Source organism: Cheilinus undulatus, linkage group 21, assembly GCF_018320785.1.
Source record: "Cheilinus undulatus linkage group 21, ASM1832078v1, whole genome shotgun sequence".
In the NCBI taxonomy this organism is placed as follows: Eukaryota; Metazoa; Chordata; class Actinopteri; order Labriformes; family Labridae; genus Cheilinus; species Cheilinus undulatus.
Window position 1 is genome coordinate 25,416,040 of NC_054885.1, and position 288,358 is coordinate 25,704,397.

A 288,358-nucleotide genomic window follows, 5' to 3' on the forward strand; every position below is an offset into this window, starting at 1 on the left:
AAAATAATATTTTGCAGTCAGTATTGAGTAAAGTAATGGGTCTTAAATTGTCAAGTATCGTTTGTCTTTATGTTTAGGTGATTAGCCCTTGCGTTGTGCTCAACATCAACTCTTTTCTTTCTATACATTCTTGCATTGCTTTAAATAATAACTTCCCAATGTTTTTCAAAAATAATGCTAGAAATTAGCAGTAAGCCCATCTGAATCTGGAGACTTGTTAGATGCTAATTTTGAGATGATTATATCCAATTCCTCAGTTGTTAAATCGACCTCACAGATTTCTCTGAAAACAGCATAAATTTTTGGAATGGAGATTTTGATTTTTAGAAAAAAAAAAAAAAAAAGATTCAGTGACAACGTATGCAGATAAATAATGCATATTGTAGAGGGCAAAATCTTCCTTTTAAATGGTCTTTTGGTCATTGGATTCCACTCTGTCCGTAAATAAACTTGTTATTGCTTTATTTTCTTGCCTTCTCTTTTTCAGTTACTGAAGTATGAGGTTTTGCTCTCCATCCACTCTATCTATATACTTTGCTTTTGATCATATAAAAGCAGCATGGGCTTTATTGAGATACAATTCATCAAGCTTATTTAGTAATGCCATTAATTTCTCTTTTTCTTCATTGTTCAACTCCACTTTACTGCAATACTGACTTATTTCCTGAAATAAGTTAGTTTCTTCCTTTAGTTTTTCTCAACATTTCTTTGATTAATTTAATAGGCATTTCTTATCTTAAATTTAGCAAACTCCAATTTCTTGTAGAAAGTATCAATGGTGTCAGTGTTTTCAATCTCTGTTAGGATTTCTTTTATCTCTGAATAATCTTATTTACTTTATATAAGTTGGAATTACACTTCCAGTAACTTTTATTTCTTCTTTTTACTGGCAGATTTTATCTTGATTTCTATCACGCAGTGGTCAGCCAGCGGAGCTTTGGATATTATACTTTCCGAGTCAATATCCACGACTGAAACAGCAGAGAGCCAATTACCAATTCTAGATCTACACGTGCCTTGAGGCTTATATCAAGAGTATTGCTTTCTTCCCCATATTTTGCTTTCATACAAATGTCGAATCTGTGGTTCCGGAAATTCAGAATCAGTTAATGTAAACGCTTGGTCAATTGCATGTGGGGAATGTAGTTTTCGCTTCTGACTGTCTTTCATAGCAAGGGTGTTTTTTAGCTGTTGAGAGGGACTTCATATCCCAGAAATCAACACAGATGGCCCGTCGTTTGGTGGGACGCTAGAGCCTAGCTCACGAGGACTGGGAGTGTTGAGTCGATTGCCCTCCCTGGCGTCTTACCGACAGAAACCGGCTGCCTTTATTCACCTGAATCAGAGAGAGGGCAGTAGACTTGCATTGGACCGGTCTCAGATAATTCAAAGGGTGATATATATATATACATCGGGTTGTGGGGGAAGACGTAGACCATAAACTGCGTAACTCAAATCTCTGTGGTGAAAATCCAAGACCCACGATGGACCCGAGAGACACTGCCCCTGATTCCTGGGAACAAGAGGACGATGTGGAGGCCACGATCGACGGACAACTTGAAACCGCATTTACTTCCTTGAATGTGAATGCTAAGCCATTTGTGCCCAATGTAAACGCTGCCGAGTTTGTTCCGGCTTTTGCCACGAAAGCACACCCGGAGAACACAGATTCGGCTGGTAAGATCGCTGTCATGCTGGGAAGCTAAGTTGCTAGTTGCTAACATGAGTCTGCCCAGTCGCTAGCTTTTAAACCACAGGACAGACACGCGTCTTTTGAAAACTTGCTATGTATTTGCTGATTGGTGTAACTGTCCCCTCAGATAAGACTTAAACTGTGTGATACAAAATTATAAATATCTGTCATACCAAAACATGTCCACGAAAGTTTAAGCATCGTCGTAAGTGCCTTAAAGTTATCAACACTGCCACCGGCATTAGCTTGCTACAACTAACGGGTTGTAGCTAGCATTATAGCACGTTGATTAGCCTTCCACCATTGACCTCCACTACAGCTTTGTATTGAATAATGCATCGAAGTCTAACTACCATTAACTGATTATTCAAAAGAGGATAAAGATCCAAACGCGAGACGATTTAATTCTCTGTTTCATGTAGCGGAATAAGTTCCGTGGTGATTATAATAATGAAGAGGGAAGAAATTGGTGGGAACGTGAGTGTATAGCATGACGTGGATGTCCCAACGCACTACTGGTCAGAAGTGGAGTAAACTGTGTCATTAACATTTGCGTCAAAGCAGAGTAGGGGCCTGAGCGATATATATATACATGCTAAAAAGACCGTAGCTCAGCAGTTAAGTTGTAACAGTAGCCTTAGAATACCCACGTGTACCTTTACACGATTTTTTACATATCCGCAAAAATTGTCCCATTACCATGGAGAACACTTCCAAGTTTGCTCAAATATTCACCTGGATTAACGAGAAAAACTGGTGAAAAAGACCCCTATTGCCACCGTTTTCTCATTGTAGCTTTGAATTACTGTGACTGCCAAAGAAGATATAATACTTTACCAGATTTACTATAGAACCAATTTTTTTTTCTTAATGCTTGTCTGCAGCAGATTGTGGAACATCAGGTTTATTTCTAACTAATCTTGGTATTTTTTGTTTTTATTTTATTGTTTCAATTTTTCTCTTTCAGTTGCTGTAGATAAGATTTCAAGCATGGAGGTGACAGAAAGTGCTGGTATGTATGCATGTTTGAAAAGAGGTGTGTCTTTGTATCTAACTTAAAACAACAAGTAAGGAATTTGTGTTCGGTACATTATTTCTTTGTTGTAACAATGCTTCTTGGCAATAAATTTTATACCGTTGGAAAGCCTGTTCATTACCCTTTTAAATGGTGCCACATTTGTAAGGAACATGCATTTGTGGGATGAGCTGCAGGGCTGAGTATGTGGGTTGTGCCCATGAAAAATGTGCCAAATCTTCTCTGCGGAATTATTGCGGAATCTCTGTGTAAAAACAGCTATTGACTCTTGTTTGTTTGGTGGATTGGATGATTGAAGTTTGAAGAAACAAGACATATTGACAATTTAACAATTTACTCATTCAACAAACAGGAGCCTCAGTAGCGTGTGGAAGAACCATACACAGCCACAACAGCCTGGCATCTCCTCCTCATGCTGGTCACTAGCCTGGTCACACACTGCTGTGGGATGGCGTCCCATTCTTCAACCAGCATTTGTCGCAAGTCAGCCAACGTGGTTGTGTTGGTCACTCTGGCACGAACAGCACACCCAAGCTGATCCCACAAGTGGTCAATGGGGTTGAGGTCAGGACTGCTGGCAGGCCATTCCATCCTCTTCACTTCCAAATTCTGGAGGTAGTCTCTGATAAACCCCATTCTGTGGGGGTGAGTGTTGTCATCTTGGAGGATAGAGTTCTTGCTGACAGGGTGAGAAAACGGTATTCTTGGGGTGTTGTCTTCTTGGGACGCCCACTTCATAGTCTGTTTCTGACATTCCCCGTTATATGGAACTTGGCCTTCAGTTTGGAGATGGTACTAGGGTTCACTCCAAACAATGCCGCAGTTTGGTTCTGCGGAACACCAGCTCGAAGTTGCCCAACCAACGGGCCCTATCCAGACCAGTCAAACGTGGCATGCCGATTCTTGAAGCAGACATCTACTGACCACTGTAGCAGGGCCCATGCTCACAGGTGCTGCCAATCAGGCACCTGACAGGCACCTGATTGGCAGCACCTGGGGGTACCAGAAGCTCAAAACAAGAGTCAATAGCATCAGCAAAATAAGCTGTTTGGCATTGGCAGAGAAGATTTGGCACATTTTTCATGGGCCAAACCCACATACTCAGCTCTGCTGCTCATTCCACAAAAGCATAATCCTTACAAATGTGGCATCTTAAAAAAGGATAATAAGCAGGCTTTCCAACAGTGTAAGATTTATTACCAAGAAGCATTGTTACAACAAAGAAATAATGTACCAAACACAAATTTACTTGTTTTTGTTTCAAGTTTATATATGTGTGTGTGTGTGTGTGTGTGTGTAAACACTGTTTCCTGTATTTCTGTGATCTGTGTGTTAATAATGCAGTGTTTCTTCATTATTTTTTTCTCTTTTTATGTACCCAGAGAGTCACGCTATGGGACGCCGTTAAGCATGTAGAGACAGACTGTTTGCTATCATTATTTTCTCTTTAAAGGTGGATGAAGGTGAATGGGGCTCTGTGTACTTGCATATATAGGAAATCAGCATATTTATATTCTAGGGTGATCACTGGAGAGTGGAGACATTGGCATATGATGAACAGACCAGATGTGAACAGCTGTGCTTTGAGCTGTTTGCGTTTAGTATACATATGAGAGATACATATCAATCCAATAAGATAAACATGTCTTAACATGTAGGATTCCTTTTAAAGAATGTGTTACCATGAAAACTGGTTGAAATAAGCCCAGTAAAAAAAACAAAAACCAAAAAAAAAAACAATGTTCTTAAGAGTTTCATAAGGGGCATGGCTTAATTGCTCAATAACTCTAAAGCTCAGCCCCTGCAAGCATGTTTTATATAGGATTTTGAAAATTGGCAGGCTTATGTATTATCCCAGGACCTACAAAAAAGCCTTTTGGACCTACAGTCATGGACGAACGTATTGGCACCCCTGGAATTTTTCCAGAAAATACACCATTTCTCCCAGAAATTGTTGCAATTACAAATGTTTTTGGTATACATGTTTATTGCCTTTATGTGCACTGAAGCAACACAAAAAAAATCAGCAGAAAAAAGACAAAATTGACATAATTTTACACAAAACAAAAAAATGGGCCGGACAAAATTATTGGCACCCTCAACTTAATATTTGGTTGCACACCCTTGGAAAAAAATAACTGAAACCAATCACTTACTATAACCATCAGCAAGCGTCTTGCCTGTCAACTGGATTTTTGGACCACTCTTCTTTTGCAAACTGCTCCAGGTCTCTCAGATTTAAAGGGTGCTTCTCGCAACAGCAGTGTTAAGATCTCTTCATAGGTGTTCGAGGGCATTTAGATCTGGACTCATTGCTGGCCACTTCAGAACTCTCCAGTGCTATGTCTCCAACCATTTCTTGGTGCTTTTTGAGGTATGTTTGGGGTCATTGTCTTGGTGGAACACCCATGACCTCTCATGCAGACCCAGCATTCTGACACTAGGCCCTACATTGCGAGCCAAAATTTTTTGATAGTCTCCAGATTTCATGATTCCTTGCACACAGTGAAGGCACCCAGTGCCGGAGGCAACAAAATAACCCCAAAACATCCTTGAACCTCCACCATATATGACTGTAGGTGCTGTGTTCTTTTCTTTGTAGGCCTCATTTCATTTTCTGTAAACAGTAGAATGACATGCTTTTCCATAGTGCTCTACCTTAGTCTCATCTGTCCACAAAATGTTCTCCCAGAAGGATTGAGGCTTACTCAGGTACATTTTTGCAAACTCCAGTCTGGCTTTTTTATGTCTGTTCGTCAGCAGTGGGGTTCTCCTCAGTCCTCATAGTGCTTGATCTCATTCAGATTATGACGTATGGTTCGAGCTGACACTTTTGCACCCTGAGGCTGCAGGACAGTCTGAATTTGTGTGGAAGTTGACTGAGGATGTTTGTCCACCATTCCAACTATCCTGTGTTGCATTCTTTTGTCAGTTGTTCTCTTCTGTCCACGTCCAGGGAGATTAGCCACAGTTCCATGGGTTATAAACTTCTTGATTATGTTGCGCACAGTGGACAAAGGAATTTCAAGATCTCTGGAGATGGTCTTGTAACCTTGAGATTGTTCATATTTTTCCACAATTTTGCTTCCTAAGTCCTCTGACAATTCTTGGCTCTTCTTTCTCTTCTCCATGCTTGGTGTGACACACACAGGCACACAACACAAAGGTTGAGTCAACTTTTATACATTCTAACTGGCTTCAGGTGTGATTTCTAGATTGCCAGCACCTGTTACTTGGCACAGATGAGCTTAAATGAGCATCACATGCTTGAAATAGAATGATTTACCCATAGTTTTAAAAGGGTGCAAATAATTTTGTCCAGCCCATTTTTGAGTTTTGTGTAAAATTGTGTCAATTTTGTCTTTTTCTTCAGATTTTTTGTGTTGTTCTAATGCACATAAAGGAGATAATTATGTGTATACCAAAACATTTGTAATTTCAACAATTTCTGGGAGAAATGGTGCATTTTCTGGAAAAATTCCAGGGGTGCCAATACTTTCGTCCATGACTGTATAATGCAACTCAACAGGAAGTCAGTCATTTTGATTTTTTTGTAAATTACAAGAGCATTTGTCTTTAGGCTTTTGAAATATTTACTCCAGGATGGACTTCAACAAAATTAATCAAAATCTCTAAAATTTTGTATAGAACTGTCCTTATCGGAAAAAAAAAAAAAAAAAAGATTATTCAGCTCATCTATTAAACCTCAAGGGCGTGGCTCAGGCAGCTCATAAAAGTATAATGTCTATCCATGTGAGAGGAAGTTACAGTTATTTAAAAATAAAGGATTAAAACTGCCTCAGACTTTTCATGTGTGATAACAGGCCACTTCAACATATTATTATATGCTAACATTAACTATCAGCCATACATCACCTCAGACTCATTATGACCTGCATGGCATGATTCAGTTGGTGGTTCTGAATTTTACACCCAAACGGAGGTGCTTGTGAACAAAGCTTAGGTCGTACAACACTGATTGTTAATTTGCTACAGCGGGAATGGTCACCTAGGGCAAATATGTGTGGAGCAAGCACTGCATTGTCTCTGTTTACTCTGCATCTTACAGTGCAGTGAAACTTGCTGAAACTGAAAATTATTCTGTGATAACAAGGAAAATATTTTAAAGTAGTACTTAAGCTATGGTCTGCTGTGTTTCACACTCCTTGGTGTTTTCCAGGTCAAAAAGCTGCTCTCCACGCTCTCCAGCAGCATTCTACTCCTGTGTTGTCCAGGGCGGATAATTAAGTTTAAGGGTCAAACAGTATTGTTTTTTTAGGGCCCATACCGATACCGATTAGTTGTGAATGAGACTGAAAACCGATATTTGGAATGAGTATGAATTTGTTATGACAACAAAATGTACTGATTGTGTCAAAACGAATGCATGTTAAAAATCAAGGAAAATGAACAATTTACCACAATCTCTGTTAACATGTGAAACAGTACACCACATTGACTGTTTGCTCGCTGCTATGATAAGTCATGGTGTTGGCCATATTGCTATATACTAGAGGTAGGACAAGAAATGGATACAGCACAGTTTCACGTTGTTTTGCCTGGTGATATATTGTATCGTCTCGTCCACTAAGTATCGGTATTTTCAAAATAATTGCTAACATGAACTGAAGTCTATGATAATGGAAAAATAAAATCAATTGTTTGTCTAGTGAAGTCGGCAGAGGTGACGACAAACATAACAGCACCAGGGGATGGACGAATGCAGACAGGGCACAAATGAGATAGACATGACATGAGGTTCCAAGAATTGCTACATGAAAATAAGACAAACATCAGGGTAAGACTAATGCTAAATTAGCCGAACAGTTGGAAAAATGGTATAGATCACAATACAATATATTGCTATATATGGTATCGCAAAACTCTGTATATTGCAAAATGTTTAAAATCTCAATAATATCGAATCGTGGCCTAAGTATCGTGATAATATCGTATCGTGGGGCCACTAGTGATTCCCACTATATACGTCGACATACAACAGACAAGAGTCAGTTGGAGCTATCATTGTTGTGTCTATCAGTGCGCCGTAGGCATCAGTGTTGATTGACTGGTAGTTGGATCACATCAAGCCAGTCATTTAGTGTTGTGGTCTGAGCATTAGGTGACACTGAAAGGTGAAAACAAAGCTAGAGCAGTAGATGCGCCTTGCAATGGACTAGTACGCCTTTAAATTAATTAATCCTGTCAATAATTGGTAAAATAAAATGTAAATACTGAAAATTGGCTAAATGCCTTGTGTCCTAGGCTAGTGTCCTTTCATGTAGAGTGGCACAAGTAACCTGTTAAGCCAGAGCCTCTTTTATTAGGCTACTGCTTCGAAATTTCCGGTCCATCTTTAAATGAGTGTAACTCTAACTACAAGGTCTATTTGAATGATCAAGGTACCATTATGAAGAGGGCTCTTGTGAAATTTGTTCAGAAGTGTATATATGTTACTGGATCAGAGAGAATCAAGTTGGCAAATGAAAAATTTCATGTTTGCCTAATTTTTTTTTTTTGCAATTTTAGCACATATATCTCATAGAAATAATGCAAGTGAAGTCCAAAACTCTCCAGTAGGCCAAAGCACCACATTTTGACATTACCTCTTTTAGGTCGTTTCCACCGAGCGGTCCGGCTCAGTTTGGTGCAGTATGGCACGCTCTTTTTGGCGTTTCCTTTCAACAGTTCATTCTCATCTGTAACTAGTTATTAATCTACTTCTTGCGGTAGGTAACCTGGAAAACATCGCTCTGTAGTTGTTGAACAGGCTCGTAAAACTTCAGGCTGCAGACTATTTTAAAACGAGATCAGCGCACCCCGGATTTCTAACTTAATCTAGCTTGATTTTAACACCAGCTGAACTTTTACTTTATTTTTAATGTGGCGAATTCTCACAGTACAGCTCTAAACTTTAATATTTTGTCATATAAACTGTTCTTGACTAGATATATTCACATACTAACGTAGCGTTATGACTCAAACCATCTCTGTACACGTATTCCATCAGCTGACAATCTGTACTGACAGCTGTTAACATCATTAAAATGTTATTTTTTAAAGAAGCACTTTCAGCTAAAATAAAGCTGTTTACTGCTTATTCCCTACTGATTTCTGTCACTCATCCTTTCTATAACTCTGCTGCTGGAACAGCTGTCTGTGACTTCACATGCATGCTTTTACAGCCCCGCCCACCCAAGTGAGAGCGCAGGTGTCTGTGGAAACACAAACTATTTGGGGGTTTAGCGTACCAAACCATACCAAACCGAACTGAATCAAACAGCTTTTCAAATTTCATGACACTAGAGGTTTATCAGGACAAAATAAGAGAGATTTTAGTAAAAAATATCCATTGTGCCATTTGGGCACAATCTCTGCCATTTGTAAAATCAAAGGTATCAAAGTTTTTTTTTTACTCATATGCCATTATAAGTGATCACTGCATCATGGAATTTTTTTTCCCCCTCACATCACCCAGACCTCCACATAGTTCCCTTTCAACGGATGTCTTACGAGGGAACTGAAGTTTGACACCAAGAGGAGCAGAATTATTTTCAATTTCACAAAAAACAACACAAAATTAAGTGCAGAAAACTAAAGGAAACTGTTAAAACAAATGGAAACTGCACAAACATGGCTAGAATTTTCAGTAGAAGCTGGGCTTTCAAATGAGACCATGTTTGTGTCTGTAGTACCAGGCACCATCCCATAGGGGGTGGAAGTGTCTGGCTACATAGCACTACGGCTACTTTGATATGTGGTCATTGAGTTGAGTCCTTTTTGAGTTGGATGTAGTGTTGGTAAAAATGGTTTATTTTGGCTTGTAGCTGAGCTTCTTATGCTTAATTTGATGTGTAACATGACTATTTTTGTGCAATAATAGAGTGCACAGAGCAAGTTTGTTTGGATCAAGGCGAGTAGGACCAAATTTGGTCCCGCTAGGGCTTAAGAGGTTAACTGAATTTTAATCGGGACCATGATTTTGACCTTCCCATGATCAAAGGCACACAAATGTTGCTGATCATTTTCGCTTAGATTACCTGCTTTACCTGTTGAAATCTCTGTGTGGGAGTTGATCTAAAATATTTCTTTAAAAAAAATCATATTGTATATTTTTACATCTTGTTTGAAGAATATTCTCTTTAATTGATTTTGATTTTGATTTGCATATGACTTAAATCTACTCATATTTCGGGGTGACTGTGACTCAATTAGTCATCTCACAATCAGAAGGCCATGAGTTCAACCCCCAGCTCCTATCACATGTTGATATGTCCTTGGGCATGACACTTAACCCCTGATTTGCTCCTACAGTGGCATGTAAAGGTGTATGAAAGCTGTTGGTTATTTGTGCTCATACAATGTGTTTTTTAAAATGCATGCCAGTAATACGGTATTCCCTGGTACAAGTATGGGAGGGTATGACAGTATTGAAAAATGAATACCGCCCAGTCTACTCACCTAGAATGAGTAGGTGTGGTCTGCGCTGTAAAAGCGCTTCGAGTAGTCAGATGACTAGAAAAGCACGATACAGGCTCAAGTCCATTTACCATATACCACTAAGTTGAGTGTTTTTTTTTTATTATTATTATTAATGATGTGAAGTATCTGGCTTCGCAGTTCCAGTGGAGAATGGTGACACAGAGATGAGCACAGAAGAGCTGTGGGACCAAAAAGGGTCTGAGCCAAATCAGGAGGAGCCAGGAGGCGGGGACCGGGGACAAGTGGTGCCAGAAATCACAGAGAAAACTGCTCCAGAGATGGAGGAAGAAGAGGAAGTGCTGGTACCCAAAGTTCCACCAACACAACCAGATGCCCCCAAGAAGGAGCACATTAATGTTGTATTCATCGGCCACGTAGGTCAGTTGATATCTTTGTCATGTAATGTATAATGTTATTTACCGCTGGGGCTTCAGTTTGAATAAATCTGAAATCATATTTTTCTTGGCAGAACTCTGTTTCATGTGAATGTAACATAACATGGACTGCTTTCACAATGAAAGCTTTAATGCTCAGGTCTAAGTTTTTTGCTCAAATCTGATTTTTTTTTCTCTGTTTACAACACATTTTTAAGATGTTGCCTCCATCCTCTATTCAGTTCTACTGATTTGCATCTGAGCATGGTCCAATGTGATTTGAAAAGATTTGATTTCAATGTGACTTGTACTTTTGAACTGTCATGAAAAACAATCTGATCCAAGGTTGTGTCCACACTGCCGGCCAAAGTGACCTAAATCAGATTTTTTTCTTTGCTCTGATTTTTTTCATGACTGTGTGGTTTTTGTTGACAATGCATTATCAAAAAAAAAAAAATTTTGGGCCTTTGGATACTAAGTGACCACACTTAGTACATGTGTTCATACATTCAAGTCTTTCAGAAATCACCATCAGAAGCCAGAGACTTAAGCTCTGTGCAGCGGGGTCTGTCTCCTCTTGTATGTATGTGAGACAACAGGGGACGCTGCTAAATAAACATCAGACGTGAGTTCAGTATGCCATCTTAGGCTTGTTTTATTTTTGTTGTACTGTAATACAAAACAGTTACCGTAAAGGACAAGTAAAATTCTGTGATAGGTTATTTAGGCTATATCACCCAGGCCTATCAATTGGTATCCACTTGGCCAAAACGAATATAAATCTGTTACTGCATTGTACAAATGGGTCTCTGTGAATAGTGCAAGTCGTATAGGATCAGATGTTTTCAAATCAGATTTGGGCTACTTTCACATGTGAAACCACTGATTTGAGTGGGGGAGCTTGTTAAGGCCAAATTTGAAAAAGTAATTTTAACAAACCAAAAAAGCTGGATCTGAGCAAAAAAAAAAAAAAAAAAATCTGATTCCAGCATTAAAAGGAACCCTGCATGATCAGACAAGTTCATCTTGTTGGATAGATATTTGTATCTCTCAAATATGTACTGAACTTAAAAACTCACTGGATATCCTAGATATCTGCATTTTGAGTAAATTTGAGCTCGTAAACTCACCAGGAGGCAGCCATGTTTTGGTCTGCGCTGGTGATGTCACAGTGCCGCAGCACTCCTCACGGTTGCTATGCAGTAACCGTTTTTCAGACTGTTTTGCTGCTTGCAGCTGTTGCTGCCATCACAGCTTTCATACCAGACTCATGTTTGCTGTGTTTTGGCTTTGTCTCCCTGCTGTCAAAGCTCTGTCATCCTCAGTAAGTCTTCTACAAGTGACTGGAGTCAGTGTATAGTGGAAATGCCGGTAGCTTTTTTTTTTTTTTAAATAAAAGTATTATGTACATACAAAGAGAGTTTCTTTAAAGCAATGTTAAAGTGGACTAAAGTGAACTGGAAGTGCTTCCATATTGTGTTTATCTTTACCTGAACCACGTGGAAACAGAAAGCTTCATAAAGAGTTGAAGTTTGGGGAACAACTTTACTAAACAGATGCATTATAGCTCGTGGCCTTCATCTGGTTCATCAAAAACAGATTTCAAACATTCTACTAATGTGGATGTAAATATTTGCTACAACAAGGTAAATATGGCTCTGTATTTATCATTTTCCTGTCTAGATAGACAGATAACCGCTCGTGGTCCCAATAGAAGATAGGAGAGACCTCAAATTTTAAAATTCTCCATGCGTCAGATGTGCAGCGTCTCTGAGATGCAGCCCTAACACTGGCTGTCAGTCTGAAAAACAGTTACTGCATAAGGAACGGGAGGAGTGCTGTGGCACTGTGACGTCACATTACCAGCGTAGACCAAAACATGGCGACGTCCCGGCGAGTTTATAAACTCAAATTACTCAAAATGCAGATATCTAGTGAGTTTTTAGTTCAGTATACATTTGAAAGATACAAATATCTATCCAACAAGATGAACTTGTCTGATCATGCAGGTTTCCTTTTCATGCTTGCAGTGTGGTTCAGAGTTTATGCTAGATGTTTTTGTTGCTGGGTAATATGGATGGTAGTCCTTTAGAATTTCTGCCATAGATTTTAGATCAACTACTGGACATATATATTTATTACATAGCCATATCTGGCTAATAACTTACATTTAACAGCAATAAAAAAAAAAAAAAAAACACCCAAAAACACCATGGATCCAGCTACATGCCTGTGCCAGAGTGGGGGCTGAGGACAAAGTTGTTGTTGAAGTTGTTGTCACTCTGTTACAGCCTGCTTGTTTACACAGATTACACATGACTGGACCTTGGAAATGATGGAAAAGCCATTATTTTATTCAACTGTATGCAAGTTGTTTAAACAAACATAATGACAAGTATCATCAGCAGTTCTGTAATACAGTCAGTAACGCCATATACGTCGTTAACACATAATTATTAGCATTTAGCTTCATGTTAGCTCTAGTTTAGCCCTTAGTTAGCCTGTTAGCACATTGACAGTGTAACTCTGAATAGCAACCTCCACAGAAGACATACGTAACATACATTTCCAGAAATCTGCAAATTTGTCATAAGTAGATTTACCAGCTCTTCAAAGTCCTCTGCAACTCTGCTCGGCCCACGCTTGCCTTTCCTTTTAGCTGCATCAGTGTTTATGTTGTTGAACTATCTACAATTCCCCTGGTTTCAGCTCCATTATTACCTGCATCTCAGTAGCTCTAAACTTCCCCTGGAAAGAGTAGCTTTGTTTGAACTCCACGTTGACATCATGAATTTTCACTGTCCTACTTAGCCATGTGCTTATGTAAAGTAACCTCAACACTGAATAGGTAGTAGGGTAACCCCACAAAGAAATTAAGTCATTTTCAAATGACCTTGAGTTAGGGGTGATAGGCATGATAGGATAATATCAGATCAGGAAGAAATAGAATGTATGGATGATCTGCTAAAACTGTTTTTGTAGAATTGGCTCTACTACATTTAGTCCTATGCACTGTCATACCCTCCCCTTCTGCTTCCCAATGCAGCAGTGATTCATGCCTGGAAATGAAACTGAAAGTTAAGAAACAAAAATCTTTTTGGAACAGAAGACGGCTAATATCAGTCAGAGCGCTTCTGTTATAGCTATGATTGACGCTCTTTGACCCACTTTCCTGACAGTCTGTGAACTTGCACACAGCAGTGACAACAGCATAGGATAAATCAGTCAGGATTACACTTGTAGTAGTATGACCAGCCTGTTGGCCAAGACTGGGCAAAATGTTGTTGCATAATCACCTCCGCCAAGGAGGTTCTGTGATCGGCAGAATTAGTTAGTTTGTTAGTTTGTTTGTTTGTTTGTTTGTTAGCAACATAACTCAAAAAGTTATGGACGGCTTTTGATGAAATTTTCAGGAAATGTCAGAAATGACACAAGGAAGAACTGATTAGATTTTGGGAGTGATCCGGATCACCGTCTGGATCCAGGAATTTTTTTAAAGGATTCTTTACTATTGGGAGATAGGACTGAGCTGCCTTGGCAGAGGTCTGCGCTCTCAGAGTATTTTTTCTGGTTTGATATGGTACCATTACAAAAGACAAAACAAAAAATTGTGTTGTCTGTGCCGGCCTTCAGGAATTTCCACTCAATTGGAGCCCAACTGAAGTAATATCAGTTTGTAAATTAAATCCACTTCTTGTTTTGTAGATGCAGGCAAATCCACCATTGGCGGACAAATTATGTGAGTGGAATTCCTCTTTTTTGCTTTACTACATTTCCTTATACTGGGTGAAATTCAAATCTTCAAGTAAGGACTTGTGCTGTGTGGCTAATTTTTTGTACCTTTCCAACAGGTATCTTACAGGCATGGTAGATAAAAGAACATTGGAGAAGTATGAGAGAGAAGCCAAGGAAAAGAATCGGGAAACCTGGTAAGGGGGGACACTTCTGTGTCTGAGCTAACTTGATCTTTATTAAATCTGTGATATGAAACAAGGCATCATCCTGAAATGAGTAAAATGTGAGAGCGCTGAACAATAACAATGAATAGTGTTGATTTATTTTGTGTGAAAATAATATGGAAGCATGTGTATGTAATTGTTAAACATTAGCTAAGATTAATTTTATTGATGGCTTAGATATTAAGATATAGTTGGAGCCCACATGAGGACCTAATTGGAATTTATAGGATTCTTCTTTGTTATTATTATATTGTGCATTTAATTGGAGATGTAAGGGCTGAACATATTTAAGAATTCCTGAATTTTGGCACGTGATATTTTATAGTACTCCATTAAGGATGGTTGGAATTGCCTCAATAGCGCTTTAACAGTTTTCAGAGTTAAAGCCCCATCCTTTAACTTTACCCTAGATCTTCTTAATTTTGTGTACTCATGCAGCTTGGGGCAAATAAATGAGCTTATAGTGAGAAGAGAACTGGATAATAACAAGTTATCAGAATTATTTACAAAACTCAAAGGAGGTGGGCATGGCAAGCCCTGAAATTTGCAGCCATTGATTATCCTAACTGGCTCAAACTTTCTGTGTAATAGTAATATAGTAGCATAGTAATTATAAAAGTAATCATAGCGCCTCCTAGTGATGACAGGACATACCATGTTTTACACTAGAAACAACTTATTTTAAATAACTTAAGGCAGGGGTGTCCAAACTTTTTCCACCGAGGGCTGCATGCGGAGAAATAGAAGACTGGCCGGGCCACATAGAGAAAACTCAATTATATTGGTTAAAAACAGTGAATCCAACGTTAAAATGTTTAAAATATTTATAGAAAGATATCCTATGTCACAGTTTTCCATTAATGGCTTTTTAGAATTAAAAGCTCATAACCGTTAAGGATTTTGGGATTGCCAATCAGAATTCAGGGGGCCTTCCCCTTTAGATCCGCCCTGGCTCTGGATGAAAGATGCACCTTTCACGGTGACAGCTCATCTCCACATTCAGACTCAAAACAAGAGCAAACTACAGGTAGCTGTATAAATTTATAGTAGTGATGGTACTTAAACATGATTAGAGCCATCTGCTTTCTAAACTGGACCAAAAGACAGAGCAGGATTAGGAACAAATGAGCACGATTAGCTTTGTTTTCTGCCATAATCCGTTGTCTTTATTCACCAGGGTGCTATGAATCGAGTTTTTAGTTTGGTAGTTAATTTTTCACTATTCATGTATCTAAATATAGTGATGTAAAAAATAAACATGTTAACAATTTTTTCTCGGTAGATGTTAGTTTACAAATTAACTCTGAGCCTTTAAAGTAACGTAGTTAGGAAGGTTTATACACAATTAATTAAGAATATGCTACCTTCTTTCTTTTTGTCAAGTTTGTTTTATTAAGATTTTTGGCTTTTTACACGTAAATACTGGATGTCATATCTTTTAACTCACCCATGACGGGAGCAGAGCTGCATTCAGTGGAAGCAGTGATTCTGTGCTTTTGACTGGAGGATGGCTGGCATGTCCAGAGCAAGTTTGGATGTTGAGATACGAAGGATATTGGAGAGATGGCTGTCTGTTGTCTTGGTTTTCAGTCTGCTTTTGTTCAAAGTCATCAAGCAAAATGTTTGCAATGTTTGCTCACATATGTACGTTGAGCCGAACAGACAAATTATTCTTTTTGCATGGTGCGTCATCAGAGGAAACCTTTCCTTTTCCAAGCTTCGGTCAAGTCGGGTAGGGAGAGAAGCTGGTGTTTATTCTTCATTGAAGCCACTGACACGGCTTCAGAAATGTCCTTACCCGTTGTTGTGCCTTTTAAACTAGGGCTGGGCGATATATCGAGTATACTCGATGTATCCCGGCTTTTCCTGCCCGCGATATATAAAATGACTGTATCTCGAATATCCGAGAATAAATTGTGTGGAAGTTTTGAGCCGTCAGCGTGCATTTCTCGCTTGAGTTTCCCTTCTCCCATTTTCCCTGAATCCATCTCTCACAGCAGAGAGCTCACTGGCTGTTTTCGAATTTGCCTACTATACTAGCAGTGCGTACTGATTTGCCCAAAATGTACTATGCAGTATGTGAACAAATGCAATAGTTGCAGTATGCCAGAAAAACCCGAATGACGTACTGATTTGGGAAAATTTCAAAGTATGCATCGGACCAGTCTGCTTCGCCTACTGTTACCCATAATGCAAAGCGCCGGGTCAGAGTTGGTAATAGCGTAGGGCGGCAGAACTTTCACCGGAGCGGCTGACAGTTACAAAAAGTGCTATTACCTTTTATCTTTACCCTTCTAACATGTACTATAGTGAAATAAGTTGTAATAGGGTCACTGTTGTTTTTGTTTTGCCGTTATGGCTTGTAACAGCTGGGAGGGTGCACTATACATGCTAAGCTAAAAACAACGGCTATAAAAATCCTGAAAAATCAAATAAAAACACATCCCAGATTTTTTTCTGTACGTAAGTGGATGGAAAACAATGTAGCGTCATTTAATATTGACCAGGGTATGATGTACTTGTGTATACTGGAAACCAGCTAAACCGGGCCAAGCATACTACACAATAATGTCCGACAGGCATACTGCATACTACTGTCGAACGCAGTATAAATACATACATATAAATAAAGTTATTGTATTGTATTGTATACTGAATACTGCGTTTTGCAGGAGTATGCAGTAGGCCAATTCGAAAACAGCCTCTCTCTCTCCTCCACCAAACCAGAAAACTCCTCTGCACATGTGCATCAGCGGCAAGAAGCAAGGTAGAGAAAGGTAAACAGAGCAGCGTGGCTAGTTAGCGGGGCGTTGGCTGACTTTTGAGACAGTCAACGAGAAACAGCGCTGGATCTGCAGCGTTGAGCAGCCATTCAACTTTGCAAAGGAAGAGGTCGAACTCATGGTATTCGTTAAAATACACGGCAAGATGACTCCGATATAACGGCGGCAGTAACACGGCACGTCGCTAAAGACATGAGCCAGTGTTGTTGAAAACACACTTAACAAATGTGATCCACTTCTCCAGAACAACGGAGACTTATCTCAGTCTTAGAGTTCAAAACACTGACAACGAGTAGTTAAAATGTTCCCGCCTCCAGACAAGCTTTTTCCCCCATGATCATACAGGAGAGCTTCTTGAATAAGGTCGAAAGATGCTCTCATGTTATGAACTTGTCAAAAACTGCTCCAGCGTTCATCAGCACAGAAAATGGACTAATATAATTACAGCTGTGAACCTGAATGGTGGACTAGACTGCAGGGTTTTGGCCATTTACTGCATGCAGGATTGGTGCGTTTTGTGTAGGTTTGCTACACCCTTAATGAGGAAAATAATCATTTTATAGTCAGCAATGGTAAACATAACATAAAAAACATTTCAGAACTTTCTACACTGTAAAAGACCAAGTATTTTATGATTTATGTATTTTTGATTTATTAGTAAAAGATCGAATGAAGTCCTTTTCAAAATAAAACTGCTTAATTTGACTTTATATTGATTTTTACTTTCTGCAAACAATTTTATTAAAAATCCAATAGAACAGTCTATTTTTATCACCAAAATAGTGGCATTTGGGGCCGAATTAAATACAGCTGCTGAGGGGCCATTTCAAAATATTGTGTGTGTATATATATATATATATATATATATATATATATATATATATATTTAAAATTGCAATATTTTCAATTACAAAAGCAGAATTTTTTGAGTTATATCCCAGTCCAAAGTTAAAATACAAATTTTTTATTTCTGTTGATTTTATTTCATTTTTTAAATATTCTGGTAAATTGGTTAAATTAATGATGGATGTCACTTGATGGTGACTGCTACAGACAGTTTAAAAAATATTGCAGCTGAGTTTGGCACCCAAGTCTGAGTCTTTCATGGTTTAAACTAGGGCTGGGCAGTTAATCGCTAACGAGGTTAAATTGCAGTATGGCCTGCTGCAATTTTCAAATCTGCAGAAGGTGCAATATTTCTTTAACCGGAAATTTGTGACAAAATACCAGTTAAAGTTCTCTTTTTTTTGCAGCAGAGACATTATGGATTACATATCATGCAGTCATTTTAGTGACATATTTTTAGAATAGTGTACAAAAAATCCTATTTTCTTCATTTTTGTATGTTTTTCTTGTTAAATATGAGAATTATATTAAAATGATCACTCCCTTTAATGCAACAGTTCATATCCAATTTGTAAAATTAATCGAAGTCATCTCAGTTAGATATTTTTCCAAAATTGTCCAGTCCTAATTTAATCTAATATTGTGTTAAAGTATAGAATGAACTATTGCTTGTTTTTGTTGGAAAATACATGAGATGAGGAACTTAAGAAATCAGATATTAAATCGCAGTCGCAATATTGGGTAAAAAAAATTGCAGTTAAGTTATTTTCCCAAACCGTTCAGCCCTAGTTTAAACCAAAACACCAACCAAAGCTATGCAGTTGTACCCTTCTTATAACTTATTCTCACAGATTTCATTTGATATTTTTTGACCATATTTTTATGCCAGCATTGCATATTTATTATGTTGCCAACAAACAGAAAGAAACAGTACTCCATGCATTATTTTCCGCAGTTATCTAACATCAAATTTTAAGTCTGTGCTTTCACTAAATGGTGTCTCTAAAGGACATGAATTGATTACTGTTTCATGGTACGGTTTATGACATGTATCACTGCAGCTGGCTGTTGTTTCCAACAACTGCACATGCACCTAGACCTACGTGAAGGCGCAAGGGCCAACCCTAGTTATGCATTTTAATCATAAGTCACTGTCCTATTCCTCAACACTGACCAAATAAACAATTTAATGTCCCTTTTTTCTTCTAGGTATCTGTCTTGGGCTTTAGACACCAACCAAGAAGAGAGGGACAAAGGAAAGACTGTGGAAGTGGGCCGGGCATATTTTGAAACTGATAAAAAGCACTTTACCATCCTTGATGCTCCAGGTCACAAAAGCTTTGTGCCCAACATGATTGGAGGCGCCTCCCAAGCAGACTTGGCTGTACTGGTGAGGACATACAATGAACAGTGATCTTAAACTATTCAGCTGAAGTAGAAAACCTAACAGATAGCCTCGGAGAGAAAAATGCCCAAAAATTAAATTTTGAAAACATCCCATAACACAACTGTATTTAGAGTTCTGGAGATCCTGTGTAAATGCAAACAAAGTAAATTGAAATCATAAAAATTGAATTTATTTTAAACTAAAATTTCTGTTTTTTTCCGCACATGCTTCATCATTGTTGTTCATCCTTTAAACTCACAACAAAAAAGCATGTTGTGGCTTTTAAAAGGAACAGCATGCTAACAGTAGGATGCCAGCCAGACTCTCTGTTTTTAAAGTGAAAGTCCCCTTCTTTGACTTTTCATAGACTTCTGAAATTTTGTGAGTACATCCAACTTGGGGAGATCTACAAAAACATTCCAACCTCAGCATGCCTGCACACATTCATATGGTCAGAATTATCATTTACCATAGCACCTTCTCGTGGTGACTGCAAATGTCAGTGGTTGTGCTGGGTACCGTTTTTAGTTTTTTGAGTATATCCATGTCAAATTTGTGTCAGGAACGCCAAAAGAACTTATGTGACATATATCATAAATACATCCCAGAATATCTTTCTGTACTAAGAAACATGTTTTTTGAATCCTCCCCACTTAAGGCACATTTTTTGTGTTAATCAGTTTAAGTAAAAATTAACCATTTAATCCTCCTCTGTTAAAATGGTATATATTGACAGCATGCTAACTTGATGAATGTGCTGAACCTCAGGTGATCTCCGCAAGGAAAGGTGAGTTCGAAACTGGTTTTGAGAAGGGCGGACAGACACGAGAGCATGCCATGTTGGCCAAAACTGCTGGTGTCAAACATCTGATAGTTCTGGTGAACAAAATGGATGATCCGACAGTCAGCTGGAGCCTTGAGAGGTAGGTAGATTGATGACAATGATCAAATGAATGTAACTATTGAAAAGACTATACTTGATCAAAAACAATGTGTTGTACAATCCAAATGGAAAGCATGTGCTTGAGTGGACAAATGAGTGGGAAAAGGAATCGTGTAGGATCATGTAGAAATAAAATGTATAAATGTTCTGCTAAAGCTGATTCATCATAAAATCGACTCTAGTGTTCACCCCCCGCTTCCTTACACACTGGTAATTCATGACTGTCAATGAAACAGAAACTTCACATTGAGCTTTGGAGCTATATCTGATTTTTGTAAACCATCAGTGTGCAAATTTTTTTTTTTTTTTTTTTGCTGAAAAACAAAGTTTGAAACTTTTTTGACTAGCGGTTGTGTCCTACACCATGTCAGGCCTCTTGCTCTATTTTGCAGACCATGTCTGCATTTCTTATCTGTATACAGCCATATGAGCTTGTTCATGGATAATACCATTCTCATATCATTATGGCTGAAGTAGTGCAAGTGTTGTCAGGTACACTCGACAGATAAACAGAGAGGGAAATGTCAGCAGCTGCTGCATGTCTCTTTGATACACTGATTTTATTTCACAGTTTCACTTTAGATTTATAATTAAAGTATAAGCTGTCGGCACTCGATGTAATTTAAGCACAGTTGCTCTCTATATACTCACCCATCCCCTTGCTGTTGTAATGAGGCTGCTCATCACAAGAGTGTCCTTTGAAATAAAACTGCTCTCAGTCCAGCCTCCATTCCTCATCAAGATTGCAATAAATGAAATATAATGTAAATTTATCCCTATAATGAACTATATGTCAAATTAATAGGCCCCTGGGTTAAGTGTGAAGGGCTGATATAGGGAAAACTTAGTTGAAGAAAAAAAGAATCTAAAAAGGCAAAACAGGCCAAAAATTTTGATCATGACCATGAAGGGTTGCAGAAAAAGTATATGTTGAGGATTTAGAGTTGTGAGAGGGCTTAAGAAAATAAAAATGTGTATGCTGAAAATATTTTCTGTATAAAATAAACATGTTTTTGTACAAATATCCATTGTAATTTTCTTAATTTAAAGGTATTCAGAGCCCACAATTTCAAGTAATTAGACAACATTTACAACACTAGAGAAATTTTGGTAGTATATAAACAAGACTAAAGAAGGTCTCATGATCAGGCTACTTGTGTAACCCTACAACTGTAATAATTACTCGATCGTCCACATGCTGTAAATTAAATTTACTGTTCAAATGGACTTGATGAAAACCAAAGTAGATTTTAGAACACAACAGAGTACACACAAATCATAATTTAGAAAATGCAGAAGTTGGTTCCATAAAAAAGATTAGATTGCATTGAAATAAATGTTTGGTGCCTAAATATTCTGGGAGAAGACCTCCAGACCCCCCTTATCCAATGGTGCCAACTATGAAATGCCAACTTTTAAAAATATGCATTTCCCAACAGATTGTTGCAGAAGAAAAGGAAAACACTTAAAAGACTTGACTTGTAAACACAATATTTGTACTTTTGAAAAAATTTATGGGCAATATGTTTGGTCATTTACTTCCAAATGTCTTCAAAATAGAATGAAAAAAAAAAGAGGTAAAACTTATACTGTGATCTTGCCATACAAAATTTTGGACATATTTTTCTACATCAACCACCCTTAGGGTTAGGTTAATTTCACACAGAGTATCTGCGCTAGTGTTTGTCAACAACTGACTGAATCATTTGCTGTCTATCATTCCTAGCGTGCAAGTCAGCTATTATCGGTGGTATATTTTCTAATTGAGAGTTTAACTTGGTTATCTTGATAGTCCAACGCGGAGTTGAAGATGATGCACAATGGCCTAGGAGCTGTTATTTCTTCAATGTTTATCAAACAAGTCTTTCATGTATATATTGAATGTATAGATTTTGACCTATCCTCTGGTTTTGAAACTCTTAGGTATGAGGAGTGTAAGGAGAAACTAGTGCCATTTTTGAAAAAGGTGGGCTTCAATCCAAAGAAGGACATTCACTTCATGCCATGTTCTGGTCTGACGGGAGCAAACCTTAAGGAACCCACTGACATGTGCACCTGGTACACGTAAGTCTTAAAGGAGCCATCCACTCTCTTTGGTCAGTTCAGGGTGAAGATAAGTGATTGGCCTTGTTCTTGAATTACTTTTAACTGTTCTCCATATGTGGTGTTGTTTCAGAGGTTTACCTTTCATTCCACATTTGGACAGTTTGCCAAATTTCAACAGATCAAGTGATGGACCAGTACGATTGCCCATTGTAGACAAATATAAGGTAAGAACGCGAGTTTTACAAGAGAAATAGATTGCAAAACCCACGGTTCAGATCATTCTAAGGTTTCAAGTCATGGGTCAAAATGTTGTTAAATTTGTCTGATGAAAGAAAATATGTAATTTTTCCAGTCCTCAGCTAGCTGTGATTTCTTTTGCAAGTTATTGAACGATTTATGACGATCCCCTCAATCTCAATAATGTATCACATCCTCTACTTAGACAGGTGCAGCTCAAAAACAGAATATCATGAGAAGTTTATTTTCCCTGTAATTTGATTAATGTATTTAAACTTCCATATATTGTAGAGTCATCACACACAAAGTGAAAGAGTAAGACTTGTGTTTGTCTTTATTTTAATGATTACGGCTTACAGCTCCCTAGAATCCAAAAGCTGCTATCTTATTGAGTTGGAGTATTAGAATATTACTGAACACCAGGGGTGTTAACGGTATTTGTATTCGTCTGGGTCACAATTCAGTGCACCTAGTCACACAACAAATATGTCCAAACCATAAATAAAAAAAAAACCAAAACCACCAATGAACAGGAAAAAGCTCTAAAACAAAACACAAAAAGAAGAAAAGTTGGCTCCAGTTGGCAAGAGCAACAAAGAGACCTGCAGGCTTCTTACCCCATCCCTATCTCTGCTGGTTTTAAAAAGTCTCTGGATGTGAAAGTAAAGAAGCCCTGTCCTGTGTTTCCATTAGCTAGTCTGTAGTTCTTCACTTGGGGCTTTTCCACTATGGCTTTTGGAGGTGCTGAGCCAAACCAAGCTGTGCTGATTTGCTTTTCCATCACCAGTTTGGCTGAGCCACGCTCAAATGGCCCTGCTCTAGAGCAGCCCCACCTCCAAGCGCACTGCGCTGGAGGTGCGATTTGCCGGGGGATTTACCCCTTCTGCTACTGATAACCCCCCTCCATGATAATTTTTCACCCACGTACGGGGAAACGGGGAGATACGTTTGATCCCTGCCATTGCAATTAGATCATTTCCCTAAATCGTTCAGCCCTATATGACATAAGACCAAAACTCGAGATTTTTGTGCATACTATGGTCCAATAGTTGTGCACGGCTTTTCACATTGATGACGCACAGATCCACGATTACAACTTTTCTGCACCTAAGTGCACCACTAATAACAAAAGTTTGACCCTTTCCCTTCTGATAGACAAATAAATTCTAGACTTTGGGTCGAGCGGCCATGGCTTGGTTCAGAGCGCTGCGACACTCGCGCTTGACAGCTGACTGCTAAGCCAAAACAGAATCTAAACCCACCTATACAGCCTTAATTTGTCCGTTTCGTTGTTTTTGTTTTTTTTTTTTGTTTCGATTGTTGTTTGTGTTTACTCTATCATCATCGCTTGGCATCCAAACATGCTAAAATTATGTTTCAAAAACAGGTTAAAAGCACCTCTGGACATCGTTGCTGCTTGCTGCAATGTACATCTTCAGCTAAATTTAACTCGTCATTGACAGTCAGCTCAGGTAACTCAGGCAAACAGCGAGTAAACCGCAATGAATTTGCCATCATACGCCTTTGCCTCTTCCCGACTGGAAATGTGGGAGTGGTCTAATGCTAAAGGTTCAGTAGTTGTGGAGAAGTGGATCACATTTGTCCGCTGCTGGGCCGTCTTCTCTCTGCCATGTACGACTCTGGCGGAGAGTTTTCAGCAAAATGTTCACGCCCAGGCACATCACATATTCTGGGTGGAGTGTCTTTATGAAATTTTAAAATCCTGGCTTTTCAACAACCCTTGTGTTACTGTCGCCGTTATCTTGGCATCATCTTGCAGCATATTTTACAATTACTGTGTGAGTTTGACCTCTTCCTTTTTAAAACTGCCAGATGACAGACCCAACACTGTTTCTCCTAGTCTGTTTCTGGACGCAGCCAACTCACTGCTACGGCTGGCCACACACCACAGGATTTTAAGCCCGATTTTAGCCAAGATTTGACTTTCCCAACGATCGTGGGGGCATATACTGACTGAAGCCTTGTCGCAAATGATTATTTGTCTGAGTAGTCTGCGTGTGTGGTGTCAGCACAATTCATTTACTGCTCCAAATTGCATTGTAGCCTCCCAGACCCTGAATCGTAAATATCAAACATGTTTGATATTTATTCTAGGTCATAGTGCCGCTGACGTAGTACCCACGACAACCAATGAGATCGAGCACACCAGGTAGCGTCACCAGCGAATCATACGTACTTTCACCGCTCACAGCCATAAACACAACTGTACCTTAATTCCAGCCAGGATTTTGTCCTTAGTCTTTCCCTGTTTTATGATTGTTGCTGCACCTGTAACACGCCAGTACAGCTTGTTGTGGAGAGACAGCAAGATGGTATCAACAGACATCCGTGTTTTGTTTTGTTTTTTTCTGAAGTCACGTGCTCACGCAAGGTTGAAGGCAGGTCGGCAGGTGTGTGGTCTCCAGTGATCTTACAGTCTGGCTGAGTCAGCTAGTGTGTGCGTTCAGAGGATTAAAGATGAAAAATATTTGGAAATTTTCCTGAAGTCTCTGGTCTTTCACGGTTTTAAAATCGTTTCAGATTTAAAAATTGTCTAGTGTCTGGCAGGCCTAACTTGCCATGCTGCTCTGTTAACCTTTTTCTCCCCTGCTTCGCTCTCCTCCGCTGATACAAAAATGCACATGTGCAGAGGAGTTTTCTGGATGGGTGGGGGAGTGAGCGCTCTGCTGTGAGAGATGCATTCAGGGACAATGGGAGAAGCAAAAACTTCAGCAAGAAATGCATGCTGACTGCTCAAAACTTCCATATAATTTATACTCGATGTTTGCAATGTAGTCATTTTATACATCTTGTGTGGCAAAAGCCGCGATACATCTAGTATACTCAATATATTGCCCAACCCTAATTTTTAGTTTGAGTAATTAGCTGATTAGAGCTTTTTGCAGGACTGAAATGAAGTATTGTAATTTTTCACAATATTCTAATATGTTGGGATAATGTTTTTTTGATTTTCATGAGCTGTAAGCCAAGGTAATCAAGATTAAAACAAACAAACCTTTGAAATATTTCCCTTTGTGATGAATCTAGAATATATTCAAGTCTCACTATTTGAATTACCATGGGATAAAATGAACTGTCACACATACTGTCCATGACTACTTTTCTATTATTGATGTAATATGTCAGTAAAATTCTGACTCCCTTCTTACTGACTTTAAGAAAAATAAGTTTTTTTTGTTTAAATGAGCTTTACAGTACTTAAAAAACAAAACTGTATCTCCTCAATACTAGTGTCCATCGTTCTCAAAAAGTACATAGATATTGCAAATGCAAAATGAAAATAATTCTTTATTTAATAGCAATTATGCTGTGATGTGCAAAAAATGGTTGTCATGACAACTTCGATAATTTGAACACATGCTAATCATCACAGGCATACTATCTCAGTCCCTGGCAAAGAAAAAAGAAAAATCTTCTGGATTGCAGTTCAAGTTTTTGTGACCCAGTGCCCTGTAGTACACAAATTCTCATACCTCTTGGTTTGAAGTTACTTATGTTAAGGTACAGCTCAAACTACAGCTGCTCAGCAACCAACCAGTGCTTGCACAAACATCAACACAGTGTGAGAGAGAAGAGAAGGACTGTATTATACTATAGCAAAAATATGCTGAAATGGTGACACTTTAGGCCGGCTTAGACTACACAATGTTTTTTGATGGTTCACAACTGCTCCATGCTAGAGTATGCAACTAAAAGCTTGTTCTGTCTTGGCTGTCAGACTGGCCACACAACAAGTATGATTCTGATTGCTCATCGTATGCTGACGGGGGCTGAACAATTTGGGAAAATAACCTAATTGCGACTTTTTTTACCCAATATTGCCATAGTGATTTAATATCTGATTATTTCTTAAGTTCCTCGTCTCATGTATTTTCCAACAAAAAAAAGCAATAATTTATTTTATACCATAACAAACAAAATGGTAGATTAAGTTAGGGCTGGACAATTTTGGAAAAATATCTAATTGTGATGATTTCGACTAATTTTGCAAATTGGATATGAACTGTTGTATTAAAGGGAGTTATCATTTTAATATTCTCATATTTAACAAGAAAAACGTACAAAAATGAAGAAAATAGGATTTTTTTGTACACTATTCTTAAAATATGTCACTAATATGAGTGCGTGATATGCTGCTGCAAAACCCTTTTAAACTGGCATTGTGTCACAAATTTCCAGTTAAAGAAATACTGCACCTTCTGCAGATTTGAAAATTGCAGCAGGCCATATTGCGATTTTATCTCATTTGCGATTAATTACCCAGCCCTAATGCTGATGTCACTACTGTCTCCACAACTGTGTGCGAGTTCACAGGTCATCAGTGCGGCAGGTCAAAGTGTCACACACTCTACAACAGAAGCGCTTAATGTGACTGTAGCGGTCTTTTGCTTGTAAAAGGAGAAAACGACAATCAGTGATGGATTGGATTATGGATAACAATTATGGATTTATCAAAAGGATTGGCTCTCCTTCAGATAGAACTTAGGGTGTGCAAGTGATAAATGAAATAAAATAAAATGTGCACATTAGTTCTCCAGAGGGAGAAAAAGTAGAGATTCTTGTAAATAATGGCACAAAGCTAAAGAGCAAATTCTCTCCTGTTGGTAGGTGTCAGGATTCATGCGGTTGACATCAGGTCAGGATGTCAAACTAGATGATGATGTAAGAAAGTTTTTGACATGCTAGTCCACACAATTTGTCCTTCCTTACATTCAAAATCTGGCCTGAGTTTTGACAATGAGCTGCAACTTTGCAGTCAATCCAAAATCTGTCTAAATTCATGTAGTCTGAGCCAGGCTTTGTACAAATTTTGTGTTTAAAACGGCATAAGCCTAACCTGAAATGTTCAACAACACTGGAATGTTGATATATTTGTAGCACTTATTTTTTTGTCCACTTTAGCACTGCCTCCCCCATTTTAACCATAACAGTTAAGTAAGTCTGAGGCGGGCTGTTGAACAGGCAGGAGTGTTTTCCAGTGAATATTCATCCTGTACTATGAGTGTATATTAATCAATTATTCATGTTTTTCTCTCATCCATTGTTTTACACTATTTCTGCTTTACCTCATCAGGACATGGGTACTGTAATTCTGGGCAAACTGGAGTCTGGTTCTATCAGCAAAGCACAGCAGCTTGTCATGATGCCAAACAGGGTAAGACCAATCCTTCTGTTAACTGGTTACCAGTTAAGATTTTATTATACAACTTTTGGTTGTTTTTATGTTAAAGTACAAATGTAAAATCTAAGGGATTAATCCAGTGTAACATTTTTTAAGACTATAGCTGTGATTCTACCAAGTGGTTTTGTTGAGTGCAGTGTGGTATGGTACACCCCGAAACTGCCTGTGTTTCCACAGACACCCAAACCCTTCCTTGGTGGATGGGGGTGCAAGTCAGATGGTGATAGCTGCATAAGCTAAGTCTTGTTCCTAACTGCGCTGTCGTGTTCCCTCTGCACCTCCTCTTTACCAATGATCCCCGGGAGGGTTGTTGATAGGGCAGTACCACACACTGACAGTATTTGCAAAATGCAGTCTCTTAAAATCCATGGGATGTTTTAACATGGCTGATTTTGTGTTTGTGTTTATTACCACTGTCGCATGAGAAACTATGCTTTTTTGACCTATCAGCAGACTGTAGAGTGTCTGCTGTCTATGCAGCTCCTCTCTTTAGGGTTGGACAGGTTAACTTGAAACCCTTACAGAAGGGTGCTACAAAAGTAGGATGGGATGGGTTGATTGTTTTGGGAGCTTTTCCATCTTTTGATTATGGAATCACAGATAAATAAATGTACCAGAATGCCGTACCACACTGCATGGTGGAAACACACCAATTATTTACCATTTTAGACTTTCAAGCTTTTTCATGTGTTTTTTGTGTAATTTAGACAAGCCAAAGAAGTAATTAACTAACACTACAAAGCTCTTCTATTAAGTCATGCCATCTTTATAAGTAATGACTAATTGCCATTGTAAACATTTTAAAAAGTCAAACACATCAAGCTCCCCTTTGTTTAAAGTTTTCGGACTGTGAGAAACTGTAAACTAGTTTCCACTGTAGCAGCACCTGATAATTTAAGGGTTATGTAATTAATACATGTTTCCCCCTTATTGTTCTTCAATGTAAGTTCTTCTTTGTCTATAGGTTTTTTTTCTTTTATTCCTTCACATTTACTTTTAAGCAAAGCAAAATAATTCCCTTTTTACGTCTCTTTTTTTTCTTGTGTTTTCTGGTCTTTTGTCACTCATGCAGCATGTGGTGGAGGTGTTGAGTCTCTTATCAGATGACGTGGAAACTGACGATGCTGGGCCAGGTGAAAACCTCAAGCTGCGGCTGAAGGGCATTGAGGAAGAGGAAATACTGCCGGGGTTTATCCTGTGTAATGCTGAAAACCTCTGCCACTCAGGGCGCACATTTGATGCCCAGGTTAGGATTACACAGAACCAGACACCACTGGCTGTGATGTACATTTAACAACCAGCTAGCTTGCATTTCTTTCAAACTTAACAGTATAAAATGCTAATTTTTTGATATTAGTAAGATTGCTTACATTTATTCTATTTAATCAATCTTCTTTGTGTAAATGCTTGTTGTGTACACTACCACTGAGAAGTTTGGGATCACTGGCAAATTTTGTTGTTTTCTAAAGAAAACATTTTCATGCAGTTCACAAACAGTTATCAGCAACTGTCAGTCCTCTGCATCAGTCTCCTAGTATGGCTGCTAATCCAAGTTAATCATGTTGCACAGTAGGGGTGTGAATCTGTCCTTCTCAAGACGATTTGATTCAAATCTCGATTCACAGAGTACAATTCGATTCACTAACAATTCATGAAAATACCGAATCGAATTGGTCTGATTTGATTCGGTACAATTTGATTTTAGAATCAAAATAAATTTTGCTTTAACAAAAATTAGCAAAAAAGGTGAAAACAAGATAACTTCATAATAATCTAACTTTATTTGATCTTATTTATGAAACAGACTAAATGTCAGGCCTCCAGTGCTAACATTCTGAAATTATGTTTAAGAAAGTTTTCATCACACCCAGGTGTCTTACTTTGACATTAAATTGGGAGATGAATATTAAAATGAGTTTTTACTGGTACATGTTCATCCTTCTGTGCTTGTAGCTTCCTTAGCATTATTAATCCCTATAACGGTACAATCTAAATATCAAATTTTTCCATGAAGTACAAATTAAAACGAATTTAAAGTCAAAAGGAGATTTGGATGGACAGAGCTCTGTGTGTCTGCTAGTGCAGGAGAGAACAAGGGGTTAAAATAATACCGAAAACATTCAAATTAAAACAGCTTTCTAAACATTTTTTTCCTTTCATAATTACTCTTAATGTGAGTATTCAGTCTACATGTCTCAAAAACATTGTTATTTCCTTTCTCTGAAAACAATCAAGAATGGTCAGATACACATCGGGCCAATTATAGCGCATCACAGATTAATCAACATTAGCCAATATGTAGCTGATATATTCACTTTCTTACTGCACGGGGATTCTGTCTGTGTGTCCCTGCTGAACTCAGCCTGAGTGCCTGGCTCAAGACACAAGCGAGTGCAGCAACAGCTCTCCCTGACTCAGTGTTGCCAACTTAGCGACTTTGTCGATATATTTAGCAAGTTTTCAGACCCCTCTAGTGACTCTTTCAAAAAAGCATCTAGCGACAAATCCAGCGACTTTTCTGGTGTTAATGGAGAGTTTTGGACACTCTGATGTGAAAGCACGTATCGTTGTTGCTCTTCTCAATGAGCAGCGGGTGCTGCTGTGGGCCCCTCCCCGTCCCTTAGCACTCACAGGCAGCCCAGTCCGCAGCAGTCCCTGCTGCAGTCGGACCCAATCGGCTGCCTGTTTCAGACTGGGAGCATGTTAAGCTGCTTGCATGTGCCACACATGTCAGCTCCAGTTTCTGCCGGTGTGGCTTTTACACAGGGTGTGAGTTTTCTGCTTGTCAGCCGCATCTCCTTGCTCTCAAAGCCCTGTCCTTCCTCTTAAGTTTTACCTTAATAAACCCCCCCCTAAAAGTGACTTGATTCAGTGTACAGAGAAAGTTTGTTGGGCACTATTCAAAACAAAAGCATTCTGTACAAGTGAACAGAGTTTCTCTATAGAAATGCTAAACCGGGCTTGTAATTTGAAAAGCACAGACCAGAAAAGCATTCATACGGTGTTTATCTTTCTTGTGACATATTCTACATCAAACAGAAGAACATTTGTGAGGCACAGAACAAATGAAAAGATACAACAACACTGCTTAAAGCCATCAGTCAAGCGAGGTGGAGGCAACGTGATGGTCTTGAGCTGCTTAGGATGTGGTAGAATAGGAGATTTGTAATGAGTGGAAGGGACTTTAGGGAAAGAAAGCTATCACAAGATTTTGCAATGCCATGCCATACCCTGTGGACAGCACTCTCTTGTAGTTTCATGAGTATTCCATGAAAAGCAAGAAAAATTTCAAGTGATTCCAACTTTCGAGCGGTAGTGTATGTTATGATAAGTATCACTATGCTATATGTTGATAAAATGGGGAATTTAATTTGCCAAAAATCATCAAATTTGGGTCTTCATGACCCCCAAAAAATCATTTTTCCTATATCACCTGACAGTTTATTTACGGCAAATTAAACCTGTGCCTGGTTTACTGAGAAATCTCACATGGCTGTCGTGTTTTTAACATTTGCTGAACACATTTATTTGTCTCAGCTCAAGTCTTAAAAAAGGTCTTAAAGTCTTTGACTTGATTCTCAGTTGTGTGTAGGAACCCTGTTTGAGGTAATGACATCCTCAAAAGAGAGTGATATCAAACTTTCTGTATTTGTTATTGTCATCTCTATTCAGAAGGACTGGACAGTAATTATTTAAGCTTATTTATGTCTCACTCAAAGGCTCAAACATGTTTCATCCCTTTTTTTTGGTTTAATTTAAACCCTCCCTGAAGTGAACTGTTATGGCTGATTTATACTTGTGTGTTAAATCTACACCATACCTGCACTGCATTGACCTGTGCTTTTGTGCACACTACGTTCTTATGTGCCAGTGTGTCTGCATTGCTGTACAATACTCCAAAAGCAGCAGTGTAAATTTCCGGCCAGTCCCTGGGTCTGATAAGTGTATGGTTCATCCCGTACCAATTTTTCCTTTCATTTGACCATACTGAACCAGTTCCAGCAGCCAAAAGAGTTTACTGAGGGAAGAGTTCTAGTGTTTTAGAGTGCTAAGTGACGATATATGTGTTTTTACTTGAGCCCTGTCATTATTACTTCTCTTCACAGATTGTCATCATTGAACACAAATCTATCATCTGTCCGGGTTACAATGCAGTCCTTCATATTCACACTTGCATTGAAGAAGTGCAAATTACGGTAACACCCTGCTCAGCTTGCATACTGTGATAATAAACAACTGCAGTGCCAAGCAGTTTGGTACTCCTGTTTTGGTTTGATTGATATAGTTTATGGCTATTTTGCAGGACTGATTTGTTAAATTTGTAAGTACTGAAATTGTGTTTTCTATGCTTCATGTGCAGGCCTTAATTTGTCTAGTAGACAAGAAGACGGGAGAGAAAAGCAAGACACGACCACGATTTGTTAAACAGGACCAGGTCTGCATTGCCCGTTTGCGTACAGCAGGAACCATTTGCCTTGAGACCTTTAAAGATTTTCCTCAAATGGGACGGTTTACCTTACGGGATGAAGGTACAAAATCTTCACATACTGAGGGAAGGGGCTTCAGCAGACTTGAATTTCTGTGTAGCATAAATGAGAGGCTATCAAACCTCAAACAGTGCTTTACTTCATTTCAGTGAATTGAGACTGTAATCTGATTGTTTTTTTTTTTTTTTTTTTTTAATGTTTGTTGTGTTTTGGTTTTGTGTGTCACAGGTAAGACGATTGCCATTGGTAAGGTGCTGAAGCTGGTTGCTGAGAGGGACTGATGAGGACGAGAGGACCAAGCTGTCTAAGTCATTGACAGAAAAAAAATGGGTAGTGTTTGGTCATAATTTGACCATACTGTTGCTCGTGGGGATGGCGCATCTTTGCATCTCCCTTCTACAGCTCACTGAAGATCAGCCTCAGAAAAAAACTCCTGTGAAAATAACCTGTTTTTAAAAAATGACTAACCAAGATAATTCCCCACATAAGTCAGTCTTCTCATATTGAGAGCTCTGCTATGCCATTTCCAGGTTAGCCCTTTTCCTATTCTGGTTACTTATCATTACATAATTTTTTTTCTAGATTTTTTAAAAATTGCTTTCACAAATGATGACAAATTGCAGAATTTGTATCTATAAATGGATGTGGAGTGGACTGTGTCTGGAATATAGAAAATGATTTTTGAAGTAAATTGCTAAAGATGTAAGAACTAAACCACTTGGAACAACAAAAATGTTACTTGGGTGTACATGTCTCACTTTGATTTTACCCAGTTATTGGTCTCTCGTGGCGTTCTAGCAATGAGCTTGAACGTTTTCAAATGTTATTAAAGCAAATAGCTATGAAAATAAAATACTTGGGAAATCAAGTTGTGTTCATTTGAGGAAAACCTTTAAGTGTATGGTTTCTTACTTTTTGGTTTAAGTAGTACTTTATTACGGCCTGAACATTGCCATGCTTAGTTCACAAATAGCAAGGTGGTCATATGAAACGTGTTCTATTACTTAATTCAGTTTGTTTCATAGCTTTCATCAAGTGTCAGATTAATGCAGTAAATTGAATGGATCAAAAATATTTTTGATACCTCAGCTGATTTGGTTTCAGAAAGAGCAAAAGAGATGTTTTGTATGATGTAGGAAAAAAGTTTGTATGACAACCCCTTAATATCATATAGCATACTTGTGTACAATGTTTATTGTTAACAGTAAACCACCAAACAACATTCAGGATCAACAGGGATGATTGCCTTTCAACATTAAATTACAAAACTTTTCAGCGCCATTATAACATACACATTATTCCATGTTATACACCACATGTACCCCCCTACTACACTGATGGTGGCAGTTGCCAGGCAAGATGCTTAGCAGGATCTTATTTGCGCATATCCACACACTGATTGCCAAGCCTTTGGACTGAGCCCAACCAGCTCTGTGGGCAATCATTTTTTAGATTAAAGGACCGACTCTGAGCCACCATTTTAGCCACACTCAGCAGAAGTGCTTGGAACTCTGAGCAGGCTCCAGATTATATGCTGTAAGCGATAACTCTGCTATGAACTGCTTTTTCTCTCTCTCTCTTCACTTTGCTCTGTATAGCAAAGCTGATGTAGCTGATTCCAGGTCAGGGGAAATAATTCTGGTTTCAGATCAGATGTCATATAAATCTGTAACTATTTTACAGCCTCAAAAACAACACTTGTGCATATTGAGTCATCAACGGTGGATACTTCGTGTAATGATGTCGGCGCGTGACATATCCGTGCCCAGGCCTCAAAAACAACACTTATGCATATTTAGTCATCAACGGTGGATACTTCATGTAATGATGTCGGCACGTGGCGTATCCGTGTCCAGGCCTGGATGCGTTGAGCAGTGTGAATGCGGGCCAAAAGGGGGGACAGGGGAGGGGGTCAAATGGGTTTCGGCACGCTTAGAATACGGCATGGTACGGATGGCCTAGTGTGAGTGCACCCTAAGAGTTAAGCATGTGAAGGCTGCTACCACAAAATGAGCCTGTTAATGCATGTATGTACACTCAAATACATGATGATCATTGTTGGAGAACAGTTTAACAGGTTTCTCATGCAGTATAGGGGGTGGCCATGACTGAGAGGCAGCCATGTCCTGACTTCAGTCTTACCTCTCATCCCATGTTCTATCATTGACAAATAGTAATTTCTGCCGTTTTATTTTAACTTTTCAGCATCTTCAAACAGCTCATCACCTGTCTTTCCAGTATCCTCAATTTGATAGGAATCTTTTAGTATCCGGGAATGCAATACCATATCTGGACTCAGGGCTGTTTGGTAACACAGTGGAACCATAGTTGAACCTTCTCTCCCATGATTTTGTCATTTTCAACATTTTTTTCTGAGTTCTCTTTGACTTTTGGCTTGCACCCCTCCTTCACAAATATAACAAATGCCCAATTTTAGGGCACTACCTCATTCTTTCTGGCCTTAAGCCCGCTTCGGACAGGGAGCGTGACACGCACGTCTCGACAGCGACACGCCTGGGTTTTCAGTTTGATTGCATGTTAACAAGTCAGGGCTTTCAGACTGCCTGCATGTGCGCCGCGTCTCGCGCACCTGATATGTGCGGCTCAGGCGCGGAAAAGTTTAGAGAGTCGAAGTCTCGCCTGTTCTTTCCGCATACCGCGTGCGGCTATGGACCATATTAGGCAGGAAAATGATAAATGGAGAGCCATAATTACATTGTTGTAGCACATATGCACATAGAATATGATTACAATGTGTTTCTTGATAGCCCTGAGGAAGGCCACAAGCGTAAATGCGCCTGTTTGATAAAGTTGTTCTCTAAAGATCTATACCATTAGTGAGACTTTCTGTCCCCCCTGCTAGTAGAATATGTCACAGGAAAGTCAAACACAGTAAGTGCTTTTCTGGTTTGTGCTATTCAAATTAAAAGCCCGGTTTAGCATTTCTGTAGAGAAACTCCTTTCACTTGTACAGAATGCTTTTGTTTTGAATACTGCCCGACATACTTCCTCTATACACTAAGTCAAGTAGCTTGTAAGGGGGTTTATGCAGGTAAAACCCTGTTTATTACACTTTTGAATGGTGCCACATTTGTAAGGAACATGCATTTGTGGGATGAGCAGCAGAGCTGAGTATGTGGGTTGCACCCTTTTAAAAATGTGCCAGATCTTCTCTGCCAATGCCAAACAGCTTATTTTGCTGTAGCTATTGACTCTTGTTTTGAGCTTCTGGTACCTGATGGGCAGCACCTGTGAGCATGGACCCTGCTACAGTGGTCAGTAAGTGTCTGCTTCAAGAATCGGCATGCCATGTTTGACTGTTCTGAATAGGGCCCGTGCAATAGGGCAACTTCAAACTGGTGTTCCGCAAAACCAATAGGGGTGGGAGAAAAAATTGATACAGCATAGTATTGCAATATTTTGTCTGGTGTTATATTGTATCGTCTCATCTACCAGGTATTGATTTTTTCAAATTAATTGTTAATATGAACTGAACTTTATGATAATGGAAAAATATAATCAATCAACAAACATAGCACCAGGGGAAGGACATTAAGAATGCAAGCAGGGCATGAATGTGATGGACATGACATATGAGGTTTGCAAGAAGTGCTTCATGAAAATAAAATACTGTGGAAATACAACAAACATGAGGGGAAGACTAATGGCGCTTTTCCACTACACAGTTCCAACCCTACTCGACTCGACTTGGCTCTACTTGACTCTACTCGGTTTGGGTACCTTTTCCACCAGCCCTAGTACCTGTTGTCATTTTTTAAAAATGTAGGGTTTGATTCCTGTGTCAGGCGTCGCACTCATGACTCTTTGGTGATGACATTCTCTGACCAATCAGTGGCTGGCAGTCGGTCGACGTCACCTTTTAGTATCGGCTCTGCTCGCTTGGAACTAGAGCAGAGCAGGTACTAAAGAATAGTATCTGGTACGAGGTACCGTGCCCGTGGAAACTCAACACAAACCAAGTAGAGTCGAGTCAAGTCGAGTAGAGTAGGGCTAAGGCGGGCCAGGGGAAAAGGGCCATAATGCTAAATCAGCTCAACAGTTGAAAAAATGGTATATGTCGCAATATATGGTATCGCAATACTTACTATATTGCAAAATTTACTGCAATAATATCGAAATCGTGACCCAAGTATCGTAATAATAAGTATAAGTAAGTATAATATCGTATCCTGGGGCCACTAGTGATTCCCACCCCTAAAAACCAAGTTGCTGCATTTTTTGGAGTACCATCTCCAGATTCTGATTATGGCAGTTGGATCGTAGGGTCAAGGTCTGGAGAAGATGCAGAGAACGCTATGTTGATTGCTGCACCGATAGGGTAACATCTTTTGGTGGAGGCAGTGTGATGGTGTGGGGCAGCATCTCCCTCACTGGAAAAACAAGGCTTGTCATCATTGGAGGTAATCTCAATGCAGAGAGATATCAAGATGAGATTCTGCAACCAGTGGCAAACCCATATCTCCACAGTCTGGGACTGAACTCTATCCTCCAAGATCAAAATGCTCACCCCCACAGAGCAGGGTTTATCAGAGACTACCTCCAGAATTTGGGAGTGGAGATAATGGAATGGCCTGCCAGCAGCCCTGACCTCAACCCCCACTGAACACTTGTGGGATGCGCTTGGGTGTGCTATTTGTGCCAGTGACCAACACAATCATGTTGGCTGACTTGCGACAAATGCTGGTTGAAGAATAGGATGCCATCCCACAGCAGTGTGTGACCAGCATGAGGAGGAGGAGCCAGGCTGTTGTGGCTGTGTATGCTTCTTCCACAAGCTACTGAGGCTCCTGTTTGTTATGTGAATAAATTGTTTAACCACCAATATGTCTTGTTTCTTCAATCTTCAATCATCCAAACACCAAACAAGAGTCAATGGCAGAATAAGCTATTTGGCATTAGCAGAGAAGATATGGCAAATTTTTCATGGGCGCAACCCACCTACTCAGCTCTGCTGCTCATTCCACAAATGCATGTTCCTTACAAATGTGGCACCAGTTAAAAGGGTTTATTGCCAAGAAGCACTGTTACAACAGAGAAATAATCTACCAAACACAAATTTCCTTACTTTTTGTTAAGTTTTATATTGCCATACTAAGTTAGGTTATTAAGGGGCCAGATCAGTGATACTCGAGCCGTACGTGGCTCTTTTAAGGCTTACTTGGGAAAAAAAAACAAAAACCTTAACTAAAAACCTTTATGAAGGTAAACACGATCATCAGTAAAGATTCATGGTAGATCACATCAATAAATCTGTTACCCATACAAAGAAGACAGGCTTTAACTTCCAAATTGATACGTTTATTATTTTAAATCCGTATATTACTACCGTCGGATGTGCTCGACAGAGGAGCATGTGTAAGAGAAGAAAGCAGAGGAAGTCCGCCAGTGTTGCATCTCTTCAGTAAGCTCATTCATTGAGGTGTGCTGTCTTGTGTTCAAACCGCAGCTCCCCATTTCCTCATTTTAACTTTTCTTCAGCCACTTCCTGCCGATGCTCTCTCACACCCAAATCTTATAACAGTTATGCAAATGCGTATCATCATCAACAAGCATAACACACACAGATCACATGTGGAGATAACATAATACCTATATCTAGTGAAAGTTGTCCAAACGTGGGTGTTTTATTTCATCTTTAATGCACTGATGATCATATATATTGTCAAAAGAGCAGAAATATAAAACCAAAGCTCCAAAATGAGGCAGGGTGAAACGATGTGTCTGGGGAGCTGTAAGGCAGGGCTGGTTTTAGTTATTTGGAGGCCCAGGGCAAAGACTAATATGAGACACCTCCCCCTTTAACTAAAGAATTAATAATGAGTGGAAAAAAATTAGAAAGCATCTCTCTTATGTTAATAAAGTCACAGAACTCCAGTAAACGCCCCAATGTGACATGTAAATACCCAAATAGCCAACCATAATTCACCATCTCATAGTTCAAACTCAGCACATTCTTGTATCATAAAAATCTTTAGGCCAGGTGGAACTTTCATAACGCTGGTGTTGGGCCAAAGACTGGTATCTCCAAAATGACCACTTTTTAGGGAATGAAGAAAATGTATCATTTGACTTATTGTATAGCCTTAAAATTGGTTAAAACCCACTGACAGATGTAAAGGGTGACCAATAGCACTGATTTATAAAAACAAACTAAACCATGAAAAATTGAGATACAAGGTTTTAGCCTGATGTCTGTGATAAATGAAATAAATATATGCTCATTATCAGTGACATATTGTTTCTTCTGACTCTATACAGACATTTGCATCCCATTTAACCTCATAATTATCCACCAATTCACTGTTTTATTTCATTTCAACAGATGAACTGATCTATGATCTACCTGACATTTCTGGTTTGGATTGTGGCTCTCACTTAAGTATTTTTTAGACATTGTGGCTCTTTGGTAGAATAAGGTTGAGTACCACTGGGCCAGATCAGTCGAGGCAGAGCGTTGTGGTTGTTCATTCTCATGAAGTCAAAGACTACCAGCTTTTTAATTTGATCTTAATATCCTTCATATAGAAACTGTTCTACTCTACTTTTAGTATTTTAAAATAACTGTAAGCTAGTACATTTAAAAAGTACAAAAAACTGAGTTTGTTAAAAAGATTGAGATTTCCTGCATTACATTGCTAGTTGGTAAGTGGGACTTAAGACTGATACCCACTACTTGTGGAGATGTAGGACAAGGTCAGAGCCCAGCATATTCAAAAGAGGGCTCCCAAGCATCTGTTCCAAGTGTTCTTGGCACCAGTGCCATTCACAATCTTACACTTTACTTTGTGTTCCATGTTGGATATGGTAAACTGGTAATAAAGTATAGTAATGTAACATTGAAAAATGACTATACAATGTATTTCCCTTACACAGCTCAGAAATATATGAACAGAAAAATTTCCTTGCAATAGTCTTAAGCATTTTTTCTTTTTTCAAGTTTTATTGGTTAATTATTGTGGTCATATTGCGATTTTTTTTCTTTTGAAACATTCACAAGTGGCCACTCATGGAACCTCCCTTACGCCTTAATTTCTTAGTCCAAAGAGTTGCTGATTGTAACTGGCTTAACATATGATTGCCCATGTTACAATGCATTCAGAAAGTATTCAGAACCCTTCACTTTTTTCAATTTTGTTATGTTGCAGCTTGATGTTAAAATCATTGAAATTCATTGTTTCTTTCAATCTACAATCAGTACCCCATAATAACAAAGTGAAAACAGAATTTTAGCAAATAAATTAAAAAGAAAAAAAACTTGAATATCACATTTACATAATATTCAGGCCTTTTGCAACAACACTTGAAATTTACCTCAGGTGCTCTTCATTTCTTCTGATCTTTGCTGGGATATTTCTGCACCTTGATTTGTCCACCTATGGTAAATCAAATTGATTTGGCATGATTTGGAAAGGCACACCTTCAAATGGAAGAAGTTCAACGCAACCAGGACTCTTCCTAGAGCTGGTCGCCTGGCCAAACTGAGTAATCAGGCAAGAAGGGCCTTAGAAAGAGTGGTGACCAAGAACCTGGTGGTTGCACTGACAGCTCCTAGGATCCTATATGAAGTTGGAATAGGGTTCCAGAAGGACATACATCCCTGCAGCCCTCCACATATATGGGCCTTATGACAGAGTGGCTAAACAGAAGCCTCTCCTCAGTGCAGAACACATGAAAGCTCACTTGGAGTTTGCAAAAAACTGCCTGAAGGACTCTCAGACAGAAAGAAACAAGATTCTCTGGTCTGATGAAACCATGATTGAACTGTTTGGCCTCAGTTCTAGATGTTATGTCTGGATGAAACCAGCCACCACTCATCACCTGGCCCATACCATCCCAACAGTAAAACATGGTGGTGGTGGCAGCATTATGCTGCAGCAGGGATTGGGAGACTGGTCAGGGTTGGAAAGCTGAATGGAGCATTGCACAGAAATATCCTTAAACAGAAACCCATTCATTTAGGACCTCAGACTAGGCTGAAAGTTTAACTTCCAACTTGACAATAATATAGCACACAGCCAAGACAACAAAGGAGTGACTCGGGACATCTTGATGTCCTAAAGTGGCCCAGCCAGAACCCTATCAAACATCCCTAGAGGGACCAGAAATTGGCTGTCCCCCATTCTACATGATTGAGCTTGAGAGAGTTGCAAATAAAAATGGCAGAAAATCCCCCAATCCAGGTGCACAAACCGTGTTGTGACATATTCAAAAAGACCTGAGGCTGTGATTGCTGCTAAAAGTTCTTCAACTACAGTTCTGAGTGAAAGGTCTAAACATTTATGTTAATGTGATATTTCATTGTTTTCTATTTCAGTAATTTGCCAAAAAATCTAAAACTGTTTTATTTTGTCATCATGGGGTATTGTGTCGATTAATGAGAGAAAAATGAATTTAAACAATTCTATCATCAGGCTGCAACAAAACAAAATTTAAAAAAGTGAAGGGGTTCTGAAAACCCTCTGAATGCACTGTAAATCAGAGGAAGGGCTTTAGATGTTTACAGTTGGCAGCAGTGAAAAGTGGTCAGTAGAGTCCTGTGTTAACATGAAAACACTCATCTGAAAAAGAAAGAGACAGGGTAGTTTACATGGCTTAACATCCACTGCTAATACAGATTATTTCAAGGACTGGCTCAAGTCAGACATTGTGCAGTTTACATGCAAGTCCTCTAAAAGATAGTACAGAGCATCTGGGTGATTTTTTTCTTTTACGCAAACAAGTTGAAAGTATTGAGGCAAAGGACATCGCTGTACACTGCAAACCACTTCAATTTCCAAGGAGTGCCCCTCTGGCAGTACCAAAAACTACAACGAGTAAGGAGGATCACAATAGCGAAAAACAGATTCTAGGTGGATTGTTCATGAAGAACACCAGTTAACAAAAGTGGGCATGACATTGTTTATTTTTAAAGTAGGAAAAACAGGCTTTTATAAATATATATTATAGTGACTCCTGGAGTTGAGTATGTATGTTTGATTTTACTTAAACATAAAGAAATGGAAAACTGAATGTCCCATAATCAAAGGGGGGATCCATTTGTTTGAGTAATGTTTAACATAAATTAATATGGATAATGATGAAGCCCTTGTCAGAAAGAGGGAAATTTTTTTTCCATTTGTGTATGACAAATTAGAGGCGTTAATTATGTTCCTGCAAAGTGTCAAAGGGACCAGCAATTGGTAAGGATTAGGAGAAGTAATAATTAATGTGATGTGAAGTTCATCACATATTGAAGGATTTCACAGATAATTAAATGTGACTAGTGAAACTTGGTTCATGTACTGAGGAGACAGCAGGTTAACCTGCATTCCATCATATCACAAACACAAATCAGATTAACATGACAATGTGCTCCTAGGTTATGCTTTGAAGTGCCCCAATCTGCTGACCTCTGAACCCACTAAACCCACTAGAGCATCACTGTGGCCAGAGGCAACCCTGATAATGAGTAGAAAAATAAAGAAATAAAAATTTAACATTATGCACTGTATGTGCAGTTGATAACCATCAAAGTAGTCGATAAGTCAAAGTAAATTACTCTTAAACCCACTGAGATGTTACCAAAGTAAGACAAAATAACCTGCCTTTAACACTGTCGTGAAAAAAAGGCTGAAAATTCCTATTGCTGTGGCATTTATCAAAGGGAAACACCTTATCTCGTAAAAAGGAATGCTTTAGTTTTCTTGTAATTTCGAGATCAGAGACGACGTAATTTCGAGATAATTATCTTAGAATTACAATATGGATCTTAAAATGACGATATAATTAGGCTATGTCAATATCACGAGATTAGCTACTGTAACCTTCAAATGGATCTCAAGATATGATAAAAAAAAATTGGGCTATCCAACGACATTTGTTTCTTTGGTGGATGCATTGCGCCTCTGTAGGCTACAGAGAGAGAGGATGAAAAAAATACCTTGGTACCTGACAGGTAAGCTTGAGCTGTCAGCCCCTCCTCCCTGTGCCACTACGCCTCTCTTTTGTAAATTGGAGTTAAGAGACTGCAACGTTTCACCTTACAGTCCCATTGAAACTCAGGAAACAGACTCCTGTACTCTCTTGGAAGTACAGGCTCATCTTCTCGACGCTAACATGGATCCAGCTTATCGAGGTTTGGGTCGCTGTGTGTGCTGTTTTTGGCTCGCAGTTGCATTCGACATAGTGGGGCTTGCCGTACTTCTCATCGGGGTATTTGTGAATGTATTTTTCTACGACTTGCTCATCTACGCGGGCGCCATCGTCATCTTCCTCAGCCTCATCTGGTGGGTTTTTTGGTACTCAGGGAACGTCGAAGTGCCCCCAGCAGAGCTAGAAGATGATGTCGGGTTACTGAAGAAGAAAAAAGGTGAAATAAGTGGTATCAGCGGACTGGTGAGACGTCTATCGAGTCGTGTCTCCAGTGGCGTCAGGGACTCGTTCCGCAGAAACAGAGGACCATCCAGCGCTCGCACGGCCAGGGTGGAGGGGTCAGCAAGCGGGCCCCCAGTAGCTGCTGCTTTGGCAACGATGGCACAGGAGGAAGTGACCCCTCACACAAACTCAGGGGTTGGTTGTGTTGTACAGATGCAGTAACCTATGCTTCAGAGACTCCCCCAACATAGTGTGACCTGCCCACAGGTGAGACCTCATAATTAAACAAAATATAGCGTTATCAAACTATCAGCGTAACTATAACGTTAGAAACGATCAAGAAAGTGAACATTTTTATCAATACATTTTGCAAATATGTTAAGCCTATTTCACTATAGCCCACAGTGCCTATGTAGCCCAAGTTGTAAGGGTTTAAAAATACTGATGTGAAACCCCAAAGTGTATTAAAAGAGTAGATAAAAAGAGAAGCCTACTCGAACAAAGAAATTATAAGAGAATATAAATTTCGCTATACTTGCCAACATTTTCTTGATTTTTGAAACGATTTTACAGTGTCATTACAATTTCTTGAAACGGCTAATCTTTTGGCACTTGTTGAAATGCTTTGTCCAAAACCTACTCCCATTTCTAGTAATGTTAGTACATTTTAAAGTCAGTTTTGTCAAATGAATTACAATTGTAATGGTAATTTGTGTGAAAAGATAAATGCTAATGGTTATTTAACCAAAACCTATATGGCTATTTCTTTGTAAGTATGGTCCCAGTACCCTTACCTCGTCTCGATATGATTTTAATGGAATAAGAAAATATCCAACCTTTATCAGAGATTTCACATTTTATATTATTTTTATTTTTACTGTATTTATTAATGTTGTTACAGTTACGCCTAGTGAAAGGAAATATCTGACATGTCTTTATCTGATAGAAACAAAGCAATGTTCATTGCACTTCTTGTTTGATGTTGGATTACTACAAAAAAAATCTAGTAATTTCAGAGGGGTTATGACCACAAAGGGAATCATAGTCATGTTTTAAACATTTACTGAATTATATATGAGCATGGTTCAGGTGAATAAATGATATTTTTCTTTCATATGCATTCTAGAATATTATATATGATGAAAAATATTTTATAAGAATGCTACCCTTTGCCAGGCTTTATTTTCATTGAGCTTTAACTATGTTTGATGCTTTACTGAAAAAACTATCTGGCATTGGCAGTAGAAATTCTTATCAGTGCGTCAATGGTTAACCAAGGGCCAGCGCTCATGAAGAGGCAAGCCCTAAGTTTAAACAATAACAGGCTTATATGAAACTACTTATAAAATCTTGTCATCCACATACCAAAAAATCAAATGAGAAAACCCACATAAGTTTGCCTTTCTGAATCCCCCTCATGAATTCAAAAAGTCAGCTCAATTTAACATATTCTTTAATAAATGATGTTTAATCCAACTTTTTATATATAACTGCATGTGGCTCCAAGAAAGAGGACTAGAAACCACTGTTCTGTGTTGTCTTACTTTGACTGTAGTTCATCCTGTTCTCCTGATGATATCTGAACACTTAATTCAACCAAATGTTATTAAATATCAGTGTCCTAGTTCAATTTCAGGAAAGATGCCTATAATTTGAATTCAGGGTTGTTGATTATTTCACATTCATCACTTTCAAGCATGCTAACACAGGCTACCTGCTAGTCCATTGTTTACTGTTGTTATTAGGAAATTAGCTGACTCTTTATTTGTTTCATCCAATCCAAAAGCATTTTCTCACCCTTATGGTTAGCCAATCATCTATCCCCTCTCTTTTAAAAATATGACTCTCTCCTACCTTTTGTTCCTTCATGCTCGTGTTCCTCCATCACTCCAGCACTGCCCAGTCAGTATCATCACCCATCAATTCATCCCCCATCTGGTCTCAACAACTCATCAGCCTCCTCCACCACTAGTGTCTGGACTCCATGGGGATTTATCATGCTGATGCTCTAAGCAGATATCGGCCATTTACAAAACCTCCCCATAGGATCTAAGCACCAAAGATCTTCTGTCAAGCCGTATCATGTTTTATCATTTTTTTGATAATTGTTCATGCCTGCAGATTAAAATGGACTGGAAAGCAAACAAAACAAACATGATATTTTTTCCTCTTAAGCAAGTGTGGTTCTTAATAATGATGCTAAGGACAGATTTGTATGTCTTTGACTTCTCTTTGCTACTGAAATGTCCTGTTGTGCGGTATAACTTACTTCTTGTTTGATTTGCTGCAAAAGAGCCCTTTGCTCTCAATGAAAATAATGTATCATGGGTTAAAAGCAAATCCCTTTTGGAATTTCAGGTAACTAAATAAGATATGATATTCATATGAATGTGCTGAACCATAAACTATTAAATTGTTGTAGTTTTAATTCTACAAGAATAGATTAAATGAGAGTGTATATATTAAAAAAAAGAAAGTATTAAACAATAATTAAAAATGCCATCCAAATCTTGAGCTCCCCTCGACTTTGCAAAGCCTCTTATTGAGATGTGAAACAAAAATGGACATGAGTCATTTTAAGAAGCCATTTTGATTTTAAAATGATGTAAATAGATTAAAAAAATGTTACTTGCATGGCCTGCTTAGCAGTAAAGACTGCAGTCAAGGTAATGCTAACATGCATCAGGCAGCTTAAACCTAGGCATAGTGTTTCATAAAGCGACCACTAAATCAGAGCCTTAAAGAGATTGCTTTTTTTCATTCATCTAAATTTTTCAACGTTCTGATAAATTTAAATTGTTAATTCTCACAGTGGTTAATTTCTGAGTGTGTATTCAGTGCTGTGGAAAAGTGTTTGCTGCCTTTCCGATTTCTGTTTTTTTTTTTTTTTTTGCATATTTGTGACTTAATATTTCAGATCTTCAAATTTTAATACTAGACAAAGATAACCCAAGTAAAAACAAAATGCGGCACAAGTGATGATTTAATTTATTAAGAGAAAAAACCATAGCAAACCTACCTGGCCCTTTGGGAAAAAGTAAACCCCCCTCAAGCTAATAAATGGTTGCTCCACCATCTAATACTTAAATTTGTTTGATGATCTGAAATACTTGAGTGTGACAAACATGCACAAATAAATAAATAATAAGGAAGGCTTTTTCAAGGCACTGTAATTCACCTCATGCTGCAAAATGCTAAGTCATGATTTCACTTACACTCTTGAAAACAGTCTGCCTTTGTTATCATTGTTGTGAATTTGTACTTGAAGATCTTGATCCCAAGGCCCTGGAACTCAAATATTATCTGGTATAAACACAAATTATTCTTTAAATGAGTACTGGATATTTTTTAGTTGCTCATTGGAACAATCTACTGGATATGTAAGAAGCAATGTAAAATGAACAGCAGCACGCTGACCAGTAAAGGAACCAGCACTGCCTGAAGTAATGTATGGGAGATTTCAGACCAGTACAAGGGCTCTGTGCATTACAATAGAACTGCATTAAGTTGCACTCAAGTTAACAAATCTGCTTTGATAGAATTTGATTAATTGGCTTGTACACATCCATCTCAGGTCTTTTGTTTGTTTGTTTTTTAATGCATATTAACTTTATGCAAATTCTTGATGTGAATGTAAACAGCCTGTATAATTAATGTAGTGGAGGTTATCATGTGTAAATAAAACACAGTACAACAACTACACAGTGGTATCTTTGCAACTGTATGTAGCACAACTAATTAAGAAAAAAAGCATGGGCTTAAAGTAGAATAGCATTTTAATCGATTCAAATTGTGTTGTTGGGTCAGGCTAAAGGGAAATGTAATTTTACTTAAATATTTAGGTTGCACAAAAATGAAACTGAAAGCTATATGACAGCACTACCTTACAGTACATCACAAAGCAGAAGCAGCCTCTGATGTGGTGTGGTTGTAAATGTCTATAGATCAGACTAAAAGCTGGATTATGGTGTTTGCTGTGACCTTGTATGATTAAGGTGAAGGAACTCTTTGGACTTTCAGATCCTTCTTTGCACTGAAAGCTCAGAGGCATGTTAAACAGGGAGAAAGCAACATAAATATTTTAAGTAAGAATAACAGCATTTAATAATAAGCTCTGGTGAGCAACATACTGGTGTGGAAAAGTATGTGCTGGCAGCATGCTGCCTTTGTCCCACCAAAGCTGATAAAAAGGCTGGGTGATTAACCTTTGGAACCAGTTGACTTTATTGCACTGCTACTTCCTCTGACTGTGGCTATGATCATCCTCTACACTACCAGCCTACATTTTCAATACAAGATCCAGGCAACAACCTTTTGATGACTGAATAAGGATAAACAATTTTGTACTGAAATATTTCATAAGGTAAACATTTTTATAGGTTTGTGATCAAATGTTTAAAAATGAATAAAACGGCTTCAATAATAAACTGTTAAATGATTCATCAGTTTAACAAAGATAACAACATAAGACTTCTTGCATAGAGTTCCATTAATGAATCATCTTAACTATTGAGTCTGTGTGGGCGGGGGCTAGGGGTATTTATGAGATAGCAAAAGAAAGTATATACAGTGCTTAACAAATTTATTAGACCACCACCCAAAGTAAGGTTGATGCCACAGCTGCCCTAAATTAACAGCACTGGTAATTACCAAAATCATTGTTTATGTTTCTGTAATGGTTAATACACCAATATGTAGAAGCTCATAAACCGAAATGGTATTTTTAATGCTAAAATATAATTATTATTGTTATCCACGAATTTTCAAATTTACTGATTTACAAAAAAACAGAAAAACAGTAAAGCACATTATTATTTCTTAATTAATATGTCAAATTATAGTTATTTACTTGCATTCCTGAACAGAAAAAATAGTTTTAGTGGTTGAATGTTATGCTTGATTAATTTCTGACTTCTCAGAGAACCCCAGTGAGCCGGCTCAAATTTGGGTATAAAAAGGTGAATTCAGTTTGAAATTCTTCATTCCTGTTCAAAATGGTAAAACATGGAGAGCTCACTGAAAATGAAAAAGTCTGCATTAAAGCATTTCATGATGCTGGATGGTCTCTGAGACAAATATGACAGGTGGTCTAATAAGCACTGTTAAACACTGTATATATATATATATATATATATATATATATATATATATATATACAGCTCTGGGAAAAATTAGGAGACTGTTGCAAATTTTTCTGAAATCAGCATCTCTACATGTATGACAGCCATTCCATTCCAGTGTCTGTTGAATTCCAACACAAGCACACCTCATTTTTACTAATGAGGTACTGATTAGGTGATCACATGAACCAAATCTTAAATTAATGAGGTAAACTATAAAAACCACTTCTATGGTCATCACTATCCTCTTGCAATAGGGCCAACTGGATGGTACGAAACAGCCATTATTTTTGTAGGTCACTTGATGTCCTCCTGCAGTTGCTGCGTGACATTCGAATTTAGTAACCGTCCTCCCGGTCACTGGAGAGTCGTTTTCGCACTCTGTAGGGCGTCTGTAGCATCGTTGTCCCCAGTGTCTGCTGCTTGACCTTGTTTTTATGAACCTCCGTCTAAGAAATTTTAAGGATGGAAGCAACCTGATGCTCACTGTTACCCTCTGCCAGTAAAGCCAGAATTGAACCCATCTTTTCCTCACTAAAAACTTTACTTTTCAATGGTTTTGACGTGGCCAATAGTTATTTTTTTTATTCCAATTACTTTTGAGGTACTGCTAGCACTGTTTCGTACCATCCAGTTGGCCCTATTGCAAGAGGATAGTGATGACTATAGCAGTGGTTTTCATAGTTTACCTAATTATATAAGATTTGGTTCATGTGATCACCAAGCAGTACCTCATTAGTAGAATGAGGTGTGCTTATGTTGGAATTCAACAGACACTGGAATGGAATGGCTGTCATACAGTTGAAACCAGAAGTTTACATACACTATATAAAAAGGCACATAAACTCAATTCTCTTCCTAATATCTTGGCAGATTTCTTTTGATTTTCCCATGATGTTACACAAGGAAGCAGTGTATTTCAGGTGTGCTTTAAAATACATCCACAGGTGTGCCTCTAATTAAGTCAAATGTTGTCAATAAACCTATCAGAGGCTTCCAAAGACATGACATCATCATCTGGGTTTTCCCAAATTGTTTAAAGGCATAGTAATCTTAGTGTATGTAAACTTCTGACTTTGAAGAAAGTAATAAAAATTGTCTGAAAAAATCATTTTCTCATTATTCTGGCATTTAGCAAATAGAAGTAATTTTGGTAACCCTAATTGACCAAAAACAGGAAAAGTTTAATCTGATTTAATGTTAGACGGTGAGAAAAAAAAAGTTTACGTGCCTTTTTATATAGTGTATGTAAACTTCTGGTTTCAACTGTACATGTAGAGATGCTGATTTCAGAAAATTTGCAGTGGTCTCTTAATTTTTCCCAGAGCTGTATATATAATCAATTAATAAAATGTATGAACAGAGGAAGTGAAAGGGCACTAGTTGCATGGAACAGGAGATAATGATCATCAATTTAATATGTAGGTTGAAACACAATAACTGACAGGTTACAGACAAATTCTGCTTCAGTGAAGGCTACCAAGAGCACAGTGGCCTTCATAATTCTAAAATGGAAGAAGTTTGGCACAACCAAGACTCCTTCAAGAGTTAGTTGCCTGGCCAAACTGAGCAATTGGTGGAGAAGGGCCTTAGTAAGAGAGATCCTGATGGTCATTCTGACTGAGCTCTCAAGATCCTGTGTAGAGTTGGGACAAAGTCCAGAGGGGCAAACATCACTGCAGCCCTCCACTAATCTGGGCTTTATGACAGAGGGGCTAGACGGAAGCCTCTCTTCAGTGCCAAACATATGAAAGCCCACTTGGAGTTTGAAAAAAAAAAAAAACACCTGAAGGGCTTTCAGGCGGTAAGAGACAAGATTCTCTGGTCTGATGAGACTAAGATTGAACCTCCAAGTCTGGAGGAAACTAGGCACCACTCATCACCTTCCCAGAAACACCCCAACAGTGAAGCATGGTGGTGGAAGCATCATGCTCTAGTGGATTATTTTTCTGCAGCAGGGACTGGGAGACTGGTAAGGGTTGAGGGAAAGCTTAATGGAGCACAGTACAGAGATGTCCCTAATGAAAACCTGTTCCACAGCATTCAGGACCTCAGACCGGGCTGAAAGTTCACTTTCCAACATGACCATAACTGTAATCACCAAGGTTATAATAGTTTGGGATTTTTCATTAGTTTTTATTTTTATTTCGTTTTCACGTTCTGTGTTCGATTTCAGTTGATTTTTAATTAGTTTTTACTGCTGGTTTGTTAATTTAGTTTAGTTTATATTTTGCAAAAATGCATCGTTTTAGTTTAGTCTTAATTAATTTTAGTGTTAGTTTTAGTTTTTTAGGGATAGTTGTCGAGGCTGAGTGAGTGTCATACATTTTAAAAAAACATTAAAACAGGCCACTTTTCACTTATCATTTTATTCACTTAATTCTGATGTTTTAATACAGACATAAAACTACCACTATGTGAAGTCTTAACCAATCAGATCAGGCAATTTTACACTCCCCAGACTTGGGTGTAGGTGCTAGTCAGTATGGTTGTGTCAATGACTAAAACTAAGGATATTTTGTCTCCATTTTTATTTCATTTTAGTTAGTTTTGTAACTGCACTATACAATTTTAGTTAGGTTTTGTCTTTTTGGTGAAGCATAGTTTTATTTAGTTTCAGTTTATTCAGTTTCAATGATTTTTGAGTTTTAGTTTTAGTTAATAAGTTAGTTTTAGTTTACTATAACAACCTTGGTTAGCACACAGCTAAGACAACACAGGAGTGGCTTAGGGACAACTCTACTACTCTACCCCTATCAAACATCCCTGGAGAGACCTGAAAATGACTGACCGACGGTGGTCCCCATCCAACCTGACTGAATTTGAGAGGATTTGCAAAGAATGGCAGAAAATTCCCCAGTTCTGGTGTGTAAAGCTTGTTGCATCATATTCAAAAAGACTCAAGGTCGTAATAGCTGCCAAAAGTTCTTCTACATAGTACTGGGTAAAGGATCTGGGTATGAGATTTCAGTTTTTTCTTTTTAACAAATTTGTGAAGAAATTCTGTTTTTACTTTGTAATTATGGGAGTACTAAGTGGAGATTAATGAGTGGGAAAAAATGCATTTAAACGATTTTATAGGATCAACCTGCAATATAACAAAATTGAAAAAAGTGAAAGGGGGTCTAAATTCTTTCTGAGTGCACTATAGCCTTCCATTGCCACTCCAAAGCATCAATTTTTATTTTTATAAGTTTGCTAATTTTGCCCATAACTCTGCTTTCACATACAGAAACATTCTCCTGTTTTTTTGGATGAGCGGCATGCATGAAGGCAAACAGCCAAGTTTTTTTTTACTCAGCTCAGCTCCCCCGGAAATTTTCAGCTCCTGAAATTTTTCAGTTATACATGCATGAATGCGTGCATGTGTTTAACGACAAAATCAGCCATCAAAAGGTCCAAGTATAAAGTTAGTACAGCGAATAGTTTAATGAACAAAAACGACTGAATCGTACAGGTCTAATGCTAAACGGAACGCATCCCATTGTTAGTAGAGTATACGGGAAGACTTTAAGTGATGTACCGGTTATGACGCTCTTCCGTAAACACAAAGCTCCTTTCCTTTGTGGAGAACCATCGCACACATGTGATTTTCTCGCACATTTAGTTAAAACTAGTCCACAAAAACTAGTCGATAAAACTCCTACCTTAAAATCAACGGTAATCATTTGACCGTGAATGACCACACCTGATATAATGTAAAGCAACACCGTCTTAGACTCTTTAACTAGATCCCTGCGTAACAACAACTGCGTTGTGAAACGTTTTTTTTAACTTAAGTTCTAATGAACATTTCGAATTATGGAGGTAGATGGTCGGGACTTTTTGAATACGCCTCCTGTTAAGACTGTCAGGTTTGGAGGTAACGTTGCGGAAATTCTAGCTAAACACAAACAGGTAAGTACCCGTAACCTGCTCAAAATATTGTGTAACGCTTACTTCATATTTAGCTAAATGCTGCTTCATTAACCATTCTGCTTTTTGCTCTTATACAAAAATGAAAAACAAAACTGGGTTTCAATCCTTTCTATATCTCACCGTTTTAAGGGAGACTCGGGTGACTATGAACTTCTTAAACACCAGCTGGCTGATCCCGAGATAAAGGTTCTGTCAACACCGGTGGATCGTGACAATCATCATGACATGAAATCTGTGCAATTCATGTAACGTGTATTCCTCAATGAGCTGTCTTCTGTTACAGGATGCTCAGATCATCAACTGGCTTCAAGAATTTCGGAGTTGTGTGACCCAGCTTACTAAAGAGCACGAGCAGCTCATCTATACTATTTTGGTATTTTTGAGTGTATATTGTAGCTTTTCACAGTGAAGGGCTAAGTGTGAGCAAAAAGGGAACCCTCACCTTACTGAGCGCTACAGTAAATATCTAGAAGATTAAGGCAACTGTTTTGTTGTTATAACGAATTAATAAATTGTTTATTTAATTAAAAAACGATAAACCTTGCCTGACTTTGCCAGGTATTTAACTTGGTGATACAGGTACATCTAAAAAAATAGAATATCATGATAAAGTTCAATATTTTTTGTCACTCATTTCAGAAAGTAAAACCCATATATTATATAGAGACATTATACATAGAGTGAAGTATTTCAAGCCTTTATTTCTTGAAATGTTGATAATTATGGCTTACAGATAATAAAAACCCAAAATTCCACAAAAAATTCTTGGATCATTTGTAAGCGGCAGGTCCCTTGGTTATCTTTTTAATACTCTGGTAATGCTGTATTTATATTCTTGTCAAAAAGTTGTTGTTTTTTAAATCAAGAATACCTTGCTAATTGGCTTTATCATATGCCCAGGGGCTCTTTGTGGAGGGTTTTCCATCAAGTCAATTGCATTCATGATTATTTTCAGTAATTCAATCAAAATAGTCTTAAAATATTTCCAAGCTAATAGTATGCCTCTTTAATCAAACTAAAACTCTTCTCTGGTTGTATTTTAGAGGCTTCCTTGGATAGGCCGTAGCCAGGCTGTAGTGGAGGAGTACATGACCTTCCTCAGTAACCTGGTTTCCGCACAGACTGTCTACCTATGTACCTGTCTTAAGATGGTTGTCTCCTACTTCACACCAAGTAGGTTTCCCTGACTGTTGATATAAATTCATATCCTTAAAACAGAATTTAAGAAAGTGGTAAAGTAAAGATTAACTTATTAGAAATAGTCTGTTGTTGGCTTTTATTTTTGTGTTTAACATTTGATAGGGTTTTGCCCAAGAAATTGTTTTTTTTGTTGCATGCTAACACCAGTAACTCAAAGAGAAATAATATGTTACGTGTTTCCAGAGAGAGTGATGATCTGCGAAGGAGGGGTCAATATCTCTGATTCAGATGATGAAGATGAAAGTAGGTATCATTCCTTTCTCTTTAAAGTGGCAAGATAGATTGAGGGGTGGTACAGCAAAAGGCTTGGGCTGCTTCAATCTTGTTACACACCAGTCAGTGTTTTTTTTTTTTTTTTACTATTATCAGTGTTGTTATTTTTGATGATCGTACACATTTTGGAAAGTTGAGGGGGATACTGGTGTGGAAAAGTAATTTATGTGTGCTTACCCTATATTAAAAAATGAAGCCACAAATGAATAAATTCACTGTCCCTGTGATGAATTAAGACCTCCCCAGAAACTTCGATCAGTGTCACCAGGCATTGCAGCTTATCAACCGATATGTGCCATCGTAAGTATCTATCTTTTGGCTTTCTTGTCTAATTTTATTGTTGTATCCAGTGAAAGTAAATATTTGGCTTTATCCAGTGCTAGTTGCAAACCCTAAATGTGCCAGCTTTTACAATTGTATCAACAACCAGTGCTTTTTATATCAGATTGTGCAAGATATTTCAGTACATTAAGTTGCCCAAAAACATAATGTAACCTGTCCCCATATGCTGTGTGCAGTGTTTTCCAGTTGCAAGTCAAGGAATGCTAGTTTGTAAACATTTAACTAGTGTTACATTTTAGGGGGTTGGGATGGGAGCTTTAGGATTTTTTTTCCACTGTTAAAAATAGCTAAATGTTTTTCTTCTTCAAGTCTCATTTCATTAACATTGCATGTTAATCAGATGACATTTATACATGTGTGATGAATATCACTTTATCATAAATGTATAAAGTGATATTTGCATGGGACTACTATTACCTGTGGACCTCTGATAATTTGTAAATTACCCTCTGACGTCAGTGTTTGGTACAGTGCATTTGCACTGAGATAAGCAAAGTCTGTAATGTACTCAAATTTACAGACCTAGGAAAACAAAAGGGAGCTGCATGGTTGCAGCAATGAAAACACATAGAGTTTTTATTTCTAAAATTCATACAAAGAATGCAGTGTTGTGCATATCGAGTACTGAAGGTGGCATTTCCTGGATGTGTCCTGATCAGAGTTTCCAATAGACCACATGCACTTAAGTGTTTTCCTCTCTCTCCCTCTCTCTCCCTATATGTGTGTATGTCTCTCTCTCTCTCTCTCTCTCTCTTTCTATATATATATATATATATATATATATATATATATATATATATATATATATATACAGTGCTTGACAAATTTATTAGACCAACCTAACCCTAACCAAAGTAAGATTTATGCCATAGCTGCCCTAAATTAACAGCATTGGTAATTACCAAAATCATTTTTATGTTTCTGCAATGGTTAATACACCAATATGTAGAAGCTCTTTAACCCAAATGATATTTTTAATGCTAAAATATCATTATTATTGTTATCCATAAATTTTCAAATATACTGATTAACAAAAAAAAAAACAAAACAAAATGGAAAAAACAGTAAAGCACATTAATATTTCTTGATTAATATGTCAAATTATAGTTATTTACTTGCATTCCTAAACAGAAAAAATAGTTTTAGTTGTTGAATGTTATGCTTGATTAATTTCTGACTTCTCAGAGAAGTCCAGTGAGCCGGCTCAAATTTGGGTGAATACAGTTTGAAGTCCCTCATTCCTGTTCAAAATGGTAAAACGTGGAGGGCTCACTGAAAATGAAAGAGTCTGCATTAAAGCACTTCATGATGCTGGATAGTCTTTGAGACAAATATGACAGGTGGTCTAAAAAATTTTGTTAAGCACTGTAAATACACACACACACACACATAATTTTTGTGCAATTTGAATGTAACCATGTTTCCTCTTTTTCAGCACAAGTCGCTTTCTAATGCCAATTTTACAAAACAACTTTCCATTTATACAGAAGTCCTCCAGAACTCTGGTAAGATGAACTGAATGATGCTTCAAATTGTATAAAAAGCCAAAATTGATTTTAAAGTTTTAATAGTTCTATATTACATTTTAGGTGACCAGGGGAATATTTTAGATAATCAGGCTCTTTATTTTACAGCCTTATGATAGCCTGCCAAATTTTGAAACCAAATAGGAACTGAAAATGACACACACAAAAAAAAAATGTTGATGCTTAGAAATTTCATTGATTGTAAATCTCAATGCCCATTTTGAATTTGATGTCAGCAGCACACTTTGAAAAGCTTTTACAAGATCAATTTCACCACACTGTTCAATATCTGTCTTTTAGAAATACCTTTTATGTATTTTGGGAACTGAGGATAATCATTTTTGTAACTGTAAAACTGAATGTTTTCATTTTTTCTTGAACAATCCAGCGTCTTTGCCTTATTCTGAGTCTCATGAACTACCAGGTTCAGTATGTGACAAGCTGAAACTGCTGGGAGGCCAGTTTATCATCAAGGCTCTTTTATTATTGAGCCATACTGTAGTAACATGTTCAGAATGCTGTGTCTTGCTAAAATAAGTAATACATCTGTACTACAAATAGATTTAACCTCTTTGGGATAAGCTTTTTATACCCAGTCACTTTACTTAACCTTTTTCAAGTCAACTACAGGATGCTCGTTAATTTTTTAGTGTTTCACAGTTTTTTGAGTCTTATTATGCCATTGTCCTCCCAACTTCTTTGAACATGTTGGCAACAATTTTGAAATAGGCATACCTTCCAAAACAATTAAACTTATGAGTGTATTTTCAACATCTAACCTTTCAATTAAATATCTAGTTTCAATATTTTGAAGATCACCCACTTCTTTTTTCTTTACATTTTACACAGTGCCCCAACTCTATTGGAAATGGGGTAGTAACACATTGCTTGTATTATCCAAAACTATCTATACATACACATTATGAGGCATAATTAGGCCTGGGAAAAGTACTAAATTTTTTTTTTAATCCTTTTTTGAAATTTTAGGAGTGTTATGTCCACAACCTCTTGAGGATTTCCATTTATATGCCATCAATACGATGTGATGTCCTTGAACTAATCATCGGAAAAATGCTTAAACTGGATGTAAGTTTTTAAACTAAATTTTTCCACTTATTCCTAGCCCATTAGGTCAAAGTGTTTTTCTACTTTTTGTTTAAGATGAGAATGAAATAGGTTTTTATTGCCATTTGCACAAGTACAGGAAAGTATAGAAACATAGGAAAGTTTAAGAGCAATATAAACAAGGAAGAGCTGTGATATAGATAAAGTTATATTAACTAAAATACACAAGTGGTGTGTACTATAACTACACCTATAAATATAGAAAACACTGTACTATAAACAGAGGATGTAAGATAAAATGTTTTCTGGTCCTGAGGTTTTTTCCAGTGTGCAACATGGCGTTGCTCTCTGAGTTAAGCTTTTTTTTTTTTCTTTAAAGTTTTGAAATGATCAGTAACCTTGTGAAAGATGGATATGGTTGCTCTTTGGTCTTGTTTTCAGCCTTGTTTGGTTGTAGTTATCTTGTTTTGCAGCTTTTTTGTTTTGGTTTTTAGTTGCAAAAAGTGTGAATGACAAGCATTAACTAGATTGAGGATGTTTCCTGTTGTCCCAATGTTGGTTACAAAAAAAATCCAAATAGCCACTTTATACTAATCTATGCTATTTCATCTTTCAAAAGGCCATAAAATGTTTCCTGGTTATATTGGTAAACAATACATAATACCATTCACTAAAAAATACAGCGGTTAGTGTTGTATCTATAACTGTGTGGTATGATTCAGGTCAGTGTATCTCGGTTGGACATTGAAGAAGCAGAAGAAAATGCTGTGCCGCAGAAGGCAGAGGGACTTACTGAAGAGGGACTTTTTGACATGGTAAGAACCAGATACCGCTGATTTCTCCAGGTTCTCCAGAAATTGAATTTCAATGAAAAGCACTCAGTGTTAAAGAAAAAAACAGTAGGGCTGTTAAAAGATCGTTTGTAATCGTGATTAATCTCAGAATTTCTGTAGTTTATCAGTAGTAATTGCACCCTTTTCATTGCATTTTAAAATGCCATTATTTTGAATTAAAGTGTTTTTGTGTCATTTTAAAATTTTCTGCTGTCTTAACTCAGGGTAATTGACTTACTGTTTGGATACAGAACTGATTTTATTGGTAGATCTAAGATTTTAACATGAACTTAACCTTGGAAAAAGGAACTTGTCTTGGACTGAAAATAAAAGAACTACTAGAGACAATTAAAAAGGTTCAGATGACTTATGACTCGTCTGCTGAGCTGTCTGTGAATTTTTAAAGTGAAATGAGACATTAAGGAGCAGTGGTGGGCTTATTTAATATAACTGTGGCTGCAGGGTTATTATTTTCATTCATTCTATCGTCATTTTATCTTTACTCTCCATTTTTAGATTAGTATATCATCAGTTTGACATTTGTCTGTTATTGGACCATTTGTACTTGAAACTTCACAACAGCTGGTTGTAGCAAATGGCAGCCACAATATCAGCAGCTCATGGTTTCAAACTATGTTTATTTACATTCTCCTGTATTTTCATTAAAAAAAAACCAGAAATTTAAATAAGTGCAAATTAATATTAGTTTAGATGTATGTGGTTTTTTTGGATGAAAATGTAACAATCAACATAAAACTGAAAGAGACATATATAGGTGCATCTTAAAAAAACAGAATATCACTACACTTGTCATGTTTTTTAAAGTACTTGCATTCACATGCAGATATCTTTTAATAGATACAAAGGTTAGATTAGTCCCCAGGGAACTAGAAAATATCACCTGTGGTTATAAATGTGTCTTTTTGGCCATCTGTTTGTCGCTTAGGATGAGGATGTGTCAGCAGACGCCCCCATGAGGACACATTTGATGGCCCACCCAGTGGCTGAAAGGCTGGACAGTCTTATGGAAGTTCTGTTGGCTTACATCAAGGACATCTGCTATGTGAATGGTACATAAATAACAGTTCTAACAATGAGAAACAAGGTTGATCTTACATTTATCATAACAGGTTTGAAGGTCCCTTAAAGGGGACATATTATGCAAAAATCACTTTTTTCAGGCTTTTCTAACACAAATATGTGCCCCTGGCCTGTCCACAACCCCCTCAAATACTGGAAAAATCCACTCACTTTCACCCTCTCTTTCTCCACCTTTCAGAAAATGTGTGCTTAAACAGGCTGTTCTCAGATTTTACACCTAGTGACCTCACAAGGGGCGTAAGCACCCACCCCCAGGATTAGTTGCATCCATTTCCTACATATATATATATATATATATATATATATATATATATATATATATATATACATATATATATGTATATATATATTTTAGGTTCACTGTGATATCCTCTTCAGGTATCTTTTCTGTTTTTTTCTTTCTCAGACTGTCTCTGTGTGGAAACTACTAAGGAGTTATACAGAGATTTGTTGAGTGTGTTTGACAAGGTCATTCTGACTACACATGCCTCCTGTCATGTCCAGTACACACTTTTTTACCTGTGCAGCTTCAGACTGGTGAGTACTACTTCCACTGTTCATTGATTTTTGTTGGGGGAAAATAGCGTGCAACATGTCACCCTTCTTTTTTTCTATTTTTGTAAGACACAGTATCAGTTTGTCTGAGGTAGTTGGTCAGGAGACAACCTTAAGATGGTTAAAAGATCATTTTAAGTATAAGAGCCAAATCTTTTCTCGAGGTTGGGAAGACCAACGTTGAGTTTAAAAGAGTACGTCTTGTAATCATTTATTAGGTTGAAAAATGTTGGTTTCTACATGTGTGAATGATGCATTTTGCTGATAATGTTGCCCAAACAACAAAAGGAGTTATGGCTGCAAGCTAGTCCAGGCAGACAAAACCAGCGGTGGTGATATTAAACCTGACATGGATCATTATCCAATCAAATGACAAATGTCCTCACACCTGTCCAACATCCATCTTTTGGCTCTGAGGGGTGTTAAAAGATGCATCTTATCACTCCTCTGATTATGTAAAATAGATCTGCAAGGATCTTAGTAGGTCCAAGCCTAAACACAGTTTTGTTGTGCTGCAGCACTAAATGTTTTTCAACAACTACAAATGTGAGGTGTCTGACTGATGTGCGTAGTTACTGACTTGTTGGACTGAATGAATCTTTTAAAACCTAATTGAAGTTTTATTGCATGAAAAGGGAAAAACATGGTTTTGTTTCATCACTCTGCTTTGATGCATACCAGCCTCTGTGAAGCCCTGCATTTATTAAACTTTTCGACTATCCAGGCCTTGGCTGAGGCCTTCCTGGATCATCTTTGGAAGATCCTGCAAAGTCCATCTCGGCCTGCTGTACTTCGCCAGGCTGCTGCTGGATATATGGGAAGTCTGCTGGCCCGAGCCAAGTTTGTCCCTGTGCTGTAAGTGTTTCATTTTTATACTCAAACTTTCAGAATGTTGTGATAAACATTTGTTCACTTATAATGGGGGGCTGGACGGTCACATCCTTTAAATCACCATGGTTGCTATGAGCTCAGGGCAAGTTCCACAGAAAAGTCTGCTGAAATGCAGACTTGCAGAAAGAAATCCTGTGCCATTAGGAAGTCCACAGCAGAGCCCTTGTGTGCTCAGGTTACTTTTTTATTGGGACAGCCTGTAGCACAGACACATAAATACTTAGGAGTCTGTAAGCCTGTCAGTGTGGACATTAAGATTGGGCCTATAAAAACATAGTGACCAGAGTATAGATGATTAAATAACTACAAGTGTTATTCAGCTATGCTAGATGGGAAAACTTTGTTGTCTTCACCTTCTGCAAATGACATATCATACTTTTCTGCCTGAAAACCTAAAGTAGTTTATTTTTGGAGACCAGGCTAAAAAAAAAGAGGTCAATAAACCATGCTGGTACTTCACTTTAGTGTTCTACGCCTCTCTATTGTCCTTCATCCTGCAGCACTGTGCGAGCGTGTCTGGACCTGCTGGTCTCCTGGATCCATGGTTACATTGAAAGCCAGGACAGCAGTGGGAAACAGGCCTGCTGTGACATTGGTTTGCATGGGCCCTTCTATACGGCCTGTCAGGCCGTCTTCTACACTCTCATCTTTAGACATAAAGCAATGCTGGAGGGGAACATGAAAAAAGGTATAAAGCTGTGAACAGTAATGATGTAACACTTATCCAAGCATCACCTGCTATTCAAACATGCAAGAGTACACTCGTTTAACCCCCGGACAGGGCCGGCTTTCACCTCAGATTTGGTTCTTAAATTTTTCTCATCACATACTAATACCTACACTTATCAGTGATGGAAATTGTCCATCCCGCTACAGCCTGGTTATTACTTCTGCATGGAATCCAAGCTTAGCTAAATTGTGAGCCCTACATACTCCTAACTTTACAAGCTATTAGAATAACTCTGTCTATCTTTGGTATTTGTTAGGTCTGGAGTACCTACAGAGTCTAAACCTTGAGCGAATAGTGATGTGTCAGCTGAACCCTCTCAAAGTCTGCCTGCCCACAGTCACCAGCATGTTTGCAGCCATTACAAGGTACAGTACTGGTTGATACTTGCTCCAAACATTTGGAAGTGCCAAGTGGATAAAATTGTGATTGTCATTACTAGGTTTCATCATGAAATGCAATTTTCATTACAGTATTTTTATCAAAACTTTGGACAATTCTGTTACTATTAATCCATGGCAGTCCATGTGTGTTTGGTGCAGGAAGTATCAGGTGGTGTTCTGTTACACCATAATAGAGAGGAACAACCGCCATGCGCTTCCAGTGGTCCGCAGCTCTGCAGGAGGGGACGGTGTCACTACTAATACCAACCCTTTAGACAGCTTCTTCCCCTTTGACCCCTACTTACTCCAGAGGTACATAGGTTAATTTTTCTCTGTTGTGGAATGTGTCTGTTTTCCTATTTTTTCATGTTCCAAAAGGCCAAGTTTGTAAGCTATAGATAGATAGATAGATAGATAGATAGATAGATAGACAGGGTAGGATATTTCAGGCCCCCCTTTACTGCCTATTCAACAGAAAGAAATATGACACTTGACCCCTGAGTTACTGTTTTTTCAGTACATTACATTTTTTAAAAGAATAAAACCCCCTATCTGGTTGCTCTTACAGGGGAAGCATCTTCTGGCTCTTCACCTTGGGCAACCGTCCAAATCTGGACACACTGACATATAGCACAATCAATGATAACAATACATTTTGATACAATGATACAATTGATTGATACAATTTTGGTACAATATCCTCTCTCTTTTTTATTTCTTTATTTTTTATGACAAAGCATTTGAACAGTCAATGTCATGACGACAAAGTCCCTTCTGATGGTGTGAACTGCACACACATCTACGAAGGCCATCTTCTGCAAAGTCCTCACCCGCAACGCACAAGAAACGCTCCTAATGCAAAACAGTTCTGTATATTCCAAAACGCTCCTAATGCAAAACAGTTCTGTATATTCCAAAACGCTCCCACTGGAAAACAGTTCTGTATATTCCACCTTTTACCCAGAGTCCTCCTCTTCATCTGTCACCTCCATGTAGCTTGGGACAGGGTACAGATCAGGCACCCCATCATCCCCCTGATCAATCATGAACTGAGCCATCTCACCTGGCGTCATCATGTGCACCTTTTGAGCCATCGTGAGATTGGCCATGAGTCCCATCTGCTTGTCCGCCATCCTCCAGCATTGCCTTGGAACTATGGGTATGATGCAACATGTCAAAAGGAAAATCAGAATTAGAACTATTACAGCACTCAGAGCTGCTTTGGCCAACAAGGACCATTTCCCTAAAATTTTGTCTGACCAATCCAATGACAGGTCCCCACCCTTACCAGCATTCTCCTTTAACTCTGCCCCCAGTTGTCCTAACTTCCCCATAGCCACTGAGAAAGCTCCCTTAGGACCTGGGTTATTAGGAATGTAAGTACAACAATAATCTTCAAACTGTGAGCGTACACCTCCGTTCTCCGCCAGGAGCCAGTCTGATGCCTGCCTGTTCTGCCATGCCATTGTGCTTGTGGCATGTAGTTGTTCTCCAAAAGCCCTAAAAAAGCTTGTTAGGGACAGTTAAGTATCTCTGTGTGAAGAAGTAGAGATAATTAATCCATTTCACTTTAGCATGAATCTGAAGCCAGTACAATATAGACTGCAGCCCCGCCCTAATTTCATTTTAAGCCTTGAACTCCTCAGGTATTCCTATTGGAAGGCCTAAGGCATCTTATTTAATTTCCTCAAAAGGACTGTACTGTCGCTTAGACCTTTTACCTATTATTAATATTATATTATTGCGTATGCAGTAATATAATATTTCTCCATATTCGGCCCTCTAGAGTCTGGGTTTCAACATTTATAAAGAGTGTATGTAAAACATAATATATCCACACTAGCAAAAACAGCCAGGAATTCTGCACAAGTCAACTAAAACTGCATAACAGTAACTAACCAACTGTATCTCAGACTTTTGTCTGAATTTTGTGTTTATGTATGTGTACAGGTCTGGTCAGAGGATTGAGCCATTGTACCAGGGCTGGGAGGAACTAGCGGACACAGAACTGCCTCCAACCAAAACAGGCCATCAGGTGAGATGAAGGAACTGTTTGAGGAGTGTTTCAGTAATTTTCTGCTGCTATAGATAATAATATATTTGATTAATAAGACCACAAGGAGCAGCTATTGCACTATTGTTGCCATTCATTCTAAAAGCATCTACAAAGGGTGAAACACCCCCCAAACTGTATCGCAAACTACATGGCATTGAAGTGCTTAACTTAGAGCAGCTCTTCAGCAGCATGCCTTTATATGCTGAATGGCATATGCAAACAGTTAACTTTACAAACACAGTAGCACAATAGCTGAGCACAGTTAAAGATAAATGTAAAAAACACCTCCAATTAGTTAATGGTCGATATTTTCTTTTTTGCAACCAGTTTAAAAAAATTTCCAACTTTGTGTATTTGTTTATCTTTGTAAATACAGCCTGTAAATAATATGTTGACCGTCATCATAAGTGTAAGTATGAGCTAACTGATCTGGAGCTAGGTCGTCTTTTTCTTGATGGTAAAAAATGCAACTGGGGCGGCCCATTTAGACCTGATGCAAGGTTTGTGTGTATTTACCTTTAAGACTTGATGAGATACTGGCATCATTCTTACCTTTGAGACCTGATGCAGTGTCTGTATTGCTCTTTTTATGACACTTGACTGAGGAATTTCATCATGATCCACTGAAATAAACTTTTGCAACTATGCACTCAAGTTTTTCGGAACAAATGGTAAGCAATCTATTTGCCTCTCACTACAGTCCACCTTCACTGAGAAAGGCACAGTTACAGTTGTATGTCATAGTTGAATTTGGATTATGCTTCACACTAGCATTGTGATATTTTTTCTTAAACTTTAGTATGTGTAGACCTCAAGTTTCTAAAATAGCCAAGGATAGACACCTTGAACTCCATCCCGAGGTTTTGGTGCCTCTGCATGCCCTCCTACCGTCTTGAAAAGAGAGGCAGTAGGTGTTACTTTTTCAATCTACAACTTTATTACCTGAAACTTAATTCCACACACTTTTAAAAGTTATATGTAGTATGTTAGAGGAAAACACTGAGCTTTGACATGTTTTATTGAGAAATATAAAAGGTAGAATGATGACAAAACACCTAACATAATATTAAAATGTAAAAGAAAATATGAATATGATCTAATTATTAATTTTAACTTTGAGTCTCTCAATTGTTTGTACTCCCTGACATGGGTTTTAGACATTTTCTTTGGTATTATTCAGACTTGGTACATGATCACTAAACTGCAGTTGTATTTGTTTCTTCTGTCTTAGGGCCAAAGGGAGGATGAGGATGACTTTCTGTGTGGTGAGACCCCCAAGACAGAATGCATCGTGGGAATGACCCCAAGCTCCTATGACTCGAACCTTTGCAGCCCAAATAACATGGGCTCACCCCCAATCGACTTTAAGTGACCCTGTTCTTCATCGTGCTTTTTTCTGTTTTTATAATAACCCTGGTTATAAGTTTCCTAACTCTCAGTCAAGGAGCTTTTCAGTAACATAATAGCCCTTTGGTAAAGTCAAGGTCACATATAGCTCTCAGAGGGAGCAAAACTAAGAATCTCTGATGTGACTGTTCCCTACAATTTAGAATATATAATGTTGAATCAAAACAAACAACAGAAGTGTTTGACAGCCAGTTAATTGAGAAGGGATAGGACAGATCTCTTTCCATGTCAGAATACTTGATATAGTTGTTAATTAATAAAAATGTAGCTCGAACTGTCTCTTGTTAGAGAGCCCCAAACTCCTGATGATCACTGATCACATAAGTGTCAAAAATTGGAGTTCCTCAAATTTCCACCTGAGGCTGGCAGCAAAAGCCTGGAATATGAAAAGTTCCACACAGGAGCTTTAACCTCTCAGCAATGTTTGGGTTGTGTTTTTTTGTGAGAACAGATCACGGAGAAGTCAGTACCATAGTATTTCCTCTGCCTGGTTGGTTAACTTTCAGTCTTTTGTTCAAAGTGATGTTTTTGGCAGCCCCTCCATGGAAGATAGGGCTGTTGTTGGTCATTCTCAACAGAAAAAAGGTTGGATCATAGAGATGAGAAGACCAGAATTTTTAAGTAATTTACTTTGTGTTAGCTGCGTCTTCTCACATTCCCAACTCTCCCACTGCAAGTTTTCTTGCAAGGTCATTGATGCCATGTTCTGCAAGTTCTCAAAGTTTATGTCTAGTAAGTAAACATCTCTGGTCAGCTGTCCTTACAATGACAAATCCTTATGTGTCAAACACTGTAGTTAATTTTCTCAACCAGCTAATGAATTAGCCTTTGGCTAATGTACTGTACTACTGTATGACCTTTAATGTTTGGCATTTGCCAACATTTTGCTTCTCTCCAGCTCCACTCTTTTATCCAAATTGGGCAATTGGGCTTAAAAAAAGACAGCCTTTTAGTGAAACTCGAGGCTTCAAAGCTGCATTCCACCATCCAATGTGTGACATTACAATGGCTACTTCCATGTCTTACATGCATTCTTGCATTCTGACAAGCTATCGTGAGTCCTAAATAAACCTGCCACGGATTATGGCAAAGACCATTGTCTGTTATGTGTTGGAGGAAATTTGTTTCCAAGCTTGAAGCTATGGTATATTTTGTAACAGTACTGATATTAATTTATTGTAGCTTGCAGTTTTATGGCCTGCAGGTGTGTACTGAGGGTAATACACCTGCAATAGCAGACCATGTGTTTTTTTTTTTTACATGCAGTTGCATCTTATTATTTGATCTGAAATAGGAATAAATATAGCTTTATATTTTTTTTACTGGGCCTTTTTACCTTAGTCCTGGGGCCTCTAGATTTGATCATGGGTGGAACTTGTAATTTAATTGACACAGAAAAAATAGGTTTGCCCCAGTGCTTGTCCATAGTGGCTATCCACCAACAAGCGGTTTTCACAGGAATTCATACTCAGTGTACCAATATACTGCTTATTTTTTTTAATCACAGCTAAAATGTAATTTGAAGCTGCAAGTTATAAGTTTTATTCTCTGAAATGTCTGAGTTGTGGTACCAGTTGCTCTGTTTACGGTTCTACAAATGGCCAAAATTAAATAACAGCTGTGATGTTTTAACATGCTGTTCACTGTCTGATTGCATCAGAGATGGGATGTGATTCTTCATAAATTAATACAAAATTTCAGATTTAATGACCTTAAGAGATGACCATGTGAATCGTGGATATGAATTAAAACACATATTGGCTTGTATGTGAAGTAATACAGATTCGAGAACAGCCACAGATTAAAGACAGAAATGTCAAGGCTCTGACTGGGCTATACATCTGCTTTAAAGCATATTAGGTTGTGTCCCACCTCCTTCAACAACACAATTATCTTTTATTACTATGCAAAAACTGATACTTAACTAATAAACATGTGTATCCAAGGTAATCACTTACTATTGTCCTGTCATAACCCAAAAGTCAAAGGCACAGGAATAATAACCTTAAATTGTTTGAGGTGTAACAGATGACAATCATACATTTTTATCTTTGATTGCTTTAATATTTAGGATTAGTGTCTCATTACTATGCTACATTGCTTTGATGTAATGCACTGGAAGTCACAACCAAAATTCACACAAAGTATCATGGGAGCTAGGAAAAATGTGGATTTGTACATTGAAAACACAGTTCATTTCTGATCATTAATAATGTATGGGAATTAGTTTGTAACCTCTTGCAATGACACTGATGCCATAAACCACACTGTGACGGTCATAGCCTTTGCAGAAATGTGTTCTCAAACTGGAGAATGTGGATTTTTCACTCACCAGATGTGCTTTGTAAGGGACCTTGGGTGTTTGTAAAATGATCATTGGTGCTTTATACATTTAGGTGATGTATTGATTTAACATTGAAAAATGTGATCCTGCACCTTATCACATTTTATTATTTCAATTTTCTCTAATTTAATTATTCCCTTTTTTGGTTACCCTCTTCATAGTTCTCTGAGTTCCCTGAAGGTCTGATGTCATTGAGTTTTCTGGAAAGACATATTTTCTTCACATCTTTTATCCAGACTTGTGTGATTACTTGTGCTTTATTGTTTGATACAAACACTACCAGTTTCTGGCAAAAATACATTGTTTCTTCTCTTAATAAACCTGTGTTTTTTCTTTGAAAATTTAAATGATTTTCAAAGTTGTTTTGGAATACCCTTTGAAAAACAATGAAGTTTTTTCAGTATTATAACTGGAAATGACATTTTAGACAACTGGAATAAACAACATCAGATTTATTCATCAGTTATTACTTTAATACAAAATGAAACAAAGATATGAGGCCACATCAAGATGCAACATTGCAGAATTACAGGGCATGTCAGTTTTTCTAAATGTATTTGCAGATCCTGATATAAATAAAATGTATGTTCCAGGTGTAGTCTGTGACGGATGTTTGCTCATTCTTGACTACAAAGCACAAGATAACACAATGTTTTATCCAGTCCTGGATGTAGGTCACACATCAACATGAATCATGCAGTGAAATGAAGCATTAGGGAAAAACACTGTTCAGGCCCAACTACTCTGAATAATAGTAAGGGCACAAAAATAGTTTAGAAAATGGGCAAAAGGGCTCTTGCTTTTGTCCAGCATTTATTCAACAGTTCACAACTGGAGAGCCGGAGAAGATCAGGGACATCCAATGGAGAGAGATGGCAGTGTGTTACCTTGACCAGGGAGGACTCTTAGAACAGTACCTCTTGATCATCCTTTTCCATGAGACAAGTCCTCATTTACATTTAATTAGATTCCAAATTGCCCATAGGTTTCCATTTGAGTATTGATAGTTGCAATTCTTGACCAGTAAAGTTTGTATCTTACCTCTCCCCCAATGTTTCCTTTCCCTAACAGTCCTGCAAGCAGCTAATGGATGGATAGATGAATGAGTTTCTTTAAAGACTTCTTTACATATTTTATCATGAAAAGTTGAGAGTCCTTGGGTCATGACTCAGTTCAAAAGTTCCCGCTGCTGAACCTCCTCTATAAATACTGCTAAATGTAACGAGAGAAGATATCCATATGATGTGTGCAAGATAGCATTGGCATAAAACACTGACTGTGTAATTTTCAATCACTGAAATAAATTATCAATTAAAGAAGAAGTATTAAGATGGTGTCCTGAATGTTGACTGCAGCGCAGAGTGCATTGGTTCAGCTGTTCATACAGCATCTTCAGCTTTCTCTGGTACTCTCAGGCTCTCTGTTGCTCATACATGGTGAGGGCTGTCATCTTGGACTGATGCTGCCTCAGGTGCACTCACTGAAGGTGATACGTCAGAGTAAGACATCTTAGTGGTAACATCATTTTCATGTAAAGTCACATGACATAAGTGAAAGAAAAATACAAAATGTATCAAACCAGGAACAAATGTTAAATATGTTTTAAAAAATGATAGCTGTCATTTTTTAAAGTCCAAAGCTCAGAAGAAAGAAGGCTCATAAATACCATACACAGACAGCATAACACCAACTACATAAATTGACTTGTTTAGGCGAGATATGTTAATTATGGTGACTCCTAAGTTCATCTGTTGATCTAGAAATTACTGGCCTATATTAAACCATGAACCTAAAATCAAATGCATCACCTGAGTCTGCATTTTGGTATGAAAAGGGCAAAATGTAGATCCATGAAAATGAGCAGTGAAAATATGCAGCTCCCAAAGGAGAAAATCAGATGTTTCACTATCAGTTAGGTCAAGACCTGACTAAAATAAAACTGAGGAGCAAACAGAACTCTGGCTTTTTCATTCTCTAGCGCATTACATTTTGCACTTTGTACCTCTGGCATCAGCAGTGAGGGTACATGCTCCTACCACCAGCTCTTTGGCCTCCACAGCCAGTTGGAGGGCTGGATCAGGAATTGGTAATGGGGTGTCAGGACTGTCAGTGCCTGGAGACGACCTGGTGTTCCTAATGTACAAAACATTTACAGGAAGTTAGGGTCAGGACTGGATAGTGTAAAGTGCCATGTGATTTTGAGCTTTAGATTTTCAGAATCCCTTACCCCAGACTGGGTGTGGTCAACACTTTGTGGACATTCTGAAAAACAAAAATAATGCAAGTCTTTCATGCTCTCATAAGAGCCCCTCATACAAAAAGATGGTCCTTAAGCTATACTAATTAGTTATCCATCAGCAGTTGTTTTATTCACAAACTTTGTAATGAGAACTTTGAAGAAAAAAAAAATCATTACTGAATATAACATGCTTCTTAGCTGCCAGACCGATTGGATGATGTTTAATATTTTGGACGATATTATAGCAGTTTTTGCAAAATAATAGTTGCTGTATGGTAGATCAAAAATGGACTTTTGTTTGTGTGCCACAAAGCACTTTTTACACTGCCAGTCACACTTACCCATTCACTCCACATTCACATACTGTTGCCACAGCTGCATTGAGGGTGGCCATCAATATTAACTAGTCCCATACACAAGATATGCTACTGATGCAGCAGGAGAGGCAATTGTGTCTTGCCCAGCTCTACTTTCTGAGCTACAGTCAGCCCATTTGCTGTATGAAAAAAATTTACTTATGTAATTGCATCTTTAAGCACGACAATATGGACAGTATGTTCAAAATATAGATGTTGGTAGCTGAGATTTTAAGATTACAGATTCTGTGGGTACTTTTGGTCACATACCATGTCATGTTATCAACTTCATTCTTAGCTTTATGCCTGTTTATTCAGTTTCCTTGCTGAACCATTCCTTTTTGAGTCAATAGAGGGCAAAATGACTGTCTCTAACCATGGACCAGTTACACCACATTGTATTTTGTTAAGGGAGGAAGTATTAATCCTGGATATTAAGATTACATGAGTGCAGATAAGCCATGACCTTTAAAAATTTGCATAGGATTCAAACGGGGCCATCAACCATAAGGGGGCAGACTGATTCCATAAAAAAAGATTACACACTGCAGTCATCTTCTATGAATTGCTAATTTATGACTCTCTTTTCCCCAAAAAAACATTCAACGAGCTGTAGGCTATATATGATGGGAGATTTAGATTTAATTTTAAAGAAGTCCAGCAAGAGAAAATATACCCAAGAAAAGCTCTAGAACATCATAATGTCTAATTCAGACCCTTAAAATTTTAAATGTGAACTTGAGTTGTGTCTGGCAACATCAGAGCAAGTGAACAATTTATGTTATCATAGTACCAAGGTACTTCAAGGATTTATTCATTGGCCAATCATTGGGCTGTAAACCATGTGATTATGTTAGGATTCTGATGAACCAAAATTTAATGTCAGCGTGTCCAGTTATAGATATACCTGAGCAAAGCCTAACAGTTTCCTGTTGGAGACCTCCAGGTGTTTCCTCATCGTTTCTGACTTCTTTAGCTGGCAGTCAATGGTTGTCAGCCTCCTGTTCAGTTCCAACACCTCCTCCTGAAAAAAAACAGTTTACACTTGCCCAATGAACAATTACATTGTATGTACTATAACAGCTGCTGACAATATTATGTAGAAGTATATTAAAAAGACTGTCAATAAAGATTATTGAAGAAATCTTCATGGAAGTTTTAGTTCTGCCACTTTATGGTAGACATTATTAGACATTCAGTAGGCCTATTTAAAAATCCATATTAAAAAAATAAACAGTAACTAAAGCACTCCAATAATGTCTGGAGAAGTTTCCATCATTGAGGTTAAAAACAATTCAAAATAGAACAAGTTAAATACCTGTGTGGGACTCATCTTGGTTGCCTCAACTCCCTGTCCTTGCCTCTTGCTAGCTAGCTGGTTTTTCAGGTCTTTAATCTCAGCCTCCAGCAGCTGGATGACCTCCTCATAGTCCTGCTCTGCACTGCTGGTCTGGCGCTGTCCAGCCTCAGCCTCAGCTCTCTGCAGGCGACTCTTCAGGCGATTGTTCTCCTCAATAGTCAAACATGCTTTCTGGATAAAAGAAGAGAAGCTTTAAATAAACTAACTGCTTTGTTCCTCTGTTTGGTTGTTTCCATACATGGTTTGATCTCTCTCTTACCTCTGATGTCTTCTGCAGCTCCTCCTCCAGGGTTTTCTTGCTGTGTTCCATGTCCCTCAGCATCACCTGGCAGGAGATGCAGCAAGAGATGAAGCCTAACAGGCAGGCATAAAATGCTTAGACCCTCAGTGGTACTGAGACTAGACGAATAGAAAAATATATTACTTTCATTTTATCTGGCTATTATGGACTTTTGTAGGTTTAAATGAAGTGCAGTTGGCACATTTCTGACTGTCTCTGTTGCTTTATTGATGCTGGTAAACAGTTTTATTTGTGAAATCTTTATGTCTAAATTTTATGTATTTTTTTTTTTAATTTTGATACAACTTGTAGCAAGTATTTTATTCACCTTATGTATTTACTTTACTTCCTCTTTTGTTTGTTTTTGGCAGCATAGTATAATTGTTTCTTCAAAGGATCCAAATAGAGTACCACATCCACTGGATACACAGGACACATAGCTTGGTGTTAGTATTTCTGATATCATTAAACTAATAAAAATTCTTCTTTTACACTTATTAAATTACTTCAGCTGTTACATGCTGTACTCGCAACATGAAATTATCTCAACTGAGCCTAATTCTCCATCTGTTTTGCTGATTTTTGTTTTTGAATTTGTTCAACTCAAGAGGGGAACACATTTATTAAGCCCAAGGGAATGCAGTGTGTATGTTGATGTAAATGCTGAAACATGTATTCACTTCTTTGCTGGTGAACAGTTTTCTGGTTATGCATTAGACTCATAGAATTGTCCACCCTCTGCTCAGTCCTCTCAGTTGAATTCTCAGACAATCCAAGATGATCTGTTAACTAGTAGATTCCTGTTTTATTGTCTAATATAGAACATCCACCAACACTTTGAGCACCAGTGTTTACATTTACCTTAAGCTGCTTCATCTGGGTTTGCAGCTGCTTTACTTCTGTCTGAAACTGCTCCATCTCCTCGCTGCTGTAGCTGCATTCAGATTCATATGTCTAAAAACACAAATGCACACATGCACACACACAGTTATAATTTTTCTTTATGCCCTGTGGGTGTTTTGTATTTATCTTACTTCCTCAGAAAAGAATGTTAAATGGATATTTCAGTATTTTTGAAGTTAGGTTGTACAAGCCACTTGGCAATAGTAATGGGATTAGCCTCCAGAAATTTCAGTGTGTGAAGGATGGGCTGGGGGATGCCAGGCTATATAGCTCTACAGATGGGTACAATTGCTTTGTGTAGGTAAGAACAGGCCAAAAAAACACTGTTGGTTCAATTGTATGCCATATCAAAACTTTCGAAGAGTTTCATTTTTCCACACAGAACGCCTCTGTGTTTGGCACAATTTTGCAAAGCAAGCTATTGCTAAGTGTTCTTCCTCTTCAGCATATCACTCCTGATGAGATGTATGGGTCTGCAGGCTTTGACAGGGACAACAGCAACAAACTCAGCAAAAACAAAAATGAACAATTTGAACTTGAGTAATGATACAAGGGGAGACTTTTATGACCTGGAGTACACAGACAAAAACGTCTGCAGATGGAGACTCAGTGGGCCAAAGGAGCTAAAAGCTACTAACAACTGGGTTTCAGGGTTTCATTTCAGATGTTGTGGTTTCTTAAACCTAATTATCCACTTTCTTCCATTTATCTGGGGCCAGGCTGACATGGCGACAAATTGAGCTAGTCAACCCAGACATGCCTCTCCCCAACGACACTTTCCATTTCCTTTTGGGGGATCCTGAGCCATACCTAGACCAGATAGGATATGTAATTTCTCCTGTGGATTCTGAGTCTTCCCCAAGATTTCCTGCTAGCCAGAGGTGCACAGAGTGCCAACACCTTCAGCAGTCAGGAAGTAATCAACTTAGTGGATGACTTCACTCATGGTGCAGTGTTTAACATAGAAACAAGAATAATTCACCAAAAATGTGAGCAAAGAAATCCCAACAACAATCACTGTACAACACACAACATCTACACACATATAAATGCATCTGAAACATCTAAAACATATCTAAACAACCCACCAAAAGCATGATGGGAAAACTCCACCCTCCAAATTTGAAGTGGTAGTGTTCTTCCCCATTCTCTCCATTAAGCAAACCATTTTGCTGTGTCAGTTATTAAGAACATCTTTACTATGGTGGGAAGGTTAATTCACCACAGGATTTAAAAACAATCAACACTTAACATAAGCGACCACGATCATAATTCAAAATCATATGTGAATAAATTCAGCACAATAGGTGAAAGTGTTTGTTATTTGGGCAGCAGATTTTTGTGGCCTGATCAGAGGTAGAGGCTTTGTTTTACATGGCATAAAAACCTCTCATGTTTGCCAAGACATAACTATGCAAGAAACTGGTCAGAAGTATGGTCAGGACTGGGCTACTTTAGGACTAGAGAGCAGAGTGAAGCTGTGAGCAGGTGGTTGGTTCTTCTGCACTGATAAAATCTTGTTAAAACAGACAAAAGAAACTTTTCTTTCAACTCACTTGAAAAATCCTGCAGTCTGTATCAACCGTTCTCTTTTTGGACAGTGTTTGCTAAGCTGAGGTAATGTTGCAGCTGAATGGTGTGCACACTGCAGTGTACTTATTTCATGATATTACTCCCTGCTGAAAAGAGTTTAACATGCCATATATCTCATTTATTGCATCATAAATCATACTGCATATTTAAACAATTTCCCCAAAATGTCTTGTCAGGCTGATGAGATCTAATGGTGGGCTGGATTTGGCCTGCAGGCCTTAAGTTTGATACTTGTAATGTGGATGATACGTAAAAAGCTTCAAAAAATTTACAATTTAGCCAACAGTGTCTTTGGCCCAGTTTTACTTAAAACTCTTTAAATTGGGCGGAGCAGCTTTAGTGCTGTATAGCCTAGCTTCTTCAAGCGTGCCCTGTTTAAATGGGTATAACACACAAAATCTCTGGAGGCTACTACTATTGCCAAGTACCTTGTACAACCCAACTTCAAAAACACTGAAATATATATATAAGGGTCACACTGTCTTTGCAACAAATAAAGCTATGTTTTTTACTAGTCTGTGTTAAAAGATGTGAGAGGCTGTTAAGACTGCTTACAGGAGAGTGGAAGGCAGATGTATCCATCAAACTTGCAGCTTCATGATAAGAAAACATGAAGGGACCTGCCCCTAAACCAAGCTCTTCAAGGTCCTCCTGAAAGATGTTCCGTGTGGCATCCATAAAGTCTGAGAGTAGACAGACATCAAACAATGGAACAATGACTACTGACTTCAACAACTTAAACGTGTTTTATTCAACCATTATATTGAAACTTGTCTCGATTTAAGGCATGAATATAAGAAATTTATTTTCCACTGTACACTTCAAATACATTTTACTGACTCTCTTTCCCCAGTTGCTGTGTTGTGTATTGCTGCATATAACTTTGTACTGCAAATGTAAAAAGTGTATTGTATGTACAGAAAAAAATAGAACTGAAAGAGTTAATTCATTTCAGGTTTACAAATAACGGACAAGATATAAGGAACAGTTCCTTAGATTGTGTTCTAGTCAGTGGGTTTGATCATTAATCATTTCCAAGGATATACTTGAAAGCTTTGTTTACAAGCCCTTCATAAGCAGATTCAATCAGTAATAAATTAAGTAATAAAAAATATTACTATAGGATTTTTTTTAACACTTACAATAAGGTCCTGTTTGTAAATTATATTTAAAAGTATGAAGCACTGAAATATTCTTTTTGGACTTTGTCTACAGACAGAGCTATTCCAATGTGACACCATACACAGGTGACATAACTAGTTACTGACATGCAACCATCACAAGGAGTATGTGATCTGACAGGATTTCAAGACAGATATATCACCTTACTGCTAACAGAAGTAGAAGTGTGTGTCTTTTTGGGTTTTTTTGTGTCTCACCTCCATAGGCCACAGTTCCTTGTGGGTCTGTGTTCAGACTTTGTTTTAGCATCTTCCTCTTCTCTTCTGTGACATCCAACCCAAGGAAGGACAAAGCCTGAGCAACAATGACCAAAAGGTACACAGAGATATTTTTAGCATGTTTCTATTGCCACAAGAGGAGAAACAGGTTATTCCTTTGAAACTACAGCACTCTAAACATTGTTCAGTTTCTATCATAGTTAAAATGACTCATCCTTTCAGTCTTTCCATAAGATGTTTCAGATTACAGAATAATTATGAACAAGTATAATGTTGTGTCTGTTGAAAGTTGTTGATATACTGTACATTGTTTGAACTAACAGATCAGGGATTATCAGAAAAAAATTAAACTCGTTCAGTTAAAATACCCTGTCATACTATGAGCTGGATCATATTAAGCAGCATTACTATGAATGGATCCCACTTTTCTGTAAGCATAAATAAAAAGATGATGAAAATATTCATTTCAATGCATGTAATCTTGAAAACATATTACCAGTAGGCACAAGGATACTTCTCACCAATAAAGGATCCAAAGACAGGGAGAAAAGGAAATCTGTTTCTTTACCATCTTACAGTATATCTGACAAAAACAATTTTACCTGCCTACTTGTATATTTACCTCTAATGTTATCTCATGTCACGTCATGTACAGACACCCTGTTACCAGAAATGATGGCAAATGAGCCCCTGAAGTCTGCTCTCCTGTTTTTGTGTTCATGTCCCCTCTACCAGCTTTGCTCTCAGATCTTTCACATTAGGTCTTCAGAGATATTTGCGTTCTTCTGCTTGAGATTTCAGATTATTCAGCATCCACCTAAACCTGGTCATGCTGAACTCGGATTGAGAACCATTGTGGATGTACCCTTTTTTCCTCATCCATGGTCTGAGCCAGCACAAAACCATTCAAGAGTGGCGTCATTTTGGCTCCTCTTAAACACGCTGTCTGAGACAGACTGTTATCTGCAAATGGCACCTGGTACTTGCAGCTCATCAGACCTCTAAGTCACTAGCTTGACTCTTCTCCTCTGTTGTCCCTCAATGGTGGAATAAATCATCCAACTCCATTCGGTCCTCATTGTCCCTTTCTACTTTTAAGAGAAACCTAAAGACCCAGCTTCATTTGTACAGTGTGTGCACGCAGGTTGTGCACAACCATTGTATCTTACATCAAGTGCAAGGGTCGTGCTTTGTAAGCGATAAAGTCATACAGTATGAGCTGACATTCCACCATGACTACTAGGCAATCGCCTTGAAATTGAACAGTCTATGCCCAGCTTTAAGCAGCGCTGTGACTCAGAAATGTTGTTGATTACTGACAGCAGATCAGCCTTGGACAGGTCCTCACAGAGAGATACACGTTTTTGTTGCAAAGGCATAAACTCAATTGAGACTCTCTAATTCCCCTTCCACCTCTACTCTATCCCAAGCCATTTACATATTGGTGGAGTTTTTAGTTTTTAGTTCTTTGTTAGATCTTAAAGATTGGGAAGTCACACTAGCAAAACAGCAAAAGTTAGTCAGATTCCTCTGTCTGCTCCTGCGCTTCGGTAAAGGCCAGCCAGAAAAGCACATCAAAGGGCAACAAAAAGGGTTAGCATTTCACAAAATTCTACTCATCACAAAATACTCACTAAAATATTTATATAATTCTTAGCATTGGGCAGATGAGTTCAAGCTCTGCACAGAAAAAGTTTTGCCAGCACATGAAAAACCATCCTACAGCTGCACCATCTTGGCTCCTCTTTAACATGCAAGACTTTCTGTATGGAGGTAATTAGCAGTTGTGAAGTGTCTAAGATGTGTCCTTGACACACTACACACACACTACAGGAGATGACACAACAGATTTTGGGGGCAGAAAGGTCCTGAAACCCTCTGACTGTCAGGTCAGGCAATAATTGTTCTAAAATCGTGTAGTCTTTGCTGGCCTCAAGAAAGTCTTAAAGATGTTCTCCCTAAAGAAGTTACTTTTTTATATCACCAGCTGTATGCTCCAGTCTTCAAGAAGCTACAATGAGACATTTTGGTTTTTAAGGCAAATTTTTAATACTAGAACATTGGCAACCTCTAGAATAAGCATGTGTTTTCCACTTCCACAAAAAAAAAAAAAAAAAAAAAAAAAAAAAAAGAGTTGTGTCGCCCTTTGCTTAAATTGCACACATACGTAAAACCATAAAACAGTTACTTGTTTGTCTTCTATCAGTTGCTTCTGACAATGTGACATTTCATCATCTGAACTGCATGCGATAGTTATGAAATTGAAAAATATCCCAAGTTTGTCCTACTCCCTCTCTCTTTTTTTCATTTTGCAAAGAAGCCAGCGGATAAATGATGAACTGTGCCTGTACACTTCAACTCACATTATCTACCCCAAATTCCACAATGAATTGATAATTATGATTTAGCTGGATCCAGGGTGAATTCTGGTGACCAACTGAGGAAAAGTGGTGCAGCCTGATGGACTGACATGTGAGAGGAGAAAAATAGAGACTTTCAAAAGAGAGATAGGCAGCTGGAGGGCTAGGGTTGAAGAGTGAGCGAGAAGACAATGTGCTGATAGGGCTGAAATGATGTGCATATGAAGGATGCAATTGTTACAGAGCAGGCAGAGAGACTGCAGGTCAATGATTAGATTAAATGACAGCCTGGAGAGGAAAAGCTCTATACTGGTGATAAACATTTGATCTGTCATCATTTAAAATGCACACTATAACTAAAAGAAGCAGAGATCACCTCTTAGACGTCAAAAGAAGGATACGAATATTATGGCTTTAAATTCTTTGACCAAAGAACTAGACTTACCAAGTCTAACTTATCTGATTTGAGACGTATGTAGGGGTCTAGAGTTATCTTAGGTTTAGCCTCTGTTGGGGACCTCTGGCTGGTTGAACCTTGAGAAAGAATTAAAAAGGGGAGAGGGCAGGAATGAAGAGAGAAAGAAAGAGGATTTACTTTATCTGGGGGAGGAAAAACAGCTACAAAACACACAAAATGTTGAAAGTGTCGTATTTGTAAACCATATTCAACCTGTAGCTGTTAGCATTTGCAGCTAACAGAATAAGGAGAGCATGTGAGGCCACAGCGCACCCAGCTCACAATGAGGAGAGAAATTTTTGGTAATCTGCAATATGAGTGTTATTGTCTGTGGATTTGATAGATGTTGTTGTGGGGATAAAGATGCTTAGTGCATGTGTGTGGGTGGGTGGGTGGGGGGGGCATGAGTGTGTGTTTGGGTGGGGAACTGTAAAGCAGATGATTAAAAAAAGAGGACTGCAGGCAAGGTGGATGATTATAAGGTTGAGTGTGAGGGACAGTGAGTGAGGGGAGGGCTGAAAGCCAATACTCATATTAATTTGATGAGTTTGCCTGTCCCAGATTTGTGTTTGCTTGCATTAGTACATTTCCTCTCAGTGTGGGTCTGCACAGCCACTGTTACTAGGGGTATGAGCTCATTTCTGTGACTACTCTCCACCTATTCAAACCACCCACCGGAATTGCTCCCTCCCCAAAGCCCTTACTAGTGGGGATGACTGAAAGACCTGCTTTTGTAACAGCAGCCTTCTCTGAATCATGGTTAAATTGTAAATTGACTTGAGCGTCTGTAGTGCTTTTCTAGTCGTCTGAATACTCAAAGCACTTTCATACCACAGGTCACACCAACCCATTTATTCCACATTCATACATCAGTGTCAGAGGTTGCGATGGACTGATGACCATCAGTATTGACTAATCCCATTCAGCATCCAGACAGTTACATGCCATTGTCACAGCAGTGTGAGCAAACAGGGGTTAGGGGTCTTTCCAAAAGACACACCGACATGTGACTGTGGCAGCTGGGGGTCAAACCCACAACCTTCCGATTGAGATGATCAACTGAGCCACAGTTGCCCTAAGATACCACTCCATGGCATCCGGAAAAATTCTGAATTTTCACTGTTTGGCTGGGGGGCCAGGCCTATCTCCACGAGACACTGTCAGGCCCAGCTCGAAACTAAAGTACTAAAGTACGGGAAAGAACTAAGGACAAATTGCAGCAGATGGAGAACATGTTGCTTTATGAAAAATACTTAAACATATTGTTTATAGTTGGGTTTAAACAGAATTTTAAGTGTAGAAAAGTTTCTGCAGTGTAGTTTAACTAAAGATAAGTTAACCCAACAGAAATGTACAAGTAAAATTGAGTTTATATAACTTAAAATGGCTGTCTGCTTCTGAACAATTACAGTCTTTCAGCTTATATAATCGTGTCCCTAATGTTTTATGTACTACTAACTCATAGAGGATTGTAATGTAAATTAAATATTTTAACCTACGTTTACTCCAAAATGCATTCACATAACTTAATTTTTTCTGGACAAAACCAGTTTTTACCAATATTTTGAGTACGTTTAACTTGTTCGGTTTTACAGTGTTAGGGTGAGGAGCTCAGACATCTGGAGGGAATCTCAAAGTAGAACCGCTGCTCCTTCACCTAAAAAGGAGCCGGTTGAGTTGGTTTGGGCATTTCATCAGGATGCCTCCTGATTGCCTCTCGGTGGAGGTCTTCTGGGGTCGTCCAACTGGAAGAAAACCCCAGGTAGACCCAGGACGGGCTGAAGGGTTTATATTTTTCATCTTGCCATAGAACGTCTCAGAATCCTCCAGGAAGAGCCGGAAAATGCTGCTAGAGAGAGGGATGTCTGGGTGGACTAGTTTAGCCTGCTGCCATCTAGCCCAGCTCCGAATAAGCGGAAGAAAATGGTTGGTTGGATGGATGAATTAATGCTTCTTATATGTATTTTACTGTCACAATGACTGACTGCTGTTACTAATGGTTGCCCCATGAGTTGTGGCTAAAGACAAGGCTGCAGCTGCCCTGGTTCCACTCTGCTCGTTAGCCTGTAAACTGTGACTCTTTCTTTCCTATTTTTTTCTGATTACTTTTCAGCTGTCTTATTAAAGAAAGGCAAATATCTACATACAATGTTCAAAATAACAACAACAGCAGCAGCAGCAGCAGCAGCAATAATAATAATAATAATAATAATAATAATAATAATAATAACAACAACAAAATTGCTTTTATAACTAGCCTTGAAAGTGAATAACATTAATTTCAGAGGGAAATTCAAGCTGAAAGCTGCCATGGATGGCAACTTACAAAACCAATAAGAGCCTGGAGAGAAGCTAAGTAGTCACAACACCTGTGAAACAATGTTGACTGGGGTAATCAAGGTCAGTAGGATTTGGGCATTGGGTGGCTTTGAGCTGAGATCCATGGCCGAAAGTCAAGGTTAGATACGCTGGTCTGTTAAACATTCTAAATTTACATAATATAAAAATCTTTTTGATTTTTTCAGTTAAGTTTGTTTTTGTACAAAATATACTGTTAAAATTTACCCTATTGGGGTATCACTTTTCATTACAGATACTTCTGTTATGACAACTGCTATAGTTGTAGTAAACCTGAAGATCCATAAATTCAGTGAAAATAATTCTCAGAGTTTATATTGCATAACTAAAAGTTAAGCAAATTTGGAGAAATGAAGAACAAAATAATCATATTTGCCACATAACTTAACTGTCATATATACTAGGTTGTTTTCTACTAACCGTCTGTTTTCTGTAAAATATGTTCTCCAGTTTATTACAAAAACAACTGTAGAACAATCATGAACTTACACACTGTTATAAGATGGGACAAAATCTTGTGCATTCCTTTCTATCTAATCCCCAGTCTCTATAAGGGAGCAGAAGCTTTCCCTTTTTTCATTCTTGTTCAGCTGGGTTTATCTAATATGTATCGGATTATGAGGATATGTAGGACAAATCACAGAACATCTAAACAGTGACTTGACAGGCATTTCATATTAATACACATTTTCTTACAGTTGTAGAAAATGTAGTAGAAAATGTCTTCAGTGGAATACTGCATTAATTGTCTACAACAGTACAAAGTTTTAATGTAATAGTATCTGTTTGGCACAGCCATATTAACGTTATCAAACTTGAGTTGAAATATAGAAAAAGGAGACCAACAGGAGGATTTAATAGAAAAAAGAAAGTCTTCACACTGGCATCATTATAACACAGAGAAGATATATAAATGAAACTGCAATTAGTTCTCTGATATGATCTAAAACAAATGATTCCCTCTAATGCAATAAGCATTGTAGTCCTATCTCTCATAATAATTCATAAGCCTGCTTTGTGTTACTACAGAGGTGTCACATGCAGACATTAACCAGGGCTAATTTGATAGTTAAACAAAGAGACTACACATGGTGAGGTATTCACCTGAAATATGAATATCTGGTGGGCAGATGTCAGGAGACGGTGAGGACACTGTGGTTGGCTCCTCAGCACAGATCTGGAAACACATTAAAGAGACATCAAAATCCTGGATGTGAAATTTACTGCACATTTATATAAGGAAAAATCCCAACTGTTATGCATAGTCAAAGAACAGTTTAAAAGAGTTTGTGTAAAAAAGTCAGATGCTATATTGAATGTGATAAAGATGAAAGAAATGACAAAGTAACTGATCAGCTATTGCACACTATGGAGTGGAGATCAGTGTGGGAAATTGAATTTTTTTAAAGATTTTTTAAAATCAGTTCTTCTGATATATTGAACTATATTTAATCACCCTTGTTTTAGAGGGATTTTCAGAATTGCTTTAGGGAAGGAGTCATCATTTGAATCTTTATAGGCCTCTGATTTTATTGCTAAGCTGATTTATTACTTATATTTGCAATATATCAAATGTTATTAGTCCATAGAAGCTAAGAAGTACGATCTTTTCTTTTGAGAGGCAGGTGTTGAATTGAATCATTGCTTTTCTACTCGTCCAAAATTCTGTAGACATTATGCTAGCTCTCATCCATACAATGATAGCAAACCATGCCAAGCAGGCCCTCAGTAAGATTTCAATATTTTGCCCCTAAGGAATAACCTGGTGTTAAGTGCCTTGCCTAAGGACACTTCTTGCATGTGGACCACAACTACCAGGCACTAAACCCGTCCATAAAGAAACAGTTACCCATTTGGTCACCCTCTTGCCTATGCCAAGATAAAAACATAAGAAGGTAAAACATAACATTGGTGGAAATAAATTCTTATGAAAAGCACCCATATATGTAAAAAAAAAAAAAAAAAGAAAAAAAAGAAAAACATATTTGAAGGACAAACCGGTGATTTCAGAATTCAGTGTGAGGATAACACTGTGTTTGGAATCACTGGATAATCAAATAATAACCATTTAAAATCTCACTATTATATGTGAAATGTAATTTACAATAAACTCATTTGCATATTTTGAAATGTTTTTATTATACACTGAGACAATTGGTCTGACCTCAGGTGACCTGATATGGACTTTTAGGCGCCCAGAGTTGTGGCCTGCAGCCCGGTGGACCCCATTGTGGAGAGATGCGCTGCTGGGAAAAAGTCCTTTCCCTGGGATGAAGGCTATTTCCACTGAGGTGTCTTGGCTGGAAACACAATACAAAGGCATAAGTTTTTACACAAAGACGTATATATGAACATCAGAAAAAGTGAGGGAGGAGGATTAGCCACTGAAAAATTGGATTTGTGCATCTTTAGTTCTTAGTCTTTTCATTCACTTTTGTGTCTACATACACAACCTACCTGAATTTCACTTTGTTGAGCATGCTTTTAGCCTCCTCATGGGTAACACCTATCAAGGACTCCTTATTAATGGCTATGAGCTGATCTCCTGGTCTTAGACGTCCATCCTGCAAGACAAGTAGGCAGAGTCTTTTCAAATTCTTTATGGCCGTTGCTAGTTAACAATTAACAGAACATGCACAGTGTTTTAAGAGCACATTTATACATATTATTCAAAAAGCTGAGACTGTGGCACTATACGGGAGATGATCATGTCCGTAGTCCACCAATTTCTCCCTGCTATACTACATACAAATCACAGTTTTGTGTTTTATATGGAAATGTGCCATCACACATCACAAAATACTGTGATTTTTTTTTTAAAAGGTTGGATTCAAATCGGTCACTAAAAGCTTGTTCAGGTTCTGGTCCATTGTGAACTGTCAGGCCATGACTTCAGTTCTTCATTCCAGTCATCATTTCCCTCTAACATTCCTTATAACTTACTTAGCTAGGGTTCATGCCTCATTTTTAAGAACTGTTACTGTTGAGCATTATTCTCATGCACTAGATACTCAACCATGATGGGTAAGAAGGTACCTCTCACTAAGTGTGTTCACTTAATCACTTCTTATTTCATTTGTATGGTTAATTCATACATTTATCCGTTTACAGTTGTTATAAATATATGGTTAAAATGATTTCCTAGCCTGTAACCCCTGTATGTGGGTTATCCACAACAAAGTGCGTGTTAGTATTGTATGACTGTGTATGAATTAAAAATATGTTTATATAAGACAAGGGAGAGTTGGCATTCTAAGCAATGACTAAAAATTATGCCCATCCAGTTTCTCTGTACCATCTTTAACACAACTGACCCATCACTAAGCCCCATCCCCCTTGGTTACTGTTGCTCACATGCAGTGCTGAATACCTAGTTTCCCACTGTGAATGTAGAGGGTATTCTGAAAGAAAAACTATCAAATTCGTAGCAAAAAGATATTGAAAATATCAGAGGAGGCAGAAATGCCCACAATGTGCTTGTGAAAGCTACATTCACAATGTCCTTCATTGACAATGTGTGAACAGATACATTAGTATTAAACTAAAAACATCATGAGATTGAGACTGAGGACTTCATGAAAAATATCTTTGACGTAGTTAAAACTACCGTCAACTATGCAGTAAGATGATGGTGTGGATGGATTTTGATGTAATCAATGATGGAGGATATAATGAGGCTGAAACCTGGAGAACTGCGGACGGTTTAGTTACATAAACACAAAGCAGTATTCATGTCTAATATAGACAACCTTTACAAAGTAAAGACAAAAAGAAAAACAAAAAAAAAATCAGATCTAAGCCAAAAAACCAACTAACCAAACAAACAACAAAAAAACAAAACAAAACAAAACAGAACTGGGCATTGAGGTAGTGTAAATCCAGCTTAAATGATGATAGTGGATGATATTTTTGTAGTTTTGGAGTGAGTACTCAAATTCTGCTGGCTGAGGGAACAATATCTCTATTTTGATCAGGTGCTACTTTAACCAAAGGTTATGTATTAGTACTGCAGTAACCATCAAAAGCCACAAGGTGGTGTCTCAGTGTTGCAGATTTTGGTTTATGCTCTCAGGACAGCCATCTTGTAAGTTTGGGCCATAGAGGACTACCAGTAACAAACTAGTGCTCCTGTATGACTAGTAAAACTAGCACTGTGGAAATCTCCACTCTTGTCTGGGAACTGTCCAAGCTGACCAGCTGTCCAGGGACTTCTGCAAACTATGATGAACATCTCTCTACCTATACCAGCCATGTTTAGAATGAAGTTAGCAGGCATTGGAAAAGTCATTTTAGTTCACAGCTGATTGTTTGTTTACATTTGCATTTTTGCTTGATTTAGCCTGGACACAGACTGTCTAATGTCAGTTGATGAAACAAATAGATTTGCTCTTACTTGAATGACACTGTGCAAGACTTCTTAGCTATTTGTGTTGTCAGACAAGAACTACTCACTTTAGAGACCCTAAAGGAGCAAAAGCCTAAGAATTCTTCAAAATGCTGCAATATGCCACTTTTTATCTTTCCAGTGTATTTCAATATTTAGCAATTACATGGCAAATGTTGGAGGAATTCTATCTGAAGCATTTTATCTGAAATTGGTTTCTACCTGGAATCAATTCAAGAAAGAGGAAGCAAACACCAGTAGTCTGCATGGTGTCAGTTTTGTCTAAACCTAGCATTGCAATCAGCAGAATGGGCTGAGTGGGGTTTTCTTAGCCTTGGTTCTTCTTCTGAAACTATCCAACCCTACCAATCATTTCAAAACCTACCCAAACTTCAGTAGCAGCAGTAGTAGTACTCCCTCACAGAGTGAACTCTGTCTGAGGTCATGCCCAAAACTGACTGTGTCATGGTTTCAGCCATGCCCCTGGGCCTTGTTAGTTACACTCTCTGGTCCCTCCTGATTGCTGATTTCCTCCACCTGCTCTGACCTGCTCATCTGCTCCACATCAACTCATCAGGCTCAACAATTTATCAAGCCTGGTCGATCCACTTATCACTGTTTTGTTGTTTCAGCCACAGTGGTAGACAGCTAATTGCAGATGTTGAGTATATTTTGCTCTGTATTTTTCTTCTTGAAACTCACACTGCCTTCTTTGTGCTCCTTGCTTCTCCTCTGTCTGCTGACTGACCACCTACAGCCAAGCTCCCTCCATTCATCTACAATTACAGTTCTTCAATAAAATCACTGAAAATCCGGGTCCTCTGACTCTGCGTCCTGCATTTCAGTCCAAACCCACTAGATGCAACTAGTCTATTATTGTGCCATAACCAGGAGGAAGATCAACCTGAGATTCCTAGATACTTTTTTATTCATGTATTGCATCATTATGCATGATAAGGATGTGGTTGTTTTCTATGTGTTTCGTAACCTTGCAAAGCAGATGGACACGCCCGTTTCCTTATTTTTCACTGGCGAATCCATCTTGCAAAGCTCCCATCTGAACCGTTTAGGCCCGGTTAGAAAGTGACAGGACCAATCAGTGACGAGGGGCAGTACTTTCAGGCACGGCAGAGTCGAGACGTAAACAAGCAGCAGCAAGAGCTGGTGCAGTTCTGGTGGAAGAGATTAGCATGGATTCTGCTAAAGCGCCAGTTTTATCAGAAATTGACGACATTTCTTCGTTAAAAGAAGAACAAGGAACAGCAGTGAGTTGTTTTCTTCTCAAAAACGACAAAAGTCGAGTACTTACATGTCTATAGTCACCATGTTTCGCGTTATTCTTCAGTAGCTGCGCACGCGCAGCTCGATAGCAGCTACATCACATGTTTTGTTGCTCTGATTGGCCCGTAGAGATACGACAGACAGAATGTTTACCCAATCATAATCCGAGTTCTTTTCAAATACTCTGCCTTTTCTCAAATGTTTCCTATTGAAGCTTTCCCAGATGGATGTGTGAAACACATTCATCTGGCGTGTCAGGTTATGTGTTTCCTTCATTTAGAGAGGAAACTTTATCAGGGTGGCACTACATTTAACATATCAATACTACCTTTAATTGAATGCACCATCAATAATTCTGAGTATTTTACACGGAGTGTCAGCATCCCTGCAAGATTTGACGTATGTTGTGGGAGTGGTCAGAGATCCAGTAGGAGCAGGTGGGAGACAGATTTCATTATATTCTGTGCTGTTTCTTTTTTTATCATTTAGCCTAATTTTCCTTTTTGTGTGTCTAAATCTAATAGCTTCAGGCTGACACAACTATTACAGGCAATTCTAAATAACACAAGATGGAACAAATTGTAACTTGCATTTTTGGCATTTCAAAATAAATAAGACAAATCCAGAAATACACCTGCAGAATCTTTTATTGTTTTTTTTCTGTTAAACTTAACTTGCCCTGAACCATGAACATAAAACTGACACATGAAACTGTGACTTCTGTGAACTGTTACACCCCTACTGTATTGTTAGTACCTCCATGGTACATTCAGCATTCAACTCTCATTCAGCTCTCAGTTTAATAACTTGAAATGTGCTGTGCTGATGAAGCCTACATGTTGAGCAATGCCCTCAAACAGAAAAAGTGAAAAAGTGTACAACGTGTTGCCATGGTGAAATAATTTGACCATACACTTATAATTTTCGTAAGGGAGCATGATAAATGTCAGTTCATTGGCCAACCATAGAGATGATGTGATAACCTATACGCAGTAATTTCCTGAAACCAGAGAGTTGAAACAGGAACTTTTCCAAAAATTTAAAGAATACATGTCTTCAGGCCAGTACTTTTAACAAAACATATGATGACGTATTGAGTTACGTTAGTTTAAAATTCATTTACTTTTTTATTCTATCAAGTCTACATATCAACTAACATATTTGCTACGCTGCCATGGCCATGCACTCCGACAAAGAGAACAATGCTAAATCAGGTTTTTCTTAACACAGGCTACTGCAGTAACAAGAAGTTTAACAGAATAACAATAACCCTCTAATACCCAAATAAGTATAAGACATAGCAATTAAAACAATACAATTTTCCTCTTTTGTCCTTTCAATATCTGTAGTTGTATGGTTTGAAATGTGTTTGGCAATCCTTACCCGGTGACAGTCTCCACCAGAAAGCACCTCCTGGATAAAGATTGCAGGCCCATCAGGCCTGTTGGAGCCTCCTCCAATAGTGATGCCGAAACTGCTTGATCGGGCCACTGAAATTAGCTGAATCACACCTTCACCAGGATGACTGTAAACACATGGACAAAAACACATCACTCAAAGTAAAGAGGAATTTTTAGTGGAAAAGTCAGCAGTGTACTGTACTCAGAGCCCAGGGTGTTGAGGAAGGGAAAGTGTTTAAGGTTATTTTCAAACTGTTTGTATTGCATTGATTTTTCCCAACAAGAACAAGAGAACTGACAAGGCCGTACAGTATAATGTAGCCTTGACTCCTAAAAAACAACAAAGCAAAAACCTTTGCCATCAGCTCATTACAACGATGCTCAACCTGCTTTAACTTGCATCAAATGGCAGAGGACAAACTTTGCAAGGCATGCACTCATAGGAAAGACTATAATTTTTTTTTTTTTTGCAAAATTGCTCATTAATCCCTTAACAACACTAAAGTAATAGTTGTAAATACAACTTAGAATTTTTTTTACCTTAGAGATCGCAGCATGGGCCCACTACTGTTGTACATGTTCTGAGAGCCTGCTGGGCTCAATAACAAAGGACTCTGGGAGCGAGATGAAGAACCAGATGATGTACTTTCCAGGTAGCGGCCCCCTAGAAATAGATAGCAAAAACACTAAATGTACAAAAAGTTAAATCAGTTGATGAACTTTTGCTTTGGTCTGAAGAGTATACTACAGATCAGATATTACACACAATTAAGCAGACAACTTCTAACAAACAGCAAACTCATTACTTATAAAACATTATCAACTAATTTATAAGTCAGTTATTAACACTGTTACAACTTTTTTTTGTTGATTATTAAGACAATACAGGGTAAGGATAAATGTAAGGGTTACTTAATTTTATTTTATTAATGCTTTATCAAAATTAGAAAAGCACTCGGAGAGTGCAGACCTCTGCCATTAGCCCTATCTCCCAATAGTAAAGAATCCTTTAAAAAATTCCTGGATCCAGACGGTGATCCGGATCAGTCCCAAAATCTAATCAGTTCTTCCTTATGCCATTTCTGACATCTCCTGAAAATTTAATCAAAATTTGTCCATAACTTTTTGAGTTATGTTGCTAACAAACAAACAAACTAACAAACTAACTAACCCTGCCGATCACATCACCTCCTTGGTGGAGGTAAAACTCAATAAAGCATTTAAAGCTCAGTTTATAAATGGCACACATTCATTCATTTTAATTTGTGGGTGATGACTTAATTGTCACTGATGCTTTTCTAATGCTGTTTTGATGCTTCACAAATGCATCAATTAAAATTTCATAGAAACAATTAATAATGCTTTATAGATGATGATCTAAGTATTAATGAACACTTTACTAAGGCTTATTTAATGCTAAAAGAGTGCAGTTGTTATAAAGCCAGCCAAAAAGTCAGGGGGTGGGGTCGGGGGGTAGTAAAAAATGGGTGAGGGTCTCCTGATACAAGCTGACAGACTGAGTGGTTCCAGAAATATTACATTTTAGACATACTGCCTTAGCTAGAAGCTTATTTGCAGCTGCTGCAGATGGTTCTGGAGTTACTCTTCCCAACCAAAAAAAAAAAAAAAAAAAAAAAAAAAGAAAACTAACTAGAACTGTATAGTGCGCTTATAAAACTAACTAAAATGAAATAAAAATGGAGACAAAATATCCTTAGTTTTAGTCTTTGACACAACCATACTGACTAGCACCGACATCCAAGTCTGGGGAGTTTAGAAATGCCTGATCTGATTGGTTAAGACTTCACACAGTGGTAGTTTTATGTCTGGAGTTTTATTTAAACATCATTATTAAGTAAATAAAATGATAAGTGAAGTGTAGCCTGTTTTAATATGTTATTAAAAATGTATGATGCTCACTCAGCCCCGACATCTATCTGTAACAAACTAAAACTAATAAAAACTAAACTAAAACAAAGCATTTTTGCAAAATAAAAACTAAACTAAACTAACAAACCAGCAGTAAAAACTAATTAAAGCTAAACTGAAATTGAACTCAGAAAGTAAAAACGAAATAGAAATAAAAACTAATGAAAAATCCAAAACTATTATAACCTTGTTCCCAACCAACTTTCATGTTGCTCTGTGACATTGTCCATGTGATTACAGTACTAAAAACATGTGATATGAAGTGCTCAGTACTGTAATCAACATAAATTTGGAGCTGTCCAAGCCCAGACGGAACAATAAATGAAGAATATCTTGGCAGGCTGTATTTTTTTTTTCCAAAATCTAAAAATGAACACAAACCAAAAAATTTACTGAGATGGAAGTGGAGAGGGGTGATTGAAAAAGGGCATTGTGATGCCCAACAGCATTTGGCAGGGGAACGTGACTAATCTGTTGGCTGTTCTGACCTTTCTGCTCCAGTGATGACTCTAAGGCTGTTTTTTCATCTTGAAGTCACCCTTTTTTTGGAACAAGTTCACCATCTGAGGTAAATTGTGATCAGCTCTGAAATGACAATGTTTTTGTTTTCATTGCAGTAAGATAAAAATCCATATCATGAGAGCCTTACATCTGAGCATCTGGGAACCCCAAATTACAGTCCTTTTAAAAGTAAATACATAAATAAAAAAATTCCACTGCCTGGGGTGGAATCTGCGTCCTCCTGTTGACTATTTTGCAAACAGTTTTTATAGTAGCTGGGTTTTCGAATCATATTGTGTAGTATTATAAACTGTAGATCCTGGTTTTCTTCTATATAATTAATTAAGATTTTCTGATTAAGTGATAACATTTTGAACATTTGCTAATTAGTATGTTCAGCATCTGCCTGCTCTATCATTTAAACAGCTATGCAACAAAGCTTACATTTGTAGCTTTTAATAGTACTGTAGGTAGAAAAATTGTTTTGATTCCTCATCTGTCCTTTGCCAAGAAAGCTAGATGTTTAATTTTTTTCAATGTTTTTAAGTCCAGTCAAGTTATCAGATTCATAAACAAAGATCAATTTAGGTCAAACTCATGCGATTTGAGTATTTTCAGTCACTTTTGCATTCCAGCCTCTCCAAGTTCAAGCAATCCCAGCCCAGACAGTTAACTCACTTTATCATTCTTTTGTTTGTTTGCCAATTTTGTCAGTATGTTTTTAATTATATTGCAATTCTTACTCACTTTTGCTGTATTTTTTTAACTGAATGGTCTTTATTCGTGAATTCTTATCATGTGGCTCATGTGCCATGATGTATTTATACCACACAGCAACAGAGCACACAGGGCAGCTCCTGTGCTAAAGCAATGCTGCAACACATCTCTAAAAGCCTACTGCTTTCTTCCCAACTGAAACAGATGTTACAAATGTGTAATGGATGAATGCACTTGTCATGAGCCATTTTTAAAGCCATGCTGACTCAACATACCCAGGCAGTCTGTCAAATAGAAAAAGCTTTGTGGCTTTGTAGGGTAGAACTCGATAGTCAGAAACAAAACAATGCCTATAAAAAGTAATCGCCCTCTTGAATGTTTTACCCTTTTACTGATTTTACAAATCAATCATGGTCAAATAATTTGAGTTTTTTTTTTACCATAGAAATACAAAAAACCCTCTTTAAAATCAAGTGAAAACTGATAATAAATGACATACATGATATATATACTGAAATAAAAATAAATGTAATAAATATAAATTAAGTGACTGCATATTCATCCCTTCAAGTCAGTATTGAGTAGATACACCTTTGGCTGTAATCATAGCACTGAGTCTGTGTGGATAGGTGTCAATCACATCTGATCACTGCAATTTCACTCCATTATTCTGTGCGAAACTGCTCAGGCTCAGCCAGGCTGTGAGGGGAATGGGCGTGAACAGCTCTTTTCAAGCCCTGCCACAAATTCTCTGTTGGATTGAGGTCTGGGCTTTGACTCTGCCTCTCCAGAACGTTCACCTTGTTGTCTATAAAAGCATTTCTTTGTAGCTTTAGCTGTATGCTTTGGGTCATTGCCTTGCTAGCAAATAAATCTTCCCCAAGTTCTCTTGCAGACTGGATAAGACTGTCCTCCAGGATTTCCACATTTTGCCACATTAATTTTACCCTCTACCTTTACAAGTCTTCCAGGGCCGGCTGCTAAGAAGCATCCCCACAGCATGATGCTGCCATCACCACGCCTTACAGTGGGGAAGGTGGGCTTGTGGTGATGATCAGTGTTTGGTGCTTGCCAAACATCTGACATAGTCTGATGGCCAAATGCACCGTTTTGGTCTCATCAGACCAAAGAACTCCACTTCACCATGGAGTCTCCCACGCATCTTTTTGATGAACTCTAGTTAAGATTTAATATGAGTTTTCTTCAGCAGTGGCTTTCTCTTTGTCACTCTCCAAAAACAGTTATTGTATGCAGAGTCTCTCGTATCTCAGCTGCTGAAGCTCGTAACTGCTTCAGAATAGTCATAGGTGTCTTGGTGGCCTCACTAGTCTCCTTCTGGCACGCCCTGATCCAGGCAGATCTATACATTCCTTCCAATTCTTGATGATGATTTAACTGAACTGGTGGATGTTCAACGCCTTGGAAATTGTTTTGTTTTCATCCCCTGACTTATATTTCTCGATAATTTTTTTTCTGAGTCACTTGGAGTGTTCTTTTGTCTTCGTGTTGTTATGGTAGCCAAGAATACCGATTAACCAGTGACAGGACCTTCCAGACACAGGTGCCTTTATACGACAGTCACTTGAAACACATTCACTCAGGTGATCTCCATTTCACTAACTGTAAGAATACTAGCACCAATTGGCTGGACCTCTCTTGAATTAGGTCAGTCACCTTAAAGGGGGTGAATATTTATGCAGTCACTTATTTTACATTACTTATTATTATTTCATTGACATTACTTTGTAGTAATCTGTTCTCACTTTGACATTTAAGAGGTTTTATGTTCTGTTTTTTTTTTTCTTTTTTTTTTGTCAAAACAAGCCAAATCATACTGTCCATTATGTTGATTGTATTGTAAAATAAATAAAAAGGTAACACATCCAAGGCGGTGATTACTTTTTATAGGCACTGCACAGTTCTGGTGTTTTACTTTTTAAAAAATGTCAGTTCTCTGATTGGGATGTAAACACATTCAGCTTTCTTTAGGTATTTCCCAAAATGCACTGTAAGATGGTGCATCATTTGCAACATGATCAGGTACCTAGAATTATGGACAATGTAGTTAGCACAAGGATTGCTCATAACCAGTCACAAATTCAGGGAGAGGTCCTCTCGAATGACTGGGCTGATCCCTGGAAAGACAGGTTGGAGGAGGTCTCAAGAGAAAAAAGGTTAGCCATGAGGGGCTGGTTGGTGAGTTCTAAAATAGGGAATAGAGGGCATGGCTATTCTGTAGGGCACTCTAGTTCCCTTGGATTTTAAAACTATACAATAAAAGAGTCATTGAAAAATACCATTGTTTCTGCAGCAAGGGTGGATGTCAATCCAGCCATGCTATTCACAAGCTGAAATAACTTCTTAGACACAGGCTGATCAACCCTGTGGTTTAGTTTTCTATGTGATGATGCCTAGTGTTAAAAGAATCAGAACAATGGATAACCCCAGAAACAGAGATTATATTCTAAAACAAGCATAAATTTGCATGAATTGGTGTATGTTATACCATTCACAAACATTTATCCAGCAGGACATCTGACCACATCAATTCATGTTACTGCTAACAAAAATTTATATCTAATATACAAAGGAAAAGCAGGGATTTGCCTACCTTGCTGGATTGGAGAGTTGCGTGTTGATCCTGTGCTACCATTCGATCCATACTTCTCCAACAATTCAGAAAACTCTCTCCTATTCAAAAATCAAGAGAAAAACATTATTTGCATAATGTTAAAGACTAGACATAAAGACATGCTCATAACTGTGGGACTGTCTATCTATAAGATCTTTTGAATAATAATGATTTATGCACAAAAGAAAGGGGTAAATGATTGGTATAACCTTTTAAAAGACACTACAGAGGTTATGGAGGTTATGGTGAACTTTTTCAATCATAAGGACTAGTAAAACAGAAATCGTAGTTTTTTGAAAATTTGAACTCGTGCATGGCACTGACAGTGCTCTTGGCCAGTCCCCTTCTGTAAAAACCTTGGCGTTATTTTTGGTGGCTCCTTTCAAATTAGCTTGGTAGCCAAGACCCACTATATTCAGCTTAGACTGTCAGGGCATAAAGTAAAACCTTCTTCTGAATGGAAGAAGATTATTTTTTAGATTGTTTGTTTAGATTATTGTAATTCTTTGTATATCAGTGCGGATTAAATTGTCTCTATACTATTTACAACTGGTGATAAATTCAGACTATTGTGTTATCTAAATGCAACAACAATAAAAATATAATTTATTGTGCAGGTCTAATAAAGTGTGGTTGATTTCAGAATGTTATACTGTCTAACATCATTTGAATTATATCCTGAATGACAACAATATATTTTTTTAAAGATATATTTTTGGGCATTTTTGTGCCTTTATTTGATAGAAGAGGACAGCGGATAGAGTTGGAAACAGGGACAAGATCGGGGGGGAGACATGCAGTAAAAGGCCTCAGGGCGGATTCAAACCCGGGCCGTCCATGTACATGGGGCGCACTTTAACCACTCGGCCACCTGCAAGCCGACAACAATATATTTGACATCTGTCTTTTTTTAATACAGTTTTTACAATCAAACAGACATGTCCATCGTTGTATAGATGATAAGCACAGTTTGTCAGAATAAGTTGTTGCTTTACACTAATTTGAAATCTGCCTCAAATATAAATCCAACTGGTTCTTAAAGTGAAACCACCTCTGACCTTCTCAGTCCTCTGGAGCTTAGTATAATTACGGCATACTGTCAGTGCAGTAAAAAGGTTTGTCCAGGTTTCTATGTTGGAGACTAGGCCAATGAAAATCTTACAAGATTATTAGTCTAATTCCTTGTCAAAAATATCTAATCACACATATTTTAAGACAGTCACCTGAAAAATCAAGAATTTTTTTTTTCACAAGATATAAATCAGAAAAAAGATCTACATTGTTTTTACAACTAAAAATATCTGCCAGTGGAGCATACAAATTTGCTTAGGTGACAGTGTGAGTGCACTGTCTTAATTAATAAAAAACATCTCATGTCAAGATAAATAGAACATGCACTCCATTGCCATTGTATGAAAGAACACAGCAGAACTTTTAAGCAGCAATCTTGTTGAACAGCATTTGTACCTGCTCAGGGAATGTGCTGCAGTTTTGACTTACAGGTAATTCAGAGCCAGGCTCTTTTGCATGGCTATCACAGTAAGCAAGTCCCCTCATATTTAGTTTTTTGACTTGGTTTTAAAGAAGGAAGGAATACATTTAATGTGAAACACAAACAGACAGGCATAATCCTCTTCCTCTCCCTGACACCCCCTCTTCTACCCTCCACCTCCTCTGATCTTGGCTGTATAGCTCAAGCAGAGAGCACAGATTAACAAGACTCATCTCATCAGGAGCCATGCCCTAGGTTAAGCTCTCTGCCTCCCTCAGTCTGCTCTCATTCCTGTAATGCATAGGGGCGCATTAATGCTTCCTCATCACCAACAGCAATTTGTGAGAATATGCATACCTTTGTGCAAATCTGAAGAGCAGATCTCCCTTTCTTTGATCTTTATGTCCCTGCTGATTATTTTCTTGATTTCTAGTTGGAACAAAATGCAACCCCTATAATTCTCCATGTAGACTTTAAACAAAATTAATAAACATGATTAATTTGTAATTAGTTAAGTTTCTACCAATAGTTTATAGTGCGGTTTAAATTTAAATCACAAATGGGCTTTCACTGTCTGCATCTGAGCCAAGAGAGATGGCACCACATCTAAGCTTTATTTAACAAAGGTGTTAACACTTATCGTTTAACACACCTAATGCCCTTTGGTTCAGTTGACCACCTGCCTGCAGATTTGCAGGGATGTACAGTAGGTCAAAGAGTAGCAACATGCTGCCCTGCCTGTGGCAGGGAAGTAATGCTACCTCTGTTAAATCATAGTCTAAATGCACTACCATGAGGATTTTTAACAAATCACACCTTGTATGCATGAAATGTATAGAAATACATTTTCTAACTCCAGACTTGTGACACATATTCTCTCAAACAGATAGGGTGTAAATCCAGCCTGAGACAAAGTCTCCTCACTTAGGATTACTCTTACTGGCTTATATACTCAGACGAGACGGCCCTGCCAGTTTAAATATGCATGGCTATTCATGCATTGCTGACTTTGTCAACTCACAATTAAAGATCATTCTGTCTTGAGGGAAAAAATGTGCCTCTGATGTTGATAACTGGCAGTGACCATGTTTTTCCCTAACTGGTTTTAATAAGATTTAAAAAAAAAAAAAAAAGGAGAAGAAAAAAAAACCTACACACAACTAACCCTATTACAGTTTTTCTCAGTCGCTTTGGTACATTTCTCGAATCATCCTCGACATTTGCAAAACAGTGAATGCATTTCTCAAACAACTCGTACAAATAGCAAAACACCATGGATTACCTGGAAAAGCCAGTTTCTTGCTCAAATCCTTAGTTCATCTCTCAAAAGTAAATATCTGAGTCAATGAACATGTCAGTGCCATCAGAATGACAAGTCCTTGTGTCACTGTGTACAGATAAGAGTCAAATTGCTTAGTCATGTCAAATTAACAGTGTACTCTGGAGGGATGTTCTGATGTAAACTATGGCTAAAGTTTTGATGACAATTATAGTAAATTGTAAATTACACCTTAGTGTATGTGGGAGATTGATTTCAAGAGACTGGACAGGATTCAAATTTAGGCTTTTACTGTTTATACTGTAATTTGTTGACAGATGATGTCATTGCAATACAGAAAGGAAAAGACAGCACTGCATAGCACAAAGAAAAGAACAAACAAAAAAAAGTAGAAATGTGAACATAGGACAATCTTCTTAGGGAAAACTGTACATGCAGTGCTGTAGGAATTACAGTGCAGTCTTCCTACACCTCCTGATGTTCCTGTCTGTTGGGCCACAAATTCTCATCCACATCACAACAATATTTTCTCTTGCGATGCAGCGTGGAAAGAATCTTTTAGAGTGTCTTATCCAGCCTCTGCAGGTATCTGCTGTGACATCACCACACGCTTCATCTATGTTAGCCAGAAGGGTCATCTGTGTATGTGGTTGGCTATCATATACTTTCATCTCCATGCTGAGAAAATTCCTCAATCATCAAATTCTCCTCAATCAAATTCCTTGATCATTGGTTGATCTACTGCTTCACACATTTCCCTTCATTAGAGAAAGTCAAGATTCACCTGGGAGCAATTTACCAATTCAGGACAGATTTAGGAAAAAAAAGTCTAATGGAAATATATAGAAATATGCTTGACATATTATGACAACATGTTCAACCATTTTGCATGTAAAGACTTATGCGATGAACTAATGCCTAAATGTTGTGAGGTGAGACTATTTAACAGAGACCCATTATAATACATTTTGATCGACATGGCATAAGCAATTAATAATGTAGGAAACAGCAGAGAATTGAACAGAATCATTAGCATAGATGTATCAAAGCATTTGTAATTTGTTCAAAGAAATGAGAAACTGCTTTTTTGATGTGCACAAGTGACACAATGATGTGAAGATTGAACAAGTAGTTTTGAGAATTTCAATTCTGATCTGAGAAATGTACCAAAGCAACTGAGAAAAACTGTAAAAAGTGATGGCACAAATAATGAATTAACCCTAAAAACTTCTGATGGTAAGCAAGTTAGTAAAAATTCAAACAAAATTCAACAAACTCAACATTCAACAAATTCAACAAATTTTTTGAAATGATTGACAACTCAGTAAATAAATGATAGTAAAAATGGTCACCAATGATAAAGAGACAGTTTGGCATATTTTGCCTGAAAATTTGAACATGATAAATAGTGGGCCAAAGTTGTCCGAACACTTCTGGCTCCTGATCAAAAGGAAGAATGCAAGCAAATTTTTGGAGACATTTTGGAGCAAACTAAAAGAAACCCATGTTTTTTTTAAGGAATAATTACATGCGATGAAACTTGACTTGGCCAATATGGTCCTGAGACAAAACTACAATCAATGCATTGGAAAACACCATCATCACGAGGATGAAGAAAACATCAAAAGTAAGTTCAAATTCAAGGCCTTACTGATTGTTTTCTTTGACATTTGGATCTGATCGATCCAAAATAAACATTTACATATTCTTACTTTGCTTCCTCATCTCTGGTTATGAGAAGGCGCATGTGATTGGTTGCTGAGGCTGCTCGCAAGATGTCCACAGCTCTGAAGAACAAAAATATCAAAGTAAACACAAGTGCATCAGTAATATTGGTTCAACACAAAAATCAGTTACAGACTGGACTACCTTTCACTTGTGACTCCAACCAAACTGTCTCCATTCACCTCCAAGATTTGGTCTCCTGGCATGAGGTTTCCTGTCAAAGTTCAAAGAAATTATTAACTTATCCTTTAAGCATCCACTGATTGCAGTAATGTTTTTAATTGTGGGAAGCATCTCTATTCTTTTGACCAGGATTAACATGTAGAAATATATCAGAAAAGATCATTTTTAAAGTACAAACAACAAGGGAAATTTACAAAATGTATGAAATATATTCAAACATTGGGTGGCTTCTGTGTTCAGTTGTACATACAGTTAAGCTGCACTTTAAAAAAAATGGTCATTTGAACCCACCCAGGCTATTTAAGTTTAAAAACAGAGATTTTAACTTTGTACTCTTCATATATGATGCTTATTATGCTTACTATGTCCATGCCATTACTTACTTTTTATAAAGTTAGAATAAGTCAGCATAATTTTTGTTTATGTTGGTTGCTTGTTATTTAATTTTATTTTTTGCAGGTTAAAATTGCATTCTATCTGCTATGTATATTCATCCACCAAATTAAACAATCTTTGAATGGATTCCACTTTATCCTCTAAGCTTTTATCAGGATGGCTGGTCTATTTTCATTAACTATGTTTTGTTCCCTCTCTTGATGACAGAGGCCCCACTCTGCCTTTATACTCTCTATTAGAAACAAAAAACTAAAGCTGCAGCCTCAAACCCCAAAAGAATGGTATTGTGATGGAATTTTTATTGTTTGCCTTTGGTACCCAAGTGCATTCCACAAGAAAATCCCATTTTATTTGCAAAAAAAGAAAAACAAAACAAAAAAAAAAATCAAATTGAAAAAACTGAAATGACGATCAGATTTTACATTTCTATCACAGCTCAGAGTTCTCTCCAGGAGGTCTTTTACCCTGAATTTGATCAGATTTGTTCACTTTATTTGAAAATAAATAAATAAATCAATAAAAATAAAATCTCAAGATATATGCTACATCATTTTACCACCAGTCTCAATCCTGCACATTTCATTACCAACAGTAAAACTTGGAGATAAGGTCAAACCTCAGTCTTCTTACCCAGCAGCACTGCACATGATATTTTCATTTGCATGAGCTGTTATCTCATCAGTTCAAGCTTTAAAGGGCACAGTAGGGTCAGTGGCATTGTAAGGAACAAAATAAGATTCATGGAAGTTAGAATGTAATACCACTTCTGAATCTACTGTAAATGTATGGTATGGCAAAATAAATAAATAAATAAATAAAAAAAATGTTGCAGCATGTCTGAGTTTTCTTTTTCCTTTTTTCTAAGATCATACTTTACTGTCTGTAGTACACCTAAAAAGCAGAGAAAGCGCTGCAGATCTTGTGGTGTGCCCTCTACAGTCATGGACAGTCATGGTTTCTAAAATGCCAGCACCTGTTACTTGACACAGGTGAGTTTAAATGAACATCACATGCTTGAAATAAAATGATTACAGTTTTAAAAGGGTGCCAATTTTTGAGTTGTGTGTAAATCATGTCAGTTTTGGCTTTTTGCTTCTGCTTTTTTGTGTTGTTCCAATGCCCATAAATTGAACAAAAATGTTTATACCAAAAACATTTGTAATTACAACAATTTCTGGGAAAAAATGGTGTATTTTCTGGAAAATTTACAGGGGTGCCAACACTTCTGCCCATGACTGTAGCCTCAGAGTGGATGATTACATTATCATTTGCTTCTACTCTGTTGTTGAGGTGAATGATGAAAAGTATCACCAGGAAGTAAATTTGCTATGACCATCACTTATTTCTATTCCTATTAGAACACTTACCACTTATAAAACCCTCAGAGACTGCTGACTAATTAGGACTATGCACCCATTTTTAGGATCAGCCCAAAATCCACTGCCCCCAACATATATTCCTTGAGTCTGATTGACTGATTTCATAGATCATTACATAATTTTTGTTTTTATTTTACAACCAACAGGCTGGATTTTAAGTGCATTAAAGCACACATATGCATATTAAAGCTGCTTTCAATACCATTGACCCCCACATTCTATTATAAGATCAGAATGTTTGATTGGCATTAAAGGGACCATATTAAGCTGTCTTAAGTCCTATTGTTTAAATCAGCATCAGTTTGTTCATGATCCTCCACACATTGCCAAAGTAATTAATGTTTGGAGATGTCTTTCAAACTGGCCTGTGGTGATGATCAGAATGAAACCCTATCTGAAAATGTTACTACAGCATCACAAAGAAAGGGGGGGGGGGGGGGGTAATAAAACAGACATCAGTGTGACACTGGACAGGATGAGGCCAGTCTTTTTATTATTGTAAAATCCTATCCCTAATAATAACCATAGATTTAAGCCTTGTTTGATGTTTTTATGTGTCAGCTTTGTACATCAGAAACAGGAAACAAAATATCCTGCATAATCCTCATGGACAAAATTATTGGTACCCTTCCATTCAAGAAAAACCCACAATGGTCATTGAAACAACTTGAAACTGACAAAAAGTAATAATAAATAAAAATGTAATGAAAATTAACTTGTGAAAATCAGACATTGCTTTTGAGTTGTGGTTCAACAGAATCATTAAAAACAAAAAACAAAAAACAAAACTAATGAAACTGGTCTGGACAAAAATGATGGTACCTTTAACTTCATATTTGTTGCACACCCTTTTGATTTCATTGACAATTGTGGGTTTTTCTTTATGTAACAGAAGGGTAATGACAATTTTGTCAGCATGTATAGATAATATAACAAATATACTTTTTTTATACTTTTTATTTTTTAAATCATTTCTTTTAGAACTGTTTTGTCCCTTTCATTTCAGTTGAGCTACCCTTTGAAGAAAGAGTAATTTTTATTTTTTCATTGCTAAAGGTACAGTATTTCCATGACCAAAAGACTGTTGAACCTTTCTCCATTAAATGACGGTAGTTTTTGACACCTACCGAGGGTTCTATCGAGTAGTGTATTAGTATGTGCAGAAGTGGGTTTACTCTAAGTTCATGAACACATTTTTTTAGGTATACTCTTTATTTAGGAGTGGGGAGACTAAACAAAAGTGGGTAAACTCTTTACTACCTGCATATACCCTGCAACACCACTGGTTATATCCCCATTGAATGTAATGTTTGTGGGGCCATTTGAATACAGATGGACCTGAGATTGGTCAGTATTAAGCCACCTGTCATAAATTCATAGGATAACCAATAGGGTCTGAGATGAGGGAGATGTTTAGAAAACTGTAAAAATGTATAAATGACACTTGGGCACCAGCCCTGCCATTTGCCACCTTGAAACAAAGGAATTTAAAGTTGTAGCATATTTTTGGTGATATAATAAGCAGTATTGGGCAGTAATATTGTTAGTAGCTTAACTACAATTTTCAGTAACTTGGTGGTAGCATTGTTATTTTCTGAATGAAATAGCTTTTCAATATGATTTTTTCATCAAGTAGAGCAGCAGTGCCCAAAAAGCTACATTTTCCTCCCAACAAAGTGGGAGAACAGCAGAGTGCAGCTCAGCTCATGTCACTGTCTAAAAGCCAATCTTATAAGAATGAGTAAAAAATGCCAGACATGTCTATGGAACCCAATACTCCATACTTCCGCGTGACGGTGATAAAATCACTGTCTAATGTGCAAAGCATCCTTGCAGCTGAGTTACCCTCAAGGGAACACAGGTGAATCCTGAAAAAAATGACATGAAAACCCCCCAAAGTTAAAAATCCTGACTGAATTCTGTACTTTGATTAAATTATCAAACTTTTAACATCTATCCAGCTGTCACTGAGAATAAAATGCATCATGAACATTCATTCTTTGAGAGCTAGAGCTCAGAAATCGCTACATGGGATCTGTCTACTATCTGGGGCCCTCTGACACAGCTGCGGGTGACAGGTGCGTGGCTAAGGCTTAAGAACACATATAAACACGACATATAGTGGCTTCTGACTGACTTTACTCCTGCTAAATATAGTATTTATTCATAATTGGAGTGGTTGCATCCTCTGCCTTACCCACTTAAGTTAGTGATGACTGTTATAACGTAGCGTCATCTTCATATTGATCAAATGAGATCAGAGCTGTGGGAATATTAAGGCCTTTCAGAGAATGAGCAGGTAACTTTATCAACACTAAAACAGAAAAAAATGGAAAAGCACTCACAGAGTACAGACCTCCACCATTAGCCCTATCTCCCAATAGTGAAGAATCCTTTAAAAATATTCCTGGATCCAGACGGTAATCCGGAACAGTCCCAAAATCTAATTGGCCAATTATCCCCTCACCAGTGGGGTGGAGACACGGTGAGGTAAAGCATTGGCTTCGCTACGTGTGGACTGTCATGGCGGAAGCACTGCCTGCTGGTGCCAACAGATGCACTGACAGTCTCACCCATGGCCACGACTAAAAATCATGGCAGAGGATGAATATTCCTCTATTCCTCCCAACATTGTGAGTGTTCTCACTACAATTCGCTGTCTTTCTTTCTGTTACACTCCGACTCATCTCCTCGACCAGGCGTGCATCTTTCAAACTCTATAAACTCCAAAACTTTGAATAGAAACACACCCGAAATGCTGCTGGGATTGAAGTTACTCATGTCCGCCATCTCCTGGTGTAAAGTGATAACAGCTCAGACCTCCGCCATTAGCCCTTCCTCCCAATAGTAAAAAATCCTTTTAAAAATTCCTGGATCCAGATGGTGATCCAGATCAGTCCCAAAATCTAATCAGTTCTTCCTTATGCTATTTCTGACTTTCCTGAAAATTTCATGAAAACCCCTCCATGACTTTTTGAGTTATGTTGCTAAAAAAACGACCAAACAAACAAACCCACCCGATCACATAACCTCCTTGGCAGATGTAACAAAAGCACAAACTAAATTTAACAGGACAGTGTCCAGATAATGATGCAGAGGTAAATATGGCTTTAGAAATTACTTCAAACTTCAGCTGTGAGGCTGATGAGGCAGGTTATTATTGTAAAACAATTTTACATGATATTGTAATATCAGAAGTGGTAGAAAAAGGGTTGATAAGGGATGTAAGAATAATTCTACATAGGTAGAGATGCAATATTTAAGGTAGCCCTACATTCAAAAGCATATTGACATAATAGTTACAAAAAAGGTGCCTTTATCATATGTAAACTGCCGCATTATAAAGAGTTGCTCAAAATAGAATAAATTGCTTTATTATATAAAAATAGTTGATGCAAAGGCTACAAATTGTCAGCTCTTTAGTGTTAAAGCATCAGGGTCAGAGTAAACATTAATTATATAATGACATTTAATGGATTTCATTGCCAGTCTCTCTTCTTATAGAAAATGTGTTATGTCTTATCACTTGTATCAGTCATTCACTGGTTAGATCAAAGAGTAGTGATGATAACAGGGCACTATTTATGTGCTCCTCTACCTGAAAAATCGATGGGTCTAGATAGAATACTGTGAGAAAGTCAGCATCTACTGACAATACCATGCAGGGATCTAGATAGTTGCTGTTGTACTGCATAGCATTAGGCAGTCTTTGGACAATATTGTGTAAATGGTGACTAACTATCAAAGCCTGTCTGGTCTGGGTGTATAAGGCAGTGTGTTGGCCTTTCTGTGAGCTCAGATAAAAAGGGTCTTTTTTTGTACTTTTTAGATAATAATTCACTATTTCAAAATTATTTTTACTATTTCTGTCTGAATATAATTCTCTGTAAAATGTTTTCATGCCCACAGGAAAAAAAACTCTTATTCTGTCACTTTGGTGGTCATCATTATGTTTGGTGTCTTCTAGGATTCACTTCATTTCTTCATGAATAAGTGTTCACATCAATTTCAAGTTTTATTTTAAAAATATGCCAGATTCAAGGCCTTTTTTAAGAAACCAGATAGTAGTACTCAACGATTAGTCAAGTTTCACTTTCAATTATGGTTTGGCTTCCCAGGATCATGACAAGATTATAAGATTAAATGATTACTGTACCTCATGCTGTGTCATGCTCGATTTGGCCAAAGGTTTTTGTCAAGAGGAGCGCACCCTCCTGTCTATTACAGCACAGTGAGTGATGCTTTTTAAAAGGCAAGGACCTGTTTCTCCATGGGATTGCACAGCATTTATGTATGCTAATTTTCAAAAGACCCAAAGGGTTTATACTTGAGTAAATGCATATATATTTGTACTTGTAGTTGATCTTTCATCACAGAAGGAAAAAAAAAAGTGAAAAGGAAATATTAACAGAGATGGTCCTTTTTTGGGTTAGAACCTCTGAAGTTATTTGCCATTTTTTATATATTAAATTGTTAAGGTAAATTCATTAGTCTTTTTAACATCTTAATTTAATGTCCAAGTTTAAAAAAAAGAGTTGATCTAAAATGAAAATTGATTGATATCCTAGTTCTGAGAGCTGCAAGTCTAGTGCATTGGTACAAACTGTGCAAGTCAGACAACCCTTGAAGAACGTATCAAGTCGGAACAGCAGAAGCAAAAATCTAAACTCTGATGATGGAAGTGGTGTGAGTTCTTTTGTTGGTGTGGATCCAACATGGGTGGCCTGGGTCCCACTTGAAGAAAGTAGCTGTGTTAAATAAGTCTGGTATTATTAAATTGTTTTAATAGAAGCAAACATATTTATCACAAACTACTTCATAATAACAGGAGACACCAAAGAAAAGCACTGGGCTTAGACAGTCACAGCATTGTAATTAAATATTTACTGGTTTTATGATACCTTAAGCCAACTCTGGTTGTAAAACATAAGAAAAAAAACAACAACAAACAAACCAATATATATATATATATGTATATTTCTTACCATCAATTGCAGCAAGGCCACCTGGTAAAATTCGTTTCACATAGACACCAAACTCCTCTCCTGTTAGCTCCTTTACACCCCCGATCACTTTAATTCCTGTCAAAATGAGAAGATAATTAGGACTGAAGATTCCAGATCAACTTTGTACATGGCCAGAGATTCAATACAGTTTGGTGTTTATATGTACTAAGGTATTAAATTGCAGCAGTAATGAACTACAAACTAAATGGATGTGCATATAAGAATTTTCTCTCTCAGTTACCATCCATCATCATCTCTGATGCAAGTTCGCATTATTGCAAGTCTCTCAAATTTGTGGTTCAATGCAAAATGATATCAACCAACATTCCTAACATATTTATGAGAGCATTCAAAGGAAGAATGCAACAGGGAAGAAATACCCTTCCCTCCAGAAGTACTGGAACAGTTAGGCCAATTCCTTTATTTTTGCTGTAAACTGAAAGCATTTGGGTTTGACATCAAAAGATGAATATGAGACAAGAGATCAACATTTCAGCTTTTATTTCCAGGTATTTATGTCTTCGAAGATAGCACACTTTGTTTGAACCCACCAATTTCATGTGAGCAAAAGTATTGGAACATGTGTCTGAGAGGTGTGTTTTGTTGGCCCAGGTGTAATAATAATAATAATAATAATAATAATATCTTGAATTTATGTAGCGCCTTTCAAGAAACCCAAGGACGCTTTACAGGAACACATAGACATAGACAAACTATGTGAGGGGTAGGATGAGTGTAAGGGGTGGCTTAGTGAAGACTGTAGGCTGTGGTGAACAGGTGGTGCTTGAGACGTTTTTTGAATATGTCCAGAGATGGAGCGCTATGGATGTCTGCAGGAAGTTCCAGAGGGTGGGGGGTGCAGCACTAAAGGCTCTGTCTCCATAGGTTCGGAGTTTGGTTTTGGGTATGGAAAACAGGCCGGTGTCTGAAGACTGAAGGTTGCGGGATGGTGTGTATGGATGGAGGAGATCAGGTGTGTCCTATTACATTGATTACTCCCACAATAAATAGTGCTGAATGTCAGTTTCAGATTTGAGTTTTACATTTACAGACTACATTTATAGTTAGAGATGCAACCAGCAAGAAAACAAAATGAGCTGTCTATGGGTGAAAAAAAAGTAAATGTGAACCTGAGAGAAGATGGAAAATCAATCAGAGCCATGGCACAAACATTGACCATAGCCTGTACAACCATTTGGAATGTCCTAAAGAAGAAAGAAACCACTGGTGTACTCAGTAACAGATGTTAAATGGGTAGACCAAGGAAAACAGCCGCAGTTGATGATAGAAACATTGTGAGAGCTGTAAAGAAAAACCCTAAAGCAACTGTTAGTGACATCAGCAACAACCTCCAGAGGGCAGGAGTGAAGGTATCACCACCTACTGTTCACAGAAGACTTCAAGAACTAAAGTAAAGAGGCTATTTTTGAAGATGGGTTATATACAGTACTTGGTAATAGTAGTTATACATGAGATTTCAGTCTTTGTTGCTCCTTTAGAGAATGGACTGAAGCCACAGGCAAAGAAGTTAGGCTATACAGTGCTACAGATGAGAATTCAGTGTTTGAAGAATTCAAATGATTGTGGAATCAGGCTGCAAGATAACGGAATTGAAAAAAAGAGAAAGGGGTCTGAATACTTGAAGAATGCACTGTAAATGTAAAAAACAACTAATGACAAACCTTTAATGCTCTCTTACCAATTTCGGCTTGTGTTTTTACTGATTTCATGCAGAATGGAGAAATATCATGGATTTTGAATGGCCAAACAGTCCAGCACTAACATTTTTGTTCCGAGTTCAGCCTTTAATTCATAGATTAATTGGATGCTGAACAACTTGAGTACCATCTCTGGGGCCTGTAACCACAATATTCAACTTAATTGAATATCAAAATTGCAAACATGACCTCACATGATCGAGCATGCTGTGCAATCATCACCAAAAACAGGTAGACTGTAAACATTTTGTAACTTTATTTGTTGCTGGAATCCATGACCACTCTCTACCACATGCCTGACAGTCCTGTTTTCATATCTGTGAGCTAAATTTTTGGTGCTCAAGTTATTTATGCTTGAGGTTTGTGTGTGAGTACATATCTGCAAGTGTTTCTGTGTTGGTAGTAGTCAAGTTTGGAACAGGAGCAGGAATCTCTGTCAGCAGGCATGAAAGACATAGCGCACAGTGTGTCTTCATCCTGGTGGAAGTCTTGTGAAATTGCTGCACATGCCTAATGACAACTGCCTCAAGTGGATAAAAGGAAAAGCATCCATGCTGTAGGCCAAGCCTTGTGTCAGGCCCCAGGTTTTAGATGCTGTATGGTGAAGTGGCTTTCTAGATTTTATTAGATAAAAAAACAAGTGCATCTGACCACACCCTTAAGACAACAGATGCATACGAGTGCTAATGTGGGCCCAAGATTGTTTGCTATTCATATACATGACATAAGCACGGGGAATGAAAATAGCAACTGCCTACAGTGGAAAATAGGAATAGACTCTACATGGTCCTGCACACCAAAACTCTTGCACAGGGTGTATGAGATGGATCATATGTCATATTAGGAGTATTATAACCCATCTCAAAGTCGTCTACAGATTAACCAGTGTACAGTTACTTAATTAATGAATATGAACATGACAGCAGATTATTTAATAAACTTGATCTAACTTCTGTTATAAAAATGATAACTTTGTACACAGCAAGAGCAAATTTTACGAGGGGACACAAAAAGCTATCCATCCAAGAAAGCACTCCATGCTCAGTATTTAATAAACATGTTTATTGTTTTAATTTTCAGTAGATAAAATGTAAAGTCTGATCAAGTTCATTCTGGGGTAAAACAATAAAAGCTGATTGTATGATTTTATTTTACCATCAAAGTGATCCAGGACCCTACAGGTAAGATTTAAAAAAAAAACATAGCAGAAAAAAAAGATTTTTGAATCAAACGTCAGGTCCCAGTTGAGCAGGGTCATGGGGACCTCAATCTTGTGTAGAAATGTTTGTTTTATTTATTTATTTATTTATTATTATTTTATTTTTAAAAGGAAGAAGTTTAGTTAAAATGGACTGCTGCTGTTTATGTCCATTAGCCAAGCTCTACCATTGGCTCTGCATGTGTGACAATTACTGGAAAAATAACTATTCTCACTTTCATACAACAAAGAAGGTTGACTCTTAATGGGACATATGCTAATTGTATTGCATAAATGAATAATAATACCTTGGTTCAGACAGGGTTTAAAATATTGTGACCTTGAGAGTTAATCCATTTGCAAGGAAGCTGCTACTTTATCATGGATAATAAGAGGTCATAAAGGATTTTATCTTGCAGTATTCTATGGCATTTTCTTAACAAAAGTGTTCATTCACTGTCAGCTTAAAGTTTATAAACTGGATTAATACATTTTGACGTTCACATACTTGACTTCTTGGATTGAAAGTTGTTTCTTTTGAAACAGATGTATTAGGAAAGAGTTCTAGATGATCCAAGAAAAAGTACAAACTGCACTTTCACCTTAACTCCAGCACCTTTGGCATTTCTGTAATATCATTTGACTCAACCCTTGAATGGGAACTAAATGTGATATCAGTAACAGTTGCACTCAGCAGTCTCACAGCAGACTGGGACCAGCCCGTCTTGTTTGATGACAGGAAAAAAACACAACTTTCATGGAGTTGGTGAGGCATATGAAAACTGAGTTTAACCAGCCTCTTGAATTGTGAACTGAAGTGTTTGTTTACTAGACCTGAAGTGGTAAAAACTGATGTGACTGAAGCTTTGCTGACGTATTATCGTTAAACCTTAGCTTCTTTAGCTTAAGACTGTTGTTGGCCTGCCGCCACAAAGACAAAATGGTAGTACTAATCTGGTCTGAAGAAAAGCGGTGCATGATAATTATTGCCTTTTAAAAGAATAGGGTTCTAAAGTTCAATTTCTTTTTTCCCTTTTTTCCTTGCACTTCTCTGAGGAAAACAGTTTTGTTCTTTTTTTCATCCTCAAAGCTCTCTCCTCCCACAGCATAACATCAGATAAGAAAAACATTATTCTAATGTATAAGCAGCTAGAGCAAATGTAAGACACATGTCTCTCTCCCTTATTTTCAGCCTCACAGACTGCTTTCAAAAATACTTTTTCCTGCTGATGATCCTTCATGGGCATGCTCTCTTTCCCAGGATTAAATGTTCAAAGCACCTTTTTCGAAAGTCGTAGTTGCCCCCCCCCCAAAAAAAAAAAGGATAAAAAGAACATATGAAAACATTGTGCTGATGAACAGAGAAACATTTTCAAACAGAAGTGAAAAGCTGTTCCTGTAGAACCTACTGAATAGAGAAAAATGGACAGTGATGGAGATGATGTTCAGTACATGCAGTATACCCTTAGCACACACTGAGGGGGTACAGCTTTAATCTGTAATAACAGAAAACAGCATGTGCTATGCTCAGCAAAGGATTGAAGGAGTGTTTGCTTTACAGTGTGAAAAGAAGACAGTTCTCTTACTGTTGTGAAGACTCAGAGACTTCAGTGGACACACACAGACCCCTGCTTTTAGTCTTCATTAGAACAGTGTGTACACTTGCACTTAATCAAATTGAATGACAATAAGCAGCTTTGCTTGACACCTGCATGCTTGTCACCTGAATGCTTCACACACCCTCACAGACACCTTAAGAGTTCCTTAGGGGCGTACTGGGAGAGAAATTCAGCTCAGGGCTTTGAGATGGAGAGGCCCTTATATCAAGGTGTGCGCTCTGCATGTGGAAAGCAGTATGTCTTAACATCTGCCATACACATTGTGACAAATTTCTGTACAAATATGGCCAAATTCTAATAGTATTACACTGTTGTCCATGAAAACAGTAAGGTATTGTAGAACACCGTGCATTCTGGGAAGTAATTTGAAACTCATGCCGTCTTCCATGAAGTACAGTATTTACTGTGAATAGCACTGAATCGCCATGCAACACAGTAAGACCCCAAAAAATACAGGATAGGATAGTACTGTAGTCGTGAAGGGAACACGTTACATGTGAGCCAGCTCTGGAGTTTCTTTCAAGATCATCCTCATCACTCCTGCTCATGTTGTGAAAAATATCAATGTGAGATCAAATGCATTTTCTCTTTGAGGGGACTTTTGCTTACTGTGGTCATATTTTGACAGCCATAGCTAAGGTATAAGAACGATTTCTGTTTACAAAAGTTCAGCTAGCTTACAGCCTCCTAATGCTGTTCTTTGAGTTTGTAGGAATGGAGATTCACTTACAGGAGTAACTTTTTTTTAAATAGAGTTGGTAAAAAAGTATTTATAAAATATTTAAAATGAGTAAATAGTTGTTGTAATGTGTTTTCTCTGTACTGTTGCACTTCTGTTATTGGATTTTCGTACTCATTGTGAATAATGTTAATTTTAAAGTCTTTCGCTGCAGGATTTATAACTGTGGATATGTTGTCATGTTTTATTTAAGCTACCTCTGTTGTATTAGTGCAGTAGAAGTATTCCTGACTGTGTTTATGTTATATTGTCATGTTTAAATTAAACTAAAACAGTCGTGTTTCTGTTTTGGCAAGTTTTAACCATTTTGGAATTGAAGTAAAAATACTGAGACTCAGCCTTCCTCTGACTCCTCATCAGCAGTCATGTTTCTAAGCAGGCTCAATAAATAAACATACTGTATAAAGTTGATCACAGGCTTTTAAGGTGTCTCTGTGTTACAGGAGAACATGAATGATCTTTAATGTTAAGACTTTTGCATCAGACAAGAATCTTTCTGATGTTTTAATTTTCTGTTTCAGGTGGAACAGTGTCTGTGGCAGGTTAAAGCTCATGCTTCTTGATGTTACTGAGCCGAGTCTTCTAACTCATGGTGGCTGCCTGAACATTTAATTTAAAGGTAAGCATTGCGACTTCTAATCAGTCCTTATTTCTCTCACACTCACAGCCATGCTCTAAGTTGCTTTACCACCCTCTCATTCATTGGGAATATTTTATTGACTGAGTTCATGATCATCTCATATAAATGCAAACATTAATTCTGACATTTAATTTCTGACTAATGGTAGTTTTGGTAGGTACGCCATTAAAACTGACTGAGAAGAGGGACACAGAGAAATCCCAGGAGTCAGTTACAGTCAGTGGGGACACCTCAAAGACTAATGATATATTAATATGAGAACTCTCCTTACCTACACTTCTAGTCAACGCAGCCAAAGTAATGTGAAATTTCTTGTTTAGAATAAAATTGGTCATCATCAAAAAATGATTAATGTAAATAACTTCAATCTCAAATATTTAAAAATCACATTTCGTTAAACATTTCTGGCTTTGTCAGCTGCACTGGTTTGCTAGCACAAAGCTTTCTTCTTGTACTGCCTTTATGAAATGAATGTTGGGCAACATGATTGATCTTTACATTTCTAAGTGGCTTGTTTTCTATAAAATATTTCTAAAGGGGTATTTATTTTAACCTATTCATAAATACCTTTGCAGAATGTAAAATTAAAATAGCAAATCAGGCTCAAAGTTTATAATTGTAATCCTTTCCTGACATTATCTAGAAAAACTGAATTTAAATAGTAAAATTCAGGATTTTACATTGTTTCTAGTTTACAGTATGAGTACTATAAAATTACAGTACATTGCTGCCGTCTGCTGCTGCCAGTTCTTTACTCTCAAATCATTGAATCACAGGATTATACTGACTTTCTGTTTTAGAGTCTAGTACTGTAAAATTGATTATTGTACAGATACTGTTAAAAAAGCAAACAAACAAACAAACAAACAAACAAAAAAACGGTAAAGAGCTGGCAGCAGCAGGCACCAACTTATTTTACATGGAATTTTTGAACAGTGTACAGTTTTCAACAGTGTAAAATACTCTAGACTAATGTATAAGACGTGATTGACTTGGCGCATAATCTAAATTAGAGCAAATATCAGGAGACAGAAAAAAAACAACCTCCACAGTGTAAAGTGTGATATATAGATATGACCTGGTCTCATAACTCAATCTAGGCACTAAATGATTGCAGTCCCACACACTGCACCTCTGCCTGTCAATGTTCCCTCACTGGTTTCTGCTGTTTTCGTCCTCTTCCTCCTTGTCAGATCCATGACTGACATCAATTTGTCTTTAATCACCTCCAAAAGTGACTCTGGCCATGACAGCCAAATAATAATAGTATAATCATCATTCATTAAATTATAAAGGACTGTTTAGATATAAAGATAGTTTGCAGAATACTGACACCAAACCTAAATCAACATAATACAAAACAAGCAAAAAGAAAATTAAGTCAGTTTTAGAATTATTTGTTGCATATTTTGGCCTTTCTTATAGCCTACATATATAACCAGGTATAAAAACATAAATAATTGCAGTGCATCATAATAAATGCATTAAACAGGCCGAGAAACTAGCCCTCTTGAACCTACTTCCTCTTAATGCACACAAATTGTGTGCATGTAGAATTTATGTAGTTTTCCATCATAATAAATAATATTATAGTTCATTGCTTTCCTGCCTCAGCTTTATATTTAGGATTATTTTTTATTTTAGTATGTGCTGAGGTTAAGTTTTGTTTTCCCTGAACTGATGAAGTAATGTTTTCTGTTTTGTTTTTTTATATTTCTGAATTGGAAATGTACTGTAGTTCTGTGGCTTTGTTAAGTTTAAAGAAAAGCTTTGAATTTGTTTTCCACTCTTTATTCATGTTTTTAACAGGGAGGGGTTTCAGATTGGTCTTTGTCCAGTGCCTCCAAATAACTAAAACTGCTCCTGGCACACACCCGCAGCTCTTCCACACATTGTATTGTTTTGTCCTCATTTTGTAGCTTTTTTTTTTTTTTTTTTTTTTTTTTTTTTTTAATTATATTCTTTCTTTGGCAATATTTATCACTGGTGGATTTGAAAATAGAAAAATAGAATAGGTAATAATATACAGTAATAACTCACAGATTGAAAATGAAGGTTTACATTTAAATTTGACAATTCAAGCCTATCATCTCTATGTGGGAAGTCAAGTTATTGATATATTGCAATGAACCTTTTCTGATTACAGTGTTTCCTTTTTTTTTTTTTTCGGGAAGACTAGTTTTCCAAGTAAGCCTTAAAAGAGCCACAAGCACTCCCTGGTCTATAGTATCAAGGAGATGCCTTATGTTGTCATCAAAAGGCTTCTCTCTCTATGAATATTTGCATATCTGTATATCCATCATTAAAGCATAAGTAGACAGCTGTAAGTGCTTACATATGTCTTGCATTGACAGAGTGTGCTACTATGCAAGATACTAGTTGTTCTTAAGAAAGAAATATTACACTTTATGAAAAAAAATTTACATGATACTTTAAATTTCATTGGAAACTAGGAAAAAAAATCTGTAAGCTTTATATTATATTGCAGTGCTGTTTTGCTGTCAAACACATTTAAAAGGCTTATATGAATGTGGATTCATTGTAGGAGAAATGCAATGCTGGCAGTGTGATTACACATGGATTACTAAAAAACAATATTATATAATAAAAACCATTTTCCTGCTATTTGACTCATTTGCAGTTCAGTTTTGAAAAGGTACTCAAAACGTGTAAAACCGTATAGTTAAACATTTTAGAGATTGTAGTTCTTTTAATTGAAAAAGGTTGAAGCACAGAGTAGAAGTGAAGTTGGGATAATAACAGCAGCAGCTCCCTGTATTCTTAACCCAGCTGAGTTAAGTGGGTTAGGGCTTTGCAACATGACCTACTTCCACACCCCGGCAAACAGACAAGCATAAATATTCTGCAGAGACAAACCTTTAACAGTTTGGATTGCAATCATTTCAGCAATACAAAGCTGGCTGTTATTTTCACTGGAAAGACATTTAATATATATCTTTGGTATAACGATAACATACTCACCCAGGCCATTCTCACAGTCTGTAAACTCCATGGAATGAACAGCTCGGTCAACTCCATATGGACCCATTAGTGTCCTGAGATGGAGAGATGGAGGGAAATGGAGAAGAGGATAAATTGTTGGTTGACAAAACTGTTTATTCAAAAGCTATCTAACTTTAAGAAAAAAAAAACACATTTTCTGTCATATAAGAAGTAAAGTGCATTGACATTGGGATTTTTTCCCCTCTGTTTTTGAAATATTACATTATAAATATATATATATATATTTTCTCTGATTTTCTTAGTTAATTATTTGTTTCTTCTGAAAAACAGAGAGAAACGTGCTGTGAATTCTTAGATGATCATGTCAATAAATGAAAGACAAAAGTTTTTATCATGTGAATGCAAAACACTCTGGGTGTGCATATAACTAATTAATATTAAACATACTGAACAGCCCATTTACACTGCACACATTAAACTTACAACTTACACAGCAAACATGACTCATCAGCGATTTTGCTACTTTAAACATACTCCCAAAATGCAATATGCAAAGGGAATATACAAGCGGCTCGCAAATCAAATACGCTTAACTTTTGCTTGGAGAGACCATAACAAGGCAAAACAGACAAAAAACCTTTTGTATCAAGTTCAAATAGACAAAGGTAAGCATTTCTAGTCCTCTAACCCCTCAAACTGCTTTTCCCATACATGACGTATTCAGCCAATCATACAACCATTTATACATGCATTCTTTAAGAGGATGCTTTATTAATGTCCCATCAGTAAGTCAAACTGCCAACCTTCAAAATGAATAAAGATCAACTCTACCAGTGAAACACAGCAAGAATTGATTATTTCCTCAGATTGTTCACTATTTAAGAGTGTTCATTTTGAGTGAACTGCAAAACTTTAGCGATCAGTGCGTAGTATACAGTAAAACAAACTCAGAAGATACTTCTACAACTTTTAAACTGTCCACATAAGAGTAGTCTAGTATGTGTGTGAAACAGGTGCACATGCGCTGTTTCACATTTGGACAGTGGAGATTTTTTTTAAACCCCTAAAACTGCAAACCCCTTATTTTAACTAACAGAGTTAGTTCATTTCTTGTATGTAGCAACGAGCTGTGCTCAATGACTTTTGAAAATGTTCCTGGGACAATGCTGTAACGTCCACTACAGAACTGTCTTTTGATAATACAGTGCCAACTGAAAGAAGATCATGGACATTCAATGTTGGTTTTCTGCCTGGACCCCTGCAGACAGAAATGTCTTCAGATTCTCAGAATCTTTCATGATGTCACCTTATGTATTGTGAGTGGTTCCAAACAAACCCCAAAAATCACTGCAATTTTTTGTGAGGGATATTTTTTCTGAATTGTTGCACTCTTTTCCATTCCATTTCTATTTACATTTTAAATGATGTCCCAGTTTTTTAGGAAACATGTTTTAATAAATATTTATACAACAATTTCACTCAATAGACTTTTTGGATGGCCAGTAAATTACACACACAGAGCGCTATAGAGCCCCCCCAAGGCTCAGGTAAATTAAATGAAAAGGTTTTTGTGACATTGTTTCCATGGTTTTTAATCCTAAACTGTAAGACCGAACAGTAGAGGGTTGTTAAAAAATGTGAGTTGTGTTCACTTAAAAATCCAAAATAGCTATTTGAACTCTATTTTTCTGTTGATTGGACACATTTTCATGTTTTTTTTTCTTTATTTTTAAATTGTAATGCCTCTATTGACAGCGGACAGTGAACAGAATCGGAAACAGGGATGAGAGAGCTGGGGAGTGATGTGGGAAAGAGCCATAGGCCAGAGTCAAACACGTACACGGGGCATGCCTCAAACCACTAGGCAGCCTGTGGCCTGGAGACATTTTCAGTCTTGAGGAAATTGTATCCCTCCTTGAGCTGCCACCTTAACGTGGTGCGTGCCTCAGTGATCCTAGGAGCTATGTTGTCAGGGGCATCATGCCCCTGGTAGGGTCTTCCAAGGCAAACAGGTCGTAGGTGAGGGACCAGACGAAGCACGGCTCAAAAACCTCATATGGCAGAACAGCAGGACGGAATCCAATCTCCCTTGCCTGGACGTGGGTCACCAGGGCCCCCTCCTGGAGCCAGGCCTGGAAGTGGGGCTCGATGGCGAGCGCCTGGTGGCTGGGCCTGCATCCATGGGGCCCGGCACAGCCCAAACTGACAACGTGGGTCCCCCCTCCCATGGACTCACCACCCATAGGAGGGGCCATAGAGGTCGGGTGCGATGTAAGCTGGGCGGTGGTCGAAGGAGGGGACCTTGGCAGTCCAATCCTCAGCTGCAGAAGCTGGCTCTGAGGATGTGGAACATCACCTCTCTGGTGGGGAAGGAGCCTGAGCTTGAGTGTGAGGTTGAGTGGTACCAGCTAGACATAGTTGGTCTTACCTCGATGCATAGTTTGGGCTCTGGAACCAGTCCTCTTGAGAGGGGTTGGACTCTTTTCCACTCCGGAGTTGCCCTTGGTGAGAGCAGGTGTGGGCATACTGATTGCCCCCGGGCTGACAGCCTGTACAGTGGATGAGAGGGTAGCCTCCCTCTGCCTTCGGGTGGGGGGACGCGTCCTGACTATTGTTTGTGCATAAGCACCAAACAGCAGCACAGAACACCCACCCTTTTTGGAGTCACTGGAGGGGGTGCTGGAGAGCGCTCCTTCTGGGGACTCCCTCGTCCTGCTGGGAGACTTCAATGCTCACGTGGGCAATGACAGTGAGACCTGGAAGGGGGTGATTGGGAGAAATGGCCCCCCTGATCTGAACCGGAGTGGTGTTCTGTTGCTGGATTTTTGTGCTCGTCATGGAATGTCTATAACGAACACCATGTTTAGGCATAAGGGTGTCCACATGTGCACTTGGCACCAGGACACCCTAGGTCACAGTTCGATGATCGACTTTGTAGTATCATCGGACTTGCAGCCACATGTACTGGACACTCGGGTAAAGAGAGGGGCGGAGCTGTCAACCGATCACCACCTGGTGGTGAGTTGGCTCGGCTGGTGGGGGAGGATGCTGGTCAGACCTGGCAGGCCCAAACGTATTGTGAGGGTCTGCTGAGAACGTCTGGCGGAGTCCCCTGTCAGAAGGCGCTTCAACTCTCACCTTCTGGGGGAGGCGGGGGACATTGAGGCCGAGTGGGCCGTGTTCCATGCCTCCATCATCGAGGCAGCTGATAGGAGCTGCAGCTGTAAGGTTGTTGGTGCCTGTTGTGGCAGCAACCCCCGACCCACCAGCGGTGAGGGATGCCATCAAGCCGAAGAAAGAGTCTTATCGGGCCTTTTTGGCCTGTGGGACTCCAGAGGCAGCTGACAGGTACCGACAGGCCAAGCGGTTTGCGGCTTCAGAGGTTGCTAAGGCAAAAACTTGGTCGTGGGAGGAGTTCGGAGAGGCTTCAAGAAGATTCTGGACCACCATCCAGCGTCTCAGGAGGGGGAAGCAGTGCGCTGTTAACACCTTGTATTGTGGAGTTGGCGTGCTATTGACCTCGTCTCTGGACGTTGTAGGTCTGTGGAAGGAATACTTCTAACCCCGAATTTCCATATACAGCGTGCGCGCTGTGGCACACTGCGGAATGCCGGCAAATCGAACTGCGAGGCACTCCGCTCCCTCTCTAGTCTATCATAGCATTTCCATAGCTGGGGCTCCAGACCGGCAGCGGCGTGTGACTGGAGCGTGACTGGAGCGTGACTGGAGCGCCACTCCGCTCCGCTTTGTTTCAGATACGCTGCAGGTCTATTTCAGCGCTGGCCGCTGCCAAACCTCGTAAATTCACTGTCGTTCAGAAAGCACCAACCATGGAAGTCCACAAGTGTAGAACATCCGGTTCCTTCAAAATAAAACACAACGCATGGGATCCTGATCGTAAATCATCACTTTATCAACATTATGTCTCATCCTGCAGCGAGAGCAAAGGGTCACTGAGAGGTCAGTGGGTCACAGAGCTACAATGGCGCCATTGACAAGGAAAAGTTAACTTTTGGGGACATTTAGCCAAAGAATTTTGCATGAACCACAGATCCTTTAAGCAAACATGAACCTTTTACATTCCTAATGTACTCACTCAATAGAGGAAGCAATAATATCATGGACTTATACTGGAAAGGATGATAAATTAACGCCAAAAGGTAAAATAGTTCGCTGTTGACATGCTATTCCTGTGTGAACTCGCAGTTTTCCCGTGATCTCTTCCTGATGATCAGGGCTGCGCGCTTCCAGAGGGCGAGGTCACTCTCCTTTCGGCCGGAGCAAACCCGCAGCGTGGAAGGTGCTCTGGGAGTATGGGGTACCGGACCCCATGATAAGGGCTGTTCGGTCCCTGTACGACCGGTGCCAGAGCTTGGTCCATCCGGTTTGGTGGCCTCAGGATTAGGTCTCTGCTTTTTGCAGATGATGTGGTTTTGTTGGCTTCATCAGGCTGTGACCTTCAGCTTTCACTGGAACGGTTCTCAGTCGGAAAAGGGTGGAATGCCCTCTCCGATCACCCTCACCTATGGTCACGAACTGTGGGCTGTGACTAAAAGAACAAGATCACGGATACAGGCAGCTGAAATGAGTTTCCTCCGCAGCGTGTCTGGGCTCTCGCTTAGAGATAAGGTGAGAAGCTCGGCCATCCGGGAGAGACTCGGAGTTGAGCCGCTGCTCCTCCGCGTTGAGAGGAGCCAGATGAGGTGGCTTGGGCATCTGGTCCAGATGCCTCCTGGACGCCTCCTTGGTGAGGTGTTCTGGGCAGGTCCCACTGGGAGGAGGCCCCGGGGAAGACCCAGGACAAGCTGGAGAGACTATGTCACTCGGCTGGCCTGGGATCCCCCAGGAAGAACTGGACAAAGTGGCTGGGGAGAGGGAAGTCTGGGCTTCCCTGCTTAGGCTGCTGCCCCCACGACCCGATCTCGGATAAAGGGAGGAAGATGGATGGATGGATGTACTCAATCATTTCGGGAATTTTTGTCATTGTACTCTAATTATTTGACAATCATCCCTTATCTGCAGAGTTTTACCAGAATGCCTTTGGGCATTAGACACTTTAGCACCATGAGTGAAGTTACTGACTCAGTTAGAGAAGACCTGCCTGTGGCGAGCAGCTTCAATACACAATGGATGGTATAGTGAACACGATGGAAGAGAATTCTCTGGTTCAGTCACTTACGTCATCTGAACCATTTGGGTCAGGTTAGAAAGTGACAGGACCAATCAGTGACAAGGGGTAGTACTTTCGGGCACGGCAGAGTCGTGACATATGCAAGCGCCAACAAGAGGCCAGTGCCGTTATGGTGGAAGACATTAGCGTGGATGCTGCTAAAGCGCCAGTTTCATCAGAACATGACGACATTTCTTTGTTAAAAGAAGAACAATAAACAGCAGTGAGTTGTTTTCTTTTCAAAAACAACAAAAGTCGTGTACTGACATGTCTATAGTCACCATGGTTCGCATTATGCAGTTCTATATGTAGTTTACTCCTTCAGTAGGGGCACAGCTTGGTAGCGGCTATGATGTCACATGTTTTGTTGCTTTGATTAGCCCGTAAAGATGTGACAGACAGAACGTTTATCCAATTACTCTCTGAGTTTTTTTCAAAGACTCTGCCCTTTCCCAAACACTGTCTGTGAGTGGTTTTCCAGATGGATGTGTTAAACTCATCCATCTGGCATGCCAGGTTAACTCTGCTGTATTCCACAGTCAAAACGGTTTAGACTGATGTAAACACAAGTTTCTGATGTGCTTTATAATAAGGAGAAAATCACACATGCACTGAAATCTGCAGGCAAAAACAAACATGTAAGAGTCGCTGGAGAGTCTACATGATGCATTAGTTCTCTTCACGGAGCAGCAAACACTTTACTTAGAAGTCAGCCTTTATCTTAATGATATTGTAACTTGTTTGTAAGTTACGGTACTTGTACAGGCACAGAGCTCTGTGGATGTCTGTAGAGTGTCTTTGACCCTTTCTACTTCTAGCCCTCACCCCTTTCCAATAGATAGTTAGGCAGACAAAAGCTATGTGACAAACTTTATCTGGTGGAGCAGCACATTGTTGTTTATGCAACTGATGCAAAACTACAGTGCTTAACAAATTTATTAGACCACCACCCAAAGAAAGGTTGATGCCACAGCTGCCCTAAATAAACAGCATTGGTAATTACCAAAATCATTTTTTTATGTTTCTGCAATGGTTAATACACCAATATGTAGAAGCTCTTTAACCCAAATGATATTTTTAATGCTAAAATATAATTATTATTGTTATCCATGAATTTTCAAATTTACTGATTTACAAAAAACCTGAAAAAAATAGTAAAGCACATTATTAATTCTTGATTAATATGTCAAATTCCAGTTATTTACTTGCATTCCTGAACAGAAAAATTTGTTTTAGTGAATGTTATGCTTGATTAATTTCTGACTTCTCAGAGAAGCCCAGGGAGCCGGCTCAAATTTGGGTATAAAAAGGTGAATTCAGTTTGAAATTCTTCATTCCTGTTCAAGATGGTAAAACGTGGAGAGCTCACTGAAAATGAAAGAGTCCGCATTAAAGCACTTCCTGATGCTGGATGGTCTCTGAGACAAATATGACAGGCGGTCTAATAAATTTGTTAAGCACTGTATATATATATGAAAAAGTAATTAAAAAGGCAGTCAAGTACATGCAGGCCATGGATTTGGTTATTTAGTCTGCAAGACTATTCCTGATTGGCAGACAAGTGCTTGTACACACACACACCTACACACAAAATGCACTCAATTTCACAGCTGACTTGAAGGATAATACCCTGCAGGGTTACACATGGTGAAATCATAAAAGCCTCTTGGTAAGTGCTCAATTGCTGTACTGTAAAGTTCATTGGCAGAGAGAACTGTTATGCCATACGACTGCCCAACCTGTTTACCCCATTTTTCTCTGTCCAGTCCTTTTCATGTGATTAAAGCAGGATTTTGGTACTGATCTGCAGGGCTGTAGCCAGGGTTTCAAAATCAGTGAGGTCCAGAATTTATACTGTATATATTAGGGCTGTCAAAATTGACGCATTAATGCAGATTAATCCATCATCATGATTAATCTGATTAAAAGTTTTAACCCAATTAACCCAACTACAGCGCATAATGACTCAAAATCCCTGAAACATATCTGGCAACCCATTTCAGACAGTTTGTCCAATTAGGGTTACCGTCGAGCTTGCCGTCAAGCATGCCGCCGCGCATGGAAAATGGGCTGTTGATCCGGTAGTGACCAACCAACTCAATATGGAAGACGCTAAACAGCACGTTGGCCCTCTAGATGGGAAATTTGGGTACAAAAAAAAACCAAACAAAAAAAACAAGATGGAACAGTTGACCGACATAAAGTATTATGCACATTCTGCAGGAAGGAATTTTCTTTTCACTTGAGTGCTTCCAGCTTAAAATACCACATTAACGCCAAGCATACGTTTGTCGGAGATTGAGTCTGTTTGCTTATGCAAAATAAAATACGATTTATATAGATCGTATCGTACATAAAGTCTGTCACCAAATCTGCCTTCTATCATCTCAAGAACATCTCCAGACTCCGACCATCACTCCCTGATTCTGTGGCTGAAACACTCATTCATGCTTTCATAACCTCCCGCCTGGACTACTGTAATGGAGTCCTGTCTGGAGTTCCCAGCAAAACCCTGGACAGGCTTCAGTACGTCCAAAACTCTGCAGCTAGAGTTCTCACCCGCACTAGACCCTGGCAACACATCACTCCGACCCTCATCCACCTCCACTGGCTCCCTATCAAGTCCCGTATCAACTACAAAGTCCTCCTCCTCACATACAAATCTCTCCATGCTCTGGCTCCCCAGTACCTTTCTGATCTCCTCCATCCATACACACCATCCCGCAACCTTCGATCTTCAGACACCGGCCTACTTTCCATGCCCAAAACCAAACTCCGAACCTATGGAGACAGAGCCTTCAGTGCTGCAGCCCCCACCCTCTGGAACACTCTTCCTGCAGACATTCATAGTGCTCCATCTCTGGACATTTTCAAAAAACGTCTCAAGCACCACCTGTTCACCACAGCCTACAGTCTTCACTAAACCACCCCTTACACTCATCCTACCCCTCACATAGTTTGTCCATGTATATGTGTTCCTGTAAAGTGTCCTTGAGTTTCTTGAAAGGCGCTATATAAATTCAAGATATTATTATTATTATTATTATTAAAAATGAATGATATTTAATCATGATTAATCAAAATTAATCCACAGCAACCCTGTGATTAATCTGGTTAAAAATTTTAATCGTTTGACAGCACTAATATATATACATATATATATAAGCAAACTTGTTATGCTGTGGCATAACACACACACACACACGCACACACACACCATCTCTGTATTACAATAGTACATACAGAGTTTGTACAAATTGCAATTTAGCCTGAGTTAGTTTAATATAAAAGAGGCAATTCTTAGTTGTAATTGAGTCATCACTAAGGATAACATACCAAAAACTCCCACAAGCCTGTGTCTTTCAGCAAAACTAACTTTTATCTGAAAAAAGGTCACAAAAATGATCATTGCTTTCAATAATCATATTCCTTGTCGCAATAATAAAGGTGATACTTTTAATGTCTATCTGACTTTTAAAGAGTTTATTTGTTTTCACCCACAATCGGATTTTAAAACAGCTGCTCAGTGAGAAGAAGTTCTACAATGTCAATTAATTCCTGGTCAGAACCAGCGCGGGAGCTTTATGGAGTTTTACCATAAATTCACAAACAAAAGGATAGTAGGAGCTGACTTTTGACAAGAGAGGTTGCAGAATAACAGGTGGATACACAGGCCACATGTGATTAAAGTTTCTGTGCTGCAAACGTCAGGAGAAAGAGAGAGAGAAAGGGAGAGCGAGCGCACACAGAGCCCACCTCACTGATCACGGATGGCACTGGTTTCCACAAACAGACATTGTGAGGGTTGATTTACTAACGCAACGACCAGGTAAAATTTTTGTTTGGTCAACATTGCATATACATTCGCTTGATCATATTTATCATACAAACACTGGACTGATGTGCAGAGAGAGAGAGAGAATAAAAACAGATCCTCAAAGTGAGGCCCCCACAATGTTGAGGCCCTACGCGCTATGTGAAGTTTGCGTCTAGGCAGAGGAGGGCCTGACTTCAGATAGTTTCTTCTTCTTCTTGTGAAATAAGGCAGTTTAGACGCTTCTAGACGTATTCAGATATCTTCCTGCATGCGGTTTCAAAATAAAAGCTGTCCGGTGTGTGTTTGTGTTTAACATGGTGTTTGGGGTTTCTTCTATGTTTTTTTTTCTCTCTGAAATTTTTTACCAAGGTCCGGACCTCAGTGACCTCATAGCTGGCTACGGCTATGTTGCTCTGCTCAGACTGAACAATACATAGCATGTTCCAAATAATGGAGACTGGGCCTGTTGCTCTCCATCAGTTTCCTTGTCAATATTATCAGCATCACATGATGGGTAATTATGAGAGATCTTAGTGTTTATATTTTGGAAATCTTGGACAATGCATTCTCAACAATGAAACATACAGTGCCTTGTCTGGTTTCCTTCCAACAAGGTGTGACAAGGTGTTTATTAATAATATAACTACAGTATCATCAGCGAAAGCCTGAAACTCCAACTGTTGTAAGACTTACTTTAAGTCAAAATATGGATACATCCAGTTTTTCTTATGTCCAAATAACAAGAATATCATTTTTTAACAGCAAAGGGGTCATTATCAATAAATCAGTCCTTGCATGATCTAACATAATCTCACTGGAGAAGCAAAACAGCTAAATATACATGGTTTACTTCAAAAGTTTGTATCTCTTTAAATCAATCATTGAATAAATCAACTATATAAAAAAACAAACAAACAAGAAGTAATAAATCAGTCAGCGAGGCCGAACGTGGTTGTGACCAACAGGAATCTGCGAGGCTATGCTGAATGCTTAAATGCTTAAGAAGACCATTGGGTTTTTAACTTCATTTACTAAACTGCTCATGAGCTACATTCAATCAGATGAAATCTCTTCTGTAGCCAACTGACCATGCTTGTTAAAGTCACGTGTCTATGCCTCTATGGCTCTGAATCAGAAGCAAGAATTAAAGTTACAACTGATTACTTAATATGATGAGGGAAACGAAACTAAGTCAATCAATCAATCAATCAATCAATTAATCAAATCAATAGGCAAAACAACACTTTCATGATCCCAGCTAAGACAGATTTGAATTAGGCTTCACTTCTACATTTACATTAATTTTTAAGTCAGGTTCTAATACAAGTCCTTGATTAGATGTGGCTTTATGCTGAAGAATGACCACAACACAAAGAAAAAGGCTCATATAGGCTATTATTTAATAATACGAGGATTTAAATTGTCTAGGGCGCAACTGGTAAATAAAAACTTCATTATTTTATCCAAATAAATAACCCTAACCTTTAACATGTTGAGAAAAACAAGGCTATTGAAGAAACTCTCGGCTGCATAAAACAAACAGAAGACCTCTGATCATTATCAAAGCTACTGTTGCTCTGGTTTAAGTTATGACTTCATATTAAGTCTATCTGTTTTTCAAGCAAAGCAGTCCTTAAAGAATAGCCTATAATTTGTCCAAGATTATCTCAAGAAAAACATTTTGAATAAAATATAACCTACATTATATGACCATCATTGCTTCAGCGACCAAATGTACTCAGCTCTTAATGCGCGCGACGCACGAGCAGCAGACAGATGGTGACAGGTCTATCCTTTTCTGTCGAGCTAAATAACCCCAGAAAAACACGCGCTCACCAGCTTTTTTTCTGCTGTCCGACCTCGCCTATAGCTTATGTTGAAATCGAGATTTTCTTGTGTCTTTGAAATTCCGCATATACATCTCGACACATTGCTCCTTCATTATCGAAAATTAAATGCAGCCCCACATGTTAGCTGGTTGACAGAATTAGAGTTAAATGCTTAGCGCGCGAGCATCGCACGAAACCCGCATCAACTACACGGTGTTTTCCCCTCAATCGGTAAACATTACAATACACTTGTTAGAAACATTAGCCGAAACATTCACTTAAGCACCACTAGATTCTACAGTGATTACTTCACAAAAGTAGGCATACAGCAGCGTCAGCCAGTGTTTCGACAACAGTCCACCCCACGCAACATAACCCGTTTCGTTTGCTTTCCTTTTGTTTACCTGCTTATGATGACAGCTCCTTTGTACATCACGGAAAAGGTTGGCATTTTGACATGGAGCCCGCTTCTCCGGTTTGACAGACGGTAGTTTGGTAGGTCTGTCGGAGAACCCCCTGCCTTCAACCCTCAGCATGCAACCTCAAGGTGGTCTGTCTACACAGCCAGCCTCTAATTCCAGTTAACCAGACAGTCAACGCCAAACATTCCACCTTAACCCACAGAATTAATCTCTTACATAACTAAAGTCGCCGAAATTAAAAAAGGCACAGATAGCTTTAACGCTGGAAATTATTTCAACAAAGCTCATGTGGGTTTTCACACATAGACCTATTTAGGGATACTTCCGCTTGATCTGCCTGTTGGACAAGAGCAAGTATTTGTGACTTGAAACGAGCTCAAGTTGCATGAGCAGGATAATTCATGACTGAATTCTCGACCATTAATAGTCTTTTAGAAAAGACCAATGTGAATTATTGGTGCTTGAAAAAAATTAACAGCTCTATTTTATTTAAAGATAGAAAGGTGCGGAATGAGTTTAGAGGTGGTGAGAACCTTTAATTTGAAGTATTTCGCTCAGTTAAACAGTTTCATCAGAGTCAAGAGAGCAAAAGACAACTCTGAAGGGTTGTAAGGCTAGAAGATGTCACTCTACACTAAGCAAGACTTCTAACGACTCTAAATACAGAATTTCTCTTGATGAAAATGCAGCTGGCAACATTGTTGCTTTCTCTGTATATGTATGTGCATGGGAATATTGGAGGTAGACTGTAAAGAGCTTTTCTGTTAAGATTTTAAATAAAGCTTTATTAATATCCATCACTTTTCATTAACCACACCAATCAGCGGCTAAAGATCTTAGAAAGTTGTCAGAAAGACATTAAAATCTAATGGCAGAAATTCAGCTCTGTCATCACAAATCTGCATGGTTTAGATTTTTGTGGTGTAATTTCAGCTGTGAACAGGCATGACCAAGTGAAACAGATCTTTCAAGGGGGCTTTAAGAGTGTTATTATGAAAATCTACATTTCCCTTAAAAATAACATTTAACAAAATAGCCTTAGCCTATTGTCTTTAATGGAGAAATACAACATGTTTTTAGGGTTTATGATGCCAGCAAATGGAAACTTATGCAAAGAGTATTTCAGGAAGTATCTATTTCAAAGAATCAAGACCAGTTCATGCATTTATATATGCACTTGGCAAAAAACAGTTAAAAATACATTTACAGCTACACAGATTACATGTGAAAATTTCTCAGAATTGAATTAAGCTCAGCCTATATCCAGGATACATGCTAGTCAGGCTCAAGTAATATCTACCAGTAAATTAAACACGAATGACTGTTAAACAGTTGAAAACATACCTTGTTAAACTTAGTGGAACTTTCAACCTTTGGAACATAATTCTGTTTTTACAGAAAAGCCTGGATATCTGATTCTTGATGTATCATTTACTCTGCATACAGTACTGTCTGCCTGTGCTGCAAATCAGATTCTGTGTGAGAATGACAAATGATGAGGGGAAGATAAGCTTATGGCAAAGGATAATCCATATGATACAATGGCTAAATATAGGTCTTTATAAGAGAGCTACTCAGTTACACATACATTTCAGTCTCCTTGTTGAGGGGACTCAATAATAATAAAATTAAAAGTAGTGCTGTCAATTTTTTTGATTAATTTCATGTAATTAATCACTGAAAAAGTGACATGATTAAAAAAAATGTATGCAGATTAATCAAACTCAGATGCCATTACACAACTGTTAACAGAAGCTTTGTAACTTTCAAGAAAACACATGCCAAAATTTTCTGTGCCCCTAATATTCCCTGTTTCATCCATTCCAAAGATAATCACCATCTGACATGGTTTAGTATTTTTACACATATATCTGTGTATCAAGGCTTTCTAACAAACCACAAAATAGAAAAGAAGCCAACCCAGTCTGTTGTTCATGGCCCTCCCTTTTTTGAAAACACAAACCCGATGGTCCGTTCAGAATCTGTGTTCATTCTGACATCACAACGAGTCATTATAATAATGACCGCCCCTAACCTAATATCTACACCGACAGCCATGAAAGCATACTACCGTACTTCTGTTGGCACACCTCATAGAGGAGATCGTCAGGGTTAGAAGGAGCTCATTTGGATTGAAGTGACATACTCCAGAACCAATTGTTTAGAGAAAGACTGTTTAGAGCTGGTTTATTCAGGGTCAAAAACCTCCAGTTGCATGATCCATATTTTAATTTGACCAAAGCACAGATGTTTCATTACAACCACAGGGGACTGTGTTAAAATGTGTTATGATATGTTAACTTTAAATCCAAATGTAATGCAGTCCTTCTCATAGGATTAAATTATGTGATTGTAATTCATTAATAAATGACAACTCATGTGATTAATTAGATCTGTGTTTTCAAATAAAATAGCCCTATGATAACATTTTTCATTTATGATATCAGATCATATATGGAACAACAAAGTTGGCCTAGTTTGGGTCAATATATCACCAAGTTTGGTCCACTTGGTGTAGAATAAATAGATTGTCACTGGGTAATACTCTAAATGAGCTACGTATAAACATACAGATCAATTATTGATGCAGAGAAATTCTGATATATATCACAATGCTTGGATTAATGTTTGGGGGATTTCCCCCTTGAAACCATTTGTTGAATCTTTTTCTTCTGATAACTTGTGTTCTTGTTTATCAGCTAAATAATAACATAATATCAAACCATGCTACCCATTATGAATATAACACTGAAAATGTAACCAGTCCCAAAAACCTTCTTTATGATATGTGTCAAGAAATGGAACAAGCAACGTGTTTCATTGATTTGGATTCCAGAGTTTTGTCAGAGATTATTAATATATTATTTAGAACTTGAGGAAGAATCACACCTTGAGCTGCTACCCACTGAATTCTAGACCATGTGTGCAATGTGAATTTAAAACTAAAAATAGTAAAAATATGCAAATATATTGAAAGATTTAATGCCAACAAATTCCAAAAGAATGTCTTTTGACAGTCTTATGGATTAATATGTAAAATTTATAAGCCTCTTGCAGCAGACTTTGGTATTTTTCTAAAAGGAGAGTGCTTGCTACTTCATTTCTACTCTGCATGAAGTAATCTTTAAAATTGCAGAGTAATTTCTTTAATCTAACAAAAATGCTGCACCTGCTTACAACCGAAGCCTACTCTCTTCAGACCACATAACTATGATGCTCAAAACTAATGCTTAGTGGAAAGTGAGGACTATGCTTTTTTACAACCTTCAAGTCAACGTGATTTTATTCTCACATGTCTTGAAGGACATTGTAATTAACAGTTATCTTAGTAAATGGAGATCACAGTGAACCTCTTCTCTGTGCAGTAATAGTGTCTCCCTGTCTACACTCACTCAACCACACACATAAACACGCACATTCTGGTCACAGAGATTTATTCTCTCCTTCTTCTCCATTGCAGCCATGGCAACAACCATTTGCCTCAGAACTTTAATCACTAAATCTGCACAGTGGGTCATTATCAGATTATGGGATTAACCAATCCACGCTGAAAATTCAAACAGGCCCATACCCAATCACAGAGAGACATGCTCACACTAAAAAATCACAATGGTGTGTGTGTGCATGCAAACGTGTGCATCTGCATGTTTCTTTGAGCGTGAGAAAAGACAAGAAAAGACCAAAACAATCACTGTCCAGAGTTTTCAGTGACAAGGCTGCCCTCTATAGACAGGAGGAAAAACTGCAGTGAACGGTCAACCTTTTAACAGGTGTAGAGAGATCCAGGAATCTGCCTTCCTAGAGGAACCCCAGTGAGGTAAAGATATAGAGCAACAGTGTGTTGAAAAATGTTTATTACATACTTTTATGGCCTTCCCGCAAGTATCACTATACAGTAAATTTTTCAGTGTTAAAGTGTGTTAAAATCTAACACTGTTAAATCAAGGGTTAAAATTTCAGAATAAAATCAACTCCTAAATAGAGAAAAAATCAAACAGTTGCTTACACCCTGGAGTAGTTCAAACTTAACACTGCATGTTTATAAGTTCTGAATGCGTAAACATTTTTGCCTTGTGTTGATAATTCAATCAAACCTCCACTGCAAAATCCAGTTATTTTCAGGCACATTTAAGCATTCAGTTTTACTGGAGACATTCTTATGTAGTACAGAATGTATTTGTTACTAAAACACTTCAATGCATCTCAAAGATCCTTGATTTTGTCACACAAATACCATCACTTGAATAGTTTTGCATTTCCACATGCAAGAATGGTCAAAGTAATATGAGTATCTTGGGTATTATAGTCATCATTGTGTATAAAACATTGACTTACTGTCAACGGGGCAACATATTATCAAACAAATAATAAAGTAAAAACAAATGAGAAAACTTAAAATCAGAAAACAAATCTTTAATCACTAGCATATCAAATATGTGCTACCTATCATCAATCAGACTACACCCGAGGGGTCTGGTGGTTGACCAAAGACTAATGTGGCACTGTCGGCCAACTGCCCCCTCTTCAGGCTCCACCCTTAAAATGGAAGCTTAGGGTGAAATCTATCTGCTTTGCAAGGTTACTAAGTTGACATATTTGTTCAAATAAATATTTCTGAACCATGCACAGCAAAAACTGGAGTGTTGAATTCTCAGTGTTAAACATTTCAGAATTGTTGTTAACTCTTGAAGTGTAACTTTAATTCCATTCTGAGTGAAGTGGCAGAGTTATTTCACAGTATTGATCCATTTAATGTTAATTCAGCTTTCTAAAGAGTCAACTGATCTAGGTTCCACCCACTGCCCTTTAAAATCTGGGGAGCAGAGTTATCCCCTAATTCTCTAGGACAAAGTGCTTGGATGTGTTTTAGCTAGATTTTTAATTGTTGAGATGTGTTCACATTTTGTGTTGAACAGTGATCACTGTTTTGGTTCCTTTGCTATTGGTGGATTATAGTTGTCTTTTTTCCACCCCTGCCTGGAACAGAATATTCTATTCACTTTTTTTATTTTATCAAGAGTCACCTCAGTTATATACGCTGCTATAGGTGCTATTAAGAGTGTTGCATACTAGCATCATCCATTGCATGCTCATGCACAAGCATGCAATGCAACGCTCCAGTCATGTGTGCATGAGAACAGAGAAAGAGGTAGCTGTAAATCCAAATTACTGGGCCAGAGAAAGATATTTTTGTAGGTCTCGCTGTGTAAATTCTATAATATTGTACCTTTTCACTGAATCTGTGTGGTTTGTAGTGCTGTTTACCCCCTGTCTGGGCACTCTGACAAGACAAAACTTGAAAAATTCTACATCGGTATTATCCAAACCTTCATTCTGTTGACCCACTTCTTACAAGGTACATGCCAGTGCAAACCGACAACTTAGTTTCCCATGCATTATTGTTCATTAAGTCTGCCTTCAGCGCCAAACTCAGCTGGTTGATCGAGTTGACGGCTGGTGTTAGCTTGGATACGTTAATTCTGGACTCAATCTGATCCTCACCTATTGCTTTCTTTTTTATAAGCCTGAAGAAGCCACTTCACCTCACTTTGGCTTTCTTTGCATGCTCAACCTCATGGGCTTGAGTGGCTGACTGGACAGGAAAAATGATTTTGTTTTTTATTAGCAGGGTGTCCTCTTGATGGACAAAACCACATGTCTACAGTGGAAAAACAGACGCATCAAGTGCTATGAAATCCTTGGTATAAAATTTTCAGTGAAATCCTCTCTTGTCTATCTTGGTTAAATCAATGGTTAAATGCTTCGTCTGTTTTTACAGAGGTGTAGTAGGTATAAGCCCAATAACATAAATTAAATCTCAACATAAATGAAACTATGAATGACAACTTTTTGAACAATGGTGCCCCAGTAAACACAGTAGGTGAACTTTATTTAAAATCATTTTGGCCCCTGCCCCTCAAACATCCTGTGTCCACCACTGCATTTGACAAATAGCTGGAGTCTTTTATTGTGAAATGTTTTTGGACAATTGTCAGAAACAAATGTGTTTTAATGATGTAAGGAACAGCACATTAGTTGAGGTAGTGGCATTTATCAGTGCCAGTATAAGGAGTTACAGTATTTACAGCCACATCCCACTACAGAGTGGAATCAGAGCTGTTTGGGTAGTGACAAGAAAATTCACAGATGATACCTCCATTTGGTGTTTGACAGGTGTTATTTCTAACCCCGTTGGAAATATAATATTTAACATCTTAACAAATAGTAAAATGCAGTGCAAGACTTCTTAATCATCTTAAGACAATACATTTAGTCTCACTGCAACATACTGCAGCACACTGAGCTACAGCAGAGTACCAACACACGTGGACTTTTCCCCTCTGAATTTGTGCTCCTGCTGTTGTAAAACATTGAAAATTGAGAATTAACTAATTAAACAGCCATCCTCAGATGTTTAAGCACTAATGTATAAAAATAAAAGTCACTTTAATATTCTTTTGCAGCATCAAAATAGATATAGACACTCATTAGAAATACAGAAGAAATGAGACTAAAAACTGACATTTAAATGCATAAGCAAAATCTTTCATTATCACTTAATTAGCCCTTGATCCAATAAAACACATCAGGGTTGTCTCATCTAATTACAACTATTTGGGCATAAACAAGCAGCCATCGTTATCCACTCGATTAATGTCAGAAGGCCAAGGGCAGGTCTCTGACATCTACGACATCCCCATACAGACATAACTGACAACTCTGCTGAGTGAGGAGCATCAAGTTGTTCACAAAAAAAGCAGCAACAACCAAACTTCCTTGGAAGCAAATCCAGTCAGCAGTCTGCTTTAGGATCACCGGATTCTGAGGACAGAAAATCAAACTCTAAGAAGTCTTTCAAAGCAGATCTTTCATCACCCAAGGAAATAAGGCGGTAGTCAATAAGGGCTGATTTAGAACTCCATTACTGCATATTGATTTGAATCGACTAAGAAGAATAGAACTGCTTCACAAAGTGTCTTCTTAGGAGTCTGTTTAAGAGATGATGTGTTTAAATGGGGTTAGAGGAAATGTAAAACAGTGCCATGAACGTCTCTCAAACTCTCTTTAGAATATAAAGAACCAGCATTTGATTTTTTTTCTTACACATGAATAAAGGCATTTAAGGAAACCTGATTCTATCTCCTAAACTTGTAAGATAAAAGAATATATTTCTATTTTCTGACATATATGTAATGATAAAAAATAGTTTGGAGGTTTTAATGCTTGGTTTTAGCAATTATTAAATTAATTAATTACTTAATTACTTAATTAAAAATCAATTGTTAAAAACATTAATATGAATAAAAACAATCATTAATCAAGATTGATAAATAAGGTGCAACTATTGTTTAATAAATATTGGCATTTCGATAAATTAAAGTTGTGACATCATACACCCATTCTCTCAACCAGCAGTAACCAGTGTACCCACAATAATCACAGACAACTTCTCTTTATATTTATTACAGAATTTATTAAACATGCAGCATCTATGGTTATCAATGACACTTAATCCAACAAATAACTATTATAACTCAGCTACAACAAACTAGTTACAATCAAAGTAAGGTGTGGTGAACGTGTCAGAGAGAGAGAGAAACAAGATGGCTGTTGATCTTCAAATGTCTGAGTCACATGTAGTTTCACACATGTGACTTGATGGAGGACTTGAACAGAAGATGGAGAAGAAACTTTATCTCTTAACAACAAACTCAGAACAATAACTTAACCACACAAAAACTCAGTGGACAGACTTGGATTTTTTAGTCACTCTAATGTTCATGCAGGAGAGGGCACTGCACTTATAAATGTGGACACAGCAAAGTAAATCAACAACACACAAGCTGACAATAGGACAACGAATGCAGCCTTCAAGAAATGTATGAAATACTTTCTCCAGCTAGTTCTTTCCGGATCAAAGCCTCTTACTTATGTGTGAGTTGAACTAGATCCAGAAGTAAGTAGAGATGAGTCCATTAATGGTTCTTCCACCATTTGGATGTGCGTCCAACATTTGAAAAGTCTTGTGGCATCAAGATTGAGCTTTAGGAGAAGAGCAGGGCTCGTATCGTCCTTCGGATACTGGTGGGCTTTCTGCAGCACTTCTATTCAGACAACATCGAAGGAAGGACGAAGACTTGGAAAACTCAACCAGCCGATGGCTGACTGTACCAGACTTAAGGTGAAGCTGGGAGCATGAAGAACTTGGTCTGCTGCTTGAAAGCATTGGGCTTGGCATTGGAATGGCCCTGGAAAGGCAAGGCAAGGGAATGGCATCTGAGACGGGGTCACACTGGCTTTTATTACCTGTGGACACCCTGCAGGGTCTCATTAGGTCTCCTCCTATCAAAGAGGAGAAATTGTCCTGCTGCAAGGGCTCCTGGGATGATGTGTCCCTTTGTTTTTATGATTCTTTCCTCCAAAAGTACTGCAACTTAGACTTCAACAATGCAATTTAGAGTCTTTGTTTCATGAAATCTAACACATGTCTGATTCCCAACAGTAGAATGGTCCTATTTAACTTGCTAAATTTTTTAAATTCAGATGTAAAAGTTAGACCTAGCAAAACTCTGCCATCAGTGAATGAATGTGGAGTGAAAGGGTGTGAATGGGTAGGAGTGACCAGTGGTGTAAAAGCACCAAGTAGTCAGATGACTAGAAGAGCACTATACAAGCTCAAGTCCATTTACCTAAGAATATGCAAGCCCAAGCTGTAGACTGCTCCAAGCACTCGAGGTTTTAGGCGTTTTTTCTATTCCCATAAATGTCATAATCACTGATGTTTCTGTGTTGTCAGGGTTAAACCCACTCACAGCCACATAATCCTCCATTCTGGTGACCGTGGCAGCTACATTATCAGGTGTGGTGCTCTTGGATGCATTGTTCTGTATAGTTTTGGAGTATATTTTCTGCCTTTTGAAAATAGGTCTTAGTAACCAACAATAATATAAATCAATTATAACATGTTGTACTGTAAAATTATTTAAGACTCTAGGGTAAACCTACTACTGTAGAACTACTACCTAAGTAATGGGGCACAACAGTATGTCCCAAACAAGATGCTAAGGCCAGGTGACTTAATGAGAGCATGTTGTTTTCTAGCTGAATTGAAGTGATGTCTACTGTCACCAGAAGCCTGAATTCCAAAGGACAAGAGTTGAGTAAATAACCTGTCACACTGAATCTAGTCACACCTGTCACAACCTTTGGCTAGTGTCACAATGAATATCAAGTAGACGAAACAAAAGCAAATACATAGGCAGTGTTTTCTGACCAGTATTTTAAAGACTATCTGCAAACATTCTGGATTAAAAGTATGAAATGAATTGCCTTCATTAAAAAAATAGCTTCTTATAAAAAAATAATACCAAAAACAATAAAATAACTATAAATAAAAAAAACACATGAACCTTTTGACTCTGTACAATAAATGGTTAATGGTGGATGAATTGTTTTATAGAGCCTTTCTCATCAAATGACCTTCCAGAGTGGTTTTACTACAAGTCACATATTTACACATTAAACACACATTTATACACTGGTTATAGAGAATGCTATGTTAAGTGCCCATGACTACTCTTAATCCTACTTACACACATTTGCACCCTGCTGGTTATGATATACCAAAGAATACTTTGACATGTGGACCTATGCCTGTAGCCAACTTTTAGATTGGGAACAAGTCACAAAAAAACAACAGGTGGGCCAAATAAAAACCTTCAATAAGATTTCAAGCTTATGAAAGGAGAAATAAAATCTATGTAACTGTAGTTCAGATTGTATCGTAGCTGCAGCTTTTCTATCACTCTGTGAAGAAAACTAAAGGTCAGGAAAATAAATCCTGACTTTCTGTTGAGTATAACCAGCTTGCGACTGTTTTCTTTTCTTTTCTTTTCTTTCTTTTTTTTTTAACAGAAGACTCCTGTTTCCTGCCACTACCTACCTTCTACCGTCTTTTCTATCATCAGCCTCCTATGAACCTATGGTCAGAACAACATATCATCTTCTCCCTTGATTTGTATCAGAATATCTATTTTATACTCAGTCCTTTCATAAACACCATCCAGGGCCGTTTCTAGCTTTGTAGGGGCCCAATGCAAGATGCTGTTTGGGGGCCCGATAGTTTGCTAAACTAATGGAGAGATTCCCAATCCACTGATCCATGAACAAAACAGGCTACAGTCACGATAACCTCTCATATTAAATCATTTACGGTCTGAGCCTATATTTTTTTGTGTGGGCGGAGCTTACAGTCATATATAGCAGAGTTTACATTACACTTACTTCAGTTTGTGATATTATGCTTCTTTTGAACAAAACAAAATACTACATCAAAAACTTAACTTAGCTGTAGGAATGGAAGCAAGATTGTTTAAATTAGCAATCTGTATTGTCACAATAAATAAAAAATGTGGCACAGAAGGAGACTGCAGCTTACTCCAAGTTAGCAAAATCCATTTAGAGCCATAATCCAGTGCCACAATAGCCCAAAATAATCAATAAGCAATACATAAAGCAGTAGCACAATTCTAATAAGAGGCCTATTAAATACACATTATACTTAATTAACCAATCGTAACTAATCCTAAAGTAATGTTATGTGGCAAATCTGAGAAACAACTTCCACTGGATGATGACAGCAGACATCTGCACAACAACATCACAGCTTATCATTGCAGATTATTTTATTCTTGTGTCTTACATTTATTTTTAAGCATAATAAGGGATAAAGACAGGTAATTTTAATTCTCCTCAGATGAGGCTGAACATTCAGCTTTGGGGCCTCTATTGACTTGTGGGGCCCCTATTGACCCTATGCATTTGCATAGTCTGCATTTAGCAAGAAACAGCTTTGACACCATCCACACTACAATTCCTAACCCCTTCCCCCCAGTAAATAGCAGTGAAGTTCACCTAAAAACTTTTAGCTGTAGTCAAGAAAACGTATGAATTAAACAGGATTATCTTAATTTAAAACGCAACCAAGAAAATCGCCACCAAGAAAATCAACTCAAATATGCCGTAGTGATGTCAGCCTTCTCCTTCTATCAGTCAAAGTGAGATTGGCGGCCTGAAATATAGAATTTATCACGAAGCATATGATTGTTGATGATGGGTTAGCCCAGACTCAGTGCTGAATGCCAAAAGCAAAATACAAAATTGAAGTGGAAGAGACACAGATAGAAAAAGAAAGAAAAAAATCTATTCACAAGGAAGAGCACCATCTGTCGCCCTTTCTTCACATCATGTCCAATCTATGTCTGAAGCAGCTTTGTGTTATTCATGCTCCATGGATCTCTGCTCAGATGTTGGCTCAAACTTCAAAACCATAAAAACAAGTTGTTCTGTGCTCCTATAATTAAAAGAAAATGTTAAATAGGAAGGTAAGCATTGCTTATTATATTCTGCATGTCTGTTGGGCAGTAGCTTAGTCTGTAGGGAGACTGAGGACTGGTTTAAGTTCCAGTTGGAACAACTCCAGAAACTGGTCAGGGAGCTTAAGAAGCACCAGTTTACTTTGTGAGTGCCACTCTAATGCTCCTTTATAGGCAGCACTGCCTCACCTTGACATCTCTCCATAAGTATCTAGGATACTGTGTGCACGTGTTGCAGCCCCTGTGAGGGTAGCCTGTTCAACAACAGAGTTGAGGAATTCAATTTCCCATCAAAGGATTAACAATCTTCTTCTTCTTACATGTATTTGCATATAAGCCACTCATAAAGGTTAAACCAATTAAATATTTAGGTGACAATTTCAGTGGTGAGGTCAGTTTACAGTTGACCCTTATTAAACATGCCCAATACACACTTAACAAATGTTTGATAAGTTTATTTGTCACTATGTTTAGAAATGTACTGAAGTGAACAAAACTATGCACAAATTAAAGAAAACAAGGTATCAAACTACGTGTGTGAAACCAAATGTAGCACTAGAACTCCATATTCCCCTAACTGTTGATAACTTGACTCATCAATATGGTCTGGCTGCCAGATGAAACAATACATTTACTGTACATTTTTTCAACAATTCAGTATTGAACTAAATAAAACTCGTAGTAATTCTAGAATTGAAACGATTTACCTCTGCTATCCTATATGGGCTAAAAACTGCTTAATGTTACAGTGTTGTGAAGGATACCTTTGTGATGTAGCATAAATTTGAACAAGATCTTGTCAAGAATAACCAATCAAATAGACAATAAATCTTGGCCTTTTATCTTAAACACCATCAAACTTGTCAAAATTTGGTCAGGAATCTTCCCTTGTTAAAGAAGATAAAGTCTGAAAGCTACATGGAGGAGAAAAAACAGGAGGATGAATACAAACTCAGTAGGTTGGATGCCAATACAAGGTGATGGATGCCAACCAATAACAGCAACCATCAAACCACAGGTCTACCAGTTTGGTCAATGTGTAGTTACATATTTTATGGCTTAGACAAGATTTAATAAACAATTCAACAATTAACTTCATTTGTGTGATAAATATGCATAAATAACCTGGGATTGTGGTTCTAGTAAACTGACATACATTTGAAAAATAAGCCAGGATTTATAAATTCAATGCCATCCCATAACTACTTGCTTTGACCCTACTGCACTTCCCAGTTACTTAAATGATTCATGCATGTGGACCTGGAGTTGGCAAACCTTTAATCCTTTCCATCATTTGAGGTATCATGAAGAATGCATCCATTTAAGTACAAGAAAAGAACCTTCTAGTGGACAATGTTTACTATAATGCAGAGGTGGAGCTAGAAGTGTGACACATCCTGAGTTCAGCCCAGATTTAAGAGTCCAAAGGCATTCTTTCTCACAATCCTTTTGCTCAAAAGATAGACATGACATTTATTCATGAAAATGCTAGTATTCAATATAATGTTGAAAGTATTTCTATAATGTGACATGAATAAGCTCCAAAGTTAAATAAAAAGTTTAATTTCTTTTCAGTTTTGCTTCAAGAACAACATTTCTAGGTAGTCAACAGGGTCCATTCATTCATTGTTATTGATTTATTTTTGCATTTATCAATCATAACACTCTCCAGCAATATACTTTTTCCCAACCTGAAAGGTTCGGGGCTTTAGTAGAAACATTCAGGGCTTAAGCCCTGTAAGCCACCCTCTGTCTGTGTATTAAGGTGGATAGTAAATCAAGATAAAGGAAATAACACCTGATTTGTTTTTCAATTTCTAGTACTCCTGCAAAAAAGGCACCATGTTATTTCCAAATTCTAAATGTGGAAATGTCTCAAATATGAAGATCTATGGCGGTTTCCCATACTTCTAAAATGTGATGAACTTTACATCCAAAATAACATCTATATCATGTCAGAACCTACATGCTGCACAACTGAAGAGCAACCTAGACTCTTCTTAAAGTTGTGTATTTCTGATTAGTTTAAAGCCACTGCTCTCTATTCTACCTGAGACACACCTACCTTGGTTTAATCGTGGGATTCATCCTGAGTGGAAACAGTCCCAGGTCTACGTCGTGGCTGTCAGGATTAAATTCTAGAGCTCCTGAGACATAAATCAAAAAGTAGTCCCAGAGCTCAGGTAACTTCTTCGAGGAGAGAATCATGAGGAGCTTTAGAGAAGGGTCTATTTGCAGGAGAGGCAGCTGAACAAAAGGAAGGTGTCCAGCAGTTATGGAGCACACAGCAGTATTTTATCAGCTTCCTTCAACTGTAGCAGTACCAGTTTGAGCCAGCCCTAACAGTCTACTCAGCACCTACATTTGGCTGACAAACTTCTCCCCTCAGGACAGAGGAAGATCTTCAAAATACCCTAAGGATCATGCACAATCCATCTGTATTTGTCTGTTTGAATTTAGAAAATGCATCTTTGTTTCCTGGCAAAAGTGATTGGTCTAGCTGTGGCTGAAATATATTTCCGTTTGCTTCCTAATCTTATTTGATGGACAAAACTAAAAAGAATAAACAAGTCTTGACCAGTTCATGCACACAGTTTAAAAATATCCCTCTTTTAGGGTCTATGTCCTACTTTATTATTATGAAATAAATGTGTAAAATCTGCAGATGTTAATCTTGGTTAGTTGTTAGAATAAAATTCTCACTGAATATGTTTCTTCACCTTTATTTCATAACGTCTTTAGTTTTGTGCACTCTAAGTACAAAAAAACAAACAAACCTTGGGACCAGAACAAACGGACACATTCCAACTCAGTCATCAATTATTAAAAGGCTACAGAAAGAGAGAAAGACTATTTCAACTTTGTGTAAACTTCAATATTTTATCTGCTTTCGCTCAGGGAAAAACAAGACGACCGAGTTTTATACGAGCATCAATTAGGGCATCACATCCTCTAAGGGCACCATATTGATTTGGAATGTTGTCAGTCAACCTTTACGCATAAAAAACAGATTCGTGACCAATTCCTGTACTGCGTAGGCCAGCCGTTTTTTTCCAGAGCGAACGCCAGAATTTTCCCTATTTTTTACGTACCAGTAGATGAGCGACAGGCCGTCGAAACGCTCAAGCTCTCTCCCCCGCTGTTTCAGCAGAGACATAGTATCCTAACGTGTGGTCGATGAACAGTGTCCACACTGTTGCTTGGTTTCAGTGTACAAACAGAGGAACTCCGTCCCAGAAACGCATCACTGTGTCCGCTCTCCAGCTGGCAGCGCGCGGGGAGTTTGAGCGGCGTGCCTTCGCTGACAGCGTGGATGAGTCAGCAGTCAGCAGACCCCTACAAATCAACAAGACACACAATGCTCGCCGGGTAAGATTGTAATCTGAGGGACTCGTGGGCTTTTTCCTGCTGACTGACCCTAACCCCTCTGTTTTACAAAATACCATTGTCTCTTTACGGCACCACAGTCTTCCACTGTCACCGTACAGTCAGAGAACCAGCGGTAATTGGGACGGAGATCCCAGAATCAATGAGAAAACTACGATGCCTGTTGTCCCAAATCCAATCAGACACCACAGACGCATTACGATGACGATTTTAATTAAAGACAAATGCGTTGTAAAGTAAAAAATTAGACAACGCCACATTTACGAAAGATAAAGTTTTTTTCTTCACCCCGTTTTCTTGCCTCTCTTTTACTATAGACGCCAAATTGATCACTGTGAGGGGCTCAGAGTTAAAACTCTGACGTAAGTTTGCAATTTTTCCACACGGTATAAGATGAGTACACAGTGAGCTAATCTGAGTACATGTTACTCTGGAAAATATAACATTTGGTCCCAGTCTTCTTGCAGAATAAAATTTTCAGAGTTGATTTTACTCTAAATAGTGTTTCATTTAACTCTAAATGATGATTATTTACTCCGTGATGAACAAAATAAAAACAACTCTCCAGCAATTGTACTCAGTACAGACAGAACATTTTACTCATTATCAGGGCTGTTTCTAGCTTTATGGGGCCTTATGCAAGATGCTGTTTGGGGGGGCCTAGTCTGCCAAACTACGATGGAGAGATACCTAATCCATTAGATGGTCCATGAACATACAACAGTCTATTCCACTTTACAAGCAAAATGAGCTGCAGTCATGATAACCTCTCATATCAAATTATTTATGGTCTTAACCTAAATGCTTTTCTGTGGGCAGAGCTAATAGTTATATATAGCATAGTTTACATTACACTTACTTCAGTTTGTGATATTTTGGTTAGTTGAGTTAGCAATAATCCACTCATAGCAATTATCCACTGCCACAATAGTCCAAAATAATCAACAACAGGTCTAATTTTATTAATCACTTAATAAATAACTAGTGTTATTTATGAAGCAGTAGCACATTTCTAGTTAAAGGCCTATAAAATACACACTAAACAAATGAATCATAAGTAATCCATTATTCTTACCTTTGTCAGCCACACTGGAATAACTTCTTTTTGATGCAATAAATACTGTTTGCCATCCCTATTCTCACTTACAGGAATGATGGGTATCTGTCAATCATTCCCAACAAGCAGTGAATCTACAGTGCCCCCTTTCCGATTCCTGATTTTTTTTTGCAAATTTATCACACTTAAAGAAGTAGTGAACACTTGACATTTTTTTTTAACTGTACACTCAAGAAGTCTATACGTCACACAAAACACACCTTTTCAGAAAAGACTTTTCAAAGCAGATGTCCCTTTTGAGCTAATTAAAAGCCATAAAATGCAGATTTTTATCAGTTTGGCGCAAATGTCAGAAACAACACCAGCATTGATGTGTTTTATCGTAGTTCAGTCAGACACCTCAGTGTACAGCTGAAAAAAAATGCTAGTGTTCACTACTTCTTTGAATGTTTCAGATCATCAAACCAGTTATTATATATCACAAAGACAACCCAAGTAAAAACAAATTGCAGTTTCTAAATGATGATTTTATTTATGAGGGGGAAGAAAAAGCCAACCTATCTGGCCCTATGTAAAAAAGTAATTGCACCTCTTGTTAAATCATGAGTTAACTGTGATTAACTACAGTTCTTGGAAAGCTGAGTTCAGTTTCACAGGTCGCACCTAGGCCTGATTACTGCCAGATTTTTTGAATTAAGAAATCTCTTAAATAGAAGCTGTCAGACCAAGTGAAGTATAGGCTACAAGACCTCGAAAAGAAACGCATCACGCCACGATCCAAAGAAATTTAAGAACAAATGAAAAACAAAGTGATTGAAATCTATCAGTGTGGAAAAGGTTACAAAGCCACTTCTAAGCCTTTGGGACTCCAGAGAACCACTATCAGAGCCATTATCCACGAAAGTGGGAACAGTGGTGAACCTTCCCAGGAGTGGTCGGCCAACCAAAATGACTCCAAGAGTGCAACAACGACTCATTCAGAGGTCACAGAAGAACCCAGAACAACATCCAAAGAACAGCAGGCCTCACTGGCCTCAGTAAAGGTCAGAGTTCATATCTCAACCATAAGAAAGACACTGGGCAAAAATGGCATCCATGGGAGAGTTCCAAGGCCAAAACCACTGCTGACAAAAAGAACACAAAGGCTTGTCTCATATTCGTCAAGAAAAATTTGATGATCCCCAAAACTTTTGGAGGACCTGCTTCAGGACCTGGACCACTTGCTGTGATTGATGGAACAATGAATTCTGCTGTCTACCAGAAAATCTTGACGAAGAACATCTGGCCAACAGTTCGTGTCCTCAAGCTCAAGCGCTCTTCGGTTATGCAACAGGACAACGACCCAAAACATACCAGCAAATCCACCTCTGAATGGCTTAAAAAAACCCAAAAATTAAGGTTTTGGAGTGGCCAAGTCAAAATCCAGACTTAAATCCAACTGAGATGCTGTTGTGTGACCTAAAACGGGCTGTTCATGCTCAAAACCCCTCCAATATGGCTGAGTTAAAACATTTCTACAAAGAAGAGTGGGCCAAAATTCATCACCAGTTATTGCAAACATTTGATTTCAGTTATTGCTGCCAAGGGCTGCTCAACCAGTTATTAGGTTCAGGGGGCAATTACTTTTTCACATAGGGCCAAATAGGCCCTATGTGATAGGGCCAGATTTTTCCCCTTTAATAAATAAAATCATAATTTAGAAACTGCATTTTGTATTTAATTGGGTTGTCTTTGTGAGATACTAAAATTTGTTTGATGATCTGAAACATTTATGTGTGATAAATATGCAAAATCATCAGGAATCAGAAAGGGGGCAAATACTTTTTCACAGCACTGTATCTGTCTGTCTGTCTGTCTAACTTCCAACTGGTTAATAAACCCCCATTTAAAGAATTTATCTTTAGTTAGTGAGACTTATTTATGAAGGTGAACTAAACTCCAGATATTAGCCCTTCTTTATCATGGAAAATGGCTAAATGTTTTTTAAGAGGGTCCATAATATCATACACTTTTGGAGGGAAATGTCGACTCTAACTTGAAGAATGGGTCAGATCTTTAAAAAAGAGTTGAAATCCAACTGGCAAGAACATGTATTCTGTTGATTAAAGATAGACCTCCTACTGTTACGGTGTGGTACAAAGAGATCTTTTATGTACTTCCTCATGAGATGATAGGTGATTTGCTGAAGGGTAATGAACAGCTGTTTCTGAATATGTGGAAACCACTCTTTGACTATCTCCCTAGTGAGACTGGATCTGGTGTCAAAAGGATTTTCACATCTGAACTGGAAACACTCAGACTAAGTCCATTTACAAACTAATTGCTACTGCAGATTGATGAACTGATACTTACAGACAAAGGAAATGGGGTAGGGGTGTTATTGTTTTTCCTTGGTTTTTATTATTATTTCATTGTCTTTGTTTATTCGTCAGTGGGTATGTGTAATTGCTTGATACTCTGTTTTGGACACACACTGCTCAAAAGATAAAGGGAACACTGAAATAACACATCCCAGATCTCTATGAATGAAATATTCCAGTTGAAAATCTTTAGTCATTACATGGTGGAGTGCATTGACAACAAAATAACATGAGAATGATCAATGGAAATCGAAATCATTAACCCATGGAGGACTAGATTCAGAATCATACTCAAAATGAAAGTTGAAAAATCGGATCACAGGCTGATCAAACTTCCGTGAAGTTACTAAAGACAACTCAAAATGAAGCTCAGTAGTGTGTATGGTCTCCACCATGCCTGTGTGCACTCCCTGCAACGCCTGGGCATGCTCCTGATGAGATGATGGATGGTCTCCTGCAGGATCTCCTCCCACACCTGGATCAGGGCATCAGTCAGCTCCTGGGCAGTCTGTGGCAGCGGTGGATGGAACGAAACATGATGTCCCAGAGGGGCTTGATTGGATTCAGGTCTTGGGAACGGGCAGGCCAGTCCATAGCATCAATGCCTTCATCATGCAGGAACTGCTGACACACTCCAGCCACATGAGGCCGAGCATTATCGTGCATCAGAAGGAACCCAGGGCCCACTTCACCAGCATATGGTCTGACAATGGGTCTGAGTACCTCATCCTGGTACCTAATGGTAGTCAAGGTACCTCTGGCTAGCACATAGAGGTCTGTGTGGCCCTCCTATGCTATGCCACCCCACACCATCACTGACCCACCGCCTAACCGATCATGCTGAAGGATGTTGCAGGCAGTAGAATGTTCTCCATGGTGTCTCCAGACTCTCTCATGTCTGTCAAATGTGCTCAGTGTGAACCTGCTCTCATCTGTGAAGAGCACAGGGTGCCAATGGGGAATATGCCAATTCTGGTGTTCGCTGGCAAATGCCAGTTGGGCTGCACACTGCTGGGCTGTGAGCAAAGGCCCCACCTGTGGACATCAAGCCGCCATACAACCCTCATGGAGTCTGTTTCTGACAGTCTGAGCAGAAACACATTAGTGGCCTGCTGAATGTCATTTTGTAGGGCTCTGGCAGTGCTACCCCTGTTCCTTCTTGCACAAAGGAGCAGATAGCGGTCCTGCTGCTGGGTTGTTGCCCTCCTACGGTCCCCTCCATGTCACCTGGTGTACTGGCCTGTCTCCTGGTATCTCCTCTATGCTCTTGACCGTGTGCTGAAAGAAACAGCAAAACATCTTGCCATGGCGCACATGGCTGTGCCATCCTGGATGAGCTGCACTACCTGTAACTTCTGTGGGTTGCAGATACCGCCTCATGCTACCACGAATGGTGAAAAATGCAGAAGTAACCAAAAAATCGGCCAGAGAGGATGAGGAGAGGGTAATGGTCTGTGGCCACCACCTGCAAAACCATTCCTTTATAGGGGTTATCTTGCTAATTGTCACTCCTTTCCACCTGTTGTCTGTCCCATTTGCACAACAGCAAGTCAAATTGATTTACAATCAATGTCGCTTTCTAACTGGACAGGTTGGTATCCTGGAATTGTGATTCAGGGATTTACAGGGCTGAAACAAATAGTGGTAAAACCCTACCTGGTCTCCAGAAGGGAGAATTTAAACGAACCACACTTTTAGGTTTTCTTGTATTTTGATTGCTTTAGGGTGCTTCCCAGTATATGCCAGAACTGTCTCTTGTCACATGAATTAAAGAGCAATATTGGTACTTTAGTGTCTCTCCCCCCTGTATGTCAAGGCAGGAAATGTAGGATTGCCTCTTTTAACTCTGAGCAATAGCTACCCTCCGTCAGACATAGCTCATTGAAAAGTACATTACACATACTAAAAGTTGTAAATTTAAGAAGTGCCTGCAGATGGTGCTACAGATCAGATTATGATGTCCCATTCTTGGATAAATATGGAGGTGGACACTGTATCTACAGCCCAAGAACTCCAAAAGATGTAGGGAAAATTGACTCAGTGGCATCCCTTAACAGCTTTCCAAGTTCAAGCCTGCGGAGTAAGTCTCACCTAGAATGATGACATAACAATTTTGTGTGAGTCCACAAAATTAAAAAATTTGCAAGAAAATATGGAGTAGTTTTAGCTGTGCAGTACATGGTCAGATGTGATGTTACTTTCTGAGGTCTGTGTCATTATCCCTTAAATATTTTCATGTCAAATTTGCTTTGAAACACCCATAAAACATAGGTCTTGATGTACACCAAAATCTCTGAATTTTTAATCAAAGTTTTTATCAGATTTGATGTGTGGCGGATATTGATTGTGACATGTCTTGCCAATAAGATTTCTAAGTGTAATTACTCAGCTGTATTTGTTCATAACTTAAATAACTTTCATGTGCTAAATTATAGCCCCATCTTTAATACATCTGTTTGAAATTTTTTATTCAGTCACGGCACCACCCACTGGCATGAGAAAGTTTCTGTGTTTATATCATTGCCTGATGGCATCCCACTCAAATTTGCTCAGGTACATCCAAAGACCTTCAACATGCGCCACTATTTGGAACATATTTTCAACATGACAGGATCTAAATATAAGCCTCCTGAATTAATATTGCCAAATCAACAGGAAGTCTGCCAATTTCGATTGTTGGGGGAAAAAAAAAAACTAACTCGGGCCACAGTTGTCATTTCTAGGAATCCTTTGAGGACTAACTCCTGGGTGTAACAGACATGGAGGTCAGAGAATATTGGCATTTCTGTGTTTGACAGACATATCTGAAGCAGTCCATTTAGTGGCTGTGCCACAAGTCTGACGTGTGCCAAAAAACCTTATGTATGAAGGTGTGAGGGCCTGTTCACTACTGTATGCAGCACTAGTTTAATAGATATTTGCATTTTTTTTTGTCTGGTGCAAATACTAACAGTAGAATAGACCTGTAAAAATAAGTGGAAAATATCATAAATCAGGGTTAGTTTAAGTTCAAAAGAGACATTTGAGACAGAATTACATGCATCTTTATTTCCATTTTCTATGCAAATCAAGTTCTCTTATTACTCTGATAGCATGTTTTTATCACTTTTTGGTCCTTCTTTAGCCTACTCTTCACTTTTAAATAGGGTTTCTTACTCTAGGCGTAACCTGTTCGATTATGCCTTCTCAGGGTGCCATTGTGGTGAAGTAATGTTAATGAAGAACAGCAAACAGTGTAGATGGGAGTTAAATGTCTCTCCTGTGATGTAAGGACAGAGGCTGTCAGGGAAGGAGAGTTTTCTCTCTTTTCACCTATCAAACACAGTGACTGTATGATTCATATTCAAAGTGTGCTAAAGAAAGATACAGCAAACCACCAAAAAGTTACAAGAAAGAGCAATACACATACACACACACATGCATAAACTAACCAACCCTGTTACAAATCAATTGAAGGCGTGGTTCTGTCAGGTTTCGGTTCAAAAAAGGAATTGTAAGAATTTGATGTAACTCTCCACCCTTTATAGAGCAGTAAGTCACCTAATCTCATCAGTGGCTTTTGGCTGGTTTGAGTTCAGAAATAGAGAGTGAGGACATGAAAAGGAGTTACTATGACAACAGGGAAGTCTGTTTCTTGTCAGAACAACTGTTCATCCATTGTAATAATGTCTTTGGTAAAACTGATAAATTAACTAAGAACTGGTTAAAGAAGAAGTGGGTCCCCTACTCATGTACTAACCTAAAAATGTGGTGTCTTTGTGCTCTTTTTAAAACATGATGGTCCAAGTTAATGCAAAACTACTTCAGTTAACCGCTGCATTCCCCTCCCACAGTCACATTCCCCTTCATCATTTATTAACAAAGTAAGCCATGCTTAATTTATCTCTTTTATAGATAACATGAGACACAGAATGCCATCTTCTAATTAAGTAAACTGAATTTTAGTAACATAAAATTTCAGCTGTTATTCTCATTTTACTTTGATGCTGTGATTTCATCTGACAGCCTAACCAGTTGCAAATTAAGCTGCTTTAAGCAAATACAGTAGGTCTGAAGTTTGACGTAAAAAGGTTCAGCTGATGATGTATTTATACATACCTGATGTAAGTGTAATAAATAACCTTTCCTAACTGAAATTCCATTCTGTGAAAACTCTTTGTACATTCAATGACAAATTTATTCATGAATTATTTTCCTGTTCCGGGCTGACAGGAGTGTCATCCGGTGCAGTCTTTTGCTGCTTCAGAGTTCAATGTGTCGTTTGTTTAGAGGTGCTCTTCTGCTTACCTAGATTGTGACAGTAGCTTACTTGAGTTATTAAGTACTTTACATGTGGTATAATTCTGCAGTCCGATAAAAATCTTGCTGACTGAGGATACCAAATATAGTATGACATGGACGCCAGAAAAGGTGATCTTAATATGACGTAAGAATAGAAGGATTTAGACATGCACATAGCTGTTCTGCCATTTTAATCTTTCTGAAACAAAAGAGGAAGAAACTTTCAATGTCTATTAAAATAAAAAAAAAAATCTGTTCTTAACTCGAAAAAAATGTCTTCAGTATTAACTCATCAACAAAGTGGACAGTGGCTGCAATCAGCTCTATGCTAAAGCACAATGAGTCAAATAGGCCTAGGCCTATGTGTATTTCTTAATAGGTCTGTGTTACTGAAGTTTTCTCTTGTGAGAAAAACATTTTTGGTAAAGAAGGCTAGAGTCAGTGACTCTACTGCACCCCTCCTCCACTCATCTCCTCAATGAGCAACATTGATATTCTCTCATCTATGAGATAATTATCTGCATCTTCTTTTTCTTTTTTTAATGAATCTTCATCATGTGCTGAAAGCATTCCTTTTTTGTGGTTTGTTTGTTTGTTTGTTTGTTTGTTTTTTTGCTAAACACTGAAATTAAACTGAAGGTTCAGTGGTACAAACTTCTCATACCATACATTAAAATGGTACCAGTGAAGGTCTGCAGGAAGACCTTCAGAGGACATGCTCAGCTGAAGAGAGAGTCAGGCACGTGCAATAAGGGCAGTTTACTTGAACCAGGAAGATATATTTTTAACTAAAGTGAACATGGACGCTGATCAGAATAACAATCATCATTAATCATCCCCTCTTATTCAGAAAGAAATTTCATTCCAAATGGGCTGTTTCAGGATCAGGATCTTCTGATTTATGTGTTTACATGTTGAATTTTTATATTCTGATGAGACTTTTATTTAAATAAATTGTATCTTTAGCTAGTGCCTTTCTATCAGCTCAAACCAGTCAGGTCCTTTCCTTCTGACTTTTGCCATCAACAACAAATTTTGACCCAGAAAACTGATGCTCACTAAATAGTTCCTCCTTTTACAGCCTTTCTCTGTGAACTGTTGGAATGATTGTGTGTATAAATCCCATTAGATCAACAACTGGTGAAATACATATAAAACAGCTCATCTTGCACCAACAGACATGGCATGTCCAAAGTCACTTAAATTAATTTTGATGCTTAGTTTGGACTCACCGTGAGTATAGGTGTGTTGTTGAAATGCCTAAATGCATTCCTTGCCCACGTTATTGGTTTTATTGGTGATAATTTGTGTGAAAGAATGTTGAACAGGTATACCTAAAAAACTGGCAGATATGGCCCATCTCTGTTGGCTTTTCATGTATAATTATAAAGTAAAAGTTTTTTAAATTTTATCTAAATTTTCATCTATGTCACATCTTACATATGTATTGCAAGGTTTTATATACAATATTTATGAGATTTCAGTTTGACAGATGGTTGTTAAACTCATGTGAATTTGCTGTTGTTCATTTTCACAAAAGAATATTATTTATGAATGAATTAAGTTTGTCTTATAACATACTTGTAAGTTTTCACATGAAAAAACTGCCATGCATCATACATACAGGTTTCAGATAGACATTAAAACACATTGGCATATTTTTCTACCATTTTTTTTATGTGAGTATGATATTTGGTGTAAATTCCCCCCTGCTGTCAAAGAAAATGCGCAACGATTCACTGAAGTTGCCCTTTATTGTTATCAGATTTTCTTATACATAACTATCCAAATATTTGAATGATAATCAATAAATAACACAAAAGGTCAATTTTTTTGTGGTGAAAGAATTTTTTTTTTCTTGGATTTGTAATTAGAATGCTATATATATTTTGGTCATCCTTGAACATCTTTGCAGAAACAGTTTGGGTTCAACATCTAGAGCTAAGCTCTCACTCAGAGAGTCTTAGAGTGGAATGGCCTGGTCAAGGCTGTTGTGTGAGCAAAATGCACACACTGTCCTGAAGTTTGGTTTTGCTCACAGAGTTTTTAAAAAAGTGGATCACTTCCATACCCTTTTTCCAACGGAAACTGAGCTCTCTGTTCACCTTCTTGGCAAAGTTTTACAGCCCATTTTTTAATACATAATAATACAGGTGCTCTTATGCATTGATAATATTTAACTTAAACCATTAGGTATAATGTACCTTCTGTGAACAGTCATCAAATAAGGTTAGATTTGTCTGAATGTTTTTATGTGTATGTTGAATGCCCATAGAAACCCAGCCTGGTAAGAAACTGTAGACAGATTTTAATGTTGCAAAAATATTATGAAGATGAATGTTTTCAGATATGAGAAAACAGAGGTCTATTCATGCCTTTGTTAGGCACATAGTCCACATTCCCAAGGGAGGTGTGACCATGATAGTTTAAAGGTGTGTCAGGTCTGTCACCAGAGTTGAATTACCAGGAGGAGGTTGGTCACAACAGGTATGACAAGTATGACACAGGCAGCTTTAGATACATTGTTACTCTGGGTGGTGCCATGAAGCATTTGAGTTCTTGAGGTGACAGCAAATTCTATTTTGCAATTTTTTGTGCCATGGCTCTTCAGGGAACTATGCAACATGTTAAGTATACATTTCCAGTCCGTATGGGTATATCTTAACTCATACCCTCCCTTGTACACAGCCTTGAATAGCCTTAAAGTTACTGGAAGTATTGAACTCCTGAAGGCCATGTCATAAGTTTAATTAATTCAGGTACATAAAAAAGCAGTTAAACTCTTGCATCTTTGCTGTTTCATTGTTGAGTAGGATCAAGTTTTGCTGGGATAAGATAAAGTTTTTCTTTAGTCATTTTTCTTTGTTCATCCATTTATCCTTTTTATTTTTATTTTTGCTTAAATCCTACTGGGCAAAGGCTATGGATATAAGTCTAGACTCCACCAAGACACTCATGCAATGTTTTCAACTTCCTTCTGTGGGAATGTAGGCATTCAAGTAGTAGGTGAAGGTTAGAACAAAAGGTGTGTCTTTCCACAGAGCTCTGGCTACAACTTTTGCCTTAAACCCTTCATATTGCTGATCGTACCAGGTGACAATGTTGTAGCACATAAATCTCAGTTATATGGAACAGGATGTAATGGTCAAAAAGTAAATGTTAAATTCATTTTGCTTGTGAAAACATTCTGTTGAAAGTTCCAAAAAGTATATGTTACCTATAAAAAAAGTACACACCTCCTTGCATGTTTTACCCTTTAATCGACTTTATAAATCATCCATGGTCAATATAATTTGGCTTTTTTTAATTTACAAAAAAAATAAAATAAAATAATGTCTTAAAGAGAAAACCGATTTCTACAAAGTAATGTCAGTTGAATAAAAATTTCTTATATAAGATGTGCGTCTGCATAAATATTCAAGTCAGTATTTAGTAGTCACGCTTTTGGCTACAATCACAGCACTGAGTCTTTGTGGATAGGTCTCAATCAGGCTTGCACAACTGGACACTGCAATTTTATTCCTTTCTTCTTTGCAAAACTGCTTCAGCTCTGTAGGGTTGGATGTGAACAGCTTTTTTTATGTCCAGCCATAAATTCTCTATTGGATTGAGGTCTGGGCTCTGACTAGGCCTCCCCAGAACATTCACCTTGTCTTTTAACCATTTCTTTGTAGCTTTAGCTGTATGCTTCGGGTCACTGTCTTGCTGGAAAACAAATCATCTCTCAAGCTGTAGTTCTCTTGCAGATTGAGTAAGACTGCCCTCCAGGATTTACGTATATTTTGCCACATTAATTTTACCCTCTACCTTTACAAGCTTTAAAGGTCTGACTGCTGAGAAGCACCCACACAGCATGATGCTGCCACGACTGTGCTTCACAGTGGGGATGGTGTGCTTGTGGTGTCTGATGGCCAAAAAGTATTGTTTTGGTCTCATCAGACCAAAGAACGTTCTTCAACTTGACCATGGAGTCTGCCACATGCCTTTTGGCAAGCTCTAGTCAAGAATTGATGCCTTTTATTCAACAGTGGCTTTCTTTTTTGCCACTCTGCCATGACTGGTGAAGAACCCAGGCAACAGTTGTTGCATACAGAGTCTCTCCCATCTCAGCTGCAGAAGTTTGTAACTCCGTCAGAATAGTCTTAGGCCTTATCCACACAGAGATGCAAATGATATATTTCTGTGTTGTTTTGAAAAAGTTTTTTGAAAAAGAAATGTTTCCTGCAAACATGGCATCATCTCAAGAAATGTCAATGTAAGCATGAAACCATTCAAAACGACTGAAAACTCTGTAGTATATATGTCAGGCATGTGAGTGGTGCTGTGACGCTGCCACAGAAATGCACCAAAAACGAAGAAGATTATGGAGTAAGTGCACCCAAAAAGTTCTGTTAACCAAAACTTTCTTCTGGCTGCCCTTCTGGTTGCACTCCGCAGTGGATCTGAGAACATGTGAAGTATGCTGTTCTCCATGGACATTTGTAACTCACCGTGGTAGAAGAGGGGCAGACGATTTTATTTTAAGAGCCGTAATAAACTCAGTAGCTTTTGCTGCTCAAACTCAATCGTGTAATCTGCAATTATTGTTGTTGTTGGCTGTGTTCACATGTGGGTTGGGTGGGCTTACTGGGCTGTACTCATTTCACAAAAGATGCTCTTGGTTGTATAAACAGAGATGAAACAGTTGGTGGGCACAGGTTTGTTCACTCTGGGACCTGGTTTCAAAAAACTGTGAATTTGGGCTCCCAAAACACCGGAACCAGGTGGATGAAATGCCGATTAAACACTTTTGTGGATAGTCCTCCACCTGTCTTCGTGTCGATTGTCTTGTTGGCCTCTCTCACTAGTCTCCTTCTTGCATAATCACTCAGTTTGTGAGGACGACCTGATCTAGTCAGATTTACACATGTGCCATATTCTTTCCATTTCTTGGTGATGGGTTAAACTGAACTTGGGGGGGTGGTCAGTGCATTGGAAATGTTTTTGTACCCATCCCCAGACTTAAACTTTTCATTGACCTTTTGTCTGAGTTGGTTGGAGTGTTCTTTCATCTCCATGGTGTGATGGTAGTCAGGAATACTGATTAACCAGTGACTTGACCTTCTAGACACAAGTGTCTTTATACTACAATCACTTGAGACACATTCACTGCACTCAGGTGATTCTAGTGATTTTCTAGTCTGACTAGAAAATACTCAAAGTGCTTTTTACACTGCAGGTCACACCTACCCATTAACACCCATTCACTCCACATTCACACACTGTAGCTAGATGTTGCTATAGAGAACTGGCCATCAGTATTTGTTAATCCCATTCATATGGATCCTTTATCATTAAGATGCCACTGACGCAGCAGTAGGAGCAAATTGGCCTTAAGTGTCTTGCCCAAGGACATATTGACATGTGACTGCAGGAGCTGGGGATCAAACCCACATCCTTCCAAATAAGATGACTTACTTTTCCTACTGAGCCACAGTCAAATGCTTTGCAATTAAAATGTTTGATGGAGCAGAGATATTACTTACAGTTCTAGAAAATTTTAACTACACTGAACCTTTTTTATATAGTGGTTTCCTCTAACCGTTTCTACGAAAATAGTTTCAACACTATTGTGGCGTGTCAAGGGTGTGAGCAGCAGCACTCTCTCAATGATAGGAGTGTCCCACTCTTCAGGTTTAAAACAAACATGCACCTACCATGAAATTCACATTGTGTAGTCACTTTAAATGCAGGCCTTCATACTAAGAAAGACTCAACCTGGCACAAATATCAAAACAGGGACAAACCTTTTGCTGCTCAGCATAAAATAAATAGTCTGTTTGCAACAAGGTGAACTCCACCCTACCCTCAAATATGTGATCTGCTCAATAAACACTGTCACAGACACTGATGGTACTAATAGGTGAGCCTAGTTATCATTGCTGCAGGGAGGCCATGTGTATAGTTTAGTGTTACAGCATACAACATCATAAATGCAAAAACAAATCATTTATCACTCTGAAGGTAAGTCTGCCAAGATTCTATTTAGTTACTCTGATTACTCCAATGCTATAATCATCAAACAATTACACAAAAATACTTTTTCTTCAGTCTAATAACAGTGGAGATAAATTAGGAAATACGAGTCCTTGAGAAAACACCAATTCTGTAAAAATTAAAAATACATAAAAAAAAAAGAAAACAGGATTAAGGTCATTTTTAATTTTATTATGGCACATGTCCATGCAATATATTAAATGTATGAAAAAATGGGCATGGGACTTCTGACACAGTGTGTTTTGATGTATCTGTTTTGGTACACAATTCAAATTTCTATGACAAAAGAGACATAGTCCAAAAAAATTGTAAATGTTACAAAAACATGCTGCTCAGATGACAGAGGATATTAGAAATTATGAAGCAATAAGAGTTCAGACAGACTGCATGTTTTCCATATAGTGAAGGGAAAGGAGATGTAGTTAAATGTACTTAAAGGAAATTATATAAGCACATTTACATGTGATGGTTTGCGTGTTTATGTGTGCAAAAGGTAAACCCAGTACCAGCAAAAGCTAAAGCCCTCAAAACCTGGCAAAGCCCCTCTGATAGGAAACTGCTGCTCTGTCTGTCTGGTCCATTAGCCCTCCATGAGTTTAGTCTGGGTCCAAATCAACACCACAAAAAGAGATGCTGACATGGCTGTTCTTGTGAAGACAATGTAGCCTTACTTTAGCACAGAACCAAATCATAATTGTTGATGCTCTAATATAGGGGAAATATTAAGCATCAGTCACAGGAATCATACTGGTGGTAGTCAGCATGTGTAAGACAGAGGGAGTTTAAAAGTGAGCCAACTAAATTACATGACACAAGCAAACATGGCCATCCAGACCAGTTGTTTCTATACTACAGCTATTTGTGTTTTAATTGCTGGCACCAGATTAGTGTCTGACAAAGCAAGCAAGCAAGAAAACTAAGAATGCAATAACAGGGAAAGTTTTTCAAAGAGCAAACACAAAAAAACTCCATATAGTATAGCTTTAAATGACTCTCAGGTAACAATTCACATTCAACAAAATAGGGGCCTAAACTGTAGTGTTATGTGCCATTGTCAGAAGTAGAAGGCTCCCAGGGTTGGACAGGGCATTTCCTACTGGAGTTAAAACATTCTCCACAGTTTCGTCACACGGTCTGCAGACATGTTTGTTAGACTAATTTGTGACTAAATGATATGTAAGAATGTCTGCTTGTTTGTCTCCATATAAAAACATAACTTGATCTGTACAAATGACAAACAACGTTTGCTTAATTCATACTTAAATTTTATATTTATGTTGTTTAACAAAAATATAAAAGTGGATCTTTTTTCTGAGTAAATCATAGTATGAGACATGTATATAAAATGAAATTTAAGTATTGCAGGCATTGGAAAATGTTCACTGTTTTTTTTTTTTACTGTTTCTTTTCCATATAGGATGTGATAAATCAACATAAATGAGCTTTTTTGTCCTGTGCTAAGGTAAGCCTACAACATTCCCTAAGTTAACAGCTGCCAATATAAGGTCAAGGTGAACATGCTTGAGATAGCATTTATCTACCTAGCTTTTCCAACATCCCAAGTACATCAGAGGGGTTAAGTCAACATTGTGACTTTCTATCTTTCTTATCTTTGACATGTGCTACATTCCACTTCATCTAAGGCCTACAGAGGACCCAAATTAGAGTGAGTAAACCAAAATAGCCATGATGGGATTTCTTTACCACACATCCTGATCCTCCCATATTGGTGTAAGCAGAAAGGCCAAATAAAATAGGTGTAGGAGAGAGCCACAGCTAATTATTAATGCCCCTTGGCTTGCAAGAGTCATTCTTGAGAACAGCTGGGGAAAGGTAAGTACTGTCTTACTTACTGTCTTTCCTTTGGTCCTTTGGTTGGTCATTTTGGAAAGTAATATGCCCCAGTAGTGTCAATGTTACTAAGTTTATGGTTCACTCGTAGGGATACCATGTACTTGACTCACAAAAAGCCACAAGTTGGCACTGAAGGGGCTTGTGGCTCTTGGCCATTGCCTCCTCTAACCCTTTAACACTTCACCTGGGCTAGAAAAGAGCAAAGTCACCTTAGTGGTTTCTGTTAAACCTCTTCTTGGCATGACAGTGACTTCACTGCCTTCTGTACTGCTGGCCCAGGGTTAGACCTTTCAGACTGGCAGGGCTCTGTGCCGGTTCCCAAACCTAAATCAGCTGGCCAGTGCATTAAAAGAAAAAAAAAAAAAACACATGGCTCAGAACCTGAAAAGTTGGCCCTCAGCTGGAACAAAATCAATGGTTGGTTCTCCCTCACGAACTATGACATCACCAGTGGCAGGTCATATTCAAGTTGTGAAGACAAGCGAAAAATGGATAAAAATCAAACTGCTGAGGAGACAAATGTCTGGTTGTGAGCTGGACAGCAACAGAATTCCAGGTGAAGATGGAAAGTAGTACAAGTTCTATGCCAAATTTATGGAGGCAATGGAGAAGGCTGAGTTTACGTGACACCTGACCAAATGATTAATTAACTTAAGAAACCGAAGAAGGAATATCGGGGCCACAAGAAAGACTCAGGCAAAAGTGGAGCCATTTTGCCAATGTTCTGTTTACTTCCACCTTTGTAATGTGGAGTAATGCCCTCCCACTTTGGTTCTGCTTAAATTGATGTGAACGCAGGCTGGTTTGTCTTAAAGCACTGAGGCTCCAGAATGGAGCCAGAACCAGAACTGTATCTGCCTTGAAGTATTATTTGTGAGCCCAGGAAAAGCATCAGCCCCTGCTGATGCTTCATTCATGCCTTAGTTCTTGATCAGAATGCTGTTATACCAGTTCAACAATCCAGCGAGACATTCCAGTCATGGTGTAGTTTCTAGATCAGCCTCGCCCTTGTGGAATGTTTCACCTGTCATTACTCACAGACCTCTTCTGGGGCATCTGCTATATCTACTATTACTACTACTTGGCCTTTTGTGCAACAGAGGTGAATCCTGGAATAAATATTCTGTTTGGGCGTACTCTTCTATTATGCGTGCAACTTGGATGTTTAAATGTCCACTCAAATTGTTTTATGCCAGTGGTTGTCAACTGGTGGGTCAAGACCCAAAAGTGGGTTGCTGGGCTGTTTTCAGTGGTTCACAAACTGGTTCCTGTAAAATAAAAAAGCCAAAATATCTACAAGTCTTGGGTTGACATATGTCCCAATACTTTATTTCATTCTGTTTTGCTGGACAAGGAGTTCATTTTGGTTGATTTCTTGTGATCTTGACTTGCGTATCCTGTTATCTGGGATGGACATAATAGTGGAGCAGATAAGTGAAATAATCGTTCAAATGGTGATACAAACATGAAATTTGGTACATGTACTCTTCAAAGCCTACTTAAAAAAAACAAAAAAAAAAAAAACAAAAAAAAAACAAACGCTGGCCACCCAAAAATCCAAGATGGTGACCATTTTCCAAGATGGCCGACACGTCACACTGAGTCCCATTGTAATGGGTTAAAAAATTGAAGAGAAAAAAACACAATTATTGTCCAAGTCCAGGTTTTTGGACACTAAAATGGCAAGTGAAGGTAATTTCGTCCCTTGCAGTTGCATGTTAGACTTTAACCAAGATGGCGTCCAAGATGGCTACCGCAAAAGACAAATTTTGCCATATTTCAGCTACTAATAGCAATAGACAAATGATTTTTGTGTCTAACTCTACCTTTTTTGGGTCAGAAATTCTAATGGACTTATTCTAATAACCGTAAAGGCTACCTGGACTGCTGCATCAAAAATGGCATTAAGGATGTCTGCCATGAAACATATATTTTCATTTTAAAATATTGCCGGGCACAGCCGGAGTTCAAATCTGACCGGAAGCCTTTTGCCACATGTCTCTACCCCACTCTTGCCCCATGTTTCTGAGTCTATCCACTGTCCTCCTCTATCCAAATAAAGGCACGAAAAGGCCCAAAAACAAATCTTTGAAAAAAATTGCCTATTTTGTTTGATTCTGCCTTCCAAAGTTATTTATCCAACAAAGAAAAAACACACAGAAATATGCATGTCCTGGCTTAAACCCCATATTTTCAAGGTTAGGTGGTTCAAAGGAAAACTTTATAAAAACCTTAAAGTTTTACATTTATTCAAAGGTTTGTCAGCTGCCATGTTAGTTCCACAAGAAGGCCAAAGTTCAGCAATGGTACGCTGTTCATTTCATTGTACTTCTTATGGATGTCAAAGTAATCAAGAATGCTTCGGTAAGATCCAGCAATGACCTTTGTAGTCAAAAATGTTGCATTGCATTGATTTATGGGTTAATGTAAACCTATAGGGTGATGAAATAATTTTCACATGAATCGAATAGTGCAGGTGCCAAGGAAAAAATAATAACACAGCCATATAATAATGATTTTTATCTTTGTTTTCACCCCCATAAATAACCACCAGGGTCAAAACTCAAAGGTACATTTTGGAACCCAGTGTACGCTGACAATAGTGACTATAACACCGAGGCATCTAAAAAAGATAAATAAATAAACAAGTAATAAGAAGAGAATGAATTGAACTGACACATTTTTTTCATGTCACACTAACCCACCAAGGTCATACTGTAAATACTAAAACTTCTCGAAGTGAAACATCTTATTGATGACGCATAGGAATGGTGCATAGGAAACAACACACATGTATATATACATTCATGTTAGTACAAATAAGCACCATGATTAGAAATAAAGGTAAAGAAATAAGAAAAAATGCCAGAGGAGTAAAGAGTCACACCTCACATTTGCAAGTGCACAGAGCTGTACAGGTGAGACCCAGCCTGTAACACTTGCACCTGCCACGACAGCCTGATTTGCAGCCGCATTTGGTCAGCTGTTGGCAACTCTTGGCTATGGGGGAGTTGGCTGTCCAGAAGACCTGCCATTCTTCACCAACCTCCTGCCATCCCCAGTCAGCAGGACTCTCTGCTTCTGGCTGACACTTGGTTGCCTGGGCCCAAACACAGCCAGCCTGGTAGGCAGCACACCTGGTGTGATGGAGAAGAGCTGCTTTGGTTGGTTGAATTGCCTCATAAGGCCTCTGCTTTCTGGCAAACATGTCTGGCCTCATCCACAGTGGAGGCAGTGTGTCATACATCAGTTTGACAAACTTCTCCAGTATCTCCAGGTTGCCATCTTCCACTGTGAGAGGGTACTGGCTCAGCTTGAAGAAGACAAGGGAGGACTCTGGACAAATGTCCCATGTTTGCCAGGCATTTTTCTTAACCCTTGTTGCGGAAGGCTGTCACTTATGTCCCGTGTGATCTGTACACCATCCGGGTAACTACATGAGCAAGTCATGTAGAGCTCCCTTACCCTTGGCTTGGCTCTCCCACGCTGGCATGCCCTGTTAATTCAAGTGCGGCTATCTAACTATAGGGATGAAACGATTCCTCAAATTATCGGGGTGATTCGAATCAAAAAATTCCTCTAGGCAAATTATCTGCCTCGAGACTTCGCTTAAATCAGTCCTGTATCCATATACGCCTATGCTGTAGCCTGGACATCGCACGCTGTGTGTTGCACGACAAATTTATTAGACCACCACCCAAAGTAAGGTTGATGCCACAGCTGTCCTAAATTAAAAGCATTGGTAATTACCAAAATCAACAATTTTTAAAAATGAAATAAAGCAAAATGTGGTAAGGCAATGCAGCCATCTTGAAAAATGATCCCCATCTTGGATTTTTATGTGGCCAGCATTATTTTTGAAAAGAGTAGACCTTGAAGACTACATGTACCAAATTTCATGCTTGTAACACTATTTTAACAATTCATGTAAAATATGCAATTATCTGCTGCACTATATCTTCAAGAGAGTTGGTTTTCTATAGTAAGGTATGAATTATTTGACCATTTAAAGAATGTGCCAGCATTTACATTATGAAAGCAAAACGGACTAAAATGAAATGTTTGAATGCATGTCACCCTAAAGGTTCGGCCTGTCTCTTTGTTTAGTCATACATTTTCATCTAAGGTCCATACTGCAACTTTTTTCATTATATTAATTTAAAAAAATGTGTTGCAGTTCACATCATGGAAATAGTGGTGGGCCTTATGGGTGGACCAGTTGAGAACCACTGTTTCATACTATACATGACAATAAGTCAATTTCTTATGTGGTACTCTGCCTGTGAAATGACTGGTGCTGCATTGTCTTTGGCTCTAAGAAAACAGATTTTGTCTGATGCTGTGAGGGTGCTGTGTGGGTGCTGTGTGGGAATTATAATAAATAGCACTTGTGTAGTAAAGGGGTTTTGAACAGCTTAGATACATCAGCTTTGACTCCTAATTAAAAAAATAGTATTTTTTACAAAATACTAGCTGTGTTATTTTTCATTACTTAGGCCACAAGAAAGGATTCCTGGGGATGCCTGTTCAGATTTTCAGCTGGACTGGCTTTGGTTAGGCAGTTCTTAACTTTTGATAAGCAAAATTTTTGGTCATCCGAATCTTGGTCAAAGGGGCCAGTTGGACTCTACTGAAGATATTTTGTCTCCCCTCCAAAAGGCTTCTTCAGTTGACTGGGGCCAGGGCCAGAAATATAGCCTTTATTGACCATTCATATGCTAATGACCAGGATGGTCACCTGAGAGTTGTTGACCTAGTTGCACCTGAAGGCGTGTCCTCCTGGGCCTTTTCAGGGCGTCCTCTCCAAGAACCTCAGTCAAGTCCAGTTGCCCCCTTTGACCAAGATTTGGATAAAAATTACATGGATGAATGAGAACATACACAGACAGTATTCTGAGTTTATTTTCTTTACTCAAGCATTATAAAAATAGATCTAAATAAATCAAGATAACTACTACTAATGTGGGTCACTGATGTGATCTTCTTCTGTGTTGGCATCATTGGCATGTCCATGTTGAGAAGATATGTTACATGTTGATTCCTCAATAGTTTCATGCCCTAACTCATAGTATTATGTTAACCAAAAGCCATAATAATTGCTCGTTAGAACCAGCTATAATCTAGCACTCTATTAATTTGACAGAAGTTATGTTGTTCTGATTGGTTGCTGATAAATTCTGCTGTATTTACCGAGAACTGTGTATGTATCCAGAGAGAATGCCCACCGGAAATAGAAGTTTACCTGAAAGGGACTGGGCATAAGCACAGACGGAGTAGGAATCTGTCTGCTGATATTAAACTATCTTCAGGATTAATGCTGATCAAATTCAGATTTCTCTCATGCCTTGAATTTATCATAATAAAAAAAAATTATAGGGAATTTAGAGGATTTCTTGAGTCTTTGAACGTGATCAGTTGTGTTATTCTACACACACAAGTTTTAGATTGATATTTGAACAGCAGTTACTTTTAGTTGATGAAAATGTTTAACCACTCAGAACTGTGTGTGAAATTAGTCAAAAACTTCTACAAAGGTATGCCCAATCTACACTAAATGTTGTGTTTTAACTATTTAAAGTATTAACGCAAACAAGGTATCTTTACAAAGGAAGCCCTCTGAAGTTTCTTTCCATGTCAGACTCACTGTATCTTCTACTGGTACAGAGTAATACAACAAAAAACTGAGAAGTATTAGCTGGAAACTAAACTGGACTAAAGCATGAGGCCTTAGCTAATTCAGGTTCAAAAATGTATCATGGGACAGAAAATGAGGATTTTACATGTGTGTGAGGAAAAGTCCAGGGGTTTCAAACTGTAGACTCAAAAAAGGATCGATGTTGGCAGACATTTTTCCATAAAGCAAAGCTTATTATTGGCTGGAAAAACATCACAGCAAATACAGTGGACGATTTAGAACAACAACGTCTAATTTGAAATTATAAAAACCGATGCGAGGATCTTTTGCTGGATGCAATTTGCTGGAGGATGCAATTATGTTTCTGGACTTGATATTTGACTGAGTCTAGATTGTGTGGAACCTTTCTGATGCAGCAGGACTGTTTTTGAAGGAATATTATGATCAGGAGAGCAGGAGAACTTTTAAAGGTGATCTGGGCTTTTAAACTTTTATCAGTGTTTTTGTTTGTTGTCTGATAAATGCATTCATTGTGGCTGCTGTGTTCGTTTTATCCTTATATGGTTTACGTGGTCAGAATCCTGAGCATCAGAGCTTTCTGCTGGTCTATAACATGTTATATTTACATTTTGTAATAAACTGAATTGTTGAGAAAAAATCTGCCTGCAAACTGGTGGGCCCTTGGATTTTTATGGGGTTAAGAGTTAAATGGAATGACCTTTCCTAATCTCATCTGTAAATGGATTCTCACCCAGCTATCAGCGATGGAATGCAGCAGAGATTTGGTAAGCACCCCTTACACAAAAGCCTGAGAATGCACAACATGAGAAAAGTGCATCTTGGCTTGACAAATCATTTGTTGCATCATTTCTGAACTTTAGATCATTTCTGGTTGCGCCTCTGCTTGCTTCTTTCTCTTCTTGATGTCTCATGTTTCTTGGAGTTTAAACTGATATAGTCACTGTTTCCTTGAATGTTTTTAAATCTCCAAATAAATACACTACATACTCATTATAATATTAAAACAATATCACAGAATGCATTTTTAACTGTGTAGATAATTTATGCAGATGCAATTTATTACAGTCCTTAATATCAAAAATAGTAAAACCAGTCTGTATATAAAATCTTTTTAGTCTAGTTGTCTTTGTCTTGTCCACTTTTATTGCATTTATTTTGGGTCTTATAAATCTTAAATCTCACATCCATTCAGGAGTTCGGATAGAAATTGTGATAGATTTTTTGTTTGTTTTGTCTGATCTATCTACAGATTTATTTAAAATCAATCTAGCAGCATTGAAGGTTGCTAGATGATGCCTTGGATGCTGCCATTGAATCTGTGTCTGTGAATGGTGAGAGCGTGGAAGCTGTGGAGTAGTCCACCTACCTTGGCAGTGCAATCCATCAGTAAGGCTTAGATCAACTGAAGACTTGAACTACCACATGGGCTGATGTGTTCATTGGGAAAGGCAGTGTGGCATTTCTCGTATCTGAGCATTCAGATGAAACGCACACTCTTTTGGTCCTTGGCCCCATGGTCTTACTAAACTCTTATGAGGTCTGGATGCTGAAAGATGGCCTGAGGTGCCAGCTAGACTATTTTGTGATTACTTCTCCTTGGCACATTTTTGGGTAATGTTTGTAAGACCATGCTGACGTGCTCAGGAGCAGTGTTGGTTAGCATTTCTTTTAAAACTAACTTGTAAGATTCCTTTGTTACCTTCTGAGAAAAGTAACCCAGTACGTCACTGTGGAACCACCGAGAAAACTAATGCATAAACTTTTGCATTACCAACCACCTGTTTCACATCTAGGTTGTAAAGATGACGCATAGCTGTGGCACGTCTGCCTTTAAATGTTACATATGGGATATGGGAGTGGTGGCTACACTTGAAAGTGTATCTGATGTACCTTCCTGATCCAGCTCACTGCATTCTAGGTGCCCAGGACCCGGTGGACTGGACCAGATGTTGGGAAGTCCACATGAGTTGTGGAGAGGTAAGCTGAGAGGAAACCTGAAAGATTGGACAGGAGCCTGGCACAGACCTGGATGACGGCCATTAGGAGCCCAGAACAGTACAGGGACAAGTCTGACACGGTGAAGTCCTGAACTGGCATGTGCTCCCATACTCCATATATACAGGAAAGGTCACCTACCTTCATTTTTGTATCTAAGAGAGCTAAAGCTCTACTGAAGGCTCTTGAAGCTTCAGGGAATTGGACTGAAATTTTAAGTAAATGACCTGCCAAAGCAATGAGTCAGTTGACTCTGTGGTTTGTGGCTTATTTTGATTTTTTAAAGCGTCCATTTAGTCAAATATAAAACTATCATGAACTCTGGAGTCACTGACTTAATGTACAAAACAAAGAAAACCTATTCAGATGGTCAGAAACATAAACACATCCTTACAATTAGAATAAGATTTATTTGCCAGGGCAGACACCATGGTGGACCATTTCAATTTATGATAATTATCCATAGAACTGGAAAACCTAAAGTAATATTTACTTTTGATGCCTGTAAAAAACTTTTTTTTCTGACTTGTGACATAAAACAATACAGATATGGAAACACAAACTAACACACATCCACATGCACACACCTACATCCACACACAATTGTTCGGAATCACATCCACAGCCGACTGTTGTGTGCTTCCTTCCAGCTGATAGCAGCTTTCCTTCCATGGTTGAGAGGTCATGGCAGATGCTGAATGTCCTGATTCATTCCAACAGGGGGATGGAAAGAATGACTCTGTTTGAAGAGCGTTCCACTCAAGAGAGTCCTTAGAAAGTTTGGAAATAATAGTTCAATTTCTAGTGCCCCGACGGGCCAAGTCTTCAGAAAAACAATCGTTTCATGTTGTGATTTAATCTGAAAGAGATTTTCAAACTGACTACATCCCTTCAAAACAGCACAATGGGTGGCAGTTGGCAGTGGCAGGTGAGAGTTCAAACACCAATGTTTAAATCAGATTTCAAGGATTAGACGCTGTAGTTAGGTTCATATTTTACTAGAACCCCCCCCCCCCCTTTGGAATTGGGGTTGTACATTGCTTCTAGGTACACCTTTTATATTTTGGCAGAGTCCTCTGTGACGGCCAGTCTAGTAGTCCTTCTAGGCCAGGGGCGTCCAAACATTTTCACTGAGGGCCACATACAGAAATATATAAGGATGTTGGGGCCATTTTAATAACCACAAGGCGAGGTATGTGACAGCGATTAAGTCAGAAGCAGAATAAAGAAGGGGCTGGGGTAGATGCATTAGCTGCTTGCAGAGAGCGCGGCAAGAGAAGTTTAAATAAGGCAGCATAAGAGTGATTGGCCAATAGCATGCTTAGAGCAAATCAGCTGGCCGTCAGCTGAGGAGAGCTCCCACTGGATCAGCTGATCAGGGCAGTGCTTGACTCTATGGCCTGCCCTAACAAACGCTAAATGCTCAATTTAATGGCTGACAATACCGCTACCACTGGCTCTTCTCCTGGAATATTATTGGTAGTGCTATTTGCTGCCAGAGTTAGAAAACAAAATATACTTATTATTTTGGTTGCCAATATGTTTACCAGAGTTATCCCAGTTTAGTCACAAAATATACATCAATGAATCCTTCTTGTCAAGATGTTGGTTTACAGAATCAGCATGGTAGCACTAACTTGTGCTGAAACTATGAAGTACAGTAGAATTTGCCCGGGCCAATCAAAACTGGATCGCTGGCCGCATTTGGCCCCTGGGCCACAGTTTGGACACCCCTGCTCTAGCCTAAATGAAGAGGCAGCACACAGTACACCCCTATGATTGCTGTATGCTGTTTCCTTTACTGGGGCATAATGACAACACTGTGCATCTCAAGAAATTTGACTTTGGATGATTTCAGTCAGACTCGCAGGTTTAAGTGCATTTTCTAAGTCTGGTTTTAGTTGGAACAACACATAATTGGACACGACAATTTCATTGATTATTATTTTCTAAATTACTATTATTGTTATAATAATTTTAAGATAATAATGATTGTTATTCTGCTTCTTGCCTATTTTCTAAAGGATGAGAGGAAGTTGGGGGAGGGAAGAGAGATAGGAAAGGGGTTGTTGGTTAAGTAAGTAAATGAATTAATAGTGCTTATAATGATAATTTAAATGAGTTTGAATTTAACCCTTCACATCCTCACCTCCATTTGTTGTATTTATTTATTATTATAAATTAAATAAATATTTATTTATTATAAAATAAATAAATATTATTATTTATTATTATTTATTTATTTATTTATTTATTTATTTCATGGGAGTGGGGATTGGGCCTTTTTTGCCACTGTGTGGCATCCCCCCGGTCTGTGAATGTCTTGGCAGTGAGGAGACTATGAGAAAAAGTAGGGACGAGGAAACAAACGGCTGGAAAAGTTGTACTAATAATAAACAGCCCGAGCAGTCTCATAATGAAGTTAATCAGCAGCAGGTCAGTAATATTACTGGGTATAAAAGGAGCTTTTTAGAGAGGCAGAGTCTCTCAGAAGTAAGGATGGGCAGAAGTTCACCCACCTGCAAAAACTGCATCCAAAAATTGTGGAACAATTGTGTAAAAATGTTCCTCAACCTAAAATTGTGAAGACTTGGAGTACCCCACCATCTACAGTGCATAATATCATCAAAAGTTGCTGAGAATCGGGAGAAATCTTTGTGAGCAGGGGTAAAGGTCAAAGGCCAATATTGGATACTTGTGATCTTCAACCCTCAGGAAACACTGCATTAAAAACAGACATGATTCTGTACTGGAAATCTCTGCATAGGCTCAGGGACACTTCCAGAAATCATTCTCTGTCAATACAGTTCACTGTGCCATCCACAAAGGCCAGTTAAAGCTGAATCATGCAAAGAAGAAAAAATATGTGTACAGGATCCAGACATGCTGCTGTCTTCTCTGGGCCAAAGCTCACTTAAAATGGACAATGGCAAAAAATAGAAAACAGCTTACACATCTGGAAAGGCACTATCAATGCTGAAAATTATAAAGATGTTTTAGAGCAACATTTGCTCCCATCCAGACAACATCTCTTTTATTTCCACCACAACAGCAGTAGTGGAGGGCTATTGAGCAGCTAGAATCCTACATCAGACAAGAATGGGACAACATTCCTCTCCAAAAACTCTTGCAAAGGTCTCTTTAGTTCCCTTGCCTCCTCACATTTGTGGACTTTTGTTGACAGCTTTTTTGGGATGGATTGCTGCTATTGGGTTCAGGGTGAGCTGGTACTTTTTGTGAAAAGGTAAAATGTCTCAGTTTCATAATCTGATATGTTGTTTATGTTCTATTGTGAATAAAATATGGGTTTATGCGATTTGACAAAGAATAAAAGAATTAATGAATGACTAAATAAATGAATAAAACAATGTATATGTCAAGGATTAGTCAGTAAAGGATTAGCTGTATGTTTGCTACAAAGGAAATGAAGGGTGATTGCCTTCACAGGAATCACAGATAGATTATTGCAAATAAAGGATACAATAAATGGACATTAAGACAACAAGAGCAAAGCACAGTGGTTCAGAGATTTCAACCCCGTCATTTACTTTAGAGCAAACATGTAAGCGAGCAACAGTTGGTCTGGCAAAGAAGTTTAATGTTTAGAAAACCTTTTCACAAACCAGGAACTTAAGAGGTAGAGAAACAATGATGCAAAAGCAGTGCCTTATCTCTACATTCCTGTTGCAGAGGAGGTCCCTGCTTTCAATCTCAGACACACTGCGTTTTTGTTTTTACTTCCCTCCTTCCTTATACAATCCTTAAAAGTACTCAACTTCCCGTAGTAGGGGAGTGTTGCATGTTTAGGTTGCAACAATAATGTTTTTTGACAATTGTGAAGTAAATATTTGAGCTATTCAGCCAGGGTTACAAAGAAATCCAATAGGAATGGATCTCTTAGATTTCTCAGTATGGCACCTGACATCAGTGCTTTGTTGGACATCAAAAATTTGGGAAGGTACTCACAGAACAACCCAGGGTTTATAAAGCCAAGTTTTACAGGTGCAGTAGATCAAAATGGTTGTATGGAGAGTGCATTTATCAAATACCAGCAGGATAACCTGAGCTCAACACAAATACAAATAAATCTGGGCATTGCTAAGACCACAGTGGTTTTAGATGACATATAAAAAGACAGTTTAAGGGTACAAAGTATTTATTCTTCAAGGCATTAAAGATGAAAAAACCCTTCTGTGGTTCATAAAAAAGATAAGACTTAATCAAATCATCATATATCTTTCAACTCAACAACTGCAATGTACATAATGTAGTAAGATTTTCAAATGTCAGAATTCTATAAGCAATACCAGTATGCTAAGTCATGTGAAGGGGTAATGTCCCCAGAGTGAAATCAGAGCTGTGAGATTCAAAACAAACACAGTCAACAACAAATGAACCAGGGCAATGGCACAGGTTGCCACTAATCTGCCTAAGAACTGGTTAGAAACTATACTTATACACACTCTAAAAACAAAATTATGGACCTGCTTCATTTGGTATCAGACAATTGTATTAAGTTAAAACAACTCAAGTTAGCAAGCTGTTGCTTGTTACCTACTAAAACAGTTTTTAGCAGGTCTGTAATTTTAATTTTAGAGTGAAGGCAGACAGACAGACAGGCAAGTCAACTCTAAATGAGGCTGAATAACTTCCGTAGAAACCTTTCATAGATAGCATTGTATTTATTGATTTTTGTTGAGAATTTAATAAAACTGGCACAAAGTTAAAAAAAAAAAAAAAAAAGATCCAAAGTAACTTATTCTAAGTACAAGGAGGGCCAGAAAATTTAAAGGGACCCAATCCTGGATACACGAAAGAAAACGAAGAACATGAGTTCAAATAGAGGATGTGTGACTCCATTCTATGCCCAGGGCACTGGGCACCACTATTCCAACAAATGTTTACAAAACAAATAGTTGTTTACTGAAATAAGAATGTTCAGTGCAATGTATGGTGCAAAGTTAAAGTTGTTTTCGATTTTCATTACTTTTTGCTTTATTTAGTTGTTTGTTTAAATTTCAGTTTAGTTTTTATTATTTTTCATCCCTGGTTTGTATTTTGCAAAAATACTTTGTTTAGTTAAGTTTTACATATCAGTCAGCATGCTGCTGTCAAAGACTAATTTGTCTTTTGGATTTTGTATCTAGTTTTATTTTATTTTAGTTTTGTAAGCACAGAATTAAGTTTTAGTTAGTTTATTTCTTTAAATTGCATTTAGAATGAGTTAACTAAAATGGTTTTAACATATAAATCTTATTTATGTAGTTACTTTTAGTTGACTATAATAAACTTGGTAAAGGCCTTGAAAATGTAATATTAGTGCATAAGATCTACGTTATTGTGTGCTTCTGTTGATGTGTAATCTTTTTTTTTTTGTCATTTCTGCTATAGTTAGAGGTCAGCTTCATCTTAGAAATATTCTGTACTGTCACACACCTTAAACTGACTGAGACATACGCACGGACAGACACAGACAACATTCAAATAATAGGACACTATTCAGTCTGACTGGTTTAGTCAGTGTAGACCTTGCTGCCACACCCCAAAGTACAAAGCAGCTCACCCACCCACACGCACGCTCACACAGACTAATGAGGTCCAGCCTCTGTCGATCCACCGATTTTTATCAAACTTGTCTTATTATAATTCTTTGATATTTGCATATGTTACATAAAACTTAGGGTTTTACTCTGAGAAGCACCTATGTTGCCATGGCTTGTTTAATTGCTGTGCATGTATTTGAATGCTGGGCCACATGTACTCGCAGCAGAAACTTTTTGCTCTTTGAAAATCTGATTTTAACTAGCCTCATTTGTTCTTTCTTCTTACGTGTTTTAATTATTTACGCTATTGACATTATCATATTTGTGTGGGTGTGTGCTTGTGAATTCCTATGAGAGGGCGGGGCCTGGCTCGGTGGCCCCTCCTGTTCTCTGTTGGCTGACAGGTAAGGTGGCTCACACAGCTTTGGTGTGTCTGCTAAAAGTCACTGTCCGGGACCAGCGTCGTTGGTTGAGGAGAGGAAGATCTGAGTGAACGTATCTGACGCATGACACTCAGCCTACGTAAGCTACTGAGGCCATTGGGACAGGCACTCGCACACAGACGCAGCTGAAGTCCACCTTTCCTCTCAGGATTGTTTTCTCATCGCAGCCGCTGACAGGTGATCTGTCACCATGTTCAAGAAAAGGAAGTCTGCCCCTATAACGCAGCCAAAAGCAACGTAAGTAGCATTCTCTTAAAACTTGTCATGGCGTTGACAGGGCACGCTAGCTGTACTTTGTATCCTACGGAGCAGTCTTTCCTCCAGTGTTTACCTATGATGTCGAAGCCTTTCAAAGTCTTCTCAGTAGAGTGACCTTGCTCTGCTCTGAAGTCACGTACCTGCTGTGGAGTAGCCTGACCCTGGTTTGCTACTGTCCAACCACTTCTATTACGCACTGATATTAATTGTCAGCAAAGGAGCATGTTGTCAGATTTTTATTCAACGTTTAATATGATCGAACATTTCTCCCAAAAAATCAACTTAAAAAAATACCCGTGGAGTTTTTAAGAAGAATAACTTAATCATACATGTTATAAATTCATGTGATAACAGACTCAAACTCTTCGTTTAAAGTCTTAACATAAATCACTGCTTTATAAATTACAAGTAATTGCATTTCATAGTTGTTTCAATTCACTGAGTGGTCCAAAATCTACACATGTAGCACGAGGACGCTGTGTACCCATGCACACATAAACTAAATGTTTATGCCATTTCTTGTGGATAAATAATTTATTCATTTTGCTATTACTAAAATCGTCATGTATTTAAGACTAAACAGAGCGAAAGTTGTAAATTAAGTTGTAAAATGTGGGCTTAAACTAAAGTAAGGGTGTGGTTGACAGGCAGTGCAGTAAAGTGGTGGTAACAGGTTTGATAAGTATTTAATGCAAAGACTGCATGAGGATTTGCTTGCAGCCTCTCCCATTTTAATGCACCGAGCCCAATCCTGATCACTTTGGATCCTGTTTTTAAACCTGATTGTTTAACTGCCTATTTGGAGGCTTAAGTTGAGTGGATTATCTTCCCAAGCCTGCTTATTTTCATTTTTAATCAAACGCTCAGACAGTGAAAAGCATAATGCACCTTGTCTTTCAGGAATTGGGGGGTCAGGGGCCTCAATAATAACACTCTTTGCAGTTGAATACCAATTATCTAATGTATTGTACAATCCCTCTTTGTAAGGTTCGGTCTTGCCACGGTTACATCTGCTGCAAGAAAGAAAAAAGTCCATCTTTCTACCTGCATTGAACCTCTTACATTTATGCTCTTTGGACTATGTTATTCAATGACAATCATGTCATTTAAAGGCACTCAGTTGAAAAAGACCATACCAACCAATCAATTGCTTTTCATTTGTGTAGCTAATATTGACTTCTACTGATGAGAATGCCTAGCTGGAGATAAGTCTTGAAGATAAGAACCCATTTCCCTAAAAACCACAAACTGACAGTGTTGTATTCCAAATAGTGACACCCCACCCCTGTGGATCTCTTCATGCTGTTCTCCTTATTCATGTTTGGTTTGTGTTTGTAAAAGAAAGAAAAGGGAGCATAAGAACTATGCTGCCAGGCACAGTTAGACTTAAGACAGCTTCAAGTTGAAGCATGAAATTGGCAATCAAAACCTCAGAGCTGAGGAATTGTGCCTGCCTTTGCACACCAGAGAACTAATCAGGTGAAATGCTGGAATATATTTACTTTCCACAACTATTCACGAAAAGATTACAGAACATATTTATTGTGCTCATTATCAGTGACCCAGGGGTGTCTGAGTAAAATGTAAAACTGCCAAATAGAAATGTAAGATGGTTGCAATCGTGGCTTTATCTATATTTAATTCAGAATCTCACTAAAGTTAGAGACAGCAAAAACAGCAGCCTGCTGCACTACTGAGACAACTTGGCTTGGAGTGCTGTTCACTGACAGCAACAGTGCTCCACACCCTCTATGACTGCTGAAGCCTCATGGTTTCAATTTGTCCCTCTCCCTATGGAAACATCTGAGTTGTGTTTCCTAAACTTTTGCAACAATCCCAGTTCCTTCCCAGGATCACCATGATCACACTCAAAACACTGTTGTTAAGAGCTTCCCCTGAAACTATGGACAACATGAATGCAGCAAAAATACGAATATGAGAGCTGGTGTTGTTGTTGTAGCATTAATTGAGTGTTCTAGAATAATACCAGTTTACATAATACTACTGGTTTGTTGATGTAAGACTTTTTTTCTACAAAAACACAGTTGGTGGAAAAAACGAAACACTCTAAATAACAAGGCAGTTTGCTGAATTGATTCTGAACAAAAAAAATCTCTTCCTTGAAAAAAATACAAAACATGTTCTGCACAAACAAGTGGATATGAAAATCAGACAAGCAGACAGTATTTTGAGTTTCTTTTAACAGTCAATTATTAATTTTGTTTTCCTTTGCACTTAGTCCAATTAAGACAAATTCTAAGTGATGAAGAAAACATACTGACTACAAAAGAGTGTTTTGCACTCCTATGGGTTTAACATGCTGTGGAATCAAGAAAAGGAATCAAAATGTGTTGGTATTATGCTCTAACCTAACAAAAACACCCCTTAGGGTATTTTGCCATTATGATGGCCTCAGCCAACAAAGTACATGCTGCTCCTGCAGAACTCTTCAGTACAAGTTCAAACTTGTTCTGAATCATGTCAAATCATAAACAGGGTGTTAGACTGAAAGTATCTGTCTAGTGTGTATTTAATACATGTTATGTAACCTGTGCATTGATGGGGTGTCTATGCATGTGTGTGTGACATGTGTGATGGCTGGAACAGACTCAGGCTCTGTTTATTGCAGATATTATTATAGCTAAAGAAAAATGAAAGTACTGAGCAGGACACGCTACCGTAAAGTAAAAATAATCATGTCTATGACCAGAAATGACCTTTTACATGTCTTTGGAATATCTGACTTATAATTGCTTGTTACTCACTAGTAGGCATACAGGTGGATGAAGAATATCTTGAAAATCTAAAACTGGTTAGAACATTTTCCCACACTATATTAGTCAGGCTCCAGTGCCAAACTGTTTTGATGTTGGCAGCCAAAAGAATAAAGACAGTTGGAAGGGTAATATTACAGGTAGTGTGTCAGTTTACATCACTGTAAACTTAATATACTGAGTTGCACCATGCTTTTACATGTGCACTGAAACATGCACTCTGCACACATAACAGTAAGTGATAGTTGTCACAGTGATTGGACTGGGTGTGTCCGGTTCCACATATCCTTGTCACTGACTTGCTGGACTAGTTTCTTTACTTTAAGTTGTGTGTTGATTTATACCCCTGTGTGGTCAGAGTTTTTCCAAGTGAAGTGAAGACAGAAAGCACAAAAGTAAAAAAAATCTAATTGTAATTAATAGTAGCCTTTTTTATTTGAATGGAAGCTATATACAAACAAATTCATTAGTATTTTTTCAGGAATCTGTTGGTCTGCATTTTAAAAAATTATGGTATATTTTTATGTTAATGCATCACATTACTCTTGTGAATTGAACATGTTCAATACAGTTTAGTCATTGATGTGTACTACAATTCTATGGAAAAACTATGAGCCATCTTGGTATAAGGCACGAAAAGCAGCTAGAGTTGGTAAGCTAGTTGTTCATAGAGCATTATTCTTATAAAACTACCTCATAGCCACAAAAGTCATAGAGTCTGAGACAGTATAAATACAGCATATACTGAGTTTAACCATGATTACGGTGTTTCTTGTATGTACTTAAACATTTCTGATCTACAATAAGCATGCATGTACAACACAAAATATGTAATAAGTAAATAAATGAGTAATGATGTTGATGTCTCTGTTAGTGACCACGTGGGACACATACTTGTGAATATCTTAATAATTCTCTTTGTGTTTTTCTTTCAGGGCACCATACTCAGAGCTAGGTGCTCTGGTTGATAGGCTGCAGGGAAATGCTGATAAAGTGGAAAATTACATAACTGATATTGAGGCAAACCTCAACAAGGTAAAAGCAACATACAGTACCTTCAAGAAGATTGTGAAATATGTTTTAGAAAATACTAAGGAGATTCACGGCCTCCTATTGTTCTAATTTGTTGTATGTATGAGTATTTTGATATTTTCAGTTTGGTTAAAAGAAAACACTCAGGGAGAGTAAACATAATAAAACTATTGTGTTTCTTATTATAAGTCCATGGTCTAGTGCATACCTTTTCAACAACTCCAATTGAAATACTCAGAAAACTTGTGTAGAGGCAGAAAGTCATCTGCAGCTCCTTATTCTCTGACTTATATAAGGTTACTAGAGCTTGGTCACTTTCAAATTACTATGTTGATACAAGTTAGAGAATTTTATTTATTTCCCTTTGAAAAGCTTGGGCATAAGGTGCTTTGCTCTGTGAAACATGAAATGTCAAGATTTTTCCCCTTGCTATAACTCAACTGTAGATTTTTTTTTTAAATGTGTTTTAGTTTCATTAAATGTTCGGTCATTTTTTATTCAGATTTTTTTTTTTTTTACTAAAGTGAGTTGCTAGAATATAACTTGACTAAAAAAAAATCCTACTCAGTGGGCTGTATGTGTTTAATTATGTTTCCATTAAATTTTTGTTCTGAAGGATGTGGGTAAGATCAATGAGGGGAAGCAACCGCTGTATCAGGATGACACCAACAAGAGAATCCTTAGTTGTCTGGAACTTCTAGACGGGCTGGATGAAGAGGCTGTAAAGGCAAAGAGTCTCAAGCATCCACAGGCTGAGATGATAGAAAAAGAGTAAGTATCACTTAGTACTATCCCTGACTTCTGCCTAGACTTAAAGATTATATTTTGCCATGTGATTAAAGATGTACACTACATCAGTGTATAAAATACCAAGTAAAAGTCAAAAAGAAAGACTCAGCAAGCCTTACATGACAAAATTCATACAGTTTGTATACTTGGAAGTCAAGTCTTAAAAACATAAAAAAGCATTTATTTGGGACAGTTAAGATTGTTCAGTGGTTACATTACATTACATAATATTTACTGCCAACTACCCTCTAGAGTGTGAAATGGGTCATTCATGTGAAAATGGTATAAAGTCAATTTTAGCTGAAATCTTCTGCATACTTAAGAAGTTTTTAGTTGTTTTGTGAGTTTGCAGGCAAAATGAATATGACTTCATAAGATAGCTGGTGGAAATAAGGATACCATTTGCATGTTCTTAAGAACTTTCTGTCAAAATATATTTTTCTTTTATCCCTTTATCCAGCAGTAGACATTTGAAATGAAGACTGGATGTACACAAAATGCTAACCTCAAAATTGACTGTAATACAAGAGCTTGCACTATTTGGTTGCATTTATCATGAAAGGCCTTTTAGAAGTTGTGTATGTCAAAATACAAATACAGATAGAAAGATCACAACAATTTCCAAAAATAGAGGTGTTACACATAAAATGTAACATTAAACCTTAATCATTATGTTGTGTGCACATTTAGCATGAAGCAACTGCGTGAGAGAGTGATAAAGCTTAAAGAAGACCATGCCCACATCTACCACTTGAACATCACGAAGGGGACACCCACTATCAACTGGGGGGACTTGATGGGCACCAAAGAGGTAAGAGGTATATCTTAACAATCACACAGGATGCCACTGTGGAAGTGATGTGACAGTTTAGTATCAAACATAGAAACCACACTTCTGGGTTGTGAAAGCTGGCTTATGGCTGTTGTGTAACTATATAATGCAGGAATAAAGTAGGCAAATTTGAAAAAGGCATAATGATATATTATGTCAAGTAAATATTTGTCAGAAATGTGAGAGGAAATGAGTGCTGGGTAAATGTAACTTGAGATTTGATGTAATCAGTTTTAAACACATTAATTTAATACATAATACAGGTAATAATGATTACTTTAATATATTCTGGAAAATTTTGCATTTAGTAGAAAACAATATTGGAGAGATGATAAGAAAATGGGAGAGAACAGATGCAACCATGGTGTCCAGGGCCTTCTAAACTGTGGTCTTGTCTATCTGTGTCCCCCTACTAAGTGCATAGATGCACTTAAAAAGAGCTTCAAATAAATGTGAAGGTTCTCTCTGTCTTTTGATATTTAACTATTGGCTGCTGATATATGTATAAACTGGAAAATAACCACAGGTTTTGATTACAGCATGTTTTACTGCCCCCAAGTGGCTTAGAAAATGAATAATAAACAATAAGGAACAATAAGGAATACTGTAGGTAGAATTTTTGGAAAATATGAAAAACTAAAATCTTTCATTTATGGCCTGAAAGGGCAGAAGATAATTTGAAAGAGTTTAAAATGGTGCAGCATCCCACAGATCATTGGGATTTCACTTATTTACAGTTACATATTCTTTATGTTTTGTCAAGTTATAGCCTTTCTATGTATACTAATAGCCTCAGCAAATTTAGACCAAGCTGATAATGGATGGTTGTAAACTTATTTTTGTTTTGTGTACCTTTTTGTCAACCAGAAACAATTGGCTGAAAAGGGCTTTGGCCAGGACCTGCCAAGTGTGGAAAATGAAGTTGAGGAACACAACATCTTCCACAGTGAGGTGGAGGCACTGGCTCCTCACCTTTCCGCTAGTGGAGACAAGGTACATACAAAGATGGAGAAGAAATGATTGAGATGTATCTTTCAGTGGTCAGCAATTAACAACAGGTCTCTTTTTGTAAAATACTTACCAGTTGGACTTGTTTGACCTTTTTTTCTATTATTTTTCAGGAATATGTCAGTGGTCTCCAGATGAAGTACAACAAACTGCTGGTAATAAAACCATAAAGACAAACACATCTTCAACAATGAAAAGACCATTTCATCCATCTTTACAAACACATAAGTGTTTTCATATGCTCTTGCAAAGGGCATATGAACACAAATTGTATGTGCTTGCCATAACATCACTGACTGTATCATTCAAAAACTGCATGTGTATCAAAACCTTGTTACTCTTCTGCATGGAGCTTCAGCTCTGGCTGTATCACCAATTAGTGAGCTAAAGTTCATTCATGGATTGCATCAGATTTTTACAACAATGTTTTTTTTCTTTCTTTCCCTTTTTCTTTCTTTCTTTCTCTTTTTTTACAAAAATGTATGCCATTAGAAATTCATCTAGATGTGTTTGATTAGCTTGAACTTCCAACTGCTCTGCTTACTTAAAAGTTTTTCTTCCTTTAAAATAAAATTATCTAGTTTATTTTGCTGTAATCAGCTGTTTCATGTTCAGTATGCTCTTGTTGAAGTTTCTCCTATCCTGTGTTAGGCCAATTCAAGTGCTCGTCAGCGTGACCTGCTGAGCCTACGGGACTACATGCAACGCTGCACTAATGAACTGTACTGGATGGACCAGCAGGCTGAAGAGAGGATCAACTATGACTGGAGTGACACCAACCGGGATTACCTTGCACGCCAGAAGCAGTATGAGGTAGCTGAATGCATAAAAAACACTGATAAATACAAAATGAGCTTTACTGCATACAATGTTAGAAAATTCCAAGGAATTGATGAAAATGGGTATGATCCAGAAACTCAGAAAATCCACCTTGTCCCAACAGAACTTCATTGGTAAATGTTTGGAGTCCAAGGAAGCCACTATCACCAAGCTGAATGATGATGGCGAGAAGCTGATTGCTGCTGACCATCCAGCGAAGAATGTGGTGGAGGTACGACACATTCATGATTCTTCTTGGATGAAGCAGAAATAAAGACCATTTTTATTCAAATGTTGATAAAACTTTGATGACACTAAACAGCTATCTTAATCGGTTACTGGCTAGTGATGTGTCTTAAGTTGAGGAGACTGTCAGTTGTTTGATTAAATTAGGCTAAAAATAACTCATCAATATGATTCTTGAGAACTGCTCTTTTTTGCTGCCTTTAATTTTCTCTGTCTCAAAAAAGATTAAATTCTTAACTGCGGGTGGAACATCTCCTCATGATATTGGAAATGCCTTTTAAACAGAAAACTTCTTGTTTCAAAATATTTTTTAACTTCCAGACAGATAGTGATGCTCCTGAACCAGATTTTTTATGCATCTATGTTGCCTGTTCTTACAAGTTTTCAGAATTGTAAAGCCCTTTGTATACCTTGTTTAAATGGTGTTGTTGTTCTTTTTTATTAATTTCCCTTATTTCCAATGAAATGTTTGTAAGGCTCACATGGAGGCAGTTCATGCTGACTGGAAGGAGTACTTGAATTTGCTTATCTGTGAAGAAAACCACCTCAAACACATGGATGAGTACCACAAGGTTAGTCAAAGAGGGATTGGCAACCACAGAATTTTTCACTGGACACCATACTCACTATTTCTCTGTTACACAAACATTTTACAAGTTAACCTCATTATCATCTCCTTCTGTGTATCTGTGTGTGCATCCAGTTCCACAAGGAGGCGCGTGACACTCAGGACTTACTGAAGCGGTTGGACACAGAGGTCAACCAGAAGTACAACCCAGAGTTTAAAGATGTCTATCAAGTGGAAGGTCTCATCAGGGACATCGATGTGAGCATTTTTTTCCTTTATATTTTCATCTGATTGCCTTTCTTCAACAGTGCAAAACATGCTTCTTTCTGTACTTCATACATGCATGTGTTTGTAGGACCAGTCCAAAGCCATGGATCACTTTGATGAACGGGTAAAGGCTCTGCAGAAGCGCAGCCTGCAGATTTTGCCTTTGAAGTATCGCCGGGAAACCCCGCAGAATCTGCTCCCAATTGAGGCTCTATGCGAGTTTGACACAGACGAGGTATGCAGTGGACGTTGAAAGCTAACATTGGCGTGTCGGGTTGTAATAACACTTAAATGATTATTATTTCCATGGACAAAGTCTCAAGTCTAAGCTGCAGTGGTAAATGCTATTAAAAGACGTGTTCTCATTGTATAGTGTATGTTTAGGAGATAATTATGTTCTTGTGAAACCCTCCTGAATAATGAACACTGATTGTTCAAAGTTGAACTGCTGTTTTCTGTCTTGTTGTGAAGCAGAATGGGCATGCAGAAAATGAATACAGAGAGTGTACCTTTTTTGGGGGGGATAAATGACTCAAGGTTGCCTTCACAAGATATTAAACAAAAATCTGATATATTGCAACAAAGTATTTAAATATTCAAAAATTTCCATATATTGTCATTGAAAAAAATGCGAGGGTTCCATTTATTAGAAATTTAAACTAAATTTAACATTTAAAATCTTTGCTCTTATTTTTATACAGTGAAGATATAAAGGAGTTTTTAAAGGAATCGCATGTGTTTTTAGAGTTTCTTTTTAATACTGCTCATTAATGCCAGAAGCCATCTCAAAAAAACATCAGCAATGTCTGCACAGAGTGGCAAGAGTTTTGATTGCTCATAATCCTCATAAAATCAAATGCATAGCCAAATCACTCATTAACAAGCTAAGCAAATTTTAATTTTCAAGTAATTTTTGGTAAATTGTAATATTTGTTTATATTTAGTCAAATATGATACTGTATGTTCTGACTCATGACTGATTGTTTTAGATAAAACTCAATTTGTGGTCAGTGAGCATATTACAGTTTATATTTGTCGGAACATGTGCAGGGTCAGATTAGCCGTGGGGAGAGGTACACTCTGCTCCGAAACAATGGGACCAGATGGGATGTGAAGGACGCAGCTGGACGTAAACTAACTGCCCCAGCCGTCTGCTTTATGATCCCTCCTACTGACCAAGAGAGTGTTGCCACCTCTGACAAGTAAGTGTGTTGACCCTGTACATTCTGGTAAATTTGTACACAAGAATAATTTACTCTGTGGCAAACATTGTTGTATTTATCCATGTGTAGCTGTAACCATTTGTTATAATGTGTGCTTGCAGCCTGGCCAGTCAGCAAAAAGGTCTCAAACAGAAGACAGCAGCCTGTAAGGATACTCTGCTGAAACGCTTCAATGAGCTGAAGAAGGAGAGTGGGACCGGCACAGCTACAGGTACAACATCCAACAACATACAGTTCTGCTGTAATTAACAAGCGCATTCATACAAACCAGTTTATTATGTTCAACTGAATAAATACTGTAAGCATGTCTAAGTTGGTTGTACAAAGCTAAATTGCAGTCACACAAGTGATAAAGCCCCAAATTCACAGTTTGGTAGTTGGTTATGACAATTTTGTGGTAATGGTTAATTTTGCCATAGTTCATTTTTTTAAGCATTGGAATGTACTCTTGTAGGTAGATTGTGAAAAAACATGTGGTCTGTGAGGTTTGTGAGGAATGATAGCGGTGAATGATTTGCCGCTTTGCCCATCAAATCTGATGCAAAACATTTAGCTGCTGGATGTCTGAAAAACTGTCTGGTGAAAAAATAATATTTAAGAGACCAGTTCAGCCGTTTTTAATGCATTGTAGAGTTGCCACATTAGACCATAGATGAAGTCAAATAGGAAAGCTCATCATATTAAATGTGATTGGTTTTAACCACAGACAAGGAAGAACAGCAGTGCCGTCAGCTAATGGCTGGTCTGGACAGTGTCATGGGTAATCTGGACAAACAGGAGAAGGCCATTTATTCTCGAGTGCGCCCACCACTTGAGCAGAATAGGCCTCTGCAAGACAGTGCTGACCGTCTGCAAGATATGGGGGTAATGCCTTCCACTTTGTTTTGGGTTTAAACAATGTGTCTCTCAACTTATGTTCATCTCTCTTCATTCAGCTAAAAAACGAGTAGGGAGTGTGCTTATTCATTTTAAAACTCACTAACTCACTGTTGACTTCTCTTCAGGACATTGCTGCTGCTGTCAGTAAGATTGAACCAGAGAAATCCTCCAAAGTACAGGAAGCAAAGAACTTCTTGGTTTCCAACCCAAACTGTGCTAGTGCTCCTCAGCTAAGCACCAAGGTGGATGAAACCAACAAGAAGTACAACAAGGTTAAGGAACTTCTGCAGTGCTCCCAGGAAAAGTAAGGGAGGATTTTTTTTCAATCTCTGTAGCAGATGTGATTGTTGTGACAGCTTTATTTCTTCTGTATGTAAGTGTTTCTGTTTCATGTTTTTTTCTATTCTGATTCAAATGGCTTCAGATTATTTGATGTTTATTTGCTTTATACATTTTTAGATTAAAGAATTCCAACCAGTTGGAGACTTCCCTGCAAAATGGAAAGACTTTAATTTCCACCTTCGAGAACAAGCTAGCCAGGGAGGAGGTCGCTCCAGCTGACATCTCATCACTTGAGAAGACTCAGCGGGAACTTGCTGTAAGTTAGCTTTCTTAGATTTTGGCATGAATTAAAATAATTCCTTCAGTTTCGATAGGGTCCTCGCTCTAAAACCAGTGGCTCAGTAGGTAGAGTCTGTTGTCTCACAGCCAGAAGGTCGTAGGTTGTGGGTTTGATCCCTTGCTGCCTCAGTTACATGTCAATGTGTCCTTGGGCGAGACACTATGAAATGAGTCAAAAACTCCTAACGAGTGTACCCAAATTAAGTTGAATTCTGTGCTTGGACCATTTGGAGTACAAGGGAAAACAATGTGTCTTTAGAAAGGTAACACTCTGCAGTTTCTTCCCAAACTGTCAGACTTACTGTATCTACTGCTGGTATTGAGTAATACAACAAAAAACAAAATCATATTTTCCTGTCTGAATTTGAAATTGTGAAACAAAGTACTGTAGATGACTGTAGCTGGGAGGTATTATATGGAAAACATGTATGACATGCTGTATTTACAATACATTTTGTAAGTAACTTAATAGTTGCAAAAAAACCTGTCAGCCCACTGGTGGGCCCTCAGATATTAATGAAGTTAACCCCAATTTGCTCCCACTGTTGTGTTGGTGGCGTGTGAATGTTTTTGGATGCGTTTGAATGGGATTAGTTAATATTGATGGCCAAGCAACGTCCCCAGCAGTATGTGAATGTGGAGTGAGCTGGGGTGAATGGGTAGGTGTGACTTAGGGTGTAAAAGTGCTGTGATTAGTCAGAGACTAGAAGAGGGCTATACGAGCTCATGTTTATTTACCATGCTTGGCCCTACAAATGTGATGATGAGCACTATCATGTAGCATTGCATGGACCATCTGACATACATCTTGACCAGTGCATGTACACAAGAACACACATACACATAAAAAGTATATTTCTGTGTGTGCAGCAATCATGAGAAACGTCAATATCCTGAGAAACAATATTGTATGAACAAAAGTTGAGTAGTTTCATGTTATAGCATACCTTTGTCTGCCTGTCTTGTACATTCATTGTATTTTTTTCTTGGTCTTCTTTGCTCCTCTCACAGGAAACTGGATCAGACCTGAGGTCAAAAAGGGCAGTTATTGCTGAGACAGAGCAGAACCTGCGCTTAGCTAAAAACAGTTGTGACAACATGGCCACCAAATTTCAGGAGCACTGCCCTGACATTGAGAGACAAGAAGCAGATTTCCAGAAGCTCAATAAACGCTACAACAATCTCAATAGGCAGATTGACGCAAGGTAAGAGGGTAAGGGGGATTTTATATTTAAAAAAAAATATACTGACAGACAGGAGAGATGAATTTATCCTGCTGAGTATATGTTATCATTTAACTGGCATCTCTGTATGATTTACAAAAGCAAACAAGATGGTCAGCATAAAGCTTGACTTTTTTTATACAGTTAATTTTTTAAATATGTAAATGTTACATATGTAACTGCTGTTGTGGGATATTGTGCCAGACTAAGCTATTTTTAGCACACTAAAGAAACAGGCTTTTTTTTTTTTTTTTAATACATTTTTAAAGCAAATAATCATACTTAGGGATGGATCTTACTAATATATGAGGTTTTTGTTGAATATTATTACTCACCCATATACATTTGTTTCAGCCAATTTGGGCACCAAAAACATCACAAATAAAAACAGAAACAACAATTGAATAAGTAATAGACAAACATTCTTCAGAGTCCACTAACCCGATCTAAAGAAAGAGCTTTTTACGATCTGGCACAATCAGAACAGTACTGCAAGACTTTCTCTTTACTGCTGTAGAGGATGTCACCATTGATGTCAGAAGATTGGCATGAAGAACAGCCAAGTACAGAGATCCATTCCTAGGATGTTTTATATTTTAATCACCCTAAAGACAGACTTTAACAACAAGATTTTAATTCAGACAGCTTTTTAGATCAGTTAGAAATTTTTAGATGTGATATTGTAATTGTGATAGTTGTTCACTTTGTTGTTTTTAGGTTACCATTATAAGTTCCAGCAAACTAACTCTATTTCCTTCTAAAACTGTGAATTATGGAGGTGGGATATTGTTGTAGGAGACATGGGCGTGTTTTGTCTTTTGCATTGACCTCAAGAAAGTGGATCAATGAGAAATGGAAGAAATACAAACACAAATCACCAGGTTTTCACCAGAGCTAAATTAAGAATCTTTTTTATGTGTGTTGCAGGTCTCAACAACTGCAGAGGGCAAAATTTGCTTTAAAAAATTACCGCAGTGATTATGACAACTTGAACAGCTGGCTGTCTCGTGTCCCAAATTATGAACCCCGTGAAACTGATGACGCAGCACAAGTGGAAACCAAGCTAAAGAATCAGAGGGTGAGACTGACGAGAAATTGATTAATTTATAGTTTGTGTATTTCCTATTTAATATTTTGTCACTTGTGCAGAAGAAAAGGTTAATGACAAATATCTTTTTGCTATAGAACCTGCTTTCTGACATTGCAAGAAAGGAATCTGACTTGAACAATGTCTCCAAAAATGCTCAGCTTTACCAACAAGCCATCAAGGTAAGATGTTCTGAATAGCTGTTTATCTTATCACTACCCTTCACTGACAGAAACAAATGTTTAACTATGGGTTCTTCTTTGCAGGACTATGAGAATGAAACCGAGAAGTTTAGATCCATCCTTGACCTTGAGGATGGACTTGTACCCCAGACGTACAAGAGGAGCAGAATGGAGTCACCTGCAGAGGGAGTAAAGGCAGAGGTTAGGCACAACTATCAAATTTCATGAGCTTACTGCTGAATAGCTCAACACTATACAACCTGTGTATGACAGTAGGGAAATAAGCATGCTTTTGAAAGGACATAGCATAGACTTGTTGTGGTGTTTCTGATCCATGCAACTTTTTAAAATTTTTACATAGTTAAACACCCCCGAGTGGCTCTGGGGAGCTTTTGATTTTTACACACATTTTGTTACCAAAATATTCTTGCAGAGACAAAACAGCTTTTTTTAAATTGGTGAAAGACTTAATGGTCATCTACAGGTTGATGTAATAGACACATATATCACTGTGGGACTGAGACGCAAGGGTTTCTCCCAGTTGCCTTCAGAGAAGGATAACCAAACTGTTTTTCTCCAAGGCAGAATCCACTTAACTGTGTACCACTGATATAACTCAACCTGTTATTCCAATGTGTATAGGAAGCTGCCATTGGGGCTAGATTTACTGAGGTGAATGCTGTGAATAACCAAAGGCTGCGGAGTCTGGAGTTCACTCAAGGTCTTCTTAAACAGGTGAAATATTAATGATGAGATTATAAGAAAAATCAAAATGACATTTCAGACAATAACAATCATGTTTTTTTCTTTTATAGCAAGCGGAGTCCCCCATGATCCAGTCAGTTAATGTCCAATCAGTGAGTTCTTCTGCTCCAGGAGGAGAATCTTGGAGAGTCAGGAGGAATCTGGAAGATGAAATCCAAAAGCGAGAGCAGCTTGAAAGAGAAATTGAGACCATCCAGACTGATATCTATGTTCTTGAGGGACAGAAACCACAGGATACAATTGTAAAAAAGGAGTTGATTAAAAAAGTTCCTGACCCACAGCTGGATGAAGAAGTCCATAAGGTACAGCAGAAACTCTCAGAGGAGCGCCGCACAACTCATGTCTTGGAAAATGACCTTGAGGTTCTCAGGTTGAAGCTACGTGGCCTTGAGACTGAGGTCAAAGAAGGGGCACAGCAGTACACAGTGAAAGAGGTCCTGCGTATAGAGAGAGACCGGGGTCAAGAGGAGGAAATGCGCAAGCTTCGGGAGGAGCTGGATGAGCTGAGGCGACAGAAGTTGATGAAAGACAATGAGATCATTCAGATACAGAAGCAAGTGACACTCCTGGCTGAAGAGAAGAACAAGGAACAGGAGGTGATTACTGAAGAGGAGGTGATCAAAGTCCAAAATGATCCCCAGCTTGAAATGGAGTACCGAGTGCTCCTTGACAGGAGGCAGAGGGAAATGGATGGCAGGAAGCAGCTGGAGGATGAGCTGCAATTTCTTCAGGACAAGCTACGAAGGCTGGAAAAGGAGAAAGCGATGGCAGAGGAGAAGATTTCTATCAAGGAGGTGCTAAAAGTAGAGAAAGATGTTGCCTTTGAAAGGGAGGTAGAAAATCTCAGGAGGCAGTATGAAGATGAGAAGACCAAACGAAGATCATCACAGCGGGAAAAGGTTGATCTCCAGAGGAAAATTACTAGCCTAGAAGAGGAAAAGTCCAAGGTTGTTATCCAGGAGAAGGTACGGGAAATAGTTCGTCCTGACCCCAAGGCTGAGAACGAGGTAGCAAATCTACGACTTGAACTTGTAGAGCACCAGAGGCGCTATAAGGATGCAGAGCTCCAGCTTAGATCACTGCAGGATGAACTGACAATGCTGAGGAACAGGGGACCTCAAGTGGAGGTTAAGGAGATCATTAAAGAAGTCATCAAATACAAGACGGATCCACAAACTGAAAGAGAACTGGAAAGACTTCGCAATGAGATTGTAGACAAAACTCACCAGACTGAGAAATCTGAGATGGAAACTCGCCAACTTCGTGATGAAATTCAAAGATGGAGAGACACTAAACCCCAAGTGCAGACTAAAGAGGTAGTCAATGAAGTGCTGCAGTACAGAGAAGACCCTAAAACTAAGGAAGAAATTGAGACACTCAAAAGAAAACTAGCTGATGAACAGAAGAAACGTCTTGACCTTGAGAACGAACGTCTAGCCCAAGAGGAGAAAATCAGACTGAGGAAAATGGATCTGTCTCAGATCCGTGAGAAGATTGTCCAGCAAGAGGTTGTCAAAATGGAAGAAGATCCCCTCCTCCGGTCAGAGTGTGACACCTTCTCCCAAAACATAGGAAATGAACAGAAACTAAAGGAAAGCCTGAAATCAGAGCTCTACCAACTGCAGAGACAAAAAACTGACTTGGATCTGCAACTTGAAGATCTGGAGCGTGAGCGTAGGGCAAGGCGTGATGCAGAACTGGAGATCCAGAGGCTTCGGGTAAGACTTCATGAGCTTGAGATTCATGATAAAGAAAACCGTGAAAAAGTCACTGTCAAACAGAAAGTAGTCCTACAGCAGGATCCCCAGCAGGAGAAGGAACACTCCATCCTTAAGCTACAACTTGATGAGGAGAAGCACAAGCGCACTCTGCTAGAGAAAGAGTTGAATGCTCTCATCCAGCAGCAGATCACCCTGGAGCAGATGGATGTGAAGGAAAGAGTTGTCCGCACTGAGAAAGTCCAAGTTGAGAAGGATCCAGAGGCTGAAATTGAGATTGAGAACCTAAGGAGAACTCTTGAAGAGGAGAGGAGAAGAAAGCGTGACCTGGACCAGGAGTTGACCAGCCTCACTTCAAGGTTTTCTGATATGGAGTTCTCCAACACCAAGTCTTCAAAAGAACTAGACTACATCCGAGATGAAAGTAGCAGACTGCAGCAAGAAAACCAAAGGCTTCAGAATGAGATCCGCAAGCTGCGGTCTGAGATTGAGATCACCAGCAAAGAGACAAGGCTTATTACTGAATCTGCTCCAAGGGAGGATGGAAAGAACCTTGAGTTGAGGCTTGATTCCCTACAGAGGGAACTTGCAGAGCTAAGAGGCATAACCACCCAGAAGGATGAGGAGATTGAGAAGCTTCAAAAGAATCTGTCAGCAGTGAGAATGAAGAGGGAACAGAGGGAGAGTCACCTCCGTAGGTCTATTGTGATCATTGACCCAGATACAGGCAAAGAGATGCGTCCAGAGGAGGCCTATAAGCTAGGGCTTATCGACTGGAAGATGTTTGTCAACTTGCAGAGCCAAGAGTGTGACTGGGAGGAGATTACAGTCAAGGGCCCCAGGGGGGAATCCTCTGTTCTTCATGATAGAAAATCAGGGAAAAAGTTCTCCATCGATGATGCGTTGCGTCTTGGCCACATCACAAATCGTCAGCTTCAGCAGTACATTAACAAAGAAATCTCAATCCAGGAATTTGGTGTTATGGTGTCGGGACAAAAAAAGTGAAAACAAATATGCTAAAGAAAATATTGTTTGATTTGATGCTACAGTACTTCCTTTGTTCTGTGTTGTTCAAAATCACATGTATTTTTCTATTCAACCATCTTGACTTCACTGCTATGGTTACTAAGCATTAGTTTATATTTTAACCATGATTTAAAAATGCACTATATATTTATTTGCTTATGCATTTAATAATCAGTTTAACAAGCATGTATGAATGAATTGACATAACTGTCACAGCCAACTACATAGCATTTTATAAGGGAAAAAGTTTGCTTTGCCAACATCTTAATTTGTAAACTGAGTACTTTAAAAGTTTCTCATACTGTGTGTTCCATTGCAGCTGAAACTGACAAGGGTTATAATTTTTTCTGGGTTTATTTTCTTCAGGTTCCTCTTAATGTGTGCTCTGTATTTTTCAATAAAAGTTAAATCAAATGAAAAAAGGTGTGTCTTTGTTTTGTTCTTATACACACGCCATACACACCTATACCTTCACAGACTTGCACACATACACACACACACACACATACACACGCACATTTATATAAATATATACATTTTTTTCCATGATGGCAGAAATTCATACTTGCCCATGCATACTTCTATATTTGTTATTACTTACCGTATACTTCCATCAATACAAAGCATACGTACTAACCTTCTAGAACACTGAAGCATAAATACAAAAATGATAATTGTAGTACTATTAATGTGTAATAAACTGCTTATGTTCATAAATACAGTTGACTGGTAAGTTTAAAAGAAATAAATGGCTGAATTGATTTTTGCTTGTTTCAAAGGTGTTTTGCATGAAAGTCTGTAAACTGATAAATTTCAGATTTAAAATTTAAAAGAATCTAAATTAGAGAACAGCTTTGGTTGTTTATAGCCTTTATCTTTCAATAGATTGAATTTCTATGATTAATTTAATTTCTGTTGGAAATGTGATCCAGAGGCAACAATCATAAAAGGAGAGTGTTGATCTCCACATGTATGCCTAGATTTATGAAGTTGTGCACTACAATTCCATTTACCATGCTTTTTGTTACTTTGCTACTGTCCTTTCCTTATTTACTAAGTTCATCTGACAAAGTGTCAATTCATTATCTGAATATCAAAGTTGACTTACAAAGTTTTACAATCAATTAATGATAGGATAAAATGTATCCCACTTCTTCACATAAATTCCAAATGACTTGTGGCCTGAGGTACTGCAACTGTTTGGGACCAATAGATGCATTCAAATTTGCATTCAAATTTAAATAAACTGATTGTAACTAATAACCATGCCTCTTTATGACTTATGGAAGCAGTGGAAAGAGTGATCACTGATCATACTGATCATACTGAACACTGTTTAACTGGTGTGCAAGTAAGATAACCACCTGGTCAATTTTCCAGTTTGCAGAAAGGAAGTCCATTTCTTTAGCCTGCATATGCCAAAATGAGGATTCTTTAATGGGGGGACATTTGCCACTGAGAAGATAGCTGATGGGTTTCACGTTGAGGAATCTTACATAGTAATGTATAACTGGTCATATAGAGCTTTTTTTTTAAATTAATTTTGCTTGTCACTTTATTTTATTTCAACTTCATGTCTTCCAGATATTATTTTGATATCTGTCATTTTGTATCATCAATGGTTTACATATAAATCTCATTGCATTTTATAGTTGTAATAGCTCTCATGTTCTGTGTTGTCAGTGATTGACATAATTGTAAATCAAGAATGTTAAACTGTTAGGAAAAATGTTATGAATGTACGGTTTTATATAAAACGACTGGTGCAGTGTATGTCACAATTTTATTAGATATGTTTTTTTGCTTTTGTGAATAGAAAAAGGTGTGTATAATGATGCAAGTTAGGCAAACAAATCTCACATGTGCATGACTATTTAATATGAGCGTTAATGTTGGTTGGCCTGTTGGGATTGACTGGCAGCAATCTATCCTTCCAGCTGTCCTTGTCAGCCGGGATCTGCTACAACCCCCTCAGAGCCTCCGTATGGTAGCCTTGTTCATGGTAAGCTGTAGGCCTATGGATAGTGTAAGGTTCGATAGATTGACTAATGAAATGATACGACTTGTAAGAATTTAGTTATCTACAGCGCGTAATTGATGTACCATATTATGAAGAAAAACTCAGATCTAAGCGTTGGCAATGGCCACTTGTGTAAATTGAGGTGGTTTTGACATTGTCGCTATTCTCCAAGTAAAAAAAAAAAAAAAAGTAAAAAAATAAATAAATAAACGGAAGCGCGAAACTTTGTATTAGAAGTAAAGATAATGTGCACTTTTCAAAGACCCTTTGTCGGCTCTCAAGCGTTCAGACCAATGTGCAGCTAAAAGCAGCACTTCATGACGAGAACGATAACCACCCCACGACACCCACGAAAAAAAGCAGATTTCAGACCATTTTATCCTATTTTCAATAGGATACTATTCAATTAAATATGTTATGAAATGGTTCCTTGGTTCACATATGCCTTGGTGCATTTAGACTTAAACCACTGATTATTCTGGTCAAACACCTTGAAGAATACTGTGTACGATGTGTCGTTAACTCCATATTTCCTGACAGTGTACTTTTTAACATTTTTAAAAGTCATTTCAGAGCAGAACCGGAAGTTACATAGGAAGGGCTTGTTCTCACATGTGATTAGTGGGTGTGTGTAGTCTTCTACCCTTATTCAGTGCGACGTTTTATTAATGTTGTAAGATGGCGACGGTGCATCTGAGAATCGGAGACCTAGTGTGGTGAGATAACCTTAAAACATTGTCGATCAACTCTGTTTCCTTTAAGTGGCTTGCATTGAATAAAGTAGTGTTTGGTAGCTGGTTTAATATCAATAATTGGCGGTGGTGTTAATCAGCCGTTATTAATGTAAGTTAACGCCTTCCAGGCTAGTTGTTGGTCACCTAAACAAACTGCTAGCCAAGCTGATTCAGCCAGCAGCCGTCGTTAGCTGCCAGCTAGCGGACAAGCTAAAGGCAACATTTGTAATCGAGAAATAAATACATACATTTTCATTTTATCGAGCCATTTCTCTCACCGACGTGTATATCAATAAAGTTCCACCGTGCATTGCTAAACTTAGCAATGTTTTTGTTATGCTGTTGTGTGTGTGATGTGCGTTGCTAACAACGTAGCTCAAGCGGATATGTAACTTACTGTTGGTACGTTAGCTCATCCCTTTGCTTCCGTGTTATGTGTTGCAGCTCTTAACTAAAGGAATACTCTTCTGAGAGTTTCCTTGAGTATTCGAGTTTTGTTGCATATGGGTTAAGTGCGTTTGATTCGAGAAGTGTGCGCATTAAAAGCAACCTCAACGCTGCTACATCAATTGAAGCAGTGGCTGTTGTTTTGTAATACAGGTTTAGTTTTCTTTACTTTAAGTAGAGACTGCTTCACGTAGATATTACTAGCTGCCATGTGTGACTATTACAGCTGAAACATTGTACGACATTGTGTCCCACTCAACAAAATCCTGTTACGTATGAAGAAGAAGAAATATTTGTTAAGTTAATGAGAACACTGTGTAACTTCAATACAACCAAAACGACAAAGTAGAACTGTTACAATTAACATTTTTAGCACAACGAAATGGTCATTTGTTCAAATATCAGACAAATTCAACAACGGCAAAGCATTAATTTCTACATAAGATAGGCAACATCTGAAAAACGATTGATTTTTCCTATAATAGAAGCTAGCGGTTTTCCGGGCTTGACTTAATTGAATATTCTATGACTGTATTTTTATTTCAGTTTGAAAGTATCTTATCAAAGCAAAAGTAAACAATGATAATATTTACATCAGAACATGTTCAAAGCAGCTCCATTAGCTGAGAAAACAAACTGTAAAAAGTAAAATTGGCCAAGACATTACATAATTTTATATGAAATAAGTCCCCTGTGTTGGTGATGAAAACTCTTAAAATTGGTAAATTCCTCTCCTATCTTGTAGGGGGAAGCTTGGTCGTTACCCACCATGGCCAGGAAAGGTAAGTAAAAACAACATGGGCTGGTTCAAAGCACAAATATATTTTCTACGTTTTATTGAAAACATCTGTTGTACTAAGTGTATGACTGTTGTTTATTTTCATTTTAGATAGTAAGCCCTCCCAAGGATCTGAAAAAGCCAAGGGGAAAAAAATGCCATTTTGTGAAATTCTTTGGAACTGAAGACCAGTAAGTCTTAATATAAAGGTATTGACTTGACTGAACTTTATTTTTCTTCATCTTCAAATGTGTTAAAGCTGTGTTTCTGTGTCTAGTGCCTGGATCAAAGTTGAACAGCTGAAGCCTTACCATGCCCACAAAGAGGAAATGATCAAGATCAATAAAGGAAAGCGTTTCCAGCAGGCAGTTGATGCAGTTGAAGACTTTTTAAAAAAAGCAAAGGGGAAAGAACAGGTAAGGTTTTACTTTAACTCAAAAATCAGCCAGGCATGTCTTAACCAAACATGAATTGAGTTCAGTATGAGGGTAATGTATAGCACTTGAAAACTCAGTAACTCTTAGGCCTGTTTTATAAGCCACACAAATGACATGCATTACTATTATAGAGAATTTGGGATTACATGATGTCATTTGTGGAACATGAACATTTTTGTGAAATGTAATGTGGCTGTACTTCTGTCCAGAGGGTAGGCTGTCGTTACTCAGAAGCACTTTTTTTTTTTAGCTTTCATTAATATATTATACATTCCTTTAACTTGTTTACTGTATGTAACTCAAATCACAAATGATCAACAGAAAAAGTGACCATGAATATTAGCATATGTTGTCTTTTTTTTTTTTCTCCAGAAATAATTCGTAACATAAAAAAAGGGTTTTACAAGAAAGTGTTAGTAGCCTGTCTCCATTTGGGCCCGGCAAGTCATTAAGCCATAACATATTGTGCTTATTTGTGCAAGGACAACATCAAAACTCTGCAGTCTTCTTATTGGTTTTGTTTCTTTATCAACAATTGGTAAATCCTGCTAACTGAACAACAGCTAGACAAAGACAGGCCTCCTCACAGTGTGTCAATATATGTAACAAAATGTATGGAAAATTGAAAGCCCAGCTAGGAATTTAGTTAAATGAATTTGAACAGCTTTAAGGAAGGGCTGTCACGATATCAGATTTTCACCTTACGATTATCATGGGCAAAAAAGGTCACGATAACGATATTATCACGATATCGATAAAAATATAAATAGTATGTTGTGTTCCCTCTTTTGGCAGATGAATTACACTCAAAATACCTGTCTAAGGAGGTACTGCAGCTGTTGTGTCATTGCGGAGTGTCATATTTCTTAAAAAATGCAGAAATATTAATGGAAAGTTTTTATTTATTCTGTAGCATGTGCTTTTAAGCTTTTCAAAGTTAAAAAACATCTGATTTGGGTTTTTTCAGTTTGGCAACAAGAAAGAAATTTCCATGTTGTGATCAGCAGGGTCAATCTGTTATCAAAATCCCAGATAGTTCTTTTTACATTCATCAATTATCAGAGATAACGCGCTTTCACCAGAGGTAAAGATTCAGGGCTTTTGAGTTAACATTAGGGGCATAGACCCCACAAGCCCCCCCATGGCTCCACCTCTGACTGATAAACTTATCCACCACACAAGATTTACATTGTCATAATGCCAAAAACAGTGTCAGAAACGTAGGGTTATAAACACTTTAGGAAATAATAAATTACAAACATATTTCAAGAGCACCTGCAGCAGTTTTTAACCAGAATTATCCTGTTAGCTCTACTAAAAGAACTGAGTTAGATGGCTGCGTTGGGATCAGGTCTGAATTTAATTTTTGCCCTACAGCTGTTTAAGTTAGTAAACAAGGCACAGTCTAATTTCTTTAAATGCGCACAGAAGCTTTAACGCTTCTCATAGTGCTGCAGACAGTGTCAGCGTCTCCACTGCTCTGATGCGTGTCATGACACACAGGAAGGGATACTGGCACAGAGATTCTGAGCCAACATTCTGTTATTTGAGGGGAAATTCCTTCTATCCATAAAAATTGGCCTCTTTTCACAAAGTGTTTAATTTACAGACAGCGACAGGAACAGAGAGGGGCAAACAGAGTAAAAACGAACTCCCAGAGAGAGCTGACGGAGCGCTGCGCTCTTTGGCACTCGCGAACAATGAGCAGGAAAATAATTCTACCTATGGCTTAAAAACAAAGGATGTAGTCTGTAAATATTACCCTGATGTTACTCTTATCAATATTGCCCAGTTAATTAGTCCAGGCTGCCAGCTGCCAATGTTTTTGGAGCGTTATAGCTGACGAGGATGTGAGACTTTTTTTTCGTGCTTCATTCAGTGAGATAACTTGGTTTAGAACAATGAAAAAACCATATTTGTCAAGGGCAGTGCTTAAGTGAACGGAGTATTATAACTTCTTAACCCGAACACAGCTTCTGTCATTCTGTGCATTACATGGATGGTCAGACTTTAGGAGGAATTGGACACGCATGTGCGTTAAGGTGAGAGAGAGGGATGGCACACTGCACCAGCAGGTGTTAATGATCAGGAAATCAGGGGAATGGGCAGGTAGGGTGTTAGCTGTCCAACATAGGTCTCTATCTCTACATCCTGTCTGTTAAGAGCTGTGTGAACAAGGAAAAAGAAAACGTGTGTTCTCTAAACGTCTTGCTGGGCTCACAGTGTGCGTATGCCGGGGGTGCGCATGGAGAGAGAGAGAGAGAGAGAGAGAGAGAGGGCGCCGAAGTGAGGCTGGACGGTTTCAGAACAAGGGGCGCAGAGGTTAGAGGAGAGCAGGAGTTGAAGATCTGTTACATTGATGGGCTTATTAAAAATGTTCAGGGCTTGTGATGGTGCTGGAGTGGCACTGGATCATTTACACGATATTATCATATGCCCATTTTTAACACGATATTGAAATTTTGTTTTTTAATACCACGGTTATCGTCAATACCGGTATACTGCGACAGCCCTACTTTAAGGCATGATTATTTCCATCAGAGACACTGATCAGTTTTGCTGTTAGTATGTGACACTTCTGCCACGGCATCCCTCTCAAGTAGTGACCAAGGTGTCACACTGAGTTTCTGCCAGCGTCAGTTCTAGTGGGCACATGGTCTCTGTGGAGGCTATTTACCATAATGAGTGCATCTGATTCTACCATTGACTCTTGTTGGGTGTTTGGTGGATTGGATGATTGAAGTTTGAAGAAACAAGACATATTGACAATTTAAAAATTTATTCATTTAACAAACAGTAGCCTCAGTAGTGTATTGAAGCACCATACACAGCCACAACAGCCTGGCACTTCCTCCTCATGCTGGTCACCAGCCTGGTCACACACTGCTGTGGGATGGCATCCCATTCTTCAGCCAGCATTTGTCGCAAGTCAGCCAACATGGTTGTGTTGGTCACTCTGGCACGAACAGCACACCCAAGCTGATCCCCCAAGTGTTCAATGGGGTTAAGGTCAGGACTGCTGGCAGGCCATTCCATCCTCTCCACTCCCAAATTCTGGAGGTAGTCTGATAAACCTGCACCGTGGGAGCGAGTGTTGTTATCTTGGAGGATAGAGTTCTTGCTGACAGGGTGAGAAAACAGTATTCTTGGGGTGTTGTCTTCTTGGGACACCCGCTTCGTGGCCTGTCTTTGACATTCCCCGTTATATGGAACTTGGCCTTCAGTTTGGAGATGGTACTAGGGTTCACTCCAACAGTGCAGCAACTTGGTTTTGCGGAACAACAGCTTGAAGTTGCCCAACTGACGGGCCCTATCCAGATCAGTCAAACGTGGCATGCCGATTCTTGAGGCAGACATCTACTGACCACTGTAGCAGGTTCATGCTCACAGGTGCTGCCAATCAGGCATCTGATTGGCAGCACCTGGGGGTACCAGAAGCTCAAAACAAGAGTCAATAGCAACAGCGAAATAAGCTGTTTAGCATTGGCAGGGAAGCTTTGGCACATTTTTCATGGGTGCAACCCACATACTCAGCTCTGCTGCTCATTCCACAAGTGCATGATCCTTACATATGTGGCATCATTTAAAAGGGTAATCAACAGGCTTTCCAATTGTATACGATTTATTGCTAAGAAGCATTGTTACAACAAAGAAATAATGTACCAAACACAAATTGCCTTACTTTTTGTTTAAAGTTTATATATATTCTACATTTACACTGCTTAGAACTTGCTTCACCTGTAAAAATAGCATCACAAAATGATTGTGTTTTTGACAGAACTCGGATGGCAAAGGAGACTCAAAAGGAAAGAAAACACCAAACAAGCCACTGAAAATACTTGAAGAAGAGGATGAGGATCTCAGCGCCCTGAAAGACCCATCTGAGAAGGTATTAGGACACTGAAAAGTTTAACCATCCCAAAAACACAAGTTTCAGTTCTAAAAGGAGATTTATTGGAATGAACGATTCTGTAATAGTGAAATCTTGACCATTAAGCAAATGGGTCAGTAACACTGAGCGGTCTGATTTAGTTTGGTTTGGATTTGCGTTTGCGATTTGCGCACAACATGACTGCCCAGCTGGGCTCTAAAACACAGTTGGCTGCACTTTAAGCTGAAACCGTAAGAAAAACAGACTCTTATTTGATAAAATTAGGGCGATATGGAGATGACAGAGATCCATTTTATTTCCTGGACTGTGGAAATTGATATGTGATCTACAAATCAGGTTTCCTGATGCTTATGTGGACCTGATTTCAAGAACACAAAGCAGAGCCTGAATGCATACATCAGTTAACCTTGAAAAGCAGAGGGATACGCCCATTTCCTTGTTTTTCACTGGCGAATCCATCTTGTTAAGCTCCCATCTGAACCATTTGGGCCCAGTTAGAAAGTGACAGGACCAATCAGCGACGAGGGGCAGTACTTTCAGGCACCGCAGGGACGTGACGTAAACAAGCAGCAGCAAGAGCTGGTGCAGTTATCAAGGAAGAGATTAGCGTGGATGCTGTACTCGTACCATACTAAAGCCATTTGACCCCCCGCACCCCCGTAGTCCCCCTTTTAGCCCGCACTCACACTCCTCAAGGCATCCAGGCCTAAGTACGGATACGTCCCTTACTGACGTCACACGTAGCATCCACTGATGATGAATTTTCAAGTCTTGATGACTCACCATAAGTATACATTAATTTTTATTTAAGGCTGTAATAAAGAAATCCGTTTATACAATATCTAGGGTATTACACCTGATCTGGGATCAGGAACATGATATCACAGTTTTTAAGTAATAAATAGAAACAAAATAGTATGCAGGCTGTAGAGGGTTGAACTCCAGACAGCCTAACTACTCAACCGAAGTGAAAGAAGGCCACATATCAAAGTACAATATTAATCTGCAAAGAGGAACAAAGGCAGGCAGAGCTAGCAGCTAATGTTAGACGCGCTGTATAGAGTTTATCAGGCTCCCATCAAATCAGCCAACACAATGACCCTGTGATGAATTTCACTGTTTTCTAAGGATTTCCTCCTCTTTCGAATTGTCTGTTAAATGCAATTTAACTTGGTGTTTCACCGAATAGGGAAACAGACACCTAAGAACATCCCTAGTAATCCCTGACTAGACTAACCTTGCAAACCAGATGGATACGCCCATTTCCTTGTTTTTCACTGGCAAATCCATCTTGCAAAGCTCCCATCTGAACCGTTTGGGCCCGGTTAGAAAGTGACAGGACCAATCAGCGAGGAGGGGCAGTACTTTCAGGCGCAGCAGAGTCGTGACGTAAACAAGCAGCAGCAAGAGCTGGTGCAGTTATTAAGGAAGAGATTAGCGTGGATGCTGCTAAAGCATAAGTTTTATCAGAACTTGACGATATTTCTTCAAGAACAAAGAACAGCAGTGAGTTGTTTTCTTTTCAAAAACAGCAAAAGTCGAGTACTTACATGTCTATAGTCACCATGTTTCGCGTTATTCCTGCACATGCGTAGCTTGATAGTGGCTACGTCCTGTGTTTTGTTGCTCTGATTGGCCCATAGAGATGTGACAGACAATGTTCATCCAATCACACTCCGAGTTTTTTTCAAAGCCTCTGCCTTTTCTCAGGTGTTTCCTATTGAAGCTTTCCCAGATGGATGTGTGGAACAAATCCATCTGGCGTGTCAGGTTATACATCAGTATGGTTTATCAGTGATGGATGTCAAACTGAATTGATGATGGAGTTTTGTGAATACAAAGTTTTAGGTCAGTTGATTCTCCGTATTGTAGTGATTCATTTACCTATTTTTTACTTCAGGTAACCTGTGAAAAGATCTGTCTGTGGTTGTTTTATCTATTTGCAAAACTTTAGGCTGTAGCCTATTTTAAAACATCAACATACCCAGGATTTCTTATCTAATCTTGTTGATTTTAACACGAGATAAACCTTTAGTTAATTTTCAATGTGACAAATTCTCACAGTACAGCTCTCAACTTTTCTATTATGTCCTATTAACTGTTAAGTCATTGGATTAATTTACCTCATAATGCATTCACGGAAATAACATCAGTATTTAACAAAATAGAAATCGTGATAATTAACAAATTCTATTTGATGTAATCCGTGATCAATAACGGTGGGCTTGCTGCTTTTTTTGTCACTCCCCTATTAAACCAGCCTGATTAATCAGAAATCATGGGACAATTTTTACAGCTATAAAACCTTGTCATTAGAGGCTTTGTCACCTTAGAAATTATTTACTGTATGGTTGATCTGCTGAAATTTAAGGTCTTAATTTTCCTTTAAGGTAACAGGAAGAAGAATTGATTCACTTACTGAATACTTGTTGTAGCTGCTGTAACAGCCAAGCTTCAACAGACATTTCTACAACTACATTCTATCAGCTGAGGATCTGTACAGACCACGGTTAATGTAGTCAAGAGGTACTTATTGAAACCCAGCCGTTTTCTGCTGAAATAAAATTGTTTACTGTTTATTCCTCACTGATTTCTGTCACCAGTACAAACTTTCTTTAGCTCAGCAGCTGGAACACTGATGCCTGTGATACCACATGCATTGCCTCTAACAGTCAACTAACCAAGCGAGAGTATGTGTGTCCAGGGTTTTTTCCTGCATATAAAATTTAGTGGCAGCTGGCACAGGGAAATTTTGTGCCGTCAAAGCTCTGACGTCATGACATACTATATTTTCTGACAAGCATTACAGCAGGTGGATGATATTTTTTACTGATATTATGGTATTATGCCAATTGGGCGGCGCTGGGCCCAGGAGTTGGTGCCAAAACTGTCAAAGAAGAAAAAAAGAACCGTGAGTTTCCTCAACTTCCTAAATTGTCTTTGGATTAACACAGCACAGATGAACGCTGCGCCAGTCGCCAGATATTGCCTGTGCAGGCAAATGTCTACTCCCCCCCTCCCTTCTCGCTCGTGGTGGTTAAATTTACATGTGAGGACTTAAAACTTGCGTGTGTGAAATAGTATGAACTGCTCGTGAGCATGTTTAACTCGCTCTCCCTTTTTGACATAAATATGACGCCATGGCCAGACACTCTGAGGAGAGCGCAGAGGGACGCTGCGCTTGGTGTGTGTGGGCTAAAGACACACAAAATAGAGGAGACTTTTAGCTTTAGGGATTAACACAGGGCTTTATCATCTCTGCATTTCTATCTCTACTTAATGCTGTAGAATACGTGTGTGACAGTGCACTGTCCTTATATATGCACGCGCTTCCACTGTTTCTGTCACGTGTGCGTGGGCTGGTTAATGTGCATTTATATATTGGTAATGTCCTTTAATTTAAATGATTAAGCCACAGCATGTCATTACAAACACTGTGTGTCAATCAGACGTATCACTGAACAGGAAATATGGATCAGTATTGACAATTAGCAGGTTTAAAACATGATCAAAACTGATTGCGTGCACGAACCCATCTAATAAGGCAGACAGAGGGACAGAGGAGGTCAGGTTAATGATGTGAAGCAACAGCTGAACCGACCGGTCACTAATTGTATGTTTTTGTTAGATATTTTATATTTCCTCCAGGCAGAAGCTGCAGTAAACTTCTCAGTTCCTCTGATTTTATTTATCAAAAATATAAGCAGAGAGATATAAACAAAATGTTGATCCTTCTGAACTTAACCTAGAAATCACATTAGCCTACAGATCACTTATTCATATATTTTTATAGATAATTTTTTATGATAGATCGTTAATAAATGATATAATAACAAACTAAAACACAACACCAACATAATTAAGGAATTAAGGATAAAATGAAATAAAGGGTGTGACAGACAACTTTCTGGTAGAAATTAGTTTCAGTTAAAATCAGAGATAAAGAGGTCACTTCACCTCTTTAAGTGGACAATGAGTCAGTTGTTATGGACATAAAATTAAACATTCATTGAAGAAAGACTAAAAAAGCTTTTTGATGTTAGTAACAGCTTTTTAGGCACAACACATGTATCATTAAAACCTTTATCAGGTCAGACCAGGAAACCATTCAAAGTTAAAGCACGAATTTATGAAAAGAAAAACATTTTCAGTAGATTTAGCCTCTTAATCCCACTCTCAAAGTTTACTAAATTAATGTTATTACCTTTAAAATGTACAAAATATTCTCCCAGGAGAGCATGCCCCAAGACCCCCCTAGAAAGGTCAAAGGTCTAAAGGTCTAAAAAGTAAACTATTTTGGGGTTTTTAGTACCGAACCATATCAAACTGTACTCAGTCAAACTGGCCCACCTGATGGCAAGGCAGGTTAAGTGTGTCAGGCCATGCAAAGAACATTTCAGTGTCTGCTGAATTTCAAATGAGAATGAAAACTATGACCTACAAAAATATAAAAAAAAGGAAGCTGATATGCAATAAGTCCCCCCATTAAACCTCCAGCATTGATTAATTGGGTGGATAGTAGGGTTGTTCCGATTCCGATACCAGTATGGGAAATAAGTCCGATGCTGATTAAAATGCAGGTATTGGTATCGGCGAGTACATGAGTTTATGCACCATTCTGATACCGTTTGGTTTAGCTTTAAATTTTGCTTTGTTTAGCCATAATAAATGTTAGTGCTATAAACCAGAAATGAATTCTTCTTTGCTGCTGGAAGGCACTGCATGCATGTGTTACCATTTCTAGAACAGCGAAGAAGAAGCAAAGAACCTATTGCAAAGACTGGGGGCTGCGTGGCATTTTTTCTCTGAATGTGATCGATGAAATACCTTCCAGACCTGCACTGTTGTACATGACAAGAAGTGACGTAGTTTGTCAAAAGTTAAATAACTTTTATAACATCCACACCTGTAAGCCCGATATCGAACATCTTTTTATCTATTTTAACTCAATTACGATAATTTATTACCGCTAGCTCGAATGCTAACTGCCATATTTACCCTTTGTGAGTGTCTGTCAGCCAGTTGCAGGCTGTTCAGGCTGTCATGCTGCCAAAATAGAGCATAATGGAGAGAGAGATAGAGAGAGAGAGCCTGTGATGTTGCCCCCTGTGTTATAGTTATTTTAATATTTAGGAGTAAAACTCAATAATCACCAGAAAATCAACTTTAGGGTCACAGAGATGCTGTACACTGTGATTCTATTTGTTGAGCCATGTTCTGAGTCAAATATAGGTCTAAAATAATTTGTTAGATTGCACAGTCAGTCCAGAAAGTTCACACTAGTGTCGGACCAGTACTCGGTATCGGCCGATACCCAGCACCTTGGTATCGGAATCATATCGGGAAGGAAAAAGGAAGGAACATCCCCAGTGGATAGTGAAAAAGATATTACCGTATTTTCCAGACTATAAGTCACTCTGGAGTATAAGTGGCATCAGACAAAAAATGCGTCATGAAGAGGAAAAAAACATGTATAAGTTGTACTGGACTATAAGTCGCATTTATTTAGAAATTGACACATTGTTGTCTGTGCTCTGATAGAGAGGCGGCTGCATTGCATGAAGTGGTGAAACCAAGAAGGCCCACCTGCAAAGTCATTTATAGTCATCTCCTTGGCAACTACCAGGGCATGGAGACATAACTGCACCTTTGACAAGCCTCTTCCGGCAGCACGTTGTTCAAGCACCCATCTGTGGACTCGTTCCTCCAGCTCTGGCCATCTTGCTTTTAGCCCGCGATTAGCTTTCTTTGTTTTCTTTATTGCAGTAAGATTAACCTCTGCTTTTCGCCAGTCACTCACTCCAAACTTTCTTTCTGCTGCTCGAGTCCTGTTTTTCTTAATTTTTTTCAGTGGTACAGGAGCAGCATTTAGTTGTTACAAGCCTAGAGCGCCCTCTCGCGGCTGTAGACGGTAATGTTTACTCCTTGTGCATGTCAGTCCGTGTGAATTAAAATTCAAAAACATGTTAGATTATATATATTTTAAAATATATAAGTCGCACCTGATTATAAGTCGCAGGACCAGCCAAACTATGAAAAAAAGTGTGACTTATAGTCTGGAAGATATGGTAAGCACTGTAGCTTCATAGCAGCTTTCCCTTTTGAATGTATGTAAAATTAATTTCTTGTGAATTAGGATTAAGAGTTTGATAACTCTAGCCCAAGTACCAGTAAACTTTGTCTTGGTTAGTATCAAACAGAGTGTGAAGAACATTTTAGACTGCTGAATTTCAAAAAAGGTAAAATCGAACTAGCCCAATCCCTGAACTAGTTTCCCTGCTCTCCACTGTTTTGAGAAAAATACCTAATGCCTAACTAGAGCAATGCTCAGATGATTATCAAAATTCTGGCTATGGTGTTAAGCATGGCTGGTCTTGATAGTGTGAGATATAGATTGTTCATTTAAGTATTTTGATGTCTAGTCATAACCTGACATGCCAGATGGATGTGTTTCACACATCCATCTGGGAAAGCTTCAATAGGAAACGTTTGAGAAAAGTCAGAGGTTTTGAAAAATCCTCAGGATATGATTGGGTTAACATACTGTCTGTCACATCTCTATGGGCCAATCAGAGCAACACAGCATGTGACATAGCCGCTAGCAAGCTGCACGTGCGCAGCTACTGAGGAATAATGCGAAACATGGAGACTATAGACATGTAAGTACTCAACTTTTGCCGTTTTTGAAAAGAAAACAACTCACTGCTGTTCTTTGTTCTTGAAGAAATATCGTCAAGTTCTGATAAAACTTATGCTTTAGCAGCATCCACGCTAATCTCTTCCTTAATAACTGCACCAGCTCTTGCTGCTGCTTGTTTATGTCACGACTCTGCTGCGCCTGAAAGTACTGCCCCTCCTCGCTGATTGGTCCTGTCACTTTCTAACCGGGCCCAAACGGTTCAGATGGGAGCTTTGCAAGATGGATTTGCCAGTGAAAAACAAGGAAATGGGCGTATCCATCTGGTTTGCAAGGTTAGTCTAGTCAGGGATTACTAGGGATGTTCTTAGGTGTCTGTTTCCCCATTTGGTGAAACGCCAAGTTAAATTGCATTTAACAGACAATTCTAAAGAGGAGGAAATCCTTGGGAAACAGTGAAACTCATCACAGGGTCATTGTGTAGGCAGATTTGATGGGAGCCTGATAAACTCTATACAGCACTTCTAACATTTGTTACATTTGTTTGTTCCTCTTTGCTGATTAATATTGTGCTTTGATATGTGGCCTTCTTTCACTTCGGTTGAGTAGTTAGGCTGTCTGGAGTTCAACCCTCGACAGCCTGCATACTATTTTGTTTCTATTTCTTACTTAAAAAACTGTGATATCATGTTCCTGATCCCAGATCAGGTGAAATACCCCAGATATTGTATAAACAGATTGCTTTATTACAGCCTTAAATAAAAATGAATGTATACTTATGGTGAGTCATCAAGACTTGAAAATTCATCATCAGTGGATGCTACGTGTGACGTCAGTAAGGGACGTATCCGTACTTAGGCCTGGATGCCTTGAGGAGTGTGAGTGTGGGCTAAAAAGGGGACTACAGTGGGGGGTCAAATGGCTTTAGCATGGTACAAGTACAGATTGCCTAGTGTGAGTGCGCCCATAAACTGGGATTTCAAGCCTGTGTTTATAAAACTTGATGAGTTAATTTATCCGGCTTGTAAGTCTCGTGCCAGCCAATTTGAAACAAATTTAACTGTTTAAACATGCCCATCCCAAGTTAAGCTCACTTTCTACAGTGGAGTAGTTTACGATAATTAACATCCTGTTCCTCCCCCTTGTTAATGCAACTCAGGAATTAATCAAATCACAGAAACAGAGAAGTGTTTCAGCAGCTGTATTCTCTCTAGGAATTACTGGTTATCCAACAACTAATTAATCTGAATGCAACTATTTCACTGACCTCGAACTGAAGAACTTTTACCGGCTGACTGCCTCTTTCCCTCTGGCTGCTTTTGCAAACAGGATTTGTACCCACAAATCCTGTTTGCAAAAGCAGCCAGAGGGCAAAGAGTTTTTTTTAACATGCTGGTTGGGAGTTCCCTGGTACCTTAGTAGTGTGGCACTGTATGGTAAAGGGATACCTCAGCTCCCAATTGTTTGCTTAACAGAAGAGTTCAAGTGCACAAAGGTTAGAACAGAGTTGTTGTTATCAGGAGCGAAGAACGCAGAGAGTAGTGTGGTTCCAAATCCAACTAGAGAGAGGAAATGGAACCCAAGACAGTTAGTACAGGAGGCAGAGGCAGCTCTTAGACATGCAGAGATAGAAGACAATGTCTAGATAGGCGGGAAGGCTTGAGGCTTGGCTCAGGCAAACTGGCGTGGAACAAAGCCGGTCCTAAAGATAGAAGGAGGCTGTTAGTGGAGCAGGTACGTAGAATTGTGGAAGAAGCTTATGAAAGGAAAAAACTTAGGTATGCAGATTTAGGAGCTGAAACTAAACTGCGGAGATTGAAAGTCAGGACTTGTCCAGTAGAAGTTGGATGTAGAGGATTTGTAGCAAGTTCAGCTGTTTCATTACTCAGAGAGCTGGGAGTGCAAGAACAGAATTTGAAAAAAAAAGAGGCAGTTAAGGACTGTAACATTGGTGGGGCAAATTTGACTATGGCAGTGAAGATTAGACTTTGGCAGAGCACAATTGTCTAAATAATTGATGGGAAACACTGAGTCCCCTTAGCCTCAAAGGAAATAACAATATCTCTCTATTGTTTTTCTAATCTGTCCACAACGGATACTTGCCTATAATGAGAGGGTTATTTGATAAAAGGAGTAGGTATGCACCTCTTCATAATAAATAAATCACTTTACCCAAAACAAGACTTGGACATTTTTTAAAATCCAGTAATTAACGGCTTCCAGCAGCCATTAAACAGTTACAAAATGAAGTTAGATAAATACGATTTATTGGAGGAGCAAGAATCAAATTTTGCATGAATTTATTGGACTTAAAAGAATTAAGATTTTTGATCAGTCTGTTCATTGTTATTGTCATATAATAACAGGTGGAGTTGTGAATAATTGTTGATATTTAATCCTAACCCATCACAGATTCATAGTTCAACAATTGCTGGTGTAAATTTTTTTGTTTAAGTTATCCATGTTTCTTTTTAAACTCAAATGAAATTTAAGATTAGGTTAATGGTATCCATACATGTCAGTTTGTTTAAATTTCCAGTCACTGGGATTTCTGTGTCTTCATTCAGAAAGAGATGCTTGATGTGTTAAACCATGACATCAGTAAATACGGTGTTGGGTGGACTTCCCCACTGATGCAGATGCTTGTTCACTAACTACCTTAGTGCTGGATTAGCAGCAAAAAACTCCTACCAATATAGCAAGAGAGAATGATGGACTAACAGTCCTTCCTTCAGTACAATACTTTAAGCTACTGAATTTATTAGAAAACTTTAATGAGCTTCTTAATGTAATTAACATCTTGGGTGAGAAAAAATCTGGATTCAAGACATAAACACATTGTAGATGGTGTTTACTTTAAACTAACTAGTTTATAGGCAAACAGGGAGAAAATACCAGGGTATTACTTTCGAGGCTCTCCCAGTTTGCCTTCTGAACACCAAAGAAAGGTAGTGCTCTCTGTCAACAGCTGTAAGCTTGAATAAAAATTAAAAATGTGTGTGTGTGTGTGTGTGTGTGTGTGTGTGAGAATGGGGGGTATTGTTTCATATGTGCTTAATTTAATGAGTGGGTTAATCATTTTGTAACAAAAGATGGAAAAATGGAACAAGACTGGCATACCACCCATCTAAAGTGAACTTGACTTGCCATTTTCAAAATATGATAGGAAAAGGCTATTTTTAGCTTTTTGAGATGCTACAAACACTACCAATAAGTACCATCTTTTTTTCCATTTATCAATTAGTTAATTACAGAATGGGTTGTAAGACATACAAAGGTATGCAGGTTAAGTACAGTGGATGGATAATGGAATTTGAGATTTTTTCTCCACAACTGTCAATTTTACGTGTGAGGCAAAAAACATCCCCAACATCAGGAGGCATTGACCTAAATGAAAAAGGTGTATATGTGTCTCTCTCCTCCTTAAGGACTTAACTGACTCTGATCCAGAGCCGTCTACTATTGAGAGGCTTGGGGCTGGACCTTGCTCAGGATTCAAATGGGAAAGCAGTGTAGGTGAACCCCGTCCCCCTCCCACCAAGCTTGTCTTGCTTTCCTGTTTGTACTTCTACCTGACCTTGGTCTTTGGCTTTAATCTCCAACAAATGCAAATCTTTCCCTTCCAACCTTTCTGGTGCTCACTCTTGACTACTGAAACTGTTTGGTGTGCTTTGTTGATGTGGTCCCCAGCTCTGTATGTGAAGGCTCCAAAATTGTCGAGATTTTATTGAGTTTTCCCAACTTCCTTCTTTTTATTCTAACATATCTTATTAAAAGCCACTCAAAATGTATTGCCACAAAAAAACACTGCAACCCCATAACAAACTTTTCAGTCATGAACTTCTTATCTTTATGTCAGTGGAAACATTGTCACAGAAATCAGAAATTGATAAGTAATTTACTTCCTTTTTTTTTTTTTTTGCTTTTGTTTACTAACTACAGTATATGTTTCAAAAATAAAAACATCCAAAAAATATTACACTACAGAGTGCAAAGGAATACATTTAGGTTATACACTGGAGTTGGCTTTACATTTCCTCCCCTGACTTTATGTGTGTATATATATATATATATATATATATTCAAATTGCAAAGATTTTTTTTTTTCCTCTTCTAGATATAGTAATAGACAGCCAGCCTGGATAGATGACTCAAAACTGTGTTATCGGTATCGACAGATATGAAAATTTCTGCCAAGATTTACAGCCGATATTTTGGCAGTACATATCAGTAGGTATTCAAAATGAGTATGTGCAGTTTAAACCAAAACCGATGGCCAACCCCATCATTACTGTGTTTCTAGTTTTATCCTCATTCCTTAAACTTCAAGTGTGTTCTAAGGATTGAAGTTTAAAGTCTGAATTACAGCTAGTTTAATTTCTTTCAGTTCAGCAGGCTGTGTTTTTATTGTGTTATTTTAAGTACTTTGTCAGGATTGTCTTGGGGAATTACTATGCAAACCTGCTATTCAATTAGAAGAATTAACTTCAACCACAGGTCGGATCTGCTACAGGGAAAGAATGGCTTTTTTTAACCTTAAAAATGTGCACACTAGGGCTGTAGTCAACCAAAAAAAGACCTTGCTCGACCAAAATTGCACCCAGGCACCAATTAATTGATTGGTCGTTCAGGTAAAAAAGAAATCATTCATTCATTCATTTAAAAAAAAAAAAAAAAAAAAATCACCTCACTGCGGACTAATTCAATCCATCCAGGTTCTTTGCTGCTCCTGCTTGATATTCGCTGACCAGGGGGATCTTGGTCGAACAAAAGCTTATCAATCAATTAATCGACCAATTGAATGGAAGCTGTCAGCCCTAGTGCACACATCGGTATCGGCTAAAATGAGTTTGGAAATATCAGCATTTCGGATACTGGCAAAAATCCTATATCATGCATCCCTGTTATTTTTTAACTAAATAGTGTGTGTGTGCTAAATTTGAACACTTGAATGGCTTAAACAGCCATTTAATTTCTGCTGTGTTTGGGGTTTTGGAAAAACAAACTTGAATACTTGGAGGTATTTTACATTTTATCAGTGCAAAAGCAGCCCATGATTTCTTTTTCAGAGACAAATTTCTCTCCTGAAACTCTTGAAAAGCACGGCAGATTGTTTAAGAATATAGCAAGGACCCTGATGTGTTGGCATTGCGTTGTGCAGACACTTTATTCTCCATTAGGAATGTATGTATTTAAAGGGTTGTCTGCTAAACTGAACATTCTTTTGTTACAGCCTGTGAAGGATGACCCACATTTCCATCACTTCCTGCTTAGCCAGTCTGAGAAGGTAAGAGGAAACATGCTTCATTATATTTTATTCATGGCTCTTGGTTTCAATTTTTCCTTAAGTCTTTCTTGTTTGATTATGCCTCTGTGAAAGCGACAGCAGGGCCAAAGGCAAGGTCACTGATGTTGCCGTGAGCATGTATTGCTTTGTAGCCAAACATTTATACCATGGTTTTTTCCCTTTGCAGGAACAGTATCATATCACAATATTACAAAATTAAAAAGGGGTGATTCATTTAAAAGCATATTCAGGTATAACAATCCCCCTTCTCCCTCTCAAAACAGACTTGTGATGGCAAAGTCAACTCATGTCTGAGCACAGGATAACAGAAAAATGATTTGTGTACAAGGTCAAGATCATCTCTGTGTTTATTTCTTAACAACTACAACTGTTTTTTTTAAGTTTATTTTCTCTCCTGCTGAGGTGTGGCTGGCTGCTACTGAAAGCAGCATGTTGTCTGATATGGACCTTCACAACAAAAGCACCCTAACAAAATAAATGGACTTTATTGTGAAGAAGTTGTTGAAAATAGCAAGCTTATCATTGCCTTAACAGAGGTACCGGTTACCATGTTTACAGCTCCTTTTTTGACCTCACTATGCATCATAAGCCACTTCTTTGAATTATCATGGACTCAAAACAAACAAGTCATCAAGTTAAACACACATTTTAACTATTGTCGAAGCTTTAGTAAAATTGTTGCTTATGTGCTAATATCAAACCAAGTCACTCTGTTGCAGCTCACAGCTTATGCTAAAGTCCCAGACAGGCCAACAGAGTCACTCTGCAGAGCAGTCGCGCTCACCATATGTTGCTGACATTACACACATCAAACTTGGAGAGAAGAGAACTCACTTTCTACCTCATTTACTGTGCTTCTGTTAATAACATTGGCATGCATTGGTGATGTTTGTGTCTGTGTTATGAACATGAAGCACAGAGCATTAGCTTATTACTTGGATGCTCTTTAGGGTCAGAGTGAAACTGAAACTGATGGCTGGACTAATGCTGAGCTGTTGTCTGTCACATACCACTCTGCTAGGCTTGTGGTGGCATCAGTTATCCCTTGTGTGTACTCCACAATGCAGGGCATGCATAGAAACCAGTGATGATGGTGTTGCAAAAATCCATTCCGTGGCAGACATTTTGCCCTTGATGGTATTGATACTGATTTATCGCCCATCACTACTCTAGAATAACATGAGCGTAAGGAGACATTCAGCAGATCTGGTCTAATGTGTAGACAAATTGTGGCACCAGTGTGCAACATGTAGGAGGAGGAGGCCATAACTGATCACTGGCATTAACATCACAACATGTTAAATGGTATATTAAACACAGACACATGAATAAAAATAATGTACATGCAACTAAAGCAAGATACAGTCTTACAGCTTTTAAACCATTTATATGCTGCCCTGTATGTGGTATATGTTGGTTGCCTTTTTTAAATCTCCCCTTTTCCCACAGCCAGCATCATCAATGGAACCTATTAGCAAGCGCCTGAAGATCATTGAAGAGGTAAAACAGCCTTTGATTTTAAGTAAAACTAACAAGTCAACACACTGCAATGTTGTAGATTTGCTTAATACATTTTATTTTGACATAACTTTGACTCTAATATGGAACTATGTTTTCAGAAGAACATCTGTAAAAATATTTAAACTAACTCTTAGCAATGCAGAGCATGGCTTCTGTTTCCTTTCAGTATGAAAGTAAAATGATTGCTTTTGATAATACAGGACACAGGGTCAACATCTATCCAAGCAGCAGACAGCACAGCAATCAATGGCAACATCACACCAACAGACAAAAGGTATTAACACATCCTCACCGCAGCATTATTGAATACCATTGTCAAAATCAGTTTTTAAATTTGTCCTAAATCATGAATGATTTTATAAGTCATTTTTAAAAGGGTACTCTTGTATCAGAGCCTGGACTGCTCAGATACAAGAATACTAATATAAAACTTTAGCTTTGACTGTTTGTGTTTTCTTTGTGTTTGCTCTTTTTTGACTTTGCCTAACAGGATAGGGTTCCTGGGTCTGGGGCTGATGGGTAGTGGTATTGTTTCCAACCTTTTGAAAATGGGTCATGTCGTCACAGTGTGGAACCGCACAGCAGAAAAGGTATATTTATAGAATGGCAATATGCATACAAGCAACTACATTATCCTTTTCAAAATCCCACAAATTGTTATTTCTACAAGTGTTCCTTTATTTTACTTTATATTTCTGCTTATTTATGTTTTTTTTCTCAACCTTATTCTCTTTAATAACCACTTCATTACACTACAGACCAATGTTGACCATGTCAAAACACTTTCTGGCCTTTCTTCCAATTTTGGCTGGTGTTGTCTACTTAAAATGTATTCAGATATGCTCACAGAGCAGTAACATGAGCCTCAAGTTTTTTTGCTAATAAGAGAGTCAACCTTAAAGATGTGTGCTTTGCCGGATTGTAGAGATGTTTTTATAATTTTAAAGGTAACTGTATGCTTATGTCATAGCAATATTTTTTAGGTGATGGGCAGGAATGGACATCAGGGACCTGTTTTAACCCAGAACAGGTTCTAGACTCATCAATACTGAACATTTGATAAACTGCTGGAATACTGCTGCCTACACAAATTAATGAGAGAATAATTTTCTGTTAACATGCTGCTGATTGTCTTTATGAACATTCCCCCTGTGTTGCAGTGTGACTTGTTCATCCAAGAAGGTGCCAGGTTAGGTCGGACTCCTGCAGAAGTTGCTTCCATGTGTGACATCACTTTCTCTTGTGTCTCAGACCCAAAGGCTGCAAGGGATGTGAGTACCACATCAGAAACTGTAAATGAAATCAGTCAGGAATCTTACTGCTATAATTGGAGAGCTGTCTGTGTGGATGTCTGGATGTACGTCTGTCATGACTTACACCTCCCTGTTGCTCCAATTGTCATTCATACCTCTCAGAGGACTTCATGGTCCTCTTCTTCACTGGTTTGAGACTGGAACCATGACAACTTCATAAATATGTCTAAATTTTGTATAATACTCCACAATTGCGTTTTTTACGCTTCTCTTAGTTCCCCCTAAGGCCCCCGTCCACCGCTGTGGCTGACGTACTGACGTACAGTGAGCGTATTGCATCACTGCCCCTTAGTGCGGTTGCTCTTTTGCTGGGTTTTCACTTGCCAACTGCGATTACACACCGGACGACAGAGAACAAGAGGCTGTGTCTTCCTAAGCGTTGACCAAGCTGATCACCGCTCCTGTTTCATATCTGCCCTGCGTTTAGGTGTACATATAGTTAACAACACGTATTCTTGCAGCTTTGCTGCTTTTCTCTTAGCCTCCCTGTCTTCTTCTACCACAACTTAGCCTAGCTTAGCCTCAGCTTCTGTGTCTGCCTCTCCTGCTCTGTGTGATGGTCAGGGTTTCCTTGTCCTCCTTCACCGATAATGCCATGTGTATATAATGTAGTTTATTTGGAGCTCTGGAGGTAAGGGTAACGCTTTTGGAAACGTGGCCCCACACCACTGCATCCAAACCTTTATTCTGTGCTCTTGCAAACCAGCCCCCTGTAGCCGGGAACAGCCAACCTACAACCTACTCCTACTTGGGTCGCCACCAACAGCTTCAGGTTTCAAACAGATTGCCCCCACTCAGCGACACACCCACTGCAGCAGACGGATGGATCTGCTTTCCCCAGGGATAAGCAAGGCATCCAGTAGCTGCTTACAAACACCAGAGACATCTCCTACATTTAAGCCTCCCCCCCAACCACAACATAATTTACACAGGCTATTACACAGAAGTGTCCCAATTTACCAAAATTACCCCTGTATCAAAAAGTACAAATTAAACTACAAACCAAAATTTCATATACATTTAAAGGCACAACTAACAAAAACCTTACAGATGAACACAAATGACCCTGTGTTCACTTTCTAGAAACCATACCTTTTGCCCTGTACAAGATGAAAACCTGTGCAGAGCCTTACAGCTACACATCTCTGTGTAGACAAGACAAGACGTATGTTTTGAATATGGACCCAACCATCCATGTAACACCTTTGTTACTGTTTTTTAGTATATACAGGTCTGTGGATAATGATAGCATGGTTGCAAGATGTGTAAAGGGGGCAAGACTGCTAACTACACATGATCAGAGATATACAATATGTAAAGGTGGGGCCAGCTTTACATGACATAAGATCGTTTTATACAGGTGATTAGTGCACAATACGCATATGAGGTGACGGAGCCTTCTCACAGTATCTGAGTAACAATGACTACATTCATAACGTCAACATCTCAGTACACATGGATTAAAGTTCTCCATCACCACAATGGATTTCCGTCATTTGGAAAATGGGGGGGGTGCTCTCTTTAGAGCAGGGAGGAGCATCCTAAAAGGACGCTTGGCAGCGCAGCTGCAGCATCACCACACAGACTCTCATAGAGTCCAGACATCCATATTTACACTCAGAAGAAATATTTCTGTCAACAATGTTTGTTCATTTGTACACTCATTTAGAGAAATAGATTATTTTATCGATTTGTGGTCTTCTTTTTCTGATATGAGCTTTGACAATGTTGGACACAACACACAGATGAGGGGTTGTGTTAATGTGTGTGCGTGGGTGAGAGAGTGTGTGTCTCTGCTCTGCCTGTCTGACAACAAACAGGGATTGTTTAACTGGGGCAAAAACTTTGCTTTTTGGAGCTAACAGTGGACTCTATGGCGCTCAAACAGAGTTTGCTTTGCTAAGTTTACTCCTGCAGTAAACAACGGCCTGTGTAAATGCCCTTGGGCTGAGGGCATGTACACAGTATACTCCTTTTTACATGAAAACCTTTGGGAAGTGACTGATAGGCAGAAAAAAGGCTCTTATATGTGTGGCATGGTGGGTTAATGGTCAGGTAATATGATTTGGTGTTGAAAAAAAATTTCAGTCAAAAAATTTTTTTTTTTTTTTTTTGCTTCAATTCCTGATACAGCACATGGATTCAATTACTAGTTAGTATGGTAATTGGGTAATTGCTGCAAATACACATATGCCATATGGCATTTTATCATCGTAATTTACTTTACAGTTAATATGCTTCGTTAGTGCAAATGTGCATGTGAGGTGAGGCTTTTTACCACAGTTATTTAACTTACAGTTAGTTGATTACTTAGTGCAAATGTGCATGTAAGGTAAGGCATTTCACCACAGTAATTTCAGTTACAGTTAGTACATTACTCTGTGCAGATGTGCATGTGACATGACTGAGATGTATGCCTGAGACTAGACAGGTCAGCGGCCATAGTGAAGTGTATTCCTGAGACTAGAGAAGTAAGCAGGCATGGTGTCCTAGGCCCAGAGTGGGCTTTCACTCAGAATCAGCTTTACTGGCCAAGTATGCTTATGGAACAACAATGTTGACTCTGGGAAGCTTTCCTCTCCATGTACAGGAATGACACATTGCATACCCTAATACATACATTTACTACATATCACAATTACGATTTAGATATGTACAAGCTTTGGTTGGTATTATTTCTAGTGTAAATAATAGCCTTGTGGGTAAAAATATTTCTCAGTATCTGTTGTTGTTCCTCTACAGTTGGTGATGGGACCCAGTGGAGTGCTGCAGGGAATCAGGCCTGGCAAATGCTACATAGAAATGTCCACCGTAGACCCAGAGACCATTACAGAACTTTCACAGGTAAACACAAGCATGCACACCAACACAGACACACAAACCAGCTCCAAGTAGTCTAAATTAATTTCAAATTAATCTAGCTGAACAATGTGATAAAATCTTGTCAAGTTAAAGTCCCTGTAAAGTGCAAAATAATTCATGCTCATTTCAGTTATAAAAAATATCTCTAAGTTTGTAAAATTAGGCTTCAAAATCATGAAAAATGAGGCAGTACAAACAGCTCTAGGGTGCCGTAGGTGTGTTGGTTGAATCAGCTGAGGCCACACCGACTTACAAAAATATGATCCCCTCATATTAAATAAAATGCTTCAACCTGCCTGGGGGAATCATCTGTCTGCTCTGCTGGACCTGTCAGCTCAATTGTCAGTCTCTAGAGAAACAGTCACTTTTGTCATGACAGACAGTTTAGTGCTAAAAAGTCTCAGTTTCATTTTTTTCATTCTGTAATTAACTCAAGTGTTCCTTAATTCTTATTTTCTGAGTTATGTGAAGTCTCTCCAATTTATGAGACATCTTTGTTGTGAAGTTGCAGCTGAAAACACTCCATCTGCTGATGCTCTTCAGAATAAAAAATCTTGGATGATGATTAGCATCGGAGGCTGTTATTGTTATGCGCTTGGCAGGAATAGAATGTCTCTATCATTGAATACTTTGCTAAACTTTTACATCCTGATGGCAACAGACAGGTTAAACTGTTTCTAATTGTAGAGAGACAGTCATAGCCTGCTTCTTTTAATCATCCAGAACTAAAGACAAGTAAAATACACCTTCAGTGGATACGTGTTTGTTCCTATTGCATCTGGTTCAAGTGAAAATTAGACAAGTACTTCAGCAATTAGGCTGCCCCCTGACCTGACCGCAAACTCTGGCAAGAGCACGGCTGCCTGGCTCTGTGCCAGAGCAGAAACAGAAGTTGGGGATTAAATTTATTGAACTCTGGCACAAATCTCTCTGTTAAGATACTTAAAATGATCCATAGGTGATAGATTTGGAAAATTTACCTATGTGTGAACAAAAACATTACATGTAGCTAGATGTTAACTTTAGTTACTCTCACACTGCCTCTCTTTTCCATTTCTGTTAAGGCTTCGTTCCGCAACGCCGTTCTATATAAAAGCGACCATTCTGCAATGGGGGGTTGATCTCGCCCCACCTCTGATCTGGATCGAGAGGTAGTATCAGAGCTGTGACAGACTTTTCCGTGACGAGTGTGAAAGGACGTCACGGCATTCTGCAACGGCGAGTGTGTGCTGCTGTCTCCATAAACGGGAGATTTGAAAACCAGTGCAGTTTAATCGAGCATCATTTCATCAGAGAAAAGAACGGGGATAAAATGTAGAATAATGTAGATTAACTGGAGAGACTGTGAGGTTAGACAGCTGATCACACTCTGTACAGGAGAGGAGAGAGCAGGCACATCTGTGCTCACAGCAGGGTCTGAAAAGTTCCATGATGTGTTCAAGTGAGCTCAGTACTCTGAAGTTTCCGACTTCCAACATAAATACGTGCACTGTGACACTGCTTAAAGTCGGACCTCCAACTCAGAAACGTGGAGGAAACAAAGTCTATTGGATCTAATCGATCAAAATGAATATTCATGTTATTTTCCCTGTATTTCATTTAGAAAATACAAAGTTTTGAACCGAGAAATCAAGAGTTTTATTGAAAGCAGCAGCTCGGGCAGCAGCTGCCCTCTGATTACAGGACGCCGGGTGTGTGTGTAACCTCGGTGTGCGCTCCTCTGTTACACCTTTGTGTGAATTGCTCGTTGTGGAACAGAGACGGGCATTCCTTTTTTCTTTTATTGCAGAATCTCTGCGTAAAAACGGCTTTTGAATAAAGGCAATAGCGTTAGCTCAAAACAGACTGTATTAAGGTGAAACTGCTCGATGATTTTATATCATTGTAGCACTTGGGGGATGGGTAATTCCTCATAGGGACTGGTGATGTGGTTGGTTCCTATATTTGCACTGCCCAAAATAACCCAGCCAGGAAAGAGGTGAACAAGTTTTTAATGGTGTAAATGAAAAATCCAGTCACACATGGATCTCAGTATTTTCGCTTTCACAGAAACCTTATTCCAAAATACACTATATTGCCAAAAATATTCACTCACCCATCCAAATAATTTAAATCAGGTGTTCCAATTACTCCCATGGCCACAGCTGTATAAAATCAAGCACCTATGCATGCAGACTGTTTCTAAAAACATTTGTGAAAGAATGGGTTGCTCTCAGGAGCTCATTGAATTCCAGGGTGGTACTGTGATAGGATGCCACCTGTGCAACAAGTCCACTCGTGAAATCTCCTTGCTCCTAAAATTCCACAGTCAACTGACAGTGGTATTATAACGAAGCATCTCAGCATTTCCCAGCGACGAAGTGGTAGGCCATGTAAAATGAAGCTGCGTCAGTGGATGCTAAGGCACATAGTGCGCAGAGGTCGCCAACTTTCTGCAGAATCAACCGCTACAGACCTCCATCTTCATGTGGCCTTCAGATTAGCTCAAGAGCAGTGTGTAGACAGCTACGTGGAATGGGTTTCCATGGCCGAGCAGCTGCCTCCAAGCCATACATCACCAAGTGCAATGCAAAGCTTCGGATGCAGTGGTGTAAAGCACGCCACCACTGGACTCTAGAACAGTGGAGATGTGCTCTCTGGGGTGACGAATCGTGCTTCTCCATCTGAAAATCTGATGGACGAGTCTGGGTTTGGCGGTCGCCAGCAGAACGGTACTTGTCTGACTGCATTGTGCCAGGTGTAAAGTTTGGTGGAGATGGGATTATGGTGTGGGGTTGTTTCTCCAGGAGATTTTGGACAATTCCATGCTCCCAACTTTGTGGGAACAGTTTGGGGATGGCCCCTTCCTGTTCCAACATGACTGTGCACCAGTGCACAGAGCAAGGTCCATAAAGACCTGAATGAGGGAGTTTGGTGTGGATGAACTTGACTGGCCGGCACCGAGTCCTGACCTCAACCTGATAGAATGACTTTGGGATGTATAAGAGCAGAGACTGAGAGCCAGGCCTTCTCGTCCAACATCATTGTGTGACCTCACAAATACGCCTCTGGATAAATAGTCAAAAATTCCCATAAACACACTTTTAAACCTTGTGGAAAGCCTTCCCAGAAGAGTTGAAGCTATTGTAGATGCAAAGGGTGGACTGACGTCATATTAAACCCTATGGACTAAGAATGGGATGTCACTTAAGTTCATATGTGAGTCAAGGCAGGTGAGCGAATCCTTTTGGCAATATACTGTATCTAGTGTGTAATGACACAAATTTTGCTTTTCACTTTACTGGGCCTTTAAAATGTGCAGCTTTTTAAAGCTTTCTACCATCAGGAAAAATCCAAAATTTTAATTTGTGTGACTTATTTTTTGCTTCTTTCTGTCTTAAATTTCAACAGTGAGGCCTCTTGTCAGCCTTGGAAGTATTTATAGTATTTCTGTTTTAAATTGTTAATTATTATTTGAATATCAGGTGATCACATCACGAGGTGGTCGTTTCCTGGAGGCTCCAGTCGCAGGAAGCCAGCAACTCTCGAATGATGGGATGCTGGTCATCTTGGCAGCTGGTGACAGAACAGTCTATGAGGACTGCAGCAGCTGCTTTCAGGCGATGGGCAAGACCTCCTTTTTTCTGGGTATGAAAAGTTTACCTACTCAGATCAGTGGAGCACATTTCAGGATGTCCTGTTAGATACACTCATCTGTGAAAAGCTTTTGTATTTAAAGCTTTTAAATCGCTAAAGACTTTGTTTGTCCCATTTACCACCATTCATTTTAATGGAATAATTTAATCTAGAAAGGGGCAGGACCAGCATCATTTGGGCAGAGTCCCTGACTGGATTTCTCTCATTTATAGTCCGTTTGTCAAACTCTTCCCTCCTTTGTTACTTTTTCAAGATTAGAAAAGATCTCTTGTCAATGGACTCCCTTCCATTTAACTAACTGAAAACAACCCTGCTGTTTGACTAACTTTTTGTGAGGGTGAGAGGTCTGGAATTTTAAATGGCAAGTTGACTAAGGCATTGACTTTCTCCAGTCTTCATTTTCTAGCCAACCATAAATATTTTAATCATTCTTTTTTGTGGATAATGTTGGTCCATGTGATGTAACATTTAATGACATTTACAGCAGTGCAGCCTGCACAAAGTGTCACCTGCAAAACGCAATGTGCATGGCATTATATTTTTTCTTTGGTATTTAGAAAATTAACTTAAATAATTTAAGATTACCTCTTTTTTTCAATGGTGATGTTATCTAGTACTTTTATTTTACCTTAGAAATATTGGTAATTTTAAGTATATTACAGACTTTGTTTAAACCTTCAGATGCACTGATGTCAGGGGCAATTCACAGATTATGAGAGATCCCCAAGTAATACTTATCATACACAAATAGTCTTAAAGACATTACTTATCATTATGCAAGGAATTTTACATCCTTTTTTAATTGGAATACAGAAACAGCATTTTAAATATGAAGGTACTGGTAGGTTGATTTTGTGACGGGGGGGCATGGCTACCTGTTGCCTCCCACTTTACATAATTTTTCTTAAAACTAATGGAAGGTTAAAATCTAGTTAGGGGCGTATTTAAAGATCTTGCTGGAAATACCTGTTACAGTAAGGCAGAAAAAAACACAATTGAAATGGTACAGAAATGACTAAAAACAGCATTATGCAGACCCTGTGCTGAAGACAATTATCGATATGTGCTTAATTTTGATTAATGATTGAGCCATGGAACTTTTTTAATCAATTGGCAGCCCTAGTCAGTACCATTCCGAGCCAACTGAAATTAAGCGTGGTACATTGCTCAGAATGTTATACTTCACTTTATCCATGTTTTTTTTTTCTTGTTTTGTTTGTGTGTATTTGTGTGGATGTTTTAGGTGAAGCAGGAAATGCAGCAAGAATGATGCTGATCCTAAACATGGTTCAGGGCAGCTTTATGGCCACTATTGCTGAGGGTCTAACTCTAGCCCAGGCCACTGGTCAATCACAGCAGACATTTCTTGACATCTTATGCCAGGGCCAGATGGCAAGTACCTTTGTGGACCAGAAATGCCAAAGTAAGTTAAGACTCATAAAGTTGGCAACAAAAGACATTGCTCATGTTTTTCTTTCATTTACTCAGTTTTCAAGTTATTTTCCTTATATCATTTTTAATTGGTTACATTTTAGCCTTTGTAGCGAAGCATGTTTCATAAAAATTACTAATTGTTGAAGGTGTGCTTTTTAAAGATATCCTCTTTGCCTTTAGATATTTTGCAGGGCAACTTTAAGCCAGACTACTATTTGAAACATATTCAGAAGGACCTGAGGCTGGCTATTTCAATGGGTGACACGGCCAACCATCCGACTCCAATGGCTGCAGCTGCCAATGAGGTAAAATTGTTTTATGAGAACCATTAATTTTTCAGGAAGACATTAAGTAAAAGTATGCATTACAGCTGATTTCCAGCCCTTACTACTTCATAATATTTTCATTACTGTGGCTTAGTAGGTAGAGTTGGTTGTCTTGCAATCGTAAGGTAGTTGGATGCTCTACTTTGTGCACAAGTGTAATATTTCACATTCTAGCAAGAGATAAAGCTCCTTCAATCACTTAGTAGTCTATTGATGCCTATTAAGCTGAACACATACTTCCAAGAACTCTGATCTTGTTTTCAAAGTTTTTCACTTTTAATTTTTTCAATCAGGCATGAGTGTGCTGACTATCATGTCAATGATAAATTAACAGATCATCCAACATGCTCACGCAAAAAGGAGAGAGACAGACAGAAGGCACCATAACGGGACTTTAATCACGAAGCCTAACAGCTCTGGGTCAATAAGTGAAGTTTATGAAATCCTCTGCAGTCCACAGGCACAAACTGACTGCAGAGTCCCCCAGGCTGCATGTGCAGCGTGTAAACTCAGTGATAGGCGTGCAGTCTATTTACTCTCCATGGAAGTTATTACAACATTGCACTGCTGATACATGCAACGTTGTCTGCTAATACAAATTCACAGAGTATTTGGTAAAATGTGTTGTGACCAGAAAAAAACAATGGGGTTAAAACCTAGAGTATGTTGTTTACAGTATGTGGATGGTTCTGTATGCAGTACCATCTCTGGATGGTTTTATCCAGTTACTGTTTGTTTTGATCAAGTCTCTTTTTTGCTCTCAAAGACGCACCCTTTAACATTAGTGTCTGTCACAGACATAGACCTGGAAGAGACACAGAAATGTCTCCTGGTCCCTTAAAGTTTTCTTATCATCTCGACTTGCAGAGTGAGAACACCTTCACCGCCCTGCAAAAACAGTGGTTCCTATAAAATAACCTAAAAAGGAAAAAACAGAAATAGCAGAGAGAGGAATCATCTTATACGCTTCTTCTGGTTCATTGATTATTATTCAGATTACATTTTTAACTTTATTTTGCCTTTTATTACTATGAAAACTCAGATTTTTGTTGGTTCAGTTTTAGTCAACCTTTCTTTTCTGTCAATTTTTTGGTGTCCAGAAGTTAATTTTTGTTGCCGTGGTATCGAAACAGGTATCGATATCATTTTATTTTAACTAGTATTGTAATTCAAATTCTGGTATTGTGACAACTGTAGTCAGGGGAGAGATGGCATTTAATGTACACTATATTGCCAAAAGTATTCGCTCACCTGCCTTGACTCACATATGAGCTTAAGTGACATCCCATTCTTAGTCCATAGGGTTTAATATGAAGTCAGTCCACCCTTTGCATCTATAACAGCTTCAAATCTTCTGGGAAGGCTTTTCACAAGGTTTAGGAGTGTGTTTATGGGAATTTTTGACTATTTATCCAGAGGCGCATTTGTGAGGTCACACAATGATGTTGGATGAGAAGGCCTGGCTCTCAGTCTCTGCTCTTATACATCCCAAAGTCGTTCTATCAGGTTGAGGTCAGGACTCGGTGCCAGCCAGTCAAGTTCATCCACACCAAACTCCCTCATTCAGGTCTTTATGGACCTTGCTCTGTGCACTGGTGCACAGTCATGTTGGAACAGGAAGGGGCCATCCCCAAACTGTTCCCACAAAGTTGGGAGCATGGAATTGTCCAAAATCTCCTGGAGAAACAACCCCACACCATAATCCCATCTCCACCAAACTTTACACCTGGCACAATGCAGTCAGACAAGTACCGTTCTGCTGGCAACCGCCAAACCCAGACTCGTCCATCAGATTTTCAGATGGAGAAGCACGATTCATCACCCCAGAGAGCGCGTCTCCACTGTTCTAAAGTCCAGTGGCGGCGTGCTTTACACCACTGCATCCGAAGCTTTGCATTGCACTTGGTGATGTATGGCTTGGAGGCAGCTGCTCGGCCATGGAAACCCATTCCACGTAGCTGTCTACACACTGCTCTTGAGCTAATCTGAAGGCCACATGAAGATGGAGGTCTGTAGCGGTTGACTCTGCAGAAAGTTGGTGACCTCTGCATCCACTGACGCAGCTTCATTTTACGTGGCCTACCACTTTGTGGCTGAGTTGCTGTAGTTCCCAATGGCTTACGCTTTTGTTATAATACCACTGAGAGTTGACTGTGGAATATTTAGGAGCAAAGAAATTTCACGAGTGGACTTGTTGCACAGGTGGCATCCTATCACAGTACCACCCTGGAATTCACTGAGCTCCTGAGAGCAACCCATTCTTTCACAAATGTTTGTAGAAACAGTCTGCATGCCTAGTTGCTTGATTTTATACAGCTGTGGCCATGGGAGTTATTGGAACACCTGATTTAAATTATTTGGATGGGTGAGTGAATACTTTTGGCAATATAGTGTATGCTCATATCATTATCATGAATACTTTATGAAAGTATTCCCCTACACCAGTGATTGCCAAACTTTTTCTGTTGGGCCCTCTTCGGAAGGTAAAAATATTTTCAGGCCCCCGACCCATCACCGTACATTTCAACATGTAAAAGCATGTAAATGAATGACAAAGACACTGTCATTCACAATTTTTGTAAACAAATTCCCTTTTCTTTTAGAACTAACATAAAACCTAAACATTTTGAGTTTTAAAAATCTGACTCTCAACAACTCCCGGAAAATAACAATGAGCCTCTTTAAGATTTATAAATCCTGTAATAATTTCAGTGTACACTGTGGGCTTATTTGGTGCTACAGATCTGCTTGAGTCTTTGGTGCAACTGTGAGACTGACAGTCTCAGTTCATTTTCAGTGTCAAGCTTTGATTTTTTTTGTCTTAATTGAGGCAACAGCAGAGGAAAAACTATTTCACACAGGTAGGATGTTGCAGAAGGAAAGCATGTGGCCAAGGCCCTCAGTTTTATTGTTAAATCTAAGCTGATATTAATGAACTGCTCCTCTTCTGCAGTGCTGAAGTCATCAGCTGGTGTTGCTTAGCCTTACATCCCCCCTATCATAAGCTCCCACCCTCCTGGGGGAGCCCACAGCCACACTATCTGATAGATTACCACATTGGTGTTGATCTTGTCAAACAACAAATCAGTAAGATAACATTACTGAACTGTGTTTTGCTTGATGTCTACAGGTTTACAAGAGGGCTAAGGCACTGGACCAGTCAGACAATGATATTTCTGCAGTCTATCGAGCATATATCCACTAGAGCGAGCTGTGATCTCTCCTCTGGACCACACAGTCTTTGATCCCTTATTTTTTCTTCCATGTCATGTATCAGGTGTTTTTATTTTAAATTGTACAGGTTTTATTCCCCTTTTTTCCTAGGTGCCAGCCATGTTTGCTGTCCACAATTCATGAGATGGTAAACCTTAAGCAAAGCACTGACTGTACTGAAGGTAAATAGGCTGTGAGAGTGCTGTAACAAGATTGAACTTGTGCATCACTGCAATTTGCTGCAGGACAAGTTTATGTTGTTTCTGATAACTAAAAAGTAATAGGATTTGTTCAGTGTGTTTGGTAAGGATATTTGGTCTTGTGCCACTGTGAAGAGTAGAGGGAATGACTCTTTGCTGTCAAATTTAATGGCAGCAAAAACTTTTTGTTTGTGTAAAATATTGACAGGTTTATTTAATTGAGTTTGATCTTTTCTTTTAATGTCCAGAATTCTACAAAAAAAAAACACCTGGAACCTGCCACTGCATTGCCTTAATAATGAACGCCCCTTGAGTCTTTCAGTAACAAATGTATTTATTTGTGTTCCTAGGTCTATTTGGCAACATTTGGCATAGCTTCTTTCTATATTCTGTTGTATTCTATCTGTATTATGTTGATTTATGGTTTTATGTTGATGTTAATGATCTTTCTCAAACAGGTTAAGAAAATAACAGTTGTATTGAGGCCTTAAAATGCAGTAATTATAAGTTTTTGTCAACAGTACTTGAGATTATTACATTTAATACCCTTCAACTTGTGCTTGGAAGAGTTCTCATTTCCAAATTATAATTTTTAAATGTTTTTCTGAAATGAGATGACTCCCATTTTTTTAATGTTTTATTTTAACTGGAGGAAACAAGCGCAATTGTCAATTGTTTTATATTCTGATAGTCATACATACAAGTTGTGTCTGGGTTTTGGAGGGGAATTTTAGACCACCAACTGCAGGATTGAAACAAGACTGAAAAGTTTTAGATAGTTAATATAGCAGGAGAGGGTCTATTACATGACTGAAACTGTAAGCTGTTAAAAGAATACATGTAGTTTGAATTATCAATTAACTCAAATGCAATATCTGTCAAGCCTTTATATGTTCACAACTCACTTAAGGGAAAGCATTTTGTTGCATTTATTTATTTACCTAGCCATTGATTGGAACTAAATGGTAACATGGATTCTTTATATTATTTATTCTTTAGTTGGCCCAAAATAGATATTAGTTGACATTCGGAGAGGGGCAGTAGCTGGTCACATGACAGGAAGGTGTAAAGATAACCTTATTGCAATCTGGAACCTGAGAGATAATATTCCAGGAAAAGTTATCGACTACCAGTTATGACATTTTTTCATGTATCTTTGGTGATATACTAGAAATATCATTTAAATCTTGGAATTTATAGCTGATGATGATATGATGACAATGATACTGTGAAAAAATGTCCCCACATCATTGTCTACCATAGGGCTCTAACAAGTTTATTTTCAGATTTAAAATGTCCTGCTTACATATCTTGCAGAACATTTTTAAATTGCCAATACTTGGGAATACGATCAAAATCATACATTTTGTTTGGGAAGGGGATTTTTTATCCCTCAGATGTTGATGTTTGTATATGCCTAATAAGTCAGCACCAGCCAGGCTCTTCTTGGATCAATGTAATTTTAAGTCTAACCAGGTCAAAAGGGATGGATGCATTTGCAGGTCTTCTCAGAAAATACCCAAGTGGATTCAGTTGGACACTTAAAATATGTGGTATACCGTCAATGCAAAATAAACTGTTGACCATAAAAAGCTCTATTACTGCAATGTTGTAGTGTGTCGGCTCAACTGCCACAATCTAATATCTGAGCTCTATACAATGTAAAACACCTTAAAAGAAATGAAAATGTATGATTGGTATATTTTGTTAACTTGTGGGGCAGTTTTTGATATGGGCCCATTAAGAACTCTACTACCTAGTTGAAATGATTTTGCAGATGCAAAAGACAATGCCAAAAAAACATGGCAATAAATACTCAACTTAAGGTATTATGTACCATAGAGTATGAAACAGCAAGTTCTTACATTGGAGTCCTGAAAGAAGCACAAATTGACCAAGACAGCTTTAATCTGTTGTTGCTTGTTAAGAATGCTTTTTATTTCACCACTGAAACTGCCCATCAAACATAGAATACAATTAAAGTCTGTGGTGTTTGGCTAATCAAACTTGCAAAATAAGTTTTGTTTCAGGTCCTGCATCCATGTTTTAAGATGTGTAATATTTTTTTTAAATTAGATTTCACCAACTTTATCGGGCAGGAATGTGGGTTTGATAGTTCAGCACCAATCCATCCCAGCTGATGACAGGAAATAACTGTACAATTGGATAATTAAGATGCACTTGAAGGAGAAAATGTTGATTAAATGCCTCCAAAGATCAAGAAAGTGCCCCCTCTTTCACCACCTTTGATAGACTTAAACATGAGCAAGTTGTAGCAACAAGGCCTGCTGTTCTTTTACTAGGTCTTATGCAATGTGAAATTAAATTGTAAAATCTTTAGGACTTGTAAAATTGTAATCAACTACTTAAACAAAAAAATCTGATGTTTTAAGTTCACGTTTTTTTAAACAGTACTTCAAATAAATTTGCTTCTCATACAACAGAATCATTTGATGCATGTTGAGAATCCATTGTCCCATGTCATGTTTGCCAAACAGGTTTTTTTTGTATTTGATTTAGGTTCCCCTTACACATTAGTGTAAAGAACTGTTTATAGATGACAGATGTAAATAGTACTTTAGTTTAAGTAGGGTTTTTTTATATCTACAAGAACTTGGATTTATGAAAGCAGGAAACCTTTGACAAACTAACATCTGATGTCTTAATTCTGTAGGTGCCCTTGAAGTGTTAATGGTTTAATATTTGGCTCATAACCTGGTTTATATCATTGAAATGACAAGGAGTTGGATTCTGTCAATGGAAGGAGAGTGAAACTTGTTTGAAAGATATTTATGATTTTGTGTACATGTTGGAATATCAAGACTTTTGTGCTGTTAAATAAATTCTTTCCTGATTCCTGACAAATATTGATCAATCATAATTCTTCAGTAAAATTTTAAGAGATGCACAGGAGACACTTGGGGTTTCATACACCAAGAAGCGGTGTTTTTTTTTTTTTTTTTTTAAAGGGTGTGTTTATACAGTGACAAGAAAAAGTATGTGAACCCTTTAAAACTATCTAAATAGTTTTCCGTTGGAAACAGCTGCAGCCACCGAACAATCTGAGTCTCCTCAGGAAGAACATCTTGTTTTTTCCTTTTCTGAAGAGGGTGTCAGTGTTGTGAGTCCAGTCCAGTTTATTTTTTATGTAGACCCTAAGGTTCTTGTATGAGTGCACCTACTCCACTTCCTCTACCTGGATGATGACAGGAACAAAGGGCTCCTGCTCCTCTGGTAGTCCTCCACCACCTCCTTGGTTTTGCTGATGTTGAGCTTCAGGTGGTTTCTGTCACACCATGTGACGAAGCTGTCTGTCTATCTCTCCTCTGTATTCCTGGAAGTCAGATGTGTAGAGAGACATGAAATATAATTATTTGTGTGGTATTAGGTTAAGCACATTGTGTTTGTCTATACTTGTGACTTACATGCAGATCAGATCACATTTGCAGTTAATGCAGAAAACTAGATTGTTTCAAAGAGTTCACATACTTTTTCTTGCCACTGTATATGGGTATCGGCAAAAATTAGTTTGGACATGTTGGCATATTTGGAGAGTCAGGGGGGCCACTGTGGATCAAGGCCCAGGTGTACAGCCTGGTGGAGCTGCTTGTCACCACCCTGTTCCAGGCCTATGCAGTCTTTTAAATGTCTCCAGATGGAACCCCAAGACAAGGAGAGACGATGAGCTATGGCTTGCTCTTCTCTATCATGGAGATTGCTACCTCCACCCCACCTGCAGGTATACACAATGATGTGTTGGAATACAGCCTACACGTGGTGATTTCTTCCACAGATAGATGTAATAAGCCTGAGACAATTATGTTGTCCTTATTGAGGAACAGCTGCTGTTGCACATTTTGCACTTTTAAATAACTAGCAGCTGCTTGTTCAAGTCTTAGGAAGGATGTCCATATACAGTATGTCATTATACGTGTCAGTTGTGTAATCTTGGTGAGACAGCTGTGCATGGTTTCCCATTAAGCTTAGGGAGATCTAACTAGAAGGTATAATATTGTTGCAGAGTTTCTCTGGGGGTAGAGTCTGTCGTGGGTTTGATCCGTAACTCCTGGAGTCAACGTGTCCTTTGGCAAAACACTACACCAAAATTTGCTCCTACAGCTGCATCGCTGTGTGAACGTGTGAGAATACTCTATGGCAACTTTTCCCATCAGTGCATGGAAGTGGAGTGAATGGGTAGATGTGACCTGCAGTGCACAAGCGATTTTAGCTGTCAAGACAAGTGCTATACAAACTCAGATCCATTTGCCATTTGATATCGGCAAGATTCCAATGTCATGCATACCTAGAAATGTATTAAATCTGCTTTTTTAGTGAAGATTTTATTGCTTCGCTCTACGCCTCTTCATCCCGTGGTTCCTGGCCTTTGAGTTGGTCCTGCTGCAGCACAGCCTTAGCCCTCATTTTTTGCAACAAATATAGGGTATTATATGTTTTCTAATCTAATGATTTAGTGTTTTGGCAAACTAGTAAACATGGAGAGGATCATAAACACTTAACTTACATTTCAAATGTTGCACAAAGGTTGATTTGATAAATAATCGATTGGCATTTGATACGTTTGAATATTTACCTGTCATTCACGAGTGTGTCATACAAGCTCTGTGTGATAAAGTTTAACGTATTTTTAGCATTAGCATTTTGCCGTCTCTACCTCGAAACTCTTGGTTAACGACCACCCAGGGAGCAAATACATACTGGATTTTCTAAAGCTTAAAACCTGGCCTCATAGGCATTTCATCCTTGCCAATGACGCTGCGCAGAAATTATATTAACAATAGGAAGTAGGCGGGGCCTATTTAATACTGAATGTGTGACAAGTCTAATGATGCCTTCAGGTGACCTCTGTAAACACAAAAACCTTTGCAGTGTGAAAGGGATTTAATTAAAAAAAACATCCATCTCATATACATATGTATTATACTTTTTTATACAACACAGATGAAACTGATTTTAGTCATCGTGGGGGAATTGGTGAGAAAATGCAAATATAGCTTAATGAATACTTCAAAAGGTTTAAGCATATAAACCTGAACAAAACTTACATTCATCTGCACTAACAGCCCACTTCGTTGTGTATATCAGCTGTTTCTCTCGCATCAATTTGTGTCATTTATATTTTCTTCGGATTTTATGTCTTTAAATGTGCAATCGCGTCATTTCCGACAGCACGTAACAGGAGCATCAAATCCTTCACTTAAGCTAGTGGGTAAGCAGTGGTGAGACACCTCTGTTCTAAGGCGTAGACAGATTGCCTTTAGGGGTATATATTCAAGGATTTGATTATCTATGCAGCACAAAATGCTCAACCCGCAGAGATCTTTGTCTGAGCTGCCCAAGATGTCCGCTGCCAGTCAAGTGGAGAGAGCTGTTTTGGTAAGCCGTTCATACCCTTGCTCTGCAACACAGAAACAGTGCAGTTTGCTGATTCACTGACTGAACCGTCGGTTTCGAAAAATGTATTCATGACTGATGTAAGTTATATTTGTGGCACTCAGGGTTTAAATTATGAAGCAGGATGTGAATAACGTGCTATTTAGCCGAGAAGGACAGCAGCATCCGCGCGCTATAATGCAGGTGCTGTAGCCAGGGCTGGCGCTGTCAGTCTTTCTGAGATGATGTTGACAGTGGGCCTGTAAATTATCCAAAAGCAACAGCAAGTCACAACTGGGTCCTCCTTGTTTGTGTAGACCGACGGATAAAGACTGTCATAGTAAGTGGCTGACTGACTTTAATCTTTTTTTTTTTTTTTTTTTTTTTTTTTTAAACAAAAATATGCAGCAAGTTATCCGTGTGAGAAAAATAAGGTGTAGCCAGAGATTAAATAATATGATGGGTTTGTGTTATCAAACATATGATTCACTCATTTGCTAAGATTTGATTCAGGTGTGAGGTCGATATGATGCTGGCTTATTTCAGTGACTTTCTTTGGTATGACTCCTCTTTGTATGTTTAACTTTGATTAATATGTTTGCAATACATTCACGATTAATTAGACTACGTTTTATTTCGTCCACCCTCATTTACACGTGTCAGACATAAGTAAAAGAACTAAACATTTGAACTCTCCTTGTTGTGCAGGATGATGCAATACTGCAAGTTATCAGTCTGCATGAAGTGGATGTGGCTATTGTCAAACCAGCCATTAGTTTGCTTTCTAGTTAGTTTTGACTGCCCTAATCCTTTTCGGAGCCAGAAAATATTCAGACAATGGAATGAATAACAAGCACTACCTGATCTCTACCCATGTTGACACTAGGTCAAAAAAGCCTCGTCTGAAGAAGTGCTGTCTTTCATTCTTTAATTTCTATATTGAACTGTAACATAATTTAAAAATACAAAAGTGCATTTCTTTAAGGAGATGAATCTCGAAACTGAGAACATAGCCTACACTTATCCAGATAATGTGTGCTGATTTAATAAACCTGGTGAAAGTGGAAAAAAAACAAATATAGTGTATATAGAAATGTGTCCTTGAAGTCTATCAAGGCTTGGATCGCATACGCCATGGGGGGGTGATGACAGTCAGAGAAGACAAAAGTTAACAATTTAACTTGATAACAGAGCATAATACGCTGCTCAAAAAATACACATAATCATCACAATGTAACTCCAAGGCAATCACACTTCCAGGATACCAGCCTGTCTAGTTAGGGGGCAACACTGATTGAATCAATTTCACCTGCTGTTGTGCAAATGGGACAGACAACAGGTGGAAAGGAGCAGCAATTAGCAAGATAACCCCTATAAAGGAATGGTGTTGCAGGTGGTGGCCACAGACCACAGATTTGTCCAGTGCTCTTACCACTAGTGGTAGCATGAGAAGTTGCTCAGGTAGTGCAGCTCATCCACGATGGCACATCCATGCGCACCATGGCAAGAAGGTTTGCTATGTCTCCCAGCACACTGTCAAGAGCCTGGAGGAGATACCAGGAGACAGGCCAATACACCAGGAGATGTAGAGGGGGAGCCATAGGAGGGTAACAACCCAGCAGCAGGACCGCTATCTGCTCCTTTGTGCAAGAAGGACCAGGAGGAGCACTGCAAGAGCCCTACAAAATGATGTCCAGGAGGCCACTAATGTGCATGTTTCTGCTGAGACTGTCAGAAACAGACTCCATGAGGGTTGTATGAGGGCTTGATGTCCACAGGTGGGGCCTGTGTTGACAGTCCAGGACCATACAGCCTGATTGGCATTTGCCAGAGAACACCAGAATCGGCAGATTTACTATTTGCACCCTGTGCTCTTCACAGATGAGAGCAGGTTCACTGAGCACATGTGACAGACGTGAGAGAGTCTGGAGACGCCATGGAGAACATTCTGCTGCCTGCAACATCCTTCAGCATGACCGGTTAGGTGGTGGGTCAGTGATGGTGTGGGGTGGCATAGCCAAGGAGGGCCACACAGACCTCTATGTGCTAGCCAGAGGTACCTTGACTACCATTAGGTACCAGGATGAGGTACTCAGACCCATTGTCAGACCATATGCTGGTGAGGTGGGCCCTGGGTTCCTTCTGATGCACGATAATGCTCTGCCTCATGTGGCTGGAGTGTGTCAGCAGTTCCTGCATGGCAAAGGCATTGTTGTTATGGATTTGCCTGCCCTTTCCCAAGACCTGAAACCAATCAAGCCCCTCTGGGACATCATGTCTTGTTCATCCACCGCCACCATGGTGCACCACAGACTGTCCAGGAGCTGACTGATGCCCTGATCCAGGTGTGGGAGGAGATCCTGCAGGAGACCATCCGTCGTCTCATCAGGAGCATGCCCAGATGTTGTAGGGAGTGCATACAGGCATGTGGAGACCATACACACTACTGAGCCTCATTTTGAGTTGTCTTGAGGGATTTCACAGAAGTTTGATCAGTCTGTGATCTGATTTTCCTCTTTAATTTTGAGTATGATTCTGAATCTAGTCCTTCATGGGTTAATGATTTTGGTTTCCATTGATCAAGCTTATGTTATTTTGTTGTCAATGCACTCTACTATTTAATGAATAAAGATTTTCAATTGGAATTTTTCATTCATAGAGATCTGGGATGTGTTATTTAAGTGTTCCCTTTATTTTTTGAGCACTGTATTAGTCTCTGTCAGTACCAGGGTGAGAAATTTATAGTTGTGAGGCTATACTGTCAACTTTGAACTCCAGTAAAACGCTTTCTAATTCTCCTTAAAGATTTCAGCGTTTAAATTGGCATATTAGTTCCTGATGTTGTCATTGTCCCATATGTCTATTCTTTTTATTACCATATTTTTTTGAAATTGATAGGAGGAGGAATTCAACTGGCTACTTAAAGAAGAGGTACACGCTGTGTTGAAGCAGCTCCAGGATGTTCTCAAGGTAAAAGTTAAAATTTAATGTAGTTATATATAGTTAAACATTGTAACATTGTGAGACATGAATGTTATTGCACATTTAAAGATAAACTTCTTTGCTTGGAGAGCACTTCCATGCTGTATTTGTGCACTGTACTATCATAAATATATCTGTATGAAAACACTGTTTTTTTCCTTTTTTATTTTTTTTGCAAGACAGAATGACATATCTAATAGATGTTTTTTTTGATCATCTGAATGATGTATTTTCATAAATATTGCTGCTGAAAGGTATTGTGGATATAATGGTTGGTTCTGGGTTTCTTTTACTGAAAGAGAAGACAGAGGCAGTATTGATGCTTATTCATCATTTCTTTGGGGAATTTAACCCTCTAGTAATATTACCATTACATACTCACAGGCCATTTTAGTTCTTAACCTGCCATATTAGATATAGACTGTTGTCCTCTAGGTGTCTTAGCTTCCTAGAAATTGATTTCAATGACTGAGTTTAAACCATTTCATTGGATAGTAAATAATTACAGTGATATTCTATAGCAAGGCAAATGCCTTCATGTAGTTTTTATTTACTAAGAATATTTAGATGGGCAACAGAAACATGAATTAATTAAATAATACAATCTTATCATCTTGAAATGATGCCAGTAAAAGCCCATAAATGTCAAGCATCATAACACTGTCCTGGCCAGCGGTGTTTTCAGTAGGTCTCTAATTCTTGTTACAGGATTCTAGACTGAAGATGGATTCATGGATGAGAAAAGTTTAGTTTGAGTACTGAATCCACACTTAGCCCAAAAGCAATGGCTTCACAATACCATTAAGCAATTAAGATTTTTTTTTTTACTAATACATTTTCTTTCTGCTGTCTCAGGAAGCATCAAGACGTTTCTCCATGCCGACACCAGGCCTTGAGAGTCAGCTCAAACAGGAAAACTTCATCCTTGGCAGTTCAACGTAATTATCCCTCTCTGGTTACCTATCTCTAACATTTCTATGGTTAACAGATTAAATTGGCACAATTCATTCAGTGAAATACATATTATAGCATGACTTCCTGTAGAAGAATTAGATTTCAGGGCCTCAGCCACTGATAGTTTGAAATGTACTTGGAAACTAAAACAAATCTGGTGGTTCTTTTGGAGTGTAGTATTTTAGATCAGATTTCTACCTTCAAACACTATAAATCATACTTGTACCATAAACTCACTTTCCCATTGTTCCTATAAGAAATTTTGAAACAGTAACAATGTTTTGTTCTGCAGCATGGATCAAGTGAAGGGGGTGCTGACTCTGCAGGGAGAGACGCTGACTCAGGCTGTAAGTTTATGAAATTGGGGCTGTATACCTCGTGAAATTTGAACACTGACACTTGTCTCTTGTTGATGTTTAACCATTTCTTAACAGGACATAAACCTAAAAGTTGCCAAAAGCAGCCAGGTGCTGCACTTTCAGTTCAGAGAGGACAAGCAATGGAAACTACAGCAGGTACAGTTAGGTTCTTTTTCCTTATTAAAGGGATACTTCAACATTTTGGCAAATTCGTCCATTGCCATAATCCCTATAGTCTTAGTAATAGGTTCATTACCTTCAGTTGTCAGCATAGCATAGCATGCGTGGTGAATGTACAGGTCACAACTTGTCCACAAGAGCGTTTTGGAGTTGTTGGATTGTGTATTTGATGAGTTTGATGAGGGAAAGCCGGAATACTGTCTGCTTACATTGAGTTGGCACAGCAGGTCCGAACTCGGCAGCGGCCGATCTAAAAACAGCTTTCACCGACAACTGAAGGTAACGAACTTATTATTAAGACTATAGCAATTATGGCAATGGACGAATTTGCCAAAATGTTGAAGTATCCCTTTAAGTTTTCTCATTGTCTGTCCACTGCATAGATATTTGGACCACTACAGTACCAAATTCAGTATTATTGAATTGTTTAGGGAAAAGTCATGCAATACTTGATAACTAGAAAATGTAGATACAGACTTTCCAAACTCTATTTTACTGGTCTTGCTATGCGCAACACATGGTATGAAAATCTGCTTGAATTTAGGATTTTTTTTTTTAATTGTTGTGAAAAAAGGCTGTATACTTTGAAAATATTTCAATTTGTGCTTAGACTAAGTAACTATAACAAAATGTACATTTGATAGAAATGGGATTAGTCTGCCTAAATAAAAATTTAAGGGCATCACACAATTGTGGCACTGTTCAAGTGGCTCATAGTGGGGTCCCCTGATTTAAACTGTTTTTCATTTACATCCATAGTACTTTTGTACCTTGTGTATGAATTGTAAAGTCTGTTTGGTCATAATGATTAGTCACATTTGAATATTTCCTTGTTCAGCGATGTTTGTAAGCTCAACGTGATGGCAGCTGATTTCTGTTTGATATCATGTTGTTAGCTGATGGTATTGTCTTGAAGCCAGTTGGGCCAGCCATATGAACATAGCACAAACACAAACAATGTAGCTATAAAGCCTGAATAGCTTCTGTTTATTGCAAAGGGTTTTTGTATGTATTGCACATGGGGTACATGCTCAATGATAGGGCAAAATGTACAACAGCCATACAATGCTCCTATGAGGAGGCTAACCCAACATTTAACATAACATAGGTAATGTCTAATGCATAATTTGTAAGCAAATCTTCTTTGTATGTCTATTCATCAGATCCAGGATGCCAGAAACCATGTGAACCAGGCTCTCCAGCTGCTGAGCAGCCATGATGAGAGCTACCACTTTAAGACAGGGGCTGAGGTTAATAAGGTCTGTCTCTTCATGGCAGCTGTCTTGGTCTGTTCAGAAAAAGCAGAACTTGATAGTATTACTATTTTTAATTGCTATGGTGAAAGCTTCATTTTTGCATTTTGACCCTAGCTCATGGATGCAGTGATGCTGCAGCTGACACGAGCAAGAAACCGCCTCACCACCCCAGCCTCCTTGACTCTGCCTGAATTAGCCACCAGTGGTCTAATGGTACAGGACATAAGACAGAACACCACACACTGATTTTATTCACCCTTTATTCACTCTTTTTAGCTTTCCTGTTTATCTCTTCCATCACCAGAAAATGTTTTCTCCTCCCATGCCTGGGGATGTGATGGTGAACTTCTACATCAACTTGAGCAAACTTTGTCTGACTGTCTACCAACTTCATGTATTGCCTCCTAACACCACAAAGGTAAAACACAAATATATCGTACATAATATGGAGCTATATTCAATCATTGATGTTTTCTTTTTTTAATCTTTTAATGGACAGAATTTCAAGCCAGCCGGAAGTTCAGTGCTGCATAACCCAGGAGCAATGTTGTAAGTAGGGATGCACAATATTATCAGTAAAGTATCAGCATCCACAGATACAAACATGGACAGATTGTTGGTATCCTTCCGTTAAAGAAAGAAAAACCCACAATGGTCACTTAAATAAATAGAAACTGACTAAATAAATAAAAAAATGTACTAAAAATTAAATAATGAAAATCACGCATTGCTTTTGAAATGTGGTTCGAAAGAATCATTTTAAAAAACAGTAATGAAACTGGCTTGGACAAAACTGATGGCATCCCTAGAAAAGATGTAAAATAATTTGACCTGAAGGATATGTTGAACTAAGGTGTGCACTGTAATTAGCATCAAAGGTGTCTTCAAAATAATAGTCAGTCTGCCATTTTAAAGAGTGAAAAGTAGCCACTGTGCTGTTAGGTGTCATGGTGTGTACCACACAAATAAAGCTAAGGAGAGAACTGTTCCAGGAGATAAGAAAGAAAATTTTAGACAAGCATGTTAAAAGTAAAGGCTGTTAGACCATCTCCAAGCAGCTTGATGTTCCTGAGACTACAGCTGCACATACTATTCAGAAGTTCAAGGCCCACGGGACTGTAGACAGCCTCCCTGGAATTGGCCACAAGAGGAAAATTGATAACAAATTAGAGTGAGGCAGATAATACGAATGGTAACCAAAGAGACCAGACCAACTTCCAAAGAGATTAGAGTTGAACTCCAAGGTCAAGGTACATCAGTGTCAGGTCACACCATCTGTAGCTGTTTGAGCCAAAGTGGACTTAATGGAAGATGACATGAGGAAGACTCCATTGTTGAGGGGGTTTTTCTGATTAGTAGGGGGATTGTGGACAGGCCAGGGGCACATATTTTTGCTAGAATAGCCTGAAAAAGTAAGCTTACAAAGCAGATGGATACGCCCATTTCCGGTTTCTCCCTAGTGAATCCATCTTGCAAAGCTCCCGTCTGAACCATACTGGCCCGGTTAGAAAGTGACAGGACCAATCAGCGACGAGGGGCAGTACTTTCGGGCACGCTGGAGTCATGACGTAAGCAAGCAGCAACAAGAGGCTGCTGCAATTATGGCGGAAGACATTAGCGTAGATGCTGCTAAAGCTCCAGTTTTATCAGAACTTGATGACATTTCTTTGTTAAAAGAAGAACAAAGAACAGCATTGAGTTGTTTTCTTTTCAAAGACGACAAAAGTCATGTACTGACATTTCTACAGTAGCTAGGTTCGTGTTATATAGTTATATATGGAGTTTGCTCCTTCGATAGGGGCACAGCTCAGTAGCGGCTACGTCACGTGTTTTGTTGCTCTGATTGGCCTGTAAAGATGTGACTGACAGAACGTTCATCCAATCACCCTCTGAATTTTTTTTCAAAGGCTCTGTTCTTTCCCAAACGCTATCTATGAGTGGTTTTCCAGATGGAAGTGTGAAACAAATCTATCTGGCGTGCCAGGTTACTGAAACAGTGTATTTTGCATAATATGCGACCTTTTAAGAGTACCATCATTTTTGCTTAGGCCAGGTTCATTAGTTTGTTTGCTTTTTAAATGATTCTGTTGAACCACAATTCAAAAGCAATGTATGATTTTCATTAGTTAATTTTCAGGACATTTTTTTATTATTACTTTTGTCAGTTCCAAGTTATTTCAGTGACCATTGTGGGTTTTTCTTTATTTAAGAATGGCACCAACATTTTTGTCCATGTGTATATGAGCTTAAAAAGTTAAATATTGGGAATAGCAAAAGTGAACATTTTTCCCCATATATTAGCTGACATATCTGTTTTATAAATCATATTTTGGCCACAAATACAGGGAAAATTGTGCAGGCAGCCCAGGTTAAAGTCTGGCCTAAGACATAAGAGACACTTGGTGTTTTTAACAATAAAAAAAGTGTGTATGTACTGGCATCAGTATCGACATTAGGTAACTGAGTTTGGGAATATTGGCTTATTGGATATCCACAATATTCCAATATTATGCATCTTTAGTTGTACGTCTTTGTTTCTTTGTATGTTTGTTTGTTGGTTCTTTCTTTCCTTATTTTTCTTAAAAACAAATGTGATCATGTGTATCTTTAAGTTAATTTTGAGCTCTATTTGCTCTTTGTCATCAACATATTTCTTCCACAGTGAGCTCAACAACAACCGGTTTGAGGTCAGCCACGTTCACAAGGTTGAGTGTGTTGTGCCATGGCTAAATGATACACTGGTTTTTTTCACCATCTCCCTACAGCTCTGTCAGCAGCTAAAGGACAAGGTGAGTGTCTCTGCCAAATGATACCACTTAAATTATCAATCAAAGATTAATAAATTCACACTTTATTTCTTAAATCTGCACTCAGCAATAAATGAACAGTACTAACAACAAAGGTTCAAAAGGGGAAGGGCTTCTGTTTCTTCCAGTACCCCATTCTTTATTTCTTTTAAAGATATCCTACAAAGGACCTCCTTGGTATTTCCTAACGGACCTACCTGAATGATGTAATGATGTAAGGTTTTCCTGTCGTAGAGACATGATCTTTTTCTGTCATTTTACCATTGTAGATGGCTACAGTAAAACAGTCAGTGGGTGGGAATCATCAAAGACAAATTCAGAAAATTTTTAAAAACAAAAGACAGCCTTCAGTGCTGCAGCCCCTACCCTCTGGAGCACTCTTCCTGCAGATATCCGTAGCGCTCCATCTCTGGACATTTTCAAAAAATGTCTCAAGCACCACCTGTTCACCACAGCCTACAGTCTTCACTAAACCACCCCTTACACTCATCCTACCCCTCACATAGTTTGTCCATGTCTATGTGTTCCTGTAAAGCGTCCTTGGGTTTCTTGAAAGGCACTCTATAAATTCAAGATATTATTATTATTATTATTGTCTGTTGTTGTCAAATTAATTTAAAAGCAGTTATATAAGTAAATAATCAATGTAGCAAAAAGATGCAGGAAGCTTTATTTTATTTTTTAAGGTAGTACTCTGTGGTTTAACCTGCTGAACCTGACATCAGAAATGTGCTATCTTTAATTACAAAAAAGTTATGCAGGCTGAGAATTTCCTTGGACACAAGAGGTGGAAAACTGAGTGGTGAGATGTGAAAAATTATTTTATTTTACCTTTTAATAAAATAGTCTATGACTGTTTATTCAGTGAGTGATTTTACTGCAGGTCATTATAAAATTGGGCTGTTATTAAACATCTGGATGTCAGTATCCCATCAAAGAGCATGGACATCATGAGGTGTAAGGAACTCCACTCTGTGTCAGCACAATTCGTATCAAATGTCAATATTACATATCGATATTAACTCTGTTGCTTTATGACATCAGGTTTTTAAGGCCCAGATAAAAACTGATATTAGGGAGTAAAGAAAAATAATAACTAGAAAAGCACTCGGAGAGCGCAGACCTCCACCATTAGCCCTATCTCCCAATAGTAAAGAATCCTTTAAAAAATTCCTGGATCCAGACGTTAATCCAGATCAATCCCAAAATCTAATCAGTTCTTCCTTATGCCATTTGTGACATTTCCTGAAAATTTCATCAAAATCTGTCCATAACTTTTTGAGTTATGTTGCTAACAAACAAACTAACAAACCCTGTTGATCTAACAAATCCTGCCAATCACATACAGTTGCAAGAAAAAGTATGTGAACCCTTCGGAATTTCTTGAATTTCTGCATGAATTGGTCATAAAATGTGTTCTGATCTTCATTAAAGTCACAACAATAGACAAAAACAGTCTGCTTAAACTAATACAGCACAAAAAAATATGTTTTCATGTTTTTATTGAACAAAACATCAGAATGAGAATCAGAATCTCTTTATTGTTCCTTGAAGGGAAATTAGTTTTGCAGCAGGGGCACACAAAAGACAAGGTACACAATGACAGCATCAGACATGTAAACATTCTGGTGTGATGTCTGGTGTGAATCGCTCTCTTGAGGTCATGCTACAGCATCTCAATCGGGTTGAGGTCAGGACTCTGACTGGGCCACTCCAGAAGGCATATTTTCTTCTGTTGAAGCCATTCTGTTGTTGATTTACTTCTGTGTTTTTGGTCACTGTCCTGTTGCATCACCCATCCTCTGTTGAGCTTCAGTTGGCGGACAGATGGTCTTAAGTTTTCCTGCAAAATGTCTTGATAAACTTGGGAATTCATTTTTCCGTCAATGACAGCAATCCTTCCAGGCCCTGAGGCAGCAAAGCAGCCCCAAACCATGATGGCCCCTCCACCATATTTCACAGTTGGGATGAGGTTTTGATGTTGGTGTGCTGTCCCTTTTTTATCTACACACAGCGTTGTGTGTTCCTTCCAAACAACTCAATTTTGGTTTCATCTGTCCACAGAATATTTTGGCAGAAGTGCTGTGGAACATCCAGGTGCTCTTTTGCAAACTTCAGATGTGCAGCAATGTTTTTTTGGACAGCAGTGTCTTCCTCTGTGGTGTCCGCCCATGAACTCCATTCTTATTTAATGTTTTACTTATTGTAGATTTGTCAACACAAATGTTAGCATGTGCCAGAGATTTCTGTAAGTCTTTAGCTGACACTCTAGGATTCTTCTTCACCTGATTTAGCATTTTGTGCTGTGCTCTTGCAGTCATCTTTACAGGACGACCACGCCTAGGGAGAGTAGCAACAGTGCTGAACTTTCTCCATTTGTAGACAGTCTGTCTTACCACGGACACATGAACATCAAGGCTTTAAGAGATACTTTTGTAACCCTTTCCAGCTTCATGCAAGTCATCAATTCTTGATCGTAGGTCTTCTGAGAGCTCATTTGTGCCAGGCATGGTTCACATCAGGCAATGCTTCTTGAGAACAGCAAATTCAAAACTGGTGTGTGTTTTTTTATAGGGCAGGGCAGCTTTATCCAACATATCCAATCTCATCACATTGATGGACTCCAGGTTGGCTGACTCCTGGCTCCAATTAGCTCTTGGAAAAGTCATTAGCCTAGGGGTTCACATACTTTTTCCACCCTGCACTGTGAATGTTTACAAGTTTTGTTCAATAAAAACATGAAAACATATTTTTGTGCAGTATTAGTTTAAGCAGACTGTGTTTGTCTATTGTTGTGACTTAGATGAAGATCAGAACACATTTTATGACCAATTTATGCAGAAATCCAAGAAATCCCAAAGGGTTCACATACTTCTTCTTGCAACTGTAACCTCCTTGGCGGAGGTAATAATAAAATGGAGCGAAACCTGCATGCTAGTTTAGGCGGACAACTTGTGCACACCTGACATGCATCGTAATCAAATCACCTGTCCTTGCAATTTAGCGGTCTGTTTAAGCTGCTAGATTTCAGGTCTTTCCCTCGGCTCTGCAGTTGCCAGCTCTGCCTTTTATCAGTACTGTGCTTACTTTAAACCCACCTCCACCCCAGCGTCCACCTGTAGGCTCCAACAGGGATGTTATCTCATCACTCCTCAAATTCCCCATGTAAAATATATCTGCAAGGTGATAAGGTCGTAGCCTGACACAAAGATAAATTGACTGACTGAGACATGAATTTTCATACATTTACATGCTTATATTTGAGGATTTTAAAAAAGTGTTTAACCGTGTCTGGCGTGTTAATAGCCTGTGATAGAGTGGCTTATTTATGGCTACTGACCTAAATGATATTAACTTTGCTTCTGTTAAATCTCACTTTTTCTCATCTTTGCAGATATCTGTTTTCTCAAGTTTCTGGAACTACAGACCTTTCTAATCATCTCATGTTCACCTTCAAGTGACTAGTCAGAACCAAACTAAACCCACAAATGTAAGGGATATCATGGGAAGATGTATGTTTCTTTTAATATTTAAAGCAGTCATTCAATTTCAAGTGTTGCATGATTAGCTAAGTGAGCCAATCAAACTGTCAGAGATATTGATGTTTGTGTCTTTAGTTTTGTTAGACCTGCTGACTGATAATTCTCTTATGTGTATTGCATTCCAGCACTGACTTGAATTTTTTCAAAGAAGTGAATGTTTCAGAGATATATATTATTTAGCTACATTTAAGAAACTTAGAACTTATTAAGTATTTAGCTTGATCTTATCCCAAAGTTTAGTACACTAAGTTAATGGCTCAGGGCTGGAAGTCTAAATAGTTTATTTCCTAAATGTTAAGCAAACCTGTTTTTTTTTTTTGTTTTTTTTTGTTTTTTTGTTAAAATCTTTTTGCATTCACTCACTTTCCCACAGTCCTATCCTATCCAGGAAAAAAAAATCAGTCTTTCTCTACTTTTCTCACAGGATTCAAAGGGGCAACCAAATGAGTAGTGTGGTTAGCACCACTTATCTAATTAAACTGTGTTGAAGTGGAGCTTTGTCAAGTCTAGAAAAAAGAAGTTGTGGCATGTCATTATTAAAATGGTGGTGTTGTCAACACTTAAGTTTTTTTCTTTTAATCTTAAGCAGTTGATCAGTTAGTTGTCACTTTGAGGTATAGTTACCGGAACAAAAGTACTTCCTTGAAGGACATTTTATTCAGAAATTTAGCCATTCTCAAACTTCAACTTTTAAACTCCAAGTTTGAAAACGACTATATTTCTGGTATTTAAAAGTAGTGAATTCATCCCTGAGTCACAAAGCATCACTTGAGAAATTTCTTAGACTTAAAATAGATTCCTCTGGAGTGATAAAGAGTTAATATTTTCTTCTACATTAGCAGTAGTAGTCCATGAAAACCCTCTGATGTAGAAATTAATGAAAGGTGTACTAAGGGTTTGAGGATTTGGGCATTATTAAACATCATAATGAAATGTAGGGATAATATTCCACTGTTTGAAACAAGCATTCATCAGAAATACTGCATGAAAATCAGTTTGTCAAAGCAGTAAAATACAGTTCGTTGACACTATAATGGCATATCCATCATATTGGTGTTTGCTTACATTAAACTTTTACCCTTGTATCTGGTTGTCAAGCACTTCGATGATGTTGAATCAAAACAATTAAGTCCAATTATAACTGGCATGAAAATGGTAATAAATGGAATATTTGTATTAGGGCTGTTAGGTTGGAGCTGGACCAGTGTTTTGTTTTTTTATATATATAAATCATGACTTGCATTCCCTTTTTGTTATTGTATGAATATGTCGAAATGATAAGCTACTCATGTCTGTTATTTTTGATTTCAATTGTATTTCTGTTCTATTTTCATATTTATTTTACACATTTTGCACATAATATTCCAAGTGAACCAAACACTAATCTAATCAAGAACAAATGACTTTATCAAGTGTTAATCTTTTGTGAGATCTGTCTATCATGTAAAATGTGGAAATTATTTATCTGATATCTCTGCAATAAATTTATTCTTAACAATAACATGTGAACTTAATACTTTTTAAACTCTTGTCTCAATATTGCTGACTTCTTCTACATTAAAGCTGTGGAATTACTCAGATCTTTTACTTGAGATAGCAACACCATCTCTTATGGAAGACTAGTTTAACTGGATTAGTTAAAGATTGAAAACATGTTAAATCTACAGAGAGGATAGTAGCAGGCTTTTACAGCTCTCTGAGAGCCAGTATGAGCCTATAGACCCTCCTGCTATCCCATCAACAACAAAATAAAATCCTTGTCCTGTTTTATGATTTAAGCCTTTACTTTGTACTTTGGTCTCTACATAAATCTTGTGGTTTTGCATTGAAAAGCAGTTCATTAAAAAGACAAGGCGTTATAAGAGGGAATGCATAAAATAGAGAAAATTTTATTTTTTTACTAGTTGTATATTCATTTCATATGAAAAACTGAAACATACAATCAACAAGAAAAAAATTAGGAAGAGACATTGAAACTAGATCTAAAAAATTGGTCATGAAATTGCATCTTTTTTTTTTGTTTGTTTTCTGTCTTGCTAAGATTAAAAAGCACTAAAAAACAGTTATAAAAACAGAAGTCATTCTTCCTCTGGTTCATTGCAACACAATAGAGTGACAGTAAACATGATCACCTGTTATATTTTCATATCCAAATTAACAAATGCTAAAGTGCCCATGAATGACTTTTATTTTATGCACAGGCTGACTAAATTCGATCATGAACTGGTGACAGTAAAATTACAACTTGCATTGATTTGCCTAGGGGTTAAAGTAGAAACTTCTGCTTGTGGTCTCATTTGAGGAGTGCCATTCAGGGTTCCAGAGCAAAATTGTCTATGCCCACCTTCCGTCGTCGAGGCTGTTGAGAAAGCAGAAGAAAACTTTGTTTTTCCAGATGCAGATGATGGTCTAGACCTTCCCTCTTTGTGAGGTGTCTTGAGATAACTTTGGTTTTAAATTGGCAGCATGAAAATAAAGATTGATATATTGAGATGATGCTTCTATAGTCATCGATGTAGGTAACATAAGAGCAGTGTGACCTCAGGCCTGTTCTAAAATACACTTTTGTGCTTTTTCTCTTATTTTTCATAGACTTTCTAACCTTGTACATTTGTAACATTTTCCTCTTAACCCATTGGTTTATATTCATCTTTAAGATAATCTGGAAAGAAGATTTTTTTTTACCTCTAGATACACATTTGTGTAAATGTACTCATTAACATATTCACCTGTAAGTGTCCAGGCAAGTCTCTCTCTCTCTCTCTCTCTCTCTCTCTCTCTATCTATCTCTCTCTCTCCCCCTCTCCCTCTCCCTCTCTCTCTCTCTCTTTTTCATTATCTGAAGATAATGAAAAAGAACATTTAAATTCTAATAAAAGAGACATGGAGTAATTTCAGACTCAGAATGTAGCCATTCAAACACTTGTCCTGTTCAGTATAAATGTAAGGTATCCAACTGTTGAATTTTACTGAAGCAGGTAATCCCCCACAGTGTGAATCTTTAAGGAAATTAGTTCAAGTGTGTATCTGAACTCTGGGTACCTTTTCATCATCACAACAGCAGCAGCAGCAACAACGGATGAGGACCAGAATGACCAGTAGCAGGACCATACCTGACAACACACATAGCACAACAATTTCAATGCAGACACGTCTTCAGTGCTCTTTAAGCTCTTTCAAGTGAATTCCCTTTCCTTTCAAACATGTCTGTATAGGCTGATGTTTAGTATATGGAGGTAATGATGTAGATGGGGAAAATGTGTAAAAATAGCTACAAAGACAATATAAAATAATATTCAAACAAACTTTAATTTTGTATGAGTATAACATAACATGCACCAGTAAGTAAATGTATGATAAAAACAGAACATGAACCAAATAAAATCCTGCCCAGCTTTTTGGCCCAGACCAAAGTACTATAACACACTAGCCTATTTTTACCTCTTGAATACCTGAGTCTCACACTGTCAAAAGCTTATTTAAATAAGATTAAATTCACAACGCCTGTGAGATTGCTGCTGCAATGTCAACTGCACAGAGTGTAGAAATTGAGTGTTTCTGGTATATGGACTGTTTTTTTAGGATAATCTTTTTACCTCTCTTTTACTCACCAATGAAGATGAAGAAGACGGCAAAAGAGGCAATGTCCCAGTCAGACTGAAAGAACTCCTTGGCCTGCAGTCTTGAAACCACATCATTCAGCTGATCCTCAATCATCTTGTTATCTGATTTTAAAGATATGCACATTAATTTGCACTGTTAGAGGAAACAGCTTCTCAGACACACTGGGCTTAAAGATATAGAGAGTGTCCATGTTGATCATTTTTTAAGAAATGATGCTTTCTTATTTAATTCCACAAAGAATTTGCAAGAAAGTCCATCGAACTCATTCAAGAGGTTTTGTAAGGATGTATCTGGTGATTTATTTTTATGAAGCAGAACGTGAGGAAAAAAAGAGTCCCAAATCTTTGAAGGAAGTGCCGTGTACCCAGACAGGTTTTTGATTGTACGACAGCGTTTAGCGAAAAAGAAGACTGATTCCCAACACATTAAAAAAAAATCAGGCTTTATTTTGTCCGACTTTTTAGGCTACTAAATGTAACAATGCACTTTGTATGTTATTGAATGTAACTAAGCGGAAACAATAGTCATATGTAGCCTCGCAGGTGCGCCACTGTGGTACAGGCTACGTTATCACTCAAAAATGTAAAATATTAAATATGTGGGGTTTTTTTAAACAGTGTACGATTAATCCGCCCATAATTACAGTTCTTTAGCATATTTAAAGTGTTACTTTTAACGGTTTCTTACCTTTAAACGAAATCGCTTGAAATCTTCCGGGTCCAAAGATCTTCCCAGACGCACCTGTATACACCTGCTGAGCGGAATGTCGCGTTTGTTTGCCGCGTTACGATTTTTTATGCCGTAAAAAAACATCATAAAAATAAAGAAGGCGCTCAATTCCAGATGATTCTGTATGGGAAAGATAAATGTGTTCTCATGGCGTCTATAATCAATAGCCTACTTGCAGTTGCGAGCAGCAGGTGTCCAGATACCTGTCGCCTCTTCTTATAATTATCCTATTATAAAAATATATCATTATCATTAATCGTTTTTACATTCTGAGCCTCAGCTCAAAAAATAATTGATACAGTTTTCAGAATATTGCTGGAGGAAAAATTGTAATGTTGAACAGAACTGTACAAAATATTGTGGAGCTCATTGATCGTGTGATGAGTTAACATCAGTTGATACCGTTTTTTTTTTTTCAAAAGAGCTGAGTGTCTACGTTGACTACTGGATTTGTAATTGTCAGTTATGCATTATGCAAACTAAGAGTAACAAAACAAGTCCATTTTGTCTTGGAAGGCCATTTGTATCAGTTCTTGAAGCTATCTTATCCTGTTTGAAAAGCCTTCAGATAAACTTGCTTATACATGGACTACGTCTAACTGTCATTAAATGACAATTGATTTCATACACCAGAAGCTTATTTTGCAACAATTCCCATTACCTCTCAGAAATGTTCAGCTGTTTGGTTGGGCGGTGCTTAATGTACACGGAAACGTTTCCTGACAGACAACTTCGATGACCAATAAGTGCTCCATACTTCGTTGTCGTCATAAATTTGCTTACGTGGAGGCAGGATGTGGATTTAGCCGGCTTCCGGGTGGTAGTTGATGCAGTTGAAGTTGTTTTGGATCTGCAATGGCAGAGGATCCTGCGCTGTCTCTCCGGGTTTCGGAGATTAAGGATCCAACGGCTCTCTTCGAGCGTTATAACACAGAGGAGATCCGCGGAATTGAACGCAAAGTCCGCGGGGAGATTGAACAGAAGAAAGAGGAGCTGAGGCAAATGGTGGGTGAACGCTACAGAGACCTGATCGACGCTGCTGACACCATTGGAGAGATGAGGCAGTGCTCAGAGAGTGTCGTTCAGTCCATCCAAGACATGCACCAGTATTGTCATAGTCTGAAGAGAGGCAAAATCGGTGTGAGCAGAAGCAAAGAGGAGGTACGATCTTTGTTTGCAATCGTTGTCAAATCCGGGTGAGCCCTGTCAGTTTGGGAAGCGTGTCAGTTCATCACCATTTAAGATTGGTAAAAAAAAACAAACATGCTGATTATATCTATTCCTTATTATAAAAATGAACATTAGTGAAACACTTGATATGGCATGGACAGACCTGTCCAAAAGCAAGAATCCCCAGAACCCCACCCCTTTGAACCAAAACAAAAAGAAAGAGAAGATTGTGCTGCTACAGACAGAAGACCCATGTGAATATGATAATTATTTGTATACTGATTTGCCAGAAGAACCTTTTTAAATTCTAACCCTGTACATACCGATTGGATGAACCTAAAAACAAATGTGGTAGGTGATTTTTTTATTGACATACACAGGACCTGAAATGCACCCATATATGGGGGACTTCACCTTGTCTGTTTTTACTCAATCAATGGATCTTTATTTTTAAAGAGCCAAGTCATAACTGAAGTTGTCTCAAGACACTTTGAGAAGGCAGGTCTGTGGGGCGCGCCCGATTTATGCCTGCCTGCCGAGATATGCACGCAGGTCGCGGGAGCGCGCGCGCTCTGCCAAACGGAATCTATGACACGCGGTACTGTTTTCTACGGCATGGTACTTCTTGATAAGGAACTTATACTTCTTGTCTGGTTTATCAGTAACTACAAAACACCCAACGTACATACCAGATGAAAGTTTGGAGTTCTTAGAATTAACATTTGCATTTTAATGGCGCTTCATCTGAAAGAGAACTTTTGCTGTTGTCCGTCAGCGTGTATTCATATAGTCGTTGGAAACAGCTATAGAAAGGCGTTCTGCCACTCTACACTTCCATTCCTCCCTCTGAGTTATTCGATGGGCCCTCTCTGAAAGAAAGGGGTTGGATTATTGCTCCTTAAGTAATGCATCTCTTATAGTGTCTGTTCAGGTCATACATAAATGCATTTTATTCTGTCAAGACAATGGGCTATATGTCAGTAATGTAAAGCATTCGATTCATGCCTATGCAGAAATAAAGTTCATGCACACAGCATCATTTGATGCCAGAGTGTCCAGAACTTGAAATATGAGGGGATGCGTTATTCGGCAGGGCTGATTTTGGAGCTGCCAAGATTTGCATTAAAGGTTGGTGTCTTTTAACTATGTTATGTGAATTACATACATATAGCTCTCATATAGGCCCAAAGAAAAGGGGATGCAAAGCGCCATTAGAATGCAATTGTTAATACTAAGAACTCCAAACTTTGATCTGCTATGCACGTTGGGTGTTTTGTAGTACGGCGTGTCTTGACAGAGCGCGCGCGTTCCCGCGACCTGCATGCAGATCTCGGCAGGCAGGTAGAACTCGGCACAACACCTGTTGTCGAGTGGTTGGGGCGCGCACCATGTGCGCGGGCGGCCCTTTGCCCTTCGCTCTCGTCCACAGTTCTGAGTCTATCTACTGTCCTCCTCTATCCGATAGAGGCACAAAAGGCCCAAAAATAAATCTAAAAAAAAAAAAAACAAACAAACAAAGAAGGCAGGTTTAGACTTTACTCTTTAATGTACAGCATTATTATAAGGACCCACGATTATTCCTGTATAAAGATACAATGTCCCTGTGTACTCCTGCTGTAGAACCAAAGGCAATGGCAGGAGAAGTTCTACTCCATGGCCTCCCAGATCAAGCTCCTCTTAGAGATCCCAGAGCGTATTTGGAGTGCCATGGAAGCCTCCCAGTACCTCAAGGCCACCCAGCTCTACCTTCTTTGCTGCCACCTTCATAGGCTGCTGCAACTAGAGGCTGCTACAGGGGGGCACTACAGCCCAGTCCTGTCTCGATTCCCGATCTTGGTCCGACAGGTAGCCACCACTGGGCATTTCAGGTATGGGATCTTCTTGCAAGCTAAATTCAAGCGTTTTAGTCAAGGATTCTAATGAAGAAACCCAAACTTTAGAATGGATCCATCATCACAGAATTATTCAAGATTGATAATTAGTGGACACAAATAAATTATCTGAGTTTAAATACGCAGACATAATTCACAAATGTTTATGTTCTCTGGCAGGTCCACTATTCTAATGGACAGCAGGTCACTTCTGCAAGGCCGGGCAGTGTCAGACCAAGCTATTGCTGAGGCCCTGGTAGCCACCATGCTGTTGGAGGGTAGCTCTCCACGTCAAGCCCTGGCTGACTTTTTGCTGGCTCGGAAGGCCTCTATTCATCAGCTGCTCAACCAACCACAGCATGGTATTGAACTGTTTTTAAGTAACAAGAAAGTGAACATCCACCAGTTTTTGACAAAGTATGCAGGAAGTGTTGTCCCTCTACGCTTTAACGTGAAGCAGAAAAGGAAATGTAACTTTTAGTATTGTGATATTGTAAATGCCTTATTTGAGCAAAAATCATCAATCAGAAATGTTTTAATGAAATGGTCATAAGCATGTATTCTGGTCCAGGTGCAGGGATCAAGGCCCAGGTGTGCAGCCTGGTGGAGCTGCTTGTCACCACCCTGTTCCAGGCCTATGCAGTCTTTTACATGCCCCCAGAGGGAACCCCAAGACAAGGAGAGACCCTGAGCTGTGGCATGCTTTTCTCCATCTTGGAGATTGCTACCTCCACCCCACCTGCAGGTATACACAAGGATGTACTGGATCTCAGGCTACTTGTAGTGATTCCTTCCTGTACAGGAATCCACCTGGTATTGAAATTATTTTTCCAGGGTGTTCAATGTAAACACATTTATTATTGAGTGGTAAAAAATAACTAACTGTAGTTCTGACCTAAAACTTAAATCCACAGAACTGACTTTAAAGTTAAGGAATGAGAATAATAAAGAAATAAACTGAGCTGTGATACAGCTATTGATTCTGCTTCAAACTCCACAGACTTATTCCGATATTCTGCAAATATTTGCTGTAGTTTATGTATAATACCAGCAGAATTTTTTTTATAGCTTCTGATAATTAAATATTTTTGCAATTATATTGAGCATTCCTAATTTTACTGTATCCCATAGATCAATATATTTCTAGATAATGTTACATATTCTAAAATATGCAATATCAATATTATTACATTTGGCCAGAAGGCCAAAACTTCATTCTCAGTATGGGTAGCCAACATGCACATTTTTGTTTGATTTTGGTCATGGAAAGTAAGAAAAAGATGATCAGGAATAAAAACAAGGCTTGGCAGATAATTCCACATGCCTCCTTAGGAAAAGGCAAGAGAGTGATGCAGGAAGAGACGAGTACAGGCAGCTGGTTCAAGTTCCTGCCTCCCTCCATCACTGAGTTCCAGCCCGCCCTTCGCACCCTGGCTCAGCCTATCCAGAGAGAGCAGCTCCGGGACACCTTGCAGCAGTGGATTGATACGTAAGTGCCAGCCAATTAAGACTTTGCTCTTTTTGTCACATTAGCTCTGTGTCCTTTGATTTTAGGGTTTTGAATGCTTTGTGCTGTAGTAAACACACACTGTGGCCTTTTTTAAAACCCCAACATCAAAGAGAGACAGCTTTTACTTTTTCTTTGAATCCAAATTCAAAACTTCCCCTGTATACCTGTTGTCTTTATGCATATTTTACAAAACTGTTTACAATAGAGCAACATATCATGTCACTAATCTGTTGCTCTTCAGGAACAGATGAACTATTCTAATTACTCATTATTTCCAGTGAATTCAAATTTCCAGTCTGTTTAATGAATCTGCATAGATTTTCAAACTAAAATGAAAAATCCTTCAAGTGGGCCCAAGAATAATCCCTCCCTAATGGGCTTTTATTCAGAAAATCTACAGAAAGATTGACTTTCATTGTTGAAGGCCAAACTGAGATGAAATGAAATAAGTCTCAGAGTGTTTTAGCTGTTCTTAGAATATGGCATGTCTCAAATTATTTTTATTCCCTTGGCTAAGTACTGATAAAACCCCTTGAATGAAAAAGCCATGTCCAACTTTATTTCTGTCTTTTCGTGATCCGTACATCAAAAGCATCTGAAGCTTGCCACTGTTCTTTGTCTGAGGTGCAGTAACAAAATGCATTTACCAATCAATACCAGATGACAAAACGTATGAACAAAATGAGGGCAACCTGGCATATGGCACCATGATCATTTAATCACCATTGTCTTGTTTTCATGATCATGGAAGCCAAAATTGTCATTGAAATGGAATTGTGACAAATTTGGTCGGCATTATTTAAACACATCAGTTGTTAATTTTTTCTTTTGTTTGCTAATTGTTTTTTTTTTGTTTTGTTTTGTTTTTTGACAATTTTTGTATCTTTAGCTGTAAGGAGGTTATCTGCTGTGGAGTTGGAAGCCTTCTGGTCTATGTAAAGAGCTTGAAGGGGTTAGCAGCAATAAGGGATGCTGTGTGGGACCTCCTGTCCACAGACTCCATTAGTCAGCATTGGAGCACTGTATGCCAGCGACTACTGGAGCGACCACTGGCTGTCTGGGATGACTTTCTGCAACAGCTTTTCCTACAGCGCCTAAAGGTAACATCTGAAGGTGTCATGTTAAATCTTGCGGTGAACCACAGAATTGTCTACCATTGCAGTTAAAAGTGAATGGACTATAACATTCCAATGGTTTGCTCCCTCAATTTCCCAAGGCAATTACTAAAGAAGAAACAGAAACCATCTCATCGAGCTCTGTTCAGCTCCTCACCTCAGCTGTGAGGGATTTGGAGGGCCAGACCACCCATACTTCTTCATATAATAGCCCCAGCTTTAGCCGTGGGGCACAGTATGAGGTAGACGTAGCATCCTTTTTGTGGTCCGAGTCTCCAGGTGACCTGCTGAGTGATGCAGGGTGGGTCAGTGTCAGCCAACGAGGGCAGCACCACCAGAGGAGTAGTCTTGCCATGAAGACCCAGGCTCTGACACCTTGTGTTCAGAACTTCTGCTCCTCAATGGATGCTAAACTAAAGGCCAGGCTGGATGACCTACAGCACTACCTTCCCTCCCAGAACACAGGTAAAACCTTTGACATTTACAGTCCAGTTTGATGCAGCAGGATCTTCTTGAGAGGTTAACCTGTTTGGTTTTGATTTAAATCTTTCTTTGACTAAATTTGTCTTTTTGATATGACAAAATACCCTGTCCCTGTACTTTTGTACAAGTTGACTTGCCAAAGATTAGAATCATATTAGAAGCAATAGAAGCATATTAGTATACTTACCTTAGCAGTAATCTGAAGGCATTGCAGGGTGACAATGCAGCCTAACAGAGCCATTGGAATGGTTATTGACTCCTAAAGTTTTCTTCCATTTAATTGGTACATTTATACAGAGATAATATCATTATCATACCCTGCTTTATGACGAATGTCTATCTTTCTTTTTGTGCTTGGCAGGTTCTGACTCTATGTCAGTCATAGTCCCCTCCTCTGGCTCCACACCCAGCACGTCAGTTTCCTCTTTTAACCGATTCACTGACTCACCAGCAGTTGAGGAGGCCTTACGGGAAGGCTGCCTGGCCTGTGTTCACAGTATCTTAACCTCCATTCGCTCTGAATTGGCCACAGCCTCTCCAGACCCTGGCCCAGCCCACCTCAGTTCAGTCCTTTTCATGGCCAGGCTGTGCCAGTCCATGGGTGAACTCTGCCCCAACCTCAAGCACTGTATCCTGGGAAATCAGAGTGGTTCAGAGGCCACAGCAAAAGGAACACCCAGACAGGGCAAGAAGCTGGGCAAAGCCAGGACCGCCACAGAGATCAGTCCTGCTCAGGCAAAGTGGGCAGGACTACAGGAGGAGCTTGTCAGCTGCAGCATGGAGGCCTACCGCATCTGGAGTTCAACCGTATCAAAAGTTAGACACAAAGTTATCTTTTTAGTGGAGCACTTAGTTTGAAGTTTGTTTGTTTGTTTGTTTTTGGATAGTGTAGAGTCTGAGCTAGCAGAGACTTAGAGACTGCAGCAAGGGGCCATAAAACAAAATCTTTGAGAAATAAAGTAATTTTTTGTTAGTACAAGTGATAAATGAATGATGTTTTACCCACATCTAAAGTCAAGAATCATAAAATGAACAAAAAAGCTACTAAATAATCCCACAAGTATGAACAGATTTTAAAAAAATTTAAAAGCAGGGGTAAGATCTGTACTTCCAACTCATTATCCAAACATTCATTTTATTCTGTGTTGCTCATAAAAATTAAAACAGCTGTTCTTTTTGTTTCAGTGTATAGCAATAATTGACAATATAATGTCTGTATTGTTTCAAGGCCTAACAATTCAGACTGCTTTTATGTTTTGTCAGGTACTACTGAATACATTTGGCACAGCCCTCCATGCTGAGTCTGCTGGTGCCATCCTTACAACCGCAACAAATTGGGAAGATCTGGAGATCCAAGAAGAAGCAGAGTCTGGGAGCAGCGTGACCTCAAAAATCCGTCTTCCTGTCCAGGTCAGCTTCTCAACACAGACAGTAAAGAGATTGGCAGAACAGTCATTTCTGATTCTCTTCTCTGATGCAATGCTAATATCTTTCTTTTTTAGCCATCTTGGTTTGTGCAGTCACTGCTATTCCAGCTGTGTGTGGAGGTTAATAGGGTGGGTGGCCATGCTCTACCCAGGCCCACACTGCATGAACTGCTGCAGGCCTGTCAGGCCCAAGCTCTTGACCACTTCCACAGCCTCACACAGCAGACCCCCAACAGGGTAACTATCTCTCTCACAAACATACCAATACACAAACATACCAACACACAGTATTCACTTTGTGATAGTCTGCTGCTGTTTTTAAGTGGCAGTACATTTTTATTCATGAGAGGGAACAAGATTTGGTATTGAAACCCAGGGTTAGAAATGTAATCATCTAAACTACACACAAAACTGTACATTTTGCTAAGTGTAATAATAAACTAAACTCTAAAGTAAAAAAACATCAGAAGATAGATTAGAATATAACAAGGGGGGGAACAATTAAATAAAGTTTCCTCAATTGCACTTGAGAGAAGTTACAATAGAACTATGAAAACAGATAAAACAAAGTGGGCTGCACTCTGGTTGCACCATATATTAATTAAGTGCCATGAAAGCTCACATGATCATCTAGTTCATTGGTTTCCAGGGGTCATGAGGCATTGTCTGCTCTGAGTCTGCCAAAATTAGATTTTCAAATATTGACTAAAATAATGAAAAAGCAGTTAAGTAGCTATACTAAGGTCTTTTGATAAGTAAGGCATGCAAAGGCCTTTTTAGGGTTTTATCAGTGAAACAACTAAAATCTTTGTTGATTTTTGCCAGCAGTGTGTCACTTTTTCTTCTCTCTTGGCTCCTGGGTAAATTTCACTTTTCTTAGGTACGGGGGGGGGGGCTCCAAAGAAAGTTAAATTTTGGGTTTTTACAAGGACATCAGAAAAAGAAAAAATGGACAAAAATCAATCAGAGCTGCTTTTTCTTTTACACAAACTCCTGCAGCCCTGACATCATTTCTTGACCTTTAGTCCTGCCCCACACTGTGGAGGACATACTGTTGGGTATAGTCTGCAGGAGGGTCTTCCATAATAGTTACTATTTCTTGTTTGGTCCCAGTAAAGAAATGCATTACCTGCTTTGTTAACGCACTGACTCACCCTGACTCCTCACAGACTTTTTATTTGAGGGCTGAAAGGTAAAAACCAGCTTGAAGTAACCGATATGTTCATCAATATTCACTCTTGCAACTTGCTAAGATATCAGGAGGTTTTCAGGAGTGCCTTTTCTGTGTGAAATGAGCCATTGAATAGACAAAATTATGGAGAAGAGAAAAGAGAGCAAAAAAGGGGGGAGACAAAGCAGACATTTTTAGCAGATAGGGGAAGAAAACGGGCTTCTTTTCCTACAGTTTTACTCTAATGTCTTATGTTTCTATTCTGTGTTTTTCCCTTTTTCTTCAGGAGACCGTATTCCCTATGACTCAGAACAGAGCCTTGCAGCTGTTGTTTGACCTCCGTTACCTCAACGCCACACTGGCCTGCAAACTGGAGGAAGGCAAAAGCTCCCGATCCCAACAAGACCCAAGGTAGCTTGCTTTTGTTACCAGATCATCAACTGCAGCCGCTTTTGTATTTTGTCTGCTTACATTTATAATATGGCCAAGAAGAAATCTGATTTAGGATCATGATAATTCATTTAGTCCTGGCTGCAAATACACTCTAAACATGCTAACAATTTTGAATCTGAAAAATAACCAATAGTGATGTTCTAAGGATCAGTTTATACATTTAATCTAAGTTCTCTTTTTAGATCCTCTACTAACATTTTTATGCTTTGCCATTAACTTAATGATAAATCTGATGATAATCATCAATAAAATCATTGTTTCTTTAAAAGACAAAAAAATCCTATTAAAGAGCATTGAATGTGATGTTTCCCCCTTGCATTTACTGTTGTTTACTGGTTGCCTCTACATCCTAACATCTTACCAAAATCTCTGTTGTGTGTCCTTCAGATTCAACAAGGTCTGTGATTGGCTTGAAAGCTTCATTGACCCATTTGACCTGGATGTGTTCACACCTCCACTGAACTCTAACCTCAACCGCCTTTCCCAGAGGACCTCGGTACTTCCACTTTGTAGTTATACTGTAGTTTAAGGAGGAACTAAACCCCTACTTTTTTAGCTGAAATGTAGTTATTTGGGTATTTTGTAGGGCTGTTGATTGGTTTGGGTCCAAATGTCCTCGTCTGAGTACAAAGTATTTAAATTCTACACATTGTTTAAGAAAACATTGCTGTCACTGCACTGTACTGGTTGAAACCTGGCTACTGCAATTGATTTTTTCCTGTTGCTGATCTGGATGTAGGTGACTTGTTGGTGGCTATCAGCACTCACTAGTTGGCAAAATTTATGTTGCAAAAATGTCCTTGCTGCTTCTTAATACCTAGCGAAGCTTGCATCTTGGTTTATGTGTGTTACATAGACCGTATGACGTTGCAGTTGATGGTGATGGCATGTAAGGAGAGTGCCTCTGATGAAGGTTGCTCTTCATATCAATGAAGATTATCAATAGAGTGCTTTAGCCTAAGCAAATTGTTCAAAAGTTAAAAGAAGAAATGCAGCACATGTCAAAATCCAAGTTATGGAGGACAAAACACTAACTTTTCACAAGTTTGTTTGACTCAAATCACAATAAACAAACACTTACTTTACATGTTGCGGCACAAGGCTTTCAACTTAGCATCACCACACAGCTGAAGGCTATGTCCAGTTAGTCAAGAAGCAGTCATCTCTTTGTTATAGTTAACCTGCTAGAGCAGAAAAATCACAACCAGGTTAACTTCCACAACATAATGACAGTGCAAATTCAGGTAGTACTGGGATAATTCATTATATGGCACTCACAGCGAATCATGAATATATTACAAGTTGTCCTACTCCAGGAAACATTTCAAGCTGAAATCATCATTGAATCAATTCTAAAGGTAGCTTTTGAAATTCCTGGGTTGATGCACTTCAGAAGAAACTCTGGGGTTTAACTACCCTTTAAGCTTTAGGAACTAAGAAGCCATAGTGCTAAAATATTGAAACACTACTCACATTTGACATGTGCCTGCAGGAAATTGTGATTTTACTTCTGCTATCTACAAAATGTGTCAGAAAAAAATAACTTCCAGTTGCTTTGTTTTAGGTGCTTTTGGGGCTGCTTACAGGCTCAGAGAAACAGTTTTCCTTGCGAAGCAGCAGTGCGAACTCCCAGGAGCCGTACAACATCCTGCCACTGGCCAGCAGCCATATCAGGTCAGGGGCCATCGTAAGGTTACTTTCTAGAACATTACCACTGAACTCCCTTAAAGTTATTTATCGTTTAATTAGTAGTATTCGTTTGCATGTTTTGTAAATTGTGTCTAAGATTTTGATCAGTGATTTCACTATGACACATAGACATCAAAATTCATACAGGTTCTAATTATGACCTTTCATTATAATTTTTTTGTACAATATAGCAAGTTTAAAGGTTGTGTTTGCCTTTCAAAAGAAATATTTTTGTAGTCATAATTATTTACTAACATAAGGCTGGTTGGTGCCTTATCCTCAACTGTAACATCCAAATGAAATTTTCAATTCCTTGTCTTATAAAGTTAAACTTTTTTTCCAAGTCAAGTCCCTCTAAGAAAAAAATTATATTTCAAAACGTTTCTTAGAATTATTACATTTTAACAAGCATACTAAACATGTGTTATTCTACCAAATTAAACATAAAAAACTGGTTTTGTATTTTTTTGTAAGTAAAAGGTTCTTCAGAAATTTGAATCCATTTTTCAGATAGTTAAAGACATTGGAGAATTTCTAAATGCATAAAGGAATTCATAATGCCATGGTGTACCTTGATCTTTTTTCCACAGAATGGTGTAACAAAGTAATTAATACATAAAATACAACAAATAATATCAAAGCATATTGTTATTCTTAATTACAATATATTTGTCATGTTCATAATTGCATATATATGGTTTAAATATTCCCCAATCTAACTTTTGTGATTTCTGTAGGTTTGGGTTGCTGCCTCTTAGTATGTCGAATGTGCGCAAATCAAAGTCAGCCTCCAGAAGCTCTGAATCTCATCATCAACCTGTGAGTAACACAGCTGGAGTCTGAGGCCTGTATCACAAAGCAGGTTTAATAAATTCAGTGCATATTTTGGTTTACTGGCTTTACTGACCTTTTACAAAAGCAATCACAGTAAGTGGCAACACAAAGTTGGTTACAGATAGATGAATCAACTTGAGGTATTCAGTAGTTTGTGCACATAGTAAGAGCTGTGTTTAAAGCAAATGGCCAGTCTGTTGTTAACAGCAGCATATTTTCCAGCTTAGTAAACTTATTATGTAAGACAAGTATGAAGGTGCTTAAGAATTGTGTTTAAAAACGCAGCTGTAGCTTGAGAGCTGAACTCTAACAGATTATGTTTTTCTGCTCCATCATTAAGATACTCAAACTCTGACCCATCTGCTTTCTTCTGACTATTAAGATAGTCTTTAGGAGCAATGGCAGTTGTTTCAAAGCCGGAGTTTTAAAACGAAAACCAAAAGTGCTTTTTGAGTCATTTTGATGTTTACCTCTGGAGTGCACATTCATATGGGAAAGGCAAAGTGATTCGTTCCTCTCTTAATGCTATTGCTTTTATCCCCTTCTCAAGTTCAGGATTTGTGATTAAGGTAATTTATTGGACAGAACAAATTTAACACAATATAATATACACTGGAGCAGATTGGGTTTGCAGAATAAGGTACCATAATGTCTCAAACTGAGAGGAGAACCGTCTTTTCAGCACTGAAAAGCCAGGCTTAATAGTGATTTAACCTCAACAACAGCTAATGTTTAATAGCACAGGCCTCGGGCATCTGCAGCCACCTGAGTTTTAAGTGTGGTTTCATATTCTCACAGTCACTGTCCATCTGTGTCATTATTTTGTCTCATCTTGGGCCAATGTTTTCTGTTAACACCCTCTGCTCTCCCAGCGATTTTAAATACAACAAACACAGGCAAGTTCAACAGTATCTGGTAATGTTTTCTCTGATTTGGTTGTGTGGTGAATTGTGCCATGGTTAACCTTGGGTGCATTTCCAGTATAACAGCATTTATGCTAGTAGTCCGATGTATTCAGACTAAAAGATGATGCTTTGCTTTGTTCTCACTAACCCCTCATTGTGCATAGAATCATAATACAGCTTGGGAAAAAATGATTGAGAATTTCCTTGGGTGGCAATATTAAACAAAGTTCAGATTGACAAATCCCATCTTGCAACGCGCATTAGAAATTGGTTGACCATTTCACACAGACATTTCCAAGAGCTGTGAAGGCCTGTTTCATGCCCAGGTTTCCTTTTTTTAACAGTCAACAGAAACATATTTCTGTCTGCGTTGATGGTTTATCAAACTTGGCTTCTGCTTTAGAAGCAAACAGATGGTATGCTATATAATATGGCAACCATATTGCATCCATTTTGAGATTTCTTTACATTAGTTGTTATTTCTTCAAGGGATTAAGATTTAAAGTGTTCTGCTCCTTTTTATTCATAGTTGAAGATTCTATGTTGGATTTAATCCGTTTTGTTTGCTTTATTGAATAAGATAAACTTATATAAATTGCTGCTGTCTTATGGTACACATAAAATCGAATGCCATTGTGTGTGTAATTTGTTCTGCTGACCCTTTTACACAGATGTCAGCTCATCTCTGTTGTTACCTCTGCTGCTGAGATAAAGTTGAACCTGTGTAGTCTTTTTCTCTTGCCTTTTACACACAAAGTCAAGATTTGAGAACAGTGCAAACATGTATAGGCTGTGTAAAAAGGGCATGCGCTGGGGTCAACAAAAATGAATTTTAAAAAAGTGATCTGGATGGGGCTCAAGCTGGGATTTGTCCGTAATCTGTCACATTTTGATGTCCACTGATGAAGAAATACTCTGCAGAAACATTTTTGAAAGAAGTTATACTGCTGTCATCACTACTTTATCTTTGTGTGTAGTACATCGAAAGTCGCTTCCTCCAAATTTCTCTTCTTAGTGCTAACTAGATCTAGATTTCTGAAAAATATGAACTGTAGTTTTAATGGGTGTGGAAATGTATTATCATTTAAGTTACATTGAAGTGCCTAAAATGTTCAATCACTATACATTTGCATGTTTAAATCTGCACCCTTTAATCCCATACAGATCATTCAGTAAGATTACTTAACTGTAACCTTTATCTTTAAGAACTTAAGGATTCACTTTGACAACTGGGCTAATGAAAAGGCTGAAGTTTTTGCATAGATGACCTTACAACTATCTTGTTATATATCATATACTTTATTGGCTGACAATCATGCTGATTGGCTAGTTTAACTCTGCGTAGTGTTGCATTATTCTAGTACTTTCAACATCAAAAGCTTCTTCCTGTTTATATTGATAGCAACAAGGGAGCAGCTTTCTAGTTTTATTGAATAGAGGCAGAGAAAACCCAGTATGATCAGGAAGCTTTGCCCCCTGTCTGTGAGACTAGCTACTAACTAGTTAACCCTGGTTTATAAGAGAACATTACATGATTAACTTGTTGGTCAAGGGCACCTAAGATTTCTGCACACTAGATGGTCTGAATGATTTATCAAGTGATTGAAAAGGAGTTCTTTGTTTACAAAAATGAGTGCTTCTTAGTGGCATTGACCTCAGAGCTGCCACTGGTGACTGAAAAATCATTACTGTCATCTCCTTATTACTTTATTGTCTATAGAAAATCATGTTTTCATTACTTTGCAGCCACCTTGTATTACACACTATCCTCAGTATCCACCTATTAGAGATTTCTGAGACCTTTCTCTGAACAATGTGCCCAGATCATAGACTATTTATAAGAAGTGGAAAAGTCACTTTTGATGGTTTGCAGACAAATGTTCTGAAGGCTTTAGTTTTGAGATTTGACCCCTGCCCTGTTGGCCACAAGAAAGCTGGCCACTCCATATTAGTATCACTTTATGGAAGTGCAGAGTTATCTAGCCTTCTTATATACAGTCTATGATCAAGTTTATGGGATAGCAGTCCAGGACCTTGATACTTAGTATGCCAGTGCATATCATGGCTTTTTGAATCAAGGCCCTGGACTTACTGGGGTTCATTTCAATTCAGTTGACTCATCGGGGAATCTACTAAAACCTCAGCTAACTTTGATTTTTTTCTTTTCTCTCAGCAGCAGGAGGATAGCTTCCGACCAGGCAGCCTGTTCAGACAGCTCGTCGATCAGGAAGAAGACACAGCCGCTCCTTCATTATTCAAAATCAGCTGGCTGTCTGGCATGGCCAAGTAACCTTTTTTTTTTTGCTCACAACTTTTTTTTTGCCTTTGCTGAATCTTTGTAAAAAAAAAAAAAAATTAAATCAAAATAACAACATATTTATAGTAAAAATAATTTTGTCTCCTGAAGAATGCAGCTTGTGTTGTTTCTTTCAAATAATGATTAACACAGTTACTTCAACAAAAAATGAGGAAAATGAAAGTTGTCAGTTCACAAGCAATGACAACAGCATTGTTCACATTTCAGCTTGCAGAATTTATGAGCCTGAAAGTTAGTTTTCACCATGGGGCAATTGTCAGTGAAACCCTTTTTTAGTGTTTATATTTCAAATAGCAGGTTCCTGTCACATTGATGCTCAGGTCACAGCAGAAAAGTGGCAGAGATTCTGTCCTTCATTGGTTCATTGGTAATCTTTGATCATCATCATTTAGAAACTGCATTTTGTATTTACTTGGGTTGTCTTTGTGAGATATTAAAATTTGTTTGGTTATTTGAAACATTTAAGTGTGATAAATATGAAAAAAATCAGGAATCAGAAAGGGGGCAAACACTTTTTCATGGCATTCAACTCCTCGAAAATGTACCTACCTGTTTAAAGGACACACCACAAGCCATATGGTTGGTCTGTAGGTTAGTGCCAAGTGGCTGCCTGTCTCTAGTGTCTACAGGCATGTTGTGTGTACTCTAAAGTGAGACAAAAGGCTGGGACTGGCATAAAAATCACACTGCTAAGCAGTGTTTGGCCAGAGTTTTGCAGAGCCACATGGACACACCAATGCACAAGTTCGTAGTGCTCACTACAGGGTAGGCCACTACGACATGCTGAAGGTGCAGACTTGATACATAAGTATAAACCAGGCTTTAGTCTTCTTGTAATTTGAATTTTTTAAATGTCCATAAAAATTCTTCATTACTTTAAAGGGGAAACATCAAAGTAAAACCACAGTCTTTAGTTTTTAGCGCATACACTTGGCTATTCTGGAGTATACCAACTCATGAAATGTATCTCCACCCACAGCCATGTAAGCATGCAGTTGTACTCATCTGGGCACAACTTAGGGGATAGAGGGGCAGAGGGAGAAGGAGCTTATTTGTATTTAAGAGACACACATCAATGTGCTGCAAACAAAATACAAGTAAATTTGTGGGGAATATTAAATATAGTATGTCTATACGCAGATGATTTTATTACGTGTACTGGAGGAAGATCACATTTATACTTTTAACACAAACTTTTGATCTTTTTTTTTATCACTTCCCTTTGTAACTGCCAAGGAATAATTCACCTGTTCAGGCTTGTCTGTTACAATAAATCTGAAGCTTTTGCTTAACAACACCTTCTGTAGTCAGACACTTTTATAAAGGATATGGACTTTTGGAGATCTTTGCCACTCTTTCTCATAGGGCATGTAAATGCTATTAAAACTGTGTCCCTTCCCAGGTTTACAGTATGTGTTTGTTAAAATACAGGAAGGGACACCAAAATATTCCAATCAAACTTCCCACATCATTTTTAAAAGCCTTGACTCAATGTTGTGGCTATTTGTTTGGGGGTATAAAATCCTCAAATATCCAGGAGCATATCCAGTTACATGGATACAAAAATCCAAGAAACTGGGTGGTTTATCCCTACCAGTATTTCAGTATTGTTATTGGGCAGATAATGCCAGGGCCTTAATTTACTGGCATGATCAAATCCTCTAAACAAATGGCTTTAATGATAGGCCCACACCCAAGAGGCTGCAACTGGAGTCTCAAGCAGTGAAGAACAGTTCTATTTCAGCTCTCTTGTTTGCCTCGAATAATTACCCATTAAATCAGTCAAAGAACAACTTAATTCAATGATGATGATCTGTACAAAATGGAGCCTATTTTTGACAATTACGAGTTGGAAATTTTGACAAGAGTACTGTAAATACATTTGAAACTTACCTGATGAACACACTTTTTATGCATTAATGGAGCTACGGGCAGATTCAAACATCTCATATTTAATTTTGTTTTATTGCTTTATGAAGACAACCCTGTTTCATCGGGTCATGTCAAAGCTGCCTCGTTGGCTGTTCTCGATGTGGAGTTTCCTGAGTATTTGTAGAGGGAGGGGATGGAAAAAATCAACCAAAGCTCAATGAGAGGTTGTAACTGATTCAGCTCAAAGTGATGCATAGATTGTGTCAGAAAAGATGAGCAAAATGTATGCTAATGATTCTGTTATTTGTGACGGCTGTAATATAGGGGAGGGTATCCTGGGTCATCCTGTTTAGGTTGTGCCAAAAGGTTGTCACTTTTTGGCATGACATCTTTAATTGGTGCTATATAATTGTAATTAAATGAATTAAGGGGGATGCCTTGATCTTCATTTTTGCTTGGTCTGATGTTTCTCTAAAACTCCCACATAATGTGCAGCAGGTTCTAAGAGAATCATTTTAAAGGAAAAGAAGGCTGCCAGTGCTTCCTGTTTTTAGATGTGTTAAAGAATTAGTGTCAGCCATCTTGAAAGGCTCTGTAGCCACTCACATGGGTTTACTGGAAAAAAAATCTGACAGCCCATTTATCAGACATCTTAATCCTTTCACTGTGATTGTAGTCCCTGCTGGGAGATATGGATGACATTCTTTGCCATATGCTCTGATGAAATTGAAGCTTTGCTGTTTTCCCTTTGCTCAGGATTGTCTTTTGTTTTGTTGTTGTCATTGTTTATGTGGGGTACATGTGTTTGTTAGGCTTTTATTGTCTATTCATTTAGTATTGAGTTTTGTCTGTGCATAAACATGAAAAAGAGAGACACACCAAAGAGGGGATTGTGTTCAAGGGTTGACACAAGGCATTATCCATCCATCCATTTTCTATACCGCTTATCCCGTTGGAGGTTGTGGGGGGGGCTGGAGCCTATCCCAGGGCGAGAGGTGGGGTACACCCTGGACTGGTCTCCAGTCAATTGCAGGGCTGACATAGAGAGACAAACAACCAAGCACACTCACATTCACACCTACAGCCAATTTAGAGTGATCAATTAACCTAATGAGCATGTTCTGGTGATGGGAGGAAGCTGGAGTACCTGGGAGGAGCACCCACATGTGCACAGGGAGAACATGTAAACTCCGCACAGAAAGGCTCTGACCGGGAATTAACCAAGTTCTTGCTGTGAGGCAACAATGCTAACCCCCGCACCGCTGTGCAGCCCACAAGGCATTATGTCGACTAGAAATTTGCCTCAAAGGTTGATGTCCACCTCAGAGCAAACTGCAAAACTTTATAATTCAGTAAATGATTAACGCCATCATTTGAGTATTTTTTTAAATGCATTTTGTAATAAATTTGCTTTCCCACATTCCTCAGTGACGTATTGTAGTGTACTTTTACCTGTGATGACAAAGTGAAAAAAGATTCCAGCTAGACTTTAAAAACACCTGCATCCTCTTAAAGTAAACATGAACACTCTTGGACAAACAAATTCTGCTTTATTCATTATTAAAGTAACCAGATTAACACACTGTACAAATCTTTAATCAAGAAAATAGTTGTATTTACCCTTTCTGTGGTGACAAAATAATTTGACTATAAATGGTGAGAAAGTTTGCAATGAAACTGTTGCTCAATACTCAGTTCTTTAATCAGATTTAAGGTCTTCTGTAGATGTCAGCACAAACAGCCACAACCATTCTACTCTAGTTCATACTGTGGCCATAAGAATAGACATTAGCAACAAAATGGGAACTCTCATTCTTCACTTTACTCAGATGTAGAAATAAACTGACTAGTGCATGAAAAAGTCTAAGAATTGTGAGGTCGTCTTAAAAGGAACAAAGTCAAACAGTGTGCTTTGCTTTGGTCAGAGTAGTTAATGGCATATGAACGGAATTTGTGGTTTTCAGGTATTTAACATAACATTACTTTATTTGTATAGAAAGACAACAAACTTTAGGGCAATGCTTGGAAAAAAAAAACTATCACTGTATTGTAAGTTTTTAATCAAGCCCTTAAAGATTCCTAAATTCCAGTATGGATTTTTGAAACTATGGATGGAATAGAGTCAAAGGAAGTCTTTGACCTTTGACCAGTCTTAAAAGCTCAGACTAATGTTTTGTATTTCAAGAGGTCATCTTTTTTGCTTCAAAATTTCTCATCATCTGAGTCATTTTTTGCATTGTAAAATTATGAATGTATACAATTTTTATACCTGTTTTTGCTCCATCCCTTTTCCTTCTCTTATGTCTTTATTCTTATTCTCTGGCTTTTTTGTAAATTTCTATGCATGTCTTGTGTCTTAACTCGGTTTGATTAACTCTCCAACAACAAATATAAACAGTTGCTTTAAAACCATGCTCTTGGCCAGGGACTCCTCCTCACCTCTGGCCCCCCCTATGCCTGGGAGCCAATCAGTTTGACCTTCCATACTGACGGAAGACCCCTTACATTTGACAAACTACTAAAATGGCATCACATTCATTTGCCCTTTGAAGAGTAAAACATTCTTTTGTACAAGTGCCCTAATTCTGGGCTTTTCCATTTGCATGTCACACAGCGACTTACTTTCCCTGTATATCTCTACTTCTTTCTGTCTATTTTGCTCATCATAGCCTTGACATCAACAGGAGCAGCAGCAGCAGCAGCTTTGGCCTTTTCCTCCTCCTCCTGCTTCCAGAGAATGATTGGATGGATGCCTGCACTTCGGTTCTGAGCATTTTGCTCCAGCTGTGCTGGGCTGGGGTGGGGGGAACAGAAACATGATTTACTAAAGAATTTTGAAGACTATTTCCGAGAGCATTACATTATTCTTTTAAGTGGCACACAGTCCATTTCAAAAAGACTGATCAGATCAATATTCACCAGTTAGTAAAGTGTATGGTAAGGATGGGTTTAGGCACCAACCTGAAGTTATGAGGCTCAGGGTTCAGTGCTTTCTTCTGGATTTCTTTGTACACTGGTGATTTGAGATACCGGAAGAAAGTATCCTGTATAAATGAAATCAAAAGGTGATGCATTTGACTTGCATTAGAGCTGTCATTGATAAAGCTATGCAACATAAAGTCAGCAGAAATTAAGCAAAAAAAAAAAAAAAAAAAAAAAAAAAAAACCCGGTTAGGATTTTGGCTTGTATTTATAAATTTATTCTACTGATTTTCCTGTACTAACGAGTATATTTTTGTGATTTTCTTAAGATCTTGACTTACTTAGTCAAGACTTACTAACTTAGTTCTCTTGGCTTAAAAATGATGGGTTTCCCAAAATAACCAGTTAATTTTAGTTGTTTCTTTAATCTCGAGAAAAACAGGTCATAAAAAATACAGGGTTATTAATCTCAAGATTACAAAATAAATAAATTATGATCTGAGAAAGAAAGTGAATTACTTTTCACAACAAAACAATGTAAAAACAAAAACGTATGGATGCATGTAATCTTTACTGCACATTTAAAATTAAGCTACTTAAGTATCATTTTACAGTATTTGACTTTTTTTTCATGCAGCAAAAGAAAAAATACTGTTAGCTTTGTGAAAAATGATCAGTTTGGCTAGATTTAGTTGCTTAAAGAATTCCATGAGGTTAAGGATTAGAGTCTTAGCTTGGATTCAGTTAAATTCTTATTGTAGATATGATATTGTGTTAATAATGACAAAACTTATGCTTATTATTACTTTCCTTTAAAAGATCATCTAAAAACATCACCCTTGTATGTAACTCAACATTGATTGGTGGATACAACAAAAAACGAACTCCATCAATTTTATGAAAATCCAGTCTTTCTCAGTGTTTGTTGAAGCATCAGTTCTCTCTCTCCCTCTCTCTCTCTCTCTCTCTCGCTCTCATTTTATTTGGTAAATAGAGCTCCAGATCTCCAAATCAACCAGCCATCACTTTAGGAAAATGTAAGCCCTGTTGAATTACAGTTGGCAGACCCACCTTCTTCATGAGCAGAAAGACGTGTGTCTGGGCTGCTTCCAGCACATAGCGGTGCGGATGCTCCAAGCCTTTTACTGTCAAACCCATTGTCCTGCCATCGATGTTGATCCAGCGCGGAGCACCAGGGGCCAGAAAGGTCCTGATCACAGAGACTCTCAAGATTAATATCATATTACTTTTTAAAAGAGTTCTAGTCTGCTGGGAAGAATGTCTACCATATACATATAACAACAGCCTCATGCCTCGATCAGCATTTTACACTCAGAAGACACCAAACTATTCTCTGCCAAACCAACTAACAAATAATGCAAGACCTTTTCTCATATACAAATATTGAGTGTGTGTGGATCTACAGTAGTATCTTAAAAGAAATTCACAATGAGACACACAAATGAACAATTGTGTTTCTTACTTGAAGATTGTCTCAGCTTTTGCTGTCATGGAAGATGCAGTGCCTAGCTTCATCTCTTCAGCTGCCTCCCAAAAAGCCAAGTTTTCCCCTGGGAAAAAATACACACGCAATTTTAAAATATATCTGGACACTCAATACATGACAGTCTTTCATCCACACAGACTGAGGGTCCTTTAAACTTTGTAGAAAATCAGAGTGAGACAGAATATCACTAAATAGGTGTTGGATCCAAAAGGAATTGTCACAAAGAAGAAAAAAAAAATGGAGCCAGGGAGCTGCTGGCATCAGTACCATTTTGCTTCCCCCTAGACTTTTAATCTCAGTTTTCATACTGTTTTGATTGTGTTTCATATCAAACCATTTTTTCACCCAACTGTGTCCAGTGACATGCGGGTTTGTACTGATCATGCATGTTTTAATCTTTTTTATATAGGAACTGAAGCACATGAACATGTCTCTAAAATGGGCAAAGTTTGATAATTCCTTTAATACTGTTGAATGTTAGCTTAATACTTCCCTCCCACTATTCTACTCAAACATTTTGGCCTTAATGCACCTTCAAATCCATGAAGCTGTGTTAGCAAAAGCACATTATGCAAGTCAGTGATAAGAAAATATGACAGCATCCCTATGAATTCATTCAACAGTCAAGCCCTAGTAAGTGTGCAGTACAAATACTCATTTCTTGTTGCTAAACTTATTTACTTAGAGTAAGAAAAAAAAGTTTTATTTTCATGATACAGTTTTTAGCAACACTAACGACAGTTGAAATTTCTCTTTACAAAAAGTTCAGACTCATCCCAGACTCAACAAGAGTTATGACCTGACTGAAATTTGCCGAATGGCACTCAGTAACATACCACTAAACTCCTTCTTGAGGAAGATCTTGAAGTCATCTCGGCCTCTCAGGTCACTCAGAAGTTCAAAGAAGCTGAAGGACCAGCGCTCCACACGCATCTTGGTGGGGACATCAACTCTAGACACAGGGGGAAAAAGTCACAAAAGCCCTCAGTTAACACTCAAATTTAACACATGACTGCTGAAAGAAGTTATAGAAGTTTTGAGCTCCTTGTGATCCTAAATGATCAAGATACTAAAATTATTCTCAAATTTAACGTGAAGCATTTTTGTAAACATAGACTATCAGACTGAAAAAGGATTGAAAAGAGGCCATGAAATAAAGGCAACTCTTATTTCAACCTGTTTTAATTAAAAATAAAATCAAAATTTTGAAATCATGGTGGTCACTGGGGATAGAAGTCAGCTTTGTTCAACACCAACACAGAAGTGGTCTAAGCAGGAGAGAGATGTCCCTTAACCATCAAATAGTTCACTTCAGTAGGGTAATGACACCCTCTGCTACTGTTTAGATTGATACACTTGAATATGGTTTAATCTCCCCAGCGAGTGGCAGAGTTATCAAAGACACTGTGCAATTACAGTATGTTTGTGAAGTCATACTGCATCTCTGGCCACCTGTAGGTATGTTTGATTCACACTCTGATTTTAGCTTCGTGAGGAATGGCTTGTGCTGTCATGTTAAAATATACAGTGGTACAATTCTGCTTTATTACCAGAAAGCTCAAGGGAAACCCAGTGAGGAACATTTAGAACCTTATGACTGCCTGCCATCATCAGTCAGATGAGGGAAAGATCTGATTATTGTAGTCTTTTGACAAAGTGCAAATTTGACTGGCTTTTTATACAAGTTTACATATAGGTCTTTCTTATCCATAAACTGTTAACCAAAACAGTCAGAGCTGTAGAAGTTAAGAGGAATTACATGTTCTGGTTAAACTGCACATTGACTTGTGTTGTGGTTTTGAAAGTACTTTAAAGGTTTAAGTTTAAAGACAGCAAGATGTCCAGAAGCATACTTTCACATTTGTGGTGAAACATTTGTACAGTGTAAATCACTGCACATTGTAATCCAAAAAAAACAAAAACATTGTTAAACTGTACCTTTTCAGCATTATTATTTTATAACTTTTCCTTTTCTTTATGTCTTTTGAATTTTCGGAACAAGCCTGATTGATTATTTTATTCAACTTGTGGAATGAGGCTAGTTCCGAGTTGGCATCTGAAAATGTTTGTTTCACTATAACTCTGAAGTACAAGCAATTCCACTAGATATGCCATGGACACTGTGGTTTATTTCTCCACAATAAAAGCTGTGGCTTTCACTGGTGGGCCATGTGCCCATCAACATTATTTAACTACTTTGCAGTAGACAGGGATTTAGAAGACAGTTGTTCCAATGTATGTCTTTGATATCATAACTTTAGGTAACTTGATTAGAAAGCCCAGCAGAGAGAGAAAATGCATCAGGCCTCACCTTCTCATGTTGAGATTCCAGTACGTGTCATTGTCAGTTTGCCAGGGGTTGCTGGGTAAACAAGGAGCCAGGAATGGGTCATGGTTTTTGTAGGTTGTGATAAACTTGACCAGTCTGCAGAAACAAAAGCAAAATGAGATCAATTGGAAACCTTGGAGTCAAATCAGTATTTCCAGACTTATTTAGCCAATGTTTCAAATGATTTCTAAATACTGATCCTGTTTTTCTCTCTCACAATGTAGCATTATATGGTGTATAATAATCCTAATACAGAAACAGTCCAGATTTAAATACAGCATGAATAATCGGAACTGCAAGAAAATGCCACTGCATGATTTAAATCCTCATATATCTGTATATCTCTTATAGATATAGTTGGAAATGAGAGAAACGTACGCTCCAAGGGACACACTGGATTTGACCTTTGACCTCATGATGGCTTGTTGATAGAACATGTTCTAAAAAAAAACACGAAGAAAATCATTTATTTCTTTTCATAATTTTACAGCAGTCTTGTGCATACATGTCAATAGGATACTATTCTGTGAATGTTTTAAACATCAAAACACAACTTCAACAGTCAATGAAAATTAATGGTGAGCTGAAATTATGTGCCATGATCAGATTAGAAATCCAGAGCATTTTTAAATTAAATAACTTTTACAGTGATTACTGTGACTTACCATGCGTCTGTACTGGTCAAAGCTGATTTTCTGAGATACAGTTATATAGAAAAAGAAAAAAAAACCCATGTTTTTAAAAAATGTTTGCATTTTGTTTAAGTAGGAGGGACAAAGGATTTGGCACAAAACAAATTACTTCTCTGTTCATGGTGTAACGCTCACTGAAAACTAATGTGAGAGCAGTTTGAAGCACAGACAGGGAGGTGGTACACAACAGGAAATAAAGTCCCTCCACAATAAAAGCTGACTAGAGACTTTTTTATGTAAGTGTAGAGGAAAAAACAACTATCTATTCTGACTATTGCCCTCTGTGACAAGCCCTATAACAAAAATAATATAAAAAATGACAAACTTTCTTTTTGAATTGATTTTGTTTTATTTAGGTTATGGCTTGATCTTTGGCCAATTTACTATGGACTTATTGTTTGATTTTTAAAAAAATTGCAATTGCTTGTTATTTGATAACAATAATACCAGAAACAAAATCCCTTTTCCTAAAGAAGCTGACCTAAAACTGAATGGCACCCATGTTTGTGTGAGTGGGATTTAACACACGAGGAAAAGAATCTCAATAAACTACCAAACACAGGGATTATTTCTACACTCTATTCACTTATCTTCATCAGCGTAAGAAAATCTGTTTGAGAAGACGAAAAGAGAAAAAGGCAGGACAAGTGAAAACAATTGTTTTTTTTTTTGTTGTTGTTTTTTTTTGAGTATTCAGAATTCTATAGTGATTTCTCAAAAATGTAATAAACCATGTGGTTGTATTAGATCTTTTGTGGTGTTAAAGTATAAGCCATAAAGGTTCAGTAAAACTGCTTTCATACATGAAATGGCATTTTTTGCATTTCCTACAGCAAAAATAGTAAGCGAACAGGCCATTTCTGGAACTGAAGAAAGGGCTGGAAACATTTCCATCTGCTAAAGGAGGGCCTAGCAGAAAAGGTTTAGGAGCCACTGAGCTATGCCATGTCCTTAAAAATAAAACAAAGACAAGTAAGCTTTGAATGTGTGATTGGTAATTAATACTACAGGACCTTTGAACCCCTATTTTGTAGCAGATGCCAATGGCCTTTCACCTTTTCTTTTATAAACAACTTTTCTTCCCACGATATCCAAAACACTGTATCCTTTTAAATGTCTCTTGATAGGATGTGTGAGGCAGCCATTCTCTGTTGCACATAAGTCAGCAACCATTATTTTTATTGATGACAGAGCACAGCACAGAATTCTAACTTCAAATCTGAAAAACTAACTTGCTTTATTTGTTTTGGGTGTGGTTAAAAGTGAGATGTGAGAAGAAGTAAAAGCTAGAGAAGAAGAAAAAGAAAGGATGAGCACTGGATTGGACGGAGAAGAAGAAAGGTGAGAGAGATGAGAGAAACTGCGAGATTCTTTAGTGGAACTGTCTACGTAGTTCTCTCCAGCAGAACAATACCTTATGTTAGTCTTAATAAATTCTGTTTGTGTCTCAGCATGCATTTCAGTGCATGTGTTATTGAGATTGTGTATTTGTTTGTGTGTATAAGTACTGACCTTTTACCTCATCCTGGTTGGGATCAATGAGGCGCTCTGGGCCAACATCCATAGCACTGTGAGTGCGACGCTGAATGAATATAAAAGGAATTGTTCAGCAGATAAAGCTAGAGATTCCAAAAACTTGCATGGATGTGTGTTTGTATACATAAGCAGTTGCAATCAAAACTATTTAACCCCCAATGCAAATCAGGTTTATTGTAAAAATGTACAGACTTTATGAATTTTGCAATGAGTAATTCAAACAAAAGTAATTAAATTAGCTCAGCAAAACCAATGCTTCAAGTGGCTTCCCCAAATGCAACTGAAAATGCAACTTATACTGACTTCTCCAGTTTCAAAATGATTCAGCCTCTTCATGGCAATCATCTTTAGTTCTTAGTAGAGCACCCTTTTTCTTCTTTTGGCCTGCTGCACATGAGATGCGTAGCTAGGCACCTGTCTCTGGCAGCATTCCTGTGGAATCTTAGCCCATTCCTCATCATCTGCAATGGCCTCTGGTTTCTTGGATCTGCATGCTGCAACTGCCTATTTTAAATCCCACCAGATTTTCTATGAGGTTCAAGTCAGGCAGTGATGGCCACTGGAGACTCTTCAGGACTTCTTCTGTAACCAAGCCTTGGTGGAATTTGAGATATGCTCAGGGTCACTGTCCTGTTGAAAGGTCCAGTGAGCTTCAGTTTCCTCACAGACAGCATAACATTTCCTCCTAGGATTTCCTGATACTTCAATGAATCCATCTTGCCTTCCACACACTGCAAGTTTCCAGTGCCAGAGGATGCAAAGTAACCCCAGAGCATCACCAAGCCACCACCATGCTTAACTGTGAGCTCAGTGTCCTCTCAGCGTATGCTTCATTCTTCTCCCTCCAGACATATCACTGATCCATTGGGCCAAAAAGTTCCAGTTTTTTTTCATCGCTCCACAGAACAGAATCCCCAAACCTCTGTGGCTTATTTCTGTATTTTGAGCATATTGGGGTTGGCTTTTTCTGTGCTTTTGGTTCAGTAGTTGCAAGGGCGTCAGTTTTTTTGAAAAGTGTGTGTTGGGGGGGCAATAACTATTAGCAAAAGTGACTTCATTATAATTTTCTCTTTAATATCTGTAATATAATATAATGCAATATGACTTTATTTCTAGTGTTTAATTAATGAAGCACCCTTTCTAAACTTGTATTTAAAAACAATGTTTGAGGTTCTGCATTTTTAAATGGCACTGAGAGAAAGATGAACACAGCAGCACAGCGTTTACTCCTCGTCATTTTTACGCAGACTGTCTTTATATAATATTTTATTCTCGTAATATTGCGACTTTTTTCTCGTAATATTACGACTTCGTTCTCGTAAGTAATAATAATAATAATAATAATAATAATAATAATTCTTTTCATTTTTTTCTCTTCGTGTGGCCCTAATACTCCGTCGTAAGTGAGAGAGCCCACTGGCTACAAGATGTTTAATACATTAAATGACCTAGATAGTCCATGTGTGCTAAATGGAAAAGGTGCATCTGTCTGTGTGTGTGCGCTGAAATGCAGGCTCATCCTCATCATACCAGTCCGTCAAAACGACGGACAGCCTTCAAAATTCTCCGTCATCCTTCAAAAAAACACGTCAATGACAGACAATATTCGGTAAACACGACCTCTGGTTGGCATAGACGAAAGTCTACAGCAGCAGCACGGCCCGTTGCCTTGCAGAGGTCTGCTGGGTTTCTTTACAGCCCTCACGTTCGGATGGTGCGTTCAGAAGCGTCGGAATATTCTATACTACTGAAAATAACCGGGGTTATAATGGCTTACACACGAAGGATTTGTCTGTGGTGGGTACAAAATGACCTTTGGCCAAACAAAAAAACAAAAAAACAAAAAAACAAAAAAAGGGGGGGGGGGGGGGGGAGACATCCCTGCTTTGCAATGGGCGTTGAAAATTTTGATTGCAACTGTACATTTAATATTTTGGAGGAGTAATAAATGAATTGAACAAGTTCTACAACAATAAAGCACACACAGCAGGGTCACACACTCACCGGTGGCCTGTTCACTATCCAATAAGCCCTCTCCTGGCAGTCAAACACCACACGATCTGGCTTCTTTCTCTCCCTACCTGCCCTAAAACATACATAAACATATAGACAAAAGAATGGGGAAATGACAGAAATGAAAATGCTCTCTACGTTGGTAAACTGCTTAGATGAAGTGATTTAAATGGCAACACAGTATAGTTCCTCAAAAAATGTCAGTGTTTTTTGCAGAGATAGTTTCACCTACTTGTACTGCTCAGTGGCTTGCATCACGATAAAGTCCCACTTGTGGTTCAGCCATTCGTGGAGGCGATTGTAATGCGCCTGTTTAAAACAGAAAATAACAGCAAACAGCAAGCTTAAGTATTCACATCTCATCCTATTATGAAGATTTTGCTGACAAATAAATGACATAAAGGGTCTATTTTTGTATAAATTCATCATTACAGACTGTGATGCACTGCACTCACATATATTTGTGAAGCTGATGTTGCTGCATACAAACATTTGAGAATAGCTCAAAATAGCAAACAGGATATTCAGTCATCTGTTACTTGAATTGTCAGTTTTCCAGTTCTTTTCAAATTTTCCAAGTATCCTCAAAGGCTAAATATAACTACAGAAGGACTTATGAAATAATCTGATAGAAAAACTCAACATTGTTCATGAAATGAACATACTATTGGCCATTATTTTTCAAACATCCATTAATTAACTTGAAGATATCAGCATGCACTGAGATAAACATGTAAATGTAGGTATTAAAGTTTCTAATAAAGCTCTCTTTGTGAGAGAAGTTGACTGGAATACAGTTGAGTTTTCTTACTTGACACTTATGAAGCAGGATATACTCTGAGTGAAGAGCTTACTCTGGTGTGTTTGCACAAACCTGTTCATAAGGCTCCAGCATGCCTTTCTTCCGGATGTTCCTCTTAGCCAGGTAAATTGCTTTATTAAAAAGAAAGAAAGCAAAAGAAATGTAGTCAACTGAACCCATGACAAACTAGCTTTGTTTGCAATTTTACCTAACTTTTGTTGATATGTTTCTGACTATGAAATGAAAAATCAACTTGTATTTTGATTGTCATTTTGATATAATAAAATAAAAAATTAAATAAGCCATTTTGCAGTTCTAATATCTGTTTTTAGGGGGTTTGCATGAAAAATCAAGATCCCTCTGCCAACGTAAAGCAAGTTGCTCTTAACCATGTCATTAAATAAAGTTATTGCTTTAACACACGATATACTTTACCCACCATAGTCACTGTCCTCTGCAAACCATTTCTGTGTAGGCCAGAAGTACGGGGTCTAAGGAAGTGCAGATAGGAAAGAAAGTTTTAATGTATGGATATAAACTGTAGTCGGCAGATTTATAAATAGAAGCAGCAAAATCACTGTACTCATTGTATTTGTACAGTATAGCTAAATCTGGTTTTATCTGACATCTGCTGTATGTAAAGTTTTAGCCCTGAGTCAGGCTTTGGTCACTTGTTACTAGTATTTTTTACTAAGAAACACACTCAACAGTACATTTTTATGATTTTATGATGTCTCTATTATGATAAAAAAAAAACCTTTGACTCTCAGAAGAAAAGATGGGCAGAGATGGGTATCTAAAAATGTGGACTAATTTCAGAAAAATGTTACTCAGAATGAAATTGCTTGGACTTCGAATATCCCACCATCTACATTACATAATATCCTTAAAAGATTAAATGAGTCTGGGGAACTCCCTGTCCACAAGGGACAAGGCCAACGGTCAAAAATGGATGGTCATGATCTTCTGACCCTCAGGGAGCACTGCATTAAAAACAGACATGATTCTGCAATTTCTGGAATTCTGGAAATTTTTCATGGGCCAGAAATCATTGTCTGTTAACACAGTTTGCCATTCCCTCCACAAATGCAAGTTAAAGCTGCACAGCAGATGTAAAGGTGTGTGTGAAGAAGACGCCAAATGCGAACAGGATCCCAAAATCCTACTGTCTTCTTTAGGCCAAAGCTCATTTAAAATGGACTGAGGCAAAATGGAAAAGTGTTCTGTGGTCAGATGACTCAAAATTTGCAATTCTTTTTAAAAACCAAGGATGCTGTGTCCTGTGCATGAAAGAGGAGAGGGACCATCCAGCAGCATACACTCCCATCCAGACAACAATTCTAACAGGGAGGGCCTTGTGTATTTCAGTAAGACAATGCTGACCTCATACCATATCCATTACAACAGCATGGCTTTGCAGTAGAGTTGGGGTGCTGAACTGGCCTGCCAGCAGTGAAGACCTTTCACCAATGGAAAACATTTTGTGCATCACAAAATGAAAAATTTGTCAAAGAAGACCCAGGACTGTTAAGCAGCTAGAATCCTATCAGACAAGAATGGGACGACATTCGACATGTTTACAGAATGTTGTTAAAAAAAGAGAGAATTCTCAGTTTTAACATCTGATATGTTGTTGATGTTCCATAGTGAATAAAACATGAGTTCAGGAGATTTCCAAATCATTGCATTCTGTTTTTTTTTCCTTTTTACACAGCACCCCAACTTTTTGGGAATTTAAGTTGTGGTTTATTTAGCTGTAGAGCCATCCATCCATCCATCCATCCATCCATCCATCCATCCATCCATCAATCCATCCATCCATCCATCCATCCATCCATCCATCCATCCATCCATCCAACATCCATCCATCCATCCATCCATCCATCCATCCATCCATCCATCCATCCATCCATCCATCCATCCATCCATCCATCCATCCATCCATCCATCCATCCATCCATCCAACATCCACCCATCCATCCATCCATCCATCCATCCATCCATCCATCCATCCATCCATCCATCCAACATCCATCCATCCATCCATCCATCCATCCATCATCCATCCATCCATCCATCAATCTTAGCTGCCCAACCATTGATGATAAAATACAACTAAACCATAATTTTGAGTTTAAAATTGCAACTGAAGACAAGAACAACTTATGAGAAACTTTAAAGGAAAAAAACTTAGTACATCACAAGGATAATCTGTTTGTATGGTATCTGAGTTTTAAAGGCCATTGGTCACAACTGCTTAGTGTCCAACATAAACATCACTCATGAAAAAGTGTATCTATCCTCATCCTGCTACTTAAGTGCCCTAAAAGGTACATCAACAAAACCTGGCAAGAAAATCAAAAATGTGTTTCAAAGAAGTAGAAAGAAAGCAGTTGTACCTGGAACCGGTAAAGGCTTGCATCATTGCACATGACCAGCTTCTTATGATTCTGCAGGGGGTAGATGTAGCCATAAGCAACCAACATGGTGCCAAAAGCCTGAGCCTCTGAATAAAAGACAGGGAGAAAGAATGGATGAGGTATAAACAACATGGAGATATATCTTCTATTAGAAATCCTTGTTATAATGGAAAATTGTATGCTCAAGAAAACATTGATTATTGTGTAATTTAAAAAAACTACCTTCTACAGTGTTCTTCAACTTGTTGGCAATCCATGCAATGACATCCTTGCCTGTGTAGAAACACAAAATAGAGCTCATATACTGAAACACTGCACACACATATGATCAAACACACTAAAGTCTCTGGGTGTTTGTGTATGATCTTTAGTGTAATTAAAATATTGTTACCATCAAGTGCTTTTTCCAGAAACTTGGGAAACTTATATTCTTTAAAGAAAACTCTCAAAGCCCTTGTTTTGGATTCTGAAAATCTGGCATCAAAATTGTTCCCTTTTGCATCAAAAGTACTATCAGTATAATGTTAACGCAGCAGGATACATGGAGCCCAGAATGTTTTGTAAAAATATTTCTCCTTTGTTAGCTACTATCAAAGGAAAAAGGTGCAAGGACACAGCAGACTCCACATGGTTGTTCAACCAGCTTTAAAAGAAAAATTAATCAAATACAGAATCAGTGCTAAGAACACATGTGGACTGCTGCTCATAAAGTACAGCCTGTTGTATCAAATACAAAGTGATGACAGTGTGTAAAATTCATTGTATTTGTGCTGAGAAGTTAAAGTAGTATCTCTGCATTTAGTAAATTCATCTCAATCACCATGATATTTATGCCCGGTGCCATCTTCTGAGGTGGTAACAGAGGTGTAAACAGAGACAATTATAAGCTGAACTAGGTGTGGCCCGGTGTAAGGACAGTGCGGTTTCTTTACTGTGTCACGGTAATACACTTTGAGATGGCACATCACCAGGAAGTGCTGGTTGCTATTAACCCACCTTGTTCCAAGTGTCCAGCCTGTGACTTGCTGAGCTAAAGTATCATAGTGGCTGAGATCTCCGAAATATAAAGAAGTTCCAATTTCAAAACCATTATTCATTGTTTTTTGATGATCTGCTTGAGCGTTTTGGAAGGAAACTTTCCCTAAATGTATCTTTATTTGTTCTCTGATAAGTTAAGGTTTAGGTGTCTTTTATATTTGTAAGATAATATATTCAAAACCAACCATACTGATGTGACTGGAAAGAGTTAGAGAAAGTCATTAGCTGGAAAGGTTTTTCTGTCTGACCATCTGGCCCTGCCTTGCAATTACAAAAGACTTTGTCTAAGCAGCTAAACATGAGACGCATAGGCCTATGTGTAGAGGGATCGGTGTTTACTTTGCAGAAGGGAAGGTAGAATCTTTGTATTTTTATAACCCCGACTTTAGTAGAGAATAAAGAATTAAGAAGAGTATATTTCAAAAATGTGTTTTCAACAAGTGTTTGTTCAATAGCGTAGTGACCATCATGATATCCAGTAAAACGGGAATGATGATGGATAGACTTAATAACCTGGCATCATCAGCGTGTAGACATGACAACATCACTGAGTAACTTCAGGTAACAATCATTCCACATGAATCACACAGTCAGCCTCTGCTTCACCTTGTCATTTTGTAAAGTGTTCTTCTCAGCAGAAGGTGCCAGTATTGACAGCATCACAGTTCACACTGCTGGTATGGCCTATAGAGCATGCTTTCTGACCTTTCCCTCACTGGACTAAGACCAGATTAAAAAGCCACTTTGGTTCCTTAAGTACTACCCAGATCTCATCCAATTGTGGGCTGCCTTATTTATCCTGCGTTAGCGGCTTAGACATCCAGGCTGCCAGTTGTGTCTTCGCTTCTGTGTTTCAAAGAGTGCAAAGCTCGAGCATTTCTGTCAGATTTTTTTTTCTAACAGCAAATGTGCCGAAATATTTTATCATTATTTTGAGAACTTAAATCAACATTTTTTAAAATATATATATATATTTTTTTTAAATGGACGATAACACTTCAAGGCTTCAATTAATCAAACAGCAACGGGATGCAGATTTACTTTCCTCTTTTTCATCAAACCATTGTCATGATCAGGTTCCTTAAAAAGAACCTTTCATATAAGACATTGACTTTATGAAATTAACATTTGTGTCTTCTACATGTCCTGTATGTGGTATAGTATAAAAGAAACACAGGGTTTATACATTTCTGAGTTTAAAAAATGGATTCACCTATAGGCTGCCATTTTTCTGCAATGTATTCTGCATAGTGATGCCCTCTGGCTGCATTGTTCTTCCATCATCTTGCGAATGACCTCACCTCAATCTACATCTCAGTTATTTTCACCCACAATGCCCCCTTTCATAAAATTGCGCTTGGTTTTCAACTAAAAACAAGTTTTAAGGATGAAACTCCATGGGAAGAGGAACAACGCAGCCAGACATCACTACCCTTCCTTAAAACCTTTTAATTTCTGACTCAAGTACAGTTTTAGTGAAGATGGATGACGTTACTGTAAAATACATTGAGGGAAATGCGATCCCTTGTAATTACCAGACAGAGATCTCATGAGTCATAAATCTTGAAGGTACTTGAGAAAAACTGATCTCATATTTACAAGAGGTTTTCTTGTAATTATCAGGTACAGATTTCATAATTACAAGATCTTTTCAGTATCTGAGATACAGATATCATCATTCCCCTTATAATGGGTCCTGAAAAATAAGAATTCTGAGATATGGATCTGACAATTACGAGGTCTTTTCTAACACCTTTTGTTGTCTTTGTTTGGACTATGCATTCTATATCCCTGTGGATCAAATTGGACCCATCTTGGTTTCACTGTTTTTTTTAATGTCAGAAAATAATCACACTTGTCCTCATGGGTCAAAAATGACCCTGTCTGGTCTGACACATAACTAATCATATGGATTCTGCGCTTTTTTATAGAACTGCATTCCAAGACGTACACAATTTCTAAACTAATCATTTAATTATTTCTAATCATTTACAGTCAATATCATTTGCCTCATAGCATAATTGCCTAAGTCGTATTTTAAGGTTCCAAAAAAAATTTTTTTTTTTTAAAAACACACATTTTGGCAAACACATAGGATTTTTAAAAATGTATCCCGTAACAGTAAGTTCTACCAGATGTGTGAACACGTTTCTTAAAAAAAAGCCACAACAAGGACTAGATAACAAATAAAAGTAACTTAATAATAAAGATAAAAATTAATAGATGACATAGGCATAGTGATTATGGACTGTAACGAGCACTCCAATTGGCTGAAAATATAGGCAATAAGGTGCAATGACTCAGCAGCGTTAGGAGAGTGGAGTTAGGCTGATATCAAAATTTGGCCAAAAAATGACATAAGCAATTATGCTTTGAGGCTAACGATATACGTCATTGATATGATATTATGCATTTTAAACTTCAAATTTTGCATAAAGTGTGAAATATTTTGATTATAGTAACGAAAACAGAAACGTGACGAGTGATTATCTTTTAATGTGAAAAAAAAGTTTGTTCAAACTATTGTTTTGAAGCTATCATTTATTTTTTTTATTGGCAGCACAACACACACACACATACACCCACCCACACACACACACACATAAACCCACACATTTATTTTAGAACAACTTTTGAAAACTCTTCCAGAATGACAACATAGGTCTGATATACTGTAGATATAATCAGTGTCAAATTTTGTAGCTGTGAGATAAGTGCTTGATTTTATTTCTTCTATGAATGTATTTTTGTGGGGCCTTTAGTTTTTCTTTTCCACAGCAAAGCATGGTTGGAAATAGTAGATGTGTTGCAACCAACTCTGAAAACTTGAACTGACCATGACACATCAGCCATTTTCAATTTTGTTTTCCCATGTAATATAAAGGCATTTTATTTTTATACAATCCCTCAGTGAGCATTTGGTTGTTTTTGAATACACTGGAAGTCTGAAAACTTTTAAACGACCTCCTTTATAGCTTGTGCTACCTATCACATGATAGATCAAACATACCTAGCCCAAAGTACCCACAGAGCACCTGTACAAACCCTGCAATGCTTTCATTCATTTGTTGTCAAATACAAAACATGTATGAAATTACTGCAACGTAGAGACAATTAGGGATAAATAAATTATTAAAAATGTTGAAATAACAGGAATATTGCCATTCCCTACTCTCTGTCCCCAGTTCTCCCACTCTTCTGATAATAACATCTCACTTATAAAGATGTAAGAGCCTTAAAATAAATCATAAAGAAATATTTAAGTTAAAAAGCAATACTTAGTTATCAGTGTGTGTGAGTGCCTGTTTTTATTTCTCAGCCTCACCAGAGATGACATGTGGAATAGTGGTGACGTTGAGTTTCTGCTCCGAGCCCTTGACACCACTTTTTGGGTCCTGCATCTCCACCACAATGGCCTCCACCTGACAGCATAAGTACATTTCATTAATGTGAACCAACAAATAATATGAATACTTAGACAACGTTTTAACCAACAGGCACATCAGATATCCTTTTGCCATATTCCAGAGAAAGGGATTTCTAGTTTATGTCAGCTTCTGGGTGCAAAATTTGAGCAAAAGTTTTCCAGCAGAGTGTGAATAAAAGTACAACACTCCAAAAACTTGTACATTTTTGTCCGATTTTCAACTTTCAGTCACTAAGGCCATGTGGCAATGGAAGAAGGAAGGATTGCATATCAATCATTATCCAATAAAAAGACTGTAGAGTATCAAAACATTAGCTTAACTATGATACTGACAGTGTGTAACCAACTGATGATGTCACAGTTTTCTCCTACTGCAGCATTGGTGGTGTGCAAATGTGTATGGATGTGTATGAACAGAACTTGCATTTACTGACAGCCTCTCTACATAGCTGCCTTCACCATCAGTGTGTGGAAGTGTAATGAGTGGGTGTGAATGTGTGACCTGCAGTGTAAAATACTATGAATTGACAGATGGCCCTTAAAGAACTACAAGCTCAAGTCCATTTACCATTCACAGCTTTTTCCTTTTAAATGCTCATTTCTATCAAGCTTGACTGAATGATCATGTTATTACCATGCTGTGTAGTAAACTTAAAATGATCAATGTTAATTGTCAGAAGAGAAATGGTGAACTAAATATATCAAATTGTAATAATTATATAAAAAAGCAAACTTTGTGAAATATTAATAGTGTCACCTATGCTCAAACACTATCTTTAGTGGTCTGAATGCATCGTGTGATCATAAAATCAGGTTGTGCTCCTTAACTGACCCTCACTGTCCAGTAACACCTGGCAACATAGCAGTAAGGCTAATTGGTTTAAAAGTAGGCAAGATTATCTTAAACAAGCCTGTGCTCTCTCGAAGGCAAACAAATTGTTGGCAATTCCCATACATGCATGTTCTCAATGAGATCTCTTGTCCTACCTAGTAAAAAAGGAAATAAATATATTTCTGAAATCACAGCAAAGGAAAGATTTTAAGGTGGAGTGCATTGTTGAATTCAGTAGAGGTAAATGTATGCTTAAATGTGACATCAGATTTAGCCTTAAAATAATCTTTACCAAATAGTATGTCCTTACTGATTCAAACATTTCATATTTCTGAAAAGCTGAAATAATAACGGAATCCACTCACCTTTTTGAGGCAGTGTGCATAAGGCCGGAAATGTTGAATCCGGTCTGGACGGGCTGTTCTAATTGTCATGTTTGCAGGGGAATAAAGATTAAATCAAAGAAAAGAAAATTAAAAAAAAAAAAACTTGTGTACAATATTCCAGTTATTATTGCTGTTGTTTCTGACAGGGAAGTTTCCACCTGCAGTGGACTTGAGCACACAGCTCAAGTGTGGGGATTGAAGGAGGGGGAAGGAAGGATAGATTTATCCACTAATCACCTGTGAGAAGCCTCTGCTCATTTTGCCGCCTCTCTGTTATTCTTAAATCGACCAAATCACCTGTCAAATCTGGACTATGTGGTGGCAAAGAGGGCAAATCATATTCAATTAATTCATGATGGTTTGGATTTGGTATAAATTTATTATTTTTTGTTTATAGATGACAAAAACACAAAAGATAAATGGAAAAAGGGACATCAAATTACTTTTTGGAGACTGTCCATTTTTCTGTTTCTCTCTTCTGGATTTTCAGGAGAAAATCCTTTGAAGTGTTTTGTAAAACGACAATTGTAGCTATACTTTTAAGCGTTCCCAGAACTTTTTCCGTCTGATATGTTCTTCTGAAATGACCAGAATACATGATAAATCCAACTAAAGATAAAGGATTGGTAGCCTGATCAGAAATCTGTGAATAGACTGCACATTCGATTTATAGGCAAATTTGAGATAGTAGTAATGACAATGAACATAATAATAGTAATAATAATAATAATAATAATAATAATAATAATAATAATAATAATATTAAAAAGAAACCAGGCAACTTTTTTTTTAATTCATGATGAGTGTTCCTTCAGGAAACACCTGATTTTCTCTTATGTCAAGTGGTTTGAAAAGTTTTTGAGGTCTTTTTCTCTAATATTAAAACCAGCTACAAGCCCGTGCTCAGGTGGTCGCCTCACATATTAAAAAGTGAATGTATATTTTTGCACAAGTATAAAGATTTTTGCCTTATTTTTCCATTTGAGTCAGAAATATACTTAGAGAGATGATACTACTGGAATCTGTGTGACCCGCCCAAACTTTGAAGCGTGGACACGCTCATGTAGCCTACTTTATCTTGCGCGTGCCTCGCCCTTAACAGTATCTCTCGCTCGTGTTGCGTTCATGGGAATCGGATAAACTGTCATTTTGAAACAAACGCCTACACTTGCCCCACAATCCCGGATGCCACAAATAAGGGTTGTTTGTAGGCCAAACTTTAGTTTTTTTCTGAAATATTTGATATACTGTACATAATAAAGCAATAATCCACACATCAAAATTCCAGAAAGGGGATGTCTGTTGGCTAATGCCATTAATTCATTAGTAATAAATGTGCCTTTGCTTTTATATTGTAATAGTGAATAGTGCATTTTTGACCAGAGCAATAATGATTTAAGTAGGCTTAAGTTGACTTACTTTCTTTTTACACAAAAGATTTCGTTTTTGAAACAATGGAAAGGTTAATGAATGTTCTCCTTCAGTTTAAAATTCAAGACCCTGTTTCAATGATGAAAATCAACCTGCAAATAACATTCAGCAACATGTAATGCAGCACCATAGAGTTGCCCTTCAGTATTTTTTTTGTAATGGATAATTGTTTATTTCTTTTATTCATTCTGCTTACTTTTTATAGGGTTGGATAAAACTACATTGTCCTAACATTTTAATCACCACATCCGTGGCAAAGTTGTGGTATTCTGCCACATTAGACTGTACTAATTGTTTCCCTAGTGAAGTGAGCAGTGTGTACCTTGGTGAATTATTTGGCAAAGGAGAAGTCTAAGTAAATTTCTACGACATGTGAACGCAACAGTGGACTAGAGTGAGCTCAGACGTCCTCGCCTCTGTATCGATGAAGTTGTTTCAAAGATGGCGGATTTCCTGCCGTCCCGCTCCTTCTTATCTGTATGTTTTCCTAACTGTCTACTCACAAGTGGTGAGGTAGAACAGTTACGGAAATCTAAAGAGATAGATAAGTGTATTAATCGAGACAAAACTTATGTAAAAAGGTTAGTAAAGATCTTGTTGCTTGGAGCAGGCGAGAGCGGAAAGTCCACTTTCCTCAAGCAGATGCGCATTATCCATGGGCAGGACTTCGATCAGAAGGCTAAAGAAGAATTCAGAGCCACGATTTTTAGTAATGTTATAAAAGGTAAGTCGAAACTGAGCACCAAATTTTACTCCATTTTTATTGGCACTGGTCTGGGTATTGGTCAGTTATTCGGCTGGAAAGAGTATTGAGTGGGAAGTTGGTAGCCATGCTAGCTGCAGCTGAACCGTTGGTAGGGGCACTTTACTGTGTTCGACAATGCTAGTGTGGTAAGCTGGTGAGCGACCAAGAAACGCCCGTGTTGTCTGTGTTTGTCTACATGGTGGGACTGAGGGGGCGTCTGCGCGTTCAGTGGGGTCTTTATTTCTGTTTATAGGGCCTCGTGGATATCAGAAATTTGGCCCCAAGTTATGTCCAGTCATATGTAACGTCAGTCGAGCTAGGATTTAATATTCCTTGTGGTTGCAGATACCACCGAAACTGTCTTGTATTTGAAGGATATGACGCCAAGACCCTGTCAAAAAAGGTTCCAGTTTACAGTAAACGTGCATCATCACATAACATAATCCGTTATCTCCAACTAAACTACACACTTTAACGTTTCCTCAGAAAATTATGACATGGGCTGTTGAAGCATCCCTTTGGTCTTGTAAAAAATCAATGGGAAATCCTAAGATTTTTTGGTAATTTTCATAATTTCCACGATAGTTAAATGTGTCTGTAGCCGACGAGATTGGAAATATAGATTGCTTTCTTCGATAAATGAAGACTGCTTTCTCAGAATAGTTTGAATTTAGCTAATGACAGATGGGAAATTTATAGTTAAAATACTACTGTCACTTGTCACCTGAGAGTTACGATTCACTTCACTAAAACCTTGCCATAAATTTTCAGTAATCAACATTGATGTTACAGTACTCTATTTTTTCTGTATACTCACAAACCTTATTTAGGGGAAAAAGAAGTGTTATATTTTGAGATACACCCTCAGCATTCACATGTTGCATTACTGAAAAGCTGATTTATGGTATTTACACTGATCACTGTGAAGGGAAACCACATGCAGACCCTATTACTGCTGCATTACAAGATGTCAGCATAACCACAGAACTTCTGCATAATCTTGCTTGGTGTATTAGATTATTTATAGTATGTTGTTTCAGATTATTTTAAACATATGAAGTTGATCTGCCATGCAAATGCAGAGGTTCTAAATCTAACAAATAGGAGGGCTTAGTTAGTCTAACTAAGCATTCTAAAACCTGGTTGGCCATTATTCTTACGACAGTAGGGATTTAAATAATGACTATTTTGATCATCAACTAGTCACTGTCTACTGAGACATATAGTTCAAGTGGATTTTACCGCATTTACTTAAATCTAAGTTCAAGCAGTATTTGTGTCTTGGCTTTAAACATGACCAGTGATAATGTAGGTTGGATATTTTTTTTAACTGTAGTCTGGTAATTTTATTAATATCTTTGTATAAATAAAGTCATATGTAAGTTAATATTAATATGATACGTTTGCTTCTGTGTTTTCTGTAAGAGTAGAAGAAGATTAAAGATGAAAAGGAGAGAAAAGATGCAGTGTTTTAGGTAAATGATCGGTGAGAGGCTTAAAATGTAAATGAGAGAAAAATCACTGTGTGGCTTTGACTTTTAACTGTTAAATGACAAAATTATTTTAAAAGAGAGACATAGAATATGCTGTCTCTTCAAATACTCGTACACTGCCGTCATGCCACCATGATATGCAAGGTCTACTTTACCAATCGCACTGATAATGTGTATTTAAAAGGAGAAAGAAAGTGCTGTTTGTGACTAGCTCAGTGGGGAAGAAGGCAAGGAGAGAGCATAGGTCAAGCATAGCACACACACATACATACATGCACACATACATACACACCCACTCACTGTGTGAAGGATGGAGAGAAGCAAAACATTGCAATGTATGCATGCGGTCAGCATGAAAAGATCATCATCAAACCATCAACAGTTAAATCTGTCAATGGTAAATGTTCTCATAAAATTTTGTTGTGGATGTCGGCGATTCATTGCATCCCCATCATAGGTGAGGGAAAAAATCGAGATAGCATAGTATCCTGGTATTTTGTGTGGCTATATATTGTATTGTATCTTCTGCCAAGTATCTTTTTTTTTTTTCAAATTAATTGCTAATATGATCTGAAGTCTGTGATACTGGATAAATAGCATCAGTAGCTTTTCTGTCCACTTGAAGATGCTGTTGCACCCTTTGTCCAGTGAGGTCAGCAGAGGTGACGGTCATACAGCAGGAGAAAGTTAGTACAACCAATGTGGCAGCACCTGGGAAAAGGCATTATGCAAGCAGGGCACGGACAAAATGGACATGACTCATGGGGTTTGCAAGGAGTGCCACATGAAAATCAAATACTGCGCTAATATGATAAAAATGAAGGCAAGGCTTATGCTAAATCAGTTAAAAAGTAGAAAAAAATGGTATTGATAACAATATATCGCAGTAAATGGTATCCCAATACTCTGTGTATTGCAAAATGTTTAATATCGCAATAATATCGAATCATGGCATAGTATCGCGATAATATCATATTGTGTGGCCACTAGTGATTCCCACATGAGTGCCTTTGATTTGGTAGGTAGAATCAGTTGTCTCTCAATCAAGGTTGTGGGTTCGACGTGTCCTTGGGCAAGACACTTAACCCCAGTTTGCCCCCACTGCTGCATCAGTGGCGAAAAAATGGGTATGGAAGCGTACATATGGGAGTAGCTAATACAGATGGGCAATCCTCCAGCAACATCTGTAATCAGTGAATGAATGTGTGAGTGAATGGGTAAGTGTGGCCTGCAGTGTAAAAGCCCTTTGAGTAGTCTGATGACTAGAAAAGCGCTATACAAGCTCAAGTTCACTTACCATTTACTTCTTCCAATCTGTTCTGCTTAGCATGCTCAAGTATGAATTGTTCCATCCTTCCTCACTATGGAACACTCCCAGATCTGATGTTAGTGTGCATGCATGTTTATGCTCTGGCCCATTAAGCTGTCAGGGCATCCTTAAAGCTCCACTGTGTCCTTAGCTAGCAAGTTAACTATGTGATTGAGTGATGTGTGCATGTAAGTGATAGGCAGGGTCCAAAACTAACACTTGCCACTCACCAATTACAGGTAGATTTTGTCTCTGGCTGGTAAGTTTTTAAGACCACTCGCCACTCTGGCAAGTCATTTTTTACCAGCAAAAAAAAATCATTTTTTTGTTACTGGAGAACGATGCTGGTATCAGCTGGTTTCCTGGCAGAGTAATGTGTATTTCAGGATGAGACGATCTTTGGTCACGTAAGTGCGTCAGTCCGAAGTGAAAGAGGCCACATATCAAAGCATGATATTAATCTGCAAAGAGGAACAAAGGCTGGTGGAGCTGGTTTTTAATGTTAGCCACACTATACAGAGTATATCAGCCTAACTCACTGACACAGTGACCCTGTGAAGAATAGGACTGTTTTCTAAGGATTTTCTCCTTTTTAGACTAATCAGTTGATTGAATTTTAATTGAGTGTTTAACCGCATGAGGAAATAGGCACCTAGGAACAAATTTAATTTACACCCCTTATGGGATTTTTTGGAGCCATGTCTGAAATTTGTTGATTTAATAGTTGAGAAAGAAAGGGCTGCCCCAGCAGCGAGATGTGGTCAAAATGGCATCCTCACATCACACATGCACCATGTCAGAAAACGAGTTTAAGTGCTTCTTACTGGTGCTAGCTTGTAAAAGTTACTTTCAAATTCTGTGGTAGTGCCTTTTATGTGTGTTTAGATAGCTGTGTGCACCATAATCTCCTCTAATCAAGGAATCTTTACTAAGCCAAGGTTAGACTGCAGACTAAAGTTGATGCTGTGACATGGAACTATCTGACAAAGGAAAAGTGTGGTGAGCTCTCGCACACACATCCCTGCCATAGAGATGTAACGATAACCGGTATCACTATAAACCATGGTAAAATTCGAGACGGTTAGTATTACCATTTCAAATTTTAATTACCGTTAAAACCGTGTTTGATTACTTTGAAAACTCACGGTGATACTGCTCAATTCCTGGAGAAGCTGCAGCGCTCTGTGGCAGTAATGTAACTTCATGGATGCCAGCTGCTGTTAAACACCATAGAAGAAGAAGGAGCAGCGTTCTCTGAGACTCTGTTGTGCGTGCGCAGTTTGAAAACATGGTGAGAGAGTGCGTGAGAGAGAGAGAGAGAGCGAGAGAGAGAGAGAGAGACTGTACACAAAGGTACATGAAACAGTGAAAATGTTCTTTCTGTACCAGTTTTTCTTAGATCTGTACGACTAGATCTAGTCTTTAGCACTGAATGTAAAGAAAAGTATTCTTGGATCTTATCTACAATTTGCACAAAGTGCAGCTACCTCTTATGGCCATAAGGTGCCATCTTTAATGCACATTTATGTGTTTGATGTTAATATTTTAATGTTCTGCCAACAAAGTACATTTTGTGTGTTATTTTATTTTATTTTATTTAAAAAACTTGGTTAAATGATTTCAGTCTGTGTATAAGTACTTTTTGAACATTTTGAGCACATTTCAACAATACCGTGATAATGATAACCGTGATAATTTTGGTCACAATAACCATTATATGAAATTTTCATATCGTTACATCCCTACCCTGCCATCATGTTGTGTTGTGGAGGGACTGCCACAACTGACTAAAAAAGAGAAATCTTGGAGTGAAATAGCAGAAGCACTTCAGCAACCTGATAAGTAACTGCTGTTAGAATTAGCATCCAGCTAGCATATTTTTCATCATTGCATTTTGATAAGATATACAAATACAGTATAGTATCTGGGAGTCGTCTAGTGAGGCCCTTTTTTCTTATGTTATCACCTCAGTGATGACATTGGCCATTTTGAATTATTTGGTGTAGAGCAGCATGCTTTTGGACAAGTTCATGGGTCATAATTGGACAAACTCCTTCAGCTTTCATCTAAACTACTTCATCTTTGGTATATAGTAAAAGGTATGTCATTGATAAAATGTTGTCAGCAACTTTTTCCATTATTCAGAGACTGTTGGCTATGGAAGCTCCTCATAGTTAGAGGTCACAATTTGGCACAATTTGGCTTTAAATAAATATCCTACAAGGATGCCCAGATCTCTCTTAAAACTCGTTTCTCACATCCTTACATCTTTAAAACTGTTCACGTGCCATCATCTGAGGCTCACGGTCTACTACTAAAGCTGTTGTCATGATGATGCATTTTACGTCATGAAACAGGAAGTTGTTTGTTGAAGTACCTAAAACACTTGCACAGACATGAGTATTGGTAGACATGTGGTCAATGGCGTGATGAGGAAGTTCATGTAGATTTTGTCAGTTGTTGGGCAAAAACAGCTCAGTGGCCCCCTCTACAAAGTTCTGAACTAGAATGGCCGTCTGAGGCGGCAGACCCACGCCTAAGCAGCGCCACTGAGGAACTCATGCTCCCATTCATTACTATGGTGTTCAAAATTTGAAGTGCGAGAAAAACCGAACAGGTGCATTGATCATCACCAAAATCTAATCGATTCCTCCCTGTCACTATCCCAATATTCCCTGAAAGTTTGGTGAAGATCCAACTTTCCGTTCTGGAGTTATCTTGTACACATACAAACAAAGAAACACAGAAATGAACAAAGGTACGGAACCCTTTACATATCAATGTCCACGGTCCGCTATATCTCTGGAAAATCCAAATACCCCTCATTTAAGCAGATATTAGTCTGTTTTTCTCCTGTTTGATCTGTTTACCATTGAGCAGCTAGCAGTGGCTCAGACTGTTATTTCACTCAGCCTGACTGAGTGTGTGTCACACACTGAAAGTGAGTGCATACCCTCTTTCTTCATTTATTTGTTGTTTTTCATTGTGTTAAGACTAGAGATGCACAATATTGGATATTTGCAGATATATAGTACATGCTGATATTTAAAAACTAAATTTAGCCGGTAATGATATTTACATGTAGTTTAGGCCTAAAGCTTGGCTCTTAAACAAATTAACAAACTTCCAACCTTATTCAGAGGGATAAATGATATTGGATACTTAAATCATTACATCTCTAACCATATCCTAGTGTAATTAAAATATCCTGAGTGTCCATTTAACCCTCTGAGGTCAAAGGCTATTTCACCAATCTTTAACTTATTTTTTGATTCACAGTTTTAAGGTACTAACAAATAACACAATACCCAAGTGTTTTGTATCAAAATTTTCAGGACAGTCTCAGCTGTATGAATACTGAGGTCTATTTTGTTCTAAAAGACTGTGTTAAGATTTGTTTTAGACCAAATGCTGATTTCTGAAATCTGATTTTTGGACAATTATAATATCTTGTGAAAACACACCTTTACTCATGTGTACGAATTGTTTTGGTACTTGAATTAGGATTACCAAAGTCATTTTCATACATATGGCATGCAGCGTGGGGCTCTAATGATTATCTGTTGTAAATTGTTGTTTATCTGTCTCTCCATCATTCACTGGTGTCTGTATGTCTGCTGTCTGGGACGTGTGTGCTAGAGGCAGATGTTTATGTTGGTTAACTAAACGACTGAACCAAGTTGCAGTAGCGGCTTTAGCTCTCTCCTTATAGTCACCTGTGGAGTTCGGCTGCTTGTGCAGCACAGGTGGAGGTTTACTCTTGAGGAAGAGATATTCAGCTCTTATTGATAATGCACCCAGGTATATGATCAAACCTTAAATAAGAGTCTAAAGGCTTTTAGAGGAGAATGCAGGTCAAGTTTCAACCTGCATTAGCGAAGTTTGTCTGAAACTAGTAGCGCAAGGAGCCAACCAGGAGGAGGAAAAGATGTATATTAAAAGGTCAGTCTCTGGATTATATGAATCGATATTGTATTTTTTGTAAAAGAGCCAATCTGAGAAGTCTGAGAATTAATTTTTTTTAAACCCAGTCCTAGTAAAGCTAATGTAATGTAGAAATTTCGCTACCGACAGGCAGCTAGGCAGTGCCACTGCTGGTGTCACATTGTTTCTTTCCCCAAGGCTTGTGCTGAAAAACATTCTGCCTCCTTTTTGTAAGTTAGAAAAAACACTCAGTATTGCAGAAGCTTTAGGATTAATAAACTGTGGCATTTTAAACCACAGTTAACTGTATACTGGATAATCATTTCATTACTACTCACAGTAGGATGGAAGGTCTAACCATAACCAATTTGACATCACCCAATTTTATTCTCCACGTCAATGTGCTCCAAAAATCTCATCTCTTGACTATTTGCAGGCAGCAGGAAAGGCCTGTGTCTCAGTTTAATCTCAGTTCTTGTCACTCTTTCTTGTCTCTTCTCCTGTAGAGGTAATACTATTGTCTGACAAAAAG

At 38.3% G+C, this 288,358-nt stretch overlaps 11 protein-coding genes across 16 annotated transcripts in view; 8 read left to right on the forward strand and 3 right to left on the reverse strand.

Annotated features, from left to right (window-relative positions):
* The first annotated feature begins 1,241 nt into the window (after positions 1–1,241).
* On the forward strand, positions 1,242–33,340 carry gspt1l (G1 to S phase transition 1, like). The gene is made up of 14 exons (XM_041777730.1): positions 1,242–1,677; positions 2,661–2,705; positions 10,350–10,589; positions 14,291–14,324; positions 14,437–14,514; positions 19,383–19,563; positions 20,329–20,483; positions 22,427–22,567; positions 22,680–22,773; positions 27,882–27,962; positions 29,062–29,235; positions 32,096–32,185; positions 32,350–32,518; positions 32,705–33,340. The coding sequence occupies exons 1-14, from the start codon at positions 1,485–1,487 to the stop codon at positions 32,755–32,757; spliced, it is 1,728 nt and encodes a 575-aa protein (XP_041633664.1). The 5' UTR covers positions 1,242–1,484; the 3' UTR covers positions 32,758–33,340.
* Positions 33,341–42,515: 9,175 nt separating this feature from the next.
* si:dkeyp-72e1.6 (transmembrane protein 238-like) lies at positions 42,516–46,539 on the forward strand. The gene is made up of 2 exons (XM_041778114.1): positions 42,516–43,117; positions 44,744–46,539. Exon 1 carries the CDS (start codon positions 42,593–42,595, stop codon positions 43,070–43,072), a length of 480 nt encoding a protein of 159 aa, XP_041634048.1. The 5' UTR covers positions 42,516–42,592; the 3' UTR covers positions 43,073–43,117; positions 44,744–46,539.
* Positions 46,540–51,506: 4,967 nt separating this feature from the next.
* On the forward strand, positions 51,507–66,938 carry rrn3 (RRN3 homolog, RNA polymerase I transcription factor). 2 transcript variants are annotated; one of them, XM_041816772.1, is made up of 17 exons: positions 51,507–51,867; positions 52,018–52,074; positions 52,172–52,261; positions 52,932–53,061; positions 53,272–53,331; positions 53,598–53,661; positions 55,139–55,208; positions 56,217–56,315; positions 57,017–57,109; positions 58,074–58,197; positions 58,635–58,765; positions 59,508–59,638; positions 60,175–60,362; positions 60,661–60,769; positions 60,944–61,096; positions 62,735–62,819; positions 64,072–66,938. In XM_041816772.1, exons 1-17 carry the CDS (start codon positions 51,772–51,774, stop codon positions 64,210–64,212), a joined length of 1,821 nt encoding a protein of 606 aa, XP_041672706.1. In that variant the 5' UTR covers positions 51,507–51,771; the 3' UTR covers positions 64,213–66,938. The 2 variants fall into 2 exon arrangements, with proteins under 2 accessions (XP_041672706.1, XP_041672707.1); XM_041816773.1 differs by lacking the exons at positions 62,735–62,819; positions 64,072–66,938 and adding an exon at positions 61,353–61,556.
* Positions 66,939–67,028: 90 nt separating this feature from the next.
* Positions 67,029–138,864, reverse strand: si:dkeyp-72e1.9 (syntaxin-binding protein 4). 2 transcript variants are annotated; one of them, XM_041816770.1, is made up of 21 exons: positions 138,785–138,864; positions 113,098–113,171; positions 104,181–104,276; positions 97,382–97,451; positions 97,225–97,299; positions 92,721–92,800; positions 87,503–87,626; positions 86,946–87,087; positions 82,355–82,461; positions 82,062–82,197; positions 81,002–81,074; positions 77,528–77,616; positions 74,702–74,798; positions 73,878–74,005; positions 71,688–71,780; positions 70,806–70,871; positions 70,505–70,717; positions 70,094–70,210; positions 68,819–68,853; positions 68,594–68,724; positions 67,029–68,071 (listed from the first exon to the last, which is right to left on the reverse strand). In XM_041816770.1, exons 1-21 carry the CDS (start codon positions 138,847–138,849, stop codon positions 68,019–68,021), a joined length of 2,064 nt encoding a protein of 687 aa, XP_041672704.1. In that variant the 5' UTR covers positions 138,850–138,864; the 3' UTR covers positions 67,029–68,018. The 2 variants fall into 2 exon arrangements, with proteins under 2 accessions (XP_041672704.1, XP_041672705.1); XM_041816771.1 differs by lacking the exon at positions 138,785–138,864 and adding an exon at positions 124,300–124,475.
* A 29,400-nt stretch (positions 138,865–168,264) lies between these two features.
* Positions 168,265–186,023, forward strand: ppl (periplakin). The gene is made up of 22 exons (XM_041778454.1): positions 168,265–168,541; positions 172,272–172,371; positions 172,985–173,139; positions 173,848–173,968; positions 174,857–174,982; positions 175,111–175,152; positions 175,649–175,810; positions 175,941–176,048; positions 176,539–176,634; positions 176,766–176,888; positions 176,986–177,132; positions 177,948–178,099; positions 178,222–178,331; positions 178,827–178,984; positions 179,125–179,303; positions 179,459–179,597; positions 180,632–180,825; positions 181,771–181,921; positions 182,029–182,112; positions 182,197–182,313; positions 182,755–182,847; positions 182,928–186,023. Exons 1-22 carry the CDS (start codon positions 168,495–168,497, stop codon positions 185,598–185,600), a joined length of 5,277 nt encoding a protein of 1,758 aa, XP_041634388.1. The 5' UTR covers positions 168,265–168,494; the 3' UTR covers positions 185,601–186,023.
* Positions 186,024–188,272: 2,249 nt separating this feature from the next.
* Positions 188,273–223,244, forward strand: glyr1 (glyoxylate reductase 1 homolog (Arabidopsis)). 2 transcript variants are annotated; one of them, XM_041778244.1, is made up of 16 exons: positions 188,273–188,357; positions 189,568–189,604; positions 189,712–189,791; positions 189,878–190,016; positions 193,816–193,926; positions 203,995–204,078; positions 205,800–205,853; positions 207,324–207,374; positions 207,596–207,669; positions 207,886–207,985; positions 208,556–208,666; positions 211,451–211,552; positions 215,035–215,197; positions 216,450–216,629; positions 216,821–216,945; positions 220,097–223,244. In XM_041778244.1, the coding sequence occupies exons 1-16, from the start codon at positions 188,320–188,322 to the stop codon at positions 220,169–220,171; spliced, it is 1,524 nt and encodes a 507-aa protein (XP_041634178.1). In that variant the 5' UTR covers positions 188,273–188,319; the 3' UTR covers positions 220,172–223,244. The 2 variants fall into 2 exon arrangements, with proteins under 2 accessions (XP_041634178.1, XP_041634179.1); XM_041778245.1 differs by lacking the exon at positions 203,995–204,078.
* On the forward strand, positions 220,309–238,409 carry rogdi (rogdi atypical leucine zipper). 2 transcript variants are annotated; one of them, XM_041778247.1, is made up of 11 exons: positions 220,309–220,361; positions 228,669–228,740; positions 229,608–229,690; positions 229,999–230,053; positions 230,141–230,221; positions 231,409–231,504; positions 231,616–231,714; positions 231,806–231,919; positions 232,001–232,050; positions 234,164–234,290; positions 237,703–238,409. In XM_041778247.1, exons 3-11 carry the CDS (start codon positions 229,629–229,631, stop codon positions 237,742–237,744), a joined length of 726 nt encoding a protein of 241 aa, XP_041634181.1. In that variant the 5' UTR covers positions 220,309–220,361; positions 228,669–228,740; positions 229,608–229,628; the 3' UTR covers positions 237,745–238,409. The 2 variants fall into 2 exon arrangements, with proteins under 2 accessions (XP_041634181.1, XP_041634180.1); XM_041778246.1 differs by lacking the exon at positions 220,309–220,361 and adding an exon at positions 225,587–225,773.
* A 1,314-nt stretch (positions 238,410–239,723) lies between these two features.
* On the reverse strand, positions 239,724–242,320 carry smim22 (small integral membrane protein 22). Its single transcript, XM_041778263.1, has 4 exons — positions 242,162–242,320; positions 241,462–241,575; positions 240,893–240,963; positions 239,724–240,209 (listed from the first exon to the last, which is right to left on the reverse strand). Exons 2-4 carry the CDS (start codon positions 241,565–241,567, stop codon positions 240,162–240,164), a joined length of 225 nt encoding a protein of 74 aa, XP_041634197.1. The 5' UTR covers positions 241,568–241,575; positions 242,162–242,320; the 3' UTR covers positions 239,724–240,161.
* A 694-nt stretch (positions 242,321–243,014) lies between these two features.
* cog1 (component of oligomeric golgi complex 1) lies at positions 243,015–258,445 on the forward strand. Of its 2 annotated transcripts, none has more exons than XM_041817404.1 (15): positions 243,015–243,364; positions 244,994–245,241; positions 245,425–245,606; positions 245,816–245,989; positions 246,577–246,733; positions 247,644–247,854; positions 247,971–248,334; positions 248,714–249,168; positions 249,616–249,762; positions 249,855–250,016; positions 251,237–251,361; positions 251,791–251,899; positions 252,968–253,077; positions 253,830–253,911; positions 257,005–258,445. In XM_041817404.1, the coding sequence occupies exons 1-15, from the start codon at positions 243,059–243,061 to the stop codon at positions 257,119–257,121; spliced, it is 2,949 nt and encodes a 982-aa protein (XP_041673338.1). In that variant the 5' UTR covers positions 243,015–243,058; the 3' UTR covers positions 257,122–258,445. The 2 variants fall into 2 exon arrangements, with proteins under 2 accessions (XP_041673338.1, XP_041673339.1); XM_041817405.1 differs by having other exon boundaries at positions 257,008–258,445.
* A 3,212-nt stretch (positions 258,446–261,657) lies between these two features.
* On the reverse strand, positions 261,658–278,972 carry rgs9a (regulator of G protein signaling 9a). The gene is made up of 17 exons (XM_041778269.1): positions 278,904–278,972; positions 277,605–277,701; positions 273,464–273,514; positions 273,221–273,327; positions 271,261–271,312; positions 270,894–270,952; positions 270,252–270,328; positions 270,011–270,092; positions 267,990–268,052; positions 266,444–266,473; positions 266,157–266,218; positions 265,761–265,874; positions 264,286–264,401; positions 263,426–263,513; positions 263,014–263,152; positions 261,982–262,064; positions 261,658–261,814 (listed from the first exon to the last, which is right to left on the reverse strand). Exons 1-17 carry the CDS (start codon positions 278,970–278,972, stop codon positions 261,658–261,660), a joined length of 1,446 nt encoding a protein of 481 aa, XP_041634203.1.
* Positions 278,973–280,784: 1,812 nt separating this feature from the next.
* gna13b (guanine nucleotide binding protein (G protein), alpha 13b) overlaps positions 280,785–288,358 on the forward strand; it is a 27,618-nt gene continuing 20,044 nt past the window's right edge. The window contains exon 1 of the mRNA XM_041817084.1: positions 280,785–281,079. Coding sequence (XP_041673018.1) covers positions 280,797–281,079 — 283 coding nt within the window. The 5' untranslated portion in view covers positions 280,785–280,796. The remainder of the gene's footprint in view (positions 281,080–288,358) is intronic.

Coding starts and splice junctions, on each gene's coding strand:
- rogdi (XM_041778246.1), top strand. CDS start 225,687: ATGCAGCACAAAATGCTCAACCCGCAGAGATCTTTGTCTGAGCTGCCC. Junction 230,054..230,140: donor GAGAGACGCTGACTCAGGCT/GTAAGTTTATGA, acceptor ATTTCTTAACAG/GACATAAACCTAAAAGTTGC. Junction 231,715..231,805: donor TAGCCACCAGTGGTCTAATG/GTACAGGACATA, acceptor TTCCATCACCAG/AAAATGTTTTCTCCTCCCAT.
- si:dkeyp-72e1.9 (XM_041816770.1), bottom strand. CDS start 138,849: ATGTCTCTGCTGAAACAGCGGGGGAGAGAGCTTGAGCGTTTCGACGGC. Junction 77,617..81,001: donor ACCAGATATTCATATTTCAG/GTGAATACCTCA, acceptor TTCTTTCTCAAG/GTTCAACCAGCCAGAGGTCC. Junction 74,006..74,701: donor AGGAACTGTGGCCTATGGAG/GTGAGACACAAA, acceptor GTCTACTCTCAG/ACTTTATGGATGCCACACGG.
- gspt1l (XM_041777730.1), top strand. CDS start 1,485: ATGGACCCGAGAGACACTGCCCCTGATTCCTGGGAACAAGAGGACGAT. Junction 10,590..14,290: donor TGTATTCATCGGCCACGTAG/GTCAGTTGATAT, acceptor CTTGTTTTGTAG/ATGCAGGCAAATCCACCATT. Junction 14,325..14,436: donor ACCATTGGCGGACAAATTAT/GTGAGTGGAATT, acceptor CCTTTCCAACAG/GTATCTTACAGGCATGGTAG.
- rgs9a (XM_041778269.1), bottom strand. CDS start 278,972: ATGACAATTAGAACAGCCCGTCCAGACCGGATTCAACATTTCCGGCCT. Junction 273,328..273,463: donor GTTGAAGAACACTGTAGAAG/GTAGTTTTTTTA, acceptor TCTTTTATTCAG/AGGCTCAGGCTTTTGGCACC. Junction 271,313..273,220: donor CAAGCCTTTACCGGTTCCAG/GTACAACTGCTT, acceptor GCACTTCCTTAG/ACCCCGTACTTCTGGCCTAC.
- smim22 (XM_041778263.1), bottom strand. CDS start 241,567: ATGATTGAGGATCAGCTGAATGATGTGGTTTCAAGACTGCAGGCCAAG. Junction 240,964..241,461: donor CGTCTTCTTCATCTTCATTG/GTGAGTAAAAGA, acceptor GTGTGTTGTCAG/GTATGGTCCTGCTACTGGTC. Junction 240,210..240,892: donor GCTGTTGTGATGATGAAAAG/GTACCCAGAGTT, acceptor CTTTCTCAACAG/CCTCGACGACGGAAGGTGGG.
- glyr1 (XM_041778244.1), top strand. CDS start 188,320: ATGGCGACGGTGCATCTGAGAATCGGAGACCTAGTGTG. Junction 189,605..189,711: donor ACCCACCATGGCCAGGAAAG/GTAAGTAAAAAC, acceptor TTTTCATTTTAG/ATAGTAAGCCCTCCCAAGGA. Junction 208,667..211,450: donor ACCCAAAGGCTGCAAGGGAT/GTGAGTACCACA, acceptor GTTCCTCTACAG/TTGGTGATGGGACCCAGTGG.
- rrn3 (XM_041816772.1), top strand. CDS start 51,772: ATGGAGGTAGATGGTCGGGACTTTTTGAATACGCCTCCTGTTAAGACT. Junction 55,209..56,216: donor AGAAGTCCTCCAGAACTCTG/GTAAGATGAACT, acceptor TTGAAATTTTAG/GAGTGTTATGTCCACAACCT. Junction 62,820..64,071: donor CAACCAAAACAGGCCATCAG/GTGAGATGAAGG, acceptor CTTCTGTCTTAG/GGCCAAAGGGAGGATGAGGA.
- cog1 (XM_041817404.1), top strand. CDS start 243,059: ATGGCAGAGGATCCTGCGCTGTCTCTCCGGGTTTCGGAGATTAAGGAT. Junction 249,763..249,854: donor AAATCCGTCTTCCTGTCCAG/GTCAGCTTCTCA, acceptor TTTCTTTTTTAG/CCATCTTGGTTTGTGCAGTC. Junction 251,362..251,790: donor CGATCCCAACAAGACCCAAG/GTAGCTTGCTTT, acceptor TGTGTCCTTCAG/ATTCAACAAGGTCTGTGATT.
- si:dkeyp-72e1.6 (XM_041778114.1), top strand. CDS start 42,593: ATGGATCCAGCTTATCGAGGTTTGGGTCGCTGTGTGTGCTGTTTTTGG.
- ppl (XM_041778454.1), top strand. CDS start 168,495: ATGTTCAAGAAAAGGAAGTCTGCCCCTATAACGCAGCCAAAAGCAAC. Junction 178,985..179,124: donor ACCGTCTGCAAGATATGGGG/GTAATGCCTTCC, acceptor ACTTCTCTTCAG/GACATTGCTGCTGCTGTCAG. Junction 182,113..182,196: donor TTTACCAACAAGCCATCAAG/GTAAGATGTTCT, acceptor TCTTCTTTGCAG/GACTATGAGAATGAAACCGA.